This window comes from Brassica rapa, chromosome A08 (genome assembly GCF_000309985.2).
Source record: "Brassica rapa cultivar Chiifu-401-42 chromosome A08, CAAS_Brap_v3.01, whole genome shotgun sequence".
Lineage (NCBI taxonomy): Eukaryota > Viridiplantae > Streptophyta > Magnoliopsida > Brassicales > Brassicaceae > Brassica > Brassica rapa.
The window spans coordinates 849990-1069366 of record NC_024802.2 but is presented as its reverse complement, the minus strand read 5'-3'; the positions used below and the strand labels follow the sequence as shown (position 1 = coordinate 1069366).

General features: G+C 31.9%; 20 protein-coding genes, 4 long non-coding RNA genes, 1 other non-coding gene and 1 pseudogene across 30 annotated transcripts; 10 read left to right on the top strand and 16 right to left on the bottom strand.

The window, feature by feature from the left end:
* Positions 1 to 965: 965 nt before the first annotated feature.
* LOC117127544 lies at positions 966 to 2451 on the bottom strand. The gene is made up of 2 exons (XR_004450550.1): positions 1915 to 2451; positions 966 to 1621 (listed from the first exon to the last, which is right to left on the bottom strand). It is a non-coding gene; the product is annotated as an uncharacterized LOC117127544 (long non-coding RNA).
* Positions 2452 to 4648: 2197 nt separating this feature from the next.
* LOC108869260 lies at positions 4649 to 6140 on the bottom strand. Its single transcript, XR_004450432.1, has 2 exons — positions 5693 to 6140; positions 4649 to 5590 (listed from the first exon to the last, which is right to left on the bottom strand). It is a non-coding gene; the product is annotated as an uncharacterized LOC108869260 (long non-coding RNA).
* An 859-nt stretch (positions 6141 to 6999) lies between these two features.
* On the top strand, positions 7000 to 11634 carry LOC117127421. Its single transcript, XM_033277754.1, has 9 exons — positions 7000 to 7281; positions 7371 to 7644; positions 7741 to 7855; positions 7926 to 8050; positions 8202 to 8283; positions 8364 to 8475; positions 8553 to 8710; positions 8783 to 8903; positions 8970 to 11634. The coding sequence occupies exons 1-9, from the start codon at positions 7000 to 7002 to the stop codon at positions 9246 to 9248; spliced, it is 1548 nt and encodes a 515-aa protein (XP_033133645.1). The 3' UTR covers positions 9249 to 11634.
* Positions 11635 to 11675: 41 nt separating this feature from the next.
* LOC117127422 lies at positions 11676 to 23612 on the top strand. The gene is made up of 2 exons (XR_004450433.1): positions 11676 to 19540; positions 19666 to 23612. It is a non-coding gene; the product is annotated as an uncharacterized LOC117127422 (long non-coding RNA).
* A 5566-nt stretch (positions 23613 to 29178) lies between these two features.
* LOC117127472 lies at positions 29179 to 30121 on the bottom strand (annotated as a pseudogene).
* A 3445-nt stretch (positions 30122 to 33566) lies between these two features.
* On the bottom strand, positions 33567 to 35731 carry LOC103832661 (persulfide dioxygenase ETHE1 homolog, mitochondrial). The gene is made up of 8 exons (XM_009108720.3): positions 35421 to 35731; positions 35079 to 35207; positions 34900 to 35007; positions 34683 to 34817; positions 34269 to 34310; positions 34117 to 34176; positions 33959 to 34037; positions 33567 to 33866 (listed from the first exon to the last, which is right to left on the bottom strand). Exons 1-8 carry the CDS (start codon positions 35655 to 35657, stop codon positions 33775 to 33777), a joined length of 882 nt encoding a protein of 293 aa, XP_009106968.1. The 5' UTR covers positions 35658 to 35731; the 3' UTR covers positions 33567 to 33774.
* Positions 35732 to 62832: 27101 nt separating this feature from the next.
* LOC117127424 lies at positions 62833 to 70349 on the bottom strand. Its single transcript, XR_004450435.1, has 3 exons — positions 70300 to 70349; positions 63882 to 70258; positions 62833 to 63850 (listed from the first exon to the last, which is right to left on the bottom strand). It is a non-coding gene; the product is annotated as an uncharacterized LOC117127424 (long non-coding RNA).
* A 388-nt stretch (positions 70350 to 70737) lies between these two features.
* LOC103832659 (loricrin-like) lies at positions 70738 to 80116 on the bottom strand. Its single transcript, XM_033277755.1, has 2 exons — positions 70971 to 80116; positions 70738 to 70902 (listed from the first exon to the last, which is right to left on the bottom strand). Exon 1 carries the CDS (start codon positions 73229 to 73231, stop codon positions 72902 to 72904), a length of 330 nt encoding a protein of 109 aa, XP_033133646.1. The 5' UTR covers positions 73232 to 80116; the 3' UTR covers positions 70738 to 70902; positions 70971 to 72901.
* Positions 80117 to 84779: 4663 nt separating this feature from the next.
* On the bottom strand, positions 84780 to 85238 carry LOC103832730. The gene has a single exon (XM_009108795.1). It carries the CDS (start codon positions 85236 to 85238, stop codon positions 84780 to 84782), a length of 459 nt encoding a protein of 152 aa, XP_009107043.1.
* A 688-nt stretch (positions 85239 to 85926) lies between these two features.
* LOC103832658 (glycine-rich protein 2) lies at positions 85927 to 89225 on the bottom strand. The gene has a single exon (XM_033277955.1). It carries the CDS (start codon positions 87281 to 87283, stop codon positions 87026 to 87028), a length of 258 nt encoding a protein of 85 aa, XP_033133846.1. The 5' UTR covers positions 87284 to 89225; the 3' UTR covers positions 85927 to 87025.
* A 13941-nt stretch (positions 89226 to 103166) lies between these two features.
* Positions 103167 to 109738, top strand: LOC103832656. 3 transcript variants are annotated; one of them, XR_004449915.1, is made up of 10 exons: positions 103167 to 103581; positions 103683 to 103809; positions 103892 to 104105; positions 104208 to 104745; positions 104854 to 108179; positions 108298 to 108571; positions 108635 to 108742; positions 108846 to 109045; positions 109210 to 109352; positions 109424 to 109738. XR_004449915.1 is itself a non-coding variant. In XM_009108716.3 (6 exons), exons 1-4 carry the CDS (start codon positions 108159 to 108161, stop codon positions 109006 to 109008), a joined length of 570 nt encoding a protein of 189 aa, XP_009106964.1. In that variant the 5' UTR covers positions 107476 to 108158; the 3' UTR covers positions 109009 to 109045; positions 109210 to 109352; positions 109424 to 109738. The 3 variants fall into 3 exon arrangements, 1 of the variants encoding a protein (XP_009106964.1); XR_004449914.1 differs by having other exon boundaries at positions 108298 to 108742; positions 108842 to 109045; XM_009108716.3 differs by lacking the exons at positions 103167 to 103581; positions 103683 to 103809; positions 103892 to 104105; positions 104208 to 104745 and having other exon boundaries at positions 107476 to 108179; positions 108842 to 109045.
* Positions 109739 to 117707: 7969 nt separating this feature from the next.
* On the bottom strand, positions 117708 to 118593 carry LOC103832655 (DNA-directed RNA polymerases II, IV and V subunit 12). The gene is made up of 3 exons (XM_018653480.2): positions 118456 to 118593; positions 118012 to 118104; positions 117708 to 117936 (listed from the first exon to the last, which is right to left on the bottom strand). The coding sequence occupies exons 1-3, from the start codon at positions 118493 to 118495 to the stop codon at positions 117914 to 117916; spliced, it is 156 nt and encodes a 51-aa protein (XP_018508996.1). The 5' UTR covers positions 118496 to 118593; the 3' UTR covers positions 117708 to 117913.
* On the bottom strand, positions 118185 to 118322 carry LOC117127599. Its single transcript, XR_004450619.1, has one exon. It is a non-coding gene; the product is annotated as a small nucleolar RNA U19 (small nucleolar RNA).
* A 253-nt stretch (positions 118594 to 118846) lies between the features above and the next one.
* Positions 118847 to 121359, top strand: LOC103832654. The gene has a single exon (XM_033276468.1). The coding sequence runs from the start codon at positions 120838 to 120840 to the stop codon at positions 120982 to 120984; it is 147 nt and encodes a 48-aa protein (XP_033132359.1). The 5' UTR covers positions 118847 to 120837; the 3' UTR covers positions 120985 to 121359.
* A 26-nt stretch (positions 121360 to 121385) lies between these two features.
* Positions 121386 to 124762, bottom strand: LOC103832653 (uncharacterized protein C630.12). Its single transcript, XM_009108713.3, has 13 exons — positions 124509 to 124762; positions 123973 to 124032; positions 123712 to 123890; positions 123496 to 123631; positions 123327 to 123423; positions 123180 to 123239; positions 122989 to 123089; positions 122773 to 122807; positions 122608 to 122665; positions 122394 to 122468; positions 122168 to 122325; positions 121831 to 122088; positions 121386 to 121758 (listed from the first exon to the last, which is right to left on the bottom strand). The coding sequence occupies exons 1-13, from the start codon at positions 124638 to 124640 to the stop codon at positions 121530 to 121532; spliced, it is 1578 nt and encodes a 525-aa protein (XP_009106961.1). The 5' UTR covers positions 124641 to 124762; the 3' UTR covers positions 121386 to 121529.
* Positions 124763 to 127759: 2997 nt separating this feature from the next.
* Positions 127760 to 131731, top strand: LOC103832652 (protein STRUBBELIG-RECEPTOR FAMILY 6). Of its 2 annotated transcripts, XR_004449913.1 has the most exons (16): positions 127760 to 128018; positions 128256 to 128388; positions 128462 to 128533; positions 128629 to 128694; positions 128781 to 128852; positions 128932 to 129003; positions 129082 to 129153; positions 129225 to 129290; positions 129376 to 129438; positions 129571 to 129878; positions 129959 to 130242; positions 130360 to 130764; positions 130843 to 130976; positions 131051 to 131207; positions 131291 to 131579; positions 131693 to 131731. XR_004449913.1 is itself a non-coding variant. In XM_009108712.3 (15 exons), exons 1-15 carry the CDS (start codon positions 127919 to 127921, stop codon positions 131435 to 131437), a joined length of 2151 nt encoding a protein of 716 aa, XP_009106960.1. In that variant the 5' UTR covers positions 127760 to 127918; the 3' UTR covers positions 131438 to 131636. The 2 variants fall into 2 exon arrangements, 1 of the variants encoding a protein (XP_009106960.1); XM_009108712.3 differs by lacking the exon at positions 131693 to 131731 and having other exon boundaries at positions 131291 to 131636.
* A 26-nt stretch (positions 131732 to 131757) lies between these two features.
* Positions 131758 to 134394, bottom strand: LOC103832650 (26S proteasome regulatory subunit 7 homolog A). The gene is made up of 9 exons (XM_009108711.3): positions 134174 to 134394; positions 133688 to 133769; positions 133491 to 133582; positions 133327 to 133404; positions 133171 to 133232; positions 132901 to 133045; positions 132606 to 132824; positions 132173 to 132530; positions 131758 to 132072 (listed from the first exon to the last, which is right to left on the bottom strand). The coding sequence occupies exons 1-9, from the start codon at positions 134258 to 134260 to the stop codon at positions 131915 to 131917; spliced, it is 1281 nt and encodes a 426-aa protein (XP_009106959.1). The 5' UTR covers positions 134261 to 134394; the 3' UTR covers positions 131758 to 131914.
* Positions 134395 to 134751: 357 nt separating this feature from the next.
* LOC103832649 (proteasome subunit alpha type-5-A) lies at positions 134752 to 137246 on the bottom strand. Of its 2 annotated transcripts, none has more exons than XM_009108709.3 (10): positions 137012 to 137246; positions 136843 to 136903; positions 136657 to 136738; positions 136154 to 136234; positions 135841 to 135954; positions 135650 to 135751; positions 135507 to 135565; positions 135333 to 135435; positions 135176 to 135241; positions 134752 to 135094 (listed from the first exon to the last, which is right to left on the bottom strand). In XM_009108709.3, exons 2-10 carry the CDS (start codon positions 136854 to 136856, stop codon positions 135002 to 135004), a joined length of 714 nt encoding a protein of 237 aa, XP_009106957.1. In that variant the 5' UTR covers positions 136857 to 136903; positions 137012 to 137246; the 3' UTR covers positions 134752 to 135001. The 2 variants fall into 2 exon arrangements, with proteins under 2 accessions (XP_009106957.1, XP_009106958.1); XM_009108710.3 differs by having other exon boundaries at positions 136843 to 136924; positions 137012 to 137119.
* Positions 137247 to 140952: 3706 nt separating this feature from the next.
* On the top strand, positions 140953 to 143973 carry LOC103832648 (FCS-Like Zinc finger 17-like). 2 transcript variants are annotated; one of them, XM_033278003.1, is made up of 3 exons: positions 140953 to 141967; positions 142073 to 142292; positions 142339 to 142458. In XM_033278003.1, the coding sequence occupies exons 1-2, from the start codon at positions 141780 to 141782 to the stop codon at positions 142251 to 142253; spliced, it is 369 nt and encodes a 122-aa protein (XP_033133894.1). In that variant the 5' UTR covers positions 140953 to 141779; the 3' UTR covers positions 142254 to 142292; positions 142339 to 142458. The 2 variants fall into 2 exon arrangements, with proteins under 2 accessions (XP_033133894.1, XP_009106956.1); XM_009108708.3 differs by having other exon boundaries at positions 140954 to 141967; positions 142073 to 142290; positions 142336 to 143973.
* Positions 143974 to 151563: 7590 nt separating this feature from the next.
* LOC103832647 (ethylene-responsive transcription factor RAP2-12) lies at positions 151564 to 153738 on the top strand. Its single transcript, XM_009108706.3, has 2 exons — positions 151564 to 151942; positions 152877 to 153738. Exons 1-2 carry the CDS (start codon positions 151699 to 151701, stop codon positions 153584 to 153586), a joined length of 954 nt encoding a protein of 317 aa, XP_009106954.1. The 5' UTR covers positions 151564 to 151698; the 3' UTR covers positions 153587 to 153738.
* A 236-nt stretch (positions 153739 to 153974) lies between these two features.
* Positions 153975 to 157303, top strand: LOC103832646 (GDSL esterase/lipase 5). Its single transcript, XM_009108705.3, has 5 exons — positions 153975 to 155255; positions 155566 to 155690; positions 156226 to 156450; positions 156533 to 156785; positions 156926 to 157303. Exons 1-5 carry the CDS (start codon positions 154928 to 154930, stop codon positions 157174 to 157176), a joined length of 1182 nt encoding a protein of 393 aa, XP_009106953.1. The 5' UTR covers positions 153975 to 154927; the 3' UTR covers positions 157177 to 157303.
* Positions 157304 to 166332: 9029 nt separating this feature from the next.
* On the top strand, positions 166333 to 168270 carry LOC103832645 (GDSL esterase/lipase 3). Its single transcript, XM_009108704.2, has 5 exons — positions 166333 to 166625; positions 166707 to 166834; positions 167217 to 167447; positions 167529 to 167784; positions 167877 to 168270. Exons 1-5 carry the CDS (start codon positions 166361 to 166363, stop codon positions 168110 to 168112), a joined length of 1116 nt encoding a protein of 371 aa, XP_009106952.1. The 5' UTR covers positions 166333 to 166360; the 3' UTR covers positions 168113 to 168270.
* A 230-nt stretch (positions 168271 to 168500) lies between these two features.
* On the top strand, positions 168501 to 172460 carry LOC103832644 (GDSL esterase/lipase 3). The gene is made up of 5 exons (XM_009108702.3): positions 168501 to 169354; positions 169442 to 169569; positions 171436 to 171666; positions 171734 to 171989; positions 172071 to 172460. The coding sequence occupies exons 1-5, from the start codon at positions 169084 to 169086 to the stop codon at positions 172304 to 172306; spliced, it is 1122 nt and encodes a 373-aa protein (XP_009106950.1). The 5' UTR covers positions 168501 to 169083; the 3' UTR covers positions 172307 to 172460.
* A 4852-nt stretch (positions 172461 to 177312) lies between these two features.
* LOC103832643 (GDSL esterase/lipase 22-like) lies at positions 177313 to 181605 on the bottom strand. The gene is made up of 4 exons (XM_009108701.2): positions 180836 to 181605; positions 180451 to 180569; positions 177901 to 178357; positions 177313 to 177803 (listed from the first exon to the last, which is right to left on the bottom strand). The coding sequence occupies exons 1-4, from the start codon at positions 181089 to 181091 to the stop codon at positions 177475 to 177477; spliced, it is 1161 nt and encodes a 386-aa protein (XP_009106949.1). The 5' UTR covers positions 181092 to 181605; the 3' UTR covers positions 177313 to 177474.
* An 8869-nt stretch (positions 181606 to 190474) lies between these two features.
* LOC103832640 (inactive GDSL esterase/lipase-like protein 23) lies at positions 190475 to 218946 on the bottom strand. The gene is made up of 4 exons (XM_009108699.3): positions 200420 to 218946; positions 198514 to 198632; positions 197730 to 198195; positions 190475 to 197615 (listed from the first exon to the last, which is right to left on the bottom strand). Exons 1-4 carry the CDS (start codon positions 200673 to 200675, stop codon positions 197287 to 197289), a joined length of 1170 nt encoding a protein of 389 aa, XP_009106947.1. The 5' UTR covers positions 200676 to 218946; the 3' UTR covers positions 190475 to 197286.
* LOC103832642 (GDSL esterase/lipase At1g54020-like) lies at positions 191972 to 193122 on the bottom strand. Its single transcript, XM_033277462.1, has 4 exons — positions 193000 to 193122; positions 192705 to 192869; positions 192356 to 192608; positions 191972 to 192273 (listed from the first exon to the last, which is right to left on the bottom strand). Exons 1-4 carry the CDS (start codon positions 193120 to 193122, stop codon positions 191972 to 191974), a joined length of 843 nt encoding a protein of 280 aa, XP_033133353.1.
* Positions 218947 to 219377: the final 431 nt, after the last annotated feature.

Genomic DNA, 219377 nt, shown 5'->3' with positions numbered 1-219377 from the left:
TGATCTAATCAAAACCTGTTCTTGTGAGTCACAACTAAAATTCTTCATTATATCATTGCAAAGTCGTTCAAAATCAGAGCCTGGCCAATAATACTCTACACAAAAAGACGGGAGCCCCCTGGTCTCATGTTGTCTGGATCTGGAGGATGATTATGGTTAAAAATGTTGTTTGATGAGTCTACTCTCTACGATGCTGTGCCGTAACTACTCCTGTGTGCTGCTACGGCAATTGCTGAAGATCCAGCGGGACCAAACTGTGATTGTGCTTGTAACAACTTAGCCTCAAGGGCCAGTGGTTGTTTCTTAATTGATATATCTTAGGGTGGTTCATGATCTGACGTCTATTTCAACTTTTTTTTTCATTTCAGTCGAGTATTTTCTAGCTATATCATTTCGAACCTGTAACAAAGAAACATAATTTATTAGTTATACAACTGGTATAAAACGGACACCAATTACACCTGGTACATAAAGTACGCAAGTCCATAGTAACACGTACCTTAGTGAAGAATGATCCATTGAGCTCAGGTGCTCTGTACCATCTTGTAGCTACATACTCCTGCATCGTCAGAAAAAAACGAAGCCAAAGGAAAGAGTCAAAACACACAAAGTTGGAGACAGTAACATAAACAGAACATAAGAGCATGTGCAATGGTGAGACCAACCCATGAATCCTTAGCATTTTTTTAATAATTTTTTTTTCTTTTTGGTGTTGTTTGAATAGTTAAGGATTCGAATCAAAATTGTTCGTCCAATGGTGATTCCGAAGATGGAGTCCTTAGGAATATTTTTTTTTAATTAAATTGAAATTTTATTAATTGTATAAGTTTTAAAACTATAAGTTTCATTTAATATGGTTTCTATAAGTGTGATAGAAGTTTAACAATATCTACGTTTGATACAAGTTTAAAAATGTTTACAGCCAATTCAAGCCAAATTCAAGTTTAACATACTAGCCTTAGCCGAAAACAACATAAGAGAAGCATATAAGATAAGAAACAAGATTACACTTGTGGCAACTTCGAGTTGTAGCAACAAGATTTTACAGTAGTACCAAAAGGAAAGAAAGGAAACAAGTTCTGATAGAGACGAAACAAACCGAAAGAGATAACTAGCTAGAGAGGAAACAAGTTTGGTAGAGAGGAAGATAAGAACTAAAAACTGGCAATTGATAATAAAACACGGAAAACTGGAAGCTTGCGAGAAAATGATCATAGTTAAATCTATATAGCGGTTAACAAGAACCGGAACCCCCTAACTCATCGGTTTCGTACTCTGGAGAGTTAGGATCGCACCCACGAGGAACATCAGGATCATGCAATAGCTTTTGAGAGCATAGTCGGCAAACACGTGACTAGATGGTCCATCAGCTTTATTGCCATACTCTCGTTGCAGCTCTCCTAGCTCGGGAAAATTCCTGACAGAACATCAACATACTAAATCACTAACCAGAAAAGTTTCTCCAAGTAGTGTTAGGCATGATACAGGAACAGTTGCGAGGAAGATAAGATGGATTAGAGATGTAATTAGAATATATAAGATGTCTCTATGCGTCATCCGCTCTTACATTAGTTAAAGGATCAAACGTTTTGATATAATCAGCAGCTGACAGTTTGAGAATCTGCAAGAGAGCACGAATACTTAATTAGAATCCACAGGTCGGGACAATTAAGAAAATACGAGAGTATGAGAAAAGTGATTTCATAACAGCTTTAAGAAATCAATTGTTCTAATTAATCAGTGTTTAGAGAGATTCTCAATAAAACATTAAAATAGCATGGACATTGTTTGTTCACAGGACAATTATAAAACACGAATTCATCGAGTACATAACATGCTTAACAAAAACAAGAGCCCCACATTTTGAGTTTACATGGGAAAAAAAAGGCTACAAGAAACCGCTACATCATATACCTCTTTAGCGTTGTTGTAGCTATTCCACTGAAACAGGTGGAGAAGGAAAGCTCTCTCATACTTCTCCGCTTGCCATTACAAGCAGCCTACAAAACGCAATAGACATCGTTATTACAAGCAGCCTATAAATTCGAACACTCAGTAAAACCCTAGATTCAAAATCAAATCCTTTGCATCCGCCCACCAGAGCTCGCTACTGTCACGAAATCGAGAACAGAGCTCGGTAACGGGAGGGGGACGAGAGCACGTGCCTGTAAGAGGATGGGAAGAGAGGAGCAGACGGGGAAGTAACGAGAGCGGGTGAACTTGGAGTTGAATTCGGCGAGAACGTCTTGGATCGGGCGGAGATCCGACTGGATCCGACAAGTTTGGTAGTACCAGTTTTCCGCCTAATCGTCGAGAGCTTCTTTTTTTTTCTGTCTCGGTCGAGAATGACCTAATTTTTTTCAACCCAGCCCAGCACAAACAGAACCCGTCCCACTCAAACGTTGCCACGTACACAAGGATCAGATCCTTAAACTCCTTCCGGACGGACCAATCCTTACCTAAATTAACATAATAACTATTATTATATTAAAAACTATCCTAAGGATTAATGCTAAGAGACAGTTATGGACCCCCGTTGCGGATGGTCTAACAGTTAAACAAACAAAAGGTGGGTACAAACCGTACTCCAAAATATCGTTGTAGGATTTTCATTAAACGACACTCTAATTGAAAGTCACAAACTTCCAACTTGCATTAGCCAGTATATTATTATTACCTTTAATCCTTCATGCTGAGTATGAGCGAGAGGCTCTATTTATCTACCATTACTGTTGCTAAGCAGTTTGCATGCTAAAGCTAAATGAAGGTAGTGACAAGCTAACGAATGGTTGACAAATATTTGCATTTTCATTTGCTGTTGAAAATATAAACAGTTTAGAAAGACGCAAGAACCAACTTGTAGATGTTGGAGATAAACTTGATAATAACTTGGTTGACAAGTTATCTAATTCCTAGTTTAATTATAAGTGTTAAATATATTATTTAGGAGTTGTCAAGTTAGGATATTTAGATTTCTATATCAGAAGATTCAATGTGTAACATAACTTGTTTTTGAGTTATTTTTCCTTAAGATAATAAGAGAGTTATTCATGATTGAGTTCTTGAGGTTTCTAAACTATATGTTGTATCAGAGCAACATGTTCCAGAGATATAAGCAAAAAGCATTTCTCACTGTTGAAGAAACAACCCATAAGAAAGTAATGAATCCGATCTTGAAGTTTAAGATCGTATACTTTTTACTTCAATGAACTACGCTTATAACAAATTCAAAGACTATGGAGCCAACAAGATAACCGAAACCATCACCGGTCACAACCCTGGATCAGACTGATCTAACCAAAACATGTTCTTGTGAGTTACAACTAAAAGTCTTCATTATATCATTGCAATCATGTATAACTATCTTATTATCTTAAGGAGACAACAATGTCACAAGATTCATGAGGAATGTTGACTGTCTTAGATACTTACTTTATACGACCAGACCAGATCTTTCTATGTGGAAAGATCCAAAGAGTCTCGAGAACCTACAATACATGCAACTTCTAGGATACCAATTGGTGGAGATAGTGATAGTAACCATAGAGTTGACCCGGATGATGGCGAGAGTGCGACAGGACAAAATTTATTATGTTGATAAAAGTCCAATTACGTGGGTGTTCGAGCAAACAAAAGACTGTTGAGTTATCGTCATGTGAAGCGGACAACATGGCAGGGATGGAAGCCATGAAACATGCCTTATATCACCTCATACCAGAGTGATGAGTATGATTTGATCGAGGTACAACGTATACCCGAGAGTGAACGGAGAATAGACATCTTGACAAAAGCACTTAGGAGATTGAAATACAAAGAGATGACATACTTGGTGGGAGTTCAAGATGTCACTCAAGTTAACATCAAGTTTAAAGAGGAGATACACTTAATAAATAACTAGGTTGACAAGTTATCTAATGCCTAGTTTGCTTATAAGAGTGTTAAATATATAATTTAGGAGTTATCTAAATAGTATATAAGTCCTGATGAGTTTAGGATATTTAGATCTCTATATAAGAAGCTGTCAATTTGTGATATAACTTATGGTTTAGAGATTGAGAGATTGTGAGCTTAAGGTTTTAAGTTATTTTTCCTTAAGATAATAAGAGAGTTATTCTTATTCATGATTGAGTTCTTGAGGTTTCTAACTATGGTAGACAAATCCGCAACACACGATAAATAGTGTTGTAAAGAAAACATATGTAATCAAAAGGAGAGGTACTAAAAAGTTAAACAAAATGGATACAAGACCATCTCCCACTTCTAAGCACTGTCTTGGGTGGCCTTCTATGTCTTCATTGGTTTTGTAATTAACACGAAATAATTAGTTTTGTGGATAGTTGATGAACCATTTAAGTTGTGGGCTACAGAAAAATCCTAAAATTTCAAGAAATTTAATTGTGGGCAATCACTATTTTATATGTGTTTTCAATTCCTAATCGCAATTACTCTAATTCAAACAAATTGTGTAATTAAATCAAATGATTAATTTGAGTGGATATTTTATAAATCACGTGTGTTCGTAGAGTTACCTTAAGAGAGATTGATCTTGTTTTTAGGTTGGTGACCCAGTTGAAATACATTACAATGAGTCACTGGAAAGAGGGTCGGTCATAGATGAGCTTGTTCACTATTGTAAAAAAAAGTGTTGAAAATAGTGATTATCATATTGGTTTGTTTGTTTTTTTTTTGAAACACAACATATTTCATTCATAAAACTTAGCCAACTAGAAAGATAAAATCAACATCTGAAAGTAGATGTGCGATCCTACTGGATACATTCAATACAAGGCAATAGAAAGATAGAGACACAAGCTTTGACAAGCCTGATAACAAGTCGAAAGAAAGTTCAAAGGTGCCACATACGAGTAAGCTCCAAGAGAGATTACATCGTCCTTCAAGTTCTTCAACGGGAATAGTCACCGTATATCGTGACGTTGAATGCTCCATAACCTCGATGCTCATCGAATCGAGTATTGTGTTGCCTTCCGGTCCCAAACGAACCATCACATAAGGCAACAAACGGTAAGGAAATCGACAATGATCATTGACTACATAGCCAAAGAAAGAGTGAAGAGGGATTTTGGTGGAAGTTGTCACTCCTACGAAGTGGAGGATGGTGAAAAGTGGTCTCTCATGGCCCCGACACGAGGAAGTTTGGCTAGCCTTTATTAAGAAAAGTGCTAAGGGACTACAATCTCCAAGCTTCGATAGACTCCAACTTACTGACCTAAATTTCTTGGTATTTGTTCTTGTTGGAGTTGAACTTTGATGGTGGGCTATGCTTGAACATTTTGGAAAACCTCCAAAGATTGCACCAAGGATTAGAGTATATCCTTATGATCCTAACATTTGTGGCTTCACCCAGACTGAAAGAGGATTGAGCTTGAAGATGGATTCCATGAAGACAATAACTGAGATCAGGCATAAAATTTTCGCAGCTTCAACATTACCGTGTTGGAGCCAAGAGGGTTTATCCGAAACAGAGTTGAGCCTCAGGTCAATGAAGTCTAACCAGCTTAAAGAGAATGAGCAATCGTCAGTGTGTACAGCTGCAGGAGGTATTCGCGGTGGGAGTCCCCAGCCGTCAAAACTTGCGTGCAGTGATAGAAGTGAAACCACACACACCGATGATCAGATCTGCATCTGAAATCAGGGCAATAGAACAAGGCAGAGAGGGAAAACAAGTGAGTACCTTGAACCCAACGATATGGCCGGAGAGATACAGTTTCAGTTCAAACCACCAGGATAAGTATGGATCCCCACACACAAGTAGTCAAAAGTAGATCTGAAACAGACGTAGTTAGTAGCGGCTGAAGAGGTTACACGTGAGAGAAAGGATCCAGAGGGCTTTGGCTTGGTAGCAGCGACGACGAGCGAAGCCATCCACGACGGAGAGAACCACAAAACCAAACGCCTCGAGAGATCCGTGAAGCAAAGTAGCATAAAAAGGAAAAACAGGAGAGAAGAGAGCAGAGCATGGCGAGAAGCAGCGACGCCGGCGAGCTGTGGAGCTGCCGGCGTCGGGAACCATATCTGATTTTAGGGCTTGGATAAGTGTGCCTGAGAGCGTCTCCTTTTCTATTGGTTTGTTTTAACCTAGTGATTTGTTAGTGACTTACCCTCCACACTACCCAAAAAATGTTTCTCTTTCATCTGGTGATGAAACACATTTTCAACTTTACCTAAAACAAATTAATTTTGATTTTCACCCTCCAAAACCATGACCAAACAGCGATTTTGATTCTCCAAACCTCACAATATGGTTTTGATGATGAATCTTAAACCCCCAATTTTTTTTAAGTTGAAAATTTAGTATAAGATTTTTTTTAATGTGTCAAGCTTTTTTGTGCATCATAAATCAATTTCTTTTATTGGATCAGATATAGGATAATCATCATCTAATAAGTAAAAGGGGAATACGCTCAGCGCTCAGACGTCCACGTCGGATGAAATAATCAGCCAATCCCGTTGCATCTTTCTTCCACATCTGTGCTTCGTTGGGCTTCATTACGATGGACTTCGTTATGTTTTTATTTTTGTTATGTACCTGGCCCATAAGCCCATAAGCTTGGCCAAACGGAGAACACCGTATCGAGCCTCCACAAACCCTAGCCTTATTTCTCTTGCGCAGACCGCATCGTGCCTCGACGAACCTCGACGAACCCTAATCATTCTCCCTTGCGCAGACAAATATCTCATCCCTTTCGTCCTTCCCACTTCTTCCCTTTATCGGTTTCGTCTGTTCATTCACTCCTTCATAAAATCCTCATTAACCTCCATTAATGGATCCCTTTCGCATCCCTCACTCTGATTTCTTTTATAACCCCGATCATTCCACCAGTTTGATTCCCCGCAAAACTATCTTCTCTCCCGATGAATTCCAACAGCAAAACTCCGCATCCGGCGATCTTATCTCCAAGAAACCTAACGGGAAGGACGCTGTCTCCTCCGCCGCACCGGTCAAACCCTCCGCCGCATCGATGAAACCTCCCCGCGGCGATGAAAATCTCCGCCGCACCGACGATCCCCTCCGTCGCATCGATGAAACCTATTGGCCAATCCGGTGTCTCCGGTGATTCCTCTTCGACAAAACGTAACGGCAAGGCCGTTGTCTGCTCCGATGTCCCCTCCGACAACAGCGATCGCGTCGTGTTCTTCAAAGATGTGACGTTTGGACCACAAGAAGACGAGTTAAGATTTCGTCTGATCCATTTTTGGGAGGCAAAACACGCATTCTCGAAGATACTTATGGGTCTAGAGATGCTTCTGGTCGACGCAGAGGTTTGTTCCGACATCTTCTCTCTTTTTTTTTTTATTGTTTATGTTGCGACACAGATTACTAACAATCTTGATTTGTTCGTTCTAAACAGGGCACTGTGATTCAGGGATTCATCCCACCATCAAGGATGGACACTTATCTACGACACATGAAGCCCGGTTCCACCTACAGACTTACCAATTTTTTTGGTTCTAAGACCAAGAAGGTGTACCGGGTTGCTGATCCAGACGTGACCATTGCGTTCTCATGGAAGTCTGTCCTCTCCGATCTCACAGACACTTCGACTTGGTTTCCTGAAGACCGTTTTCGTTTCCATGGTTATGAACAGTTCGAAGCGGCCTGTGACCTCAAAGGGGATCTGTATGGTAAGATCTCTTATATTTTATGATCTGTGCTCAGTCTATCTGTTTATGTTGATCAGATATCTCTTGATTGTTTATTAAGTTATGTTTTTATCGCAGATTTTATTGGTCATATCAAATTGGTGAATGAGCAGGCTCTTAACGAGAGTTTTGTGCTTGATGAAGTTGAGATAGCTTCTGATCGGCGAATTTTGGTTCATGTTCAGACACATGAGTGAGGCATCTAAGTTTTATGCTCTAGACATATACTTCTTTGTTTAATAAATGTGTTCTCTTCGATGCAGTGGTCCTGTGATGAAGCTCTACATATGGGACAAGGTAGCAACAGCCTTTTGCGAGAAGTTTATATCGCTTGGAAAACCTCCGAGTGTTATCATGGTGACAACTGTGAATCCTAAGCGATTAGGAGGTTCGTATTATCTAACGATTGTTGTGGTACATAGATGTTAGTAAGTTGCGTGGGAATCACAGTAGTATTAGGTGTTGAGAAGGGCTGTTTTATGGCTAGATTGTTTGATTAATTTGTTATTTTTTGGGTATGGAAATTGGTTATGCTACAGGTGCTTTGTCTCTGTCATCCCTATCATCTTCACGGGTTTTTTTTGATACGGATGTTCATCAAACCAGGGAGTATCTGGCTTGGTATGTATTCATCTTTATATTTGCACCGTTTACGTTAATCTACCGACTGTGTTGCTTATTTTATTTTTGAACATTTCTAGGCTTGAATCAAACTCGGAAGTTGCTAATAGAGTTAATGCTGAGATTGTCACCAAGGCTGAGACAGCTACAATAGGTGAGCTACTCACTTACATGAAGCAGGAAGGAGCGAAGGTACGACATCTCATGCTTTCATACTTGCATTGGAATTAGATTTGTTATTGAGTATCTTCACTGTTGTAATATTATAGGTTGCTTGGTTCGAGTGTACGGCCACCATTGATGATGTTGTGCGTGGCTCAGCTTGGTACTACATTGCTTGTGGTGGATGCAAGACTAAAGCTACTAAAGGACCTACCACGCTTATGTGTAGGAAGTGTGGAAAGACTGAGATTACTGGTGCTGCAGAGTAAGAATTGTAATTATATTTTTTGTGTCATATACACCACCAACGTCCATTATTAATGTGCATTTGAAACAGGTATCTCAGCAAGCTATCTGTCTATGACAACAATGATCATGCGAGCTTTGTACTTCTCGGTGACGCTGGGTTTGAGTTAACTGGGAAGAAAGCATCTGTATTGGTTGAGAGTTACTATGAGGTAATCACATACCTGTCCATCGTTCAATTTTTGGTTGTGTTCTAACAATTTTTTAAATTTATATAGGCTAATGAGGGATCAGGAGATGATCATGTAGTCCCGGTGCCTCAAGTCCTTATTGACACCATCGGACAGAAACGCACGTTCGTTATCAAGATATCAAAGCACAACTTGGAAGGCAAGACTCAAGCTTTGACTGTCACCAAGGTACTCCCTCTCGAGGTTCCAGCACTTGGATACGATTTAGCCGCCGACGTGGTTGTCTCTCCTACTGCAGATGAGGGGGTGAAAAGAGGTGCTGATATGATTGTGTCAGATGATGCTAAGCGTGCAAAAAGTGGCTGATATGTTTTGTGTACTTGGGTTGTGTTTGAAGAACGACTATCTATTTGTTCTTTTGCTTCTGGTTTTGTTTTTTCTTTGTTGAAATATTATGATTTGGTTTGTTTGCTTCAGTTTTTGTGTTGACATTATTTATATATCGTATTTTCTATTTGGATAATTTTTGCTTCGTTGGTTCATTTGTTTATGTTGAGGTTTGACCTTTTTTAAGTTGCTAAAATTTATACAGTATTTTTATTTTTAGTAATAATTATGTTGTTTATTTTAAAATAGTAAGGGACAAATAAAAACTTGAAAAAATTATTTTACTTTTATATATTTCTTCCATATATATTTATAAAATTATCTCTTATTTGTATGTAATAAAAATTAGGGAACTGAGATAATTGAATCTTTATACATGATTTATAGTAAACTTTAGAGTAGACTTTCTCTATTATAACATATATGATTTAAAAAATAAGAAAGGTACAAATTCTCTTATTTAATTATTTGATATTAAAACTACGAATACTACGTAAGTAATCATCATTACACTATGATTATTTGCCGAACACAAAAAATATTGGTGCCAGGGGTCGAACCATGAATAATGAGCATATACAAAGGATGCTCTACCACCGGGCTAAATACACACTTCGGGAATCTGATCAAGACAAAAAAACATTTACTTTACAGTTTTTTGGCAGGAACTCAATTTATTAATTAGTGATACTCTTTTTAAAATAAGTTTCATTAAATAACGGAAAACAATATGTTCCTTTAGAAAATATTTATATATGTTTAATTATATATATATATATATATATATAATTGAAAGGACATAGAGTACGTGTTAATAGAGTCACCAGATCATTCTTGCGTCATTAATCATGCGAAGGGAAAGGCATCGGTTACTTATCTTTTGTGTTTTTATATTTATTGACGTGCTCCCCAAGAAAAATTAGTCACATAATTGGCTAAAACCAAGTGCTTAATTTTCTGGATATTTACTAAGGTTTAGGAAATTTCTTAATACATATTAAATATAATGATTTTTGTATAAACCCGGGCAAAATCTCTAGTTATTTTAAAAAGGCAGTTTCAACTGCTAATCGGTGAAACCACACACAAAAGAAAACACACGTCTTGTCTTCTCTGCGAGTCAAAGAACAGAGGACAACATATCCCTCATACATTCTGCAGGATTCATTCTGTTGATTGCCATATAGAATGTTAAAAACGTTTTTAACCTTATTTTCACTATTTACTAAATTTATGCTATGTGTTTTTATTTATTCAAATTCGTTAAGCTTATCAGTATATGAGGAGGTGGAGAAGATCACTCTTGCTCTTTCTATCAATATCGACTCAACACTTTTCTTTCAAGATGAAAATGGTTTTTAAAAGTGCCATTTTTCCACTTTCAAAGTGCCATTTTGGTTTGAGAAGAAGAGGTTCACTGGGATTCTCTCAATTGAGAATGGTTAAGAAACCATTCTCATTTTCAGCTCAACCTCTTGTCTTCTCCAAAGCAGAGAAACTCTGATGAAGAATCTACGGAAGAAGAAGATGCTGAACTTGACGCGTGGGCATAAAAAAAATGGTTAGTTTTAATCCTTCTCTAAACAGCAGCCGAGATGATAAGAGAAGAAGTTGCAAAGAAGAAGAAGAAGCAGATATATATGACTTTTCTGTGCACTAATTATGTCAGATTTTCAACTACTAAGCTCAGATCTCTTATGCAGAGAAAAGTTGGAAGGACTATTTGGAATCTCTTGGTCACGGTCTTATGTATTTTTTTCTAGGAAGTTATATATATGCTTACAGCCTTACTTTACCCAATATTTATAATTTGATACATTTACCTCCTATCCCTAGATTTCTCTTCCTAATATGTCTTGTCAAGGCCTTCATGCACGTACCATAAAGGAAAATTATGACAAGATCAGTGAAAAGAGAAAGCTTACACCTGTTGAGGTAATAGTTACTGATATATTTACAGTTGTATTGAAAAATACAGCTTATACTCGGATATTTTCTTATTAAGAACTATTGGTTTACCTATATATTTGCAGGGTATTAGTTTACCAATGCATTTGATTGGAAAATTTTGAATTATTGATTGTTTGACTCTAATTCGACCTCTAAACCAAGAGTAAGTAACATCTGTTTTAAGAGTTTGCCATCTGGCAAAAGACCAAGAGACAAAAAAAAGAATAAAATTGTTCACATAACTCTAGTGCTTTCTACGATCGTGGAACAGTAGCACATTAAATGCCAAATCGTGGTCGAATTATGTTGAACATGGCAAACACTATGATTGGATCTATGATGTGTGGACCTTGCAACAGAATATATGTTTTGTTAACATTTCTTTGTAAATATTCTAGTTCATGAAGACTTTTTTTTATTAAGTGTTGTGAGAAGGGTTGTACTGCTGACATCAGCAATTAGTTTTTGTTAGTCATAGAGTGTATGAGTGAATGGTATTTATAGAGTAAAATTTTACTCTGAATTTTTATTTACTCCATATTCAACTATAAATTTATCAATTAAAAATAAACAATCATCGTGTCATGTTTACTCTGTGTCCTGTAGAAAAGGTGAAAAACCACTCTACAATTTTACTCTTGGATTTGTCAGATAAAATATTTTATTCTACTTTTCTATTCTCTTTTCACTTCTTTTGTTTTACTCCAAAGTTGTATATTAAAAATGGTATTCAGTATATCTATGGAAGGGAAAAGAGGTTGATGCATTTATTATCATAGAACCCAATGCATTTGTTATCATAGAGCTGCATTTATGGGTCTTCATTCAAATATTATAATTTTAATTAATTGAAAAATTAAGTCCCATTGAGATAGTTGACAAAAAGGTCCCATTGAGATATTATAAATTAGATCAGAATCTAGTCGTGTATATGAACCGAGAAATAACCAATATTGAAAAGGTACATATGTTTTATTTTCTTTTCTATTTCTCTTTCCACTTCTTTTGTTTTACTCCAAAGTTGTTTATTAAAAATGGTATTCAGTAAATGTAGGAAGGAAACAGAGGTCGATGCATTTATTATCATAAAACTTGATGCATTTATTATCATAGAGCTGCATTTATGGGTCTTCGTTCAAATATTATAAATCTAAATTAATTGTGAATTTAGGTCGCATTGAGATAGTTGACAAATAAAAAGGTCCCATTGAGATATTATAAATTAGATCAGAATCTAGTCATGTATATGAACCGAGAAATAAGCAATATTGATAAGGTACATATATTTATATAACCAAAAATAATCATTAATATAATTCAAGTCAGTTACTTTCATCTGAAAATAATCATGTATACAATTTACTTTCAATATTTCATATTCCAACTATCTAATTATATCTAAATTTATACTCAAAATAATTAATATATTTAATTTATGATTACTACAAATACAATTATAAATAATATTTTAAGATATATATATGTATATATATACTTATATATTTATATTTGAGATATTTTTGGATATTCATTAGTTCTTGGGTTGATAAGGTTTGATACCGGTACAAGTTCTTAGGATGATATATCAATATAAGACTAGTTTATTTATGTTGGGTCAAATCAGATTCAGAACCTTAATTGGATTAGTTCCAACTCAATTATTTTTACATAAAAAAATCAGTCCATTTAAAATGCATATATAATTTAGGATATATATATGTAAGTAACACTTTGTGATTCTGGCTCTACCAGCTGTGATTTTGGTACTAGGCTAAAAGCTAAGAATGTGTGATTTTGGAGTGATATTAAAGACTGAGGCTAAAATGTTAAGTGGATGGATATCCAAAAAGAGTAAGACTTCATTGGGTTGACAAAAAAAAAGAGTAAGAGTTTTTTGTTCTTTTCCCCTTCTAACCCAAAACATATAGTATATCCCAATGTGCCTCTGATTATGTGGCTTTATCTGACACATGTATTTTCCACACTAAGAAATTGTATGTTACTTTTATATTTTGGATATTACAGACCAAATAGCAGAAAATATGTCAAAAAAAAAATTGATCAACATTCAATAGCTTCTAAAATTATGAATATTTTTATTGAATATTTTACTTATTAATCAGCTAAAAATTGTATATAATATCAAGTTAAAAATGTAGCACCAAAACAAGCTGACACGGCATGCAATCCAAGATCAATACAAAAGCAAACTAAAGATTAGGAATGATCAACCAAATAACTCCATCCTTCGCAATCGCTTTTATCCAACGGCGATGAAAAGGTAACAAGAGTCTTGAGCAAGGCCACGTCACCGTATTATATGTTAGGTGAGATAATAAGAGAAGAAGTTGCAAAGAATAAAAAGAAGCAGATATAGAATAATTTAGCATAAGATTTTTTTATTAATGTGTCGAGCTTTTTTTGTGCATCATAAATCAATTTCTCTTATCGGATCAGATATATGACAATCACTATTTTTTAAAAAGGCAGTTCCAATTGCTAATTGCAATTGTTCTGATTTAAGAAAAGTTGTCTTATTAACTTGAAATAATTAGTTTGGGAAAATATTTGATTAATCACATAATTTTGTGGACTTATAGGAAAAAACAAAAAAAAATGACTAAGTAAAAGTAGTTTGGAAGGGGTCTAGAAGTCAACCCTCTAATTCTGAGTGTTTTGGACTCCTTTAATTTCTAATTAACCAGACATTCCTTGGCATTAGATGTCAAAATTTTTATTTCTTGTGTTCAAACAAATAAAATGCTTCACTAACTTCTCATCAGGTCAGAATAAGTTAGTTTTAAATATGCTTGTGTATTTTGGTTTATAATGTGCATTTCTTATGGTTCTATTGAGTTTATGAACGTCACTAGTGTTAGACTTAAACCCTTCTTTTGGTCTCATGATCTTAGAATGTGTCATATCTTTTCGTTAGTCTATATTTGATTGTGTAACCTCATTAGAATGGTGTAAGCGTGAGTTATATGTAGTTTCTTTTTCATGTTTTCATATTTGAAAATGTGATTCTCTCGAATATATTTTGATAGTAAATACACAAAATGATAAATGTGGATACTAACGTCTGTATTGTTTAATTAAACTAAGTAAGAAGTTTTAATTTCATAGCTTGTTATAATCATAATTTCGTTATTGTTTAGTTTCTTTTACAATTTCAGTTTTAGCTGATTCAATTTATACATTTTATCATTCTAATTATTTCCATATCTTGCAATACCAAAAGTTCCAAAAGCTCCAAAGAGAAGCATGCCACATCAGCATGGAAATTCAGGTAAATTATATGCTTTCATTTTACCACATCAGCTATATCATTTTGTTTTTAAATCTCCTTTTAATAATTGAGATACATATGCCTTCTCCATTTCTTCTCTTGCTGTTAATGTAAATTGTAAACCAAACGTCAATTAACAACGGACATAATCTAGCTCAATTAACCAAATGTCAATTAACAACCTCTGAAACAATCATACACAACCCCTTTCTCAAACATCAATTTCTTCTGGTTTACATCTGAGGCATAGTTCCAACGTGTCTTCCAGAACTTGCAATCAACAACGGACATTCCCTTTCTGGCTACTCCTTTTGCAGGCACCTTCGATTTCATGTCGAGATGATATTGGTTACAAAAACTTAGCAGCTCCTCCATGTCCGCTTCTTTGTTCCTCTCATAAATAACTTGAAGTTCTAGCTCCTCAGTAGATATTCATGCTGCAAACTCATCATCATGCCGCTTTCTCTCAGCTTCTGCTCTACTCTCCTCAACCTCAAGCTCATCATCATGTTGCTTCCTCTCATCTTCTGCTCTAGAAGAAGTTGCAAAGAAGAAGGAGAAGCAGATATAGGATACTTTAGCATAAGATTTTTTATTAATGTGTCGAGCTTTTTTTGTGCATCATAAATCAATTTCTCTTATTGGATCAGATATATGATAATTATTATTTAAAAAAAGGTAGTTCCAATTGCTAATTGCATTTGTTCTGATTTAAGAAAATTTGTCTTATTAACTTGAAATAATTAGTTTGGGAAAATATTTGATTAATCACATAATTTTGTGGACTTATGGGAAAAAACAAAAAAAAAATGACTAAGTAAAAGTAGTTTGGAAGGGGTCTAGAAGTCCACCATCTAATTCTGAGTGTTTTGGACTCCTTTAATTTCTAATCAACCAGACATTCCTTGGCATTAGATGTCAAGATTTTATTTTTTTTGTGTTCAAACAAATAAAATGCTTCACTAACTTCTCATCAGGTCAGAATAAGTTAGTTTTAAATATGCTTGTGTATTTTGGTTTATAATGTGCATTTCTTATGGTTCTATTGAGTTTATGAAAGTCACTAGTGTTAGACTTAAACTCTTCTTTTGGTCTCATGATCTTAGAATGTGTCATATATTTTCATTAGTCTATACTTGATTGTGTAACCTCATTAGAATGGTGTAAGCGTGAGTGATATGTAGTTTCTTTTTCATGTTTTCATATTTTGAAAATGTGATTCTCTCGAATGTATTATTGTGATAGTAAATGCACAAAATGGTAAATGTGGATACTAATGTTTGTATCATTTAATTAAATTAAGTAAGAAGTTTTAATTTCATAGCTTGTTATAATCATAATTTCGTTATTGTTTAGTTTCTCTTACAATTTCAGTTTTAGCTGATTCAGTTTATACATTTTATCATTCTAATTATTTTCATATCTTGCAATACTAAAAGTTCCAAAAGCTCCAAAGAGAAGCATGCCACATCAGCATGGAAATTCAGGTAAATTATATGCTTTTATTTTACCACATCAGCTATATCATTTTGTTTTTAAATCTCCTTTTAATAATTGAGATACATATGCCTTATCCATTTCTTCTCTTGCTGTTAATGTAAATTGTAAACCAAACATCAATTAATTTATGGAACTATGTATTAACTTACTCTCTAAATCTCTCCAATGGTTTATTTTCCTACTCCATTCATTTTGTTTTCTTCCTCACTCTATTCGCCTTCTTAAAAAATCACACCTTCCTCATCAACTCCTGGAAAGCCACGGTTACCGGTCCTCCGCAGCAGATATCTTCTGCTATAACCTAGAGATTGGCCGCAGATACCAACGACGCTGGAAACAGAGATGTTATTTTGTCCATTTGCATAGACTCTATCGCGGATTATGTGCTGACAGGGTGTGTAATCCCAAACGGGTCAAACCAATCTTTACTAGCGGTTATATTTTCAGTAGGTTATATGATATTTGCCAAGGATGATGACTTTCACAATCTGGCACATAAACTTGAAGATTTTGCTAGAAGTTTTAAATCTCAATTTCAATCGCTGAAGGAAAACAGTTTCCAAGCTTTACTCGATTTTCTCTTTTAGGCTTCAATGAAATCAGGTTTCTAGCAACAATGGCAATCGAGAATCAAGAGAAGACAATCCGCGTAATCCAGCCTAAAAAGACAGTAAACATGGTATTTCAAACAACCTTTATCTAGCATGATCTTTTTCTATGTGCTATGTTTGGTTTTAGCTTGAAGAATCAGAACAATGCACTTTTAAAAATGTTTTCATCTTGGATTGACTCTGCAAGTAATTTACTTTATTTTGTGTCACGAATTGGTTCATTATGCTTTTCTATTACATACCAATCTTATACTTTTGAACCCTCAGTATTCCGGAGAAATAGTGAGCAGGAATTATAACATTTATGGGGTTTAATATGAAGGCAAGAACAACAAAGCATAAGAGATAATCTGGAATATTAATTGGTGACTTTTCTGTGCACTAATTATGTCAGATTTTCAACTACTAAACTGAGATCTCTTATGCAGAGAAAAGTTGGAAGGACTATTTGGAATCTCTTGGTCATGGTCTTATGTATTTTCTTCTAGGAAGTTATATATATGCTTACAGCCTTACTTTACCCAATATTTATAAGGGAGAATTAGCAAAAAGAAACACTTTGAATTTTTGTTTGTCTAAATTGGATTTTTCATACATTTGGTCATTTTGGACAAGTTTTACCTTTTGGAATTGAAAAAATAGTAAACTAAGTTTTAAAAATTGGGAAAAATATGTAAACCATTGGAAACATTAGCATGACAATTTATATATTTAAATTTTATTTTTAAAAATAGTGGACTTATGTTTTATTTAATGTTCTAGCACGTATATAATACTCATTCTAGCCATCTACCTAGTCTACAAATCGTATAGTAAGTATTACACACATATTTATCATGGGTAGAGAATACAAACAAACATTTCTTCTATATTCTACTAGAGCTAGATTATGTCAACTAGTATTCTAACAAGATGTCTTTAGTCTACTTGTTCTTTTATTACAACTTATAACCTCGACTCTGTGAAATACCTTTATTTTTTTATGTGTCATAACCTTTTCTACCTTTTACGTTATCATACGCGTAGGGAAGAATAAACCCCGTACCCTCTCTTTAATCCTCTGCTATACGTAGAATACATATTATAGGGAAATCACAAAAAATATGGAAACTTCCCTATTTCGATAAAAATCTTTCCTGAATCTAAACTAAATATATCATAAATCTCTCATAGTATCTTCTTTCAGAAATAAAAAAAAAAAAATCATAAAACTGCTTTTTCCTTCACTCGAACCCGAGTTATTTAATAGAAAAATACACACGCAAGCCACTAGACCACACATAATTTACACTACTTTGATATGTACACCAGTTTATATACTATCAAGTATAATAAAAATCTTAAAATTGATCCTTTATTAATCCACAATCAATTTCTGACTTTTGTATATTTTGAATTTCATATGACAGGTCAAAAGTGCACGTTTGGAAGTTTAAAGCAAAATCATAAGGACATTTTTGTAAATTTAGAAGATTGGGGCAAACATTACACAGAAAATTCATGGACCAAAGCTGAAAATAGGAATACTGACTGGTCTAGATTGAACAACTGAAAGTTTTGGAATTGATTTGAGGAGCAATATGTACAAACAGAAAGTTATGGGACAAATCCGTGATTAGTCAAAAGTTTGAGGACCTGTCTTGCAAAATTACCCAAACTTGCCATTGTTGCTTTCCGAGAAGCTTTCCTTCGATCCGCGACGGCAAGGGATGATTCCAATGTAACAGAGACAGTGGAGTGAAGCAGAGAGCACGACGAGATTGGAGCCTTCGGATATGAGACGGAGGAGCGACATCACGAGTTGAAGCCGTGGAGGAAGCTTGGTCGCAGCGATTGGAACAGAGCATGACCACAAAATTGACGAGACGAACAGAACAGAGCACGGTGGTGAGAAGCTAAAGAGGACGACCTCTGGTCGGGATGAGCAATATCTCTTCAGTGGATGTTTCATTTCTTTATGTTTTTCCTTTTTTCCTTTTTAATAAAACTTAAATCAATTACAAATTATTAATATTAATTAGGTTAATTGAAGGGTATAATAGTATTAAAGAGAATATAAGTCCTAATTTCCTAAATAATCTTCTACGAGTTTTATTGAGACAAAACTAAGTTAAAAGTGTTTCTTTTTTCCAATTTTCTCTATTATTATAAATTAGATCATAATCTAGTCATGTATATGAACCGAGAAATAACCAACATTGATAAGGTACATATATTTATATAACCAAAAATAATCAATAATATAATTCAAGTCAGTTACTTTCATCTGAAAGTAATCATGTATACAATTTACTTTCAATATTTCATATTCCAACTATCTAATTATATCTAAATTTATACTCAAAATAATTAATATATTTAATTTGTGATTACTACAAATACAATTATAAATAATATTTTAAGATATATCTATCTATATATATAAAATAGAGTTTCTCTCTCTCTTAGGCCATCCACATGGGATGCCACGTCACTAATTAAGAGCACCAGACGAAGACATGTGTCATAACTTAAATGCGTTCTTAACTCAATCTGTTGTGTTTCACCATGGGCTTAATATTGAGTTGTCGATTGATATTTTTCAGCCTTAATTGAACGGTAGGCCATTCATCCTCATCGTCTAAGATTCTCCGTCGTAACTAATAACACGAAAAAGTTCGTCAACGCCGAAGAAACGATGAGTCTGTTCATCTCACCGACTAACTGTTTCCCAGCAATATCTGTTGGAACCTTACACCGAGTGTCTCATCATACGATTTCTGACTTACGGCTAATGAAACTGGAGAACGTTACGGAAACCGGTTGAATTGAGGCGTGGGCTTTAATGTCCTCATAAACAACAGCTCCCCACTCCTCCATGATTTGTCATTGAATGCATTCTCTCCATTAATTCCATTGTGTTAATCTTCGATTATAAAAAGGTTAGAGGTTAGTCTCATGCCTTTAAATTCATCATTGCAATCCTCTCGATCCTTTATAGGGCTAAGCATATGATTCACTGATTCGCTTTTCTTTTTCGTCATGATTTATTCGGGGGTAAGATCAGGTGATTGACGGAAGGGGAGGGATAGAGATGGCTACAGGAGAAGATCAAATGCAAGGTTCGTCTGCGTCTATTAAGTGTGAAAGAAAGAGTAAGGATGACGTGGTAGATTGGAAGTGTATCATTGATGAAACAGTCATATACATGAGCTATCGTTCCGTTTTCGACCATCCAATATACCCACTGCATCTACATTTGGTAATACTTGCTTATTTTTCCAGCTTCTTGATCAAATGTAATCTTTGATTTCATATGCCTTTAGATAGAGTGTTTGGCCTTGCAAGTTGTAAGGAGGTGTACGATCGATCAAGGGGCGAATGAAGTTGCTCTCTCTGTTGTTAGTGAGGTTCACTTTAAGGCATGTTGCTTTAAATGATAGAGCTGAAGAAAGATTTAACAGTTAAGGTACAAGCTTTTCATTTCATAAACATTGTGCTTGCATTCGCTGATGGAAAGCTTTATTTTCTTTTGGTTATTGTAATCTGACGGCTGGGGTTCACGTTTGGTTTTAAACATGTTCATGACATCACATTAACACTTTTTCACTGACACTTTGAGAAAGATCCATAAAAGAAGGTAACATGGCTCAGACTTCCAGGTACATACCTATTGTCGAGTGTCTCTTTAGCTAAGATGCAGCAGAATGCATACTTGCAGGTACATACACTATTTTAATCATTCATGCTCATCTGTTAATTTTCATTTGTTGAGGTACTTACCAACCAAGAAAGCCATGAATGAAACTTAAATCTGGATTTGTACCTTGCAGAAGAATGTGGATCCTCAACGTCACATGACGTAGCTTAAGCAGTGATATACTTAGGAGGATCCATTGTGGTATTTAAAGGTTAGAATGCTGCAATTTACCATTGTGGCATATGGACAGTGAGATATGGAAGTGATTCGGATAGGGAACAATGCCACCATTCTTATTTTCCTGTTCATAGGAGTGTGTATTGAAGAAACAAGCACTCCATTAGATTTAATAACACAATTTGCAAGTACACATACACACCATCTATACACAAAGTAGATGTCTGATTATGAGTTTGTGTGACATTGAAATGAACAGTTGAGATGATGTGTGGAAAATAATAACCAACGAGTTTTTAAATTTCAAATTTCTGTGTAACACTTCGAATTTATCTTGGGTAAGAAATATATAATAGATATTAAAAGAATATTATTATGACTTTTCTTCTTATCTTTTCGTTGAATGAAACAAAAAAAGTGGACATGATTCTTAAGAATGAGCCATTCATATGATAATTACACCATACACTACTATAGATTTCAATTGCGATTTGCGACAACCCTTGCAGTCAGTGCCGGCTTAGCACATGTGCTCAAGGCACATTTGCACAGGGTCCTTTGTTTTTCTTTAAAAAAGTTAGGGCCCTATTTGCTAAAAACTATAAATATTAGGGTCCTAATTTTCAGAGTTACTGCAATATAGCTAAAGTTTGGGTTTTTTTTTTAATTTAGCACAAGGTCTTAGCAGTATTTGGGCCGGGCCTGCTTGCAGTGATATGTCGGGAGGCGGGAGGCACATGTGTTTCTTCCTAGAGTAAGTGGGGGTTATTGGTTGTGGTATTTGCTTGGATTTAGATTTTTTTTTAGATTTGAAAATCTTTGATAAATTCATTGATTTTAAAATCAAAATAACTGGATTTCACAAAAATTCAGATGGATGTCAAAATCAAATAAGTAGATTATTATAAATCAGCCATATGAATTTAAAAGAGTTGTGACAGGCTCGTGAAATATTTTTCTTCTTAAAAGAAATACTTTGATACATGTACTTCAACATGAGTACTGCCCAAAGGACTCGAAAGAAAACCATTATTTGCTTCATTTCTATCAATTGCCGCATAAAATCTGACTTTTCCAATGATCCAGAAAACAGTTTCGTCTATGCGAAGAGATTTATTGGTTGGAGTCAAAGCAGGTTTTCGATAGATTTGTCAAGTATGAAGACAAGTACGTCAAGCTTGAGTATCCTCCAATTAACTAACAATTTTCCGTTGAGGCATCGCTAAGAAAAAGCTAACCCTTACGTTAAGTCAACACGTTCTTGTATGAATTCCATTGAGAATTAACTCACAGAGAGATGCAAATTTCAGTTTCAATAATATTTGACAAAGACTTGTCGCAGACGCTGCACTTGCAGCTCAATGACGACTTCTCAGCTACTGCCGTCACCAGAGGAAGAAGAAAAAGCTGACGATTGCCGTAGCGATAGAGGAGCATAAGGCAGAAAGCGAGATACTCGTCTTCAGTGAGTTTCTGGTGGTGGAAATCGGATCTTCAACGTTTGGATCTTTTACCTTTGGTCAAGCGTTCGTCGCCATGGAATCTTGAAGTCTTTGAACAGAGGAGGAACCAGTCAACCAGAGAAGCTAGTCTCGGTGAGCTGAGAGCCGCGAGCACCATTAAAAACTGATCTTTCTGAAAACAAAGGAGAACTTGAGTTTCTTATGTTTTTATTGTTGTGGAGAGGAAGTTCTGTGACAAGTGGTGGGAAAGTGTGAAAATGCTATGGGGCATTTCTATCTGTAATGTTACGGTAAATCTGGATGAGGTTGTAGCTCTAGGTGATGTGGTTCGGGTTTGTTCTCGTGCACATGTATAATCTGTTATTTTATGAAATTTGAAGATCATAAGCCAATAATACAAATCCAATCAAAATAAGAGGGTTAACCTCTATATTTGTTCCTTTGTATTTCGATCTTAAAATCGCTCACAAATCCATTGAAATACAATTCTAAATCAAATTTTTTAACAAATTTTTATAATTGAATAACACTTGATTTCAAAATTTATTTTAAAATCACAAAACCAATAACACTAGATTTGAATATAGATTTTAAAATCATAAAACCAATAACACTAGATTTGAATAAGAATTTTAAAATCATAAAACCAATAACACTAGATTTGGTTTGAATTTAAAAATCCATTAAAATATACAAACCAATAACACCCTCTAAGTTTATCACCGCAGATGTTCAGGTTGCTTTAGGCGGATGCACTGTTGAGGAAGGACCAGTGCCAACAACGGAGCATACAGTCAAGAAGGCACGCAATGATTAATTTCTCAAGTTCGTGGGTTTATGATACTGCTATTTGCAAATAATCAGCCACTTTTCGCCTTACATATTCACATCACGAACTCCAAAATGTTACTAATAGCTAAATAATTAAGATCCTCATTACATAAACAAAGACAGACTGGACCAAAGAAATCGTTTTTTGTTCACTGAATATAAATAGTAAACCAACTCTCAATACAAATTGGGAACCAAGATGTTGCCGTAAACATTCTTTGCTCAACAAACACGAAATTTATTACACATTTGTAAACACTCTTTTCCTATTTTTTTCAGAAACTTTTATCTATTTTCAGCACTTTAAATACAATTTTCCTTAAATAAGCTTATAAATATATAAAACATTTGATTTCAAAAAATTCTCTTTAGAAACTAATTATACATGTCTTTTTCTATTAAATATTTAAATGGATATTTTTAATAAATTAAAATAGCCTTTTTATTAAAAATCTAAATGAACAGTATATTTAATAAATTTATATTCCTAATATTTCAAATAAGAATTTACTTTTTAAGTAAATATAAATTCAGTCACAAACGTCATCATCATCTACATCTACATATACATCTATATGTATGCTAAGTTATTTAAATTTAAATATGTGTTTAAAATAAAAATAAAAATATATAATAAAGAAAGAAATAATTGTATTCAATAACAAAACACAACAAATATAATAAAATATGTAATAAGATATTGTAAGGATTATACATTATAAGTTAGCCAGTAAGATTTATTCCAAATAACACGATTAACTTTGTTTCCATATATGATAACACATAAGATTCTACAAAGATGTATATATATATATCCATTCTCAAAAAAAAAACACGTAAATATATAAAGAGTAACGATAGTTTCATATTATTTATTTATTTATCTATCTTAAAATATTTTTAGTTATAATGAATAAGTTATTTATTTTACATCGTGAAATCATTAGTTTTTAAAAATGTATAACGAAAAAAAAAACGGTTTTATATTTAAAATTTTATAATAATTAGATAAGTATAATTTCCAAAATGAAAGTTAAAATTGTTGTAAAAATTATGAATTTTAGTACTATTTTAAGTTAAAAATAAATTAGACATTTAAAATAAATTTATAATATTTTTCTTTTATCCGCCCGCCCGTAGGGCGGATTTACCCTAGTATATATATATATATGTATATATATACTTATATATTTATATTTGAGATATTTTTGGATATTCATTAGTTCTTGGGTTGATAAGGTTTGATACCGATACATGTTCTTAGGATGATATATCAATTTAAGACTAGTTTATTTATGTTGGGTCAAATCAGATCAGAACCTTAATTGAATTAGTTCCAACTCAATTATTTTTACATAAAAAATCAATTCATTTAAAATGCATATATAATTTAGGATATATATATGTAAGTAACACTTTGTGATTCTGGCTCTACGGGCTTTGATTTTGGTACTAGGGTAAAAGCTAAGAATATGTGATCTTAGAGTGATATAGAAGACTGAGGCTAAAATGTTAAGTGAAGATCATTAACCAATTAAATTGAGGGATGTTTTTCAAAACCAATCCATATTTTCAAGTCAAATCCAAAACCAACCCTTTTTTTTTTGTTCATACTATTCATCAATAAAATTTCTATACTATCCTTATGTTTTTGAATTATTCACAAAATTGCCATTTTTATTTATTTTTTTATTAATTTCGAAATTAACAAAAAACCAAATACACCCCAACCATTTCTTCTTATTTACAAAAATACCATCATCATCAATTTTTCCAACCACCATGAACCACCATTTTTGAGCTCTAAAGCTCTAGAATTCAATTTTCAACCACTTTTTTTCTCATTCTAACCCAAAAAACTTCATTTCCTCTCATTTCCTCTACATTTCCATCTAAAAAACTCTCATAACTATCATTTTCATAATCACAAACTTCATATTTTCGAGTTTCTTCATTAGTGAATCGTTAAAGATGCTTCTTTTTGCTCATATTTGGAGTTTGGACGGTTGAAAAGGTTGGAAACGAGCTTTACACATGAAAAAGGTAACTATTTACATGGTTTTCGTTCTTTTTTCAGATCTGTGTCGCGACGGTAGACTGTTTTGTATGTCTACGCCTCCGTGGAGACTTACGATGCAGTCTATTTGTCAACGCACGGGTTAGTTTTGCAATTGACCAGACAAATTTTTTTTCTAACGCAGACTTCCCCAGTAGTCTCCGTCTTTACCTTTGACAACAAAAATAAAACTTTCGGTAGACTTACTAAGACGTCTACCTAAAAGAAGTTAGTTTTTCATTTGACCGAACTTTTGACTTTTCAAAATAGACTTCAACGGAACTCTACAGAATGTAGACTGCCACCGAAGTCTATAAAAGGTCAGTTTTGCATTTGACCAAAACTTTGACTTCGTGGAATAGGTTAGTTTTGTGTTTGACCAAAAAGTTTAAAAAGCAATCAAAAATTTATTAAATTGTAGACTTTATATGCAGTCTTCTTATCTTAAAAAAAAAAATGTAGACTGCGTATAAAGTCTACTTTTTTATTTTGGTCAAATGCAAAATCAACCCGTCGGATTTGAGAGTAGACTTCACAAGAAGTCTACACACCCGTAGACGTTCATTTCAATCTACTGATTTGAAGTCAAACTTGGTCAATTGCAAAACTAACCTCTTTCAAAAAAATTCAAACATGTAGACTGCATATGAAGTATAGTTCTGAAAGTCAAATCTTGGATGAATTCTGGTCAATTACAAAAAGTAACCTTTTTAAATTGTAGACCGAAAAGAAAGTCTACATGTACAAAATCACAACTTTTATTCAACTATAGAAAACAACCCGTAAAATGGTCAATTGCAAAAACCAACCCAAAGAGTAGACCTATTTGGCAGTCTACGTCTGTAAACTGAAAAGAACGTCTACATCTTCAGAGACTGAATATTAAGTTTGCATAGAAAAATCTATAAAAATGTGAATTTGTATATTATTCATTAAATTTTTTCTAGATTTTTTGTTTGACAGTGTGTGTTAGTTAATCCTAATGGGTTTGAGTGATTTTGAAAAGAATTTTTTTAATAATTATGAAGGTATAATTCATTTGATTTGACAATGTTGTTAGCTAATAATTGTAGACGTATTTGTAAGTCTTCGTTTATAGTTTTGCTAGTAAGGCTGAGCTTGTTTCAAAGCTGAAGTCGGTGACTGTGGAATATAAATTTACATTCTCAGCATATAAGACAACGAAAACTCTGTATGTGGCTAAGTGTCGTGTTCAAGGATGTGGTTGGAAACTTAGAGCGAGTGTGAAGCATGGGCCAAAGACATTTTAGATGACAAAATATTCGAAAATGATGAAGAATCGGAAAGGTTGAAGAATGTTCATTATGCATGATGGCTGTACACATGGTAAACTTCTTGAAATGACACAAGAAAATTATGATCTGGACAACAAAATTGAGAAGATGGTGCTAACCTATTTCTTACCAAACATCATTTAAAACAAATGACCCGAATAGGAAAATACTCCTCTTATGCCTGTCACGAATAATCGACAAGTACGGAACTTGATCGAGTTATCTAAGACACACTTTGTACGCCTTTGTGTATCAAGCCTGCGCCAAATACACTAAAAAATTTTGGATTGACTATATGTTAGATAATAAGTGTAGACGTTTTTGTAAATCTACAAATGTAGACTGCAGTTGAAGTCTACGTCGTAAATTCTATTAAAAGTGTATTTGTGTATTATTCATCATATTTTTTCATGATTTAATTATTTTACAGTGTATGTTAGTAAAATTTTAATGGTCTTGGATGAATTTCACAATTTAATGTGTTATAATTATACACTTGATACTTATTGCAAATTGTTTTGATTAGTGTTATTCTTGAAAATTTTTGGGAAAATTTTGTATAGATTTTCTTCTTCTCACATGTGTGTTAGTTATTATTTTAGCTTATGGTGGTTTTACTTGTTTGGTTGGTTAGATCTTGTGAAAAAATTGATATCTAACAAAAAATTAATAATATCATACAAGTGAAAACAACTAAAAATGAATACAATGTTTATAGATTATGCATTAAAAAATTATTTAAAAATTAATATTTTATTATGAAAGTTATTACAGAGCAATATATTAAAAAGTATTCTTGAGTATGTTTGATTTTTCATAATCTTGATGCTTCAAATAAAGTCTTGGAAAAAGTACCTGCAAAATAAGATAGAGTTATGAGAAAAACATAAGATAAAAAATAAAATCATATTTTAGTAGACTTTTTATTAAGTCTACGTAAAGTTATTGTTTAGTAGACTTTAGTTGAAGTCTACACTAATGAAAATTTTCATATCTAAAAGTGTGCATTTAGAAAATTTGAAAATACTTTGTTCTGGAAAATATTTCAAAAATGGTTTTTTGTCATCCTTGTAACAAAGCAAAAAGATAATGTATGAATCTATAAATTTAGTTCATTATAAACACAAAATATCTTATAATGAATATATGGAAAGCTTACATTTTTGGAAAGATGATTTGAAAACATTGGAAGAGAATACCTGCAAAATAAAATAAAATTATGAAAAATAAGATAAAAACTAAAATCATATTTGAGTAAACTTCTAATGAAATATGCTTAAAAGTCAAGGGTAGTAGACTTCATTTGAAGTCTACCAGCCTAAGTTTTAAGTAGATTTCAAATGAAGTCTACTCTATAAAAAAAAAATAGATCTGAAAAATAAATACATTAAAAATATGAAATAAGTTTAAATCTAAAAAACTTTTAAAAATATGATTTAATAGACAAAATAGTTATAAATTAAAGACATATTAATATGAATTTTAATATGTAACTTTATTTGAATATAAATACTAGAACACATATTTTAAATCTATAGATGTAAACCTTACATTTCTAGGAGGAGAAGAGAACAACTATGGAAGAAAATACCTGCAAAATAAGATAAAATTATTAAAAAACATAGAAAAAAAAATTAAAGTCATATTTTTGTAGACTTCCAATGAAGTCTGCTTAAACTTTGTGGTTTAGTAAACTTCATATGAAGTCTGCAAGCTTTAGTAAACTTCTCTAGAAGTCTACACTGTCTGATAATTTTCAGATCTGAAAAAATTATATATTTTGAAATGTGAAAATAATTTTAAATCTGAAAATACTTTACATAATAGAATTTATAAGGTAAACTAGTAGCAAATTAATGTAGAGAGCTTGATCTATAAATTTATTTGAATATAAACATGTAAATACATATTTAAAATCTATTAATCTAAAACTTACATTTTTAGAGGAGATGATGAAATCCATGAGTGATAATACCTACCAAAAAAAGATAATATTGTGAGAAATAAACATAAAAATACACATTTAAAATCTATAGATCTAAAACTTACATTTTTTAAAGGAGAAGATGAAAACCATGAATCATAATATCTAAAATGACAAGATAATATTGTGAGAAAGACTTGAGAAAATTTTAGAGAGAAAGAAGATAATGAGAGAGATTTAGAAACAATTGAGAGAATTTTAGAGAGAAGAGAGAAAGTTTTAGAGAGAAGGGAGAGAGTTTTAAAAACTTGTGCAGCCACTTTAGAGAGAGATTGTATAAATTTTGTTTATATAGGGAGACAAAAATGTAACTAGGTTAAAATTTACGATACTGTAGACTTCGTTTGAAGTCTACTAAAATTAAAATTTTGGAGTAGATCTTACTTAACATAGTAGACCTTTTTGGAAGTCTACTATAATAATTTAATTATTGTTGTTTATTCTTTATTATTTTAATAATTTTAATATATGATTTATTAAATTTTTTTTTTATTTTTAATAGTTATAGTATATGATTTCACTTTTTTATTCGTAAGGAACTTAACTTAGTTTAAATATAATAATTTTTTGTAAAACAAATTGAAAAATATAGACTGAAAAAGACGTCTTCAGATAAATAGACTTTATTGTAGGTCTACGAAACCCTAAACCACAAATCTCAAACCCTAAATGTTTTGCTTGATAATAAAAAAGTCTCATTTATACAAAATATAAACTACTAAACATTAATATGCAGATTTAAGTTAATAAAAAAAAAAAAATCTAAAATCTAACCCTTTGAAATCAACTACTAAAAGACATAACATGTTAGAACCTTTTGTTTGTAAACTATGAACATAGTCTAACACATGATAACCAAATTTGTATATATTCTTCAAAATTGTTCGATTATATGAAATTTTAATTTATTTACTTCATATTATCCATTATATTGATGATTAGTTAAAAATATCACAATAATTATTTTTATACATTTTTAAAATTAAATTATTAGATCAAATTAGAGTGTAGACTACAAAACAAGTATATAAAGTAGACTTCGTAGGAAGTCTATATATATGTAGACTTCTTTTATTACGTGTAGACTTCCAAAGGATAGAAACGTAAAATACATTTCTGTTTTTTGTTTGGTCATAAGGGTTAAATAGTACTTTCACTACTCCTTTAGGTTGGTTTTGAATTTGACTGAAAGTGGGGTATACTTTTATATTTGACTTGAATATTTGGGTTGGTTTTAGCAAATGTTTGATCTCATTTTTAAGATAGTTTGTTTAGGTTTTAACTGATGATTAATAAAAAGATATTTTGAATTAAGCATGCAAGAAATAATTTTTATTGTATAATTCTTTAAATTAAAAGAAATGAATATCAATATTGAAGAAAAATATTATTTACTCGTCTTTTTTGTTATCAAAATTGAGAGAATGAAGAGAAATTCAAAATGTTGTCTACTTTTCAATTTCGTGATTTACAAAGGACAAGTGAAGGTGGACTAAATTAAATTTTCTAAAAATATGGGTTAGTTTGGAAAATAGGAAAAGTTTCAAAACTCATAGGGGTGAATTAGGTCAAACTCCGTTGTGAAGTGAACAGGGGTAAAATCGAGAATTAAAAAAAGGGAAACTCTTTCATCTCGCGCTTATAAGTAAACATGGCCGCGAGAAGGGTTTAATCAATGTGCCTATGAGAGATCAGAGCAAGCGAGTTACATGCTGTTCTTGTTCCGTTGCGGGCATAAATCGAAAACCCCATTCATCTTTTCTCCACTTCCTCTTGCAAAGTAATCTTCTTTATTGCAAATTGGGAGAAAAAGATTGAACATTTTTCTAACGTTTTCGTTTTGTATTGTTATGCGTGTTGTTCGGCCGATCCAAATGGGTTCTTGCCTTTGATTTTAATTCGAGGTCCCTATTTCACTAGGCCTAGATTCGATTACAATGTTCAGGAGCAGTCCATATGTTCTGTTTTACCTTGTCGGAAATCTGAGAGAATGTTGTTTTGTCTGGTATCAACAGACAAAGTGTGAAACTTTATGTGTGTTTTAGTTGTTTTAAATGCAGTAAGGGTTTAATCATAAGTGCCTATGAGAGATCAAAGCAGCCATTTTGATGCTGTTCTTGTTCCGTTGCGGGCATAAACTAAAACCCATTGATCTTTTTCTATTTATCATCTTGCAAGTTCATTACTGCAAAATGGAAGAAAAAATCGATCATTTTTTAAACATATTTATTTAGTTTTGTTTCTCTGTCTTGATGTTGTTAGATGATGTTGTTTCGGCGCCGATCCAATTGGTTTTTTTTTTTTCGTTTTAATCTTGTCTATGTTTGGAACAGTCATGCCAATCCTGTCTTTCTTTCGTATTTTGGTATTGGTGGAAGATTGGGTTTTAATGTTTTATACATAGAACAACTTTATGTTTTGTGTTGAACTGTTTAGCGCTCTCTCTTTTCCACAGCTTTGCTGCAACTCTTTTTGTATTCCGTCCTGTGTTTTGTTGTGTGACACTGACGCTATATGTTGCGCACTTTTCTATTTTGAAAACTAGCCTATGCTGGGATTGAAATGAAAACTACAGAATCCAAATATCTTGTCTGAGGGATAACTTGTGAAACAGTCATCTATTGTTTTGTAATCCCTCCGGGCCTCCGGTAACATGTGTCAGAAATAAAATTTGACAACTAGCCATGGAAAATTAATCTTAAACCATTTAAAGATGGCGTAACCCTTTGTTTTTTTTTTTTTTTTTTTTTTTTTTTTTTTGTCATCAACAATACAGATTCATATTGACTCTGTGAACCAAACCGGGTGATCTGCATCCATGTGAACGACGAAAGACGGTTGTTTTCTAGCACTGCGTGCTAGACTATCCGCCTTTGTATTTTGCGTCCGTGGTACATAGATTATTTCTGATCGCGTAAAACTCTCTTTCAGGGTCTTGATATCTTCCAAATAAGTTGCAAAAGCTGGCCATTCTTCTGGTTCCGAAACCATCTTCACCAATTGAGAACAATCCGTTGCAAACGTAACCTGAAATTGACGTAAGTTCCTCATGCATTCCATTGCCCATAAAAGTGCTTCCATCTCCGCATGAAGAAGCGAAAGACTAGCCTTTACATTCCTCGCCCCCAGTAATCCATCGAAACCTTCCAAAGTACTAAGCCAACCTTGTCCTGAAAATCTAGTACCCTCCTTCCACGAGCCATCCGTAAAACACCATCTTCCTGGGATCGACGGCAATATCGTGTCTATTCTTGGTGTTAGCATCCTTTGGTCATTTACTACTTGTGCCTCAGCCCATAATGTTGATTCTGTTTCCGCCAATTTAATCGTATCCATAGGATCTATATCCAAGTTGCTGAAAACTTTATTATTCCTACCTTTCCAGATATACCATAGAATCCATGCAAACTGGTGATCCTCCATCTGCGGGAGAACTCTCCAGAATAGATGATCCATATTTGTGAATAGGGAACTTGTTGGAAAATAGACTGGGTTTGATGGTATCTTCGAAAGAGCCCAAACCTGGAGAGCTGGAGGACATTCAAAAAATACATGATTTATTGTTTCCTCAGGAGCTCCACATCGGGTACAATAAATATCCCCTTGAATCCCCCTTGCTTGTAAAATCTTCCGAACTGCTATGCATCCTGTCACTAATTGCCATAGAAAATGCTTTAGCTTTGGTGGACACCGTATTTTCCAGCAGTAAGCCTTCAAAACATCAACCGTGGGACCAATCAGTAATGGTGGTTTTTCTTTGTCTGGATAAATCCGTTCTACCTGATATCCTGATTTAACCGTATATTTTCCATTTTTTGTAAGTGCCATCCCTCTCTATCCACCCTCTGATTCCTACTTAGTGGAATACTTTCTATAAGTTTTGCATCCTGAGGATCCACCAAAGCCCGAATTACCTCTAAGTTCCAAGTACGCGAGGTAAGAGTCAATGAGGGACTCTACTGTAAGATGGGGATATAGATTGTGTTGATTTTTATTAGCTGGTCTCGGGCGAGTGGTTGGGAGCCAAGGGTCATTCCATACTGATATAGAAGATCCTGATCCCACCCTTTTGATTAGTCCTTTGCTAACCAGAGATGTAGCAGAAACAATACTCCGCCAGCCATATGACGGAGAATATGAGCGAATCGGTTCCAAGGGTGAAGCATTCCTATAATACCGACCTTTGAATACTCGAGAAAATAAAGTATTTGGCTTCTCTATCAGACGCCATAACTGTTTACCAAGCATTGCTGTGTTGAAATCAGTGATATCTTTAAAACCTAAGCCACCTTCCTCCTTATCTGCACATACCTTGTCCCATGATTTCCAGTGCATTCCTCTTGTGCTTCCCCCTGGGCTCCACCAAAATTGTGATACCGCACTTGTTAGTTTTTTCACCGTTGCTTTAGGTAATCGATAACATGACATCGAATGATTTGGTAATGCCGTGATCACCGACTTAATAATCACTTCCTTTCCCCCTTTTGTAAAACACTTGAAAGTCCATCCATTTACTCTATTATTTAAACGATCCTGAACAAAACTAAAAACTTGAATCTTTGATCCCTCCAGATTTTCTGGAAGACCAAGATATGATCCCATTCCTCCAAGATTCTGAATACCCAAAATATCCCTTAATTCCTGTCTGACAGGTTCTTCAATCTTATATCCAAATTGAATGGAAGATTTATTAAAATTTATTAGTTGGCCTGAGACTGCCTCATAATCCTTTAAAATCCTAAGGATGGTTTGACACTCTTCCTTTTGAGCTTTACAAAAGAAGAGACTATCATCCGCAAAAAGCAAATGAGAAATCGATGGGCAAGCTCTAGCTACCTTCATCCCTGTAATTTGTTTCTCTCTTTCCGCCTTTTTTATGTTTGCAATTAAAGCCTCAGTGCAGAGAATAAATAAATAAGGCGATAAAGGATCTCCTTGACGTAGACCTCTATGTGGAACAATGAGGCCACGGGGTTGACCATTTATAAGAACCCGATATTGGACCGATGAAATGCATTCCATCATCAATTTAATCCAATGAAAATCAAAACCCATTTTCTGCAATAAAGCCTCAACCCTTTGATTCCTCTACCTACCATGAAACCAAAAACGATGGCAGTCGTAGCACGAGTAGCCTTGTTATACCATAAAGTATTTAAGCACCTACTATATCACAAGATTCAAATAATATTAAACCTCATCTGCAATTATATAATGCAAGTCTCACGCCGGTGGTTTCCCACTTGGGTTGATCCTAGCACATACTAGAATGAATACTCCTATCTAACATGGGACTACACCAAGGAGGAAACCGGTTAAGAACGTATCCCTGCCTCTCTGGATTATTTGTAGAAACAGAGAGATTCAGGTTCTTTGTATATGAGATATCATTGTCACGTCACAATTCAGCTAAAGTTAATCTAGTAAGAGGGTGATAGGTTCAAAGGTGGTGGATAAGTAGGGACAACCAAACAAAAGTAGAACACGCAAATATGTTTTTAATATTTCAACACAAACTCCATATGCTCAACCTAAGTTGCACATACTTCTACTGTATCTTAATCTAATGTAACAAAGATCTTATTATTAGACAAACAAACTCTCTAGAGCTTTTTATTGGCTTATGATAAGACGTAGAATGAAATAGAGAAACAATTGTGTAGAAGTTTTCTAGTTGGCTTGAGAAGGCAGGTCTTGTAATCCACACACCATGTTTGCTGGTAATGCAACATCAATCATTTTCGGATACGGCAGATTCAGATCTATTATAGGGCAAAGAAAGACCACGGTTTATTACTAACAATGAGGAAAGCCGCAATGCTTAAGCATATACACTAAGCAGAAAGAAGCTTACTTGACATGATGGATTTGAATGTTTCTTTGTCTTTAGTTAAACGCGGGTTGTGTTGCATCTCTTCTCCAACTGTACTTACCTGAAACATTAACATAAAGGTAATGTAAAGCCACTGTGTCATGGATGAATCTTATTTTCAGTTTCCCTTTTTGCATTACCTCGAAACCTTTGTAGTCATGAGCTGGATAAATCAATGTGTCCTTTGGCAATGTAAATATCTGCTTAAAGATCAAAACAATAGGCTTCTTTTTTTTTTTAAACTCTTCAAAAGTATAAATCAATTTGCCTGTGGAGAGTGTGAAAAACTTGCCTGTGAGTGCACAGACTCATAGAGTTGATCCGAGCATCCACCCTGCAACACACCAAGGAAAACATCATCAAAGAAGTTAAACCAATGTCCAAATACAAAACACAGACCTTATGCATCAAAATTCCGGTTTTTGGTTTCTTATAACCATGGCTACTCCTGGGCATAGGCTATTGAAGCATTGGCTTATGGTCTCCAAATTTTTAAGAAAAAAATTACATAAATATAATCCCCCAAAATTGTATTTTTTTTATATAGCCCTTACTAAATTGTCTAGAACCCCCAAAATCTCAGGACCGACCCCATGTTTCTATGCATTGGCACAGAGGGTTTTGGATGTCTTAGAATCTATGCATCCAAATTATTGTTTTTGGTTATTTATAAATATAATCCATTTTCCTCTGTTTAGTAGTGTACCTGAAAGTCGGTTCTCCCACAACCGCGGATCAGTACAGCATCGCCGGTAAAAGCCATTCTTGGTTGGGGCTGATCAGCTCCTTCTCCAGTCACATATGTAACACATCCTGCTGTATGTCCAGGTGTAGCACGTACCTGCACCAAAAAACAAAACCATTATCACTCACTCGCCATACTCTCTAGTTTCTTAGTTATTGTGACATTCTTGTTTTCAAACCTCGAGGTATAAATCACCAATAGATACTCTCTCTCCATGTTCAACAAACTTATCTGCTTTGGAACCACTTGCTTTTGAGATTACGGACTTCACACCTGGGACCTTTGTCTGAAACAAGAAAACAGATCATTGAAGTGTTCGTAATGTAAAGAATCATATTGAGTAAAAGAGAAAGAGACCTTAAGAAGACCAGTTCCAGTTACATGATCAGCATGAACATGAGTGTTCATAGCATAGACAAGCTTCAATCCTAACTCATTGATCAGCTTCAAATCTCTATCGACAGTTTTGTCCACAGGATCAATCAACTGTTCAAACACAAAACAAAAAACATGAACTGATTCAAGCTACCATCTTTGCCGACAAAACGATCAGATCACATTCAAGACACATACGATTAAGACAAAACAAGAGTGAAAAAACACGAACTGATCCAAGTTCCCATCTTTGCCGACAAAACACACAGTTTCTCAAAAACCCATATCGAAAGATTCAATCTTTATGAAAGCAAAAGAACTTACCAGAGCAGGTTTGTCCGGATGGGAAATGTCGGCGAGAAGATACGTATAAGTGGAAGACTCTTTCTCGAAGAGCTGACGGAAGAGAAGCTTCGAGGAGGAAGAGGAAGACGAACCCATCACTGATCTGATGAGTGTTGGAGTTCTGATTAGAGGACGACGGAGAACACGAGACTGCTGAAATCTAGGTTGAAGGAGAAGAAGATGCTGGAGCCGTGAGAAACGTGTCGCCACCACCATTGGTGTTTGTTTTAAGAGAGCTTTTAAAACCCCACACGAAACGAAAGTGTTGACGTCAGCGTCTTGAGAGCAAAAACGGTGGGACCCGCGACGGATCAGTACTGTGCAAATGCAGTAACAAATAAAATGAGACATATGAATGGATTAGAGCTTATCATTATTTTATTGGGCCTATATTCATGGGGCCCATTTAAAGGGAATAAACGTGTGCCGACAAGTTAATCTGGGTAAACTGGGTTAGTCTTACTTTTTCTTTTAAATGTCAACGGACAACGGTCATGGACTTCTTCTTGTAGGTCCCAAGGAAGGTTGAATCACTAAATCATCAGGCTGTTCTATTTTGTTGGGTAAAATTAATAAGGTAACTGCAGTTTAGATTGTCTGATCAATATAACGATTGTTGTTATTTGTTTATTATCTTTATAAGAAATGCATTCCTTAATCCGGATTGGAGCTACTTCAATGAAAAAGGCTATGTTCGTTTACGTTGAAATATCTACGACCGCTACTTGCAATTAAATTTGCTTGCATAAACATTTTGCGACCAACCACAGCAATCAGTCGCATGATAACTAAAATTTGCTGACTTGCCATCAATTGAGGATTTAAGGTTGCATATAAACGTGGTTCCACGAGTATTGTTTATATACGATAAAATAAAATCCGACCTTATATAGGGTTTATGCTCTTAGTTCTAGATCCAAATACCGACAAGTTTCCTGAATTTTCAACTTAAAATAAATTGGCAATTAGTGAATTGATCTGGGTTCTTTACATATTTTCAATTTAGGATCTTTTTTCCAGCACCCTTCTCTCCAACATCTTGGCAGTTAGCACCAGAAGTGGGTTGACCGACAGTATTGCATTCTAAAGGTCACAAGAAAAAACAAAAAGCCATACATAGATTTCAGTACTTGGTATCTTGACTTGTTTTCAAGGCTCGCCAAGTAGTCTTGTATTTTTCTCATTCTTTTGTAATTGGTGGTGGTAGGGATTCAAACACTTCACTAAGTTCATTTACAAAAAAAAAAAACTTAAAACGCCTCGTCAAAAAGAAAAAAAAAACAAATTTGTATTTGATTTACAAATAGGTTTACATCTCTTTCTCAAACTCAATTGATAACATTTTTTTTTGTAACATTCATATTTCACAACTCAGTTAATTAAAAAAGCAAGCAACAATACTTAAAGGGTTCAAGGCACGGTGGTAGCCGTAATACCAACAGTCTCTGTGTCTTTGGCGTCATCTTTGCAACAAGAGTATATGAGGTCCAAAATGATAACTATAATGAGTAGAAGCGAACTCACTATTTTGATGATCAACTCTCTCGTAGACTCCATCGTTTTTTCTTTAATAAATTTCTTATTTTTATATGATTCTTGGATAGAAACAAATGAGCATCAATCGCCCTATCCATATATATATACAATAAAGTTTGGGCTTTTTGCAAAATTGACCTACAACTTAAAGTCAAACACAAAACTAACCTCCTTTTTTTTTGAAAATTGGTTTTGCCCTATTCACTCCACAAGTTCATATAATTTACGAAAATGCCATCATTTTTTTTTTATTTTTTTTTTCTCGAAAATGACATCTTTACTCTCTCACCCTCATCATCTTCAAGTAATTACAAGATTGTCATTGTCATCAATACCACAACCACCATGAACAACCAATTTGAAGCTCTTAATGCTCCCAAAATCGATTTATCCTTCTTCTTTTTCCATTCTTGTGAACTAAACACAACATATCTCTCACTTTCTCTCCACAATGAGCTAAAAAAACCCAAGATTTTGATTCTAAAATTTTTATGGTTCATAGAGTCATAGAAGCTAACAATTCTGGGTGGGTGACTTTCGTTTGTGATTTTGTGTGCTTAGAGAAGCCTTATGTATGCTAAGGAACTTATCTCACCAATTTAAGGTATGACATCGAGTTTTTTTCCAAATCTGTTCGTCAGACGACTTACTTGGGAAGTCGTCTGGCTGTAGACGACTTACCTGGAAGTCGTCTGGCTGTCAACGACTTACCTGGAAGTCGTCTGGTCAACGCACAGGTTATTTTTGCAATTGACTTTGAAATCTGTAACCTGAGACGACTGAAAGTTAAGTCGTCTACTATTGTTTGGTTTCAAAAAAATTTCCAAAGAACCTAGACGACTTACATTTCAGTCGTCATAGGTTAGTTTTGCATTTGACTGGATAATTTCAGAAGTTTGACTTCCCCAGACGACTTACATTTCAGTCGTCTGGCGAAAATTAAAATAATAATATTTTTTTTAAAGTAAACGACTTACAATTAAGTAGTCATAGGTTCGTTTTGCAATTGAAAAAAAAACTTCAAGATTTAATTATACACAGACGACTTATAATTCAGTCGTCCACCAGACGACTTAATTGTAAGTCGTCCAAGATTTTTTTCCGAGATTCTGGTCAAACCTGGTAAATCCTGGACGACTTACATTTCAGTCGTCTCGTGGACGACTGAATTATAAGTCGTCTGTATATAATTAAATCTTGAAGTTTTTTTTTCAATTGCAAAACTAACCTATGACGACTTAACTGTAAGTCGTCTACTTTTAAAAAAATATTATTATTTTAATTTTCACTAGACGACTGAAATGTATGTCGTCCAAAAAGTCAAACTTCTGAAATAATCCAGTCAAATGCAAAACTAACCTCTGACGACTGAAATGTAAGTCGTCTAGCTTTTTTGGAGTTTTTTTAACCAAACAATAGTAGACGACTTAACTTTCAGTTGTCCGAAATAATAGATTTCAAAGTCAATTGCAAAAATAACCTCTGCGTTGACCAGACGACGTATAGTGTAGTCGTCTAGACAACTTAGATTGAAGTCGTCCGTGTCTTCTCCGCAAGTTTTTAAGTCTTCTACGTTAGTTTTTGAATAACTTGTATTTTTAAGAGTGATAAGTAACTTCAAGATATGCAAAACTCATATTTACAAAATATGTTCTCTCCCTTAGTTTTACTAAATTTGACTAAGTTTTTCAACACAAACTTATAAAAAAAATATGATATGCTTTGACTAGTTACTATTGTTTGTTTCCATCTCTTAAGTATTATTGTTATAGACAATAATGATGACTATTGTTATGAGTTGGAAGAAGGGTTAAATGCTTCTTAAAATGTTGTATCAATATAAAGCTACCAACATTCTTGTTTATTAAGATGAGAAAAAGACCATTGGAGTTTATTATTGCATATGAGAGATCCAAAGATAAGAGAAAGACTATTGAAATCTATTATTTCACTGATTTGTAAATGTGTAAACACATTGTTAGCACATTTAATACATCTTGGAAAATATTATTACTGATTTTACAAAAAATTCACAACTAAAAGAGTAGACATGCAATTCACAAAACAGACCACAAACAAAACTATTATAGATCATTCCTCTACAAAGACAAGCTTGGATTCCACTTGAGTAGACAAGACCAGACGACTTTTAAGAAGTCCAGACGACTTCTAAGAAGTCCAGACGACTTCCAGGAAGTTCAGACGACTTTGTCAGAAGACTTTGACGAAGTTCAGACGACTTTTAGGAAGTCCAGACGACTTCCAGACGACTTACAGACGACTTACAGACGACTTCCAGACGACTTCCAGACGACTTCCAGACGACTAACATGTAAGTCGTCCCAGAAGTCTTCCAGATCTGAAAAACCTGCATATTAAATTCAGATCTGAAAACCCTGCATATTCAAAAACGTTCAAATGGCTTAAAAACAGAAAAAATGAGTGGAAAATTAGATAAATCTACCTTTACAGAACACACAAAAATACATATCTAAAAATAATAGATCTACCTTTAAATTAGTGGAAGATGAGTACCATCTAATTAAAAACCTGCAAAAAAGATAGATTAGTAAGAAAGACATGAGACAAAACTGAAAAGTTCATATAAAGTTTGGTGTTTTCAAGTCAAAGAGATTAGAGTGGGTTTGGAGAGTTTTAGTTTGGGAAAAAAGTAAGAACTCTATACAACAAGAAGTTATCAAATGAAGAAAAATCAGACATAAGAACTTACCAAAACGCTCAGAAAAATCCAGACGACTTCCTGGAAGTCCAGACGACTTTGTCAGAAGACTTCCAAGAAGTCTAGAAGACTTCCAGACGACTTCCAGACGACTTCCAGACGACTAACAGGTAAGTCGTCCCAGAAGTCTTCCAGATCTGAAAAACCTGCATATCAAATCCAGATCTGAAAAACCTGCATATCCAAAAACGTTCAAATGACGTAAAAATAGAGAAAATGAGTGGAAGATTAGATAAATCTACATTTATAGAACACACAAAAATACATATCTTAAATTAATAGATCTACCTTTAAATTAGTGGAAGATGAGTACCATTTGATTAAAAATCTGCAAAAGAGATAGATTAGTAAGAAATACATGAGACAAAACTGAAAAATTCATATAAAGTTTGGTGTTTTCAAGTCAAAGAGATTAGAGAGAGGTTGGAGAGTTTTAGAATGATGAACATTACATTTTTGTTGCAGCCATTTGAGAGGAGGAGAGAGAATGTGTAAATTTTTCTTTATATAGGGAGACAAAAAATCTAATTAGGTTAAATATTTTTGACTCAGACGACTTCCTGGACGACTTACATTTCAGTCGTCTGGTGAAGAAATTAAAACAGACGACTTACATGTAAGTCGTCCAGAAGAGTTTAATATTTTTAGCGGGAAACTAAATATTTTTAGCGGGAAACTAAAATAGAAGACTTTCCAGACGACTTACCCGCTTAAATAATTTAAACCAGACGACTTACATGTAAGTCGTCTGTTTTAATTTCTTCACCAGACGACTGAAATGTAAGTCGTCCGAGTAAAATGATCCGGTTAGGTTAAAACGTACATTGGTAAAATTAAAGGTTCGGTACGATGTGGACGACTGAAATATACGTCGTCCGAGTAAATTATTCAACAGACGACTGAAATATAAGTCGTCCACACCCTAAACATAACCCCTAAACTTAATTATCTAATTAAACACTTCATAAAACCAAATCAAACTTGAAAAGTGTTTACTATACAGAGAAATAAACACATATAGGTGAAAACTAATTTTTGAAAAAAACATTTTAGTTTTCCAAAATCTAACCCTAACAATACATACAATACTACAACATATGTTTGTCAAACTCCTAAACCAAAGTATTTCATGATTCACTACTTCCACTCATCTATCTTCAAAACAAATCAATTTTATCATATCTTAATTTATATCACTTAAAACTGTTTATAATCACTTGATTTTTATTTTTCACGCATCAAAATATTTTTTTACAAGATTTATAAATTATTTTTAAAATAAACTGGTACCAGACGACTTACACTTCAGTCGTCCAGACGACTTCCAACATCTCAGACGACTCAGACGATTTACTGGGGCTATATTCGTAAAAATAGCTTCTGTTTTTTTGTTTGGTCACAAGGGGCTGAGCTGTAATTTCACTAGGCTTTTAGGTTAGTTTTGCATTTGATTCAAGTTTGGGTATAGGTTTGGGATTAAAATTAAGTTGTGGGTTAGTTTTGGCAAAAACCCCATAAAGTTTTTGGTGATGAACCGTTTTCTGACTTTGTATTTGCATAATTATACAATGCACAAGATGTTACTTTTAACCTCAACTTGTATATATTTATTACATTATGACAGTTTTTAAGGAACTTAGATGGGTACAATGTGTTTATTAGATTAGTTGAGACGTGTGGTTGATCGATTGTTGTCTAAGTCTTTAGTTCTATTACTCGATTTAATCATCTAATATCAATATGCTTTAGTACCAAAGACTTTTTACAAGAAGATGAAGTCAACAAGGATAAAAAATACCAGGATAAAAAATACTTATCACTTTTATGAATTCTAGTTTGAGTATTATTAAGTATATTACACAAACATATCGGAAAGAATGAATGACAACGATATAAATAAAAATCGAGCAGCTGTTAAGGTGCAAAGCCAAGGTGGTAGCGGCCGCATCACATTGGCTGGCATGGTGTCTCTGTGACCAACCTTCACGAAGTAGGATTTCTGCATGCATGAGCAACAAATAATGATACCTAACATGAATGAATAAAGCCAATTGCACTAGTCAAGGCGATAACAATTTTCATACATCATTTTTATAATTTATACACGGTGACCAGTAAAATATTGATTTATGTCTAGTGTTTGCAGTTTCTAAATACATGTACTACTGCTAATACAGTTACAAGCATGGGAGTTATCATCAACACCGTGGAGCTCTGAAATCTTCCCTGTACCAAATATTTATGCTAATATAAACTACTTTTTTTGGAGAAAGAATGGTATTCTGGAGTCATAAGATGATAAAGATCCTTATCCTTGGATAATTTGGTATATCTGGAAAGTTAAGAATGATAAATTGTTTAGAGGCATAACTAGAGATCTATTGGAACTAGTCAGGTATGCAGAGAGTGAGTGTCAAGCTTGGTACAATGCAAGAGACTCTGTACCGGTTCCGCCAAATGTACAGATTAATGACGAGCCACAAGCCTTAAGCTTGGGTAATATTTGCATGGTGGATGGTTCATGGACCTCCACAGCTCAATTTGGTGGAATGGGATGGGTCTGGAAGGATGCAATGGGGAAGATACAACTCATGGGAAGAAACTTGCGGAGAAGGGAGACAGCATTACACTCAGAACTGGAAGCGCTAAAGTGGGCAATGGAGAGCATGATACAACACTCGACTTGTCAGAGGTTTGAGACGGACTGCAAGGATCTGATTGCGATGATAGAGCAGCCACAAGATTGGCCCAACTTCTCAACTGATTTGGAAAACATTCAAACTCTTCGGTTGTGTTTTTCGGACTTCAATATCACCTACTTTCCAAGGACGCAGAATGAGATTGCGGATTCGTTAGCTAGAAATGCACGATTTTTTCATAGATCCTTATGTTTTATTGGTTGTTCTATTTCGGTCTGGCTCCCCAGACCACCTCAAGTTTGAGTAATAAAATAGCCGTTTGCCGTAAAAAAAAAATACATGTACTGCTTTTTTTCCTTATTATATTAATTTGTAAAGGAATTAGTTTCATTATACTAGAATGTGCCAATTATGCTTAGTGGCGGAGACCTAAAATATTTTTGTTGGAAGCATGAATATTAAACTAAAAATATTTCAAGTGGAGACATATAGTCTGGCTTTAATAACTTACACTAAATTTTTTAATCTTGTTGGGTTCAATGCCCCCATGTTATTCTATGTGGCTCCGTCACTGATTATGCTAGTTGTGACAATGATGGGTCAGTTGGTGATTGATCACATTCGACTTTAGTTTGAATATCCTTTAAAACTGGAGTTTTATTATTAAAAAGATGAAGTCAAACAACATATATAGATTGATGTTCGAAATCTATTTGCCCGTTCTAAGATTGAAATCAGTGCCTTCCCATACTTTTGAGAGGCTTGAAGCCTCAAAGAAAATATGGCATGCAGTACAAACAATATGTAGTTCAAAATTAATTATAAATGAAAATAAATAGGAAGTTTGCCAGAGAAAGATTCGAACTGTAACCAACAGGTCAAGCTTTAGACAATTTGATCATAGAACCAAACTAACATTTTAGAAAATGTAGCCTTCTAATTACAATTATAAATTTGTGAACCAAAGCAAATGCTTTATGTGCCTCATAGACGGAACTGGACTGATTGAAATGGTACACATAATCCTCTTGGATGCAATTGGTATTTTATCTCACAAGGTTTATTATTGTTTTTCCCAAATTGGAAGTATTAAGTAAATTACGGTGAAATATTCCACGTATCAATTAAAATGGTACAAAAAATTACGATTGAAATGGTACACATAATCCTCTTGGATGCAATTGGTATTACATCTCACAAGGTTTATTATTGTTTATCCCAAATTGGAAGTATTAAGTAAAAAAATTACGGTGAAATATTCCACGTATCTATTAAGTTTGACTTTGAGCATTCAAGATTTCAGGTTAGGTCCGAGTGAATTCTGATCAAATCCGGATATTCTGGATATATGGATATTAGATGCATATATTTTATATCTACAAATAATAAAAACTGAATGTCATTTGGTTTGTTTTCTTATTCGAAATCCGACAAAATTTATCCAAAACTGCAAAATAACCGAAATTAAACATTGTGTAAACTTCAAACTAGACATCTAAATTTTCATACAACGTACTGGAAAACATCACAAACATAATGGAGTTAACAAATAAAAATTTACTACAAATAAATTAGAAATAGAAGTTTATAAAGAAAAAAACAGAAGAAAATTTTGTCCAGACGGTTGGGTTGGGTCGGTTCTTATCATTGGATCCGAGATTTTGAAATATATGAATTTTTGACCATATTTGTATTCATAAAGTTTGAGTAAGATTTCGTTTTTGGATCGTTTCCATTCGATGTACTCTAAGCTTGGTTTCCTAGCGCAGCCAAAGCAGTGTACAAATAATCTCGTTTCATCAACACAGCAAGAAAACTAAATGCATCAAAGCTTTTCACACTAACACAAACCATAGATGAACTGTGAGCTCTTTATAGTCATTCTATGAATCAGTTTTTTTTTTTTTTGGACAAACCTCAAATTTTATAGATTCTTACTCTCCATTTAAGGAGAAAGTGTTTACAAAGCATGATAACAAAGCCATCCTGGCTAAACAAACAACAATTACAATGAAGCAAAGAAGGATAGAAGCATACAAAACACTTAAACAACTAATGGCGTGGTGAGGTCCTCTAGTCTCAACAACCAAGCTGCAAAGTGAAAGTAAGCCTTGAGAATTAAAAACCACATTCAGTGATATAATTCCTGAGATTGAAACAGCAGCAAGTGCACAATTGACAATCCTTGAAATGGCTACACACACATAGGCGATTGAACACCATTTTGATGAGCCTTTGATTAGAACTTCAATATCTGAAGTATCTCTAATCTTAAACGTTTTACTTCCTGAAACAAAACCACTTAAAGTAGATGATGAAATTAGAAGGGGAACACACTCCATAGAGGAGGAAAGAGAGCAGTAAATATTGACAAACAAGACCCAAGGAATTGAAATGTCAGACATAACTCCATCAAGCTGCCACAACAGAATACAAAAGTACTTCAATATAGCACAGGCAGAACTGCATAAAGCAGTAAAGAGACTGCATACTGCAGTAAATGGCCGCACCAAGACTAGGGACAGACCAGGACAACACTCCAAAACAATCAACACAACACCAGTGAATAAGTTTGAAAATCTCAGAGATACAACCTGGATTGTTGGGAGATGAATGAAGCATGAGGTGGTGATGAGGGCCGAGCAACCCGTGCACGAAGCTACCACCAGATTGACAAGCTGTGAGGTAAAACATACAGTGACTGCGACGGGAGACAACGAAACCCATAAAAAGAGACTACATTCAGCAGTAATAAAGCCATTGGAGGAACCCAAACCAGGCACCAACAAACCAGCCACCGGGACTGAAGTAGAAGAGCTTCTTAGGACCAAAATCAGAGAGGAGATGGAAAGCCAAAGAACTCCAGATGCAGAATACACTGAGATCTGAGAAAACTTCATATTTAAATCTGGACTCATGAATGATTCCGAAGCAGAGGACAGTAACAGGAGATGGAATAATGAGATGGAAAATCTCTTGGAGAAGACAGATCTGTCCAAGAATGAAACTCCATTGATGATATGGGATTTGCAGAGGATGAGAGCTTTGACGGGAGAGAAAGATCTGTTAGAGGTTCTAACGGGAGATGAGGGAGATGAGGGTGGATCGGGAGGTTCTGGAGGGTCAGGCTCCGTCAACTGACCGGAATCCATGGCAGAGGAGGAGAAGGCCAAGGGAGGAAGCCCCCGGCGGCTAGGGTTTTCTAGAGAGAGTTTTGAAGTAACGTTTTTTCACATTCGTATGTTATTTTATGAATCAGTTCTATGGTTTTAATTTGAATGCGATATAACTTCAAATTTTTGCATCTAAATATATAATTTGGGAAGGAAGAAAAGGAATAAAAGTAATATTAGAAAAATAATAATATGGGTTTGTGTATATATGCTCTGCATGTGGAGCTAAAGACGGGTCGCAGAGGAATTATCCATACCTGAACCAAGCTATGAACCATAGATAAAAAAAATAACATTAGTTACCAATTTAGTTATTTTTATTTACTTCTTAATATCATAAGATTCATAACTATGCGGACAAAGTCATCTTATAAATATTTATTATTATATATTATCAATTCAAAAGCCATTACAATTCAACTCTATTACTTCAATTATAACATAGAAAATCTATTATAATTTTCATAGAAGACATAACGTTACAGCTAAAATTTTAACACAACTGAATATATCCCTAATAATTTTATCTAAAATTTCAACATTGTTTGATCTTTATCCATATAATGAGTCAAGATTCTTTAATCAAAGCAAAAAATAATATAGAAGTGAACCAACACTTATAGAACACATTGAAAGAAAAATTATGATGTGTTTGGTTTGTTTAAGTTTGAGAATTTTAAAAATAATTATGTGGACACTTTATTATATTGTTTTGGACAGTAGAACATTAAACATATAGTGATGTTTATTTTAGTATTATATGTACACAAAGATATAATATATTTTTTGTAATTTAACAAGATCGGATGGAACAATACATGTATATAATATAATATATATTTCATTTTTATATAATAATAATCATCCCAAAATATGAAAGATAAATTTGTATAAATATTACTTGAATAAAAAGAAATTGAAATCTGTATTATCATTATCCAAAAAATATTATTTATTAAGCTATTATCCATAATTAATAGTAAATAGAAAGAAAAATAATTGATATATAATATAATAAATAGATTTAATTATTAAAGATATAAATGACATTAACTATTCTAATTTTTGATGCGAGAGTTTGAATGTGAAAAATCTTTCACAAATAATATTATAGATTTGTTTGTTGTTAGTTCTTTTTTTTTTTTGCGTACGCAAAACTGTTTACTTTACTTATCTTAGTCCAAATAAAAAATAGAAAATCTGACTATAAAATAAATACTATTGCAATGGTTAAGAAATAATGGTGACTTATTGAAGGTTATTATACGACTTTGACTGTTGTTATTGCGGAGAAAGAGAGAGATCATGGAAACTTATTTCATTGTTTTGATAGCCTGTTATTTTTTTTTTGCTAAATTTGATAGCCTGTTGTTGTGCTTTCTTTCTTGCGATTGTTTTATTGACGTTTTGTTTGTGGAAGAAGGAAGCAATCTGACAAACTTTGAATCTCAAAGTATTCTTCTGTCTCATTCATTGACGGCCAAAGGCCTTATGTATATGTGTTACACGATGTCTACCCTAAGAGAAAAGGAAACAATACAAGTTGCCATAAAGTATTTACTCAAATATACATATACGATCTTCCATATTGTAATACCCCCCTTCAAGTTGGAGCATATAGATTGTAGATGCCCAACTTGAGAAGGAAAGCATCAAACTCCTTACGTCCCAAGGCCTTCGTCAGAATATCTGCCAATTGTTCCTTCGTAGAGACATGAAACGGTTTAATCAGACCTCTAAGTATATCATCTCGAACAAAATGACAATCTGCTTCAACATGCTTTGTTCTCTCGTGAAAAACTGGGTTTCCACTAATATGTATAGCTGGTTTGCTATCACACAAGACTGACATCGGTTCCTTATGTGTAATGCCAAATTCCGAAAGTAGTCCTTTAAGCCACCGAAGCTCACATGTTATCTCAGCCATCGCCCGGTATTCTGCTTCTGCAGATGATCGAGAAACTGTATCTTGTTTCCTAGTTCTCCATGAGATGGGGGAATCTCCCAACTGAGTTATCCAACCAGTAAGTGATCGTCGAGTCAATGGACAAGCTGCCCAGTCAGAATCACACCATCCAGTCAAATGAAACGATGGATCAGCCCGTAAAAGAATCCCTTGTCCCAACGTTCCTTTCAGGTATCGAATCACCTTTAAAGCTGCTAGCCAATGTTCCGCACGAGGGGCGTGCATGAATTGTGACATCACATGAATCGCATATGTTAAATCAGGACGAGTCGCAGAGAGGTATATCAGTCGCCCTACTAGCCTTCGGTACCGTTCTGGATCAGCCAGTAAAGGTCCCGCCGCAAGCGCAAGCCGATGGTTTTGATCGATGGGAGAACCAGCTGGTTTGCATCCAAGAAGTCCAACCTCTTCCACTATATCTGATGCATATTTGCGCTGGCATAGATATATACCTGATGAGTTCCGTGCCACTTCCAAACCGAGAAAATACTTCACAGCCCCAAGATCTTTCATGTGAAAACAAGTACTCAAATATCCCTTCAAAGTTCTAATCGCCTCAGAAGAATTTCCGGAAATAATCAAATCATCAACATACACCAAGACTTGGAGAGAGACTCCTTGCTTGTTGTAAACGAACAGGGAATAGTCTGAGCGAGTTTGAGTAAAACCATATGTGCGCAGAGACTCAGATAGCTTAGCAAACCAACATCTAGGAGCTTGTTTTAGCCCATATAATGATTTCAAGAGACGACATACACGTGTTTCACCAGGAGGCTGAAATCCCTGCGGAAGTTTCATGTATACCTCTTCATGGAGATCTCCGTGAAGAAACGCATTATGCACGTCCATCTGGTGCACCTCATGATTATTCTTTGCTGCAAAGTCGAGAAACAAACGTACTGTGGTCATCTTCGCAACAGGTGCAAATGTTTCTCCGTAATCGATTCCTTCTTTTTGGTGATTCCCAAGTACAACCAAGCGAGCCTTAAAGCGTTCTATGGTGCCATCAGCTCTGTATTTGATTGTAAATACCCATTTACATCCAAGTGCTTTCTTGCCAGGAGGTAAATCCTCAAGTCGCCATGTTCCACTGATTTCGAGTGATCCATATTCTGAATTCCTAGCTTTTACCCAATGTTCGTGTTTCATTGCCTCTTCGTATGAACGTGGCTCAACATTCGTCGTCAAAGCCATCAAGAATCTGCGATGATTAGGTGAAAAACGATCACAAGAGACAAAATTGCATATAGGATAAGGCGAACCTGAGGGTAGCTGTGAAGCAGGTGAGTCAGAGTCGAGAGAGAGAGGATCTTTTATCGAAACTGTACCAATGACATAATCTCGAAGTCGCGTGGATTGTTGTTTGGAACGATGGCCCCTTCCTAAACTCTCAACGGGGTTGCCCATTGTCTCTGTCTGTGGCATATCATCAGAGGTAGTAGTCACAACATTTTCTTCCTCATTCAGTGTCATAATATCTTCAGTCAATGTGGTTTCCTGATGAACATTTTCAGTAGCTTCCTCATCAGTAACCAGAGGGTTCAGAACTGGAGTCGTGAGAGCTCCATCATCGACTGACAGTGGAGGTCCTTTAGTGGCAAAGGGAAAACAATCCTCTTGGAACACCACATCGCGAGACACAAAAACTATCTGCTTTTCCAAATCATATAACTTCCAACCTTTCTTCCCATATGGATAACCTAGAAATATGCATTTGTTACTTCGAGGAGCAAACTTATCGCCTTGACGGTTGAGGTTATGCGCATAGGCTAAACAACCAAACACACGCATGTGTTTATATCCAGGAGCATGGCCATATAGGAGATCAAACGGAGTCTTATTTTCAAGCAAAACCGAAGGGGTACGGTTGATCAAGTACCCGGCTGTAAGAACACATTCGCCCCAGTATTCTATGGGCAGATGTGCTTGGAATCGCAGGGCTCGAGCCACATTCAGTATATGACGATGCTTGCGTTCCACACGACCATTTTGCTGTGGTGTATGAACACAAGATGTTTCATGAATGATTCCATTTTCATGGAAAAATCGAGTCAGGCAGAGAAATTCAGTGCCATTATCGCTTCTAATTCGTCGCACTTTCTTTGAAAACTGCCTCTCAATCATTGCCAAGAATTCACGAATTTGTTTTGAGACCACAGTTTTATCAGGAAGAAGATATAACCAGACTGCACGAGAATGATCATCTACTATTGTCAAAAAATATCGAGATCCGCAGAACGATGTAGTACGATAAGGCCCCCATAGATCACAATGGATCAAATCAAAAAATTCTTTAGCTTTATTAGAACTATCAGGAAAAGTTTGACGAGTCTGCTTGGCTCTTAAACACACATCACAGTTCTGATTCAAAAAAACATTACGACTACTAGAAGTACTACGGACAGCCGGAACCATTCCAGTAACTTGAGGAGACGGATGACCCAGACGGTGATGCCACAAAACCAAATCATCACGAACACTTGTCTGCAAAGATGTCAATGTCTTGATCCCATGAAACCGGTACAGTCCCTCTCTCTCTCTTTCACCCGCTCCAATCAGCATCCTCGTACGTAGATCCTGCAATATTATCAACTTATCAGTCACTTGACCAATCAAGTAGTTGTCTGTCACTAACTGCCCTAGGGAGATCAGATTCATATGAAACCCATTAACATGATAAACATTCTTCAAAGACAATAGGGAAGTGAGATGGATTGTCCCTTGCTTTCTTGTCGTTACATCTGAACCAGCAGGAAGAGACACCGATATGGGAGAAATATCGCGAATCTCGTCAAGCAAGTCAAGACAACCAGTCATATGATGCGTTGCACCTGTATCAAGTATCCACACATTTTCATTTCTCTTACCACTCAGTTGAGGAGTCGATTTCCCAGCCACGAGAAGATGCTGAACTGCAGTCCACTGTTCATCAGTAAGACCGCTCAAACCTTGGCGATCAGAGTCTGTGAGGCTCACGTTTGCGGACACTGCCGCTGAGTTAGCACTGCCGATCTGAGTGCTGTTAGCTCGTGTATGAGAGCCACGACCCCTTCCAGATGCAATGCTTCTGTTATCTCCTCTATTTCTTGACCTATCGCCCCACCACTCAGGGTAGCCAACCACTTTGTAGCAAGTTGCTGCCTCATGTCCAGTTCGTCCACACACTGTGCAATGGCGAGAACTGTCACGACTTCCTTGTCCAGTACGGTATGTTTGATTCTCACTTTGGCGAGACACATCACGTGTATGAACTGTGCCTCCTTTGCTGAACGGATTCGAGTTGGCTTGAGATGCAAAACTCATCACCGGAACTTCTTTCACAGCGTTCTGTCTCATCGTTTCATTCTGTACGATAGTTTGATATACACTATCGAGGTCAGGAAGAGGTGTGATCGCACACAACTGAGAACGTATCACACCATGGGCAGAGTCATCGAGTCCCGAGAGGAAGTCATGTATCTGCAATGTTTCTTTTTCTTTATCATGAGCAGTGTTGAGGTCGCACTCACACTTGTTGCAAGAGCATCTCTTGGAGTTCATACATTCTGAAATTCCATCCCACAGCTTGGTTAGCCTTCCGAAGTAATCATCAACCGAAGATCCGTTCTGCTTGCACGTTGCCAATTGGTTTCGAAGTTGCTGTAGACGAGCTCCACTCTTCTGTGAGAAACGCTTCTTGATTATATCCCACAAGTGTTTAGCAACCTCACGAGTAGAAATCGAAGAGCGGATCTTTGGTTCAATTGTTTGTTTAATCCACCCAACCAGAAGATGATTATTAGCTATCCAATCTTCAAGGTAAGCAGAGTCAGTTCCTGGTTTAGGTATGCTACCATCCAGGAATCCAAATTTCTTCCGAGAGCTCAATGCTATACGGATATTCATAGCCCACTCATCATAGTTCGAGCCGTTGAGAAGTGGCTGCGAGATGATTGCACCAGGGTTGTCATTGGCAGACAGATCATAGGGAGTGATCGTCTTGTACTTCTGATCAGTAGTAGTCATAGCCATTCCTGTTCTCAGTTTGAGAGTCTCTGTTTTCAAAGAGCAGAGTAATCAAGAAAATCAAGTTGAGAAAGAGACCCTCACGATTGTGAGAAGACTCTAAGATGAATGATAAGGAACTTTAGTGTATGTTTGTTCAAAGCTCTGATACCATGACAAACTTTGAATCTCAAAGTATTCTTCTGTCTCATTCATTGACGGCCAAAGGCCTTATGTATATGTGTTACACGATGTCTACCCTAAGAGAAAAGGAAACAATACAAGTTGCCATAAAGTATTTACTCAAATATACATATACGATCTTCCATATTGTAATACAATCACTGATGGGTCTGGGCACAACCAGAGAAGAGATCATGGAAACTTATTTCATTGTTTTGATAGCCTGTTGTTTTTTTTTTTTGCTAAATTTGATAGCCTGTTGTTGTGCTTTCTTTCTTGCGATTGTTTTATTGACGTTTTGTTTGTGGAAGAAGGAAGCAATCACTGATGGGTCTGGGCACAACCAGAGAAGCACTGTTGTAACAAGCAGCAATGGCGACTTCATGCTTTTTCTAGTGACGGCACTGGCGGAGTGTTCCTAGCTACGATCTGTAGTTAGTTCTGTATAACCATTTCGATTTACATGCTGCTGCCATAATTTGGGTAGATATCTTTAAATTATTGTTTCTTTTCGATTAGTGATATTTAAAAAAAATTTCAACCTGACATTCTTATTTTGTTCTCTCATTGGATTCTCATGGACGTAATATTATGTAAATAGTTTTATATCCACCGAAAAGTAAAGATAATGGTAAAACTATAATATTAGACTATATATTATTATCCGTGATCTCTTAAGAACATCTTTTTCTATGCAAAAATAATAAAAATAAGAGAGAAAAAGAGAAAATAAGACTCTTAAATTTTTTATAAAGTCGTGTGTTATTTTCTCATTGATATATTTGCTTTAAATTTTAAGTTTTAATGACACAAACAATATATTTAAAAATATTATTATAGCAATATTTAGTAAATTTAGTTTAAGAAACTCAAACTGAAAATGCTTTTATCGTGAAATTTTTATTATATACATAAGTAATATTAATTATTTTAAGTAATCTCCTAAAATTTCTTTCAAGTTATAAATTTATTGTGAATTAGAAAATATTACTGTGATTAAAAGAGACTTTAAATCAAACTTGTATATATTATCAATCATGATAAATACTACAAAATAGCATCCTTCACCAGGTCCGGTACTGAAATTTGTACGCTTAAAAAAAGTTGGACCGGAATGAAAAAAAAAATAGTGGAGTTGCATAGCTTCGAACCCATGAATAGAATTTTACAAGTTTTGCCACATATACTAATGAAAATTTTAGAAAAATAGAGACCGATGATTTATTTAATTTAAGAAGGCTGGAAGCTAATGCTTCTCCTGCTTTTCCCTGAGACCTTCACATATAATGTGTTCTACAAATGAATTTTTTTTTGTATCTTACCTATTAAAATAGAAGTACACTAGGAAAATAACTCTGTCCTCACGTATAATATTACAACGAAAGCCATTCAATTATAACTAAAACATTATATATACTAATATAATAATAATCCGTCCTTTCGTACAGAGATACCATTGATTAACATTGTTGCATTACAAACAGATAGAATAAAACCAATAGAACAAAAATGTTGATTCATGCAGATATATACGTTTGCATCTCTACAACTCGCACAAACAGACCTAAATCATAACTCTTTCATATCCAGAAACAAAAATATAAAGCCACAAAATGTTTAAAAGAGAACAGACAGAGAAAAAGAGAGAATTAATGTAACACCCCAAAGGCGGGCGCTACAATTAATTCAATCGTTAAAGTGAGAAGCCGTGCTGTGGCAGCCGCGGCGTTGCTTCCGCTTCAGCAGCAGCCGGTGTTGCTCTCTTTCCGACCATCGTTCTTTGTCTTGCGGTAACGATAGTAGAAGAGACATAAGATGAATATTATCAAGAATATTACTCCAATCACTATGTCCATAATCTTCACAGGAGTCATCGCCTTATCGTTTGGTTTTCTAAAAGAACCAATAATCTTTGTCTTTTTACTTCTAATTGTATTTACTTAAAGTTTTTGGAGGTGAGCCATTTTGAGACTTGGTAGTTGTTCCATTGACAATTGACTTTAATTATAATACTTGCGGAGATTTTTAGGTTGCGTTATGTGCCTTGTGCCACTAAGCTAGTAACTGAGAATAGGTTGACAAAAAAAGTGTCTATAATTGTGTAAAGATTTGAAATATTCAAGAGATCTTTGGCTTGTAATTAGTATTTAATATTTTTCATAAGAAAACACGGAGTCAACTAAAATAACTAAATGTTTTAATTGGTATACATAGGGGTTGTATCGGGTACCCGTTTGGTTCGTTCCGAATTTATTTGGTTTCAGCTTTTCAGTGTTAAGATTTCAATCCTTTCAGATATTTATAAATTTTGGTTTGGGTTCGGTTTAGATCTTTTGCAGGTTCGAATATATCTATTTAAATTATGTAAGCAAATTCAAAAATCCTAATATACCTTAAAATCTAAAAAAAAATGTTGTTAGGATATATATCTAAAACTAATTAATATTTGGATGGAGAACTAGTATGTATTTAGATATTTGGATGGAGAACTAGTATGTATTTAAATTTGAATATTGAATGCTAAATATCTAAAATTGACATGATAATTAGTCCAATTTAGATATTTGGATGGAGAACTAGTATGTATTTAGGCTCTAATTAGTGACCATGTTGAAGGAAAAAAATTATGATGAATTTTTTATTCTATAAAGTTTGTACTAGTTATGTTAAAATTTTAGTCAAATTATTTAAAGATGGGTTTCACTTGTTTTCTCTGAATTCCTCACGGAAGAATGAATTTATAAAGAAAAATTCATCTCTGCAATTTTGATGAAGAACAAAATGAACAAAAATTCATTGTTTTTTTTTCAATTTCTCAAATGAAATTTTTTTTTTTTTTGTTCCATTCTTCTAGTGGTCACCAATTGAAGCCTTAGAGTTTTTCTCATGTTTTAAGTATTTTGGGATATCTTCGAATATTTACTTTTAGCTATAGTTTCAGAGTATTTTTCTTATTTTGAATATTGTTAGGATATTATATATAAAACTAATTAATATATTTAAATATATAATTATGATTTTAGTTTATTAAGACATGAAATATTTTGGTCCGCGTTGGGTTTGGATCCGATTCTTTAGATACCAAAATTTAGACCCCTTTGAATATGTTACCAGTCTTGGCTCGGATTTGTTATATTTTTTCATGTCTGATTCGATTTGATTTTACGGGTTCATATAATCATATTGCGCAACTCTAGTTGTACACATGGATGGAACTGGTATTATATATTTGGTCGTACTTTTATGGAGGTATATGAGCTGTGGCTATTCCTGCATGGGCCTCCATATACCTGTGTTTAAACTGCTATTCCTGTACTAGGAATAGCCATATAAACTATCAGCACTTAAGGTTTAAAACTTAAGGGCTTCAAGCGCAGGTTGTTTAGGGTTTTGTGGCAAACCGGGTCCGCTTTGGTTTTTAGTTTGGTTTAATCTTTTAGAGAAAGTAGGTTACATATCCATAAAAAACAAAAAAATAAGTTTATACACATTACAGCAAACATGCGAGAGTATTCTGTATATTTTATATAATATTACATTGTTTACCCTTGATCACCCTCAGCCGTTTGATCATCCCTCCATCTTATTCTCTTCTTTACTTTGTTTTGTTTTCTTCTTCCTCTGTCAACTTTGTTTCATTTGTATCTTTTATATCAAACTAGGGCCGGCCTGCCCTACGGACGGGATGTAAATTTTAAAATAATTTTAACGATTAGAGTAAATGTTTAATATAATTTTTTATCATTTAAGAATATACATATTAGTTAAATTTTGTACATGTCATTGTATTTGAATATTTTTAAATCCCATTGAAAAATTTGTGATCGAAGTTTAAATTTCTATAACAAAATAGAAATGATTTTAAAATTTTATGGAAAATATCTTTTTAATATATATACATGTATCTATCGTTTCCATTAAATAAATAATATATAAATCTTAATAAATATTTAAATATAATATATTTGATATATATATATTGCTTATAATAAACTAAATTTTAATTTTCAAACAACACTTAGAAACTACTAAAACGATTTTACTTTTGAATTTTTATTTATATATATTTCCTTCTATCGGAATATGCGAATGAATATTTTTTTAAACCTTAAAAGAACAAACTAAAACAATGGTAAAATCTTGTTATGTGGATTTTTAATAGAAATAAATATTCATATAAGTTCATTTAGTTGGGTTTTATATAGGTTATTCGATTTAAAAATATATATTAAATGTGATTTTATTTAAAGATAGTAAAAATCATATTAACCCATTTACATATATATATATATATATATATATATATATATATATATATTTAACAGAATATATTAAAATTTATTATGTTCAAACAATTTTCAAAATTTTGTTTGGTTTTCAGTGAGGGTTGAATTTGACATTGATTTTCCGATATAATACTTTAAGAACCATTCAAATATATAGGTCATGTCTAATAGAAGTCTAATAGAATGTGAGACTTTGATTTTTGGATCGATTCGGATTTTTTTGTGTAAGAATATTATTGACTAATTATGTTAGGTAACTAATAAAAATATATAATATGTTGCAAACTTTAGAAATAAAGTTTTACAAATAATTATGCAACTTGATATATTTATATAGTTACCAAAAATTATATTAGATTAAACTAATATTAAACACAAATATGGTTACATAAAAAATACACAAATATGAAAATTAAAATTTTCTGACAAAAACAAAAAATATACTCACTCTTTTGATACGTAGAAATATGTGTTTGTAACAAAAAATTTAAAACCGTAATAGTCATGAGAATAACTGGGAGAATACTATATTAAAGTATAATGATTTGGTATCCTTTTGTTTTGATAGCGCACTAGCGCAGTGCATGATAAGGCAAGCTTTGAATGATGAATTTAGATTTTGAATCATATCAAATCCACTGATATTGGCCTGTACAGATTTGAAGAGCATAACAGGGAAATTATGTAAGGACAATCCGCATAAAGAATCTGTGATTATTTTTCTTTCCAATACTGAATATCATGAGGTAAAACAATCTCACGAAAAGCGTAGAACTATCCTAAACCGACAAACAAACACTCGTATGTGGTCTATTATGATCAAAATAATTTTCTTTTTTAAACAAAAATATGAATAGCATACAAATACATAATATTCTTTAATTCTTCGTGTCCTTCCAAGACTAAGTGATAGCGAATGTTTTTTTTTTTGTTTTTGAACAACAGTGATAGCGAATGTATGTTGACATGCTAAAACATATTTGGTGGAACAGAGAGGTCTATCATGATTGGTGCGAATAATCCATGGAAAATCGATACCACCATTGAGTAAACAAACTAATATTATTATTTTTTACTTATTGTTTTAAAAGAGAATGTTTGGAGTAAAACAGGTTCATAAAAATTATAACAATAGACTCACGTTCTCAGAACCTGAACATAATAGGCTTAAAAGCATTTGTACTAAAACGAACAATCCTAAAACGCGATGCTGAAAAACATAGCAGTTCTTACCCCTTGGTTACGATGTGCTTGGCTTTGTGGCGAACCATACCAGGGAAATCCTCAAGAGGCACGAACATTGATTAGCTTTGTTATTGACCCATCCAATGCAACAAAAATGGCAGCATCAGTATTGTCCGTAACGGCCTCCTGCACCAGGTATCTGCAACAACAAAAATTGTGTGATTCACTTACTGATCTCACAACAAATGCGTAAAACAAAAACTGGAAAAACTTGTTGCGAGGACAGCCCCAATACTTTAACAGTTCTTTAAATGGCACAGTTTCATCGATAAAATACCTCTAACTTGCTGAAGCTCATCTTCTATCAATCTACAAAAAGATTTTTTAAAAAAAAACTTGGAACAAAATCAAGAAGTATGAGCCCAAGTAACCTGAATGCTTTCTTCAAAATGAGGTGAAAGCTCTTTTAAATAATTATCTGAAACTCTATAGTCACCAAACGAAACCAAATACCATCTCCCAAATATATAAACTCAATCTTTTCAAGACTATTGATTATTGGCAAGTCGAGTTCATACCAAGTCTGAATCTGGAGGGGCGAGTGGTAATTCATCATCAGGCAATGGAGAAACAGGCCACCCTTTCTCGGAATTTTGGAAGACGATTATCACCAATGGTGACCTGAAAGATCGTCGCCTGAAACATATTTTGAGATATCCCAGCTTTAAAAAACAGAAAGAGATTCGCTGGAAAAATCATATCACAGAATTTTCATGAGCAAAAATCAAAATCCAATAATATAAAATGGAAAGTAGCTTACATGCACATCCATCATGACCACATGAGCTTATCACCGCACTTCACATTCCTTGCCTACCAGAAACGCAGCAGCCTAGATGAACACTTCCCGGCCTTCAAATCTGATTAGCCATTAAAAAGTGAATTAGTATAATCTAAGAGAGATATGAGAAGAGAGATGAGGAGGATGATTGGAGAAGAGGAATACCCGAATTGGCAGAGCTTCTCTGACGTAAACCACGCTTTGAAGAACTCGTAGTGGGCGTCATAATTAATGGGATTAAGCACCAAGAAATCATAACGAAATCTGATTCAGAACTCGAGCGCCAGCCGTCTCACGCAGTAGAGAGAAAATAATACACTTGCTTCAGCCGTATCAGATTAGGTTTATTGAGTACGTTTTCTTGGGCTCAATATTAAACAAATGCGCGGAGCCCAATCTTTCATTTAACAAAGCATAGCGTTTTGTGAGCAGGGACAGGTGTCGCAACGTGAGACCTCGACTTATTGATCTGGCATCTGACGTGGAAGGCTCTGGAGAGATGAAACCTTTCTTTATAAAGATATATAAAGATATAATTCAATCAAATAACTATGCTGGTAAAAACATACATATTTTTTTACATATGTTATAACTTAAAATTTTTTTATCGGATTATTTAAACATTATCAAGCGAAATTTGTACTATATTATATCTGAATTATATAAAATTAGAATAGCTCACTTGATTTATACGTTGAGTGGTAAGCTATGTTCAAAAACACGGGCGTCTACTCGGATCTCATCCGGTGCAATTTTGACCAAATCGGTCCATAAAATCGGAAACCAATTAATCGACCCAATAAACCGACTAGTCGGCCCTTTAAACTGACTAATCGGTCCAAAGTTTTATTTATAAAGATATTTTTGGGCTTTACTTGAAGCCCGATACCTTAACAATTGTACTGCATGTAGAGGATACTATATAGAGACACATTTCCCTTCTTTTTCTTGTGTAACCGATGTGGGACTCTTGTGTCTTAACATTATAATTCGAAAATAATTATTATGCACTGATGGGGCGTCAAAGTCAGGTTGCTCAGCGTGATGGCAGTGGTGTTAACCACTAGGAGACATCAAATCTTTGACATTTTACGCATATGTTAATATATATACGCATATACTTATAATAAAAGTACAAAAGCTAATCTCTAATTAATTTCTTATTTGTTTTCTAGACCTGTGTATATACATATATTTTTAAATAGATTTTATTAAAGTTAATTATTGATATAATTAAATTTGAGTATATATAAATTATCACATTATAATTTTATTTATGTTATATATTTTATTTTAATTATTGTCTCTCGTTAGTGCTTTGGGGCTGGACGCTTTATGGTTCTTTGAGGCAGAGCCGGCTCAACACAATCAGGGGTCCTTGGACAATTTTTTTTAACTACAGCTATTAATATATTATTTCTAAATGTTATTTTGAAAAATAAAATAAATATTATTATTAAACTAAATATCCCTTTTATTTCTTTGTTTCTAAAATACCTTTTTCATATTTTTATAACATTTACTATTTTTAAATATTATATATAAGTTTTACATGTTGACAATAAAAAAGATAAAAAAAACTAAAGTTTGGAGTGGGCCGGGGCGGTCAGTGCCGGCCTTACTTTGAGGACAGAACCATTAAGTTCCCTTGAGTTCATGATACTAGAGCTTTAGCCCTCTCTAGGACTTGCAGGAGTCGTATGGTTTCTCCCGTTCTTCAATCCCTTATTCATGCTCCGGGTTTCTCTCTTACTGACAACTTCCACGTCTTCGCTATCCTTCCAGTCCTCCACCTCAGCTCGCACCGGAGTGGGTTTGCCAGGCCCTCCGTTGTCGCAGCTTGAGAGAACCTTCGGGTTTGACTTCGGCAAATTATATCCGTATGGCCTTCTCCTTGATTCTATTGGTTTACCAAAGATGAGGAAGTGTGTGGATGAGGAATTAAATGCTGAAGTGTGTTGTAACCTATAGTTTTTAAGGTTTGTCCTTGGAACAATGTTTGAAACTTTGTTGATTCTATGAGTTTTTTTCTTAAACTTTTTTGCGGTTCTCAGAATCGGAATTGCTCTTGAGAAAATGAGATTTCAAGTGTCTTCATGTTTCTTCTAATCAAACTTTCATTACCATGTTAATGATATTTACATTTTAGCAAAAAAAAAATTAAATTCAAACCCGAATAAAAAAGCACAAATCTCTTAAATAGCCATTTTATATTTTTGTACCTTAAATAATTCTCAAAGACAAAAGTACCAAAATTAGCATCCATTAATGGTAAAAGATAATTATATATTTATATATGTAATTATTCATTAAATATATATAAAGAAGCCTCAAATAGATGATCAAAACATGTTTTTTTCTCAAATTGTCTCACAATGACTATATTTTAAAAAACAAATTGAGACTAATTGTGTTGTGGGTCACCCTGTGAATAAAAACATATTTTGAGAATTTTTCTTAACACTAAGAATTTATATTCAACAAAAGAAAACACAGAGATTGAGACTGAATAAAACTTTAATACGATTGCAAATACGTAGAATTAGGGTTCAGAGGGTTCTTCTCTAAATCGAGAGAGATGGCATTCTTCCTTTACAAAATAGCAAATCGCGACAATAAAAGCTCTAGAGTCTGGTTTCTCTCTCAAAACCTAGCATAGAAAAATCATAGAATAGAGAAAAAGAGTATATATGAGTTCCATGGCGGCTGAGAGTAAATATGGGATAAGTAGGACAGATCCCGGAATATCTTGATAGTTTCTTTAAAAATCGCGAGCGGCTCAGCAGTTGCTCCGTTCAGGATCACCCACCAAGCTGCTCTATCCGGCTGCTCCGCAAGAAAACTCCAATTTGCGTTCTTTCCTTCATGTGTCCCTCCAAGAGCCTCCTAACCTACTCTTGACCTGAAATGACTTGAAATGGATTAGAAAAACTAGATAAAGACTTTAAAACAATTGGAAAACATATATACAAGATGTCAAAAACACCATATATCACCAAACCACTCAGTCAAGAAAGATTGACATACATATATCTTGATAAACCGCAAACTCTCATTCCCCCCCGGTTCGGATAAATATCAAAGATCTAGACATCCATCACTGTTGAGTAGAGTAAGAGGAAACCGAGAAGATCTAAACCAACAAGAAACAAAGACGAAAATCTAAGACCGATTTGGTGAAATAAGTCGGAGAAACCAAGAGATAGTGCAGAGCATTAAGAGAGAGGTCTTCGTGTTGAGACTATTTAAGACTATTTTTATTAAATTATTTAGATAATTTTTGTGTGCTTTTATTTGACAGATCACGGATTATTAACCGATATGTTTCTTGCTAATATATATATATTTATTTATTTATATAAGAAAGTTTTATTATGGCGAAATTTGCATTGTTTAGGGTTTAGGATTAACCCAAATTATAGTTAAAAAAATTCAATTTCTTTTGTTTGTTATCTTATTATTGACTATTATTCATAATTTAATGGGTATTTAATATATTTGGAATAGTTATATAAAAATAAATCATGTGACCAACTCTAATCTGAATAAGATTCCGCAATTAATCGGTACAACTCGAGCAAAAATTGTATTATAAAGTTGGTTTCATTTAAAAATACACACTCCCACGAAGAGAATCATTTGAAAAGGTAGTAGTTTTTCTTAATTTTATAAGCTTTGTCCTGGTCAGATCACTGATTATTGAACTGATATATTTCTTAGAAAGATATATAATTAAAGAGTATTCTATTGGCATTTGTTACAATTTGCTGTTTATTTTATTTTTGAAATTAATAGATATTTTTCTATTATTCTGGTTTGTGATATATCATGAAAGGGCTAAAAAAAATCAATTTGGTTATTTATGTTATTAAGTGTATTTATTTTTTGGATCACACATTTAGAAATAAGTTTAGAGTTAAACGTGTTGAGGCAGAGTAATAAAAGAATTGATCACCTAACGAAAAGTGAGGGCTGAATCACGGAAAAATGTCATGTACTAGTTATAGGATTAGTAAATAAACTAGATTAAGATCTGTGTCTTGCGCAGGATGAACTTTATATATATATATAAATCATTTTATGTATTATATTTTTTTACATATTATGAAATAATAACATATATTAAAAAATTAAAAATAAGTAACTATTACATATATTATTAAATGGTGTGAACATATAAATCAATTTTATTAATCCAAACAATAATTTTTTTTCTATTTGATAGGATATATAATTAACTTTAAATGATATTATCATATATATATATATATTATTTTTAATATTAATGTCTATTAAAAGATGTTTTCTACTCATATTGTTTTTTGATCATTTGTTTCTTTTATACCAAAAACTTTAAATTAGTGATAACAAAATTTCCATTGTAGGATTAATTTTTTCAGTAATTTATAATGTTTAAAAAAAAATAAGTTGTCAATATTTTTTCAGAGCTTTTATCAAAAAAAATTTGTTCAAAGTATATTTCAAAATTAAAATATTTGCGTATTTTATGTGGTATATAGTTTAATTTAAAACGATATATATATATATATATATCTTTAATCTTAATAATTAATTAAATTAGATTTTTTACTTATATGATTTTGTAATCATTTGTATTTTGTCATAAAAAAATTAAATCATGGATCACAAAATTTGAATGTGAGACTTTTAAAAGTTTTAGTAATTTATGGTAATTTTTAAAAATTCAAAATAGAACATATAAAGAAAAATATAAATTTTTTATTATATGGTTAATGTGGTTGTTTAATTTATTTTAATAGTTTAATATTAAACAAATATTATAGAAGATGTATTACTTTTTATCAAATTTTTATTATTCAAAATCATTAATTGTCATATATACTTTAGCCACATTAGGCAATTTCGTAATATTTATTTAATGAAATAATAAAGACCATTAATAATGAATTTATGGTTAGTTTAATAAAAAACTTCTTATATAATTAGATGGACCAACCTATTTTTTAATGATTCTAAGAATCATCATAGTAATGACACATGGCTACAAAAAAAAGTTGTAATATTTCTCAATTAATATATATGGGATCTTCGAACCTCCAAAAACTTAATGCACCACTCATCTATGGAATGGAGCCTACAAACTGACTAATCGTGCTTGGGAGGGCCATTAACCATGAATGGTCGAGACATTATAAGTGGTATTAAAGCCAAACTTAGATGAGTGTGGAATTTTATGTGGGTTCACACTATCATAGGTAACAAGCATAGTGTACAACATGGATATTTCGTTTTTTGAGATGGGACAAATTCTGACATCCCGATTTGTGGTATATGTTAGAAAAGGTTACGAGAATTGATTTAGATATCTATGTCACCAAAGTGCATTTAACTTTTTGGTTATACATCCAAAAATAGCTATAGAGTTAAGCGTTCTTGATCTAATCTATTATGGGAAAATGATTCGCGATATTGTGCGGGTGAAACCAAAGCGCGAGAAAATGTTACGATGATGGTTGTAGGGTCAGGTCACTAAACAAGAATTTCGAGCATTTAGAAAAATTAATGCACTGAACACAGCACAAAATGAATGAGACCTGCAAATCGAGTTCGCGGACGTGGGAAACTCATTGTCGACGGGGCATTATAATTTTATAATCTGGTTGGAGCATTACATATTCATAAAACGTTAAGACCGTTGATATGTATGTATTGGGGTTGATATAGGCTTGCAAAATTATTTGTTTCATCCAGTACAATCTGAGCTAGAAACAAATTCTATCTAAATCATTTTGTAATATTTTTTAGAGAATGCTTATTAATTTCATATTATATTTCCTTTTCCAGAAATTTAAATTACTCATTAGGTTCAATTTCTTGTGCAAGGTTATCTTGACCTATTTTGATACTTGTAAAACAGAACCTAACCTATTTTGATTCACACAATAAGAAATCAACGAAAGCACAATCATCACGTTCACTTTTGTCCCTTAAACTCGCCGATATATATCAAAATTAGATACAAATAACAATTTGCTTTCCACGAAGAGATTAGTGTAATGACCATCTGATGGAGAGACAGAAAGATTGTTGCTGATGAGATCAGTCAGCCCATTCCGCCGATGCCTCCGATGCCGTGGTCATAGCCGAAGGGGAGACAACTGGTTCTTATCTTGCCTCCATCTTTCTTAGTTTTATTGTAGAGAAAATGAATAAGCCAAATGATTAAGATTAGCAAGAGAACTGCCACAAACACTATTAACATAATTACTTTCCCCATTGATCGATCTTTCTTTCTTTGAATTAATTCTAATACTCAGTTATGATTTGATTCTCGTACAGGGAAACATGAAGATGTATATAAATAAATAGATGGAGTGCTACTTGCGTTGGTTTATACTTTCTTTATCATGATTAGAGATTTTCCCCGGGTTAGAAAAATAGCAATATATTTAATACATATAATGTGCATATATTACATCCCTTGAAATAAAACTATAAACCATATATAGATTTAAAAATAAGTAAAATTGACAATTTTTCATTTTTAATATGAAATAAATAAAGAATAGTTAATTATAAATTATGATCCAAATATATTTTATTTTATATACTGGGTTATCATGAAACGAATTATTAATCATAAATAAAGTCCATCTAGTTGTGACAGAAATGCACCATGTATTGCACATGCCAAATCTGAGAACACACCACATCATTAGTCTAATCACTATTCTAACATAGTAGATATTCATAAATATATATTTTTCTTGAAATCAGTGTTCTTTCACTTTTTATTTACAATTTGAGTTCTAAGTTACGGTATTAGGAAATTCTTTATGGTATTTAGCATCTGTATGAGATGTTGACACTTACAATGATGTTTGATGACTGATGCTCATTTTAGAACAATACTAAAAATGTCACCAAAATATCCGCAAAAGTTGATCTCAACATTTAAAAATTATTATTAATAAGTAATAATTGTAAAACAGATTCTATAGTTTTTTTTTTTGATAAAACAGTTTGTATAATTTATATACACAATTATTTTGGTTCATTACCAATGATTATTAATTCGATTATCTTCTTTATGAGTCTGTTTCATAATTTTAAGCATAAGTATCTTAATTTTTATTGTGTATTACTTGAAGAAATTGTGGAGAATTTTATATTTAATTAAATATACATTCTTATTTATTTGTTGTTTTTAGTGTGTACCTATCCAGAACTAAATCTATAACAACCTCCATTTTTGCTATGGATTTTGAAGATATATACCATGCATTATGTATATTTGACCTATAACATATAATTGTAGGTTTATGATGAAATTCATATTTTAAATTTAAATAAGCTAAACCAAAGATATAGGTATGTTGTTAGTGGCTAAACGTAGGAGAACACCGTAAGTTTGAACCCTAATTTTTTTTTATCAATGAACCCTAAATTTCTTTAGAATGTATTTCGGGTGCATTTTCCTTAATCAGTAATATTTATATCATTCGGTTGATCTGAATGAAATAAAGATGACGTGATGTATGTCGAGTTGTTCCTAGCCCAGTGGCTAGTGAGAGTCCCTTGCGAACCTTGGCGTTAGGGGTTTGAACGATCCCATCCTCTTAGGTGAGGCTTTTCCCTCGGTGGGGATTTAAGGGCTATCGGGCCGGTTCGTTGTGGCCCAAAAGTCTGACAAAAAAAATGATGATGTGTTAGTCGGTATTTCTTGTATTTGGAAGCACTGTAAAATTTGATACTTCATAAATTGTTCATTCCTTCAATTTTATGTATGTTGGTTTTATATTGAATCTTGCAGTTTTCCTCAATCCTTTGCATTTCTTTTTAAAAATAGTCACCAATCTAGTTAAGAAGATTTTGTTAGGCTGCAAGAATTGATTTTAGTTTTAATTTTACCTACAACTTTTAAAATTACCAATCGTTCCTTATATTGGTTTTTAAAGCTAAAGCCAAAAAAATAAAAAAATGGCTGAAAAAACTTTATTTTCTAAAGCTTCATTTTTTAGCTGTAGGAAATATATGGTTGTAACAATAAATTTTAAAACTACATCCTTTACGACTAAATCAAAAACTCTTACAGATTAAATTTTACAGTAAATTTACACCCTAACCAATCAGCCCCGTTATGATTGTTTCCAAAATGTTCGTTCTTGTTTTTTTTTAAATGTCCAAATACTGTAAATCTTAAAATAAGTACTATGAAATTATTGATTCATAAACATTGTTATTGGTTTGTTTTGCTAGTCCTACATAGTGCTACATTGTTAATGATGATAGAGGTTTGTTAGGTTTTTGAATTAGGAGTGAACTGATGACCTTTTTGACAATAACTGTTAAAATGACGAATTTATTGGCCATGTATTTGGTGGAAATATTTTTCGTTTTATTTGGTGTGTGTTTACCCTTTTGTTTGTTCTTCCCATCGCTTTATCATGTGTTTCTTTATCACCATTTTTTTTTTCATTCTCTTGTAGTCATTAGTCTATAAACAAACTGATTTCTTTTATTTTTTTTCTTATTTTTAATAGATTTACTATCGGATGTTTTGAAGTTTGTGTGATTTATTGATCTAGATGGATGTGATGATGTAATTATTAATATGTGCATATATCAGATTGAGTTTGATAAATTTTATTTTTCGGGTAATTATATTATATATTAGGTGAGCAATTAGAGAGGAAAATATTTGCTTAGAAGCTAGTTGTGGATATATTTTATATGTTTCTTTTTGTTATTTCCCAGTGTTAATGTGTTATTATAATTTAAAATCAATACTATTAAAAGGCAAGGAGTTTTAATAAATCTACTTAAAAAGTTGTTTGGACCCTTTCATTAACTAAGAATATTTTGGTCTTACATTATTTGGACAAATAATATGTTGCCTTAAATTTTTCTAACAATCATTTAGTCAAAGCTTTATTTATTGGACTCATACCAAATATATATGATCACATAAATTTGGTTCACGAAAATATTATCACATCAATACTATTAAAAGGCAAGGAGTTTTAATAAATCTACTTAAAAAGTTGTTTGGACCCTTTCATTAACTAAGAATATTTTGGTCTTACATTATTTGGACAAATAATATGTTGCCTTAAATTTCTCTAACAATCATTTAGTCAAAGCTTTATTTATTGGACTCATACCAAATATATATGATCACATAAATTTGGTTCACGGAAATATTATCACATACACTTTATTATACTATTCTCTAAATATGTCTCATTAACTTCATAATTAAGATAAGTTTAAAAATGATATATTATGTTAATTTTATTTTATTGATAAATAACAATTTAATATTTAAGATAAGTTTAAAATTATCAAAAACCCAACAAATCTTTTTTTTTTACTGTTCAACAAAAAACCTACAAATCTATACTGTTAAATTACCCAAAAACCTCTCAAATAAATTTTAAGTTTCACCAACTAATCAAATGTAACTTTTATAAAATGCACAAAAATATAATGAAAGGTTAGATTTGGGCATTCGGATCTTCGGGTCAAATATAAATCGGTTTCTTTCAGGTTCAAGTTCTTTGGGTCTTGAGCATTTATATTCAACTAGGTATTTGAATTTTTTTTTGTTCAGATTTGTTCCTTTTAGTTCCAGGTAAGTTTGAGTCAATAATTCAAGTATTTGTAAAATTTACTATGTAATTTGGCTACATAATGATCTAGCTCGGTTTGAGTATTTAGGACAAAAAAATCTTAAGAATCCGAAAAGCCAAAAAAATCTAATAGGTACTTTTTCTCAATCTTGAACCTCAGCCTGTATTTCGTATTGGTTTGGTTCGTTTATCAAATTTAGGTAAACTTTTTATACTTAAGAAAGCGTTACATAAGAGTGTATATAAAAAATCTCGAATAAACTTATTCATAAGTTATATAATTTTAAACAAATTTCTGTATTCGATATAATACGACTTTATAACATAATAATACATAATATTCCCAAAATATTCTCAAAATACTATATCATATCCAACTTCGTATATAATCCATAAAACCCGCGCTTTCGAAGCGCGGGTCAAAATCTAGTTTCATCTTAAAATTGTAGTTCTATATTCTGTGATATGCAGTTGTGTTCTCGGCACAATTTTATTTAGTTTTGAATTTTGCAAACACGGTTTAACTTGACTTAGAACATAGGAGATGTTGTCCAAGATAGATGGTCTCTTCGTCTATAGAATATACTTAGCAGTATAAATGCTTGGCTTCTTTACAAAAAAAATATTGTAGTGTTAGATTTGAGAATAAATAAAAACATTTTTAGCTGCAATATAGATGCGATTTGATTATAGAAATCTTTCACAAATAATTCAAAAATATATAAAAACAATTATTCACCTAAAATTTGCTTGCTTTCGCTCGTCTCTTATAGTCACTACTTAACGATGTTTTTAGAGCAGATCTGGTTACATTGGTTTACAAAAAGAACGTTTATATTTTTTTTTCTTTTTGGCATCTTTAATACAAACTAGATTTTGACCCGCGCTTGGAAAGCGCGGGTTTGTTTTCGAAATTAAATATATTTTTTAAAATTAATTTTTATATAAAATAGTGTATAGGTTAGAGCATATTTTTCGGAATCTCGAACCGAACAGTATCAAACTGAAGAAACCGAAACCAAAATTGAATTGAATTTCATAAATAACCGAGTAGATCATATATCTCTGGAACCAAAAAATTGAAACTGAATCTAGAATCAAATGGGTACCTTAATTTTTAAAGCTCTGATAAAACCCAAAAATTCGCCATTAACCCGTGAACCAACATCGGTTGATCCGAAAAAAACCCAGAAAAATCTTATAATATTTTAAATTTTTGATTTACTTTTCATATACTTTATAATAGTACAAAAAACTGAATAACCTATTTGATTTGTCATATAAAATAAATTCATTGTATTTATGCTATGCATTTTAATTTATAGATATTGACCACAAATCCAAAATTTCCATGAACTCTATTAAAAGTATTTTTGAAGAATTTTTATTAACTATAAATACTACAATATTACCAATTAAAAAAATTAAAATCAGTAAAGTTAATTATTTTAGACATTTAATTTGGTGCAAATCTTGAAATTATTAAGTAACACATCTATAAAAATCTGTTGATAGATCTCGAGGATCTTTTCAATTTTTTTAACAAAGCTCGATCAATGGCAATGGTAGATTGAACTGTTGTAACATTGGGGTACCAAGGAACACTATTGTTATGATATTGTGATTCATTAGTCACGTTTTGTTAAGATGTTATTTTAATAAAATGGAGCCATGGTATAATCAGTGGTGTATAACATGATTTGGTAAGTAATATATGAGATCATTTAAATTAAGTAATATATCGTTTAGTTAGATTATAATTATATTAAGGTAGGACCAAAAAATAATTACTTAATGAATAGGTCCAACAACTTTGTTTAAGTAGATTTTTTTAAAATGCTTCTCTTTTAATAGTATAGATACATTAACATGTTATATGCTCTGCTTTTGTCTCTTCGGTGATTAGTTGATCGATTCTTTTCTGTTTTATGTGATCTTTAAAGTGTATTAGATCTGGAATCCCATCATTGTTTGTTATTTAAAAGTGTAACATATCGGTAATTCACAAAATGAATCTTGTTCGCCCTAACACAGTACAGTATTTGCTATAAGTTTTTTGATGATAGAGATTGTGTTAGAAAGAACAAAAAAATTACCTCAACTAAACTCTACAAACAAAAGACATACCGACCAATATTTTGAGAAATTATTCAAATTTTTGAATAATTAAACCAAGATGAAGGAATCTCATTGTTGATCCTATCCCTGAAAGATTCTCGTCTTTTTCCCATTATGTAATTGAACATGTGCATATACAAGTCAATCTCAAAGTAGCTTTGTCCTGTCCAAATGATCAACACACACAACAACAATAACATTAGCACAGAGCTCTGAAAATTAAATGTGTGATTAGCTACTGAAAACAAATGAAAGATTTGTAAGGCGAAAAGAATCATCTAATTCGGGTAAACGTTATTTCTATGAAGCTGCCTTGAACTATATTCCTCTCCACGTGCTCTTGGGTCGCCACACTTAGTTCGGTAAACAGCCTCTGTTGTTCCTCCAGCCACCTCGTGTGTATTCCATATCGAACACCGCTGCTTCTGCTTCACATCACATTTCCTCATATGTTCACAAATTTTCAGTTTTCGGAATCTAAGTTTTTTCAGTCATATAAATGAAACTGTTATGTACCAGAGCTGATGTTGCAGGGACCAATGGGTAGTCCACCTTACTGTTGATCTCCTCCTATAAGAGACATCCCAGTCTACCTTGCTGTTGATCTCATCCTATAAGAGACCCTCCAATTAATATGCCCAAACTATATAACCATCAGTAACTAAAATAGTTACTTTAGGACATTTGATGAAATAAATAATTATATATGTACATGCTTATACGAAAAGACAGGTAGACTTTTTACTTGTGATCTGGCCCATTGAATCTCTTGTTCTATTTGGGTCAGCATGATCCTACATGACTCAAGTTTCTGAACATAAGCATGTAATAATTTACCGAAGTAAATCAAGTCATTTACTGACAACGTTTATGGGCTAATCATCGAAATACTTTGTTTTGTGAAATAGAAACAAAAATACATGAGGGTAGATTCGTAGATGATCTAGTTTACATACGGAGAAAATATCTTACCATTTACAATATGTGTATTGCAACTTGCATATCGTAGAGTTTTTGTTATCTCTGTATACAATAAAGGCAATAAGTCATATTATGACCTTACCACTTAGAACAGATATATATATTTTAGCATCTACAAATGGATCACAAGGTAGTAAAAAATACTTGCAAGGGATGTGGCGGTTGGTGCTGGCATCACGATATAGTTTGGCAAGTCCTAAGTCAATTACATAAACCTGGTGACAGAGACTTATCAACGATACCATCCCCTTAAAGTTCATAAAGAGAAATGGCAGAAACATACTTTGTTCGATTTCCTGACTATGCCCATGGGAAATTCATCAGGTTTGATATCTCTATGCAGATATTCTTTGGAGTGTACCTTACAGCCACCATGGCGAGTTGAGGATGCTTTGTTCTATTTTTCTACTGTGACCAATCCAAGTGTTTGGATTTATGAAAATTTTCAGCTAGACATTGAGTACACTGCAGGTAAAAAAGCACTATTTCAAAAGTTTAAAGCTTGACCTCACTGATCGATTTAGAGTTAATTCATAGAACTAAACCGATGAACATGATTAAAGGATTGTAGAAACATGGTGAATAGTTTTTTCTAAAATAAGATTTTTCTCGCAAGCTGATCTAAGACTTTTATTTTCTACACCATTTATGGATCGTTAAGATCAAATATGCTTGTTGAAGTAAACTTTCAAGAGATAAGAACACATACCATTTCTCTGTTGTTGGTGCGAAGAGCATCTGTATATGAATCAGAGTAGAGTTGGAGCAAGTAAGAAAATTACAACACTGTCAGATTCAGTACTCAATTTTAAAAGGTGACAGCTTTGCAAAACTTATCTCGAACTCTTTTATGGACCTCACCGTCAAAAGATGACAAAATCCGGTAGAAATGGAACCTTGAACCAGTTAAGATGGTCTTCAGAAGAGAAATCAGTTTACCATCAGGATCGAAAATTCTATAAAAAAAATTATAAGGCTACAATACTTGCCAGAGGTATGAATCGATTCCATGGCCATAGCTTGATATTCTTGTATAGAGTTTCTACAATGTGGTTTGATGTAAGTATTAATAAAGAGGTTATATAAGATGAAAAACAAAGGGAGGTGAAAGGAGAAGATAAGAGCAAAAAGAAGTGAATTGAATGTATTATCAGAACTTTGAAACGGAGATTTGTAGAAATCGGAAAATATGGTGGTGGAGCAGAAGAGTTGCATCGTTTGCTATGAATGCGAGATGGGCAGTTAATGGGCCACTTTGATTTGCTATAAGCCCAGAAATAATGATGTGTTGAGTTAAATTGATATGACGTGGTAAAAAATCAGCTTCTGTGTTGAGTATATCCAACTTTTAGTATTGTTAGATTTGACTTATTTGCATTCTAACATATATCTCATTAGTGTGTGTTGTTTTTTTTATCTTGACATTATTGGAGTAGTTGTGGGAAGTTTTCATATTGCATAAGTTGGACGTTACAGACCTTTTCTAATTTGGAAATAAGTGCGTATGATATACATATATATCTTCAACAACACACAAAAATATTCGCTACCTACACTATGCTTTCAGACTATTTATATGATGGATGGATCATGGACTCTTGATTCATTTTTTTTTGTGTGGTTATGGCTAGATTTAGAAAAAAATATTGGGTACGATTCAACTTATGGGCATAAAATATCAGAAAAAGATAGTATCTTGATCATCTCTTTGAAACTTATTCCAAGAATCTCATAGTGGACAATGAAAAATATGTTTGAGTACTCAACATTTCAGCGCTTTGAAACTTATTCCAAGAATCTCATATTGATGATAGCAGACTCAAGAGCGTGGCCAAGCTTTTTCAGCAGAGTCGAAAGAGTAACTTGTTCTAAAAGAAGATTTCAAGACTTCATAATTATATACCACCCCCAATCAGAAAACAATTCAGCAAATTCATTAGCTGAGATGAAAAAGTATTTTATAGAGATTGTATTTCGTTGATTGTTTTATTCCAATATAGTTATTTGGACCACTTCAAATTCGAGTAATAGAATAATGTTTTGATGTTAAAAAAAAAATATTTAGGTTAAATATTCATTAGGTTTTGAACAGTTCACTATATACATCGATTTATACACGTTGAGGTCATACATTCCGTACATACATTATGTTAATAGTTAAACCACGAAAGAAAAAGGTTAAACCATGACATCCACAACAACAACCTAACCCGCTTAGCCTCCACAGCCGCCGCACCCTCCACAACCACCACCGTCTCCTCCTCCATCTCCGCCTCCACCATCATCACATCCACAACAACAGCCGCCCCCACCGCCAGAATCTGCGATGATCACAGCCGCAGCTACCGTAGTAGCTGTAGTGGAAACATTCCTTGTCAAAACAACAAGTCCTCCATCTTTTGATCCCGTTTGACCCATTTCCAAATCTCGCGACTGAGACACTAAAGGCCTTTGCTTTCTGTGTGTGAGGACACAACATAAGACAAGAGACGGCAAAACAATACCGGCACATACTATAATAATGACAATTACAAAAGTATCCATTAAATTTTTTTCTGTAGCTAAATTGATACAAAAATGGATAGTAGTGTCCTTTTTTATATAGAAGTTTATGCCGTACTCCTATTTAGTTTCTTAAAGATACACGAAATTGCAAAGGAGTTTCAAGCAAAAGTCGCCAAGACATGTTCTTCTTGATTAATGATTACTTTTTCTTGTCAACAAAATTTCACAAGTTCCGATCCCTTTTTAGAGGTCAGTCAACAATCCATAGAGCTATCTACACTTAGTCCGTGTTAAAACATATAGTCATATATACTATGAGATCACAATAATAGGTTGAATATTAGAAGCATCATTCTACACAATATTTGGAACGTCATTATACTTCTGGTCAATACAAAAACGTGTGATGACTTTACCCATACGGCCATACACATCAGACACGCGAGAAATATTCGGAATGTCATTCTCAAAATAATTTAAATGGATAATGTAATTTAATACATGTATTCTATTATTCTATCTAAATATGTTGGACATTCAAACTCTTACATCGGTATGATAGATAGAAATGATTTCTATATAGCTTATGCCATAATCTTATTTAGTTTCTTACTAACAACTTTTTCATATAACCATTTATACAAAAATCAACTAAGATTTCCCGAAAGACTTCAAACAATTTATTGACGAAAGAGCTTAGGAAGCTAAAGCTTTTGTAAACGATATTTCTGATTAATATGCAATCAAATCTTATATAAATACATTCAGGAAAATCTAAAGCCAAACCAAAAAAATTAAAATTTTTATTTTCTTAAAATGTAAAATTTGTTAATCAACAAAGAAAATTATTTACACATAATATGAAAAAACCCAAACTCAAAAATAATACAACATAATAGAAAAAATTAAATTGCTTAAAAGCAAAAACAAAAAGAAAGACTTTGTTCATTCCTCTCTTTTTACATAATATAATGGGTCCAAATGGTGAAATATGAAATTAAGGGGAATAATCAATTCCTACTCATTCTAAAAAAATTACACCATTTATGAGGAATTTTCTCTGCGTTTGATTCCTTATCATTTTTTGAATTTTAGAGAACTATAGAAGAAAAATATTCCTTATCAAAAATGATATGGAACAAAAAGAATAAATATTCATTTTCATTCCTTTATTTTGTTCCTATTCATTCATTTCCTATTCATTCATATTCTTATTTTAATGGTCACCAGTTAGAGTCACTATATATCACAGTTTGGAAGGTTTTGCAACCCAGAAAGTAATGTAAACTATCTTATTTAGGATATTTTGGATTAATAATTGCATAAATTTCTCCCAAATTTAAATATTATGTAATCAAGTGAAATTCTTACTTGGATTTGTTGAACCATCTAAACTAATTTTAACTCACAACATTCTAGCACTATCAGCTTTTATGTTTTTGTTACTCGGACGCGGCTGATTCATCTTACTCCTCTCTATGTAGTTAAGTCATGAAAGAGACCTTAAACATGCTTGATTCGTTTAATTTTCATTTGGCTAATTGAAATGATATCTAGTTTTAACTTTATTCAAAATTTGACGAATGAGGTATTAAACGATTATTCACCATGAACAGTTAGTCAGGTGGTATAAGTCTATACTATTTTTGTTAATGAAATAAAATAAACTATAGCAACCCGTTCCACGGACCCAGACTTACAGAGCAACACCGACCCTAAATCCTCACATGTGAGCAGAGACGAAGCCACACTATGAGTTAGGGGTGCAGGTGCACCCATAAAAATATTGATTTTACAAAAATTGTAAGCAAAATCAATGTAATTCTATTAGATAAAGTGGTTATAATGCTCTAGTGCACCCACAATTTATCCAGGTTCGATCCTTTACATAGTGTTTTTTATTTTTAAATTAATTGTGCACCCAATCAAAAATATCTCTGCATTCGCCCCTGCATGTGAGTCTTCATTGATTTTTCCACGTAATTTTTAGTGTGCTTGGAGTTTATTGAACCCAAGACTTCATCCTTTAACAATATTTTCACAGGAAAAAGCTGTTACCAGTTGAAGAATGTTGTCAAAGGGTGAGGTCTTGGGTTCGAGTAACGCTAAGCGCACCAATAACCTACATGGAGGAGTCAGTGAAGATTCACATGTGAAGGATAATTAGGATCGGTGTCCTGTAGGACTGTGAGCCTGTGTCCGCGGAACGGTTGTCACATGAAAAAAAAAATTGACTTTTATTGTAACAATCCGCCCCGTGGGCTTCAGGCTAGCCCTACAGGACATCGGCCCTAACTCTTCACATGCAAATCTTTACTGACTCCTATATGTAGGTTATTGGTGCGCTTGGTGTTCCTCGAATCCAAGAGCTCACTCTTTAACAACATTCCCATATGAAATGTTGTGACGAATTGACCTGCAGATTAATTGGCCCATGGAGGTGGATAGTTTCCACGAATTGGGTTGTTACAAAAAACATTCTCAAATAAGCCCTTCCACTTACGTATAGTCAATATTTTGGAGTAATTAGAGTTCTGTTAGAAAGTTCAATTCACAAGACTCAGTAATCATACTACAGAAAAAAAAATTCCGAAAACAAGAAAAATTCAGATTTACATAATATGGTTATATTCATCTTATTATGATGATTCATTAACTATACGTATAATTTTTCTCATTAAGAAGATCACACTTTAAAATCTTATATTCATGATCTAAATTTATTACATGCAAAATATGTTATCGGCACATAAATATACCACACGCAAATATAACTTAACTATTACATAACTAATAACGATATAAGATCTTTAACCTCCACACCCGCCACGCCCGCCAAAACCGCCACAACCACAACAACCCTCCGCCATTTGCACCACCATCACACTCTCCTCCACCTTCATCGCCACCGGAGCCACCACTACTGTCTTTAGATATCCCGGTGGTTACAGCCAGTGGCGGATGTAGGAGGCCATTTGGACGGGGGCACATAATTTTATTTCATCAGATTTAGTTGTAGGTTTAGAGGAGTATTGCATGAGTTGTATACATTATGCAAGGAAAATGAAAAAGAGACGGGGCACGTGACCCCGTACGTCTTCACCTACGTCCGCCCCTGATTACAGCCGCAGCTACAACAGGTGTGGTGACAGCAGTTCCTGTCAAAACAAGGAGCCCCCCATCTCTTGGAACGACACTGCTTCTACATTTTTCAACGTCACTTACTGGCGGAGGAGGTGAAGGAGACCACGCTTTTTCTTTTTGCGGTTCTGAAGACACCATAAGATGAGACCAACCACGATTATTGCGAAGCAACCGCATACAATAAGAGCAACTAGATCCTGACCCGCGCGGGTATGAATTTTCGATTTTTGGTTATTTATTTAACTAAATGATGTATTTGTAATATTTGATGTATTATATTCACCAACTAAATATTTTTTGGCATCTTAAACCATCTATTTACGATGAATATTCAATATCATATAAAAAATTGAACAAATAGACGTAATTAGAGAATTGTAGATGATATATAAAAACAATGGTTATTAATGTAAAATATGAAGAAATATTATATCACGACTTAGCATGGCATAAAAGATTATAAATCAGTTATACATGTTTAAAGAAAATACAATGATTTTTAAACTTCTATGAAAAAATTAACATATAAAAAGGGCGATGAATTAGTCATCAAATTGTAAATAATTTCATAATTTTATTATAAATTATTTATAGTCTTTGTTTTTCGTCAAGATAATTATTAAATGTCCATAACATTAATATGTTAAAAGGTCGTATTATGAAAGCCCATGTTGTAACCGTTTTTTCCGGGAAGTGTAACAAAAATAAATTACCTTTAACTCTTCGTTTTGTTTAAGTTCTGTGTCGGTAAAAGATTAAAAAAATCTCTCTATCTTTTTCAATGTTTAATTTGAAGCTTATTATGCGAAAATCATACGCAAATATAGACAATTGGTTGGAATCTCTATATCTTTATATTCTTGCAAATTTTAAATTTATTGTTTCCTCTTCTGCAATCAAATCAGTTAACAAAGTAATAGATCAATTGGTTGGAATCAAATCTATTATTATAATTAGTGGAATTATGGTTACAGTTTGTATATTTAATATGTACATTAAAGATACGACATTGAAGATATTATGTTTTGATTAATAAAAGATATTGGATTTTGAGTTTGTATTTATTGATTTGTTTTTTTATAAAGATTAGAAAATCAATAGGATGATTGGTTGGTTGATACATCCTATAAAGAAAACGAAAACTATAGGCGGTTTGAATATTGTACATCGATAGATGCATGATGTAAGTTGACTCTATAAAACTTGAGCATGATCATTTCAAACTAAAATATAGTTAGGTTATATGCATTTGTTATATTGTAGTTAATATATTTTAAATATTACATATGTCAAGTGATTCACGTTTTCGTAAAAATAAAATTCAAGTTCATTATTGGGATGTACTCGTCCGTAATAAGCTACGTTAAATATGATGTATTTTTACGTTTATTTAATGACATTAAATTTAAATTTTATTAAGGAAAAATCATTAATTTAATTGGAAAATAAAAACATTAAAATATGTAGGTTCATTTAATGACATTAAGTTTATATTTGAATAAGGAAAACACATTAATCTAACTGAAAAAAACAAACATTAAAATAAGAAATTAAATTTAATTTTTACTGGCATGGAAGTGTAATTAACTTTTAAAAACTAAGAGATATTTTCTAACTTGTCTTTTAATAATAGAGATAATGTAACTTTTCATTGTTTCTTTAAATTTTTATTTTCTTGAAACTGACCGTGATACAAAATTAGGACTTTTGGTGTTCTTTTTTATAGACCTAAGTTATCGTAACTTAGAAAATGTATAGAAGGTTATGGGATAGCCTAAACATTTTTATTGGTGTATTAAAGATACAAGAAATTGCAAAGGAATTTTCAAATGTACTAACAAAATTAATAAATGTGACATTTTCTCTTTGATTACGTACTTTTTCCCTGAAAGAAAACAAAAACTTATTAACTACTTTATTTGCTTGACCATAAAACTAAATGATCATATTTGATAGGGGTGGGCACTTCGGTTATTTTATCGGTTCGATTTGAGTTCGGTTCGGTTTAGTTGGTTCGGTTCTAGAATTTTTCCAGCTGAAGTAAACCATAGTTAGTTTGGTTTGGATCGATTTCGGTTCAGTTATGTTCGGTTCGGTTTATATTCGGTTTGACTTGTATTCAATTCGGTTTGTATTTCGGTTCAGTTCGGTTTAATCGAATTTCTCTTAGTTTATTTATTGTACAAGAAATCATGTTTCAATACATACATGTATGGTTGTCATGAAATAATCGCGTTGGACATAATCAAAAATTAAGTATGTAAATTAAATTCAATTTAATTAGACTTGGCTTAGGTTTTAATTTTAGGGTTTAAAAGTATACGCTATTGAAAAAAATTAACATGGAAATAATGTGGGCTTAATGATGAATATTACAAAAGTTAGACGAAGTGTCATGGAAATCAAATTATATTAGGATTTCCTTCGTGCAAAAGGAAATTACGTGGGCTTAATATTAGGATTTTAATATCTTGATATTACTAATATTTTTAATTTAAATAACTATAAAAACACTTCGGTTTATCGGTTCGGTTCGGTTTAAACCAAACTGAACTGAACCGTTCGGGTTAGAAAAATCTCAACTGAAAAATTTGAAATGGACTTTGGTTTGGTTCGAATCGGTTTTGGTTCAGTCGGTTCGATTCGATCGGTTCGGTTCGGTTTTTTTGCCCACCCCTAATATTTGAAACAAGTCAACATTTACCTGCAGGACATAAAGCTACTGAAGACATGTTTTACTAGCTCAGAGATCATTCATGTACCCCGGACGGAAAATTAAAAGGCGGATAGTCTAGCACGATGTGCCAGAAAACAATCGTCTTTCATCGTTCATATGGATGCAGAGCTTCCGGATTGGTTCGCAGAGTCTATATGAGTCTGTTTGTTGTTGACAAAAAAAAAAAAATAAATAAACAAGTCAACATTTAATAAATCAACTATATATTACGGGTATGTGGGCATATAACAATGTTCAAACAATCAAATATACAATGAGATCACCATAAGCAGGTTGGATAATTGAAAACTAGATTTTGACCCGCACATCCAAAGTCTATGTCAAAAAAAAAAAAACTGAAAGTCCACAAATGATTTATATTCGATCATCCATCCAAAGCGCGTGCCGGCTTAAGACATATATGCACTAATACATTTTTTTTCCAACTGATTTCATTAACTTAATTGAAAACTAGATTTTGACCCACACATCCGTGCAGATTTTTTTTCATTTTATAAATGTATTTGATATTATTACAAATCTTTTAAATATATAATTTTCATTTTAGTGTTATATATTGTGTAAATAAAACATATAATGATTTGTTTAATACATTTTACTTTTTTATTAATTTTTATTTGTTACAAATATATTTTCTAGTTAGGTTTAATAAAATAACAATATGAAATAATCAAACAAAAACCTCTTTCAAAATATGTTTTTTTCTTTAAGTTATACATTTTGCATATGATAAATTTTAAAAACTTATTTATTTATATTATATAAAATATATATGTTTAAGATAAATTATATTTTATATACTTTAACATATTTCATTTTTAGTATCTTACAGGATTTATAAGTAAAAACATTGTTTTGTTTAAATAATATAACCCTATTATTTTAGTAAATTTTATACATAGTAGCATCTATCATATTGTTTTATTAAATTTTATTGATATAGGATATTTTTTGGATGTTATGATATTAAGTTTTTTTAACTATAATTTCAAAATATTAAATTACTTTAATTTTTACAACATATATAGTTCGTTTTTCGGGAGGAATTTAAACAAAATTATTCTTTAATATCTATGATTTTATCTTTTGTAAACTTTGAAATATTATCATTTTTATTTTGAATATTTATCTTCAGAATTGAATATTTTGTGAGGGAAACTTTGAAAAATTACACAACTATTTTTGAGTTTGGAGGATTACATGAATTTTGAATTATTTTTTTTGTTACACAACTATTTTTGTTATAATTAAAATAAAAAAAATAAATTTATAATTAAAATTTGATTTGTTATTAATATTTTAAATAAATTATTAAAATTTCATAGTTTTCTAATAACATATTTTTTAAATAGTAGTAGATTTCGACCCGCGCAACCGCGCGGGTTTTTGTTTTCATTTATTTTTATATAAATATTTTGTTTTCAATTCAAAATTAGTATATATATTATAATATATGTGTCTATCAATTTTTAAAACATAATAAGTTTACAGTATATTTTTTCATCGAATAGATTCTTTTAAATTTCCAAATGTATTTGTATCTTATTCTATATATATATATATATATTTGGATTATTATTTTATTATTAAAATCGTAACTATATATATAATGATTAGTAAATATTGTTTTATTGTCATATTCAAAGATATTGTAACATTTCACAAATTTAAAATTTTTTAAAAAAATTAAAATTTTTGCTTCATAGATTTATATTATCGAGAAAATAATAAAACATTTATTTTTTGTTTAATTTTAAAAATAAACTATATAGTTTAAAATCTGTTTTCATTGTTTTAAGGTAGTAAATATTAATCATTGTTAGATAATAAGATTTTTGTTATTTAAAAAAAAAATTCTTTATAATTTTAAAAGTTGACATCGACAAATATTTAAATATTTAATATATGAAGGTATAGTATTTATAAATTCAATGGATCATCTATTCTTTAAATCCAATTATTGATAGCCATTAAAAATTTTTGGTAAGCCCAAAATTTAAATAATAAGATTAGAGATTAAATGTAATATGACTTTCTAGAAATATGTCCATTAAGTCCATTTTAAAAAAAAATCACACATGAATCAAGGTCGTGACTTCTGTTTTAATATATAAGATTTAAACAATACAAAAATTCAAAGTAATAAAAATATTTTTATATATCTATATATTTTCTTAGATAATTACATAAAATAATTAAGTAACATCAACTCATATATGCTTAATTGTCTAAACATATTTATAATTAGTAATATTAAAATGTTTTATTTATTTTTCATAAATTTAGTTAACTATAATATCTTTCAATTACAGCAAAAAATATCGATAAATTATATTTTACTTATATAATATTATTTTTAAATAAAATCACAATTTTTTACTGCTTATGTTTAAGAGATGTAAAAATCAAAAATAAACATCGTTTGATCAAATAGTTACAAAATATTAAGACTTTGATATTTAAATTATTGTAAATGTTGATATGTGTACATGAGCTTTTAAAAATGTATCAGCTACTTACGCATGTAACTTCCTATTGATCATCGCTTTACTTTCTAATATTTTTTTTTTTAAAATCAACATATAATTTGATAAATATTATGAAAAGACATGCACATTTAACTTAATTATAATAAAAATAATTATACTTCATTTTGAATTTGAAAGAATATATGTAACTCAATATAGTCACAACATGAATGATTCGACTAATTCAACTTATATCTAAAATCATAGATTTAACTACGATAAGAATATATAATTTTATAAGAATAGTAATTTATTTTATAAATATAAATCATATGACAACTCAAAACATATTAAAATGAAAATAAAATATTAATCAACTGTTACAATTTAGTTCTTTTGTAAAATTTATATATATGCATGAAACTTCCGAATATTATCGTTTCGTTATATTAATTTATGTAATTTAGAATCAGACACTTTAGTTTTTTTTTTTTTTCATTCTAAGCATAATATATCTTAAGTTATACATAATCTTCATTTAAAAAAAAAAAGTTATACATAATCTTCATAAAATATATGTATATATCTAAGACAACAACCACCTAAATGCAAATAAGAAATTAATCAAAATTTTAATATATATAATAAACAATATTACAGTTGAATTTATAGATGCAATCTAATTTACCCAAATGATAATTAAATCGACTGAAAAACAATAAAACCGATTAGATATAACATATATAAAATCATATGTATAATTAAAGTAATATAATATTATTAATATAAATGATGCATATAAATTATTAATTAATTTAAAATTAAAAGTAAGTAGCAATCAATTATTATAATATATTTATTTTAAAAATATTTATATCCGTGCATGAATAAGGGAAAATCATCTAGTATATTTATAAAATGGGACAATGTGCTACAATATACTATCTATCTATAAATCCAATGGGCCGTTAACATTTACATTCAATTATCCTAAACCCAATAGTGATTGTAATGTGATCTTATACTAATAGCTTTGATTGATATTATACCCTTAGTATATCCAGTTAGTAAACCCTCACGCAATATTAAATGATTTGTCAATTTACATTTGACAATTTATACGGTTATGGAATATTTTTTAAAAGTAGATATTGCGTGCATTGGTTATGGTCGATGAGCACTTTATGAAAATCCATAATAAATTATGTGAATATTATGGAATATAGGTAATATTGTTGAGATTAATCTTATATTGCAATTGAATTGTGGTTTTGAATATGTTTTTAAGTGCTTTAAAGATAAACATGTTAATGAGATTAATCGTATATTCTGTTTAAACCATGTTGTTGATCATCTTTTGATATATGTATACTATGTACTTGGTTCTAAATTATAATTTAAGATCTATGAAAGCACTTCGAAAGATGAATAGTATTACATTCCGGTTAACTCTTATTTTGTTAAGTTTATTTACTGTATTAAGCGAACGGCTGAATAGTCAAAATAATAATGTATGAGAAATGGTGATCACTTGATGTCCGGTTATGTCTGATGTGTGATGTTGTTGAACAACTGTGTAAACCGAACAGGTTGAGTAGTCAAACTATCATATATTAGTATTGTTTGTCAAACCCGGTTAAATCCAATTTTTTTTGTTTATTAAATCTATAACGCGAACGGGTTGAAGATTGAATCTTATTAAGAAAAAGTAAGGTTCGATATAGAAATACTTTTGAAAATAGATATACCAAGGTCGTATGTGATTAATTAATGATGCTAAAATATGTTGGTTACACTAACCGATATTATAGGCGTATATATGAGGTGATGTAGGAAGTCACAAAATATTAATAAGAAATAAATGTAACATGATTTTCTATGGAGGTCCATTTAAAAAAAATCACACATGAATCAAGGTTGTGACTTATGTTTTAATATATAAGATATGAACTAAATTTTATTATATACTATTGGGAAAGTTACATTTTTACTACTTTCATGGTATCACTTTTAATTTTTACCACCACTAAGGAGACATTTTCAAAAACACATTTTTCATTAAGTGGCAAAAGACTCTTATGCCCTTGTTATTTATATATATAATAAATTATTTTTTAAATAAAAATAATATAAAATATAAAAATAGTAATAAAAAAAGTAAAATTATTTTTTGTGTTTTCGAATTATACTTTCTCAAATTCAAACTTTTTTATAAATTTTTTTTTGAAATTTTTTTTTCGAATTTTTTTTATTTTCTTTTTCAAATTTCTTTTTGAAAAAGAAAATTATGTTTGAAACTATTTTTAAAAAAAATTATATATTTTTTAAGTATTTATTTATATATTTATCAGAATCCTAAATTTCATATTCCAAAAACTCTACTTCACCCCTCAACTCTAAACCCTAAGTTTAGATTAGTTAATCCTAAATATATAATTGTCTTTTACTCTTCATTAAAAGTGAGAGTAAAAGTGGTTAGTGTAAACATGAAAAGTGGTATTAGGAATGTGCTATTGTGGCAATTTCCCTATACTATTATAGTTTGTATATAAACATTTTTAAACAATATATTGTTGAGAGTTTCAAAATAAATAAAAAGATAATATATAGTTGTAGATATAAAAGTTTAACTTATGTTAACAAATTTATTTTTGTACAATATTGTATAGTTTAATAATTTTAACACATTTTAATGATGAGTGATAATTTGTTTAAATGAAACAATTTTAATCTTTTTTGTTAATTTACCTATTTAATATAGTTTTATCATATTTAATTCATAAACCACTTCTATTTTTATATATACAGAATATAATTATGAAATTTATAAAAATAGTATATAATATTGTTTTTGAATAAATTTTTAATTAACACTAATTTATAATAATATTATATTACTAATTAAGAAATTAATTGATGTGTTATTTTATAAAAATATTTAAATTTTTAGTAAGATTTTGTTAGATTCTTTCTCAACAGATTTTACTATAATTAAAAAAAAATTATATTTTGTTTATTATTAATGTAAATAATCAAATATGTCATATTAACTTTCTTTAAGTGGTCCTACTATAATTTGTTAATAGTAGATAAAAAAATATGAACCTAAATTAATAGATATATAATCTTCTTGGAGAAGATTTGTGATGTTTGGTACTTAATAATGAAACAAAAATGGATGTCTTCGCGAATTTGAGGTTGCAAGTTTATCGGCCACCTTATTTGTTCCTCTGCTTGTCTATTGGAAACATATATCTTCAAATTTGTCGAACCGCCATTTAATATCTCTAGTCCAATTGTAGACATGAAACTGTAGTTTATTGTCGTGTAAGATCTCCTTAGCAGTCTTGCAATCTGTTTCCATTACGATCTCGCGATATCCTAAGCTCCAACAATGTTGAATTGCTATTAAAATTGCCTGTAATTCACTTTCTAAAGGCCTTTGTACCCTTTGTCCTAATGATTGCACTGCACCGCTATACATTCCATCAGAATCTCGTATGACCCATCCAGCAGTTGTTAACGAGTTCCCATTGATGAAAGATCCATCTGTATTACATTTTATCCATCCATTTGGAGGCCTTTTCCGATGGCCTTGTCTCTGAGGGACATTTGTGTCATGCCTTCTGTCAGACTCATACATTTCTGAATCCTCTACTTGCTTCCATTCCTTTGCGTCATTCTTTGCATATTGCATAGTATTCTTCTAGTGGGTTTGTTTCTGTTGAAAAACTAAAACATTTCGACATTTCCAAAGTCTCCAGAGAATCCATAATGGTAAATCTTGAAAATGCCTCATCCTTGTTGATGTACAGATCTGTATACAGGCTTAAATCTTTTCTTCTAGAGTAGAAGACTGACTGAGGATTGTTAGATTTGCAATCCCTCATGCTATCCATATCTTCTTCACATACTCACATTCAATATTCTAAAATTCGCTAGGTGGTTACTAGGCGCTTTATAAACGACTAGCGACTAGGCAGATTATTCGGGCCCTAGGCGAGGCCTAGGCGTTAGCAAATTATTGATTTATTTTATTTATATTATACATTTATATGACATATTTTAGTTTTTATGTTCAATTATAAAATTATTATGAAGAATTATGAAAATTAGATATACAAAACATAAGAAATTAAACAAATTTGTAGATTTATAATAATATTATTGCTTAATTTCACATATTTAGACAAATTTAATTGATTTAAACCGATTTTAATCTATTTAGAATAGTTTAAACCAATTTGAATCGTATAAATCAGTATAAATCGGATTTTAAGAAAATCGTTTCGGATAAGACCGAGTTGCCGCCTATGCCCCACCTAGACGGATTTTTAGAACCTTGCTCACATTCAAAGAAAATGTGATTCTCTGTTTCCTCTGTCATACAGCATCGTCGACAAACAGCATATCTGATTACATGCGTTCTTTTCAAATTACTACCTGTTGCTAGAGATCTAGACAATAACCTCCAAAGAAAATCATTCAATTTAGCTGGGGCCTTTGTCTTCCAAATCTTTGTTTTAAGCTCTGCATTCCCATAAGAGGTAGCTGATGATCATTTTTGGTAGATGGGTTCCAAGCCAGTAACCTAATTTACCTGAATAGATTCCAATGTAATGCCATCCCAACAGGTCTTGTTGTGCAGTAGGACTAATTCTGATCTCTAGGATCTTTTCAATATCCTCCTCTACAACTTCATCACGAAGTTTTTGTATGTCCCATTGTTTTCTATCTCTGTCAAAGAACTGATTAACTTTGATTCCAGCAGTAATATCTCGCCGTGGTCTTGGAGCTCGAGGAGGGTGATCAGGGATCCACGGATCTTCCCACATGTTAACTAGTGAACCATCTCCAATGATATATCTCAGTCCCTTAGTTATTAGATCTCGTCCATGTAATATTGACTTCCAACCGTACGATGCTTTCTTTTTCAAAGTAGCTTTAAGTATATCACCGTCTGGAAATTATCTAGCTGGAAGAACTCTTGCCATTAAACAGTTTGGCTTCTGCATTTTTCTCCGCAACTTGCTTAGTAGAGCTTGATTTAAAATTTCCAAGTCTAAAGCCCAAATCTTTATACATTTTTCTTATATTCCTACTTCCCATACATTATCTTAAACTCTCAAATAAAACATATTAGAAAAAGTATTATAATTTTATAATACACTAAATTTCTAATTTTTTCATATAATTAGTCTGATATGCTTTATTTCTTTACATTATTTTCTTATAAACATTACCAGCTTATTATTTAATTAGTCTACATAAACAAAATTAGCTCAAAAAAACTTAAACAAAATTAGCTAAAAAATTCGACAGACTCATTCTTTTACTAAATATGAGAAATAACAGAGTCTGGATACAAATCTCTGTTAACCAAATAGGTGGATATACAACTTGAATAAGAAAATTAAATACAAACAAGAAGGACCATGTTTAAAAAAATTATCATTACATGCAGATTTACAAAATTCTCATCTTTTAACCGCCTCCACCTCCACCTCCGCAGCCGCCGCCTCCATATCCACCACCACCACCATCTCCACCGCCTCCGCCTCCACCAAAGCAGCAACATAGGTCTGCACATCCGCTTACATCTACTGGTTCATTGCGACGCTTCTTAGTCTTAGTCGGCTTCACCACAACAAGACCTCCATCTTTCTTTCCTTTTTTGCCCATTTTTACATCTCGCGGCTTTTTCTTCTTGCGGCAGAAGCAACAACATAGCAATCGACACATCGTGATCTTGAATAGCCACAGTCCACAGAGATATTTGATATATGTCAACGCGAAGTGTATACTCTTTTGTTTTCAAATATTCTGAATACTAATGCAAAATATATGTGATGTAAAAGCCTTTTTATATAGCTTCAAATTACCAAGGACTTTGACAAATATATATATTAGCTTATGTTTATGAAAGATACAAGAAACTGCACAAGAAAAGTCAACATGTGTATTCGTATTATACTAAAGAAACGAATGCATAATTATATGTATCATAAACAGAGAATGAGATGGTTATGTACATGTATGGTTTTGTGTTACGGAAATAATTGTCAGATATACCAAGATAAATCCGTTATATAACTACACATTTCAGCTGTAGAAAATATATTCGTATTATACTAAAGAAACGAATGCATAATTATATGTATCATAAACAGAAAATACTTGGTCTAACTATCTCTTTTGACGTAGACTATTTGTTATGAAAGTTATAAGAAATTGCATAAGAAAAGTCAATCCCGCTAGCAGAAAAGTAAGACTTCCCTTCTTGATTAATACGGTTAAATAATGAGATTGTTACAAGTTACAAACTAAACCTATAGGTTTAAGGTGCATTTATCTGGAATCTCAAGTCGCATTGTACCAAACTGAAAAAAACGAAACTAAAACTGAATAAAATGAAACTAAAACTGAATATAATTTCATAAATAACCGAATACATCATATATCTCTGGACCGAAAATTAAATGGGTACCTGAATTTTAAAATACAAATTATATACTTACAAATATTAATTATATTTAATTTCTAAATAATCAAATATCCTAAATGCTCTTTATAAAACTAGTTACCCTAAAACATGAATTATCCAAATATTTTTTATTCAAAGTATTAAAATACCTAAATTATCCGATATTTTTATCCGAACATCCTAAATTACCCGATTAAACAACCCAAATTATCCAATATTTTATCTATAAAATTGTAATTTTATCTATAAATTTGACGATAAAGCATTCTATTTTTACAAAATATTTAGCTCTTTTATTGGGGTACATATGTGATTTATAAACGAATTAAAATATAAGCAATATTTTATATCTGGTCCAGACCTGTGGTCGAACCGGCAAACATGGTGTTCATATATAATCTAGACTGGCTTATGTTCTTTATATAGAATTCTGTCAGATTTTCTACCAACTCATATGTTTTCACAAAATTTGTATTTAATGAAAACCTATTAATAAAAATTTTAATAAAACTCCAAAATTCATCATTAATTCGTGAACCGACTGATGGATCCTGTAAAAACCCATAATGTTTTTAATACTTTTTAAATTTTTATATACTTTCACTACAAGAAAACACAAGTTTTACGAGGGCAGTTTTCCTCGTGATTTCGTCGTAAAAGCAGTGTTACGAGGAATTAGCGAGAAAACCCGTTTCGTCGTTATATGTTTGTCGTAACGCATATATCCTCGCTAATTCGTCGTAACGTAGCGAGGAAATAATTTCGTCGTAAAAGCGAAGAAGAATATTTCGTCGTAAAGACCACGTAAAGCTTCCACGTAAGGACGTCGCTAAATTTCCTCGTAAATACCTCGAAAGCCATTCCTCGTTAAAGCCACGTAAATAACTCGAAAGTAAATACTCGTAAAGTAAACGTAAATATCTTGATAGCTTTCCTCGTAAAGACCACATGAATTTTCCACGTCATTTCCTTGTAAACATTTCCTCGTAAAAACCTCGTTAAGCTTCCACGTAAAGAAGTCGCAAAATAGCTACGAAATTACTTCGTTTCGTTATTTTACAGAAATAAAAAAAATTATAATTAAAAAAATTATTTAAATTATTAATAAAATTAAAATTCTAAAAAAATCAAAACCAAAATATTTTATATATAAATAAGTTTTGAATTCATAATACAAGAACCGAAATTAAAAAGAACTAAGGGTCGTTAATCGCCCGGTAGAATTCATCACTCCTCGCCGTTACATCCGCCTCGGCATGTGAGTCGTCGGTTGGTGACTACCTGGCTCACCGAACATCTCTCTGTAATGGGCAGTAAGTCTACCTTTTCGAACCTGAGAAAAAAATTTAATTTTTTAAATTTCCGTCAACAGTATATTTTCCAACATTATCCACCTAATCAACACTAAATAACATAAGATCCGTAAAATTATCTAAATTCCCTATACTAACCACCTAATCTACCTAAACTAACCAAATTAGAGAGGAATTAGAGAGGCTTACCATTGCAACGAAACAGGGAGGAAGTGGAGAGGAAGTGGAGAGGAAGTAGAGAGGAAAGAAAGAGTGAGCGCTCGGGGTGTATATATAAGATTACATTCTGTCGCAAATTCCTCGTAATTTTACGACGAATTACAGAGGCCCGTGTTTTTTTTTACGACGAAACAGCGAGAGATTACAAAGGCCCGCGTTTTATTATACGAGGAAGTTACGAGGAATTACAAAGGCCCGTGTTTTTTAGGTACGAGGACGTTACGATGATTTTGCTTACGTGGAATTACCGAGGAAAGCTTCCCTATAAATATACCCGTAACTCTCCTTCTCAACCCACACCCAAACTTCTAAATCACACCCTATCTCACTTCATACTCTCAAATCCAATCCTATTCAAATTATAAAAATTTGAAAAAAAAGGAAGAGAAGAAGATATTGGAATTTATGTTGGTGAGACTTAAGTAATATAATTGCTGGAAGTCTTGCCACATGTAAATCCAGTATATTTCTTCTTTTTCTTTTTTTTTCTAGTTTTTACGGTACAAGGTGTTTACGACGATTTTGGTTACGAGGTGTTTACGACGATTCCGTCCTACGTGGAATTAAAGTGGGCCGCGTTCATCATTTACTTTACGTGGTATTTACGACGAATCTCTCCTACGTGGTATTTACGACGAATCTGTCCTACGTGGTATTTACGACGAATCTGTCCTACGTGGTATTTACGACGAATCTGTCCTACGTGGTATTTACGACGAATCTGTCCTACGTGGTATTTACGAGGAATTCGTCGTAAGTTCGACGTTAACATACGAGGAATTAACGAGTATTCCATTTAAATCCCTAAAACCCGAAACCCGAAACCCCAAACCCCATATTCCTTATCTTCTACTTTATATATTCCAAACCATATCTTTATTTTCATTCCAAACCACAATTCCTTATTTTCATTCACTCAGAGAGTCTTACGTGGAATTAGCGTGCCCCGCTTTCTTTATTTTTTTAATTTCGTCGTAAACTCCTCGTGGCCTTACGACAACCTTACGACGATTTTGGCTTGCGTGGAATTAGCGTGCCCCGCTTTCTTTATTTTTTTTAATTTCGTCGTAAACTCCTCGTGGCCTTACGACAACCTTACGACGATTTTGGCTTACGAGGAATTAACGAGTATTACGTATAAATCCCTAAAATCCGAAACTCCAAACCCCATCTTCCTTATCTTCTACTTCATATATTCCAAACCCCAAACCCATCTACCCTTGAACCTCAATCTATTCTTTCACCTCAAACCCTATTTATAAAATATTCCAAACCCCAAACCACAAGTCCTTATTCATAATTAAAATAAACTTTCACATTACCTTATTCATAAATCAAACTCCCACATTATCTTATTCATAAAATAAACTACATAAAATCAAATACATCAATCGGATACATCAACATTCTCGTCATCACTAGAAACATCATTATTTTCATTAAACTCGTCTTCAACAGCTTCGTCTGTGGCATCGTCGATAAGATCTTCGTACTCGTGATTACGCGGATCAATGAGAAGGATGTCATCAATTTCTTGTTCAGGTTCCTCGACTTCATTTATCTGTTCTTCTTGCAATGGTGGTTCTTCTCCACTGATAATTCGTCCTCGAGGTGTAACTTTGATCACAGCTAACCAATTTATACCCGAATCTCTCATTCGAGGGTATGGAAGGAAGCTAACTTGGTCTGCTTGTGAAGCTAAGATGAAAGGCTCGAATTTGTTGTACCTTCGTCCACCGTTGACATCAACTACACCGAATTTGTTAGACCGAACACCTCTGTTGACGACGGAATCGAACCATTCACATTTGAAGAGGACGCATTTCAGCTTCAATATCCCTGGAAATTCGACTTCAATAATCTCCGTCAAGATCCCGTAGAAATCTATTTCCCCTTTCACACATATTCCATAGTTACTGGTCGTCCGCTGTCTACCATACTCATATGTGTGAAAAGTATAGCCTCGTGTGAAATTACGACGAAAATTAATTGGATGGCCAAAAAAAACGTGAGCTACCTACCAAGTTGGTGGATTCAAAATTTCCTCGTTAAGTACACGTAAAGTATTTCGTCGTAAAGAACTCGCGAAGTTTACGTGGTATTTACAAGGAAATAGTGTTTCCTCGTAAAAGCCACGTCAATTTACATCGTCTTTACGACGAAATTGTTTTGTCGTTACCTTACGACGAAATAACGATGCTTCTCTTTTTCCACGTACTTTCCTCGTAAAATCAACGTACTTTTACGAGGATTATTTTTCCTCGTTAATTATCCTCGTTAAACTTACGTTTTCTTGTAGTGTTTATAATAGTACATAAAACTGAATAAACTATTTTACTTGTCATATAAATAAATGTATTATATTTAAGTTATGAATTTTAATTTATAGGTTTTGTGATGATCAATACCATTACAATTTTAATGTATATAATTTATTTATTTTGTTTAGAAGCATACAATGGGTTTACACTTATTAATAAAATTAAATTTATATTGATATAATGAAAATTTTAATAGGTCATGAATGGAGTGAATTAAATTAATTGGTATTAGTGTTATAAAATACGCTATAGGTAGTTAGGCGGTTGACTACCGTATAGCGCTTGAATGTATATACAGACGTTTATGCAGGTATATACGGTGAATATTTTCTTTTGAATTTTTTAAACGTACTAATATATATGTTATATATAATAAAATTTATTGTAAGACACCAAGTTAAGCAAATTATAATTCTTATTTGGGTGTATATTAAATAAATTTTGTTCATGTAGATATATTTTTGGCTGGTTTAGTTTTAGAATTCATGAAGATGTGATATAAGTGTTTGGTTCAGTAGAAAATGAAGCTCAACAAAAGCTTTACGAGAAAAGCAGTTACGCTACATTATCTCTGATTTGACTTTTGTATTTAATTAAGGACACACACTAAATGTGCATGTCATAATTGAAGAAAATTAGTGTGGATTCAAGCGGTTTCTGAACAAACCGTATAATATAACCGTACATGTAAAGATGGTACAGTGGCTTCTACTAACCGAATTTTAGAGTTTTGAGTTACAGTGGGGTTTTCTGAAACGATACCGTTTCAGATGTCCAATCATTGCATAATTGCAATCTAGTCCCTTTTATTTAAATACGCAACGAAAAGGATTTATACTTTCGATTGGTTCCAAAACACATCTGATTATGCTCAGAAATCTAAATCTGTTAAATCCTAAACATGGCTCCGAATCAGCTCCAACGAGATCATGAAAATATATATTTTTACGTTAAAAATCAAGAAAAGAATTAACCAAAAACCATTTGAAAACTATGGTATAAACCAAAATGAATCTCAGAACTCCGGACAAGAACTCTAGTCTCTAATCTAGATACGACTTGCATCACTATTTTTCATCAACAAACCAAAAAGGAGTTTCATCGCTGATTTTTTTTCTTCAGGTCTTTGTTGATCTTACGAAATGATCTTTAGCGGGAGTTGTGTGCATGTTCCAATCATCAGCCATTACGATTTTATGTCGATGTTTAGGGTTTGGAATAAGCTATAGCTTTTATTTTTTAACTGTAGAAATAAAATAGTAGATTTTTTGTTGTAGCTAGAAATATTTTTATTTTAAGATAAGATTTTGGTTGTAGGTTTGAAAATCTTTTTAATGATTTATTATAAATTTTCTAAAGTCAAATATAAGTAGAGTAGAAACTCTGTAAATTAATATTCGATAAATTAATAAATACTATAAATTAATAAATTTCTCCGGTTCCGAGTTGGACCAGTTTAAAAAATGACAGAAATTGATAAAATAATATGATAATATCTTTTTAGAAAGTCCTATGTAAATAGATATTCCCATTAAAATCATAAATTAATAATCTATCTATATATACATTTGAGATAAGTACAAACTAAATATTATATTGTTAGTTTTGTATTTACCATGAAATTGTCTCTATTTTTCTTAAAATTTTAATATATTTTGATAATATTTAGTAAAACTATATCTAAATTTACCTTTAAATTCTATGAAACATAAAAACATACACCAAATAATATAATAAACAATATGAAAGTCTAAAAATTGACTATTTTCTTATTTTATAAATAAAAAATAGAAAAAATCTAAAAAATATTTTTTTTTGTAAATTAATAAGTCTATAAATTAATAAAATATCATAATCCAAACATTATTAATTTATAGAGTTTTTACTGTTCTTCTATTTTACTTTTAACAGCCAAAAGGAAAGAAATAAGAAAGAAAATTAGCTTTAGAAATTTTTTATGAAGATGACTAGAAAAAGTATGTTTTAGAATTAATTTTTACCATTGAAAATCTCTAAAACACTTGCCAATCAACTCCTTAGTCTATAGATCGCTCGTTCTTTATAAGTCAAACTATTGTTGTAAAAACTGTAATTTTCAGTATAACTTGTAGTAAAAATTGGATAATGTTAACATTTACTTTTAATGAATTTAACTATTTATAGTCAAAGCAATTAATTGTTTTCTGAATACATTTTTATTTGTTTAATTATCATCAAATTTAATCGTATATTTTTACTGATAGTTTATTATTTATTATTTTAACATACACCTTCCATTTCAACAATTTTATGTCTTTTTGGATTTTAAATTGTGTTGTATCACACTTTGATTTTTTGACCGTGATTTTTCCCCAACATGATCATATATAATTGTTTTTATAATATTAGTTCTTAAAAATATTAGCTATAGCATTTTTAAAGAAAAAAAGAAACTTAAGCTATAGCATATTAATCAGTAAACTTAAAATAAAATCAATAATAACTTCCTAGATGATAATTGTTCAATAAATTTGTAGAATATTGCAATTGTTCTCGTAGATTATCCCCATACTTTGTATAGTACATAGAGAACAAGTGTCTAAAGCACCACACGTACGTTTAAGAAATTTTTATATAACATTCATTACCTAAATCAAGAAATTTTAGGTCCTACCGAGTGTTTAAGAAACAGTTGACAATTTGTCAGACAGATCGTTTTTATTGTTCCGACAAATCTTATCGTATGTTTTGGTCTGACTAAGTTGGTATATTTTTGTCTAGTTGGTATATATTTGTCTAATCGGATACGACACTTCAATATCTCATGATGTGATCGATCAACAGATAGAATAAAAATAGAATAATAACATTTTTAGCAAAAAGAAAAAAAAAATCAACTTTATGATGGTGAAGGAGTATAACCTTTTTTTTTAAGTTATAACCTAATAAACTAGATTTTGACCCGCGCTTGAAAGCGCGGATTTGATTTTATTTTGCTTTTCATAATTATGAAATTTAGGGTTTAAATCATATAATTTTGAAGATTATATCACTAATATATAGGTCATTTGCATAAGCACAATTAATTTGTATGAAATTTTATCACGCGTTTGCGTTTTTGAAGTTTGTTCGAAATTTGTTTGAAGATTCATTTGTGTGTAAAAATAGTATAACAATTTGAAACTGGTTTAAATATAGTGTTATTAGTAATGATTTATGTTACATTTAATTATTTGTATATTAACAATCAAACTACCAATTATAAAACCAAGTATTAGAATATTTTTTAAAAACATTTTTAAAAAGTATCTATAATATAAATCTAAACTACAATTTCCTATTTTATAAAAGTATCAGAGAGACATATGTTCCATTATTAAAAGTTAGGTTTTAAAAAGAATGTTTTATTCACATATATTTTTGTAAGTTATGTTCTTAAGTATTTGGGATTTTTCCTATTTTAAATTTAATGTGGGTCTCAATTTAATTATGTTAAAATTTTTGGTCTTATTAATTTGGGTTTATCTGTGTTAGAAATTAATTTTGTAGTCGATGGTACTATGCTCCTTGTGGGTGAAATGAATATTTAGATGTTTTTAAAAGTGGGGGAAATGAATATTTCGATAAGGTTATGTTATAATAGGTTGTGCTTTGGTTTTGGTTCATATAATTTATTTTGTTTGGGTAGGGTGGTTTAGCAATCTATTTAAAGGGTTAAGAATAAATAATAATGTATCCAGTTTGATAGTTAGAGTAAAAATCGCTTATATATAGGGTAAAATATCTTGTCACATATTGTTATAATATAAAGAAGAAGTCTAAAAAAATGAAAAAAGTAAAGGGTCCAAACAACTTTTTTAGGTAGATTTATTAAAACTCCTTCCCTTTTAATAGTATTGATAAGATTATGTTAATTATCTGATAGTAGAAGGTCATCCAATCTTTTTGAGTAACACAACACGTGGATATTTATGTCGCAGATTATACAGATGACTTTGGACTCCAAAGTAAGACTAATGAGTAGCGAGGTACTAATGTTAATTATTCACATCAAATTGGATTTCGAATTTGATAGTAGAAGGTCAGCCAATCCTTTTTGAGTAATTATAATTCTTCTTTTTATTCTTCATTATACGGTTGTTGTCAATATTCTTTCTAGTGTTTCAAAAAAGAGAGTCAATATTCTTTCTTTCTTTTTCTGCATGCACTAAACGATGCATAGATAAGACTATTACAAGAAAGAATAATTTCATATATTAGATATAAAACTAGTTCACACACTCACTACATATAAATACCTTCATTGTGAGTAAGAGCTTTACCATGATAAGATCACAAGATAAACAAAAACAGTGACGATGATAGAGTTTCTCATTGTATCCGAGAGTCTTGCATGGGAAAATAGAGGATGATATTGAGCCAAAGATGACTTGCCGATTTTACCGATGGATTAATCTAAACTGATATTGGTAGTCGGCAAGTAGACTTTGGCTCTGTTTCCTTCTCTTCTTTTCGATGTCAGACTCCAGATATATGCTTATATACAGGTCATCATCATCGTGATGGGATTGTATAATTTAACTGAAATGTGCTTTTCTGATGAGTTAATACCGTTTGCTCCGATTAATCTTCTAATCTATGCATGAGATGTGCAATCCGTGTCAAGGGTTTGTTATTTAAAGTTTTCGGTTATGTTGGTTACAAAATAAAACTAGCAAATGCAATTTGGTTTATTTTTGTTTGAGTTTATGCACTTTTGATTTGTGATTTGGTTAACCTTGCAATTACGATGAAGCATTTTGTAAATTTCCTTGAGGTGGTTTCTTTCCATGTTGTCTTTGATATCTTATTATAGACAAAGAGATTTCACACTAACACTTTTTGTAATCAAATCATACTAAAAAACAAAAAACAATTAGCCCAAAAGTAGAAACATATTTTCAAGTCCAGATATATTACTGACAGAGGTAGCCTTCTTTTTTAATAGACTTCGAATCATCTTTCAAGATTTTGGTTCTCAGTGAGTTTCGTATTGAATAACTTCAAGAGAACTAACTACCACATCATAAGCCAGGAAATTGTCTAAAATACCATATTTCTAATACCACTCTTCATGTTTGCTTTAAATATTTTTACCATCATTTTTAAAGAGATAAAAAACACTTATAATCCTAAGGTTAACTAATCTAGATTTAGGGTTTAGTGAGGGGTGGAATATGATTTTGGAATGTAGAGTTTAAGATTCTAATAAATATATAAATAAATACTTAAAAAATTTAAAATATTTTTAAAAATAGTTTCAAAAAGAATTTTTGAATTTCAAAAAAAAAATTTGAAATTTTTTTGAAAAAGATAAAAAGGTTAAAAAGAATGTATAAAAAGTTTGAATTTGAAAACATATACTTCGAAAACTATAAAAATAAATAATTTTTTATTTAAATAATTATTTATTATATATATAAAGCAAGGGTGTATGAGTTTTTTTGCATCTTAATGAAGAATGTGTTTGTGAAATGTTTCTTTAATGAAAATAAAATTGAATAAGGGTACCAACAATGTGATAAACATGAAAAAATCTCTAATAAGCCGGAGAGTGATATATTAGCAAGGTAGAGAGTAAAAAAAGTGGAGTCGACTAAACAGGAATGTATTTATCCCCTATATATTATTTGAGAAGCATTACAACTTCTTTTTGTAGCCACGTGTCATCACTATGATGATTCTTAGAATCATTAGAGAAATATATTGGTCCATCTAATTATATAATAAAATTTTTATTAAACTAACCATAAATTCATTATTAATGTTCTTTATAATTTCCTTAAATAAAAATTACAAAATTGCCTAATACGGCTAAAATATATATGACAATTAATGATTTTGAATAATAAAGATTTGATAAAAATTAGTGTATCTTCTATCATATTTGTTTAATTTTAAACTATTAAAATAAATTAAACAACCACAATAACCATATAATTAAAATTAAGATTTTTCTGTATATGTTATATTTTGAATTTTTTAAAATGACTATAATCTACTAAAACTGTTAAAAGTCTCACATTCAAATTTTGTGATCCATAGTTTAAAATTTTTGATATGAAAATATGCAAATGATTACAAAATCATATAAGTAAAAAGTCTAATTTAAATAATTATTAAGATTAATAAATAAATATATATAAATATATATATATATCATTTTAAATTAAATTATAAACCATATCATATACATAAATATTTTAGTTTCAAAATTTAATCTGAACAATTTTTTTTTTGATAAAAGATTTGAATGAACATTGACAACTTATTTTTAAAAAAAATATAAATTACGAAAACTATTAATCCCATGAAAATTTTGTTATCAGTAATTTAAAATTTTTACTATAAGAGATACAAATAATCAAACAATCATATGAATAGAAAACATCATTTAATAGACATTAATATTAAAAATTCAATATGTATGTTAATATCATTTAAAATTTAATTACATATCATATCAAATAGAAAAAAATGGTTTGGATTAATAAAATTGATTTAATTTTGTGTTCGCACCAATTTAATTATATATGTAATAGTTAATGACTTTTAATTATTCAATATATATTTATTATTTCATGTAAAACATGTAATATATATATATATATATATAATTATTTTTATATATAATGTTCATCCCGCGCAAGGCGCGGATCTTAACCTAGTAAACTTATAAATTTGAAAACATGAGCCCTATCACATTCGTGTTTTGTGAAACACAAACAAAAGTCTTATAAGAAAAACAATAACAAAAGAACCAAAACCTACATTGCTATACATCTATCATCCTTCTTTTTTATTGTGGCCGAACTTGTGCGGTTAAGATTGCCGATATTCACGATTTTAAAACCAATCCAATATATCATTCAAATTAATCAAACTGGACACCACAAAATCACAGATAATTCAATTTTGAACATTTTTCTTTCTTTTTTTGTTTGTGTTTGGGTTAAGCGATCCAGGATCAACGATACATGGATGTTTTGGGTTTGTTTAATGATCTAAGATTATAGTTATGAATTTTCGCTTTGAGCATTTAATTTTTTTTCAAGAAATATGTAACTTTGTGAAATTGCATAAACCCGAACCCAACCCAAACCCGAACTCCAAATATCCAAACCCTATATGCAGTGTAAAAATATCTAAATGGTGTCTGTATTCCTATACTGAAATACCCCAAACCCCTAAATATCTGATCCGATCTGAACATGTATCCGAATGCTCACCCTATCTAATCTATTAAAAGATAAGTGCAAATTAAGAATAACCCTTAAACTTGCACAATATTTACAACCTAATGCCATTAAAATAATTAAATGAACCTATTTTTAAGTAATCTTTGTCTTTTCTAAAATTAATAAAGTAATAATTACTTCTACTTCTATGCTTTCCATTTATTTTTCAAAATTAATAAAACATTTCCTAAATTAAATTCACAATCAATTAAATATAAACCTTTTAACTTATCTATTTCATAATAATATTATAAATATTAATGAATATCAATAATATACACAAAATATTTATGTAACAATATAAGTTACATTTTGTCTCATTCTCCCCCACAATTCACGTTACTCTTCATTTTTTGAACAAATTCTTCTTCTTACCAATATAAATATATTACATGCACCATTAAAATTATTTACCAACTTACCATGTATATAAAAATAACTTATTGGACATTATCGTAAAATTTTGATTAAAAAAAACAATATTTATAATAAATTTCTTATCAAATGACTAAACTTTTTTAAAACAAATCTGGTGATTATTATCTGAATGGGTATTTTATAATCATTATCCTCCATAATCATTTTCATATGTGTAATATTTCTCTTTGTGGTATTAGTGGCTTATTTAAAATGCTTAAAATTGATTTGGTTGTATAAGTCATTCTAATGTACTTATTTTTGATTATTTATTATAAAAAACCTTTACAATTAAACATATTTAAGCTAGAATAGTAAAATGAGAAATTATCTATCAATGAGTGATTTATGATATCGTAAAAATTAGATCCGTACACATGAAATAATTGTATAATGTTTGTATGGTCAGTAAATAAATCATCCAAACCTCCTAAATTTAAAGCATTAACCGTCATCCAGGTGATATAATCCAGAGATCGGATAAAAAGACGTGGAGACCAACTGAAACATTAACTATATGTGTGAATTGTTGATAATACATATATTAATTATATTTTCACTAAAATTTAAAATAGCCCCACTTATTATAGGGTAAATTTGCGAGATATACATAACAAGTTGTAAAATTAAAAAAGTAAACATGTAAAATTTTTATGGGGAGCCGTGTTAATTTGACACAAAAGTGGACAAAAACTCATTTATGCGCTTGACGCGAGATGCACAACTGGCAAATTATACTATATACATTAAACAAATAGTATACAAAAATCGGTTCATATCAATTTCATTACAACAGAAATAATACATATATGCACTATTTTTAAGTTGTAAAATAGGTTGGAAAAGCATGAAGTAGAAGTTTCTGGCAATGACGAACCTTTGCTACAAGAGAGAAAGAAGAGGATGAAAAAAAGGATGAAGAGGAGGATAAGTGTGTGTGTGTATGTGTATGTGTGAGAGAGAGAGTGAGATATTATAAATCTGTATTTATATTCTATGTTTTCAAAAGAATATAACATAACAAAAAAGCTCATTTTAATGTGAATGGTTCTTCTTCATAGATGAATGATAAAAATCACTAGGCGAAGACGACTTCCGATTTGTGGAGAAGCTAGTGTTACTGTCACTGGTTGTATTATCAAAATATATAAGGGACTAATAAAAACTCACTATAGGAGGTGGAGGAAAAGAAGATATTTACTATATTGTGATCATTAAATAGAATAGTTCAATATATTAATTGTTCATCTTCTCCAACTCTACAATATATTAACATTGTTCATCTTCTCCAAATATGAATTCTATCTTAATTATCGTTTATTAAATCATCACATGATTCACCTTAAGATCTAAATCCATTAACACTGATATCAATCTCACTGCCGATCTTCCTCTATACTAAACCTAACTCAAGCATAGAAAACTCAATACATAGAAACATCACAATGTTAAGCGTTTCTAGGTTAAGAAAGAGTGACAGTGATGCCTCACCGGGACAAAAGACAAGACGCGGAGATGATGTAACAGTACATGTTGCGTTGTACTATTCTATGTTTATCTTTTTTTTTTTTTTTTTTTTTTTTTTTTGAATTATACAGAGGTATCCTGGCCCCACAGAAGTGATCCAGACTAGTCACGTGTTGCCACGTGTCGGTCCTCTGTCCCTGGCGATGCCGAAATGTTAATTCCCCAGTGGCCGGGATTCGAACCCAGGTGGTGGTACTCACAGCTGTAAGCCCTTTACCACTAGAGCTAGAAGCTCCGGTTGTTCTATGTTTATCAAACGGAATAGTACAACACAACATGTATTGTTCTTCTTCTCCAAAAGTTCTACACATTCTCTCATCCTACTTCTTAATCCACATATATCGAAAAATAGTAAAATTGTAAACACAAACAAATATATGAAGAAAAGTGATCGACACCGTTGTTGGATCAGATGATCACACGACATGCAAAGTCTCACTTTCCAAAAAATTTATAAAACTTATAAAAAATCGTGGGATAAAAGAAAGAGAGAAAAAGATCAATATAAATTTTGGAAAAGAAAAAATAGTTTTAGAAGAATAAGATCAACGGTGGAAGTGAGAGTGAGAATGAAACAGTAGGATGAAAGATATTTTTTGTCTTTATACATATTATACAAAGAATATCATAACCAAACAGTTGTTAAGGTTATAACTTAATTTTTGGTGTTGCTACGTATATTCAATCCAATTTTCCCTTATTGTGTGCTAGGTATAATATATATGTTTAATCATTCGTAGAGTAATAGTTGCAATAAACTTTTTTTTTTTAATAGTTTCAGCCTCATACTATTAACTTCCTTACATTAATTTTATACTAGAAACCAGAATAAATCAGAAAAATTTGGAGGTAAAATACGTGTCTAAGCAGTTGACGAAAGAAAAGAGAGTATGGTCAATGTTTTGAAGAATCTTATCATATTGTAGGTCTGACCAAGTTGGTATATAACTGTCTAATCAAATACGACATTTTAGCATCTCATGATATGATACATCAATTAAATATAATAAATATGACACTTCATCTCATCTTGTGGCCACGCGGATTTGTGCTTATCTTACTGTCCATTTGAATACTCAGAGTGAAAGTCCATCTGTGAACCGCACTGTTCTTTTGGAGATTAGTTTGGGCCTTTCCACGGCATGGGATATCCCCAAGGTTAAACAAACAAAAAACTCCATCAGTTTCATATTAAGTGTCACTTTATCATTTTTTCTTCTTACATAAAAGTGTCCTTCTACAATTTCAATGCAATTTATATTTACTTTTTGTTTCATCAAGTCTCACTTTATCATTTTTTTCTTGTTACATAAAAAGTGTCATTCTACAATTTCAATGCAATTTATACTTACTTTTAACTCAATATTAACTGTAAAATGCATTGATCTTATACATAAATGTATTTATCTAAAATGATACTCCCTCCATTTCAGAGAGATCCATATTTTAGAAGAAAAAACAATTGTTTCAAAAATATACATTTTTACCTTTTCAATGTATTATTTAATGAAAAGTTGTAAATTTCAAAAAAAAAAATAACGGTGTTTATTAGATTTTTATTGGCCAAAAGTTATGAAAAATTATTATTCACAAAAAAACAATGCATTTACAATCGTATTTTAATGTGTTTACTTAATATATGTGAAAAGTATAAAATATGTATCTTTTTTAAACGGATGGAGTATTGGTTAAATAGATGACATTAGTGAAAACATAAATGCATTTCAATCGGTTTATTAATATATGTGAAAAAAGTTTAAGTGACACTCTTTGCGAAACAAATGGATTAATAAATAAATAGAATAAAAACTAACTTTATCGCTTTAATTAGTTTGTCCATTTCAACGACCATGTTGTTAATAAATACTCCCTCCGTTTCATATTAAGCGTCTTTGTAAAGAAATTGTTTTGTTACAAAATAAGTGTTGTTTTCAATTTTCAATGCTAAATTTATTAATTTTATTCAGTATTTTATTTTTCTATTGGTTAAAATATGGTTAGATGTATAGATAATTATGTTTTTATATAGTAAATATACAAAATTAATTATTTTCTTAATTTGTATGCACAAACCCAAAATGACATCTATATATATATAATCATGTTTGTGTCCCTCACGTTCGTCCACGTCACTAAGTCGTGCTTCCTGGTGTTGACACCTGTCCAGTCTGCCAAAACGCAGCGCTTCATTTATTGTGTTATGCGGCCCGACGGCCCATGAATGAAAACCCCAAATCTGATTAAGCAAAAAAAAATTAGAGTTGGACTCTCCTGTTACTTCAGCGGCAGCGACTCCTGAGGTTCTCCGAAATCTCTGTAACAGTGGGAGTTATGAGCTATGCCGGAGCTTCGCCATGGAGTCCGTCGTGGCTCTGATCGTCTTACAGACAAGAAACAGAGGACCACGACAAAAGGGTTGCTAGCGATTAGTAAAAATAGTGGTGGCTCCAACAAGGCGGCTGCACATGAAGAAGAAGGAAATACTCCTCCTTTCCCTAAAAGGGTAAATCTTTTTCGATGGTTATGCTGTTAAAGATGATCACTTATGCATAGTTTTGGTCTATTCTCACCGAGATGATTACTAAAGATTATGTCTCTTAACAGGTCTAATTTGGAGAATTACTGATGTGTAAAGGTTGAGAAAGCTGAGAAAAGGTGGTTTTGGACAAGTGTTTGTGGGACGTGTATTAGTGGTGGTAATGAACATAATACATGAGCTAGCATCTTAGAGGTAGTTTAACTCAGTCTGCGTTATGATCATATATTATTAGCTTAAGCGTGTTAACATTGTCTCACATCTCCAATTTCCTTAGTAAGTTGCTCTGAAGTTTGAGCATCGAACCGGCACGGGGTTGAAGAAGACGTGTTCACCCTGAGCGGGAAAATTCCATCTCGCCGACCACAAAAGAGGACACTGACCTTCCAGAAACATCTCGATGCAAGTCACCAGATGTTCGAGGAGTTGCCTTGCACACAATTTTACAAAGAAATATATCGTCTTAGTCTCCCACCTGGGATGTCTGCGGTGTAAGTTATCTTTCCTAACTTTCTAATCTCTTTCCGTTTTTGTTTGAAACATGTATATATATTTATAAAACGATTGTTTGTAAATAAGGTTGGAGATTTCAGTTGTAGATGGTGCTGCAGCAAACATCTAAATAACTCATTTTATAAGTTAGTTCAAAGCTTCTCATATCACTACTTATTCTTCTCAGTTTTTTTTTTTAAATCAACATTTATTTGTTCCCGAGGGTTTCTTTTTTTTTTTTACTTATGAAAAACTTACATTATAACTTATCTTATAAAGCGGTAGATGCAATCGATCCTCTTAAATTTTTTGAATATATCTTCAGCTGTAACCTCTTTGGTTGTGTGGAAGAAAGCATTGGTTCGTTTATGTATATACAAACGTTAATGGTCACACCTCCTATATATCCTAATAAGTCATTTAGATTTTTTTCTGCAATTGCTTATGTTCCTGATTTAGGCTCTAATACTATCTAAAGTAAGGTATGCTTTTCAAGAAATATATGACTTTTGCTTTGTCAACTACACAACTTTCGTTGGTCTTACCCACACTCATTTCAATATTATATTTCTTCCTTGCATATGCTATTAAACAGGTTAATATGAATCTTAGTTTTGGTCTCAGGCTTAAAATCAGAGTGTAATGTCTATTCATCATCATGCTTTTAAGATAATTGCATATATTAATATTAGGATTGAGCTTTGGCACAACAAAGTGGATTTGATAGTTTATCTGCTTATCTTGCAGAGTAATGTTTTCTATCTCAGTTTCGAGAAACAAAGGTTGTTTTCAAGGTGGAGATGTCAAACTGAGACGCTCTCCTAGATGGTTAACTGAAACATAGCGATGCTCTGATGGCATAGCGAACAGCCACAAAAGCAGTGGTTCGGATTTAGGAAGCATTTAGAGATAATGCAATGAAGTCGGCACACTCAAAGGTCATCCATTTAGAGATAATGCAATGAAGTCGGCACACTCAAAGGTCATCCATTTAGAGATAACGCAATGAAGTCGGCACACTCAATGCAATGAAGAACAGGCACACTCAAGTTTGCAACCCATGAGTGTTTGTGAAAGACTGTTTATTTACTTTTCTTTTGTACTATGTTTTTACGGGGTTAAAAATAAGAAAATAGTACTAGAAGACTATATGGTCGACATGATTGTTGGAGAAGACAATAATCAGATGGAGAGGAAAGATAAAATTGTTTAGAAGACTCCAGTTGAGCAAAGCTAAAGCTGAAGAAAGCCGCCGTGGTCAAGCAAATGAAGTTTTCTCCAGCGCAAGATTTCTATCACATTTTTCATTTTTTATTAAATTTTGTTGCATTAATTTGGAAATAAAAAGCAAATCAACACGAGTCCTAACTCACAGGATTCCTATAATTATCAATCAAAAAAAAAAAAAAGGATACTATAGTGAATACAAAAATCTCATGGTATTAAAAAATAAAATTAATAATAGTAATAATCCCATAGTACTATGAACAATTAAAATATTGTAGCTATTTTTTGCCACACCTTGATATCAAAGGGTCAATCCAAAATAAATAAAGGGATGTGTAATTGAAGAAACATTTAACCATGGACGTCAGACTTTAAATAAATTTTCGATATATAAACAGAAAATAAGTTCTCACATCTATACAACAAAATTATACTTTAATAAAATATGCTCTACAAAATACTATATAAAACATGAAAGCAGAGAAATAGATATTAAATAACTAACAAAATTAAGAAAGGAATTAATGTTTCTCATTTGAAATAAATATTTATTAGTGTTTGAATTCGGATAAATGTTACGCTCAGTTTCTCCATTTAAAATAATACAATTGTTTTTTTTTGTTGCTAACATTTGGATTTGTTATTTGTACATTTTTGCCTTATCATAAACATATTAATAAATTAGTTCAGAATATATAAAATTAGTTCAGAACAAAGTGGATAAAAGCTAGCGAATCAGTCTATCCTACGAATGTGTTAGGAAGCATCGTATTAATGAAATCTCTATTAAAAGTTCTTTTCAACAACGTGTTTGATGTATCTTATGTTTCATGTAATCTGTTACATTGATTTGATATCAATAAAGTTAAAGATGATAAAAAAAAAAACTAGAAACATCAAATAAAAGTTACAAAGAAAGACTAAGAAATTTATTACTCTTTTAGTAAACAATTCAAAATTCAACATGGTTAATTAGGTTACAATACATTCAGTAACCATAATTACTCATTATAATTTAGAAAATACCCAAGGATAGCACTAAAAAATTTTGGTCATAAAAATAGACTCTAAGAATCAAAATAACCAAAATGTTTTATTAAAGAGGTAAATATACATTTTTACCCCTAGGATTAACTAATCCAAACCTTAGGGTTTAGAATTAAGGGTTGGAGATTTGAGATTGAGGTTTAAAAATAAAAATTTGAAAATAAAAATTTTAAAAATAGTTTCAAAAAGTATTTTCGAATTACAAAAACAAAATTTGAAAAAAAAATTAAAAACAAATTCGAAAAAATATTTCAAAAAAAAAATTATAGAAAAGTTTGAATTTGAAAACATATAATCTAAAACTATAAAAAAAATATTTTTTTTATTTTCTTTATATTTTTATTTATTATTTATCTGGGGTATTAAGGTCTTTTTACTTATTAAATGAAACATTTTGGTCACTTTCCTCCTTGTGATCTATTTTTGTGACCAAAACTTGAAAATGATCTATTTATGATAATTGCCATTATAATTTCACCATAACATAAAGCAAAAATAAATTTTCAAATATAACATAAATACAAAAAAAACAACAACAATTGTTAATAATGGTAATTACTAGCATTGTCCTAAACAACTACAAAATGTCTTCAAAAATAAAAATTCATTCTCCATTGTATTAAATACACTAACAAAAAAAAAACTGGTATTTAAAAATTCAATCTCATTCTCTTAACATAATCACACTCACAACTTGAGGTTGGCACAAATCAAATATCCAGGTTTGTGGAGGTATTCATCATCCGATCTGTTTTGGCCAAATAATCAATTATCCAATATGATTCGATCCACCGTCATCTGGATATTCGATGTTCCGGATATCCAAAACATTTTAAATTTTTGACCGGATATCTGATTCGATCTGTAAAATAAATAAAATATAAAGTAAATAAAAATAAAAAATAATATAAAATAATAATATTTTATTAAAATAGAAGTTTGTTTACTTTTAAAAAATTATAATAATTAATATAATAAATATATTAAATAAAATTACTGAAAATTATATAAAATACAATATTTATACAACTTCTATATATACTTCTTTAAATATATGAATATATATGCATATAACGGATCAGATCAGATATCCGTTCCTAAAAATATTAGTATTTGTGATTTGATTCGTTTCTTACGGATATTACATATTATTATTTTCTTTGCTTCGTAGAGTTACGGATATCCAGATTTTTCGGTTCGAATCGAAACATATAAGAAATCGAATCAAAATTTACGGATATTTTTCTTAGCTCTACTCAAAACCAAATGAACATAGAAAAGAAAATTGAGTAAAATTTATACAAAATTATATATTTCATAAAAACATATATATCAAATCCTGCGCGTAGCGCGGACCCGACCTAGTATCTATTATTATAAAGAAGAGTTTAATCACTCCTCATGCCTCCACGTCACCCGCCAGCTAGATAAGTCGATGGCTGTGCGCATGACATCTGTCCAACTAATAAAACACTCCGTTTCTTTTTTTTCGTGCAGTCTGTTGGGCCTGTCTTATTGGCATGTCTTATTAGTTTATATCTGATCTATTCTAAACGCTACTTTTTTAATTATGTTTTCTGTGCTCTTCTTCTCCGCAGTAGGCAACGTTTAGGGCTTCCATGGAAACTGATTCTTCTTCCTCCTGATCCACCAGTCAATCGGAGCCGTAGTGAATCTAGAGTTTCCAGCGAACTATTCATCTTCTTCATACTGATCAAGTAATCAATCAATTACAGAATCATTGCTATTAAATTCTCTCTAGATTCTCCTGCGTCGATATGCTCCTGCTTGATTCGATTGTAAGTTCCGGTTTAGAAGTCTGATTGTATCTAAGTTGATTTTTCCCAGATTATAAGAATCTTCACTGAGCGTTTATGATCCGTTTATTGGTTGTGACTTTCTCCGATTTACTTTCAGGCAAATCTTATGCCAGCCACCGTTGCTGCTAGCCGTGTTCCGACCTTTGGTCCCCATCTCACGGCGGGGTCGATGTATTCCACAACCGGTTTCGATGTGGCTCGGTGTAATCCAAACTTCAGGCTGTCAGACTCCTCTTTGTTTGTTCGGTTCAGTGATGTAACCTCCTTGAATGTGTTGACTGAGCCGACTTCTCCACTACATGAAGAGTGTTTCCGGATTCGTATTCAAAGCGAGATGCTTGCTCTAGCACACACCATCTCTCAACTCCTGGGTAATCATTTTTTGATTGTCATCATACTAACTGGAAATTAAATTTAAATTTCCATTTTTTCAGACATCATTGGGGAGATCACAGCAGTTATCTTACGTTACGGTTCGATGCACGTGAAGTCATGTGATTGGGTTGAGCCTGATCCATCAGAGCTAGACAATCCATTACAAGGTAATAGTCACATGTAAATCCCCCAGTTTAACTTCCGTTTAATACAAATGATCTTAAAAACTTTTCTCTGACTAATCTATTCTTTACTTTTATTCATAGCAAGACCCGCAAAGCTGGTCAAGGATACTGACATGACGGCTCCTTGCCCAGCAACCACACTGTATCCAACAACCGGTGGCAACATCCATTGTTTCGAAGTCATTACTCACTGTGCAATCTTGGGTATCTTATCTCCTCCGTACTCTCCTACTCATGGAAGACACTGAAACTACTTCCGGAAATCCCCAATCTGTGACTTGCCTGGTAATATAACACAAACTTAACCGAGACACACCACCTTGGTGTTTCTACTTTCATAACACTTTGTCAAGAATCATGGTTTATATAGGTTAATATAATTGGTTTACGTTTATCTATTTTTACTATAGAAAATGTTGTTGATGATAATGATTATATATGGAAAGCAGGTGAGATTGAATTGATGAATGGAGACATTCACCTTTCAAGTTAATGTTAGTGCATACAACTTCACTGCAAATCATCAGACTTTCACAATCAATGGATTCTTAACGGAAGTGATCGTTCACCGTTCCCTGATTTCGTTGATACAGTGAGTGTTATGATTGTTTCGTCTTGATATTTTCAAATACAGTAAATTAATATAGATTATTGGACGTGTAGGTAGACAACATGAACAAGAGGGAGGACATACCAGTTGACAGAACGGTTCTTACTAAGGTTGAAACTGGAGGTGGCAGTCAGCAGACAGCACCAGATGGTGGAGAACCACAGAGGCCTTCAGCTAGAGCAGCTTGGAAGATGGTACAGAAGGAGCGTCTAGCTTAGTGCTTTGTCACCAGATTTTCTTTAGCATCAATGTTGGCGGTTTTAATATTAAGGATGTGGTGTTTGCATCTGTTTAATTTTTAAACTTTCTAAACAATCTGTATTTTCTGAATTTTCTATAAAAATATATTTGGTTTTACGAAAAACAAATAAATGACAGAACTTTTGAAAAAAAAAAACAAATTGCGGAATAATGTGGTACTTTAGGAGGACAATAATACATGATAAGTATAATGGTCCGACGAAAGCTCTCAACTCTTATGCAAACATAATTATTCACACACAACAAATGAAATTATATAGACTACAACACATGTAATCTTATCTGATTATTTCAACATATACAAGCGGTACTGACCACCTACGTTGCACGGAAGCTTCATCGGACGTCCGCTTCGGAATCGGAATCGGAATCAGAATCTTGTGGAAGCTTACGGAATCTCGCTTCCAAAACGCTTCTAAAATATTCTTCTTAAAAACATGTTGGAAGCTTACGATTCCGTTTTGGAATCACGCTTCCATTCCTTAAAAAAAAACACAATGTTTTATATCAATAAAAATATAAAATTATAATTTTATTTTATATAAAATCTAAATTTTAATAGTATTGAATAGAAAGAATAGAAGTATATAAAAAATTAACAATATAAATTATCTTTATGCATTGAGGGTTTTAATAAAGATAATCATATATTCAAATATATGATGTCAATTAATTATAAAGTAATAAAAATAATTAATATAATAATTTATTTTAAATTTAATTTATGTGTATTTCACAGTTTTAATATGAAATAATTTGGAAACTATTATAAATGAATAGATGCTTTATTTTAAATTTTAAACATGTAATTTTTAGTTCTAGATTTTTTTAAAAAAATTTATATATGTATACGCTTCCAACACGTACCCGCTTCCTAACTTTTTTTAAAATCTCGCTTCCGCGCTTCTATACGCTTCCGCTTCCACGTATCCGCTTCCGTTTCCATGTAACACAGCTGACCACAATAACATATAACCACACAATTAGTTAGCGACTATATATAACAGAATATAGTTAATCTTGATAAATAAAAAACTCCAGATATTATAGTTAGCTACTTTTTAAGACACAGTCCATATGGACCATATATAACTCTGGATCCACCTACCCATTTTAAGTAATCTTTATTATAATAAATAACGTGTTTCTGCATTGTATAACTTAATAATTTAAAGAAAAATGTATAAAAGCAAAAAGTTGCGCCAAATTCAAAAAATTAGCATATAAAAAATTAATTCATGTTTATGTGTTTAACATAATCGAGTACAGTTTTAAAACTATTTTACTAAATAACAAAGTTAAAATAGAACAAATATTGAGAACAAATTAAAACAATAGCAGTTTTATATCGTTCTAATGATGAAACATGTATATTTTTCTTAAATAATAATAATAAAAATTTTACAAAATATAAATGAAAATAAATTAAGCATAATAATTATTTTATTAAAATTGATGCAAAGTTTTTGTGTCTTTCTGTACAAGAATTAATATTACGAAAAAAACAAACAATTTTGACAACGAAACAAAGCCGCAACAAGACTAAAACATCTTTGCATATTGGCAAACAACAACTGTGGTAAAAGTAACTATCTTTATGCCATAATTTTGCTATGCACAAGAGCACATGATGAATGCATGAAATTTATGAATAGTCATGAACGACAAACCAAGATGACAAATGATGGAGTAGATCAAATGTTCCTTATGCAACATATCTATATTGAAAAAAAAAGTGTTATGGAACTCATATGATCTTTATAATGCTACCTAGAAAACGTCACCTCAATAATTTGGAAAATTGATGCATTGATTTTTATTACTGTAAACAAACGGAAAAAAAATTGGAATTGGTTTTACGGTAACTAGCAAGTGCCTACACTCATCGACCACTACTCAGTTTTCAAATTTTCACATTCTCCGGTTACAATGGTTTTTATTTTGATTAGCTTCGCTGTACTTTCCCGCATTCAATATAACATTCTACTTTTAATAAGAAATGCAACTTCAAATAATCACCATTTCCACTCTAATCACATGTCGAAATCCTATTATTTCATCATAAAAGTAATTACTTTTATAACATACACAAAAATTTACCCACAATCCAAACCTTCCGAACCCAAAATATTACAAACCACAAATAACGCACTGAATAGGAGATCAAATTTTTGTTAAAAGAAACAACATGAAAACCATTTGAAGCCTACGTATCATATCAATCACTTTTTAATATTGAAACAACTATTGTAAACAAGCAAAATATATCTTATCATATATAATCCCTTCTTACTTAAAACTTTTTAGAAGACAAAAACCATTAAACATCTCTTGCAAATGCAAACCTAAAATACAAACTACAAAATCATACAAAAATATAATAACATAGATCACAAGTAAAGTATATCCCGCCCGTAGGGCGGGCCGACCCTAGTTTAAAATAAAACAAAAGGAGTAATAAGTAAACATCAAACGAGATCAGAGAGCTGCTTTCACACGATGATCAAGAAAACCATATTTATGTTTATCCCATTTTTAAAAAAATACTAGACACGTAGTAATGACAAACTCTTTGATTAGTTGCTGCTGCTGTAAACACACCATTCTCCTTGAAAATTCATCACGTTCCTATACAAATGAATAATCTAATTTAGATTGTTGATACCACTTATCGATAAGGCCCACATGATAGGGCGCTTAACACAAATTGAAATTCTGGGATTAGTGGGTAGAGTTAAGTTAATTAGCAGTTATGAATAACAAGTATTAGTGTGCTTCGAGCCTCGGACAATATGATAAACTAGATATTTTCCTGCACCATGTGCACAGAAATAATTATTTTAAAATTTAAATTAAATTTAATACAAAAAATTGTTAATTTTAAGATTTTATTATTTGTTACAATATTTAATTTTAAATTTTAAATTAATTATATGTAAAAATTAATATAAAAGAAAGATTTTTTTATTTAAATTTATATTTAATAATAGATATGTGTATATTTAAAATTATAATCTTGAAAATATTTTTTATCTATTTTTTGGTTAAAATAAATTAAATCAAGTTCTAAAAATTAAGAGAAATTTTGTCAGGTATAGAATTATCAAAACGTAAAACTAAATAATATTTATAAGATTTGTAGATATTAAAAAGAAACTAATGGTATAAGGATTAGAAAATTACATTTTTTTTTAAACTGCATAAAGTTTTGAAGAACTATTATTTTTAGTTAAAATTATATAATTAAAAAAAAAATCGAAATATTATTATATTTCTATTTCTACTATTATAGTATGTATTGTTATATTATTGATGATCTATGAGTTATTACCATATTTTCAAAAACTTATCAAATTGCAAATCAACATTTAATGTAAATGTTCATGTCACAATTAGCTACAAGACATGTCATCATTGTTAGTAAGCCATATCATTATTTGTTTTCAAAATTAATATGGTGATGACAAAAATAATGTATAGAGGATATCAAGATAATACATTCTCACCTTAAATGACCATCTCGAAATTTTTATTTATATTCATTTTTATCCACACAAAAAAAGGAACTTTTTTCAAACTTAAATAATCCTTTTATATATTAATTGAGGATCATTTAAAAAATTTTAACCTTAAGTTTGCACTGATTAAAAAGAGACCATGCTTAGGTGTCACTTAATTAGGATGACAATTTAGCTTACGTGGCAGCTTAAAATCAATTGAAAAAAATGTTGGTCCAAATCCAATTACTAGGGAACATTATATTAACTCAAAATATAAGATGCGTGTATTATTTCCTTAAATAAAAGCTACAAAATTACCTAATATGATTAACATATATATAGCAATTAATGACTATGAATAATAAAGATTTGATAACAATTTTTGCATCCTTCTTCATTTTTGTTTAATGTTATATTACTAAAAAAAATAAACAATCACATTAACCATATAATAAAAATTAGATTTTTTCTTATATGTTATATTTTGATTTTCTTTTAAATGACTTTAAATTACAAAAATGAGAAAACCTTATACGTTAATTTTTTTCTTATATGTTATATTTTGAATTTCTTAAAACGACTTTAAATTATAAAAATGTAAGTTTTCCTTAAGCATACGACTAAAAGCATTAAAATGACATGTATGAATTCGAGGTTGATCTGAAACTTTTCAAAACCATATGAAAGATAAATGTCAAAATAATTCAACTATAGAAACAATATTGTTTATTTTTTTCAAGAATGTGTTCGCTAGATGAAAATAAGGTTTCTGTGTCATAATTTTTTTAATGTCCAATCCGATCAACGCATGACATATTAGTTATAGCTTAGTTCTACAATTTTTAATAAAAATTGATTCGGTCCATCGGAAATAAATTATATAATAACAACAAAAAACATTGTATATGTATAAATAAAATGATCAAATATATAAAAAAATTATCGATAATATATACAAATAAACTCAATCTGTCTTATCCTAGTTAAATATTATAAAAAATCTTTCAATTTTTGTTTGATGATCGATGACTTATTTTTGCAAATACACCACATTTTAGTCGAAATGTCCAATCCTCAGAGAGATACGACAAGTTGATTTCTTACGACGCCTTTCGAGTTTGGAGTAGTGTGAGCATGACTAGTGAAATTATTCACATAAAATCTGCAGTCGAATTTGATAATTAAGGTCAACCAATCTTTAAAGTAGTTTATATTCTTCAATATATGGTTATGGTCAAAATTCTTTCTGTTTTTTTTTTTGCTTGCATGCACTAAAACTATGCATGGATAAGATCGTTCGAATAAGAATAACTTTTTGTCTTCTAAGAAGAAAAATTGCGTATTAAATATCAAATTAATTAACACAATCGTCACTACATATGCCTATAAATCCTTCATCAAGAGTAAGAGCTTGCCATGACAAGATCACAAGATAAAGAAAAATAGTGATGGTGATGATGAGAGTTTCTATATGTATCAGAGAGTCATGCATGGGAAAATAGAGAATGATAATGAGTCAAAGATGACTTGCCGATTTTACCAAAGAATTTAAAACTGATAATGGTGACTGGCAAGTCGACTTTGGCTCTGTTTCCTTCTCTTCTTTTCGATGTAAGACTCTAGATATCTATCTACGTATCATCATCATTATGCTGCAAATAAATACCTTCATCATGGGTAAGAGCTTTACCATGACAAGAGAACACACGATAAGAAGAAGAGGTAGAGAAAAAATAATGATGATGGAGGAGAGTTTCTCTTTGTATCTGAGAGTCTTGCATGGAAAAATAGAATATGATATTGAGCCAAAGATGACTTGCCGATTTTACCGATTATTCTAAAACTGATATTGGTACTGAAATTGGTAGCCGGCAAGTTGACTTTGGCTCTGTTTCATTCTCTTCTTTTCGATGTCAGACTCCAGATATGTGCTTATATCATCATCATCATCATCACTAGTACATCATTATCAGTATATTTATCATCGTCCCCATCGTATTGCATTGTGTAATTACATTAAATAAAAAACAAAAAAAAATGTAATACAGTTCAAGGTTGGTTTGATTTATTTTTCATTTGCTATTTACTACGAAGCATTTTTCAAGTTTCACTTTTAAGGTTTCTTTTTCATGTCACTCTCTTTAATCTCTTACTATAGACAATTCAGAAAATTGTGTTTCAAAAAAAAAGTGTTTAAAATAAAGACATTTTAGCAAATTTGGAGTATTGACACTATAAATATGTCTCTGAAACTTTATATCAATAGATATAGCCAATAGTGGATTCTACCAATGTGAATCCATCAGAATATGATTTTTTCATTACCATAAAGGTAAAGAGATATAACAGTGTTTTTGTGATGAAATCAAACCATTTAGCCAAAACAGAAACAGAATTTCTAGTCGAGATATATTACAAAGAGTCACAGATGCAGGAAAGGTCTTTATGCCATCTTAACAGACTTGGAATCATCTTCCAGGGTTGTGTGGTTCTCAGCGAGCTTCGTACTGAACAACTGCAAGAGAATCAACGACCACATCATTATACGGAGAGTGATAGATTAGTACGTACAGCAAACGAAAAACAAAATAGTAGGCTAAACCGGAATGTATCTAAACAAAATCATGCCATCAGTGTCATAAGACTCATAAGAAGAAGACCAAGAGAGAGTTCAAGAAACCTAAAACCATTAAACTACACAATACGGATTACTAATCAAATACGACATTTCAGTCTCTCATGATATGATCGATCAATACAGAGAATTAAAACTAATTAACTTTATCGCATTAATTAGTTTGTCCATCATATTTATCAACGAGCTTGTCGTTAATAACATGAAACGAGAATACGAGATCAGAGCTGCTTTCACACGAAGATCAAGAAACCATGTTTATGTTTATCTAACTAGACCTACTAATGACAAACTCTCTGATTAGTTGCTGCTTATACGTAACATGTATGTTAGTGTGTTATGTCCCACATCGGTAATCTCAGAGTCAAGTCAAGTAATATATAATACAGATGAGCCAATTCACCTATTGCCTTAAGGTTTTGGGTTGAAAGCTCATATTTATCATGGTATCAGAGCGTGTTTCGATTGTTGGGCACCCCGTGGATGTTGTCCCACAATAAACTCCACTCATCAGATGGTCATACCTGAGCGTGAAGAGGGGGTGTTAGTGTGTTATGTCCCACATCGGTAATCTCAGAGTCAAGTCAAGTAATATATAATACACATGAGCCAATTACGTTCCTACACAAATGAATCATCTAATTAGATTGTTTATACCACTTATCGGTAAGGACCACAGGATAGGGTGCTTAACACAAATTGAAAGTCTAGTGATTAATGGGTAGTGTTAAGAGCTGACAAAAAAAAGTGGGCAGAGTTATGTTAACTAAAAGTTGTGATTCTTGTGAATAACATGTATTAGTGTGCTCCGAGCCTTGGAAAATATGATGAAACACATTCTCACCTTAATGACCATTTCGACATTTCTATTTATATTCCGTTCACACACAAAAATGAAATTAATTGCAGTTCGTCAAACATAAAATATTATAAATAAACTTTCTATTTTTGTTTGACGATCGATGGCTTACTTTTGCCAATCAACCACATATTAGTCGAAATGTCCAATCCTCAGATAGATATTACAAGTTGATTTCTTACGATGCTTTTGGAGTTTGGAGTTTGGAGTAGTGTGACTAGTGAGGTACGAATATTATTTAATCGCATAAAATCTGAAGTTGAATTTTATAATTAAGGTCAATCGATCTTTTAAAGTAGTTATATTCTTCAATATATGGTTATGGTCGAAATTCTTCCTGTTATTTTTTTTCTGCTTGCATGCACTAAAAGTCTAAAACCATGCATGGATAAGATTGTTCGAATAAGAATATTTTTTGGTTTTCTAAGAATTGCAAAATTAAATAAGAAATTAATTAATACAATCCTCACTACATATTCCTATAAATACATTCATCAAGAGTAAGAGCTTTACCATGACAAGATCACAAGATAAATAAAAACAGTGATGGTGATGAGAGTTTCTATATGTATCAGAGAGTCTTGCGTGGAAAAATAGAGAATGATATTGAGCCAAAGATGACTTGCCGATTTTACTGATTGAGTCTAAAAAAAACTGATATTGATTGCCGGCAAGTTGATTTTGGCTCTGTTTCATTCTTTTCTTTTCGATGTCAGACTCCAGATATGTTCTTATATATCACCATCACATCATCGTTATAATTATATTTATCATCATCATCGTGATTAGATTGTATAATTTCATTCAAATGTGTTTTTTGTGCAAAGTATCTGATAAATGTTAATACGATGCCCCGGTTATTCTTTTATTCTTTACATGGGATGTGCCATCCGGTTCAAGGCTGGGTTTATACAAACTGAAACAAAATAAAAACTTTAGTTATTTGATATAACTTGCTTAACTTTGACATAATATGGAGCATTTTACAAGTTTCCTTGTGAAGATTTCTTTTTGATACATTGACACAAAATATATGGCTCTGAAACTACTTTAGATGAGATATAGGCATATAGCCAATAGTGGATTCTACCAATGTGAATCCGTTATTATAGGATTTCTTCATTTACCAAATAGTTAAAAGAGATTACACAGTCATTGGCAATCAAATCAAAACCACGTAGCCAAAAACAGAAACAGATTGTCTAGTCCAGATATATTACAAACAGATGCAGGAAACGTCTTAATGCCATCTTAGCAGACTTCAAATCATCTTTAGGGGTTGCGGTTCTCAGCGAGCTTCGTATTGAACAACTGCAAGAGAATCAACAACCACATAATTAGACGGTGAGTGATAGATTAGTGTTGATGATAGAGTTTAAGTCTCACCTCTACGGGTACGCTTCTTGTAGAGAATACGGTAACCACACTCTCTGCACTGGATCACATCCCCAGACTTCAAAGTGTTCTCTTGTCCACAATCTTCAAAAAATCATTCCGACAAACCAAAAAAAACAGGTAAACTAAAGCAAACTTTCTATTAATTATGTTTTTTAGTTGTATAATGTCTGAAGCTGATTGAGAAGCTCTGATTTGAGCAACAAAAAAAGAAAAACAGAGTTCCTCCTCAAAAAGATCTCAAGATCAAAACAATACAGAAACATATTGAAAGATCATCAAGCCTCCTAACTAAGCCAACTATTAAAATAGATTAGGGTTTATACGGCTGCTCAAAAGAGGCATGTCTTAAGCAAAATCTCTTCTCCTATGTATTATTAAGTTCCGATTCAAAGGTTCGATGGAAGATTCGAGAAGAGGAAGAAGATGGTTTACCTCCGCAGACGTATGTAACTGGTTCAGGCTGTTGATCCATGGTAACGAATTGAATCCACAAAGCTAGGGTTTATGCAAACACGAGCGAAGAAACGAGAATAGAGGAATCCGGCGATGAGAGACGTACGAGGAGACTTATAATTGCGGTATGTGTGGGCTTGTTAATTACAAAATGGGCTTCTAAGAAAGCCCATGTAAAGCCTCAATATGGTAGCCAAGTCAACGTCAACTGGTTCAATTTAATCAGAGATGTGTTTACCTGTCCCGTCCCGTTGCGTAACGCGGCAGATTAGTCATCGAACAGGTCCCGTGCGGGATGCAATATTCAGAATGTCGGCCCAGACCCATACCACAAAATATATAGGCTTTCGCTGACCGTCCTGCGGAATACCTCCTTATCAAACTACCTTACACAGCTCTCTTCATGAATGTTCAAGTGGAAGAGTTGTAGAAGAGAGTTGAAGAGAAATCATTAAATTTCACTAAAGCCTTATCAAAATCAATGTCATAAAGCTCTGTTTGTGATTGCGTTCTTGAGTTAAAAACATTTTTTTGTTATCAAATTTATTAAGTTTGAATTTGATTGAGTTGTTATCTTTGTAATAATTTGGCTCAAATGTTGTATGTCTTCATCAAACCATCTTTCTTCGTAATTCTTTGGATTTCGTGAATCATTTTGTCAAATTATACTTTTTTCCTAAACAACATCATTGTAACCAAATTTAATTTAAGAAAAGTATCATTTCACAGTACTAAAAAAAAAACCAATCAACTTAAACAAGAAATCTCACATTGTAATAAAGCAATTCATAGTTGTATGTAATAAAAAGAGAAAACCAAATTAAAACAGCTCCTTATGTTTTTTGGAAGAAAAGTCACAAGAATCGCTTTCTCTCTCTCTCTCTCTCTCTCTCTCTCTCTCTCTCTCTCTCTCTCTCTCTCTCTCTCTCTCTCTCTCTCTCTCTCTCTCTCTCTCTCTCTCTCTCTCTCTCTCTCTCTCTCTCTCTCTCTCTCTCTCTCGTTGTTTTAGGTAAAAGAAGAAATGAAAAAATATGCGGATCCATGTAATCCCGCATGACCCGTTACGGCTCATTCCGCAAAAAGCCAGTCCTGCAAAGACACATTCCCGCGAGATCCGCAAATTTATGGACCTAAAAACCTCGTCCCAATATCATCCCACGACAGTCTTTTACGGGTCAGGTCTGTGGTCCAAGTCCATGATTACCATCTCTAAATTTAATTGTAAATTTTTAATTCAAACTGAATTTCATTTTGTGAACAAAAAACAAACAAACTGAAAAGTGTTAGATTAAGTACGTCTTAAAAGTTTGCCAGCGATATAACTTAACAAGTTACAACTTTGAGTTGTTTGTTTTCACATTTTTCTTTATTATTTACAAGTTCTTAGAAGCATGTCTATGATTAAGTACACATAAACGTTTGTCAACTATATTTTTAACTTGCAAGTTACAACTATAGTTTGTTTGTTTTCACTTTTTTTCTTTTTAACTTACAAGTTTAGAACTTAATGTTACAGAGTCAACTAGATATCATTCTATCTGGCATGAGTTTAAAATGTATTCCGATTAATGTTAGAGATAGCTAGATCACTTCTGAACTACTGTATAGATTGCACATGCCGAAACACAAACCCATTTTGGCCAAATAGTAACAATTTGGTTTTCAGTAAGAATCGAACCTACAATGACAATTTTACGTTGTGCCTCCCTTACAATTAGGTTATCAATACTTGGTTTACAAGATCAAAATTGATACCATTTATCTAGTTATTTCTGATTTATCCAGTCTTGTGATACTCCATATAATTTGGATGCCAACAAAAAAAACAAAGTGTTGTATATTTTTTATCCATATCTGTGAGGGATCATATAATAATTTGGGTGTAATAAGGTGCATATAATGATTTGGGTGTAATAAGGTGCATATACAACAAAAACAAAGTTTTTCCAAAGTCAAAAGGTTACAATATAAATCAAACGAACATACATAAAACAATTCCTTGTAGGACGAATAAAATAGTGATGTTTGATGATTTCCATGAAACTACACTTCCTTGGAGAATCAAAAAAGATTGATAGTACTATAGATACAAATCCCAATGTCAATAAATGAACCAAAAATCAGACCATGTTCATCTGTTTCTTCTTTCCTTCACATCCAATTTACCTTTTCTCCCAAGATTTTCTCTTCTTCCTTCACTCTATTTATACTCCTTCATTCCTTTTACACTTCTTCACAACTCTCCCTCTTCTTTCACCCACAAAAGGGTTTTTTCTTTTCTTTTGTTCCTCATATTCTACACCAAAAGTTTCAATACATTCTCTTTCATAAATAGCTAAAAACAACTTGTTGATTGTAGTAATGGCCGAGTTAAAAAGTAAGTTAAATAAAGGTCACGCCTTCACAAGCAAATGTGCATCCTTGGTGAAGGAACAACGTGCTCGTCTCTATATTCTTCGTCGTTGTGCTACTATGCTTTGCTGCTGGTACATCCATGGCGATGAGTAATGAGATAACTCTCATCCCTTAATATATATACATATATTTATAGATATCTCCTTTAGTTGTTTGGCAACTCCTACAAGAAACTTGATGTCTCTCTTCCTGAACTATTCTGATGCAACAAACCCTTTTACATTCCTGTTGTTTTTTAACCTAAAGGATCAACCTCTTTAGGTTTTTTTGGTTTGCTTCATTGGTTAAATCTTCGTCAAAGAGAGAGAGAGAGAGAGAGATAGCAAGATTTATCTGCCAAACAAGCCGTCTGAAACAGAGCTCCAAAGATGCTGATTCTGTAAGAATTTGAAAGATACTTGGAAGGGTTTTGTCTGTTTTGGTTTCATAGTGACATTGCTTCTGTAATATTTTCAGTTTCATTTCTTTCTTTGTTGCATCATGTCCTAGTAAAGAACAATAAGAGTCTATGGTAAATGTTAGAACCATATCGAATAAAATACTTCTTCTTTTGCATCTCAACATCCTAATAATAATACAGTAAGAGTTTTCACTTTTCACCATCTAGAGATCTATAGATCATAGTTTGTCAATGATCACTACTTCTCGACCCAATCTTTAAAAAGCAACATCATGTAAATAGGAACGTTGAACGCCGCAATGACAATGCTCATCATGATTGTACGTATCACTCTCTGGATCACAAGCTTCGTTCTTGACTTCGATGCTGATCTCATCAGAGGATCAGATACACCAGCACCAACATTTGAGTCCATCACATTTTCGATATCGTTCTTTCTAGCTGCAGATCTCATCACAGCATTGCCCCTATAAAGAGAGAAAAAATCAAAACTTGTGCTTGTAGTGAGTAACCAATGGATGTGTTGAGGTCTCACTCACCTTTCTACATGAGATTTATCACTTTGACGCTTCACTGGAGCTTGAAGAACTTTCTTAACGAGATGCATAGACCCTTCTGCATCCCACACCATTTCATACTCACAGTTCTCATCTTCATTCTTCTCTTTCGGGACACCGCTTAAAAAGCTTAATTTCACTACATTTGAGATAGTGTCTGCAGCGTTGTTCAAGAAGCTTACTCCATGGTTTGGCCATAGAAGGAGAGCGAGAAGGGTAAGGACAAACAGAGAAAGGTACCTGGTATAGTTCAAAAATCAGACACAGAGATCTCTCTATAAACTAAGCAAAGTCAAGAACTCTATGATTAGAAACATACCATATGTAGATGAATAATTGTCTCGGAAGGAAGCATAGTTGAGTGTGCAACATATTATCTTGATCAGATGAGTTTTGATGGATGGCGTTGGGAACAGATAATAGCATGAATGAGGGATATAAATTTCCTTGTTGCCAGCTTATAGTCCCTAAAGTATGCTGCAATATGATATACTCATCAATAATGGATATACAAATGTTTTGTGGTAGTCTCTGAGTTATATTACCTCAGTTACAGATCCTGCTTCTGACTTGTGGGTTAGAGTACACTGGTCATGATCATGGCCAGACAGAACTAGCGTCTGCATTAAAGGCGTTGGAATTAGTGAGAGCCTAACAGAGATGGGGACTTTCACATGAATAAATTACAGAAGTAAGTTTTGCCTAACAGAGATGGGAGTTTCACATGAATAGATAACAGAAGTAAGTTTTTTATCTTACCGGTTTGATTAACTCCAATAACTTCTTTGATGATTCTGCAGTGATATAGTTCTGATACCTGAGTACAAAAAAGGACATGGATTGGATTAGTTTCTCCTTTTGTTAAGATGGCTTTACTACAAGTTCTGTATATTATAAAATGGAAAAAAAAAGACAGAAGTTTACATTACTTCTTGATCTTTAAAATGGCGCCATAGCCGCTGTAACATGAAAGAGAATACATTATTAGACCACAAAACAAAGTGTTCTAAAAATCAGTATAGGCAACTCGGGTCTAAACGAAACAATTTTTTTAAAACAATTCTTTTTAAAATTTGGTCTAGACATTCAAAAAATCGGTCAAGAATCGATTTCTTTAACATTGGTATTGAGTTTATTTACCTGATCGATGACAGAAGAAGCACGGTGAGGGCCGCATGGGGTTTGATCTGGCCGGTATAATGGGATGTGTGTCAATAAAACTCTAGGATGTGATTTTGTATCTAACAAAAAAAAAAAAAAATTGTGTAAAGCTTCACATATCAGAAGATAGTAAATGCAGAAGAGGATATAAGCTGAATAAACACACACACCAGAGGAGACATTTTGTACAAACTTCCAGACCTCTAATGCCAATTCCTTTTGAGGATTCCCTGCATAAATAATAATCTTTTCAGTTACACAAGGAAAAGAACTACAAGGATAAATAGAAAAAAAAAAGCAAAGATTTTGTAATAAACCATCAATAGCTTGTGCATCAATGCTCACGAACTCAGTACTCCCAATCATAAATCTACGGTTTCTGCTCCCAAATGCTTTCTCATATCGACTAATCACCTGTTGGAATATTAAGTTATGTCGTTTTATAGGTTGCTAATCATATAGGAAAAGAGGTGATAAATGTCATACGTCTAGCTTATGGGACGCAACACGAGAGTAGCCAATATCATGGTTCCCTGAGATGTAGAACGTAGGGACGTCTCCAGCTTGTCCTTGTGAGTTCATCCCAAACACATGTTTAAACCGGCTTAAAGACTCATACCACCTGATTCAATAGCTGACTTTTCAGCATTTCAATGAACCATTTTTGCTCAGAGAGGAACAAGAACAAGGAGAGGAGCTTACTCTTCCTCAGGGAGAAATGGACCACCATCGAAATAATCACCTAGAAACAAAACAACGTCTGGTTTGAAAGGCAAGACAGACTGAAAGAACGATCTCCGCATGTTTACATCAGTGTAGAACTGTGCAACCTCCAAAGCAAGCGTCTTTGAAGACAAACGAAACGATGTCTTATCCATGAGCTGCAAACAACACACAATCACATAATAGGCTCTCCACTAACACACATAACAGTATTGAAAAAGGTTTTGAAGAGCTTGTTACCTGTGGATCAGTGACAATAGCTACTTTAGTAAACTTCACATCACTCTCCACTCCATCACTCTGCCAAAAAAAAAGAAAGAAGCTAACAGAGATGACCCATAACAGTAACTAGACAGCTTATACAGCTTATTTGAGATGCTTACATAACCCAAAAATAGTAATGCCGTCCGAGACAATCAGTGTTTCAATTTCAAATCATTTCTTTACCATAAAAAATAATTATCCTACTTTCGGACAGAACAAGCAACTATAAGATCGAAGTGACATTGCATCTAAACTCTCGTTCAGACCCAACATTGATTGGAATCAAAGTTGTAGACTTTACCATTCGTTGAGTGATTATAGCCATTTCTTGAATATTAGACTAGACAATCAACGTTTCAATTTCAAATAATTTATTTACCATAAAAAAATATAGTACTTTCGGACAGAACAAGCAACTACAAGATCAAAGTGACATTGCATCTAAAGTCTCGTTCAGACACAACATTGCTGATCATTTATTGAAAAAGATCAAAACTTTAGTGGAGATAGACCTTGAGAAGATGATGGTGAGGCCAAGAACAAGTGAAGAGAGAAGGAACCCAGAAGGCGAACATCTCGCCGTAGAGGATCGACGAAGCCCAGATGAGACATAAAGCCACCGTGAGCTTGTGGTGGTGTTTCATATCGTTCAGAGCATCTGAATCTCTTTCTCGGCTTGCTCGCCCGAGAAATATCTGATGATCGCTTGTTGACCCTAAAAGGCGGTAAAAACGCGACGCTTAGATGCGTTTTGAGTAGTAATGTAACTATGTAAGTAACGCTAAAAGCCGTAGTAGAATCCAAAACGTCACGTAGTTTTAAAAAAACGGCACGAATGTTTTAGTATTTCGACCGAGAGAGAAGGTTTGGGCCGAGTCTACTATTGGGCCTAGTCATATCGGAACTATAATGCTTCGTAAAAGGCTATTAAAGAAAGAGCTCCTTGAATCTCCGCTCTCATCGATTCAGTACAATGTAGGAAGCAACTTTTTGCATTAGTTAGAAGGAGAAAATAATACATGGTAAACAAAATAACTCATACATTCATCAGATCAGCTATTTAGATGTTGAAATACATTTTATAAATAGCAGAATCATAGAAACCGAAAATTCCCATTAAACAATATTTTATAAAACTAATTAATTTGCAGGTTGGACTCATAAGAAAATAAAATAAAATCAGCAACCATGAAAACATCCAATAAAATCAGTGAAATCTCTGACTAACTAAAACAGCAAATTATACCAAATTCAAAGTATATCATGCCCGGACTTTTTGCTGTTTTTTTCTTAAGGCAGCTTAACTTCTTCTTTTTTGAAACTAAGACAGCTTAACTTTACTAAGATATTTTTCAAACCATCTAACATAAGATTTATTTGAACTTAACAAAAGAAGAAAGATACTTACAACACAGGGTAACACATCTACTGTTTTATTATGTAGCGGATTAATTAACATCAGTTTGACATCTTACCAATTAACATAGGTCAGGTCATCTTATATTATTTGGATAAGGGCCAACAGAATTATTATCGAAAGAGAAACACGCCGTATGTCTTGGCTGGAGTAAAAACGACAGCCCATCACTCGTAATTAGTTTAATCATTAGTACAAGTACAAAAACTAATAATTAATTTATGATGGTCAAAAGATAATTTTTGTAGAAGAAAAAAAAAACCACCGTCATATGAGGAGAAGTTGTCGTGGGGATTATGATGAATCAACCTAGTTTTGTTTTCCACGACATTTTCCTTGGCAAATGTTTTCCACATAACATTCCATATCATATTTTGAACATGGTTACATTTTAGTATAAGAGATTACCAATTAACATAGGTCAGGTCATCTTACCAATTAACATAGGTCAGGTCATCTTATATTATTTGGATAAGGGCCAACAGAATTATTATCGAAAGAGAAACACGCCGTATGTCTTGGCTGGAGTAAAAACGACAGCCCATCACTCGTAATTAGTTTAATCATTAGTACAAGTACAAAAACTAATAATTAATTTATGATGGTCAAAAGATAATTTTTGTAGAAGAAAAAAAAACCACCGTCATATGAGGAGAAGTTGTCGTGGGGATTATGATGAATCAACCTAGTTTTGTTTTCCACGACATTTTCCTTGGCAAATGTTTTCCACATAACATTCCATATCATATTTTGAACATGGTTACATTTTAGTATAAGAGATTAATTTTTGTTTATGTAATTTTAGGATGCTATGTCCATAAATTAAATACGGAATAAAATTGGTAGAATCAAGTGATAAAACTTAATTAAACTGTATTTTACATTTCATATTGTTGTTAATTGTATGGGGAAAAAGTTACATAATATATAACCAATTCACGTGGTAGTTTAGTGTTTAAGATAATTCATCTAATAGAAATTATCTAAGTTAGCTTAGTTTCAATCTCCTTGCTATAATTTAAATTATGATTGGTAATTAGAGACGTTAAAATGGTAAAAATCAATTTTCCAATTTCAAAATTAGTATAGATTCTAGTATACAAAATTTTCGATTAATAAAACAAAAATAATATTGAACATGAATGTGAATAAACAAATCACAGATATGATATATATGAACTCTCGTATTAAATCAACTAGTATTGTTGAAAAAACAAAATGTATGTCTTTGTCATCCTGACTTGGTTCTAGCTGGCACTAGCTTGCTTCACAGTGCAAGCTAAGATTGACCTGCCCAAAATAGAACTAACGAGAAGTTCCCCATACACTTCAATTGAATGCATTGACTAACCTGATAAACCTTCATTGACAACTTTATACTGAAGTTTACACCCAAAAAAATATATATATTGAAGAAGATCAATTTAATAAAAGTTAAAGCTAAACACGCATGACGAGATATGATCACCGAATAAGCTTATTCCATAAAGTATTAGTTTCTACAACTGGCAGACCATGTACCATAAATGATAGACTGGAATTACTATGCTATAATTAGCAATTCAGTATGAACTACGAGGATTGGGTTCACGACTACTTCCTCAGCAAGATGAAAGAACAATAGTATCACAATCTGTTATCTTTTTACGTAAGCATTTGATTTGAATACAGAAGAATGTAAAATTGGATGTCTTTAATGATTAATCTAATTAAGCAGATTTTTTCCTCTTCCTTCAAAATTATTCTACTACTGATCACAAACTAGCATTCTTTTGTAGTCCTCTTCTTTTGTATTTTAGACGCAAATTAGTAAGTTGGAAAATAAGGTAAGATGAGAGCACCGATAAATGGATTGGCAGAAGCAATGATGAACAATGTAAAGATCCCAACCATATCCAACCTTCCTAGTTGTTTTCAGATTGGTCTCACTCTATACGTTATCATTATTATTAGTATTTTTGTTATTGAATAAATTGAAAATACGAAACAAAAATACAACCTCCATAAGCGCGTATGTTAGAAAATGTACATTACAGGCGAAATTATTATTTATTAATCTATCATGGTCAGATGGCTATAATCATGTCATGTACACCAACAAAGACAGCTTTTTTTCAATGTTTCTCGCTATATAATTTTAAATTGAAAGGAAAATAATACTATAACCAACGGTCCTATTATTGAAATCCAAGAATATAAAAACGAATTATTATAATTTTTATGTGTCATTAAAAAAGATTTTATGAAATATACAAAAAACAATAAAACAAAATGCGCCGAATATGTGAGTGACTTTTGGATTCTTATTGGCTAAATCGTGCTTGACAGCGTTACTCTGTAAAAATTCGTTTTGTACTAAAATCACATTCAAGAAAATCCACTTTCCATAAATTATTATATTTTAGGAAAAAAAAAACACAAACACAAAAAGTTCTCTCTTTACTTGTTTGGTCATAAGACTATAGAGTTTTGGCATCTGGAGAGAGAGAGAGAAAGGGGAATAAGATGATGGAGAATCGAGTGGTGGTGGTGGCTGCTCTGTTTGCGGTATGCATTGTAGGATTCGAGCTTAGACTCATCCATGGAGCCACTGATGCATCAGACAGTGAGTTTCTTCTTCTTAGCTTTTGATTTTAAGCTTAATGGGTTTCTCAAAGTCTCAATCTTTTTTCGTATATCCTTTCACTATTTCAATCTTCATCCAAATCTCAAATTTTTTTAGTTTGCTGGGTCAAATCTTGAACCTTGCAAGATTCTTTGGTATTAGAAAGTAATAAGCTTTTTGATTTTAAATGATTAGATTGTGTTCTAATTGTCTATTGATCTCAAAACCTTCTTGCAGCTTCAGCATTGAACATGTTGTTCAGCAGTATGCATTCACCAGGACAGTTAACACAATGGACTGCATCAGGTGGTGATCCTTGTGGCCAGAACTGGAGAGGCGTTACTTGCTCTGGATCACGAGTTACTCAATTGTTAGTGTTATTCTTTTGTTTTCCAACTTATACCATATGGTTTACATTGTTTAACAATAAAGTTTCTTTGCAGAAAGTTACCAGGTCTTGAGCTCTCTGGAACACTTGGATACATGCTTGATAAGTTGACTTCTCTTACAGAGCTGTAAGATTCAATCTGCATAATGCTATATACTGTTTATTCTTGTTCATGCTTAGTGATAGTAAGTTTTTATAATAATCTTTGATGGAAACTTGCAGTGATCTAAGCAGTAATAATCTTGGAGGTGATTTACCATATCAGCTTCCTCCAAATCTGCAACGATTGTAAGTTCTATTAATCCTTTTTAATGATCTTTGCCATCTTAATATCTGTGTGTTTTCGAGTTAATTAATAATCCAAAGTGTTTCAGGAATCTTGCAAATAACCAATTCACTGGAGCTGCTCAATACTCCATTTCTAATATGGCATCACTTAAGTATCTGTAAGTGATTTACATTTCTCTAGACATCTCCCATAAAATATGTGAATATTAATGCATTGTTTTTTTGCAAAAATATTAGTAATCTTGGTCACAACCAGTTTAAGGGGCAAGTAGCTGTCGACTTCTCCAAGCTCACCTCTCTTACAACCTTGTAAGATCCTCGAGCGAAGATTCAGATTGTTCTCTCAAGTTCTAGTCTTTGTATTGACAAAAAGTTCATGTGTTTCAGGGACTTCTCTTTCAACTCTTTCACCTTGTCTCTACCTGGAACTTTTACCTCTCTTACAAGTTTGAAATCACTGTAAGCATCTGATATAAGTTTCCATATATAGATTCTCAGCTACTAAACATGTTTGGATATTAACTTTACAGATACCTTCAGAACAATCAGTTCTCAGGAACACTCAATGTCTTAGCCGGTCTTCCTCTTGAGACCCTGTGAGTAACCTAACCTCACTACATGTCAAACTGTCTTTTTTTCTAAGGCATCCACTAAAGTTGGTTCTTGCTAACTGTTCCTTAGGAACATTGCAAACAATGACTTCACCGGCTGGATCCCCAGTACCTTAAAGGGTATTAATTTAATGTAAGTTCTAATTTTCACACACATTTTCTCTTTTTATTTTCTTTGAATACCAAAAGGTTTGGGGCCGAAGTTCGCAATCCCCAGGCTCGAAACTAAACCTTTGATCTGACGTTTCTTGTTCTTTGCAAACAGAAAAGATGGTAACTCGTTCAATAATGGACCTGCACCTCCACCACCACCTGGTACACCTCCAATCCACCGCTCACCGAGCCATAAATCCGGAGGAGGTGCAAACCGTGATTCCACCAGCAATGGAGATTCCAAGAAATCAGGAATTGGAGCTGGTGCTATAGCAGGGATAATCATTTCACTACTAGTAGTTACAGCTCTTGTGGCTTTCTTCTTGGTCAAAAGAAGAAGAAGATCAAAGAGATCATCATCTATGGACATTGAGAAAACAGACAACCAGCCTTTCACTCTTCCTCCAAGCGACTTTCATGGTATCTCACTTACATATAAACATTCACTAAGAGTTCTAAAAAGTAAAGATAATAATCCCAAGACTCTCATATGGTTGCAGAAAACAATTCTATTCAGAGTTCTTCATCAGTTGAGACAAAGAAACTGGATACTTCCTTGTCTATTAATCTCCGTCCTCCACCAGCTGATCGATCATTTGATGATGATGAGGATTCGACCAGAAAGCCTATAGTTGTCAAGAAATCCACCGTAGCTGTTCCCTCGAATGTGAGAGTGTACTCAGTTGCAGATCTTCAGATTGCTACTAGCAGTTTCAGTGTTGATAATCTTCTTGGAGAAGGGACTTTTGGAAGAGTATACAGAGCTGAGTTTAACAATGGACAGGTATTGATCATATTCTTATGCTAATATTACATGTTGTGGTTTCGAAGAAAGAAGATAATATTGTAATCCTAATATGTTTTTCTTGATGAAATTGGTCATAATGTTATATCATTTTAGGTTCTTGCTGTGAAGAAGATTGATTCATCTGCTCTTCCGCATAGCATGACTGATGATTTCACCGAAATAGTATCGAAAATAGTCGTTTTGGATCATCCAAATGTGACAAAGCTTGTTGGTTACTGTGCTGAGCATGGACAGCATCTCCTGGTCTATGAGTACCACAGCAAAGGATCGTTACATGACTTCCTACACTTATCAGAAGAAGAAAGCAAAGCATTGGTGTGGAACTCACGAGTCAAGGTCGCACTTGGGACTGCACGGGCACTAGAGTACCTGCATGAAGTTTGTTCACCGTCTATAGTTGACAAGAACATCAAATCAGCCAATATTTTGCTTGATTCGGAGATGAATCCTCACTTATCAGACACAGGTCTCGCAAGCTTCCTCCCCACAGCAAATGAGGTTGGATATTCAAAACACTTTACTAGTCTCTCAAGCTTATTTGGTTTTGGTTATATCATCAATCTTGTAAACGTGCAGTTACTAAACCAAACCGATGAAGGTTATAGCGCACCTGAAGTATCAATGTCAGGTCAATACTCTTTGAAGAGTGATGTTTACAGTTTTGGAGTAGTGATGCTTGAACTTTTAACCGGGAGGAAACCATTCGACAGGTAAATAAACTTCTAGTTATTGATCAATTGAGATAAGGAATGTGTTTTCTGAAGGGTTATTAACTTTTGAGCAGCACAAGGTCAAGATCTGAGCAGTCATTGGTTAGATGGGCGACACCACAGCTTCATGACATTGATGCTTTAGGCAAAATGGTTGATCCAGCTCTTGAAGGGCTTTACCCGGTTAAATCTCTTTCTCGGTTTGCAGATGTTATTGCTCTCTGCGTCCAGGTAATATATAATGAACTGATGGTTATAAGTAACTTACAAAATCAATAATTTTTTTACTGATTATTGGTTTGGTTCTTGAACAGCCGGAGCCAGAGTTTAGACCACCAATGTCTGAAGTTGTGCAGTCACTGGTTGTGTTAGTGCAGAGAGCTAACATGAGCAAGAGAACTGTTGGAGTTGATCCATCACAGCGTTCTGGTAGTGCTGAGACAACCAACGATTACATGTAAATTCATCACCACAGAGAGAAAAAAAAAGAACACTTTGCTCCATATGGACATTGTTGTCATTGTTTTATTGTAATATGTTTGATAAACGTTCACACAGTATATTATCCATTGTATTTTGTTGTAATATGTTTCCAAATTTGTAGCTTTCCTTATTCATTGGTTCCATTTAAAAAAAATAATAATTCTTGTTCACAACTTATTATAAATTACTCCATATAGAATTTTGTTAATTTGCTATCAGTTTTCAAACTTGAGGCTTTTAGATCATTGACACATTCAAAATTCTTTCTTGTTCCTTTACTAAACTGGTTCTGTTTGGGTTTGGTTCAGTTATTTCAGAGGAATTGACTGCAAATAACAAACTTAAAAAGGAGAATGTAAAGAGTCAAAAGTACATTGAAAATGAAAGCAAAAGAGAAATAAACAAAGACAAGAGTGTGTTTCTGAGTTTTGCTTCTACAACTTCTCTCCGTCTTTCTAATTGTAGACCATGTATTTGGGAGTAGCACTGAACTTCTGATAACCTTTGATGACTTTGTTCACTGCATCCAGAAAGTCTTTCTCAGTCACAGTCTTCCTCCTAGCTCTGATTGCATACATTCCAGCCTCAGTGCATACACTCCTGATATCAGCTCCTGGCAAAAAGAAAATTTTAACAAATCCACAAGTCAGAACAAATCTCAAGCGACAATAGAAATATAAGTAAGAGCTGTTTGATGGTTTTGGATCATTTACCAGTTGAGTTTGGGCAGAGGCGAGCAAGGAGTTCGAAACGGATGTCTCTCTCGCAGTTCATGGTTCGTGTGTGAATCTTGAAGATCTGTGTTCTGCTCTCCAGATCAGGCAATCCAAACTCAACCTTACGGTCAAGACGTCCAGGACGTAGAAGAGCAGGGTCCAGTGTGTCAGGCCTGTTTGTTGCCATGAGAACCTTGATGTTACCACGTGCATCGAACCCATCAAGCTGATTCACAATCTCAAGCATAGTACGCTGGACTTCGTTATCACCTCCTACACCGTCATCAAATCTTGCACCACCAATGGCATCAACTTCATCAAAGAACACAATGCAAGCCTTTTTGGACCGTGCCATCTACACAGCAAAGCAGAGTATTATACAAATGTATAACAACTCGGATAGTAATGTGGAGATTTGAAGATTTATTACCTGGAACAGTTCACGAACCATCCTAGCTCCCTCACCGACATACTTCTGAACAAGCTCGCTGCCGATAACCCTGATAAAGCAAGCATCGGTTCTGTTAGCAACAGCTCTGGCCAAAAGGGTTTTGCCGGTACCAGGAGGACCGTAGCAGAGAACTCCCTTGGGAGGATCTATTCCAAGCTTCACAAACTTCTCTGGATGAAGCATTGGCAGCTCAACCACCTACAATCAACAAAGACAGCAAAACTTTTAACGACTTCTATGAGAGAAGAGATGATAGCAAAGTTCAACAAGATACCTCTCTCATCTTCTCAATCTGCTCCTTGCAGCCACCAACATCATTGTAAGTAACATCAGGCTTCTCTTCAACAGTCATCATGGTGACACTAGGATCGATCTTTGGAGGCAGAGGAATCTGTATCTGATACTTGGTCCTATCAACTCTGCAAATACAAATCAAAGACAGAATGTTTTTCTGTAAGTTAGCAACTACAAAAACATAGATAGAAGACACAAGTAACAACTAATTAAATCAGAGACAATCTCAGTTCATAAACATGAAACATACCCTACGCGCATGCCTTCTTCAATGTCAGTGGGAGAAACTTTATCTCCAAGGCCAACGACAAACTGCACCAAAAAGAAACAGTTATAACCAAAAAAAATCGAAAGGTAAAACATAAGCGGTTATGCAGAAACATCAGCTTAGGTAATATTAATGTACCTTGGCTATCTGTTTGACATTGATGACGTACTTGGCATCTTCAGTGTTTGGACTAATGATCTTCGTGCATCTAGCAACCTGGAAAATAAAAACATTTACAGCTTAGTCCCTAATACTCAAGCCTTAGAGAAGCAAAAGAGGTTTTCCTAAGAAAGAGAGGGTACCTGAAGAGGTTGCTCCTCTTGCATCATCTGCTTATCAGAGACGAGATCCCACTGACTCGGAAGAGCTAAACCAGTATCAGACTCCTTGATACCTGCAATACAAAGTGAGAAGCTCCATCAAGGTTTCCATATAAAGTAATCCTTCTGTTAAACTCAAACGCTTCAACAAAAACAAAGAATGTGCATACAATACATACCACAGAGATCGTTGATCCTCTTGGCGAGCTCCTTGATCTCTTTCTCAACTTTCTTGTTAGCTGCAGAGTAAGGACTTAACCCCTGCAAAAGGAATCACATTTACGCAAAGGAGAGTCAGCATGAAAACATATTAAGAGAGAACAGACACAAGTACACAACCAAAACTGAAACTGAATTCTGGCTTGAGTCACTCAAGACGAAACATCAGTTTGGTTTTGTCTCAAGAGACGAAATCTAGCACACAGTGTCAAAACCCTTAATCGAGAAACCCCAAAGGTAGCAACTTTAACTAACGTGGACTCGCCTAAACCCCCAAAGCAATGACATTTATGAGACGAAACCCAGCAAACAGTGTCAAGAGCAAGAAACCCTTGTTCGAGAAACCCTAAAGGAAGCGACTTTAACTAACGAGGACTCTCCTAAAGCTAGATCCGAGAGACCCTCGATGGCCCTAACAGAGTAAGAAGCTGAGAGGGGTTGCTTACGTAAGTCTTGAGGAGAGCGATGTCGTCTTCGTCAAGGGGGCGAGGGTTCTTCTCGTCTCTGATCTCATCTTCGATATCTCTCGTCATCTTCGCCGGGTTTCGATCGGAGATAGATTTTGAGATTTCGATAGTTCTTTATACGATTCTTGGCTTGTTGGAGAGGAAAGAACCGGTTTGGTTTGGTTAGGAGTGTAAACTTGACATTAAGCTATTTATTTATTAATAAACTCGCACGTGTAAACTGGGCTTTAAAGCTCGGCCCATATCGTCCGCCTTGTTGGAGAGGTCAGGACATACTCCACGCGCGCTCTCATGCGCGTATACTCGAGTTTCTCGTTTCCTTTTTTTTGTTTGGTTTCATTGTTTTTCTCTGTACACTTTTCCCTTTTTTTTCTTTGAGAAACTTTTGAAAAAAATCTGAATTTTAGCTTTAAAGTTTAAATTTTTACTCTAGGCATTTAATTGTTAATTGTCAAAAAATAACAATTTTTTAATTTATGTTGAGCCGTTTTGGATTAAACTCAGTTTAGGGCTTGAGAATCAATTAAAAGACAAAACTAATGTGGTGCAAGTTAGCTTCAAACATCTGAACATTTGTTTCAAGAAAAGATAAGGTCAATTGCATCAGTAATTTTCTGTCACAAAATCCGATAGGTTATTGATTGGCATGGGAAAGAAAGATTATCTTACACAACACAACTAAAAACTTCAAAAAAATATCAAATCTAACAGACCGAAGTGAAAGTAAATTCTCTTGGTTTATAAATCCGAATGTAGACAGACACAAAGGAGGATAGAGATACATCAACCGTATCTGAAGCATCATCCTCAAAGACGACTAATGACTGCTTCCACTTCCTGTGGAGTGTAGATATGGTACGCTGGAGCTACCTTGGCAATGTCCACATTATTTGGAGTCACCTACACAGACCAGACCCATTTAGATTGGGATAAAAAACTTTGAGTAAACTGTAATAGGTTTGGATTGAAAAGTTTTTATACCTTTTCTTCCATAACTTGCTTGAGGATAGATACAGCGATCGTCTCAGCTTCCTCAAGTGACAGATCCTGCAACAAAGTTAAAGGAAGCTAATGGTTATATAACACCAGGAGTCAGTCAGATTTGAGTAATTAATTATTGTATAAGTTCTCAACTTACTTTGTTGAATTGTTCTTGAAGAGAACTATCAGCTCCTTCTGACCCTGATCCAATCGCCTTTGCATTGCACTGCCAGAATGTTCCGGACGGGTCTGTGTAGTACCTGTAACAAGACCGAGCCGTTTACAATTTGGTCAATCCACAAGTGAATCATATCAGTAGAAGAACACTTACAAGCTCGGTCCGTTTTCATCATGACCAGCAATGAGAAGAGAGACTCCAAATGGCCGAGACTGTAATAACACAGATGAAAAAAAAGAGAAACAGTACTCATGAGTCATTAAGTAGAGATTCGGATTTGATTATCAGTTATTTACCATTGATTCTTCATCTCCTTCACCAAACCGTAAAGCCAGATCACACAGGGCTTGTGTAGTGGACTCTACAGTCATTGGCTCACCATACGAGAATCTGTGGTTCTGTACCATTAGCAAACAAGCTGTCAATAACGTGTAAAATGTCTTTTTACGCTATAAGGAAAAATAAAACCGAGAAATAGAAACCTCACTTGAGTCTCAACTCTTGCATGCTCAACAAGAGTACGAGCATCAGCAATTAAACCGCTCATGGCACAGCCAATATGGTCATCAATTTCCATAATCTTCTCCACACTGCTCGGCTCCTGAAAAACAAAGATTCAATGTAAGAAGCCAAACCTGTTAAGGCGAGGTGATACTGATTCTTAACTTAGACTTAGACTGATGTTTTAACATAGACTCAAATACCATAAATAAGTAAATATAGAATGCAACACCAGAGATGCAATTCGTTGATCAAACGAGGATTATAAGAAACATATAATTCAATGTAAGTAGCCAAACCAGCAAAGGTGAGGTGATACGCTTCTCGACAGCAAGCACAACTCCTTCCTTTGTCTTTACTCCAATTGCAGTAGAACCAAGCTGCAATAATCCCACACTCATCAGACACTCACGAAATATATCCACACACACATCATCACACTGTAAATCTCAACAACAGCAATTAAACAAGAAAATGTGATCCAAACTCTGCAATACTCTTAAGTATAAGCAATCAAAGAAACACACTAAATCATTATCCAAGTCGTGACAAAAAAAAAAAAAAAATCATTACCCAAGAAGATCACTAAATCTACTAATTTAGTCTCTATATCTACTAGAATGGCTACAAAACTAAGAACTGGTAAGCAATAAAACTGTCTAAGCAATCAAAGAAACCCACTAAATCAACTTCTCTCGATGATGCTTGCTACTATCTATTCTTCTCCATAGCTAATAACCGATTAAACAAAGAGATATGAACTCTTTTTTTTTTTTGCAACTCATAAAGAAAGAGCTGTTACCTTGATAGCTTCAATGGCGTACTCGACTTGGAAAAGCCTCCCTTCAGGAGAGAAAGTGTTGACTCCTCTATCATACTCAGTCCTTCCAACAAAATCAGAAATCACGATTAAGCAAAAACCCACGATTGAAACATAAGAAAGGACGAAACTTTAAGTAAACCCAGAAGCAGAAGAAGATAGACAGACCTAGTGAGAAACATCTTCTTCTCCGGCGACTTCGATCTGTAAAACCCCTTTAAGTGTCTGTCTGCACAACAGAATCAAAACCCTGGAAAAGTTAACAGATCTAGTTGAATCCACAAAACGGGAATCGAATTAACTAAGAAGGTGTTGAGAAGAGGAGATCAGATCATACGAGCTGATTGATCGGCGAATCGAGGAAACTGGATGCGTTTGGCTCTCGTCTTTTAGCTTCCGAAGGTTCACTTCTTGAACAAGTTAGATTGATCCGAAACGCAGCGTTTTATTAATGGGCTTTTTAATCTTATTCATGGGCCATAAATGAACATAAGGAAATGGATGGGTTGTCTTTGTTAAAGAAGGTATAGGGAGGAAGAAAAGCTGTGGACTTGTTGCGAGGCTTCTACTCGTTTCCGTTTCAGATGCAAAAGTTTGTATTTGGTCAGTCTCTTATTTTTGGGTTTAGAACTTTTGGACGACAACAACAGTTCAAATTTAGTTAACAAGAAAACAACATTAACAAAAGAGAAATTCGGTAGATAAGTCATTTTTTGTTTTTTTTTTCCACAAAAATTGTCTTCAGAAAAAGAAAATGAGCAAAAAAGTTTTTTTTTTTAAATGTAAATATACATTTATACTATAGGTTTAGTTAATCTAGACTTAGGATTTAGAGGTAATGGGTAAAGTTACGAAGTTTCAAATTTTGAAAAATAAAAAATGAATATTAAAATTTTTAAAATAAAAAGAGGTTATTTTGTTTATTTTTCTTTTTTGAAGGTTATTTTAATGACAAAAACTTTTTTTAAAAAAACTATTTGAGAGAATTGCCCTTAACAAAACACCATAATAAGTAAAAATAGTAAGAGATTCCACAAGTTAGTGTTTTTTTTTACAAAATCTTTAGAATCTTAATTTGCAGTATTAATTTAACAAATTTTAAGGTTTATGCTATAAATGCATTCGGGTTTGAGTTAGTTTTAAACTAGAAATGCATTTGGGTTTGAGTTAGTTTATTATGCTTTCCAGCATAACATGAAGAAAGAGGACGGGCTTGGGTCATAAATGGTGATAACTCAAAACACTAGCTTAGCATCCTCCATTGAAAGATGAGACTCATAAGAGAGTTGAGAGCCAAAATGATCTCTAAATAGAGCATCAAGAAGACATTCCAACTGCAAGGAAAATCTCGATATTTTACCATGTATAATGCTGATGGAAATTGCAAAAGCATGCATAAATTTATTGAGTTTGCAGATTTGGGTGGTAGACCAGAGTAGAATATCGAGATTGTCCTCGCAGTTCACTGACACAACTACTGGATAGCCGACAACCAATTTTGTGTCAGAATAATGGACAGAGAATAGTTCTTGCCAAAATAAGTATCAATACCAACCAAAAAATAGTAACAGTAGTCCACGTTTTAATTGTAATTTTTGGGGAAGACGATTTAAGAACCAAAGATTAATTTGGTAGTAGATATATCTTGTAATTAAATAGGAAGTTTTAACGGTAGTTCTTGGCGAATACAGGTTAAGAATCAACACGCTATGGTGGCACTGAAATTTTTAAGATTACAATCGAGTGCTACATGTTAAATCGATGAGTATTAAGCATAAACATCAAGAAAACACACACAAGAAACCGATGGAATCGGTGAAACAAAGGTATGGTGGCACTGAAATTTTGTTTGTATGAAAGACAAATGTAGGGTCATATCAGGTTTATGTATACACCATGTGCGATTTGAAATAGGGCTATTGCTGGAATTATGAAAAACAAACAGTAGCATAGCCATTGACCTAATTATTTTTCTTTTAATAGTTATCTAGTGTAAATTCCCCAGAAAACAATATATGATACTCCCTCCATTTCGTTATATTAGATGTTTTAGGGAAAAAATTGTTTCACAAAAATCTGCTTTAGTTATTTTCTATGAAAAAATTGTGATATTCAAGAAAATTAATTGACTTTGTTGAATTACTGTTGGTTAAAAATTAAAGTTTACAGAAAACGATACATTTATTATAGTGATTTAATATATTTTTAATGTGTGTAAACACTAAAAAAATCTATCTACGGTAGTGAATGGTAACAAGGTGCAATGCGGATTTGACTGCGGAATTGTAAAACCGATGTTTGCTTCACCATTCAACACAAATCTAAAAAAATGGTACGTGTTTCACGCACTTACTAAAAAATAAAATAATTTGTTTTTTTTTGACGAAAAAATAATTTGTTTTTGCTTACACTACTTTATGCAATAACGTACACGTTATAGCGTGGGTTTTACTGTACATGTGCGTTTTTTTAGTTATTGGTATTGTTTTATGTAATCACTTACGATTTTGTAATACTAGTCACAACTATTCAAATATATTCATCATAGTTTATTCATTTTGGACATTTTAATCAAAACTTATGAAGAGTTGCTGAACCAAATATAAAAAAATAAACAGTTCATCAGTATTTATCTAAAATATTTTAACTGAACCAAAATTTAATAAATACTGAATACCTAAAATAAAAATTGAATACTAAATCTTTTTATTATATTTAATTTAATTAAAAATAATAATTTATATTTTATGAGAAATTCTGTAAGATGACTATTTTTAGGTTTTTTCACCAAAAGAGCTTCTGAATAAGAAGATGACCAAAATAATTTTAATTAAAGAGTAAATAGATACGTATACTCTTAAGATTAACTAATCTAGATTTAGAATTTAAATTTGAGGGATGGAGTTTAGTATTTTAAAAAAATAAATAAATACATATTAAATATTTTATAATAAAAATTGTTTCAAAAAGCAATTTTGAAATTCAAAAATAAAATTTTAAAAATGCAAAAATTAGATTTTTTATTAAAAAAGTCGCATTTTAAAAATTACAATTCTAAACCAATAAAAAAATGCTGTCAAAAAAAAACAATAAAAAATAATTTTATTAATTATTTAAATAATTATTTATATTTATATATCTATAAAGAAACGGCAGAAAAGTCTTTTGTCTCTTTAATGTATATAAAATATAAATTTAAAGTAGTTATTATATTAATATATTATTTAGTTATATCATATATTAAACTCCACTATTATTTTATTAATTAAATAATTATTCAGTACCGCATATAAATATTGTCACCAATCAAACATAATTTCATATCTCTTTTTATTTAAAGCTGTAGCTGCACTACACCGCTCTTAATTTCCGTACAGATCGCACTTACACCGTACCACACTTTAATTTCATACCATTTTTAATATCAAATTCGCTGTCACCATCTTTTTGAAACAGAAGAAATATTATGTTTTGAAAATTTAAGCATGAGAAACGTGACAGAATTAAAGCTGGTCATTAGTATATTAATGCTCGGTCGTAATTTACCAAACCTAACGGCTAGCGATGTAAGAATCACAAAACACGTTTTCTTGGAATTTACCATATCTATGTTTTTTTTTTTGAAAACCGTTACCGTATCAATGTTTTGAGTTTTAGTATTCTTGCTCAACAAACAAATTTTAACCAAAAAATATATATATTTAAAACAAATTACTGCTGGTGAAACAAACGATAGACTATTTTGCAATTTTAAGTATAATACAAATAAATTTAAAATAATTCTAAAAGCACCGGAAATCGGCAAAGTGTTTGTCAACAACAGTCCAATCTTGTGTTTCAGTTTTTCAACTACTGGAACAAATATTTAGCGAACAAAAAATTTGTTCTTTTATAAAATATTAATAGTTCATATGGAAAAGCAGGGGTGACCGTTCGGGTACCCATTCGGGTCGGATATTTCGAATTTTCAGGTATAGAGGTATAGAACCCGTTCGAGTATTTCTGTACTTCGGGTCGGATTCGGGTATTTTTAAAAATATAATTTTCACTTAACTAAATTTTTTTTATTTTTAATAGATTAAATGGTTAATAGATTTGGACATAACATTTTGAAACTAAAAAAAAGACATTAATTTGATTATTGTTTTTAAATTTTGGATGTAACTTTTTGTTAATTCTTAAAATAAAAAGTTTGACATGCATTTTAAGGAAGTAGCAAATCATTTTCTCCGTAATTCTATGTATATCATATGAACTTAAAGTATGGACAGTATCAATATAAATATTTATATAAAATGAGAGATGTAAACTTGAAATATATGGTTAATTATACATATGTTCGGTTATCTTCGGATATTCATTCGGGTTCGGATATCCAATCTCTCCTAATTAAATACCCGTTCGGATATTTTACTACTTCGGTTCAGATTTTGGTTTAGGTTTTTCGGATCGGGTTCGGATGCGGTTTCAGATATCGGGTAAAGTGCCTACCCCTATGAAAAAGTATCATATGTTAAACGTAAAATCTAATCAAATGACGTTTATAACGAAATTAATATCCCATACACCGTAGGTTGGTGAAATTTCCAAAACCATTTTGTAAAAGAAAATATTAGATTTGAGTTAAGACTACGGCTTCGAATGTTACAAACCGCCCCGCCCCGTACCGCAGTTAACAGTAACAAAAATCTCTACACATACCATATATCTATACGTTTTTATAACTGTTAAAACTGCACCGCAGTTGAACCGCTTGTCCCGCACCGCTCAATCCGCAGTTACCATATTTAATTGAAATATAAATATGGATAACACACTGTATTTTTTATTTTATAAACAAACGACGGATAGTAAAAGTAGTAATTTCCGACAACAAAAAGGTCCATGTCGAGAGTGTCAGTTCCCACGTTTTAAGTGAGACATGAAAGGCAACCATTCACCAAACAGTATAGTTAATTTTTCCTCTTTTATATATTTCACACATTCTCCTTCGTCTTCCACTTCATCTCTCTCTCTCTCTCTCTCTCTCTCTCTCTCTCTCTCTCTCTCTCTCTCTCTCTCTTTTCATTTTTCTGTAAAGATTTGTAATTCCTGAGATAGAGAGAATGACTAAAATCTCTGTTGGATTGCAACTTGTGACAACAGATTCAAAAGAAAAACTAAGCAACATAGTGATCAAATCTTCACTTAGACCAAACCGATCCAATCCAAACATCGCGGAGCGCTGTTTCCTCAAAACATGTCACCTCTGTATGAAGCAGCTCCATCAAGACAAAGATATTTTCATGTACAGGTACATATTAATTTCTATAACTTATCAAGATTATGAATACCCATTTATAAGCTAAGGACTTTTTTCTTGAGTCTCAATTGTTTTTAAATGTTTTGGTGAAAACAGAGGAGACTTGGGATTTTGTAGCAGAGAGTGTAGAGAAAGTCAGATTTTGATCGATGAAAAGAAAGAGCTAGAGGCATCCACAAAGATGATGTCGGCAGCTTACAGACGCTGTAACTCCGGCGAGAACCGGACTTTGTTGAATGATCTACGGCGGCGACGCCAGCTATTTATAGTTCCTTAAATCGATTACATACTTCACTAATTAGTAATTATTGTTTTTGTTTGTTTGTTTTTTTTTTTTTTTTTTTTTTTTTTTGTAACATTTGTTTGTTTGTTCAAACAGTAGAACTGTTGCAGAGATGTAGTTTGCAAGAGATATGTTATATTACAAATGTAAATTACATGGTTTATATTGAATATATATATATTGATACTTTTTATTTGTTTATGGTAAGGATAACGAAATCTAAGCATGCACATTAGTCTCCAAGTTTGAATTATGTAATATGTATAGATTATTCGGTTTTGAAATCAATTTTAAAATATATATAATAAATTTAGTTTCTAAATTGTTAAAAATCTTATGAATTTTAGAACGAGTTTTAAAAGTTTTAATCGTTCTTTTAATTTTAAAAGTTTTAGCTGAAACCTATAATTTTATTGGACTGAGATCAAGAACTGGTTATTAAATTCTCTTTTTAACTATTGATACTCGAACTTGACATCTTTATCTTTATGACAGAAACCTTTATTAATAGATACAAAGTCTCATTTATTAGTAGAGACAACAACTCTGGATTAGTCATCCCTTATCTTGAGTGGGAAGAATTACTGATGGAACAAAACTTGAGCTTATAAGTGTAACCTTATCAATGAAGTTCTAAAAAATAGTATCCAAACCCATAAATAATAATAGTTTAAAACAAAACAAAAAGTTTTCATATTAAATTTATTTTGTTTTTGATGATCAACCATTTATACTATGACAAATGGCTATTTAGTTTCTAAAGGCGTTCTAACAAATTCTGTTTCAGAATCTACACTGACATTTTCTCTTCTTTTTTATTATTTTAGTATTTATAAATTTTAAGAAATGGAGAAACCCTTGTTGGACATGTTCTAAGATTGTTTGCAATTGAAATTGTTAGCGAGATGATCAATATTCTAAAGTATCATATCCTGATTATAACCAAACATGATTATGTAATATCATATTCAGATTGGATCTTGACATGGAAGATATGAACTGGATAAAATATACTTTTGAGTGGGGAAATCTTTAGAATGATTCTATTTGTTGTTTTGTGCACGGAGATATTTTATACATGGACATGAGCAAACTATGGTGTAAAGATATGAACAGCTGATTCAGTCACGTGTTGAATATGTACTCTTTTTTTTTTTGTCAACGAATATGTACTCTTTTTAATATCGTGCAATGCTATTTTTAATATTAAAATGAATTATTATTTCTTAACATTCATACAAAAAAAAATTATTATTTTACTTTTATTATATTTTCCCTCCTGCCTCCTCAATTCTGATCTCTTAAGTCAACTGGATTTGTTGGGCCCAATAAGTAATAAGGTGACTAAGGTCAACTGGTTTACGGTATCAGGCAAAGAATAGCAGATTTAGAGTATGCCCTTTTAAAATCGGCCCAATAACTTAAACTAAATGCAAATGTGGAACTCAGCCAGTTAACCCACTATATGAGCTATTCGACCCAATAAAGTTTTGTTTGCTTTTGTGCCTAAGAAAATTAAAGTTGTATGCAAGTTTGATGAATGAGAAGTTAGTATATTTGAAGTTTCGCTATTCAAAACTTCAAATTTGAAGTTTTGAAGAGTGAAACTCTATATTTGAAGTTTCACTATTCAAAACTTCAAATTTGAAGTTTCATATTTTTATTTGCATTTTGGTCCCTACAATCACGCATAATCTTTATGATTCATAAATATTTTCTCGTTTATTATTTTAATACTTAAAAAAAATTATATCTCATAAATATTTTAAATTTTTTTTACAGATTTTAAATTTTACACATAAAATTAAATAAAACTTTAAATAATATTTAAAATATTTTAAGCTAGATTTGGACAACAATAATATACAAAAAAAACTTAACAAAATTATTTTAAAAAATTACATGAAGACATAACTATTACACAAATTTAAATATTACAACAACACTAATAGTCAGGTAAGTTTGATCCGGAACCTTCAAAATTTTCAAATATTGTCCAAAATTTTTTATGTAGCTGAAGATGGTTGTTGTTGTTGCTTTTGATGTCTTTTTCATACAATTCTTTCTTGTTCATATCGAAAATATTCACGAGTATTAATATCATAGAAATTAGTCTTTTAGCAATATTTTATGTTTCTTTTTTACTTTCTTATTCCGATCTAATATATTTACAAGTATCAATATTACCCGATTTCAACAACTTTTAGCTCGTAATCTAGAAAGTAAAAATGAGGAGAACTATTTTTACTTCAAAATGCACTAATAAATCATATATGCATTACGAAAATCATTTTATGAAATAATATGATATTTTGTTTGAATTTTAATATTAATTAAGTTATTTTTATTTATTTTTTTTATATTTGAACATAATATTTTATTAATTAATATTATTGTAATATGTTTATATATGTGCTAGTTATTTATAAAAGTTTTATGAATTCAAATTAGTTATGACAAATATAAGGACCATATTATAAAATATGAATAGTTTTGAAGTTGAGTTTAGAGTTTTACTTTTGGAGAATAACACCTTTAAACTTCAAATATAGAGTTTTGGAAACTTCAAAATGGAGTTCCTTTTTGGAGATGCTCTTATCAATTGTTTTTTGCTGCAAAATAACCAAAAATAAATTATTAATAATTGAAATTAAAAAATTTCAAATTCTAAATTTGACATTTAAAATTTCATATTGCTTTAAAATGTTATACAATAAACAAAAAGACATTACAATTAAATCATAAATTAAAATATAAAAAAGGAACACATGGAGTCAAATTTTGAATATTCATGTTCTTAGATCGAGTATAATCGGTTCTTATTGGGTCAGGTCTATTTGGGTCGGAATTTTTTTGGGTCCTGGCCTATTTAGGTCGGTTCTTTTCAGTTCCAGTTCTTTCAGGTAAAAGAATTTTGGATTCAACTAGGTATTTGTAAATATTTGGATCGGTTATGGGTCGGGCATTTTTGGGCCAATTTTGTTTTTTTTGGGTCCGGGTAAAAGGTCCAAGACTAGTTACTCCAATTATTAAAATTTTAAATACTAAAACAAATAATTCCAACATAATTGTACAAGTAGTACTAATAATAATAATTGCACCATGAATGTCACCATCTCCTATTTTTTGTGAGATAACTTCCGTTAGAGCATCTCCAAAAGAAACTCTATAATTTCAAATATAGTGTTTTTTGCCCTCCAAAATGAAACTTTAAAACTTTACTACTCAAAACTCTAAATTTAAAGTTTCATCTTTTTATTTGCATCTTTGTCCTTATAATTAATTATACATCACATTTATGATTCTTAAGTATTTTCTCATTCATAGTTTTAATCTTTAAAACTTTTGTATATTTTAAATATTTCAAATTTATTTTTATTAATTAAAAATTTACATATAAAAGTTTTCTTTAAATCAAATAAGATTTATAATATTTTAAAAGTAGAATTAGACAACAAGAATATTACAAAAGAAACTTAATAATTTTTTTAAGAAGATATATACATGAAGACATAAATATTACATCAACACTAATAGTCTAGTAAATTTTCTCAGGAACTTCTAAAATATTTTCTAAACAAATTTTGTATAACCAAAAATGGAGCATTAATAAAATAATTTTATGTAATAATGTTGAATTTTTCTTGTAGTTTAATATTTAACTATGTATTTCTATTTATAATTTTATATTTTAGTGTAAGATTTTATTAATTATTATTACTATAATATTTTTATATATGTGCTAGTTATCTACAAAAGTTCTATGGATTAATTTTAATTATGACAAATATAAGGAGCATAGTGTAAAATACAAATAATTTTGAAGTTAAATTTGAAATTTTGCTTTTGGAAAAGAACACTCTGAAACTTCAAAAATAGAGTTTGCAAAACTCTATAATAGAGAGTCTTTTTGGAGATGTTCTGAGGAAGTTGTCTCAATCAGGAAGAAAAGACTCTAGCCTTACATTTTTTTTTGTTATACTAACTGATACGCTTGATCTGGAGCGGAGAGAATGCACCTAGTATTACAAAGTGGAATGATTACCATACCGTCTGACCTGAATTTGAAATGCATTCTGACTAATGCTCTGTTTCGATAAACAATATTAACCACTTGAGTTAAAGCCAAATCAAGACTTAAAAAATCAAATCCATAACCGATATGGGTACGTACCAAACTCCAAAAAATTACCACTAAGCTACCACCAGTTAGTTCTACCTCTTTGATTTGCCTGCCTTTCCGTTCTCATTTTGATCATAGTATATTTACATGAATGTATCTTCTTAATGATAAAATATCCAAAGTACTTATTTTTATCTATACGCATGCATGCAGTTGAACAATACAATATTCATATTTTTTAATATTCAGAAATAGGTGTGTATCAGTGTATATTCATACAGTATATACAGCTGGAAAACAATGAAAAGAGGGTCTCATCTGGTTCTTTGTAATAAAATGCGGGGGTGATGTATTACCTGTTATTAGAAAGTTTAAGTTTCTTGGTATTAGAAAGCTCTGTCTTTTTTGTGTAGGTTCGTAGGCGTGTGGCGTTTCCTGGTTGTTCTTCTTCCCAAATAAAGCTCAGCCTTCGTCTTCAGCGGTGTTCTAGACCATGGGTTTTGCGGTCTGACTTGACTGGTTGCAGATTGAGGTGTGTTGCAAGCTGTTCTTGGTGAGCTAAATCTTAAAGACCTGTTCATCGGGGAAGCCAAAATTACCGGACTCAAAATCTCGTATTAACTGTGGTTCTCTCTTTTGCGGCAAGCGTCAGGTCCGATTCTGCTGTGTCTCGGTTAGCTGTTGTCTCTAATGTCTGTCCTTGTGAGTCTTAGTATGAGTGTCTGTTTAGTTGCTTTCAATTACTCTGCTTCTAGTTTCCTCTGTCCTTCTGTAACAAATTTGAAAAATCGGTAATTAATCTTAACATTGTTACCAAAAAAAAAAGTTTAAGTTTCTTTTTTCTGAAACTATTTATTTATTTTTTCAACTAAAAATCACACAAAATTTGAAAATCTATTCAAATCCCACCGCATTTTAAATTGGTTTTAATAGTAAAAATGTGTTTTTAATAAAAGAGTAAGTCAATTCGTAACTAACTTGACAGAAAACAAATTTGTGGATCAGGAGGAGATTAATTTAAATGCATGTAAGTGTTGGTCATTGGTTATGAATCTAACGTAATGTTTACTATGATATGGATTGGGCTTGAAACTGAGACAATCACATGTATTGGAGTTCACATTGTTTACCTCTTCCAACAGCGCTATCTCGTGGGTGTTTTCGAAGCAGAGAATCATGGCAAGATTCTCAACGAAGCATTAGAGCATAGTATCACTCAGTTGTTAATTTTGCTGAAGAGCTTGGATGGATCCTGGGGGAAGCTAGTAAAGAGAGAGGGGGGGGGGGGGGGGGGGGGTACATGCACCCATAATATTTTGAAAAAATAGTGTGTTCCTCAGCTTAATTTTATATACACACATATATATTGTCATTGGTAACATGTTTTCTTGTGGAGATCTTAACAGTAACATGTTTTAAGACATTGCTTGACAATGTTAATGGAATTCATTCAGTCTTACACTTAGGCTCTGATCGGTAAGTGGTAACCATGCGGAATGGCAGAATCATGTCTTGGACGCGATTACACACATATTTTACCAATCACAAAAATGTTGCAGAAAGAAAAAAACATAAAAACGCAAGCTTGCATTTTTGCGGACAAATATATGACGAAAAGTTTTATTAAGTAGAAAAATGAGTTTAGTTGATTATTGACAAAATCAACACTTTCATATTATTAAATTATATAATAATATCATTTCAAATTTTTAAATAAATAGAAATATATTTTGTAATGGTAAATAGTTATGTTGTACATAAAAACATACTATAATTGTTGTATAATATTATAAGATGTCACTCTATTATTAAAAACATATTAAAAATAAGCTAAATATTTGTAGTAAAACTTAAAATTTTTAAATAGATTTTAGTTATTTTCAAAAAAATTAGTAATTAGTTTAATTATTGATATTTATTTTTTTCATTTAGTAAATTATTTTAATCAATCTAGTATATATTCTGCATTTCTGCAAATTTTAAAATTTTCTGCCGCTCAATTAATTTTTTTCACGATTTCGCGATTAAACGTGTTTACCAATCAGAGCCATTATAACTAGTTGATTTCATTTATTCGAGCTTCTATTACAACTACATATGCACCTAATATCACCCAATCTCTGATAATTACTTGACCTAATAAATATAGTTTGAGTAAGCGAATTATTAATGAAATTGAAAATTGAGCTTAAGAAATTAATAAATTGTAATGCGTCATCAACTACATATACACAAGAGTACAACGAATTGTTAAATTTTTTTGTTTGCCATAAGACGACAAAATGCTTGTCATAATAAACACATAAGCAACTTGCTCAAAAGCTTCAAGAAACGTACGTGTTCTGCACACGTATATTCGTAAATGTTCTTTAATGCTTTTACAAGTTTAGCCCTATGCATACAAGGCGAGGTCCTCGCGTGTAATAACTACCGTCGCAAGTCGTCGTTTAGCTTTCATATTTTTGTCAAAATAAATAGTTTACATGCCGGTATTAATTTATTTGTTTTATAGTTATATTAAGAGGAAATTACAAGTTTACCACTTTCATGGTACCACTTTTCATTTTTACCATTATTTTCAAAAATACTTTCTTCATTAAGTGGTAAAAGACTCTTATGCTCTTGTTATTTATATATAATAAATCATTATTTAAATAAAAAAAAATATTAATTTTTTTTTTAAAAAAATTAAAAATTAAAAAATTAAAAAAGCTACAAAAAATTAAAAAAAATTAAAAAAATAAAAAAATAAAAAAAAGTAAATTTTTTTAATGTTTTCGAATTATACTTTTTCAAATTCGAATTTTTTTATAAAAAAAAATTCAAATTTTTGATTTTTTTTCAAATTTCTTTTTGAAAAACGAAAATTATGTTTGAAACTATTTTTTTAAAAATTTTATATATTTTTAAGTATTTATATTTATTAGAATCATAAATATCACATTCCAAAAACCCTACCCCACCCCTCAACTCTAAATTCTAAACCCTAAATCTACATTAGTTAAACCTAAGGGTATAATTGTATTTTACCCTTCATTAAAAGTGACGGTAAAAGTGGTTAGTGTAAACATAAAAAGTGGTACTATGAATGTGGTATTTGTGGCAATTTCTCTTATATTAATACGTTTTTGTTAATTTCTATTTTCTTTCTTTATTATTCAGATACTAGATTGATTGTTTTTCCAAACCATCAACAAAAGTTTTTCTCTCTCTTTTCTCTACCTTTTCTCTAACAGTTTCTCAATCTAAGTTGCTTTTCCGGTGGCCGGTGGTCTTGTGCCGCCGGTTACCAATCATATTTGGTTTTGTTTTATGTAATATAGTTTCTTCGCTAGGCGATCTAATCTTCCGCGTAGTCGGATTCACTACTTCGCAAGGCGAGCTTTTGTTGTGCTTTTCAACTCAAAACAGAGCTTGGCTTTAAGTTCTTTTCTTTTGTCTCTGGATTTTGAGTTGATTAATAAAAGTTATGCTCTCCACTTGGTTCTAATTCTTATCCCGTTTGAATACTAGAGTAATTTCTTCTTTCATCGCTTACTCTGAATTCTAAATAGGAGAATCAGTCTTCGTTCTTTGGTTCAGTCAGTGATGGTGCTACACGAAGCATCTCTGAAGGTTAGAAGGATGAGTTTTAATGGAGATTTTGATTCACGTGTTGAAGAAGATTCAGATAAGCTGGCGCTTTGAAGCGGTCCTGCAAAAATCTTTCTTCTACTTGATTCAAGTTTTCTTGGACATAATTCCGGTGAATTAAGGTTTATTTGCTCTAAGGTTCGCGGCTTAAGGTGGAAAGCTTTCAAGTTTGGTATCGGAATTGGAATTTGTGACGGAGAGAAATAGACAGAAAGGCGATTCCAGAACCTTACGGCGGTGCTACTCACAGACGCGGCCAAGTTCGCCTCTTAATGCATGCGAGACGCGTGGCTAGGCGACGTGGCTTTGGAGATCCACTTGCTTACACGTTCGAAAGTTTCTGGAATTTCTTTTATTTGAACCGATAATTGTATAACTTAGTGGGTTTCTCTTTGTTGTAATTCTGATACCAAAATGTACTAATGCCCTTTGGGCTTAATCAATGAAACCCAAGTTGACAAAAAAAAAGATTGATTGTTTTTCCTAAAATAACTGCCGGGTTGTTGACTCCTAATAAGTGGAAACAACAAATATGTACGGTTTAAGGGCATCTTTATCCTTACTCTATTTTTTCTTTAAAATGGAATAAAAGTGAATATGGAGTAAGAAATGCTCCAATCCAACTTCATATCTTACTCCATAATGAAATTTACTCCATAAATGGAGTAATCTATTTTTTGTTTGTTCATCACTCCATTATGGAGTAGAAAATGGAGTAGGGTTAGAGTAATTTTACTCCATTTTCACTTTTACTCCATTTTGGAGAAAAAAATGGAGTTATACATTGGAGATACTCTAATACTACTAGTGTATATCAGAACTAAATATGGCGAAGAAAATTCTTATTTGTGTTTTAAATTGTACAAGAAGCAAACAGATGAACAAGATCTAGGTATGTTTAAAATAAAGTTTTATTACTTTGGAACATATTCATTTAATTAATTAAGGTAAGTTGGTAAAGTTAATTACTAGCTGGAGGCGACAAATAGTCAAACAAGGTACTTCAATGCCATCTCTTCTCATTTTTCAACTATCAGATTACTTTTTATTATAGTATTCAAGTATGAACAATCTAATGCTTAGATTCTTATTAAAATCAACAAATGTATTTTGATAGATTTTAGTACATACATATATTTTAACAGTATTATGTAAAATCATCTCACTTTTATCAGAAACACTCGACAGTATACTTAGAAAGTACCTTTAAATTAACCAAAAATACATTATTTTTTTTAATATTTGAAATCATAACATTAAAATAAATTGCTTGAAAGTTGAAAGATGGAATTTAGTTTAGCTATCTTCAAACCTACGTTAAAGTTTGACTTGACATGACTGAAATTTTAAAATGAATTAGACTATGTAAAATTCAACTAACGTTAGGTAAGAACAGCTTTATCCTCTTTACTACCAGCAGTCAAAAAGGACTAGATTTAATCTTATTTACTTAAGGGTAGCATCATAAATAGTACTTCAAACTTAGGGTATAACTGTAAAATAACAATTGTACTCTCTTCATCTCAAGCTAAAAAGGACGTTCTCTTCCATTATTTTTTTTCCGAAGAACAAAGCAAAGTGCTAAAGAGAGAGAGAGAGAAAACAAAAATTAAACCCGAAGAATCTTTTATTCTACATTTTCGCCTCTAAGATTCTGTTTCTGAACATTTACACCCTCACGCCATGTGTGGAGGAGCAATAATCTCCGATTTCATTCCGCCGCCGAGGTCTCGCCGCGTCACCAGCGAGTTTCTCTGGCCGGATCTGAAGAAGAGCTCGAAGAAACGCTCGAGTTTCTTCGATCTTGACGATGAGTTCGAGGCTGACTTCCAGGGCTTCAAGGATGATTCCTCTATCGATTGCGATGATGCGAAGCCGTTCGTTTTCGCCGGGGCTCGTAAACCCGCCGTCTCCGCCGCCACTGCCGGTAAATCCGCTTCCACCTTTACTTAAGAGTTATAAATTAACATTCGAGTTGATTAGTCATTAGCGATGTTTCTGAATGTTTATTCACATGCTATAGATTCGTATATGGTTTCTTGTTGGTGTGTATATATAAGATACCGTTATCATTCATAGTTTCAAGGTTCGGGTGAAGGTTTTTTTTTGGTTATCAGTTCCGGTTCGGTTGAGATACTTCGGTTTGCATATATTTTATACCTTCGTACCGGATCTATTTGGATATTGTTAGAGCTGGGTACGGATTAGGGGTTTTTGGTTCGGGTGAAGGTTTTTTTGGTTATCGGTTCAGGTTCGGTTGCGATACTTTGGTTTGCATATATTTTATACCACCGTACCGGATCTATTTGGATATTGTTATAGCTGGGTACGGGTTTAGGGGTTTTTCGTTCGGTTTTTCTCGGTTATCCGTTTGGATTTGGTTAATACTTCAGGTTCGGATATACTTGATATCATCTAACATGATAAATATATATGATGTTTTTATAGCTCGGATCTGATTCCGGTTTTTTGGTTCGTTTTTTTTTCCTAGGCCTGTTCTTGCTTATTCCATCCGTATACAAATATATGATGTTCTAGCTTTTTGTTTTGTATGCAAATGTATAATGTTTTAGGATATAATTAACGCAATTGTTTCTAAAACTAGAACATAAATTAGAAAGTAAAATTGTAAGTGGTGAAACTTTATTGATAAAACTAATGTTAAAAAAAAAAAAAAACTTTATTGATAAAACTAAAAATTAATACTCCAATTAAAAGAGTGTATTTATTGTTTTCTAATATGTGTGAGAAACCTTAAAAATTGTGTGATGTTTGGAGGTATATGAGGGTTGGGATGAAATTGATTTGAATATGCTCATGTAAGAACTATCTTTTGTTTCTTGTTATTTTTCCACCACCAGATTCAGTTATTGGCAAGAAAGTTGCTGACGGAGAAGGTGAGAGGTCTGCAAAGAGGAAGAGGAAGAGCCAGTACCGAGGGATAAGGCAACGTCCTTGGGGAAAATGGGCTGCTGAGATTCGTGATCCAAGGGAAGGTTCAAGAGTTTGGCTTGGAACTTTTAAAACAGCCGAGGAAGCTGCAAGAGCTTATGATGCTGCAGCTCGTAGAATCCGTGGTTCCAAAGCTAAGGTGAATTTCCCTGAGGAGAAGGAGAACCCACCTGCCAAGAAGGTGGCTCCAAACCCAAGTCCAGTTTTGGCTCAGAACTTGGACAACTCCTTTGACAACATGTGTTTCATGGAGGAGAAGCACCAAGTTAACAACAACAGCAATCAGTTTGGTGGTAATGGATATCATCAGTATTTCAGCTCAGACCAGGGTAGTAACTCATTCGGTTGTTCTGAGTTCGGTTGGAACGATCAAGCTCCTATAACTCCTGAGATCTCCTCTGCTTTTATCAACAACAACTCTGCTACATTCGCCGAGGAAGCTGATCCAGCTAAGCAGCTCAAGGTCATGGATTTTGAGACAACTTACAACAGCACTGAATGGGATTCTTCACTTGATTTCTTCAGTGGAGACGCTGTGGCGACTCAGGACAATGGTGCAAATCCTATGGAGCTATGGAGCATTGATGAGATCGATTCCATGATTGGAGGAGTCTTCTAAAGAGATCCATTGTCATTTAAAGAGTTTTAAAAACATTTTGAACTCTTTTCTTGTTGTCTTTTGTGTTTTGGTTTTGTTACTTTGTGCCCCTAAACATCTTCTTTAACATTGTCATAAGTTAATATGTTGAACCATTGTTCTGTTTTGTGATATGGAATGCTACTAAGGAACCGGTACGAATCGAACCGGTTAGAAAGCGGTGCGATTGCGTGTATACTATTTGACCGAAATGATTGCCTAGAAATATGAGCCACTTTTGTTATTTTTTTTAATACAATGAATCTAGAGGGAAAAGCCAAAAACGACGTCGGTAAAAGACAGAAGAATCTAAAGGTTGCACTTACTTTGCAAGTGGGTAACTGGTGAGTTTGTGTCTTTCTCGTGACACTTTTTTATGAGACGGGAAAAAAAAGAAAGTTGAATCACTCTTCTGGACATTTCTGCGTTTTCCGTCCTTTTCACCCATTTGTAATAAATACATCACATATACTACTTGTTTTAAGCGTAGTAGTATGGTGTATGTTTTGTATGTCACTCTTGCTTGATGTTTCAAGCTTTCAAATTAATCTACCAGATGACAAAAAAATCTACTTTTTAGTTTCCTTCAATTCAAATTTTCAATATAAATTATTTTGGATTTTTATAATATAGGTTACTTTTAAGTCTTATACAAAAACCAGTTAATTTAAGAGAAAAAAAATTGAATATGATTTGTGATTGAATATTCTTAAAGACAATAATAATTTTAAATAAAATATAAAAAATTTATAGGTGTATTTCTAACCAAAACAACTTATAAATTTAAACAAAATGAATTTACTAGTATACATAGTTTGTTGATTAAGCTGCAAAAAATATTAATTTTATAGATATATATATATATATACATATATATTTAGTTCCCATGACCGGAAATTTAACTAATTTGATTGTTTGCAAAAGCAATTTATGCAAAAGATAAATAGTTGATAAATCTCTTTTCTAACCATTCCAGTCAATATGTCACTATCAAACTCTAATTAATCAACAGTAAACACTATGGTGCATGAGTTATATAAAAAAGTATAAGACCTAACATTTTTTTTGTTTTTTACTATTCTGAATAAATAAGTTATCTTACGGTGATACAAACCATTTGGAGTTAAAAAAGACCGAAACATTTGACTTTCTTTATAAAGTCATTTTGTATAGAAGTGTGGAGACAAATTTTAATATAATATAACTTATGTACATAGTCTTGTCGACATGTCTATAAGTTAGACTAAAAAAGCAAATCATTTCGTCTATATAAACATACATACACAAGCACACACACACACGACTTAAGAAGTTTTGTGGTGAATGAGAAAGTCAACATTAATGGAGAAAGTCACACAAAGAACTATCTCCTCCTCCTCCTCCACCACCTTCTTTTTGTGCTTCTTTATCTTCTCTTCAAGCATTCTCTTTCTCGCCGGAAAATCAGCAGCAAAAGTTTCTTATGACGGTGACAATGATGATAACGTGACGGCTTTGTTCATCTTCGGGGACTCTTTCTTGGATGCAGGAAACAACAATTACATAAATACCACTACACTTGACCAAGCCAATTTTCCACCTTATGGTCAAACATTCTTTGGCCTCCCCACCGGGAGATTCTCCGACGGTCGTCTCATCTCCGATTTCATTGGTGAGATATACATATTCTCCCTCCATTTTAGTATGTAATATGTTTTAGAGAAAGTTAAGTGTTTCAAAATGTAATTTTTTTTTTTTTAATTAAAAATGTGACCAATTTTATTAAATTTTGAAATATTTTCAGTTTATATTTTAATGACAATATTTAGAAAAACGAATGTCTTAATTTTTGGGTTCTTACTCAAAACAAAGGGCACACTTTTAATAAAGAATGAGATTTATATATATTATAAAGTTACTATTATATTACCTCGTGGCCTATTTAAATGTATTATATTGACAAAAATGTATGTTAATGATAGCGGAATATGCGAAGTTGCCGTTAATTCCGCCGTTTTTGGAACCGGGAGATAGTCAAAAGAAGCTTTGCGGCGTCAACTTTGCATCTGCTGGAGCTGGTGCTCTTGTTGAAACGTTCCAAGGTTCGGTACGTATATTAGCTTTTCATCTTTATTTTATTTTGAAATTATTTGAAATTTTCAAATAGTTTTGAATTATACCTTTGCATTAAGTAGTTTTGTGTATATATATAATATATGTATATCTTCTATTTGTCGTGCGCACAAGGCACATGGAAGTTTGATATGATTGCTTGATCAAAAAATTTGATTGAAGTTATTTTTTTTTATATTATAGATTACAATAGTATAGTACTATTATATAAAATATTAGAATACTAATTAGATGGTTCCATATGGGTGCGCGTTTGAGTTTTGACCCGATAATTGTGGCTATATTAGTTGAACAATAGTCTTAAAATGGATTCTTTTGTCCCACCTACGATTTGTTTTGTAGTTTAACATGCTTTATTTAGCTATGTAATAAGGTTCCATTATTATATTATAAAATATGTATTATTCACTTACTTATTTGGGACAACTAAATTTTATAATCTAAGGTCGGTGAGATGTATTATTCAATGTCAATCAACGTAATGACCAATTCTTAATAATTATTGCAAGGTGATAAGTTTGAGAACACAATTGGATCACTATAAGAAAGTGGAGAGATTGTGGAGGATAAAGTTTGGTAAAGAAGAAAGCAAGAAGAGAATCTCAAGAGCTGTCTATTTGATAAGTATTGGGTCTAATGACTACTCAAGCCCTTTCTTGACCAATCAATCTCTCTCCGTTTCGATGTCTCAACATGTTGACATTGTCATTGGTAACTTGACTACATTCATCCATGTAAGTTCATCATCATCATCATTATTATCATATAAATCGAAGACTGGTTCATTTGCATTCATTTGATATGGTTTTGTAATAGGAAATATACAAGATTGGAGGACGGAAGTTCGGGTTCTTGAATGTGCCGGATTTGGGTTGTTTTCCGGCTTTACGGATACTAAAACAGAAGAACGATTCTTGCTTGAGAGATGCTTCAATACTGGCAAGCATACATAACAAAGCTCTTTCAAATCTCTTGTTTAAGATGCAAAGACAAGTCAAGGGCTTCAAGTTCTCTCTCTTTGACATGAACAAAAGTCTTAAACTCAGAATGGATCATCCTTCTAAATTTGGTAACTGTGTTCTCTGTGAATTTTGTGGGGCTTTTTAATTTTGGGGTGGTAGTGAATATTCATTAAATGGCCCTTAAAAAACATGGCTTCGTATGTTTTTTTTTGACTGAACATATGCCTTCATATGTTTTGAATGAAAGGTTTTAAAGAAGGGGAAGAAGCATGTTGTGGGACAGGGAAGTGGAGAGGAGTATTCAGCTGTGGAGGGAAGAGAATTGTGAAGGAATACAAATTATGTGAGAATCCTGATGATTATATTTTTTGGGATTCACTTCATCTCACCCAAAATACTTACAAACAATTTGCAAATCTCATTTGGAATGGTGGGCACATGTCAGATTCTCTAGTGGTTGGCCCATACAATGTCAACAGATTATTTCAGATTTCTTGATGTGAATGTATGTTAATATACATGGATATGCTTTGTTCTTTTGTTGGTAACCTTTTTTTGTTCATCACTGGTTCAAGAAATTCAAAGTACTTTACTTTGGTGGTGGGGTTTTCTCCTTTCCCCAGTTCATCTTTTACAGTTTACTAACAATACTCTTTTTATTTCAGTAAATCTTACATTACATTTTAAATTTAAACTAGATTTTGACCCGTGCAACCGCACGGGTGTTTGTTTTCACTTTTCTATACATAAATTATTGTTTTAGAACATAAGTGGTATATATTTTTAATGTTAATCATATACTTAAATATTTATATAACTATTTCAAATACAATAATTTTATAATTTACATGTTATAATTAATTAATTGTTTAAACCTTATGTACTTGCCACTTCTTATTATATATTTATCTTATTGTATTTGCATTTAGTTATTAAGCAAATTAATATATTCATGAGAAAATATATTAAAAAAATATTTTGTATTTAATTTATGCTAAATTCTGACACGTATTTCAAAACTGGATTTATTTTTTACCAATATTTTTATGCTTATTCATTTTAGATAATTTATTATTGTATCTATAAAAGTGTAAGATATGTTAATTTTTATACATGTATTATATAGTTTGTTAATTTTAAGTCGTTCTATCATCATATTATATTTTAAATAAATAGTTTATATTTATGAAAATAAAATTTATAAATTTATCAATTGAATATAAATTTATCATATTTATTTTAGTCTAATAATTATATTTTAACATGATCATGACTATAAAAGTAGATAAAATAGGATATAATTTATTTATTTTTATTTCTAAACGATAACTTAAAATACATTAAGTTATTGTTTAAATATTACACAGATTTATTAGAATTTTTAAAATATAATATATAAATATATATTATATTTAAAATGAAAATATATTATGATTAAAGTAGTTACAAATATTTTATATTATTAACTTTAAAGAAATACATGTTAATTTTTATACATGTATTATATAGTTTGATAATGTTAACCCATCTTACCAACATATTAGATTTTATTTTTGAACATAAATATTTTATAATTACGAAAGTAAAATATATAAATATATTAATTTAATACAATTTTATTATATTTAGCTCAATATAATAATTTTAATTTAATATAATTGATTAAGATTATATAATAACTAAAATATTATAGATTTTTTTATTTTTCATTTTATATAACTGAATATATTAATGTATAATAATATTTTAAACTAATTTCGAAATTAGTGAAAATATTTAAGTATAATTTCAAAAATGAAGATCTTGTAAAAATCTTTTTAAACAGATTTGTTAGAATTTTAAAATAAATAAATTTATATTTAAAATGAAAAGATATCAAAAGATACTATGATTAAAATATTTTAAAAATTATATTTATTATTAGTCTGAATTAAAATATAGTATGAATTTCTATGAATAGGTCCATTAGGTCCATTTTTTTAAAAATCACACATGAATCAAGGTTGTGACTTCTGTTTTAATATATAAGATACGCTTTCTTTCATTTCCATAAATTTTACACTACATTTAAATTATTTTATTTATGGAATTATTTATTCTACTTTTAACGTGAATGGATTATAAGTTTTACTAGTATGAATTATAAATCTACCAAATAGTAATTATAAAACTGTTTTCTAAATTAGTAGTTGACTGTATTTTATAATTTAATTAGAAGTATGTAATTTTTTAATTTATTTCAAAGTTTTTCTTTTTAGTTTTAGGTATGTTTTTGGACTTTTTCTGAATTTATTTGATAGGAAATTTTGTACATATATCAAAATGTCATTTGATAAATTTTAGTTTACATAATAATTAATAATTTTTAAAACATGTTTTATACAGGGGTGGTCCTGAGCACAGCGAATTGAAACATCGGCATAGGGCCTCCAAATTTTTTTAAAACTTTTACGTAGAAAAAGGTCCCCGAATTTGTAATAATTATTTTTTCGAAAATCCTTATTAAATTGTTTTAGTCTCCCAATATCTCAGAGACGCCCCTGGTTTTATATAATAAAATAGCCAAAACCCAAAACCTGAAATAATAGTAGAAAAGAAAACTGATAAACACCGACACTTGAGATTAGATGATGAGACGCTACCTCAGACACATAAACAAGTGAAGGGCCGAATCTTTCTTGATGTTGTAGTCGCTAGTGTACGGCCGTCTTTGAGAATCCAGCCATAATACAAGATTAAATATCTGTGTTTCCGAGTTGGTATGATTATTTGGTTGTCCGCCGAGTCGTTGAGAATCCAGCCATAATTCAAGATTAAATGCCAAGGCTGTTATTGGATGGAGCAGACGTACCCATAACTTATGGATACGTCTGTTCCATCCAATATGTAATTATTGTAGTAACCATTAATCTTAGAGTTAGATAGTCTGTTGTTTATCAAATTATCTGATCTATTGTGATACATGCTCAAGTATCTCTAGTGTCTACCAATAAACTCTATTAAGTAAATAGCTAAAATATTTATCTAAACTTATTATGCATTATAGTAAAAATATGCTAAATTAACTGTTGATATTATCACAACATCAATAATGAATGATTCAGTTCTTCTTCTACAATTTTTGGAGAGGCTTTCTTAGACTACCAAAAGCTTTGTATTCTCGCTTCAGATAGAAAATACTATATTGACTTTTAACTCTACATATTTCTCTAAATTTTACATGGTTTTGATAATTTTTTTTTGTGTTGGATGAAGAAGATCTAGGTGGTTGTAGTATTGAAGTATTGTACCTAAATTCAAACTGTTGTTCTTTTTTTTTTGTCATCACATGGTCACAACAGGGTCACACATGACACACCCACTACTTTACTAACCGAAAAAACTAGCTTAGACTGGGTAAGAAACCCATTAGAGCATAGTAGAAAGACTAAACAACTTGTCATCACTACCTTCAAGAGCAGAAACCATTGTCTCTCTAAATAGTGCATTACATAGAGGCCAAACTCTCTCATTTCCGGAACTGTTTTGAAGCCATGACAGGATGACTTACCATGACATATGACTGATATTTAATGATTTTCCAAAGTCACAATTTGGGCAGTGAGAATAGCTCCTCTATTTGCATGTTTGCTACTGCTTCTTCATACTCCAATACAATACCACTCTAAAAATGCGTAACCTTGTTAATCTCATAACTCATAAGCATAGAACTGAAAGGCAGCCTTATGCCTTTACAAATCCCCATGACTTCTTCCGTCTCCAAAGCAAGTGGTTATAATCACGTAAGAAATACCCTGACTATAACCTCATAAACTAGAAAAATAACAAGTCACGATTCTAAAACAGCTTTAATGGGCACATCTCAACAAATTTTTATTCCCCCGCTCTGTACATTAGTCTTTCTTCGTGAATGGGACTGTTGTGTATCACATTGTGGAAGAACCAATACTCATCCGGCTTTGACATTGTAGTGAAAGCACACATGTCATACAAATGTTTCCCTTTTATCATCAGTTATGTAATAGCCAGCTTAATGCCTTTGTTTTTTCTCTTTTTCAAAACAATTGGGCCCTATTACTATTTATTTATTAGTTTTATGACCCGGCGATTTTTAAAAACGTTAGTTGGGCCAGTTTCAAATTTCAATACAATCTCCATGTTTTTTTCTTTGTCAGCCACCCCGAATAGTGTGATCTCTATTATATGGTCCAACGATGTTGTAGTCGGCTAGGGTACGACCGTCAGTTAACCAGATTGAACATTTTTATCAAAATTATAATACTGAAATACTCTTGATTTTGTGCGATTAGTTGCTTCGATTGACCTAGATCTACTCGATTGAATAAACAAGAAAGAAGACACTCGAACTGTGTACTCAGGTTCACTGCACCTCCTCAATGTGAGAAGGCCGTTACTCCTGGGGCTGATCTATGATCAGCAATAATCCACTACTCAGCTCAAGCTTGAGCTTTCGGATTACAACCTCGACACCACCGATCTTTCTCTCTCTATCTCGAGACTAAGAGCTTCCTTCTCTATCACTTAGAACTCTAGCTCGAGATAAGGCTAGCATAACAATTTATACGATACCGTTTTACACCGCTTAGCTCACGTGATACAACAAGTTTATCTAGATAACCTAAACCGGTTATTCTAGTTCTATTAGACCGGTGGTTCAATATAACCACATATACATTAATACGATGGACACATTCTTCATATTCATTAATATTTTTAGCAAAAACTAATCAATTTAAATTTTTGGTATTTAATTAAAAGATTTTTTTTTCAATATACATCGTAACTAATAGTCAAGTACTTGTCTAATATTTTTGATGGGTTTCAATTGATGACCACCATAGAAACTAAGAAACGGTAGGAATAATAAAGAAAATACTTTATAAATAACTATAAGAAGAAAATAGAATATGATCAAAACGAAAAGTGCGAGGAAATGATAAAAAAAGTTAAACACAAGTACTACAGAGGTTTATAACAGATAGTTATTATTTACACCATATGTACGATATACATCTCTATCTATCGTTAACATATGGGACCAGGACATATAAACCATGCTTATAATTTCATATGTTTTCTCAAAAAATAAAATCTCCATGAAGTTTGCTCGTGGATAGTGTCAGTAAAACAAATATAGTTTTTAATATGTGTAAATAGAGCAGACGTGGTTCTTGACTCAAAAACAAAAGTTTTATCTGTATATATAATTTATGACTTTATAAAAACTGTATTACCATATTAGATATCTTTCATGAAAAATTTAAAGTTTGAACATGATTAGTTTTGATATTTATTTTCAAGCATACATTCGTAACCCAAATACATATCTGAAGTCTGAACATATTTATTGTGTGAATCAACTGATTTTTTTTTTCTTAATCAGAATGATTGGTCTCCGATGCGTACGTGTTGTAGTAATCTTTTATTTTTAGAAGACGTGTAGCTATCAATCTTTTGTTTTTTTTTTCACAGAATTTTCCTCTTGGTTCTACATGATAAAACTTTGAAATATCTGATTATTACTTGTTCCACAAGATTACTGATTTACAGTTTCCTATTGTACCTCAAGACTAGCGACCAAACGCGAACCCCAGTCCAATTTTGCGGCACGATGTTATCTGCTCGCCTTAATACATTTTACAAGAAAAATCGGGTATAGATTCAAATCTTGCATGAGATTGAGAGGGTAAATGAAAGTGTAAGAACGATTTGAAAGTGGATTTAAAGTATAAAATAGAAGAGAATACATAATTTTAATCTTTTTTTGGTAATTTTCATATGAGACAATGATGTTGCAGGGCTCTAGAGAGCAACTCTCAACATTCCAAACACCTTGTTGTTAAAGAATTTATATGCGTATAGGTTCAACCGATATATGAAAGAAATAAAATGATTCTCCTAACTTTCAGGTAAACAAAAAAAAAAACACTTTCAGGTAAACATTATGTACATTTATCTCCATATATTTCTTTACTAGGATGAGACCCGCGCATAGCGCAGGGTGAGTCTTTTGTATCAGTAATTTTGAAGTAATATAGTATTTATGGATCCTAAAGCAATATGAATTACATACTCATTGATATTTTTGATTGCATAAACTATATGAAAATATAAACCATATAGTTTAAAAACAATCAGAGTGTGTTGTATCATAGTAATGATTTGACCATTACAGGTAAATAAATTAGCCTGATCGAAGCTTAAATATTCGGACTGAATAGTGTTAATCTGTTAAAAAGGAATAGTATTAATCTATTATTGATGGATCCGCGCTTGAAAAGCGCGGGTTTTTTGGATTATATTATAATACAAAGTCTTATTATATCAAAAAATATATTTTTAACAGTTATATAATCTATGAATTAGTTTATTTGATATTTTATATGTACACTTTTACGTAAGTTTTTTTAGGCATGAGAATTATATCCGGATCAAAAAAACAAACCTAGCCAACTCGGAAATATAGGTTTAGTTCAGATCGAGAGAAGATAACCTAGTGGGGTTTTTTTGGACCCACATGTCTTTGTTTGAGTCCGGTCCTACCCTAGACCCGATCATAAATATGTTGTGTTTATTAGGTATATTTGGATATTTCGAATATATTTTCGGCATTATGGATATTTTTTTAGGTTTTTGGTTTACGATTATAGTTTTTGATTTCAGGTAAATTTTCAAATTAAAATTTTTTTTTGTGTATTTGGATAAAATTTTGTGTATTTTCAGTTCAGTGTCAGATTTTGAATAAGATTTTGAATTTTTAGGTATTTGAATTTTTTGGGTATTTGTTTGGAGGTTCAAGTAATTTTCGTGTTTCAGATATTTTTCAGATTTTTCGAATTTTTTTAGGATCCTAAATACTCGAACAGATGTGGACCCATTACATCCATATCGGGTCCAACAACCTTTTGATATAGATTTTTAACGTTATTGTACAAAAACATGGTTGATGAAATATTTTTAGAAAACTCATTTTTAAATATGAAAATATCTATCAAAATATAGACGATTGAAAGTTTAGTATATAATATGAGATTTTAGTGAGAAAATTTATATATGATATGATTACGTTATTATAAAAGAAAGAGGAAGTTAAAATGTACACATAAATGTTGTGTAACTTCTCTTGCTTTAAATTATATATTATATGATAAAAGTGAAAATATAAAACATTAGTTTCAATGCTTTTACAATTAAAAGTCAAAATGGTAAATATAGTAATAATAATGATTAAGATTTAGGAGTGGTATTTGAATAAATAATGGAATTGAATAAATTATTGTTAGAGAAATATATGGTAAGATATTGTTAGTCTAAGTTTAAGGTAAGACCAAAAAATAATGAGTTAAATAAAAGGGTCCAAACAATTTTGATAGGTAGATTTTTTAAGACTCTTTCCCTTTTAATAGTATTGATTGATGGACTTAGTTTGAGCCATATATTGTTATATGTGATCTCTAATTATTGACGGACTTATCTAAATTATTTATGTTAATGGACCATCGTTATTGATCAGAAAAACATATTCAGATATTGTCTTCCTTAATTACTGTCATGGCCTTCGAAATTCTTTTTTTCTTGTTGGGAGTGTACCCGACCTTTAAGTTTTTTTCTTGTAACTCAGCGAAATATTGCAAACATTAGCCACTCTTTTCGACCATCCCTTCTTCAACTTTATAGTACACGCCATTCTGGTAGTGTGCTTGGCTGGTGTTAGATCATTAGAGTCAGAATGCTGAGATGAACCACCATGACACATTAGAGACCCCTGCATAGTTAGCATACAAACAATAAGCCGCTCATTTTTTACATAATTACGGAATATAGGTAATAGATATAAATAGCATTTATATAACCTCAGGTGCATCAGAAAGCACCGAGAATGACCCTCCAAAAAGATTTTTTTTTCTCTATGAAAGATTATGCTTAATGATGAAATGGCTAACATTGTAGTGGCTTATATAGAAGAAAATCAGAGCACTGATGAGCAATTTTTTTGAAATATTAGCATAATTCATGGAACAGAATAAGCTTGCCAATCACTCTCTAATTAACGCAAATCACAGTATAATTTACCATATATACTTTTTGACACCAAAACTCTTTAAATGTCCTAGTTACTGGCGGAATAACTTATATATTTATGACTGCAAAATATTTAATATAGTCAAAACTATCTATATTCTACTTTAAAAGAGTAAAATATCAATTACCATATCCTCCAAACTTAGTTTCCGTATACCATCAGTAATCAGCACCAGATTCATGTATATATTGCTTTAATAAATCGTTGTAAAGTAGCAAATTTTAGTCAATTGAATTTGTTTTCATTACGCCATTTCGGTTTGTGAAAATCCCTTTGAACTTGTGTTTTGGTTAAGATCCGCATTACGGCGTAATCATCAAAAACTGGAAGCCTTTTGGAAACTTAAAAATATCAACTAATTGGAGGTGAGAAGATTAGTATGATCGAGGAGATTATGAAAAAAAAAACAAAAAATTCTGATAATCAACCCAAACATGGAAAAAGTTTTAAGAAAAACTACAGGGTAAAAGAAACAAAATCAATGATATAAACGAATCAATGATATAAAAAGTTTTCAACGATTCTGTTGAGTAATTCGCGAAAGCCGTAGGAGAATATAAAAAAACAAATATTAAAGAGTTCAACGATGTAGAACATCTTGAACAAAAAAGGAGGCCATAACTTAAAGTACGACGACTGGTAAAAAAGATAGATAATTGTTTTGACTTTTACATAAGGTAAAAGCTACGGTTAAGAAAAGGTAACTTTTATGAGAGCATGATATATAACGACAATTATTAGTTTGGATTGACAATGGCATTTGTTATAATTTCTCTAAGTGAGAAAGGATAATTTTATATATGAGCTGAGAGTGAATATGGTGTTGACATGTCAGCATGGCACTCATGTAAATAACTTATATTTTGAAGGTTATTCTTTCAAAATGTTTCTCCTTTAATAAGAAAGGGATTATTACAATACGAATAAGCCATCTGTTAAAGAAGAGTAACGATAAAACTATCCTTTGATAGTTTCACTCTAATTATCACGAACATGGAAAGTAATGTTGGTATGAATTATAAGTTTTATCTTACAAGTAAGTTGATATTGTTGTCGGTAGAGTTCCTCAAAGATGGATTCATCTTTGCAGCATATCCTCATATATGGTTTCAATTGTTGTTGTCTTGTCATCGATGTAGAGGGGAAAATATTATCATCTAACTTGTCAAACATATACTCAATCAAAAGGGGAAAAAAAAAACTAAAAACTATTATGGCCACATTATTCAGATCACGGAACCATATTTTAAACCCTTATATTTTTACAGCAATTTGGAATTTATTTTTAGATTTTTTGTTTCTTATCTCGTTTTTCTTTCTAGGTTAGATGGAATAGACAATGCATAGGCATTTAGAAAGTTATTGAACTTCTTTTGGTCAGCTTCATACTTTTCAAAGTCGTGCATTTGAAAATTATACTTGAGAAAAACAATTTGATCACAGTAACTTTTTCCAAAAAAAATAAAAATACTTTTGTGGAATAGCAAACTGTGGAATAGAGGCGTTTCGAAAACGTATATAAATCAAAGCTGTCACTTACAGAAAACATATCAAATACTTTTGTATCCCTAATAAATTATGAAAAGCTCTCGACTATTTTCAACCATCTTGTTCCTCTACACAATCATCTTATCGATAAGCTCAATCAACTGCAAAGAGAATAATAACAATCTCGTCACGAACCAAGCTGCTTTGTTCGTGTTCGGAGATTCTCTGTTCGATGTCGGAAACAACAACTATATCAATACTACCACCCGATCCAATTTCTTTCCATATGGTCAAACCTTTTTCAAGGTTCCTACTGGAAGAGTTTCTGACGGACGCTTGATTACCGATTTCATCGGTAACAATAAAAAAAAACATAAATATACTTTTACTAATTTTGTTTCTAGCTAGTATATTTTTAACACAATTTTTTTAACAGCTGAGAAGGCATGGTTACCGTTGATCCCACCAAATCTACAACCAGGCAACAGTAACAGTCAGTTGACCTATGGAGTTAATTTTGCTTCTGCTGGTGCTGGAGCTTTGGTAGAAACCTTTCCCGGAATGGTAAATATCATTAATTTTTACTATTCCATTTTATTTGAAAATATATCGCTTTAGTATTTTGTGCTTTCTTTTATATTAACTAAAATGATATATTCAGCTTTTTTTTGTTAATTTTGTTTTAATATTTTTCACGCGAATAATAGCCAAAAAATCAGTCTTTACAAAAAGTAATTTTTTTGATTTTCTTTATGTATTGCATAATTTTATATTGATCAATAATTAGGAATATATATGACTAAATATTTGTTATAAAGAAGTTACGTTGAAATTTTAAAACAATATTTATTCTGAAACAGAAAATATATTATTAACTTTAAATTGAAATAGAAAGGGTAGACATAAGGTTTGACTAAACTCTCTCTTTTTGTATTAAAAATTCTAGGTGATAGATTTGGGAACACAGTTAAATAGCTTCAGGAACGTGGAAAGGAGCTTGAGATCTGCACTAGGAGATGCAGAGGCCAAAAAGATTTTCTCAAGAGCTGTTTATATGTTTAGTATCGGAAGCAACGATTTATTTTTTCCCTTGGTGGCAAACTCTTCACTTTTCCAATCCAATACCAAAGAGAGATTCGTTGATTTTGTTATTGGTAACACGACATCCGTGCTCGAGGTAAAACAAAAACAGAAAAACTGATCTCAAGTTTATTAGCTTTTGGTCTATACAACAAGAGATATATGTTTTGTTTCACAGGAAGTGTATAAAATGGGAGGAAGGAAGTTTGGATTCTTGAATATGGGAGCATACGAGTGTGCACCACCCTCGTTGCTCTTGGACCCAACAAACATAGGATCTTGTTCCAAACCAGTCGCTGAGCTGATCAATTTGCACAATAAGAAGTTTCCGGATGCTTTAAACCGGCTACAACGTGAACTTTCCGGATTTAGATATGCTCTTCACGACTATCACACTTCTTTGTTGGATAGAATTAACAATCCTTCTAAATATGGTAACTAAAGCTACATGGTACTTATATTTATATAAGAGACTGATCTTTAGTAGATTTTTGAAAGCTTTGTGTTTTATTTGTTTGTTTTGAAGGGTTTAAAGTCGGGCAGATGGGATGTTGTGGAAGCGGACCATTTAGAGGAATCAATACTTGTGGAGGCCGAATGGGACAAAGTTACGAATTATGCGAAAATGTTAACGATTACTTGTTTTTCGATTCATCACATTTGACAGAGAAGGCACATCAACAAATCGCAGAGCTGGTATGGAGTGGACCGCCTAATGTCACTAGACCGTACAATCTCAAAGCTTTATTTGAGCTTAATTAAATTACCGATGTATGTCTATGAAATAAAGATGAGATTGATATATATGTAAACAAAAAAAAAGATGAGATTGATATATATCTTATCTAAGCTTGTTTATAAGTAATATACTTTGTGTTTAAAATAATAATAATAAGGTGGATGGATGATTAGTGATATGATATCTCTATAGCAAAAGTCTTTCATAGCTCAGTTGATAACCTAGAGTTCGACACAACTTTTCCACGAAGCTAAAAGAATTCTAGAGATTAAATACACTTTTTCATTTCAATTTTATATGTTTGTGGGGTGGAATACAAGTTAGCTAAAAATCCTAGATTTCGAATCTTAAGTTGTTTCTTATTGATTTTTTTTTTATATTTCCAATTGATTTTCCATATCAATTCAAATTCAAGTAATAAAATAATTTTTTGATCTTAAGAAAAAACTCAATTGGTTAGAGTACTTTTTAGCAAGCGGAACATGTTGAGTCAACTCTCAATGAAAGGATATAGATTACAAGTTTAATCTTCGCACGAGCGTTAGCAAATTAGATTCATTATCGAATTAGCAACCAGCTAAAATCTCTACAAACATAGTCTGTGGATTCAGAAGAAAAAGATTACCTAGGTGGATGGAAGCATCAAGAATCTCAAGCAATTAGAAAGTTGTTGGTCTTCAAAATAATTTCAATTATGTTCTCCTAAACAATTAGAATTGTTTTTTGTAAACAAACTTTTTTTTATTGATATGCATGGTTTCAAATTGTTCAAACAATGCATGGGCATTTAGAAAGTCTACTGAACTTATCTTGGTCAACTTCATACTTTTCCATCTATAAGACAGCATGTGCATTTCACTAAAAAGTCCTGCATTTGAAAAGTATCTATGCTTGAGAAAAACAACTTGGACACAATAACATTTTTCCACATGTTAGAAAACATATATATAACTGTCACAATACATATCGAATACTTTTGTGTCCCTAATAAACTATGGAAAGCTCTCAACTATTTTTTATCATCATGTTCCTCTACACAATAGTCTTATCGATAAGCTCAATCAACTGCACAGAGAAGAATAACAATCACGTCACAAACCAAGTTGCTTTGTTCGTGTTCGGAGATTCTCTGTTCGATGCCGGAAACTACAAATACATCAATAATAATACAGCTTTCCAATCAAATTTCTTTCCGTACGGTCAAACCACTTTCAAATTTCCAACCGGAAGAGTCTCTGACGGACGTTTGATTACCGATTTCATAGGTAACAAAATATATATAAATTTTTATACTCATTTAAGATGTAAAAAAAAAAAACTATTTACTCGTTTACTTTCAATAAACGTGACAGCTGAGAACGCATGGTTACCACTGATCCCACCAAATCTACAACCAAGCAATAGTAACAATCAATTTACCTATGGAGCTAATTTTGCTTTTGGCGGTGCTGGAGCTTTGGTAGAAACCTTTCCAGGAATGGTAAATATCATCATCTTTCTACTATTTTATCTCTTTATTATATCTGGTTTAAATATATTGTTGGGAAAAAATCCAGAACAGTATTCTTTAGTTTATCATAAATTAAATATAGTATACATAGGAAAAAAATCTCCAAAATCTTCTCTATTAAACGAGAAGTACCATTTTTATCTACTACAAAATAGTCATACTAGAAGTCTAGGTCCATATATTCAAATAATATTTTTATTGTTTACATTAGTTTATTTAATGAATAACATTTCTAAATAATTATAAGGATATTAAAAACAAATCCATTTTAACTATAAATTAAATTTTAGTTTTAGGAATAATAAAATCTATTGAGAGAAAATCTAACAAAATCTTCTTAAAATTTTAAATATTCTTTTTAATTAATGCACTGATTAATTTTGCAATTAATAATATAATGTTATTAAAAATTAATTTTAATTACTTTTTTATTATAAATAAAATAATGAAATTATTTTCTAATTTTATAAATTTTATAAGTATATTCTACATTATATTAAAATAGAAGTAATTAATGAATTACATATTAAAATTATGTTTTTTTGTGCAAACATATTAAAATTATGTTGAATTGGTAAGCCAATATATTTTAAAAAAATACATTCATTAAGATAAATAAATAAAATATCATTCACCGTTTAAAGTGACTAAAATATCATTCACCTTTTAAAATGATTAATATTCATAAATTATGTAATAATGTTTACAAAAAATAAAATTATTAACATATGTTAAATTTTAATATTTATAATTATATATCATCTATTTATTTATTTTAAAATGAGAGCAATATATTATCATAAATTATTATATACAAAATATTATAAAATTTTATATTTATAAATGAAATGTTATCCGCTGGGTGTGCGAGTTAAAATTTAGTAAAATTTATTTTAGAAGAACAAAATTAAACTCAAATCTTTGGCCTCTATTTGAAGATACTCTATTTTGTTATTTTATATTAACTTAATATACATTTTTGTCGTGAGTCTCTTTTTAAAATTTTTGTGCAAATAATAACAAAAAATTAAAACTGGACAAAACACCAGGATTCGAAAGACCGAATCTAATCCGACCCAAAAAATAATATCAAGTTCAAACCAAAACTTAATGTATTCGAAAAGGTCCAAAATATGAGTTTTAAAGAATCGATTCGAATCCGTCCCAAACCAAAATATTTTGGATATCTAAAAATATTTAAATGAAAATCATATACTTAAATATATTATTTTTAGATTTAATTATAAAATATCAAAAATACTTAAAATTATATAAAAAAGCCTAAAGTAAATATTCAATAATATCTAAAAATATTCAAAACACTAGAATGTCTTATTTTCATCCAATATCCAAACTGAACTATTTTTATGCTAATTTTAGACATTTAGCTGTATATTGTTTTTACTTTTGGATTTTATGGATTTAAGTTATATTGGAATTTTTTAATTTTTTACATAATTTAAACAGATTCAGAAATCCTAAATCCGAAAAGAGACTTAAATTTTAGTCGAGAAAATCAAAATCCGAAAAGACCCATTGTTTGTCTACGCTTGGGATAATCTTTTGATTTAAAATTCCAATATAACTTTACGAAAAGATGACTTTAGAATTCCTTTATCTATTTTATATCAACCATTGATTATGAAGTAAACTAAATATATGTGATAAAAAAGTTACAAGGAGATTTTAAAACAATATTTATCCTGAAACAGAAATTATATATTATAAAAAAATTATATTGAAATAAAGAGAACATACATATATTTTTACATAGCCACCAATGATATTGTTATTTGACTAGTAAACTCTCTCTCTCTTTTTTCTTTAATCGTTCAGGTGATAGATTTGGGAACACAGTTAAATAGCTTCAAGAACGTTGTCAGGAGCTTGAAATCTGCATTAGGAGATGCAGAGGCCAAGACGATTTTCTCAAGAGCTGTTTATCTGTTTTATATCGGAGGCGACGACTTAGTTTATCCCTTAGTTGCAAACTCTTCACTTTTCCAGTCCAATACCAAAGAAAAGTTCGTTGATTTTGTTATTGGTAACACAACATCCGTGGTCGAGGTAAAAGTAAAACCGAAAACTGATCTCAAGTTTATTGAGGAAAGAATGTATATGTTTTGTTTCTCAGGAAGTGTATAAAATAGGAGGAAGAAAGTTTGGATTCTTGAATACTGGAGCATACGAGTGTGCACCAGTCATATCGATCTTAGACACAACAAACATAGGATCATGTTCCAAACCAGTCGCTGAGCTGATATATTTGTACAACAAGAAGTTTCCGGATGCTTTACGGCGGCTACAACATGAACTTTCCGGATTCAGATATGCCCTTCACGACTATCACACTTCTTTGTTGGAAAGAATCAACAATCCTTCTAAATACGGTAATTAAAGTTACCTGGTAATTACATAAATGTAAGAGATTGATCTTAAGTAACTTTTTGAAAGTTTTGTTTGTTTTGAAGGGTTTAAGGAAGGTAAGATGGGATGTTGTGGAAGTGGACCATTGAGAGGAATTAATACTTGTGGGAATCAAATGGGAAAAAGTTACGAATTATGCGAAAACGTTACCGATTACTTGTTTTTCGATGCCTCTCATTTGACAGAGAAGGCCCATCGACAAATTGCAGAGCTGATATGGAGCGGACCGCCTAATGTCACTGGACCTTATAATCTTCAAGCTTTATTTGAACTTAATTGAAATCGCCGATGTATGTCTATGAAAATAAAGATGAGATTGCTATATATCTTGTCGTTTTTTTTTTGCACAAGCTTTATTTGAACTTAATTGCTATATATCTTGTCTAAGCTTGTTACTAATATACTATGTTTCAAATAATATCAAGATTGATGAATGCTTTGTGATAATATCAATACTATTAAAAAGGAATGAGTCTTAAAAAATCTACCTATAAAGTTGTTTGGACCCTTTAATTTAGCTCATTATTTTTTGGTCTTATCTTAAACTTAGACTAACAATATGTTACCATGTATTTCTCTAACAATAATTTATTTAATTCCTTTATTTATTCAAATATCACTCGTACATCTTAATCATTACTATTACTATATTTACCATTTTGACTTTTAATCATAAAAATATTGAAACTAATGTTTTATATTATCACTTTTATCATATAATATATGATTTAAAGTAAGAGAAGTTACACGACATATATGTGTACATTCTAACTTCCTCTTTCCTTTATAATAACGTAATCATATCATATATAAACTTTCCTACTAAAATCTCATATTATATACTAAACTTTCAACCGTCTATAGGTTGATAGATATTTTTATATTTAAAAATGAGTTTTCTAAAATATTTCATCAACCATGTTTTTGTACAATAACATTAAAAATCTATATCAAAAGGTTGTTGGACCCGATATGGACGTAATGGGTCCACATCTGTTCGGATATTTAGGATCTTAAGAAAATTCGAAATATCTAAATAATCTGAAAAATATCTGAAACACGAAAAGTACTTGAAACTCCAAACAAATAGCCAAAAAAATTCAAATACCTAAAAATTTAAAATCTTATTCAAAATCTGTCACTGAACTGAAAATACCCAAAATTTTATCCAAATACCCAAATTTTTTTTTACTTTGAAAATTTACCTGAAATCAAAAACTATAATCGTAAACCAAAAATCTAAAAAAAAATATCCATAATGCTGGAAACATATTCGAAATATCCAAATATACCTAATAAACACAACATATTTATGATCGGATCTAGGGTAGGACCCAGACTCAAACAAACACATACGGGTCCAAAAAAAGCCAAATATGTTATCTTCTCTAGACCTAAACTAAACCTATATTTCTGGGTCGGTTCAGTTTATTTTTTTTATCCGGATATAATTCTTATACATAAAAAAAATTTACGTAAAAGTGTACATATAAAATATCAAATAAACTAATTCATAGGTTATATAACTGTTAAAAATTATATTTTCGATATAATAAGACTTTGTATTATAATATAATCCAAAAACTCCGCGCTTTCCAAGCGCGGATCAAAATCTAGTATCTCTATTATAAAAGGCTTCATAGCTCAGTTGGTTTAGTAAGCGGAATGTCTTGAATTTTACTTCCAGTGAAAACATATCTATCTATTATATTAAAAATGAAGTACACAACAATACTTACCTATTTTTAAGTGATTTTTTACAATTTTTATTATTATTTTAAAACTAATTTTAACCACCTCATTTTGTTATTTTCAAAATAATTCAGCAGTATTTATTACAGAATTTAAACAGAATTTACCTAGTTTAAATGTTTTATTACATCTTTTACATTATTTTTACTCTTGCTAACTACTTCATTAATTGTTTTTATCATAATAATTTAACAACGTTTTAACCATAATAATTATACAGATTTGAATAACCTCCCTGCCCTAGGACGGATACGATGGATCACGTCCTCCCCACCCTAGGGATATGATGGATCACGTCCTCCCCACCCTAAGGCAGACACAACCCACGACTGTCCTCTCCGCCCTAGAGCGGACACGGCCCACGACCATCCTCCTCTGCCCTAGTGCGGGCACATTGTTGGTCTCTCCTCCCTGCCCTAGGGCGGGCATGATACCTTCCTCCGTTATCTTGATCAGGTCACTCCTTGTTTCGTCTCGATTATACTCATAGCCGAAGTTTTACGACAAAAACCGCGGAGACTTTTTTTTTTGTAAAAGTTTAGATTAATCGTATAAAACAATAACGGAAGATTTCTCCGAAAGAAATCATAAAAACGCTTAAGTCGAAATACAGTCTAAAAGGGTCCAAAATGCGACACGTGCCTACATGTGATTTTAGACGAGGATAAGCCCAAGCCTTTATGTCGGTTTACTCAATTTTTGCAGGAAATAAATGAAAAAAAGATAAATGTCAAGTTTCCAAAATAATCGTGAAGATCAAAAGAATAAGGAAGATTTCCGAGAAGGGATAAACTCAAATCGAGGATAGGAAGAGAAAGACGACCGACCTTGAGGGATATATAAAGAGAGTCGACACGAAGTGCAAGGGGGATCCGAAAATTGAGACCTAGGAGATTTCTGTTAGTTTTATGAGAACTTAGAACTTAAGTGGCTAGACTAGCAAGTTCCGTACTTAGAAAGATTTTCCGCTTTTTTTTTTATTCTCCATTGTTCACGATTTCATGTTCATCTTGTTTTCGGTGAAACTCTGTATCTCAATTCATCTTATTCAATAAAACGCTTCTGGTTAATTCATCATTGGTATTTTTTATTATTATTATGTTTTTCGTATTTGTGTGTTTACATAGATAATCTGGATCTTCTGAAAAAATCGAAAATTTTGATTTTCTTCCATTGACTAAAATCGATAGTGCGAATTTCGATTTCTACACGACGTAGGTTAGATCTTTCTATAGCTCAGGTTAATTCTAAAGCATTACTTTTTTAAATCAGGTTTGTAAATTCTTTTTTTACACTATCAATTTTTTTGTGGGTGTGTTTTACTGTATAAAACAATAAACCTTCACTTATTTGTAACTTTAGAAAATTAATATGTTAGTTATTAAATCTTTTCAAATATACAGACAGAATTTTACAGCAAAATTATTTATAGTTACAGAAAAGAAATTACAGTTTTAATTCTATAAAAAAAAATGTTACAGCTCCTTCAATCAACTCCTATGACTGAAAAAAATTGAATAGCATTATTACAGTTGAGTAGTCAAGTTATATATATGTACGTCCGACAAAAAAAAATGATATCATATTAAACGGATCAATAAATGTGATAAGATCCAAATCTTTTTAAATAGGATACTAGATCAAATTGGTACTATATAATTGTCTTGAGCAATGGGCAGCTGACAAAAAAAATTTGTCTTGAGCCGGAATATAGGGTCAAGATCAGTCGTTGCTTCTATCTTGCCACATCGGGATTAAGTGACCGTTGCAGTTCATGGTTTGCCATGTACTTTGGATCAGATCAAGATGACTGATGAGCTTTGTCTTGTGTTATTATTATTTATTTACTGATTTTGGATGTTTTTGCCACTCGCAAATATAATATTATATTCGTGCTAGAGTTAAAAATCACATTTTATTAAATAAGTAGATGATATTTTGCATGCATCTGATAAATAAATTTTTTATACTAATATTTATTCATTAAATGGTTTTAACATTTTACAACATTACAATCTTTATCTATCGTAAAATGAAAAATACAAATATTGGTCTCTTAAATATATCATCGTTGTTAAATAGTTAACATATTACAATTTATATTAATTATTTATAAGACTTCATATGTACACAAAAAAATAAGTTTTGCGGTTGACATAACCAGATATGCAACATCGATTGTAAAATGATGAAAATATATTAGATTTTTTGCTTTCAATTGTTTACTATTAACTCTTTATAAGTGATTTTATTTTCCACCTCTATAAAATTGTGCTTTCGTTTCTGTTTCACTGATATAAGTTTTTTTTTTTTTTTTAACTTCTTCAATGAATTAGGGATTTTAAATAAGTGTCAGCTAAAAAAGATGGACATATGTAAAATTAGTTTCAGTGTAGATACATATCTAAAAATCAAATTTTTGAAGAAAATCAACAGAAAACTCTATTCATAGGTTAGTGTTCAAATCTAATATATCAAAGTGTTATTGAATATAAATGGAGACTCAAAATATAAATATATGTCTAGTATATATTTACTAGTCCAGTCTAAAAATCATTTAATTCTAGAACAACAAAACAAATTACTTATTTTTATTAACTTACGCTTTTGATATTATCGATTAATATATATATACATATATATATATATATAAATATATAATTTTACAATTCTAGTATATGTAAACTATGTATAAACTAAAAATTATTTGATTTATTAAATGATATACCAGAAAATTTAAAATAAATAGTTCAAATCTCTTATTCTTAGAATTATAATAGTTAGATAGGATATTAGGAAGAAACAAACATTAGACGTATGATTATATATATATATATAGTATATTTTCTTCAAATATTTACTACTGACACTTTCTACTCATAAAATTTTATTAACATTTGTATATTTTCCGTAACAAAAAAATATAAACTGTTAATCACAAATTTTTAATGTGAGATTTTCTAATACAAATTTTAATATTAAAATATTGAGACCTCAATAATTTTTAATGCTAATTTTAAAATTAACTTATTCTTACATACTACATAATTTAATTTAAATTATATTAATATATATATATATATATATATAATATGAGACTTTATTTTCATACGATTTATGATCATTTGTATTTTGATTGAACAAAATAAAATCATCTCAAATACATAATTTAGTACACTTACCTTAGTTATTTGGGTTAGCTTGATAAATTTGGTTTAATTTTAATTTTTTTTATTTCAAAATTTTGAATAATTTTATTAAATTTAATGATACATCTATGATTTGTTAAGTTCTTAAGATTTAAGAAGTTAGATAAATTTAAATCACAACAGAAAATAAACTCGACTGAACCAAACTAACTAGCTAACTAAAAAAAATCCTATACATGTTCGGATTATTATATAGTTTGGTTTGGATTAGGATTGGTGAATTTTGGTTTGGTTATGTTCGGATATTTTGCTCCGATCGTTAACTCATTTGAATAAGTAACTGGATTCCATGATTTTCGGTTTACTATTTGCATAATATGATCGATAGATTAAATCACTTTATCATCAGTCCAATACGTGGTAAGAGTTGCAATGATCAATCTTTTATTTTAGTTGGAAATTCACTCGAGCAAGATGAAAAAGAAGTTACAAACTAAGAACATTACGAATCCGATTTTTGTGAGAATCATATATGGTTTATAGAGACTCAGTAGAACTCGTAACCACGGCTTGCTGACGAGCTAGAGTCGCTGGCTTGGACCATGGCTGACGTTGTAGGTAACCAAACCTCGCTCATAGGCTCATCGACTGGGTAAACAATGAGCTCGCGGACATTCATTGGTTGGATCACATTTGGATCGGCTCCAAAAAGAAGATGACCAAAACTTTCTTGTGCCTTCTCGGTATTGTGACGTCCATCGAAGAATAAGTAAGATCGTTGGTACTCGCATAGCTTGGAGTGCACATTAGGTAAACCGCAACCATAAGCATTGTGTGTCCCAACACCGCAGCACGATGCATTCGTCACGAAGAACCCTAGTAAAATAAATTTTAACGGTTTTATATATTCACATAGTCTCAGAGCTTTAAATTGAAAAAAGAAACTGTAGTTGTAATTAATTAACCAACTCACTGTAGTTGGAGGGTCTCTGCGTCCTACGAAGAATGACACTGTAGAAATCGAAGACGGTAAATTGGAAACCAGGAGTTCGAGCCAATTCGTTCAACATCGGTCCGATTTTTTCGTTGTGTTGTTTAGCCAAGTTGTTGAGAAGTTCGTGGCATTGATCCATTCCGGTGTTGTAATCTTGTCTTACTATAGGTAAGCAACCTAATGGTGCTAGGGTTTGGATCACAAACTTACTAGCTCCTGATGAATACAGCAAGCTGATATCATTCTTTAACTTGTTGGTCACGGAAGTGACGAAAGCTTGTTGAGCAGATGCATCGGCGTTAGGGTTGTTCTTGGTAAAATTCAAGTAGTCGTTTGCACCAATGTATATCATAAACACTGACTTCTTGATGAAGTCATCATTCCAGTTTTCTGCTTTCATTTGGTTAAATTTCCTCACTTGTTGATTCAGAGTCAGCTACAGAAAAAAAATATTTATAATTAATATTTCAATTTGCGTTTATATTATAGTGCAGCTTAATGATTTCTAAGTAAGATATTAATTGTGACTAGATTTTGATCCGCGCGTCCGCGCAGATATATTTTATGAAAAATATGATGCTATTTGTTTTTATGTCACTATTTAGGATTGAGCAAAAAAATCGAATTTGAAGAACCAAACCGCTCACAATCCGAATAAGTAATACCAAATCTGAAACGAAATTGATTAAATATCCAAATTATTCAAAATTTTGGTATTTGAAGAACGGAAACCTAATCCGATCCGAATCGAAGTATTTTAAATATCCAAAATAGATTTATATACTTATATATATATTAATTATTTTTAGATTTAATATATATATATATATATATATATATATAAACATCCAGAATATATATGATACTTTTAAGTTCGTTTAAATACTTGAAAATATATACAAATAATCAAACGTAAATATCTAAAATAATTAAAATATACTTAAAACTCCAAAAATACTTGAATCATTATTAATTATCTATCCAAATATTTAAACCAAACCAATTTATATGTTAAGTTAGGTACTATGACATATGTTATTCAAATTTATATGTAATATATTTTACTGTTTATAGATTTTTTAAAAATTAAAGCATATAATAAATTTAATTTTTTTTTAAAATAATTTAAATTGGTTATCCAAATCCGAACCGAATCCTCAATGATATGAACCGAACACGAAATCCCAAACAGATCCGAAAATAAACCCGAACGCCCTTCCCTAATCACTATTATATATCATATATGCGTCAACATAGGTTACAAAAATATGTGTTATCATATAATTAAGGGGAATTGCCACTAATAGCACATTCATAGTACCACATTTCATGTTTACACTAACCACTTTTACCCTCACTTTTAATGAAGGATAAAAGACAATTATCCTTTAGGGTTAACTAATCTAGACTTAGGATTTAGAGTTAAGGGTGTGAGGTAAGGTTTTTGGAATGTGAAATTTAAGATTTTAATAAATATATAAATAAATACTTAAAAATATATATAAATTTTTTAAAAAATAGTTTCAAACATAATTTTCGTTTTTCAAAAACAAATTTGAAAAAATAAAACAAATTCGAAAAAAACAAAATTATAAAAAAGTTCGAATTTGAAAAAGTATAATTTGAAAACATAAAAAAAATTTACCTTTTTATTTTTTATTTTATTTTATTTTATTTTATTTTATTTTACTTTTTTTTATTTATTTAAATAACGATTTATTATATATATAATAACAATGGCATAAGAGTCTTTTGCCACTTAATGAAGAAGATATTTTTGAAAATATCTCTTTAGTGGTGGTAAAAATGAAAAGTAGTACCATAAAAGTGGTAAACATGTAATTTTTCCTATAATTAATCATATTTTATACGTACCATCCACTAAATAATCTTATAATTAATAATATTTTAGACGTACACTCATATAATAATCATATACATATATATTATATTTTTAAATTTTAATGTGAAATATAAAAACTATATTTTAAGTTGATGTTTGAAATTAGACTTTGTATTGTATTTTTCTTATATATATTGAAAATTTTTATAATGGTTATTGGAAAATATGTTAGTAAAAATTAAATTTTGAATATATTAATATTTTGAATGAATTTTTGATATAAATCAATTTTCAATTTTTTTTTGACAGTTATCATTTTTTTTTTTAAATTAAATTTTGATTTGAAAAAAATCAATTTTAAATTATTATTTTGATTTGAATATGTATATCAAATTATAATGTAATAGATTTCTAATTTTTTAATAGTATAAATTCATTACTTTTTTTCTAACTTACTGCTATCTACGTTTTCAAACATTATTATTTTTTACTACTATCTATGTTGGTAAACCAAAGCTTAAAATAATTTTAACTTTAATAAAAGAGACATGTAACGAATATAAGACAAAAGAAGGTCCCACTCCACATGGGTCAAAAGGAAGTCAGATTAATAATTATTTACTCGAACCTCAATAAAATGTAGATAGTTTATAGTATACAACTATACGTAGAAAATTTGGACTTACAGATTCAACCGGAGCTCCGAGAAGAGTAGCATCAGCAACGGCGAAGCTAGCTCCACGTGAGACATTGACGTTCGGTTTAAGCGCTGCCGGGATTGGGATCGGAATCCCCATGAATTTTGCTGCATATCGTATTTTTATTAAATAGTATTCACATATTTCTATAGTCCACGTATGTTGACCAAATCAAATATATAGACAAACAAAAAATATTCCCATGTGTTTTTTGAAAAGTAATCATATATAGCAGCTGAAAGCCTCAAAAACTATGCACTTAACTATAACTTGTACATAGCTTTTATTTAACTAGTACGTGGTAAAATATAAACTTGAAAGATTAATTAACGTAAGTTTTAGGATTCTCTAGATATAAAGATATTAAACGTACCGACGAAGTCAGGAGTGATGAAACCGTCGGAGAATTTGCCATTAGGGTCATCTCTAGATTTACCGTACGGCCAGAAACCTTGGGCAACGTTTGCTTTGGTGAGAGTCTGTTTGTTTCCGGCGTCGAAGTTGGAGTCACCGAAGGTAAACAAAGCCACCGCCGGGATATTTTGACCGGAAACGTTGAGCAGGTTGTGTAACAGTGTCAATACCAAAAATCCCCCTAGAACACTCGCTAAATTACACTTGCCTGCCATTATATAGAGAAAGAGATAATATTGCTTGTGTGATTTCAGTTCACACTCCGGGTCATTATATTTATACTGCAAAGAATATATTTTTAAACAGTAACGTGTCCCGCGAGGCTAATATTTTTAATACAAGTACACAACTATGCATTAGGAAAGTGAAGTGAGTAGACGATTATTGATCAATCATAGTTCAGACGGATCACATTCACGTGAGATGGTTGACATCGATCGACTGATATCGTACTAGTTTTTATTTTATATTTAATTAAATAATATTTTTTGAACTGAAAAAAATATTTAACTAAATAATTCATATAGATTTAATCAGGGTCGTTCATTTACGAGGCCAAATCAAGATTGAAAATATACTAATATCAATGAAAGATTCCTAAACATGAAAAATAGAACCTCTTAAGAGTAAACACGTGAAATCAGAAGAAGACATGCACGAAAATATCAAGTTACTTAAGCGCAATAAATTTCTTTTTTTAATAATCTGGGTGTGATTCCAAAAGTTTTCTAGGTTCAAAGACTAATCACCGAGAAGTCCATAAAAATCTGGATTTTTTTTGTCACTTAAAACGTTTATGACTTCTATGGTGAACAAGGGAAATGAAACCCAGAAAAAATGCAATAATTCAATAATTATATTTAAGCAAAAAAAACAATTCAATAATTATTTAAAACTTTAATTTAATATAATGGATCAACTATACTGGCTTCATAAGACGTGAGTTTTGAATTACGAATCAAATGTTATATAATAAAAGTTCTAACACTATATTAAAAATGAATTTACGACTTTTGTTCTTGTTCCACAAATGGGTACTATAAAAATAGTTAACAACAGAAAAGTTGAGAAGCTACAGAATAAAAAACAAAATCGCTTACGTGCCTGCCCAAGAGCCAAGATGTATAGCTTAAGAAAAGAGAGCCATGATGTATATATATTAATTAATAAAGGAAAGTACTAATAATTAACTCTAATTTATAACAGGTTCAAGCTGGCATCGAACCCTGGAGTGAGGAGGTCTATGATACCAACTGAACTGTAATGTTGGTTTCTACAAAATGTAGATGCAAAATAAATAAATTTCGATTTAGAAAAATATAGCATTAAATGTATTTTTTTATTTCAAAATAATAAAAGAGTGGAAAAAACTTGGGAAATTGCTACAAATACACATTCATGATACCATTTTTATGTTTAAAGTAACGACTTTTTATGTTTACACTAACTATTTTTATCATCACTTTTAATGAATAGTAAAATACATTTATAACCATAGAGTTAATTAATCTAGACTTAAGGCCTGACTAGTTTCTCTGTTACCACCCGCAAATGCAGCTTTTACGGTTGGTAGCGGTTGACAGCATTTCGAAACAACCATACAAATCGCTTCAAACCGCTCCGAACCTCTTAAAATCAAAAGTTGGTTCCAACTAGCGTTTGCGGTTGCGGGTGGATAAATTAAAATAAATTTTTTTTCAAAAATATTTAAAAATTTTAAATTAAAATTTTAAAATGGAAATATTATAAATAAAAATATATACATATTTTATATTTTAATTTAAATCCACAAACAGTATCATGATTTGTTTTATAAAACTTTAAACTAACTAACTATTCATTATAATTTTTAAAAATTAATATATATACATATATAAAGATATACACATATAGAAAACGAAACAAAATATTCTTTTAAAAGTTTACTATAAATCTTCAAAATATTAAAATTATAACTTTCAACAAATTTTAAAAATTAAACAAATAAACAAAATATTAGTAATTATATTATATTGATAATTATTATATTTTATTACAATAGTATGTTTTTATAATATTATAATATGTCAATATTGGTAATTTTTTATTAAACTCTGCAATATCTAATAATCAATCAGTCACAAATATCTCGCAAACACAACAATTTTTAAACCTTGTGCCAGTCATACAAAACGCTTAATAACACTTGAAACTGCAACCATCTGCATTCGCAAACTCCCACATGTAACTGCAATCGTTGTGTTCGAACTAGTCGGACACTTAGAGTTTAAAGTTGAGTGGTGTGGTAGAGTTTTTGGAATGTGAAATTTAGGATTCTAATAAATATATAAATAAATAGTTAAAAATATTAAAATATTAAAAATAATTTAAAATAGTTTCAAAAATAATTTTTGATTTTCAAAAAAATTTTGAAAAAAATTCAAAAAAAATATACTTTATTAAATAATTTTATCCTTATCATTTTACTAATCATACTAAATAAAATAAATGGAAGAAATATAGCATTTAAAATCAATTATAATGTACATTTTCTTTTTAAAGGAACTTTCATAAACTTAAAAGAGTTGTACAACGATTAAGAAAAAAGCATTTAAAATAAAAGGAGTGGAGGAGGAAGGATTCCGACTAATAAATAGAACATAACAAAAACATAGATGGACTGCGTCACAGTTGTGAAGAGTATACCAATAAGTGACAAGGTGGCCACCAATGTTAGAGCCAAACTTTGCGAAGCACAATAGATTTCTTCTTCATCACATTGAGAAACTTGTGAAGGATATTAGCACGGCCCAGATACATTATCAGAAAGTAAATGTGAAGCCCATCAGTAACCATCAAAGAGACAAACAAGAGTTACCGTCAGTGAAAACGATAGCTCAAGGTTGTTGTGTGATACGTACATAAAAGCATCCATTACAGCTGGAAAATCGATATTCGCTCTTATACGTTGCCATCTGATTATGTCACAGCTGTATAGGATCTAGATCCTTCTCTCTTTGCTCTTTATATATCATGAATGTATCATAAGAACGTTAAGCAATAAACATACAAGTTAAAGAAAGAGACTTTGCTCTGTTCTCTCTGTTAACCTACATGGTTTCAGAGCTCAGCGAGTAGATCATGGAACCAAATCCAGATCCTACCTCGGCGTCGAATCTTACTATCACTCAGTGCGTCACACTCAAGCTCAAGGATGGCAACTACCTCATCTGGAAGTTTCAGTTCGAGCAGTTCCTTTCCTCTCAGATGCTTCTGGGTTACGTCACATGAGCTACACCACATCCTCTTCAAACTATCATCGTTCGTCAAGGAGATCAAGACAAAGAAGCCGCGAATCCTGAGTTTCTTCGATGGGTTCAGAAAGATCAGCTTATCATGACTTGGATCTATGGAACTTTGTCAAAAAAACGCTCTTCGTTCGGTCTATGGTCTTCGCTCTTTTTAGGAGGTGTGGCACTCTCTAGGCCAGAATACCGGGTATCTGCCACAAGAAAGCTTGCTCACCAAAGAAAGATTCAGACTTCATCAAAAGGTACAAGAACGATGTCTGCCTATCATACTGAAATCAAGACGCTTTGTGATCAACTTGACTCTATTAGTGCTGATATCCCCGAGAGTGAAAAGATCTTTGGTATGTTGAACGGGTTAGGCAAGGAATACGAGTCTATTACTGCTGTGATTGAAAACTCAATGGACTCTTTTCCTGTTTATTCCCTTGATGATGTCATGTCCAAGCTCATTTCCTTTGACGACAAGTTTCAGACCTACAATGCATCTTCTTGCATCACTCCTCATCAAGCCTTTTACACTAACAGAGGTGGCTACTCTGGTCGTGGTCGAGGACAGTATAGTGGAGGGTACAGAGGACGCATGTATTCAACTCAAGGAAGGGGTTTTTACCAACAGTTTGGGTCAAGCAGCGGTCGTGGCTCACAACAGAATTCATCAGCACCTACATGTCAGATTTGTGGCAAGTTTGGTCATGCAGCATACAAGTGCTACCGTCAGTTTGATCAAGACTTCCATCCAACTCAACAACCACAAGCTAACGTAGTGATGAGAACAATGGAACAAATGGGTTATGAAGGAAACAATTGGTATCCAAATACTGCAGCCACACTTCATTTCACAAGCTCTACTCAGCATCTCAAGACAGCTGAGCCTTACTGAGGACCAGATTCAGTGATTGTTGGTAATGGCGACTTCCTCCCCCTATCACTCACGTTGGATCTATCGCTCTTCCCTCGTTATCAGGTACATTACCTCTCAAAGACGTTTTAGTATGTCCTCAGATAACGAAATCACTTCTATTTGTGTCAAAGTTGACTGATGATTATCCATGTGAATTCACATTTGACTCACACAATGTGTTTGTTAAGGACAAAAAGACACATCAGCTTCTCAGTTGAGGAAACAAGTGTGAAGGTCTGTATCGGCTTGAATACCCTCAGTTTCTTGCGTTCTACTCATTCAGACAACATAATGCGAGGGATGGGATATGGCACAAGAGATTGGGGCATTCTCACCATCAGATACTTCAGCATCTATCAACAAGCAAGGCTATTTCAGTTAATATATGTGAGTCATGTCAATTAGGAAAAGTTTGCAAGCTTCCGTTTTCTAGCTTTGTTTTTCAGTCTCAGAAACCTTTGGAAATGATTCACTGTGAAGCATGAGGTCATGATCCTGTAACCTCAGTTCAAGGCTTCAGATATTACATCATTTTATAGACAATTATTCAAGGTTTCAGCTGGCTTTATCCATTAAACTCTAGTCTAAAGCGTTTTTTGTGTTCAAATCGTTTCAAAATTTGGTGGAAAATCAGTTTGAAAGAAAGATACAGATTTTTCAAAGTGATGGAGGGGGTGATTTTGTCAACAATGAATTCTCTTCTCATCTCGAAAAGTGTGGAATCAAACACAATCTCTCCTGTCCACACACACCAGAACAAAACGGTTTGGCAGAAAGAAAACATCGTCATCTGGTGGAGTTAGGACTATCAATGATGGTTGAAGCAAAGATGCCTCAGTCACTCCGGATAGCAGCACTCTTTACACCAAACTTCTTGACAAAGTTTCTTCCTCACACGGTTCTTGGCAAGACAAGCAGTCCTTTTGAGAAGTTGAATAGTGTGGCACCTCAGTATTCAGCTCTGCGAGTCTTAGGATGTGCATGATATTCCTATCTGCGTCCATATTCACATAACAAGTTTGACCCCAAGAGCCTGCTATGTGTTTTCTAGAGATATATGAAAAAGCAAAAGGGATATAGATGTCTACATCCTCCTACAGAGATAGTATACATCAGTCGTCACGTTCTCTTTGATGAAAGCAAATTTCCATTCTCTGATATCTATCAGTCGTGTCTGCCTCAAGGCAAAACTCCTCTATTGACTGCTTGGCTTAAATTTCTGAACATAAGCCTTGAAGAAGTAGAAGAAACAGACGCTTGACGAAGAAGTTATCTTAGGAAGTAGAAGACAAACTCCTGATCTTCAAGCTCAAGACAATGACGCAAATGGTTTTCAACTTCAAGAAGAGGATTTCCCTCCTCTCTCACCAGCTCAAGTTTCAAATCCGATCCCACCTCAAGAAGATAATACTCATAATATGGTAACTAGAGGCAAAGCTGGAGTCCGAAAGCCTAATTCACATTATGTACTACCCACAGTCAAAAGTGATGTTGTGAAGCCAAAGAACATAGCTGAAGCTTTGAATCATCTAGGCTAGAAAGGAGCAATGACAGATGAATATGATACCTGTCAGGAAACAAAAACTTGGAGTCTAGTTCCTCCTCCTTCAAATGCTCATGTACTTGGATGTGGTTGGGTTCACAAAGTCAAACTCAATGCAGATGGAACGATTGAGAAGCTTCGATCCAGATTAGTTGCAAGAGGCAATGAACAAGAAGAGGGTGTTGATTTCTTAGAAACTTATAGCCATGTGGTTAGAAAAACCACAATTCGATTGGTACTTCACACAGCCACAGTCAATCGATGGGATATTAAGCAATTGGACGTGAAGAATGTGTTTCTACACGGTGACTTAACAAAGACAGTCTACATGAGACAACCACCAGGGTTTGAAGATACAAAACATCCAAACCATGTCTGTCTTCTTCACAGAGTTATTTACGGTTTGAAACAGGCTCCACGAGCTTGGTTCGACAAGTTCAGTGCTTTTCTTCTCAAGTTTTGGGTTAGTCTGCAGTGTCAAAGACCCTTATCTTTTCATCTATCATCACAGTAGCATCACTATCTTCATGTTACTATACGTTGTTGATATGATTGTTAACTGGTAATGACTCATCTGTCATGAAGAAGTTGCTACAATCCCTCAACTCTGAGTTCAGAATGGAAGATATGGGCCCTCTGAGCTATATTCTTGGGATTCAAGTTCGGTATACTCCAACCGGCTTGTTTTTGAATCAAGAAAAGTATGCATCGGAGCTGTTACAAGCTGCTGGGATGTTTGACTGTGCTCCAATGCCTACTCCACTCCCACTACAGCTTGATAGAGTACCATATCAAGATGAGTTCTTCTCTGATCCAACCTACTTCAAGAGTTTTGCGGGCGAGCTTCAGTATCTAATATTAACTAGGCCGGATCTTCAGTCCGCAGTCAGCTTGGTTTGTCAAAGGATGCACAAACCAACTATGGCTGACTTTCATATGTTAAGGCGCGTACTATGGTACATAAAAGAAACCTTAACGTTGGGTCTACACTTTCATTCCGACTCAGAAGCATCAATAACGGTGTACTGCGATAGTGACTGGGCTGGGTGCAAAGAAACAAGACGATCAACTAGAGGTTTCTGCACTCTTATGGGTTCCAATCTCATATCATGGTCCGCTACGAAACAAGACTTAGTCTCTCGATCATCTACTGAAGTTGAGTACAGATGTTTGTCTGATACAGCAGGTGAACTGTCTTGGATAACTGATGCTCTTAAGGAACTTGGCTACCCGGTGGAGAAACCAGCAGAGGCTTACTGTGCAATCTATCTGCAGTCCACCAAACTGCTAATCTGGTTCTCCACAAGAAGTCTAAACACTCTGCCACACACTACCATTATGCTCGTGAACAAGTAGCAAAAGGAACTCTGGTCGTTCGTCATGTTCCTGCAAGTTCGCAACTGGCCGATATATTCACAAAGTCTTTACCACATGCTACCTTTTACTCTTTGAGATCCAAACTCGGTGTTGTGCCTTCACCCACCACGAGTTTGCAAGGAGGTATTAGCACGGCCCAGATACATTATCAGAAAGCAAATGTGAAGCCTATCAGTAACCAGCAAAGAGACAAACAAGAGTTACAGTCAGTAAAAACTAGAGCTCAAGGTTTTTTTGTGGTACGTACGGAGAAGCATCCTCTACAGCTGGAAAATCGATACTCGCTCTTATCTGTTGCCACCTGATTATGTCAGAGCTGTATAGGATCTAGATCCTTCTCTCTTTGCTCTTTATATATCATGCAATGTATCATAAGAACATTAAGCAATAAACTTACAAGTTAAAGTAAGAAACTTTGCTCTAATCTTTCTGTTTATTAGGGATAAATGTCTCACATCGGATATTGGAAGGGATTAGGGATAAATATCCACATCGGATATTGCTAAGGATCCCTTCCAATATCCGATGTGGGACATTTATCCCTAATACTGTTAACCTACAAAGGATATCAATGTGAGAAAGAGTAAGACAAGCATGTAGCTGAGAGCCTGAGAGTTCCTTTCTTTCCAATTTTTGTAGAACACACATTTCCAAACTTGTAACAAATCGAAGAAAGTGGTAGAATCTGCAGAAGCGATTGGGAGCTACTGCACAGTAAGGTCCCATGAAACCGAGGATTTGAGATCCCCACTTAGAAACTAAATTAGAGAGGTGTAAGCACATTCAGAGAATAAGTGATTCCTTGAGTCGGTCAAGACACCACAGAGAAGACAAGTAGGCTCTATATCTAAACTCCAAGATACCAACCTATCAAGAGTAGGATTTCGATTTAGCACGAAAAGCCAAACGGTTATATAATTCAAATATACATACCCGAAAGTTATACTACTTTCTTTATAATCTTTATATTTGACATTATGTTATTAGCAATTGATCTCACTTTCTCTCTATGTACTCATAAGTAAACCTACACATTCAAATATTCAAATTAGTTCAGTTCAAATATTGCGAGTTTTGAATAATTTGGATATAATAAATTTAAAACCGAATTGAAACCAAACAAAATCCAGCTTAGGTATCTAAAAGTCGTGTAATCTAAGTTTTAATTAGTTTGATAATTTGGTTCAATTTTACTATTTGAAAAATATCTCACAAAATTGATTAATTCTACTAAAATTTCGTTATATATTTATGATTTGTAAGTAATAAGATTTAATAGATTAGATAAATTATTATGTAGTTTGGTTTGGGTTGGGATTGGTGAATTTTGATGTGGTTATGTTCCGTTATTTTGCTCCTTTATATTGTTAACTCCTTTGAGTAAGTAACTGGATTCCGTGACTTTGGTTTACTATTTGCGTAAATGATCGATAAATTGAATCACTCTTTAATCAGTCTAATACATTATCTGTGGAGTTATATCATTTTCGATTTGATAGTATTTTTGTAGGTAACCCCAACTATATTAGTTGGAGTGTTGATAGTTTGATTAAGCAAATAATGAGTCAAAAAATTAAGGTATGTTTTTGATATAATTAAAATTATATTTATTTTACACAATTTCATCCCACACAAGTGGCGGATATCTTAACCTAGCTCAAAAGCCATCTATAAAAAACTTGTTTACATGATCAAGAGACATATATATATAAAGATTAAGCTGTAACTGAAATGCTATTTTTGTGGAAAGAATCATGTAGAATAAATCATTCATGATAGTTTTATTAAAATGTTACCAACTAAATGAAAAAGACAAAGTTTTTTATTCCACACATTCATGTGGGATAAATTATGAATTACCATGAAAATCATTCATGAAAAAGAAAAGGAATGAAACAAACGGAGGAAATGAGAAAATTTAAATATGATTAAAAACATATATATATATATATATATATATCATTCTTTTTTCCCATTTATTCTAGTTCATTTCATTTCATACATCTCTGAAAAGAATTACGAGTTTTCTGGAACTCTAATTAATTTTACCGTCTTAATTTGTTGCAGATAAGTTTTACAATTTCTTTAATGCCTTTCATAACTTAATGAGAAAGATGAAAATACATAAGACATTTTTGAATTTAATATTAAAATAATTTATATTTGCAATGAAGAAATTACGGTTCATTTGAATTTATAGGTATTAATTGTTTTTCAAAAATTATTTGTAAGAGATTTAGCTTGCCTTTCGTTGCTAAAAAAAAAAAAAAAGCTTGCCTTTCCAATAGTGACGAATGTGTGTGTGTATACCTATCTCATACATATGACAACAAAAGTGCACTTTTAACTAAAAACAGAGGAAATTTTAGTACGAGCTAGAGTTCGCCTTAAATTTCGTTCTCTCTCTGTCCCGAATATCGAGGCGCCGAACTTGTTCTCGTTTTTCGACGCCGGCAGCGTTCTAACTCGCCGGCGTCACCGCTTGTCTCCTCCTCTCTTTGTTTTGTACTTAGTCTGCCTCTCGTTCGAGTCTTCTTGTTCATTTTTGCTCAGCTCTCAGTCAGATTTGATGTCTTCTCCGACGGCGTCGAACAGCTTCGCCTCACACGATGCTCTGATGCTCCCCGTACGGACTTGGTATCTACTCCCACCGCGTTCACGTGCCTCTCTCTCCGCCACCGGTGCTCCAGAGATCTATATCTTCAAAAAAATCCGCCACTCCGGCAAAGTTCTTGAGACACCTCCGATTTGGCTCGCCGGAAGTTTCGTCTGCTCTGGGGAACCTCTCAATGCCCCCTGCTCCTCAGGCGCCAGTACCCTCCCTTCCTCCAGCGACCACCCAAAACCGTTCATTTCTCTAGTCGTGATATCGGAAGGGTCAGGGATGCGAAGGATTTGTTGTTCATGGGCCAGGCCCGTTACTGCTGCGGTGGAGGCCCTAGCCTCTTCCATCCTCCGATCTGGAGATACCAGATCTGCAACGCCGAACATGCTACTAGCTCCTCCACCTCTCTTCAAGCGCAACCTTACCGGTCTTCTAGTTGGAAAGCTTACTCAACTTCCGCACTGTGTACCGCCGAAGTCTCCGTCAACGCCACATACCGTTTTCAAGCGGGAACCTTCAGATCTTCCTCAGCGGGGACTCACAGGGTCGTCTCCTACGACTCAACCTGCATCTCATCGAAACCTTATTCCTATATCCAAGTAGTTAAGGCTTCAACCCGACCATCCCAAAGCTCCTTGCCTCTTATCCAATGTTTACTCACACATGCTCAACAGAAACGAGTACGATGACAGTTTGCTTAAGTTTCTTTCGGTTACAACAAGTTGGCCTAGACACGGTAATGTCAAGGTCCGAGTTTCTAACCCGATTAAACTGTATGCTTCGTCACCAAATTCGATTGTCCTAAGCACTCTTTTGAAAGTGAAGCTAGAGTTGGAGATTCACCTAGTCTCTTGGATAAGTCTTGTGGTTGTTAGAGCTGTCAGTATGCGTTTCAATGCCAAATCCAGGCACATAAAGCCTTTTGATACTATTGCGGTTGAGAAAGACTCTCCTGCATCCCTCTCCATGAGAGGTGAATCATTTCGGGTGTTCAATCTGGTATTGAACTCTTCCAAATCCCTTTCACTAGGGTATTTCAACGTCGTTTCAGACTATTTGAAGCTCTTTTGAGCTGTAGTTTCAAGGATTCAAGTGAAGATTATCTGCAGGTTTCTCTACTTCGAGCAAGTCTCTCCTTTTAACACTTCTATCATATGTTTTAATTTTTTACTCGTACCGTCGAGCTTACCTCCGGTTGTAATCGTTGATACTTCTTAGATTTGAATTAATGAAATTTGTGACAAAAAAAAAACTAAAAACAGAGGACAACATTTTATTTAGTTACAATAACAGTCACAACGTTCAACTTGCGCGTGATCTTAGAGAGTAAATATTAAGCTCGAAACTAGACGAGCTGCATAGATCCACTCGCACCAACGTCAAAGCCATGGTCTGACAATAAACTCTCTCTCCTCCACTGGTTCTTTCCAAAACTCAGACATATCGTCGTTAACAGGATAGGTAATAAGCTGACGAATGTTCATGGGTTGCAGAACGTTTGGGTCGGCTCCAGAGAGAAGATGAGCAAATGATTCTTGTGCCTTCTCGGTATCGTCACGTGCGTCGAAGTAAAGATAATATCTTTGATACTCACATAGCTTCGAGTGCACGTTAGGTAAACCACAACCATGCGCATTGTGCGACCCAATACCGCAATACGATATATTCGTGAAGGAGAACCCTAATTAGTCACACAACAAGAGCGAGCTTGACTAAGCATTAGTGTAATATTTTGAGAGTTATATATAGTACTTACGGATTACGGTAATTCATGTTTCTTTGTGTCCTGCGAAGAAGGACATTGTAGAAATCAAAAAGTGTGAATTGAAAACCAGATTTGGCTTTGGCTAATTTGTTCAGCATCGGTCCGAGTCTAGCGTTGTGTTTTTTGGCCAAACCGTTGAACTTCTCGTAACACTCGTAACCAGTATTAAACTCTTGTCTCACGATAGGTAAGCAACCTAATAGCGCTACATTATGTACGACGAACTTACTTGATCTCGATGAATACAACAACTGCAATCAACATTAATTATTTTATAGTAACGAATATAATCAATACTCACGAGTCACGAAATCATTTTCCCATTAATTTTAGGTTGAAAGACTTACTTCTAGATTATATTTTAGTCGGTTAATGACTGATATGACGTAAGCTTGTTGAGCAGAAGCATCGGCATCAGGATAGGTTTTGGTGAAGTTGTAGTAATCTTCCATACCAGTGGATATCATAAACAATGATTTGGGAATATCATCTTCTTTCCAATTTGATATCATCTGATTGAATTTCCTCACTTGTTGATTCAGTGTCAACCAACAAAGAAATAATAGTAGTGCTAATCAGTGAGTAATAATAACACTATAATACTATTATTATACAAATATATAAATAATTAAGCTTGCTTACAGAATTTTTAGGAGTCCGAGTCCCATTTCCAAGTATAAAAGCGTAGTCTACGGCGAAACTGGCTACTCGTGAGACATCGGCGCCGGGTTTAAGCGCCGGCGGTAAGTCGTGTGGAATGCCCATGAATTGTGCTGTTATATGATCACCCCTCATCATGTTATTATAACTTTTTTTACGTAACTATCGTCTTTTAGTAAATATATATTTTATACAGAAAAACATGTAAAAGGATGATTTTCTTAGATGTTGAGAGTATATCATTTTCCATCCCTCTTTATTTTATTTCTAAATGGAACGTTCCTCATATATTTACGATAGTAGCATAATAAAGTGAATACACTGAAAATAGTTATTCGTAAGGGCTTTTTTTTAAATATGACTTAATATTTAAAATCAAACACAAAAATGATTCATGCTTTTTTGAAACTTCCATTTGCCATGTTCACCATAGAAGTTCGAGTTATTCACGAAAATATCATTATTATTTATTTTTTTCTTTTTTTTCGAAAATAAGTGTGTTACTCATTCATCCTCATCTTCCTCATTTATTTACAACATTGTCATTATCATCAAAACACTAACCACCATGAACAATCGATTTCAAGCTCTAAATGCACCTAAAATAAACATATACATCTTCATATCCTCATTTTTACACACATAAACCATTTCCTTTTCACTTTATCTCTTATTTCATCCAACAATCCTAACTTTTTTAATTTCAAAAACTATAAGCTTATTAGAATTATTCAAGTTCATGATTCATGGCCAAGAACGAGGGAGTAACTTCCATTAAGAAGTTATGTGTGCTTGTAAAATTTAAACATGAATTTCACTGGATCGTAAAAATAGTATTTGAATTTTTTTTCAGATCTATTTCGCGAAGAAGGCTTCTCTTCTTCTCCAACGAGAAGACTTCTCTCGGGTCAATGCATATGTTAGTTTTGCAATTGACTTTGTGTGTGTTTTTAGAAGTCTTCTCAAAATTTATTCCATGTTTTTGGTCAAATCTTTGATTACGAGAGAAGACTTCCTTAGATGTTGGAAGAGTTCTAAAAAAGTCTTCTCTACTCTAAAAAAGTAACCTATACAGACTTTTTGCGACAGTGAGAAGACTTCATGTGAACGTGAGAAGTCTTCTAAGAAAAAGTCAAATATCTACAGAACTTTGGTCAATTGCAAAACTAACATGTTTACGAGAAAAAACTTCTCTATAAGTCTTCTCTGGTATTTTCGAAGATTTTTCAAATTCAAAAGTAAGCCAATATTTACAAAGGAAGGCTTTTAAAGATGTTTGATGTAGAGTAGACTTCTTTAGAAGTATTCCTTTGTAAATTTGCAATTGCAAAAATGACCTAAATAGAAGACTTCCTAAGAAATCTTCTCTAAGAAGACTTCTTAGGAAATCTTGTACGTCAATGTTTAATAAACTTTTACTTTCTCTACAATTAAAATGACTTTTTAATATTTTCTTAATAATTCATTTATATTAGTCAATGTTGGGGCTCTAAGATGAAATTCGTAACTTATTTAGTGATATTTATGAGATTTCAAATATTCATGTTTACTAATGTTTCTAACTAGTCCGAGAATCCTGTGAGAAAAGTCTTCTACGTTAGATTTTCAAGAATGGTAAGTAACTTCGAGGTATGTTTTAACTTTCAAAAGTGTTAAGTAACTTCAAGAATATCAAGCATGTGGTTTAATGTGTCTTTTAGATCATAAGATATTATTTTTAACTTCAACGAAATTTAGAATTTCAATTTCACTTAAATTTCAATTTTTATCTTTTGTGAATTTGACTAAGTTTTCTTGAGAAATCTTCTCCCTTAGTTTTAGTAAATTTGACTAAGTTTTGTGTTGTTGTGTTTTGTTATGAGTGGGTCGAATGATTTAAAATTTTTTGGTATGTTGTATTAATAACTTCAATAATGTCAAGTACTTTTGGCAAAACATGAACATATTTACCAAATTGTTTTGATTAACATTTTTTCAAGTTTACAAAAGAATTCACAACTACAATAGTACACATACAAATCATAAAACAGACCATAAACAAAACTATTACACACAGAACTAGATATCATTCTTCAACATAGATAAGCTTAGACTCTACTTGACATCATCCATTTGAACCACTTTGGAAAGAAGACTTCGGAAGATTTCCTGAAGACTTCGTGGAAAGTTTTCTAGCATAAAATGCATTAGAAGACTTTCCAAGAAGTCTTTCGAGAGTATTCTAAGAAGTCTTTCAAAAATTGACTTCCATTGGGAATTTTTCTTTTCCATCGAGAAATTCCTGACGGAAACAAATTTATTGAAAATATAACAATTTAGGAGTTAATGGTCTCAATAAAATTACCGGGTAACATGATAAATGTTAAAACAAGTTTGGACGTAATAAACACTCAATATTATTTTCAAAATAACATTACCTAAAGGTAATTTAATTGAATCATAAACTTCTAGTTAACATTTTGTATTGTACATTCTCTCTATATACATGTTTTTAACGTTGGATACTATCATTAAATCATATAGGCATAAAATTCTAAATAATGAGAACTATCAAAACAAAAGTAGAAAATGATACAGTAATAGAGATCCAATGTAGAGTAACACGCATCTATTTGCTTATGGATGACTAAATATTTGTTATATAAAAGTTTCATATTTGCTTTTAAAATAGTTGAATCTCGAAACACCACTTTAAATCAGAAAATATTATATTGGAGGCCAATTTGAATCTTTCCAAAGGCTTTTGCAATTTGGTTTGCTGGCCCATTTTAATTTTTAGGAATGAAAATGAAAGTATAGAAGACGAGAATACAGCAGAGAAGCGATGTCCAATAGAGTTCCGAGCTGTACCCGTTGTCGGTTGACCGCTCAAATGAGCTCTTGAGAGACTGGTCTAAGCCATATATGAATGATACCGAGAGAGATTGTTTGGTGCCAATCAGTGAAGATCCAATCGAATCCGTCCCTCTTCTTGACCGTTTTCCATGCCGCAACAGAGATTGATCATGTTCTCGATGAGGAGTTAGTTCTGGAGTTCCTGATAGCACAAGCAACCTTGGAAAGAGATTGGTCCTTGGCGAAAGCCTTGTAGATTAATTCTCAGGTGGGATGTCTCTTGCCCTTTACCGAATGATTCAGCCAAACTTGAGTTGAAGAGCCATGGGATCAACTCCCAAACCTGTTTGGCGAAAGAGATGTAACATGGTCTCTGTAGCACCGCGTCTGATCCAGTTTGTGTTTTCACCTCGCTTCTGAAGATTTTCACATGTCAGTTCAACACCGTGAATAACTTTAAAAGGAAGAGCTGAATTTTAGAGAGGAGCTGAGTATTCCAAGATTAGTCAGATGTAAAAAAAAACTAATATTCACTTCATTCCTTAAAGATATATTTTTCATTATTTCATACATATTAAAATAACATATTTTATTCACATCATAAATATATAAATACGTCATATTTTCTAATTGTCAATTTTCAGATAAATTAAAAGTATTTTTTTATAAGATAAATAGTATTTCAAAAAGTTTAATTGATTTTCTTAAAATTTACAATTTACTATTTCTAAATACTAAAAATTATATAAACACACCAAAATCTATTTTAAAAATATTTTTTTCCAAAACACTTATCTGCCGAACGAAATTAGTAATGACAACAGTTAATTTGTCAAGTTATATATGTCTGGAAAAATGATACCATATTAAATGGATCAGTAAATGAAGATCTATATAGTATGTGATACTACATTATATAACCAAACACAATTCGGTTTAAACAACTAAAATTTGTGTAAGCTAGCTAAAGTTTAGTGACATTGACATATCTATGATTTGTTAAGTAAATAGTTTGGTTTGGATTATGATTTAAATACAGCAAATAAAAAGTTCATATAACTCGACTGAACCAAATTCACTGAGCTAATTGAATTTTTTTTTTTTTTGAAATTGAAATTTTTATTCAACCCGAGAATCGAGAATTCAGATCCGGTTACAAGCACAATTTGAATTTTTACATCGTTTGGTTTGGATTAAAATTGGTGAATTTTTGGATTGGTTATGCTCCGATATTTTGCTCATATCCTTTCAGTAAGTAACTGGACTAAATGCTCTTGGTTTATAGTTTGCGTAAACGATCGATAGATTGATTCACTCTCTAATCAGTCCCATAGATGAGTTACAGTGATCAATCTTTTATTGTAGAGGGAAATTCACTGGAGCAGGATGAAAAAGAAGAAGTTGTAAGCTAAACACATTACGATTTAAAGAGACTCAGTTTAACTCATAACCGGGGCTTGTCGACGAGCTAGAGGCTCTGGCTTGGGCTGTGGCTGACTTAGTAGGTAACCAAGCCTCACGCATAGGTTCACCTACTGGGTAAGTAACGAGCTCACGGATGTTCATCGGTTGGATCACATTTGGATCGGCTCCAAACATAAGATGACCAAAACTTTCTTGTGCCTTCTCAGTATTGTGACGCCCATCGAAGAATAAGTAAGATCGTTGGTACGAGCATAGCTTGGAGTGCACGTTAGGTAAACCGCAACCGTAAGCAGTGTGTGTCCCAATACCGCAGCACGATACATTCGTCCGTAAAAATCCTATAGCAATATAACATATTTTAATGGTTTCGTATAGTACTCACTTGGTCTGTGAGCTTAAATCTAAAATGTATATATATATATATAAATAATAGTTGTAATTAACCAACTCACTGTAGCCTAAGCTCCTCTGCGGCGTGATCCTACGAAGAATAACATTGTAGAAGTCGAAAACAGTGAACTGGAAATCAGGAGCATTTAGAGCCATTTCGTTCAACATTGGTCCGATTTTTTCGTTGTGTTGTATAGCCAAATTGTTGAGAGGTTCGTAGCATTGTTCCATTCCGGTTCTGTAATCTTGTCTGACTATCGGTAAGCAACCCAATGGTGCTAGGGTTTGGATCATCAACTTTCTAGCTCCTGATGCATACAAGAAGCTGATTTCATTCTTTAACTGGTTGGTCACGGAAGTGACGAAAGCTTGTTGAGCAGATGCATCGGCGTTAGGGTTGTTCTTGGTGAAATTAAAGTAATCATTAGCACCAATGTATATCATAAACAATGACTGCTTGATGAAGTCGTCATTCCAATTTGCTGCTTTCATTTCATTGAACTTCGTAATTTGTTGATACAGAGTCAACTAAAGAAGAAGAAAAATCTAGTTAATATTACGTATATTATAGTGAAGCGTATTGTTTTTCAAGTAATTAAAAGATTGTTGTGTTTTGACGAATATAAAACAAAAGGGAGTCCTACTCCCAGAGTGTCGCATGATCCCAAAATGTTAGTGATTATTATTTCGTTTTCAAATGTATTAAGAAAAATATATGTTTACTAACTGTTTCAGACCTTGTAAATCTCAGGCTTGCATTTTCCATAAAGAAAAGATTATTATTTTTACTTGAATATAAAGAAAATGTTGGTCACTTTATATACATATAGAAAATAATAGACTTACAGATTGAACCGGAGCTCCGAGAAGCGTAGCATCAGCGACGGCGAAACTAGCTCCACGTGAGACATTGACGCCCGGTTTAAGCGCAGCAGGGATTGGGATAGGAATTTCCATGAATGTTGCTGCATATTGTATTTTTATTATTTTAGAGCACCTCACAAAAATAATAAAAATATCTACAAAAAAATAATAATAAAAAATTAAAAAAGTAGAAAAGGTGAGAGAAATTCTTGTAAGAATATCTCAAAACAGAATTTTCAAGATACTTTCTAAAACTTCTTTTACTATTGTAAGTGATTGGTTTATTTTGTCCATGAAAATTAAAATTTAATTATTTATCAAAAGTGCATGAAAACAGAATTATTATATTTTTTTTTTTTTTGGTAAAAATGTTAAGAAAACAGAATTATCTTACTTTTTAGATACTCATTCTTACATACTTACCATTAAAGGTTGCTTACCATTAGTTTATCATATATTTTTAATAATTTCTCGTTAATATCAAGTATACACAAACAACAAATATTTCATGGATGAAAGGAATGAGCGTCGTCGACGCCGCTGCGTCGACATGAAACACAGATCCTTCTCCAACGATAAGATTAGAGAAACATCTTGACAAAAAAATACGAAACAAGTTGAGCACAATTCCGTCCACTACAAAGGAGGTTTTGTCGTCTGGTTTGCATTGAGAGCAAACAATTAGGAAAGTGGTTTATTCTTTATTTCATTATTCTTTTTAGAATGTAACATTCTTCTCAAATAAGAAAGTACAATATATATATATATATATGATTTTTAACATTAAAACCCTTCAACTATGTTTGTTTTGGGTAAAAACTCTCAAAGTATTTAACGGAAAAACCCATAAACTAACTTTATTTAATAAATTAAACCCTACCAGGTAATAATTACCATTACTACCGATAAATCTTTACATTAAAATTGAGGGGCTTTACCATTAAAATTTTAAAAATTCAAAATTTTATAAGATTATCATAAAAATTAGTAACTTAAATTTTCAAAATTAGCATTTTCTTATTTTTTTTGTAAATATATGAGTTTGATGTGTTTTTAACATCAACATTATATATGTATAAATTTAAAATGTAAAAACCTAGAAAATATAATAAAATTATCTAAAGATATACCTGTAATAAAGTTACTAAAATATTAAAAATGTAAAAACAAGAAAATATTATAAAATTATATATTATCTAATAAAAATGTAATAATAAATCTTTAGATAATTTTTATTACATTTTCTGGGGTTTTATATTTTTAATTTATACATATATAATGTTGATGTTAAAAACACATCAAACTCATATATTTACAAAAAAAATTAAAAAGATAATTTTGAAAATTTAAGTTACTAATTTTTAAGATAATATTATAAAATTTTGAATTTTTTAGATTTTTTTAGATTTTTAATGGTAAAATCCTTCAATTATGTTTATTTAATGTAAAAACTCCCCTACTAAAGATTTACCAGTAGTACTGGTAATTATGACCTAATAGGGTTTAATTCATTAAATAAAGTTAGTTTGAGGGTTTCCGTTAAATACTTAGTTTGAGGGTTTTTATCCAAAACAAACTTAGTTTAGGGGGTTTAACATTGAAAATCCATATATATACACAAACATGTAACATAGTTTTTTGTTTGAATATGGTTTCACATTCATTAATTATAAAAGATAAACAAATATTCCATGCATGGGTGGTAAAAAAAATAATACTGGAGAATTTGCCATTAGGATCATCTCTGAATTTGCCATGGGTGGTAAAAAATAATAGCAGCTGAAAGCCTCAAGAAGTATGCACTTAACTTTTATTTAGTGGTAAAAAAATAATAGTTAACGTTAGGTTTAGGTCTAGGATTCTCTGGTTATAAAGATTTTAAACGTACCGACGAAGTCAGGAGCGATGAAACCGTCGGAGAATTTGCCATTAGGATCATCTCTGGATTTACCGTACGGCCAGAAACCTTGAGCAACGTTTACTTGCGTGAGAGTCTGTTTGTTTCCGGCGTCGAAGTTGGAGTCACCGAACGTGAACAAAGCCACCGCCGGGATACTTTGTCCGCAGACGGTGAGCGGGTTCTGGAACAGTGTGAATACCAAAAGTAACCCTAGAACACTGGCTAAAGTACACTTGCCTGCCATCGTATAGTATGTATTGCTTTTTGTGCTTCATTCCATAGACCGGGACGTTGTATTTATATTGCAAGAATATTGTTTTTTAATAGTTACGTGTCCAGCGAGGCTTACAACATGATTAGTGGGGAGTTCTTAGTGGGATTCTTAGCGGAATACAAGAAACCGTCTCTTAACTTTTAACTAAAAAAGCTAAGAACCAATTCTTAAATAAGATATTTAAGAACCGGTAACTTTTTTAGTTAAAAGTTAAGAGACAGTTAATTGGAAAAATTGAATGAATTGATTGTAAATTGTAAGATTTTTTTTTATATTTTTCCTTATATTCCGCTAAGAACCTCTATTAATCATGCTCTTATATTTTTAATACAAGTATACAACTATGCATTGGTGAAAGTGAATCGAGTAAAATATCATTGACCAATTATAGTTCAGATAAATCAGATTCACATCCAACAAATTTTTTTATTTCACAATGACATTTTATAAATGGTTTGAGACCATTTTTTGGTTGCTAAAATGTAAATTTCATTATGAAAGTAGAGTCGGTTTGATTACAAGAAAACTTGATATCGCTTTATGCTTGAGAGTAGATTCGATTCAGAGGGCCGCAAGAAAGTAAAAAAAAAAAAATCATGACAATAGAATATAAACTTGTTTTAGTAGACAAACCTAAGTAAAAAACTAGAACGAAAAAACAGCAATGTATATTCCAGGAGATATCAAGGTGGCTTAGTGGTTCCTTGAGATTTTCATAGAAGACTGCCAGAAGTCGCAGGTTCGATACTCTATCGGCGCGGTGGTACTATACCCCAAATAAAGCTTTCGGGGTTTCCTGGATATGGAACCTTTCAGGATGAGGTTAGTCACTATAAAAAGTTAACCCATAACAGTTTATTTTTACCAAAAAGAAAACAATATATACTCTAGGGCACAAAGCACTTCCATTTTTGTAGACTTGGTAGAAAATAAAGAGAAAGGTAGATGGAGAGGCTCTGTAAAGGACAGACCCAAGCTACTCACAAGAGGCATAGAACAGAGAAGGCTGGCTATACCTGATCTGAAGATCCTTTAAAAGCACCATCTGGAAACACCAAACTCACCAACCACTCGGGGAAGAGACACCAAGACAACTCGAATTGAAACGAAAATAGAAATGCTCTAGTCAAGTGTAGGGGACAATAAAATCCCCTCATCTGGCCACACGACACAGAGAAACTCTCAAAGGAGGAGCTGCAACATCAATCGAGGCAAGATGCAGTTTTTCAGAGCAATTTATCGTAGAAAGGGAACAAAATCCTCAAAATAGGCTAATATCTGGTGAGTGAAGCCTCTGTGAACAGTTTCTGAAGAGACCACGATCAACCAATCCTCGAGGCCCTTACTAGCCAACCACAGACGCATGAAACAAAGGCAACCAAACTTTCACAAAAAACGAACCATGGTTGCTGAAATTTGAACATGAGAGGTCCTTGATGACTTTCCTCCATGTCACCTTCACACAGATGGTGTGAAGAATCTCTGCAAGACCATAGAAACTGGACGACTGGAAAGAATGACAAGGGCAAGGATATAAGCATCAGAGAGAACCCAACTGACGAACCTTTGAGTCTCATATATGAGCTCTCTCAGACAAGGAAGCCAGAATCGAGGGTAACTTTGACGGATCAGACTCATCTCACCACGCCAGATCTCCATGAGACCCTTGAACAATCAAGATCCAGTTAGCATCACCATAGCAAAAATCCAGGGCGTCCAGTAAGGAGAAGAGATGAAGAAGACATATCATAGGGTGATATGGATAAGTTTAATCATAAGCAGTTGTAATACTTAAGGACAATCCAAACTTAAGAAGATTTTAATCATAAAGAATCCAAGTCATACAACTTAAACTAAGCAATAGCAAGGTGGTTGATTTGAAACAAGTAACAAATGACAATTCAAAAAGAAAAACACTAAATGCAAATCAAGCTTTCAATCAAATAAAGAAACATGATCCATGGGGTTAGGCATTTGATTTCAAGTGATTAAGATCAAAGGTAAGGTGGCAAGATATCATTTTTTTTGTTCATAACATATCATTAACTCAAATTAAACTGGGTTTGTTACATAGTAATTTAAGGCCTGTTTGCAAGCCCATCTTCAAACACCAGATTGTTTCGATGGACAAATCTAAAGAGAACATGATTGAACGATAACGAAAGGAGAGAGATGTCTGATAAGATTCCATGGAGATCCGATAAGCTATGTCCCGAAACGATCCATGCTATTAATTGGAGCAAGTCAGATTCGAAGATCACATTCTCCAATTGTAGTATAGCAGCATGTTCCATAGCTGCGCGTATTGCTAATCCCTCCGCCACAAGAGACGATATCACAAACGCAATTGGTTTACTGTGAGAGGCAAATCTCTCATTATGTCTCTCTAAGAAGCTCCACTCTAGTCCCGCAGCATTAAGCTCCTTTTTCCAAGCTGCATTCAATCGGCAGACTACCTCAGGTGTTCCGTGGATTTGTCGGGTAGTCTTAATCGGATTCGAAGATATGACCTTTAATTGAGCTTCCTTCCATTCTTTAGCATCACAAATCGCTTTAGTAGCTGTTTCTTGAGCATAAAAGTTTTGTTGTTGGAAGACTTTCAGGTTTCTAAGGTAGCAAGATGTCAATGTACAATTTTTCTTAAGTCTAGAACACAAATAAAGATTATTTCTTTCCCAAGATAAAGATCCTTATGCAATTATGAACTAAACATCAATTTCCATTAGTTTAAATCATTCAAGCATGCATCTCAGACAAGTCTACTAACTATCTAACAATCCTAGCATCAAATCTTTTTGCTATTCAAGTTAGAACATATTTAAGCATTTTATCATACACCTTCAAATCAATAAATAACTTAAAATCAAGATTGAGAGTGATCAGTTCCAATCAAGAATAAAGAATACTTAAATAGCAAGGAAACAAGTAGATTTGTCCCTTAAAACACCTTAACTCTTCACTCATTAACTCTAATCACCCTAACTCATAGATCCAATAGGAGTCTACTCCCTAATCTTCATGATAAACCTTAAACCCATAATAGATTGAAGATAAATCATGTTAAGAAGCAAGTTAATTCAACAAACACAAAGAAATAAGATGATAAGAGACTAAAGATTGATTTTTCACCAAAATAAAAATGTGTTTAAAGAGAAGACAAGATCATTCTTAAATTTAGGCCTAAAAAGGATTTATAGAATCCTAAACTTGAACAAGGTCAATCCAACAACTATGGATTGACCCAAAAACAAATGGGTAAAAAGTCTGGTTAAAGTTCGAATGTTGACTTTTCAAAGGTTACCAGCGGCATGCTGATACTATTGCATGAGACAGCTGGAGGTCCACAATGGTTTGGTTGCATATTCTAAAGCCTGCGCATAAACCACTGGAAGAGTTAGGCTCCAGTCTCTTCACATGTTCTTGGTGGCGTCTTCGTGACACTACTACTACTTCCTGATTCAGAACCCACACTTTTGCATCGGCCTGCTCCCCACTGCTACCATAAACCGCTCCAACAGTTGAACCGTTGCTTGATTGTTGCATCCTGAGAGTCACAGCGGTTACACCAAACCTCTGCCATTAGGCCTCTGCAACACTTGAGCTCAAGTTTCTTCATGATTCCTTAGCAGCAGCTTTTTATAACCGCTGCATCAAACCGATTCAAAGTCCGCAAAACTTCAATGTCTTGAGATATCTTGTCATCATACCGCTGCACTATACCACTCCAACACTTAGGCATGATGAGGAAAAGTCGTATGGGAGTCATAATGGCTTAGTGAAATGGTTTCTCGGCCGCTGTGAAACTTTGCCATCAATATGTCTCTCGAACAATGATCACCCCTTTTGCTTCATAACTCCAACGCTCCAATTCCACCAAATGGTATCTCCATCACCTGATAAGGACAAATGCATATGCAATGCACTTAATTGTTCGAACCATGCAAATACACAAGATATCAAAGGGTTGAGGCAGAAGAGAGAAGAACGGGAAAATGGAGGGGGTAACCAACGGAACGAACACCGCTGGCCGCCGGAAGCACGAGAACGTGAAGATATTGTTGAGAGTAAAGGTAGAGAGAATCAGTGCAGGATCAGATCGTTTGAAACTGTATTTGACCTTACAAAGAACGAACCAACAACAAGCAGCCAACAAGAGCTTAGGACATGCAGTCATCAGCAATAAAAATAGTAAGGGCATATCACATATATTACAGGTCTAATTTTTTTTAAAAAAATATACATTTTATTGTTATATATATATCTTTAACTAAAATATGTTTTTTAATATTTTGTATAATCAATTTTATTAATTAAAATAGCATACAAACAATTTTAGATACACATACTAAATTTTTTAAAAATATGTTTGCTATTAAAAATCTTTTTCAAGAAATTTGACAAACTTTGAGCTGGCCCTACCTAAAGATACCTACCCAAGAAGTTACCAATCAAGATGCAAGCAAATGAATTTCACCAAAAGAAGCATCCAGAACCCATCTAGCGTAGCAAACCATTCCGAGGATTACCCATTCTCATCCGCAAAAAGTACACGTAAACTACTGGAGAATTTGATGAACCCAATAATCTATTGTTTAAGAATTTTTTAAGATATATTTCATTCAATATATCAAATGACATTTATAGCTTACAACAATAATATGATCCTAAAGAAAAGCATAGAAATATGAACAACTACTTGACCAACTAAATAAGTACTTGACCAACTAAGCAACTACTTAAACAACTACTTGACCTAGTTAATCTTTCTTTATTTGACCATTATTAACGGACCAGAAGACTGAAAAACAGATGATCTTGTCTGGTATATATAACTCCAATCGCTTCTTTGATTTGTTCCAACAAAGCCTCTCTAAACTAAGCTTTGTGCACAAGGCTTAGCATACCCGAGGCTTAAATAACCTCAAGCCTGCTCCTCTGATCTCGCCTTAAAAGTTTGGTAAAGATATTTGCGACTTTCTCATCTGTTCGAATTTTCAAGCATATATATGTGTTGTTGACAAGAGCTCGCAGGAAATGAAAGCAAACTCCAATGTGTTACATCTCCCATGAAACACTGGATTCTTTGAAAATTTGATTGTTGAAATGTTGTCGCATAGAATATGTGTTCTTTATTTTACATTTTCCTAACTCTTCTAGTATCTTTTTGAACCAGATGGCTTAACAAACACAAATTGAGGTGGCAACATATTCTGATTCAGTGGTGGATAACGTCATGATTGGTTGCTTCTTTAATAGCCATGCTATTAATGCATTGTCCTTTTTTTTTTTGGAACGCAACTTTCATTAAATAAAGAAACATAAGTTAAGTGGTTAAACCACCCGATACAAGGTATAAAGCCTGTTTTGCTAATTGGTCAGCCTCAGAGTTTTTACCTCTAGGAATCCATCTAAAAGCAAAGAATTCAAAAGCATAACAGTCAATTCTAACATCAGCCACAATCCCATAGATCTCCGGAGGTTCCACAGTTGTGTTAAGCGATTTGATAAGTTGTAATGAGTCCGATTCGAAAACGACGTGCTGGATCCCCAGCTCCTTACAATTTCGCACTGCATCCCGCATGGCCAAAGCTTCCGCTACCAGCAGGGAAGACACGAACCTGGTTGAACTTTGAAAATGCAGTGTTTCCCCTGTTTTCTTGATAATCCAGCCTAGGCCTGCGTTCTTTGTTGCTCCATTCCATGCTGCATCGGTTTGTGTTACAATGCTTTGGGGAGGTGGTAGGGGTGATTTCCGCATGATTTGGGGATTGGTCCTCTCCTTGCTTTGATAATGCATTGTCCTTTATAAGCACATATCCAGTAGTACTCTTCTTGCTTTCCACATCTCTGGCAATGTTACTATTAGTGTACACTAACAAATCATAGCTCCACTTCTCTTATACAAAATACCATAATACAAAGTTCCTTTTAAGTACCTTAAGACTCGCTTTGCTGCGTGAACATATGGTTGAGTGAGGCTTAACATAAGGCCATAAAATTTAACATCTGGCCTGGCGTTTGTGATGATGAGGCTCCCAATTTTTTTTTTTTGTAAAAGGTCTCATCGACTCACTCTTCCTCTCCCTCATCCAAATCGATCTTGTTTCCAAGTACCATTGGATGACACACTGAGGAGCATCTCTCCATGTCAAAATGTTTAGAAATTTTAGTGCATAACCTTACTGTGAGATATGAATCCTATAAGGAGTATGCACCACTTATATTCCCAAAAATACCTAATTTTCTCCAAATTCGACATATCAAACTCTTCTTGCATCGATTTCTTATCTCATCATCATAATATTCTCTCATATATATATATGTGATCATCCACATAAATATTTACAATCAGAATATTACAGTGTTTGTTGTTTTAATAACATATTTTATTCAATTATGGAGTTTGAGAAATCTTTCTTTGATGAATTAGTGTTCAATATAACTGAACCATGCTATTGGAGCTTTCTTCAAACCATATATAAATTTTTGAAGTTTGCACACTTTGTATTCTTTCCCTTCTTTCTCATGTCCTTTAGGTTGTTGCACATATACATCTTCTTCAATTACTCGATGGAGACATGCTCATTTACGTCTAATTCATAGATATCCCTTGATTTTTGTGCAAATGTAGCAAAAACTGGTATGATTGTATCCATTCTGGCAACATATTTATACACCTCATCGCAGTCGATCTCAAGTTCTTGAGAATATTGTTTGGCTATTAAACGAGCTTTGTACTTGCTTTCCTCACCATTCTTGTTGAGATTAGATTTGTATATCCACTTTACTCCAATGCACTTAGCTCATTTAGGTAAAATTGATAGAATTCAAATCTGATTTTTCAATCAGTATAATCTCTTCTTTTATAAAATCTCTCTCTATTTCAGACTCTCTTCTGCTTCCTCATAAGTTGTGGGATTGGAGGAATTGAGATCTACGATGTTTGTGTCTTATTCCTCATCAACTGTTGCGATTCCAATGACATAATCTCTCAGGTATTGTGGAGGTTTTGTCCTTCATTCCTCCCTGGCTCCCTTGACCTGACCATTATCGACTTCTACAGTGTGGCTCATTGTTCCGCCCTGGTTCATTTTTCGCTTCATTCGCACTTTCTTCTCCTTCACTCACCTCCCACACTGCATCATCATCATTCATGGTTAACACTGATTCTGTGTAATCTGGTCTCTTTCTAGTTTCAGACTTTTTCTAATTCAAACACCAAACCTCTACTCACTACAATATTTTTTTATGTGGATTGTATTATCTATATATTTTGGATTCCTCTGAGAAACCAAGTAAAACACATGTTAAGCTTTTGTCATCGAGTATACCTTGTTTCGCATCTGAGATGTGAAGTTGCCCCAGACTTCCCCATACATAAACGTGTTCCACATTCGGTTTGATACCACTTTATGTCTCTTGAGGTGTGATGTCCTCTACATCGTAAGTTGGACATATATTAATAGCATAGAATGTTTAGTTGAATGCTTCTTCCCACAAGAAAATTGGTACCTTCCTTGTTGATAGTAGCAATTTTAACATGTTCATCACCGTACGGTTCTTCCTTTCAACAATGTTATTTTGTTGAGGGGTGTATGTTGTGGTTAGTTTTCTCTGAATTCTTTGTACGTTGCAGAGTCTGAGAACTCAAGAGGTGTATATTCCCTCCTCTGTTTATTCTAAGGAACTTGATATTGTATGTGTTTCATTCTCTATCATCTTTTTGAATTGTTTGAAATGACTGAAAGCCTTTAAATTTTCTTTCACAAAATACGCCCATCCTTTCTTGCTAAAATCATATATGAAGAATAGTATGTACCTTTTGCCACTGGTGCAAATAGGGCTGATGGATCCACAAATGTATGTGTGCACCAATTCTAGTACTTCGTTGGCTCTTCATGAACTCATCCTAGAAAAATGACTCCTTGGCTGCTTGCCTAATAGATAGTTTGAGAAAGTGGAAATTTGAGCATCAAACAAAGTTATCCCTCAAACCATGTATGTGCTTTGTAATGTATTCATTCCTCAATGACAATGACTGAAATTTCCATACCACTCATGCCACTATTTTTGTGTTTCTTTTGCTGTTGTTTCTCTCTTCATCATTTTCAAATAGCATTAAAATCTGGTTTATTCTCATTCTTCTCTAAGCCGATGGCCCTATTTCGTCATGGTAAATCCATGTACCTTTCTGTGTGATGACTGCCACATTCTTTTCTTGGAGTTCACCAAGACTCAAGAGATTATTCTTGAGCTCTGGTATGTAGTACACATCACTTATCTTGTATGGTGTGTTGTTTAATGTCATACTCACATTTCCTTTTCCAACAACCTCCATGAATGTGTTGCTTCCCAGATTGATTGAGTGCCTTGCATTCGTTGTAGAGAATAGATCTTGATCTCTACTCATGTGTTTAAAGCAACACGAGTCTAATAACCTTGCTCTTTCCTCATGTGGACAGTCGCAAATTGGTTGGAGGCAGCAGCCTCATGTGGAGAGTAACAACTTCATTTATTCTATAGAAGATAAGTTTTTACAAAAATCCAATGTCATCATTGTTAATCTCCTACCGTTAGATGGTGTTCTTCTTCACGAATGATACAAAATATAGATCCAGAAGTAGATCTTGGTTGATGATCTGGGAGCAAATATTGCTGAAACGAGCATCATCTTGACCAAACAAAAACTTATGAAACGAGAATCTTAATATTCCTTCTCAACACTGGAAGCTGCAACGCAAAAACATGATCTTGAACTATTGATATTTTGGAGTTCTTCCTAAAGAGTGGATAGTCGTCCATAGTATTCAACTGTTCTTGTTTGTTTTGTTTACAATTTCTGATCTCATTTTTAAGTAAATGTTTGTGAGCACCATTGTTGATGGAGGCCTGCGTTTGATAAAAACCCAAATCTTGGAAGCATCAAAGACATGTGCCACACTAAATTGTCTAATTGGATCGACGAGCGCTCGAATCCAGCCAATAGAGCATGGAATTTGTGGTGATCCAGAAAAATTGATTAGGATTCATGGCTGGTTAGCTATCGAGCCGTCGATAAAAATATTTTGTTTTGCCAACTCTATTGCCCATTCAGAGAAGTTATCACCACGAAAAATAACCAAAGTGATAAGAGCACCCGGTTTATTGGTGTACAAAGGGTAAGGAGAAGTACACTCGGATCACGAGCTTTTCTGAGCACTCGAAACTTCGTCCAACATGTTTTTTGTAACCTTAGAACAAAGTGAAGAAGAAAAAACTGATTTATGGATTAAGTCAGAATCGATTTCTCTGATATCATGAAATAATTAAAAAGGCTTGTTTTTACTGATTCATAGAGTAAAGTATTTATACAAAGATAATGACACAGTTCCAATAGGAACCTACTAAATAATGAAATATACGAATAATCACAATATGGAATATATTCTATTAGAGATACAGTATCCCACATCAAAAATTTAAAAGAAGGGATTATGGTCAATCCACTGACCACCAATTCCACCAATTGGTGGTAACTGGTAATTGATATCTTAATATGTTTATGTTTGTCCGGCTGATTATTTCTTCGGCTAGTTTGTTGTGCATTAAGATGTTGTTCCTATATAGGGACATTGAATAAATTTTCCACCATCTCTACATCCGACTAGTCATGTTGTACATAGTTTATGTGTCGTGGTTCATGACGACCATCACACTGGTCGTATTGTCTTTCCAAAATCGTTTTTAATGCATTATCACTGTTGCTTATGAAAGTCTCCAAGATTTTCCTTGGCACATCTTTTTGTTCTTCCATCGTAGGTTTTTTTAGAGTCATAAAATCAATGATCGAGTTGTAGTAAAAAAACTAAAACTTCTAAATATGAGATCAATTGATGTAATAACCGATACAAGGTTACGAAATACTTTTTAGCCTTGAAAATTTGAAGTGATTAACACGAATTTGAAGTTGTTAAAAACAAGATGTTCTAGCCGAAAATAAAAATTTAAAAAGCCAAAGCTTTTTGATTAATAATAAATAATACATATCTCTTACAAACCAATGGATTTTATATTTTATACCCAAAAATAAGATACATCTCTATTAGGATTTGAATCTAACCTTATTCTATGGACTCAAGTCATAATATTTTTAGTGAAAGTAGAATACTAAAACATATCAAAACAAAAGGAAATAAAAAAAGAAGAAAGAAAATAATTGAAAGTACTCGAAACTTGTATCCTGCAGATACTACTATCATCTCTGCATTACAAATAAAGATTGAAACGGATACTAAGAGCATCTTTAGTGATAAATTTCTTCAACATGGTTTCTCATCATAATTTTATTAATATTGTAAAAGTAAATTAGTTATCTAAATAAATTTAACCTTTTAGTGCTTGCTGTCTCATTTGTGTAGATAATCTCTGCGAAAGAAGTCAGAGTCTCTTCCCCTACGTAAGTCTCTTTATTTTTCTGATTTGTTTTTTTTTTTTTTTTTTTTATATTAGTATTTTGATGAGAAATCATTGTAAAACATGACCGCCGCTGATGCTCTAATATAAATGAGATTCCAAAATATATTTATATATATATATATATATATATGAGATTCTAAAGCATGAAATGGAACCTCTTAAGCTTAGCAATGGTAAGCAGAAGACATGCACATAAAGGAAGTTACTCAAGAGCACTAATTTGATTTACTTTTGACCAAAACAACTTTTTGGAGCAAATATTAGTTAACCCACGTATACGTGAATTTTGAAGTCACGAATCAAATTCTATATAAATATAATAAAGTTTCGTCAAAACTATTTAAAATAGATTTACGAGTTTTGCTCTTCAACTCAGTGTGTAAGAGATTAGGGGCATGATTAGTAGACTTAAGTTTTAGACAGATTATGGTTGCCAAAACCGAATCATAAAATCTCAGTTTTAAACTAACAAAGAAAATATTAGATATAGAACAAGATTTCTTTTAAAAAATACTAATCAAGTATTTATATTAAATTGTATAACTAATTTTAAGAAAAAATAATTAAATTACACAATATTTTATGCCGTAAGAGAACAAAGATCAAATATATCAACCTGACTTTTTTTTTTAATATTTCAAAAATGCATTCAAACTATAATCACCAACATCTAATTACTCTGACTGTTTGGCAATTAACAATTGTCTACATTTTGTTCAAAAAAAAAAAACAATTGTCTACATTTTTTGTTGCTTAGGAAACCCATATATTCATTATAAGCATATGTTTTCTAAATCCTAATTATCATAGTGCTATAATTTCCTCTGAAAGTAATAGATGATGCCCTAAATTTTTTCAAAAAAATTTGTCGCCATAATTGAAAGTTTTCTTTTTCATACTGTGGCACGGAACTAGTTTATAGGTATGTAGATTTTGTTGTTTTACCTTTAAATTTTATTGCTATATAATTATTTATAATTTTGAAAGTACTAAATGTAAAGCTTTAGAAAATTATGATTGCTAGAATTAATTTATTTTAAAAAATTAGTCTCTGGCTTTATATCTTTCTTACTGACATTATTTATATCAAAATTGGCTGTAAAAAATAAAACATTCCAAAGCACTCACAACACTTACCATTCATCCTCTTTAGCTGCGAGTGTTTTTCTGTTTAAGAATATAAATGACGTTCGATTCCTTGAAATGACAAGAAAAGTTCCTCAATTTACTACCAAAAAGTTTTTTGGCATCTCCGGATTAAAATTTAAATGTAGATTTTTACAATAAAAACATCAAATATTTTTAATATTTATAAAAAATACATTTAAATCTGTAATTTAATATTAATTAGTTACGAAGGTTAAATTTTTATAAATAAATAAATAACAAATACCCACTAAAAAGTAAAACACAATATTTTTTAAAAAAATTGTCATCGACAATATTTATAATTTATCTATGAATAATTTGGTTTCACCAAATGAAGAAATTTTTAATGTGCGTTAAATATAAAAAAGTTACAAAATGACCCAATTGCGTATATAATGTTTATATTATACATAATATTATTTTATTTACTAATTCTAATTTTAAAATATTATATATTTCTCGTAATAATAATATATATATAATATGTTTGAATATTTAAATAAAATATAATTATAAGAACTATAATGATGTAAAAATTAATATTCACTGTTTAGTAAATTATATCTGTTATATATTTGCTGAGGGTAAAATGTAAAATAAATAGTGTTTTAAAAAATAATTATTTTTGGAGAAATGTGTTTTAAAATTTTGTAAAGTTAAACTCAACTTTGAAATTTTACTATTCGGAACTTGCAGAACCAAAAACCTTAAAATGTAAAAAAAAAAAAAGTTGTTGGAGATGTCTTTATCGATGTAAACACATACAGATGAACCATAATTTATAAGGTTTGAATGTCTGTTAAAGATTTTTGTTTTAACAAAGTCTTTTGGATTGGAGATGTTTTAATCGAGGTGAACACATGCAGCTACTATAATGCTTAAGACATATTAAAAATGGTCCTGCTCTCACAGAGAAGGTTTCTTTTGATTAAAGTAAATAAAATACAAAATGAACTATGCATATATGTTCCTCGTGATATCAAATTTTATTTCTTCAAGTGATGGGTTTACCCGGAAGTCTGGATCGCACTTCTATCAATAATATACTGAAGTAAATTTGTTTTCTACTGAATTATTCTAAATTTTTATCTAATCAAGAGGAAAATGTTTTCAGCCCATTAACGCTGAAGAAGAGTAAAAATAGATTAATATGTCAAAAGAAAGTTTTATATTCAGTTTCACTTTTTCTCAGCTTTTGATCCCACTGTTTCAATCACTACCTATGTTTTATTATATAAATTAGATTTTGATTTGATTCGCTCTATAAGTGAATTTTGTTTTGGTTGAGAAATCATATAATAATATTATAGATTTTTATAAGATTTTTTGTATTTAGAAACTTTTATATAATTAATTATCAATTATTATTTTAGGTGGACAATAACTTTGGATTTTGAAAATAATTCTAATTCAGAACAGCTTTTCTAAGAAAACCAACTGTGAAAATCTATTTACATATTTGGTTACTATAACACAATATAATAATCTTGTAAATGTACATTAATTTACTTGTAGATTCTAATAAACAGTTCTATGAATATTTTGTGATGCAAATTTAATATTTTGTGTTTTGAGTTAAATATTTTATCTTTTTATAAAATAACACATAATTTATTTATAGATTTTTGTATAAAAACATGTTTTTATTTAGAGTTACCTAGTGTAATATACATAAGAGAAAATGAAACTAAATAAATAACCATAAGAACTGGATGAGACAGGTATGCATTTGTGAGGATAATATTTTTTTGCTGCAAGTGAACGCATAACAGAGACGTTATAAAATTTTGTCAACAATAGGCTATACAATACTATTCTATTTTTATACATAAATAAAACAATTTATGTGAATACAAAGTACAATATATAAAACGTAAGAGAAAAAATTTAAAGTTACATTTCTATTATATTTAATAAGTAGAATAGAACATACAAAATGATATCTTATTTAAAAGAGAATTTGAACTATACTATTTGAATTTATAATATAATATAATATAATATAATATAATATAGCTTTAAAACTTAGTTTATGTAATATAAATAGAATTTATAAAATATGTGTGTTTTTAAATGTAAAAACTTGTTATATGTAGATAACAATCTATGTTTTTAATATGTAAAATACAAAACTGAATTATTGTATTATGCAAAATTAAAAGATATTAAAAATTGAAAGGAAAACATGATTATAAGAATAAAAAAAGGAATGAAAATAATGTGTAGGTTATATTCTAACCATTCAATTGTAATATATATTCACTTAGTTATAGTTTTTTTAGGTTATAGATCAAATTTTCCTTTTATTTATCCTTTGTGGTTTTCCTATATTTCTGTTGACAATTTTTTACCGAGTTAGGTAATATGATTAAATAATAACTGCAGAGAAAGAAAAAAATCCAACTATTGGTAGATATGAATTGCTTAAAGGCTAAAGACTCTCAGAAAGATACCATGCCACTAAGAAACTGAATATAGTTCATATATGGTATGTATGATTTGTAAATGTTTATAGGTCATAAATATATTTTAATTGATTGTTTAAAGTAATAGGAAAATGTTAAAATAACAAATAAGGAATAAGGAATATATTTTAATAAATTATGGCACGATTTTCAAAATTTGTATGAATATTTTTTACAATTTTTAAAATCATGGGTTTCTAGTGCATATTTTCCTATATTTTTAATTTCTATGCTATTGTAATAATTAACAAGCCTATATGCATAATATTTGTGAGATAGATGCATAATATTAACCATCATTTAGTATCATGTAAATGTATATAAAATATTAAGGCAAAATAGTTACTAAATAACTTACATTAACTAAACAGTTCTAGAAAGATTTAGTATCATAATATATAAATTTAGCTGGAAATCACATGAACAATAACATACGTATTGATCATATTAAATTCATATAATTTTTTTAGTAACACAAAATGCATATAATTTTTAATTTAAAAATTTGCTGATGGTCTGAATTTAATCTCCTATTTATAAATGCTTAACGATTTTCTCTCATTTGAATTATGTGAATGCCATTAATATAGAATTTAACTTTTGTCTAATCATCAGTGGAAATTGTTTTAATATTACATATGAGAGTAGAGGTTATTTCTAAAGTGAACTTAATTTTTAATAGAATAGATTTATAAATGCTACACGATTTCTTTCTCATTTGAATTATGTGAATGCCATTAATAAATAATTTAACTTTGTCTAATTATCAGTGGCAATTTTTGTAATATTACATATGAGAGTAGAGGTTATTTCTAAAGTGTACTTCAATTTTGAATAGATGGTTTCTTGTGCATATTTTCTTATATTTTTTATTTTCTATGCTATTATATGAATTTAAAAAAGCATAAATGCATAATATTTGTGAGATAGATGCATAATATTAACCATCATTTTAGTATCACGTAAGTTTAAACAAATATTAAGCCAAAATAGTTAAATAACTTACATTAACTAAACAGTTCCAGAAAGATTTAGTATCATAATAAATAAATTTGGTTGGGAATTGCATGAACAATAAGATACGTATTGACCATATTAAATTCATATAAAATATTTAGTAACACTAAATGCATATAATGTCTTATTTACAATTCGATGATGGTCTGTATTTAATCTCCTATTTATAGCTACACGATTTTTTTTATCATTTGAATAAAATGAATGCTATTACTGACAAATTTAATTTTTGTCTAATTATCAGTGACAATTTTTGTAATATTACATACGAGAGTAGATGTTGGTTCTAGAGTGTACTTTAATTTTAATAGAATAGATAGATAGATATATAAATACTTTTGACTTTCTCTCTCTCTTCTTTTATTTATTCCCTCTCTGGATCTTTCATAGAGAGAAAGAGAGGAGATTAAATCTCTTTTTTTTTCTTCAGACCTTTGATCAGAATTTTGGATTACATTGCATTTAATTTTCTTATATAAAACTGTATTTTCAAAAAGAATGTTAAATTTATTCCAATAAATAATATTTTTACAATAGTTCTGTTGTTTTTGAAGCTCAAAAATCTTGCTCAAGAGAATTGATGAATAATTTTATGAACATGATTTTCGTAAAAAGAACGATATTACCATTTTGCCTTTGTGTGTTAAGACGAGTTACCATGCATTTTAAGATGGCTCAACTGCTTTCGTCCATTTTTCTCCTTTATATTGAATGTACTACGTAGGCATGCGGGTTCAGGTCGTTCTGGTAATTTGGTTCGAGTAGTTCTATTTTCGGGTAGTTCGGTTCCATTAAAATCTCGCCGAACTGAACCATAAAAAATTGAATCGGTTCGGTATTTGGGTAGTTTGGTTTTCTATAAAATTACTGAAACTAACCGTAGTATTTAGTTTTGATTATATTTCGGTTAAAAATTTAGGTAAAATCACTTAAATACGAATAATTTCAGTTAATTTGGTTTGTCTAGTTAATTCGGTTCAAATTTTAGTTAATTTGGTTAGGTTGATTCGAAATATTTGGATAATTTTGGTTACCTCTCTTCGAAATTTTGATTAATTCTGGTTTTCTGTACGAAATTTGGTTAACAAAATTATTTTTTGAAAAACCGAACTAACCGATTACTGAACCTAACCGAAAACTAATGTTTTTTTTATAAATATACAGAATCGAACTGAACTTCTCATCGGACTAACCTAAATTTCGGTTCTAAAAATTCCAGCCCTAGTACTACCACTTGGAAATGTTATCCGATAAAAATAGAAGAATCTTATCTCGGGGCAAGTCTAGCAGAAGTTCCAGATAGTCAGAAACTCAGAACCAAGAAAACTAAAATTTTGAAGTAGTAGACTTTTTCAAATTTAACACAGGCACGTGGTTATAAATGATTTTTGATAAAGTACGTGGGTATAAATGACATGGAGTCGTCCAAGACAAAGTTATGTGAAATACAACTGCCATTGCCAATCTCAAGAAAATGGGTTAACTTCGTCAATAACTTAGATCTTACGAGATTCACAAGGATTATATTTTGAAGCAAGAAAAAGTATGGAATCATCATCAGCAAATAAGTTTTGGAAACTGAGTTACAAAGCTTTCCTCATGGTTATCTAAACTTGTTTGGACACAAATGGTATATATATGCACATTTTGAAGGTGATAACAGAACCCGGTGATCCGAGATATTAGACAGTGGCGGAAAAAATTTAGCACCTATGGAGGTTGTTTGGGTTCGCAGGACGTGTAATAAAAATCTGCTGGTAACCTGGTTATAACAGATGTTCCTTATTACTTTGGTTCTTTAACTCTTCTATCTAGGCCCGGCTTAAAAGATTAGTAGGCCATGTGCATATTTTTTTTCCTTTCCTAATAATAATTGATAGTCAATTTAAAAATTAGATCCTTAAAATATAGAAATTCCAAAATTGAAAGTCTTAAAACAATTAAAAAAGTTGAACCAAAAATGTGGGACTTGTGCATTTGCACTGCCGCACTAGGCGGCACTGCAACTCCTCTTCTGTTCTTCATAAGACTTGCATTACCCTGTTTAAAAAAAAAAAAAGACTTGCATTACTTTGAGTTAATGAGATAGGATGATAATGATGTTTAGTATCACAGAAAATATTAAATGTCCACGTGAAGCCGAAGTGTAGATGAAGATAAAATATTTAATGATATATACAGTGTCAGTAGATAATAAATGAGACAGTAGATAATAGTCTACTTTTCAGTGATGTGAATTTTGTTTTTTTTTTTAAATTCCGTGAATTCGGTGAATTACATAAATATCAATTAAAAAAGATGGTTGATATCTGTAAAAATTAATTCAACTTCAGATAAACATCTAATAATCAAAAATTTTGAAGAAAATCAAAAGCAAATTATATTCACATATTAATGTTCAAATCTAATATATCAAGTTGTTATAGAATATAAGTGCAGACTCGAAGTATAAATATATGTCTAGTATATATTTACCATTCGGTCTAAAAATCATCTAATTCTAGATGAACAAAACAAATTATTTATTTTATTAACCTACAGTTTTGAGGTTTAATTAATTAAGACTATACCGATAAAAAATATAATATTGTACTATTTTAGTATATGTAAACTATGTATAAAGTAAGAACTGTTTGATTTATTAAATGATAAACCAGAAAATTAATAATAAATAGTTCAAATCTCTCATTCTTAAAATTATAATAGATAGATAGGATATTAGGAATAAACAAATATTAGACGAATGATTAAATCTCTCATTCTTCGAGCAAACTCAAAAGAAGGTGACTGAAATTTTGTCATGATATTTAATTAAAATATTTTTAGAAATAAAAATCAAGACTAAAATATTTAATCTGAATGAAAAAAACATATAGTGCTTCCAATATTAAAAACCACTTCGATTTGAAAAAGTGTATTTCTCGGATTGTCAGGATCAAATAACATATTAGAAACCACATATTTAAAATAATTTGTATACATAAAAGTATATACATTAGAATAAGTACATAAATCAAAATCAATAAATTTTGTTTATTTACAATCATATTTTTGGTAAATAAATCAAAACAGTCACTTTATTTTGCTTTATATGGTATATAATTAAACGTTATTGATATTGACATAGATACACATAGTATATTTTAATATAAATATTTATTATTGACAATTCCTACTCATATAATTTTATCATATTTGTATATTTATTGTAACAAAAATTTAAACCGTTAATAACAAAACTTTTAATGTGAGATATATATATCAATACAAATTTCAAAATTAAAATATTAAAATCACAATAGTTTTTCAATGCAAATTTTTGAAATTAACATATTTATATATTTCATATAGTATATAATTTAATTAAATGATATTAATGTATATATAAATATGAATATCGATTAATGAGAGTTCATATTCATACGATTTATGATCATTTGTATCTTGCTTGAACAAAAAAAAATTAAACCGTTGATCACAAAATTTTTAATATGGGACTTTTACCATTTTTAGTAATTTATAGTTTAAAAAAAATATATATAACATATTAGAAAAAATCTAATTTTTTTATTATATACTTAATGTG

Bases quoted from the DNA above. Each gene is read 5' to 3' on its own strand.
- LOC117127421 (XM_033277754.1), top strand. From the start codon at position 7,000: ATGAAAATCTCCGCCGCACCGACGATCCCCTCCGTCGCATCGATGAAA. The intron at 7,645-7,740 runs GTAAGATCTCTT...TTTTTATCGCAG, and splicing joins CCTCAAAGGGGATCTGTATG to ATTTTATTGGTCATATCAAA. The intron at 7,856-7,925 runs GTGAGGCATCTA...TCTTCGATGCAG, and splicing joins GTTCATGTTCAGACACATGA to TGGTCCTGTGATGAAGCTCT.
- LOC103832661 (XM_009108720.3), bottom strand. From the start codon at position 35,657: ATGGTGGTGGCGACACGTTTCTCACGGCTCCAGCATCTTCTTCTCCTT. The intron at 35,008-35,078 runs GTCTCTTTCTCT...TTCTTGTTTCAG, and splicing joins CTGGAACTGGTCTTCTTAAG to ACAAAGGTCCCAGGTGTGAA. The intron at 33,867-33,958 runs GTAAGCTTCTTT...GCCCTATAATAG, and splicing joins ATTCAAATCCATCATGTCAA to ATCTGAATCTGCCGTATCCG.
- LOC103832659 (XM_033277755.1), bottom strand. From the start codon at position 73,231: ATGGATACTTTTGTAATTGTCATTATTATAGTATGTGCCGGTATTGTT.
- LOC103832730 (XM_009108795.1), bottom strand. From the start codon at position 85,238: ATGCAATATGCAAAGAATGACGCAAAGGAATGGAAGCAAGTAGAGGAT.
- LOC103832658 (XM_033277955.1), bottom strand. From the start codon at position 87,283: ATGTGTCGATTGCTATGTTGTTGCTTCTGCCGCAAGAAGAAAAAGCCG.
- LOC103832656 (XM_009108716.3), top strand. From the start codon at position 108,159: ATGCTCCTGCTTGATTCGATT. The intron at 108,572-108,634 runs GTAATCATTTTT...CCATTTTTTCAG, and splicing joins CACCATCTCTCAACTCCTGG to ACATCATTGGGGAGATCACA. The intron at 108,743-108,841 runs GTAATAGTCACA...TTTTATTCATAG, and splicing joins GCTAGACAATCCATTACAAG to CAAGACCCGCAAAGCTGGTC.
- LOC103832655 (XM_018653480.2), bottom strand. From the start codon at position 118,495: ATGGATCAACAGCCTGAACCAGTTACATACGTCTGCGGAG. The intron at 118,105-118,455 runs GTAAACCATCTT...GATTTTTTGAAG, and splicing joins AGTTACATACGTCTGCGGAG to ATTGTGGACAAGAGAACACT. The intron at 117,937-118,011 runs GTGAGACTTAAA...ATTCTCTTGCAG, and splicing joins CAAGAAGCGTACCCGTAGAG to TTGTTCAATACGAAGCTCGC.
- LOC103832654 (XM_033276468.1), top strand. From the start codon at position 120,838: ATGGCCGAGTTAAAAAGTAAGTTAAATAAAGGTCACGCCTTCACAAGC.
- LOC103832653 (XM_009108713.3), bottom strand. From the start codon at position 124,640: ATGAAACACCACCACAAGCTCACGGTGGCTTTATGTCTCATCTGGGCT. The intron at 123,891-123,972 runs GTAACAAGCTCT...TGTTGTTTGCAG, and splicing joins CTATTGTCACTGATCCACAG to CTCATGGATAAGACATCGTT. The intron at 123,632-123,711 runs GTAAGCTCCTCT...CTATTGAATCAG, and splicing joins CCATTTCTCCCTGAGGAAGA to GTGGTATGAGTCTTTAAGCC.
- LOC103832652 (XM_009108712.3), top strand. From the start codon at position 127,919: ATGATGGAGAATCGAGTGGTGGTGGTGGCTGCTCTGTTTGCGGTATGC. The intron at 130,977-131,050 runs GTAAATAAACTT...ACTTTTGAGCAG, and splicing joins GGGAGGAAACCATTCGACAG to CACAAGGTCAAGATCTGAGC. The intron at 131,208-131,290 runs GTAATATATAAT...GTTCTTGAACAG, and splicing joins TTATTGCTCTCTGCGTCCAG to CCGGAGCCAGAGTTTAGACC.
- LOC103832650 (XM_009108711.3), bottom strand. From the start codon at position 134,260: ATGACGAGAGATATCGAAGATGAGATCAGAGACGAGAAGAACCCTCGC. The intron at 133,583-133,687 runs GTATGTATTGTA...TTTGTATTGCAG, and splicing joins GAGGATCAACGATCTCTGTG to GTATCAAGGAGTCTGATACT. The intron at 132,073-132,172 runs GTAAATGATCCA...TCTTTTTGCCAG, and splicing joins CCTCTGCCCAAACTCAACTG to GAGCTGATATCAGGAGTGTA.
- LOC103832649 (XM_009108709.3), bottom strand. The intron at 135,752-135,840 runs GTGAGGTTTCTA...CTAATGGTACAG, and splicing joins ATGCAAGAGTTGAGACTCAA to AACCACAGATTCTCGTATGG. The intron at 135,095-135,175 runs GTATAAAAACTT...TGGTCTGTGTAG, and splicing joins AGCAAGTTATGGAAGAAAAG to GTGACTCCAAATAATGTGGA.
- LOC103832648 (XM_009108708.3), top strand. From the start codon at position 141,780: ATGACTAAAATCTCTGTTGGATTGCAACTTGTGACAACAGATTCAAAA. The intron at 141,968-142,072 runs GTACATATTAAT...TGGTGAAAACAG, and splicing joins AAAGATATTTTCATGTACAG to AGGAGACTTGGGATTTTGTA.
- LOC103832647 (XM_009108706.3), top strand. From the start codon at position 151,699: ATGTGTGGAGGAGCAATAATCTCCGATTTCATTCCGCCGCCGAGGTCT. The intron at 151,943-152,876 runs GTAAATCCGCTT...TTCCACCACCAG, and splicing joins CGTCTCCGCCGCCACTGCCG to ATTCAGTTATTGGCAAGAAA.
- LOC103832646 (XM_009108705.3), top strand. From the start codon at position 154,928: ATGAGAAAGTCAACATTAATGGAGAAAGTCACACAAAGAACTATCTCC. The intron at 156,451-156,532 runs GTAAGTTCATCA...GTTTTGTAATAG, and splicing joins ACTTGACTACATTCATCCAT to GAAATATACAAGATTGGAGG. The intron at 156,786-156,925 runs GTAACTGTGTTC...TTTGAATGAAAG, and splicing joins GGATCATCCTTCTAAATTTG to GTTTTAAAGAAGGGGAAGAA.
- LOC103832645 (XM_009108704.2), top strand. From the start codon at position 166,361: ATGAAAAGCTCTCGACTATTTTCAACCATCTTGTTCCTCTACACAATC. The intron at 167,448-167,528 runs GTAAAACAAAAA...TTTGTTTCACAG, and splicing joins ACACGACATCCGTGCTCGAG to GAAGTGTATAAAATGGGAGG. The intron at 167,785-167,876 runs GTAACTAAAGCT...TTTGTTTTGAAG, and splicing joins TAACAATCCTTCTAAATATG to GGTTTAAAGTCGGGCAGATG.
- LOC103832644 (XM_009108702.3), top strand. From the start codon at position 169,084: ATGGAAAGCTCTCAACTATTTTTTATCATCATGTTCCTCTACACAATA. The intron at 171,667-171,733 runs GTAAAAGTAAAA...TTTGTTTCTCAG, and splicing joins ACACAACATCCGTGGTCGAG to GAAGTGTATAAAATAGGAGG. The intron at 171,990-172,070 runs GTAATTAAAGTT...TTTGTTTTGAAG, and splicing joins CAACAATCCTTCTAAATACG to GGTTTAAGGAAGGTAAGATG.
- LOC103832643 (XM_009108701.2), bottom strand. From the start codon at position 181,091: ATGGCAGGCAAGTGTAATTTAGCGAGTGTTCTAGGGGGATTTTTGGTA. The intron at 178,358-180,450 runs GTAAGTCCAAAT...TTTTTTCTGTAG, and splicing joins TCGGAGCTCCGGTTGAATCT to CTGACTCTGAATCAACAAGT. The intron at 177,804-177,900 runs GTGAGTTGGTTA...TTATTTTACTAG, and splicing joins GCAGAGACCCTCCAACTACA to GGTTCTTCGTGACGAATGCA.
- LOC103832642 (XM_033277462.1), bottom strand. From the start codon at position 193,122: ATGGGCATTCCACACGACTTACCGCCGGCGCTTAAACCCGGCGCCGAT. The intron at 192,609-192,704 runs GTAAGTCTTTCA...TGTTGATTGCAG, and splicing joins GACTAAAATATAATCTAGAA to TTGTTGTATTCATCGAGATC. The intron at 192,274-192,355 runs GTAATCCGTAAG...GTGACTAATTAG, and splicing joins ACAAAGAAACATGAATTACC to GGTTCTCCTTCACGAATATA.
- LOC103832640 (XM_009108699.3), bottom strand. From the start codon at position 200,675: ATGGCAGGCAAGTGTACTTTAGCCAGTGTTCTAGGGTTACTTTTGGTA. The intron at 198,633-200,419 runs GTACGTTTAAAA...TACAATATGCAG, and splicing joins CATCGCTCCTGACTTCGTCG to CAACATTCATGGAAATTCCT. The intron at 198,196-198,513 runs GTAAGTCTATTA...CTTCTTCTTTAG, and splicing joins TCGGAGCTCCGGTTCAATCT to TTGACTCTGTATCAACAAAT.